We start from the raw sequence: 239146 nt of genomic DNA, 5'->3' as shown, positions 1-239146 counted from the left end.
TAGCTTATTAATCCTTACTGCATGCCCTGAAGCTCAGCAATCCTGGACCATTTCAAACCAAAGGCAGAGGCTTGTTCCAGTGCTCCACCATACACACAGCAATGCAACCACTTCTGGGGTGGAGGCTGAAGATCAACTCAGTGCCACATATCAACAGGGGAAATCTGGGCCACACATGCTGGGGTAACCCCTGCTCATAACACCACAGGGGGTCTTTATTGTTCCCACAGAACAGACAGAAGCTCTGCTTTTAATGAAATCTCATTAGACAGCCCCAAACAATCTGCATGGGACCCAGGTTTTCTGCCTTGGAAGTATAAAGCGCTGATGGGCAGCAGCAGCAGAGGCAGCTTTCCACATGCAACCCAACCAATGTGCCTCAACCCTAGAGCTGGGTGAATTTTTGTCAGCAAATAGTAAATTTGCTGAAAAATGCATTCTGCAGGGCACCAAAAACCATTTTAAATGCAGGTTGAATTTGGCAAATAATTCTGGCCAAACCCCTCCAGGAAGTGTTAAAACATTTTGGCTCAACATTCTGGTTCAAACGGACAGTCAGAACGGTTCCTTCAACAGAAATGAAATGGTTTTGGTTTTTCATTTTGGGGAGAAAAAAATCGGTTTTGGTTCAAAACAAAGCTGATTTTCTTTTGGATTTTTTGGTTCAGCCACTGAACTGAAAAAAAAAAAATCAATTATTTACTCAGCTCAAGGCCACCCTGACTGAGACGCACCACCTCGAGGGGTGAGCTCAACAGCCACAGCCTGTTCAGACCTTCACGTCTCTGCAGAGCCTGCCAACAAGGGGAAATGAAGTGTGGCCTTGCTGCCCACTGGCAGTGGTGTTTGTGTGGTGGAGACCTCTAAGGAGCTGGATTCAGATCAACTCGCTTCATACATGCCATCAAACAGCCCCCACTCAGTAACAGCATTTCATCGCCGCCTTCCTGGGCTGGATTTCAACTTGTAACTTGGAAGGGAAAGGTTCAGCAATGAGCTGCCCACAGGGCAGCCGTGGAGAAAAGATGACAAGAGGCAGAAATGATAGAAAAGAGCTGGAGAAGGAGCTTTCTCTGATCAAACAGACCTGCTCACCCATGAATTTTTCATGTGAACAACCAACAGAGAACACAAACAACAGCTCACAGAGCAAAGTTTTCTTTTCAGATCCACATGGCAGATCTTGATGCTGATAATCCATCTTCTTTAAATGTGTGAGCTTCTACAGGACCTGCTATGCCAATGTAAGGGGAGGATTTTTCATAGTTTTAAGGCTAGAAGGGTCATTGTGATCATCTAATCTGACTTCCTGTATAGCACAGGTCAGAGAACCTCACCCAATTACTTCTGCATTGAGCCCATCATCATTTGTCCTCCCTGAGTTTATTTTTCCTCCACTTGCTTACAGAACAAGGAGAAGATGCAAAATGAGGCTCTGGCAAACCTTAAGGGTCAATCCTGCTTTTCCAGATGTGAAAATTCAAATGACTCCGTTTCAATTTACTGTGGAGAAACAGGGCCAGATGCTCAACCAGTGCCAACTGGCATCACTCTACCAAAATCCATGAATGGAGTAATGCCAATTTACACCACCTGAGGAGCTAGTCCAAAAGGATCATCTGAGTTCTGGATAAGGATCTGGATAAGGGTCTGGGAGTGGAATTTAATCTTTTCCATGTCACTGTAATCAGCTCATTGAAGAAAACCCCAATAACACAGTTCGGATAAAGAGCTGATGTCTATTATTCCTGGTGGATTAGCCTTTTTATTTTAACAGCTAAAGATGACCGCATTTCTTTCCATCTGTCTCACACAGCATTAGGAAGTGGAACACAGACGGAAGATACCAGATAAGTGGGAAACCAGCTTCCGACCCCCCTAGCAGGAGAGAGACAGACCTTTCTGTATTTATAGTGTTTGCTAAAAGGATTCGGGGTGGTGGAGGTGGGTGCTTGAGAAAGAAATAGAGCCCTGAGAGCTGATAGCATTTGCATTGAATTAGTTAGCAACACCCTCTGTGGAATCTGCCTGGAAGCAGCCTCTTTTAGTGTCTAATTGGATAAGCAACTGCACAGCTAGAGAACGAGAGGTGCGGGCTGGAAACTAGAACTTTACATAAGATTTTTCATGTTTCCTGATTAAAGAGAGTCCCTAGCTGGGATGGGGCCTTTCAAAACGAAGGCAAAAGGCTTAAGGAACAATGGTTTTAAAAAAAGAAATTATGCTTTATAATTCATTATAGTTATAGCGAAGTTTTCATCCAGAAATGTCTCCCAAATGATGGGCAAACTGCATATCTGAGGATCATTCATGAACCACCGAAATGCAGATACTTTTGGTGTGGAGTACAACCATTCCGCCCTGGTAACGGAGGTTTGCAAGAGGGGAAGTGCATTTGAGTCTTTAGGGTGAATGTAAAGAGGCAGAATGTCAGAGTTAGCCCTAGTATCCTGGCTAATGTCCAATGTCCTTTCTCTTTGTGAGAAGCACCACAAGATACTTAATGAGCACGAGGGGTCAGGTCTGGTTTGCTCTTATCTGCCCCTAGTGCTGTGGCAGGGCACTGGGGTCAGTACAGACTCCTAGAGAAGAGCATTATTACTGCTTTGCCAGCACTTCCTAAAGTCTCTGGATTTCCCTCCCAGCCATGTACTGACTCCTGCCCTCCCGGCTCGTCTTGCCAGATGGGATGGGAACACAACCGAAGAGGAGCTGGCACACGTCTACGTCAAGGATGTAGACAGGGAGTTACCCAGCTGCCGCCAGTTCCTTTCAGAGAAGCTGTTCAGTGTGCTAAAGGTGTGACATGTGGCTGGTCTTTACTGCCAGGCCCCAGCCACCTGACCAGGGTCAGTGCTACAGAAGTTTGTACCCTGTCACATGGCAGGGGTCAGTCTCCAAGGACTCCAGTGTTTAAAACACTAATGTTTGCCCTTTGCTTATTTCCTCGTTTGGCATAAAGATCCTCATTGGGCTTGATTGTCAGAGATGATGAACACTCACGGTTCTCATTGACTCCAGTGGGAGCTGCTGGCACTCCGTGTTTACGGTCTACATCGAGGGAACATTTCACAGTCTTCCACTTATTATTATTCCGATTGCTGGTGACTACCATTTTCCATCGAGCCACAGAACAGATGTAGCTTGGCCTGCGACAACCCAAGCTTCCCCACTCCATGTGACCAATGTACCTCACCTCTCAGCCACCACAAGGAAGCTCTATCCTGTTCCAGCCTCTGCCTTGCAGCTGGCCTCGTCAACAGCAGCAGCAGTGATTTCCTAGGACGGTGTCAGAAGTGGGGAATGGTTTGTAACGTGGACACCAGCAAACGTGTTCCACCAAAAGGCCTCCAGGGGCAGCAACTGTTTTCATTCCTTGTCTTTTTATTGTATTTTTGGGGGGTGTAATACCCCTTTAAGGAACAGTCTGGGTTTATATAACCCAGGGGAAAGGAAGCTGAGCAGAGGGGGGAGGACTAGAAGCCATGCTGGCTGCTACAGGTTGGAGGCTCCAGAGACTTTGTTTTTCTGACTGCACATTTGGTTGCTCTGAGGGAAGGGGCCTTGTGATCTGGGTTAAGCAGCACGCTCCCTGACCTGATGCCAAAGTGAACGGGAGAAAGCCTGCCGGCCTGCTAAAACAATCAGAGAACTACAAACTCTGCCCCCTGGGTTTGGCTTGGAGGCCTTCTTAAAGGGGACATGTATTTAACGTTTGGTTGGTTTTGGCCTCCTCCTTTGCAGAGCCTTGTTTCTAGGGAATCTCCCTACATTAGCAATCAGCAAGTCGGTACCTGCCCAAGCATTAGCGCTAGGTACGTTAGCAAGCCATCCAGTTCCAAGTACGGCAAGGAATAGCCCACGTGCTCTTTGAGAGAGAGCATCAACCTATCTGGCTGGAAAGAGCCTGCCCCAAGCCCCAAAACCTTGGGGATTGTTCCATTGGGCGGCAGTTCGTCACTGAGTCAATCTTCCGTGTCTACATAGGTAGCTGATCCAGCGAGTTAATCTACAGTTTTTTAGCTATGCCCATGAGTGAATACATCACTCCGGAAACATCCCCTGTGTTTTGTCTGAATGAGTGCCCTAGCGACAAGCCAGGGATCTTGTGCAAATTGCATTGCAACTTGTGCTTTACAGCCCGTGTGGCAGATTCTGAGCAGCACCTCTCAGGATGGGCAGCCCAGGAGAGGAGATGGTAACAGTGGCATTAAACCTTCTTCGTTCACCCCTAATTCTGCCTGCTCGGGTGGGGCAGCCCTGCCCCCAGTGTAAGTTAAAGCAGCCTCAGGGGCTGTGCTAATTTACAGCAATGTAGCACAGCTTCCTGGGGACTGCTGTGCATCCCAGAATAGCTGGAGGGCTGAGTACCCTGGTCATGCCCCATCCTTTAAATCTACTCACTTCCACCTCCCAGACACGTACCCAGCAGACCCCTTTGCCAAGGACTGTGAGGTGGGGGAAGGGGGAAATGATGTACACCAGCCCTACATTGCTCCTGCATTGGGGGAATTCCCCAGGGGCTGTTCCAGCCCCTTTAAGCCCAGATTCCCAAACACCATATCCCAGGACAAGCCCTACGGAGTGTTAGAAGACTGGCATCTCTCTGGAACATTCTCCTTACTGCAAGGCAGAATGATTCTATCAAAGGGTGTGTGTGAGAGGTAGGAAATAAAGCTACTGTGTTTTTAAAAGAATGGCATCTTGTCTTAAATCTTGAATTCTTGCTGATCGTGCTTCTAATCAAGGCAAGTTTAAATGGTTGCGCATGCTGTGGCCTGGATAATTTAAAACCAAGTTGCTGCGCTGATTTGACATTGAACATTAAGACAAATTAGAAAATGTTTTTTGGAAACAAAAACAAACAAACAAAAAAGGTGAGGGGGGGAAAAATGCGTCCAGGGTAAATATCATCCTGAGCAGGCTGTATTTCATTCCCCTTACAAAAACTGATTAGAAAATGGCCCAACCCATCCCCTCCTGAGTGGGGAAGTCTGTTTCCCCACACAGGCATCTGTGGAGCTGTGCCAAAAAAATAAAAACCTGACACTGAATCAACAGCACACCTGGGCAGCCCGAGGAATACAGACAAAACCATTGGCTCGGAATCGGATGGGACTTTTCCCAATGATTTCTTGTTTCTGTTTCATGTAGTGAAAAGTTCACAGAGGATGAGTAATGCTCATAACGCAACCTCCCTCCTCGGGCAGCAAGAGGGAATGAAGAGACTCTCACCAGAAAGTACACAGCATGCTGCTGAATTCCGCGCTGGGCTCCATTCTTGTCTCTGCTCGTTGTTCCAATTAACCCGAGTGGTTCTCCCAGCACAAAGACTGCTATTGCTCTGGGACCAACCACTGGGATCTTTGGGGCTGCACTTCAAAAGCTGTGAAACAAATAGGAAAGCTGCTGGGTAGCGGACCTGACTATGAAGGGGATGCACAGACAATTTTAAAGGGAAAGCTGGATGCAGGGTTAAGAGGAGGCATGGGCGGGGGCAGTGGAAATGGGGCAGAGAGGAGATAAGCAGCTTGGCGGAACAAGAGGGCATGTAGCAATATGGGCTAAGGCACTAGGAATCAGAAGACCTAATCCCAGCTGACTTGCTGTGGGACCGATCCTACTCCCATTGACTCCAGTGGTGCCGGTACAGCCTTTGGCTAAGTCACTAAAGCTCTCTGAGGCTCCATCTTTCAAAGGAGGGCAGTGGCACAGAACTCAGGAGTTCCTTGCCCCCAAGTTTCATTCAGCTCATCCCACTAGGCCAGACTGTCTCCCCCTGCTCCCACGACAGATTGCAATTCAAGCAGGAGCATGGCGGCTACATGAGCAGTGCAGGGCGCTCACACTGACTGTCAGCCTGTGGCTCATATAAATCCCACAAAGGAGATCACAGCCCAGGAGCCCACAGACAATGACACCAAAACGAAATGTCAAACCTTCTGAAGGCTCTGGCTTTGCTGGAGGACACATGGATGACAGTAAGAGCAGCTTCTATGTACAGCTGGTTTCGGATAAGCTGCTCCCGACTAGCATTAGAAGAGAGGAGAGGTTTCTCCCTTTTGGAAAACACTGCCCATTCCCATCCCAAAAACCCTCTTTGTCCAGGCTCATCTCAAACATAGCAACGAAAACAATCTGCTTTAGCAAAAGGGGGCGAAAAACTTTGCACACGTCCGATTTGGTTGGAAGAACGTAATGATTATTCCTTTAGGGCCCTAGGAGTGGGCGCATGATGTTTTCAGAGAGGAGACAAGGTCACTACCCGAAACAGCTCATAATCTAAAGCCCCGATCCAGCAAAATATTAAGCACGTGCTTAGCACATGAGTAGTCTTACTGAAGTCACCAGGAACTGAGCACATAGCAAAGTGCTTTGTTGGCTCGGGGCCACAGGCCCCACTCCCATAAATAACTTCATGTGGGCACAAGGTTCTCCTTGTGCAGAGCCAGCTGCAGAATTGTGGCCCAAGTTACTGATGGACCAAAAAGAGGGTGGGGCTACTGGGGAAATTCAGCAGGGATTAAAAAACAAGCAGAAAGCTGTTAAACCATAATTATGGAGAGGCTAGCATCTCTCCATGATATATAGGAGCAGCCATGCTTATGATCTTTAACAATTCAATTTAATTGGTATTTAGCTAGTAATATAAACTGGTGTTTCACTCTTTGCAGCTGAATGTGGAGATGAGTTTATTGCCTTTAATTTCATCTCCATTCAGCAAAAGGGGGTAGAGCCTGTCATCCCGGAGCTGCACTTCACGATCATTGTGATGGACGGCCGCAGAGCCAACACAAAGAAATTACATTTCCATACGCTCACGTAAGCTGCATTATAAAGGGGGCGGGGGAGCAACGGCAGGTTTTGTTGCAAGGCAAGACAGTAACTCTTCAAAACAGACTCAATAGCCCGTTATAATGAAAACAAAACAGCACCCCAACTCGCCATAAAACTGTTCGTGAGCTTGAAATACTGAACCTGGCCTGCCTGTAATTTTGTACTGCAGCATCGTTAATATCTGATAACAAGTGAGACAAGAGGGCCTGTGTGGTGGGGGTGGGGACCGCTGGCCCTGATGGCAGCTTTTGGGCACCACTGCAGTGCAAATTCATTATTGATGAACACCCAGTGTAGTGGCCAGAATTCGACCCAGCAGAAAAGCACTAAGAGAGGTTATTTTGCGTCAGGTGTAAAAGGGTCTCCTCCCATGAGACGCCATGGCCCTGTAGGTGATGCCTCATGGTCTCCCCTCTAACCGAGTCGTGTGGTGCATCATGGGAGCCACATGACTGCAGTGCATCATGGGAAATGTAATGCGACCAGGCACATTAAGTGGGAATTTCTGCAGTGCTCAGTATTAGCCTCAGCCAGCTCCCATTGGAGTCAATAGGCACTTTCCCATGGACATCAATGGGAGAAGAGTCAGGGCCGCAGTGCTCAGCACTAAGGAAAATATGGCCCGTTGCTCTTTTTCCACACAAGCAACTTACCCCAACAACTATTTCTCTGAGCCCAGAGACTCTCAGGCCTCACCTGTGGCTCTAGAAGTCTTTTGTCTTTAAAATGTGGTCACACCCTGGAGAGTGGCTCAGTAAGAATGTAATGTTGGGGTTGGGGTGGAGGGAGGACACCATGCTTCTTGCCTGTCAACGCTCTCCAGACCAAATGTGCTCCATCTGTAAGTTGTTTTTTCCCTACCTCCCAGCCCTGTGAATGGCCTCTGGGGTCTGAAAGCCAAGCTCCATTCTTTCCTCCTCCCCATAAAGGTCCTGAAGAACAATCAGCACCACCTGTGCTGCCCCCCTGGCCTTCATATACTGCCCTCAGTGACACCAGGCTGTACAACCCCCACTGCCCAATGGGGTTGCACAGGTCTGTGACCCAAGGAGTCTCTCAGTGCAAACTGGCAGAGGGCACACCAGACCGTAATGCACATCAGGCCTGACACACTCATTGCCCCAACATATTGTTGTCATAGAACCATAGGGTTAGAAGGGACCGCAAGGGCCATCTAGTCTAACCCCCACCAAGATGCAGGATTTGTTGTGTCTAAACCACCCAAGACAGATGGCTCCAGCCTCCTTCTGAAAACCTCCAGTGAAGGAGATTCCACAACCTCCCCAGGCAGTCTGTTCCATTGTCCTGCTGTTCTTACAGTTAGGAAGTTTTTCTTGAGAGTTAATCTAAATCTGCTATGCTGTAGTTTGAACCCATTGCCTCTTGTCCTGCCCCCTGTGGCAAAAGAGAACAACTTTTCTCCATCTTTTTTATGGCAGCCTTTCAAGTATTTGAAGATCACTATCATGTCTCCCCCTTAATCTCCTCTTTTCCAAATTAAACATACCCAGTTCCTTCAGTCTTTTCAGTCATAACCTGTATCTAAAAGATGTCATGTTAGGTATCATATGTAAACCAGTAACTCGCTGGTCATTAATGTTGTTATTCTGTGATGTATGTATGGGCAGTGTATAAAGAATTATAGATGTGTGCTGGAAATACACTTTTAAAAGGTGTTTTGCAAGCAGGGCATAAGCCCAGCCTGTCCTGGACAAAGGAATGTTGTTCCTCCCTTTTTCCTGTGTCTCCAATGTAAATTGAGCCAGGTAACAACTCAGAGGACAATAAAAAGTACATCTACATAGAAGGTAAACAAAGCCATCAAGCTAAATGAATGGGGTGGAAGAGCACATAATGATCATGATGGGAGATGGAGCCTGCACACACACCCCCCACCCAGGAAGTCTTTCTGGCTCTTGAAACAGAGACAATAGACTTTGGGAAGTATAAGCAGAAACAGAAAGGCATTTTGATACCCATTACCTTCAGGGACAAAGGGGGAGCAGTGCCCTTTGAGCTCATGAAAAAGGGATCTGCTTGGCCTGAGACTCAAAAGTACTGACTGTACTGTTGGTGGGAAACTGACTGCAGGTGGGAAACCTATCTAGACACAGATTGTAACTTGTTGAAATTAAGTTTTAGTCTATAGAAAGCATGTTGTGTTTTGATTTACTTGTAACTATATCGGTGTCTTCTGTTCTTACTTATTATCACTTAAATAGCTGTTCTTTGTTAATAAGCTTATTCTTGTTTTATGACAAAACCATCTCAGTGCTATGTATTAACCTGAAGGGTGAAGTCCTCAGCTGAACCAACAGGGCGGTGTGTGCTCTCTCTCTTTGGAGGCAGCAAACTTAACTTCCGCAAGGATCCAGTGAGAAGAACTGGACATTACAGAGGAAGACGGTTTTGGGAAGACTCAGGACCAGAAAGGCCAGTGGTATCAACCCACCAGGAGTGAACCATGCTGGCAAAAGCCAGGATGAGCCCACTGTGCTGTGATCATGCTGCTGGTGTCAGGGCTCTGAGCCAATATTGCACAGCACAGGAGCAGCCAGGGTTATTGGCAGGTGGTGACAAAACCCTTTACTGGTCCTGGTGGAACTCCAAAGTGTCACGAGGCATCACTGATTAGGACTTAGTAAATGTTTCTATTGATGATGCACAATGAGAAATAGTCCCCAGCTCCCTCTCCTTTAGCTGGATTGGCTCTGCCAAGCTAACAGGAGTGAAAAAAGTAAAAACATATATTGATCACTAAAGTCAGTGGCTCTGACTTTTAGACATAGGAGGGCAGAGCTGTGGAGAAAGAAGGGGCTATGTCTCCTCCCTCACTTTTAAAGCAGAAAAGCACTAAGAGGTGACTTTGCATCAGGTGGACAAGACTCTCTCCTATGAGGTACCATGGCTCTGTCAGTGATGCCTCATGGTCTCCCCTCTAAATGAGCCGCATGGTGCATCATGGGAGTCCTATGACTGCAATGCATAATGGAAAATGTCGTCTGGCCAAGGAGCCCAACCCAGAGAAAGAATAAGGACATGAAGTATCCAAATGACAACTCCTATGAGACACAGGAGCATCCTAGCCAGATGCAGTTTAATGTCAAATTGACTCAAAATGAAACATTTAGATCTGGTTCAACACACCAGAATGAACCACGGATTCTGGACTGTGAAAAAGATTCATTGCCGTTGAAAATAGCTCAGTGAAATATTCTAATATTTCTGAATTGAAATTTTGCAGAACTCTTCATTCTGCAAAAAAAGGTTGAAATTTCAACTTTTAGTCTCAGTTCAGCTTTTCACTCAGCTCTACCAAAATGCATCTTGGGCAGACCTGGGGGGGAATCCACTGAGCAATGCAAGATGCTCCTTCCCACACTGCCTCTCTGGCTCTCCCAGCCCCAATGGCTCAGGAGCGGGGCGTACAAACCTACGTCCCTCATGTTGTCACTAGAGCCCTCAACCAACTAGAATTTGTTCGTCTTGCAGCTGTGCCCAGGAACAGTTGTTTGCTCCCAGCCAGACCTGCCCTTGATCAGCTAATCAGCATTTAACCCCACCCCCACTTCATGCTCAGATCCTAATCCCAGCCCTGCTCCCAGGAAGCCCAGGAAAGAGGCAGGATGAACATTCAAACGCTCACCTAGGGAAGGAGTGGAGACTGGCTTCTGCTTAACATCCTGGTTTGTTCCCTGGGGTTCTGTGGTACAGTGGTTCTCAACTAGGGGTCTGGGGCCCCCTGTGGGGCCGTGGGCAGGTTTCAGGGGGGCCGCCAAGCATGGCCGGCGTTAGACTTACTGGGGCCCAGGGCAGAAAGCCAAAACCCCGCTGCGCAGGACTGCAACCCGGGGCCCCAAGCCCCATCACCTGGGACTGAAGCTGAAGTTTCACAGTGCCCCCTGTGGTGTGGGGCCCCGGGCAATTGCCCTGCTTGCCCTTTAATGTTGGCCCTGGCTTTTATATGCAGAAAAACAGTTGTTGTGGCTCGGATGGGCCGTGGAGCTTTTTATATCATGTTGGGGGGAGGGGAGGGAGAAGGGAAGAGGGCTCAGAAAGAAAAAGGTTGCCAACGCCTGTTGCAGTACACGGCCCTTGCAAAAAGGGCTTTTCAGACTGATTAAACTCCTCAGCTTCACTTTGGCATCTGATCAGCCTTAGCAGCTGTGTGTTGCCGCACGCACTGCGAAGCAAGAGAGATCATCCAGCAATTACCGATGATTTCTTTTTTCTCAGCAGTTTCTGATTTGTGCTTTCAATAGTCATTCAGGGAGGCACTGTAGCCAGATCTACAGATTCCATCTCCCTTATAGAACACCTCCCATCAAAGGATCCCAAAGCGCTTGGCGAACATCAGGGTGAAATTCACCCTGTACAGAGGGGCCAGCATTAGGCGAGACACCACATAAGCCTTCAGGGATGAATTAGGTGGGACTTAAGCGGTGCATAGATATTGTGCTGGTCCTCTGTATAGGGACACCTTACTGACTAACAGCCTCTCCCTCTTCTGATCTGGGTAATTATTATCCCCATTGTATAGGCATGGAAAAGGTGACTTAGAATGACTTGCTTGGGTCCACATATCAAGTCTGTGACAGAGGCAGGAATAGAATCAATATCTAATTCCAAGTCCTGAGCATTAAATAGCAGGTAACTGAACCACTAGACCATGCTTTGTCATATTCCCTGTATCATTTCTGTGACTGTTCTCTCTTTCAGTCCAATAACTAAAGGGTTAATCATTTCACAGTGCATGCACAGGAGCTATGCCAGAATCCACTGGAGCTACAGGGTTCCTAAGTGTAAGAGGTGATACTTCGTTGGGACTATTGTTCTAGTTTGCACCTGTGTGTTTGATTAATTGGTTTAAAAAAATAAAAACAACCCTCAAGCCTGCTGCTCTAATCAGTTTCCAAAGGCTGTTCTCTTACCAGCTTCCAGACAGCTCAATCTTCAAATTCCTTGGAGTCTTTTCTGCTTCTTCAACAAGATGTATGCATTTTGCGAACAAGTGAGATCTTTGGATGTACAATACACAGTTGTTTCACAGCACTCTGCAAAAGGAAAACAGTGGGTCCATAATTATGGACATTCAGGAAGAGAGGCGGGTCTGTGTTTGCTAACCTCATTGGCTAACATGCTTCACGGGTTATGCAAGGAAACTGTGTAGACAAATACATTGAAAAAGATGAAAGATGTATACAGAGTTAATGGCTGACAGTAATGGCCGAATGTGATTCCACTTTAAAACCTCAGCTTTGTGCTTATAGAGAGCTTTATATGAGAAACTGCTTGGGCTTAGCTAGAGCAACTGGACTGGGAGAGGGGAGACCTGCGCACTATGCCGGGAACTACCACAGACCTGCTCTGTGACCACGGGCAAATCCCTTCTCCTCTCTGTGCCTCTGTTTAATCTTCATCCTTTGCCTGTCTTGTCTGATGAGATTGTGAGGACTCCGGAGCAGGGGCTGTGTCTTTCCAGTGCCCAGCACAATGGGGCGCTGATCTTGGCTGGGACTCATAGGTGATGCTGCAATACAAGTAGTAAATAACAACAGACTCTTTCATCCACAGATTTCAAAGTGCTTTACACCATTGACTAAATAAGCCTGGGCGTAAATATTATCCTGGTTCTACAGATGGGCAAACTGAGGCAAAGAATTCATGCATTTACCCCAGGCAACACAGAGACCCAGTGCAAGAGGTAGCAATAGAACCCAGGAGTTCTGACTCAATCATGTCCTCCAACTAAGAGCCCACATACATAGTGCCCACTAACCCACAAAGCATCTATTCCCTAACAGAAGTAGTATGCCAGTGCATGAATCAATGGGGTTATTATGGCTCCTAGATTTCCATCTTGCTGTCTTTTCCCCCTCCAGGCGTAGCTACGTCAGTGTGTAAGAATGCTCTCCATGCTGGGGTCTGTGTGTGATGATTAGAGCTATTGATGTAGAAGGGCCTTCTATGATGTAATTAACACTACGGAGTCATCCATCTCACTTTGCCTCTACAGTTGCCATAGCTACTTGCAGTAAACAGGACGGCTTGATGCATTGCTGCTGTGTTAAACTGATTACTCTGTAAGTGTACAAAATAATTGCTTTCCCCTGAACCATATTACGGGACACACAAACTAAATTACAATAAATAAATAAATCCAACCAGCAGCCAAGGCTGTCGTCCCATCAGAGCAGTTCAAACGGGCCAAAGCATTAAGAGGAAGCCGGGGAGATGACCCTGAATGTCTGTCTGTGCCTCCCCTGGAATGGGACCGGATCAGAGTTTCACAGCCATGGAGACCCCTCTGGAGTGAGAGATTTTGGGGACATTAATACCTGTGTTCCCGGAAGGCAGGACACCAGTACAGCAAGACAGAACCCTCTGGATTGCAAAAAAAGCCCATCCATTTCATGGTTACTTACATGGCTCTCATCGCTGCAGTGTTAGAGAACTGATGAGCTAAACCCCGGAGGCTGAGATGCTTGTTCTAACATGGGAGCTGGGCCCTTTGACCCCTCCCTTCTTGGAGTTACTCTGGATTTTCATTGGTGTAGCCAAGAGCGGGGTCTAGGCCTGTGTTATTAAAGCTCAGGGTACCCTGAGAACTTTATTGAAGGCTGTTCTAATTTCCATGGGCAAGAACTGGATGGATTTAGAGGCAAGCTTGCTTCCAGGCACTCTAATTGTTAATTGATCGCAGTGCTGGGATTTATAAATACACCTCTTCTGAGTGTTGCAGTGAGGTTCCTGGTATCTATAGTCTCTCACTCCAGCTTTCGGCAAGAGTGCAGGACAGACTTAATTTAAACACACAACATGTTATGAATTGATTTTAACGTTGCTTTTGCTTCTGTGCCTCTCTTGCTGCATAGTTCTGCCCCATCATGTGCCAGCAATGCCCCTCTGCCATGTACATTGGCCAAACCGGACAGTCTCTACGCAAAAGAATAAATGGACACAAATCAGATGTCGAGAATTATAACATTCAAAAACCAGTCGGAGAACACTTCAACCTCCCTGGACACTCAGTTACAGACCTAAAAGTCGCAATTCTCCAACAAAAAAACTTCAAAAAGAGACTCCAGCGAGGAACAGCAGAACTGAAATTAATCTGCAAACTGGACACCATTAAATTAGGCTTGAATAAAGACTGGGAGTGGATGAGTCATTACACTAACTAAAAACTATTTCCCCATCTTAATTTCCCCCCTACTGTTACTCACACCTTCTTGTCAACTGTTTGAAATGGGCCATCCTGATTATCATTACAAATGTTTTTTTTTCCTCCTGCTGATAATAGCCGACCTTAATCGATTGGTCTCGTTAAGAGTTGGTACGGCAACCCCCATTTTTTCATGTTCTCTGTGTGTGTGTGTGTATATCTATATCTATCTATCTATATATCTTCCTACTGTATTTTGCTTGCATGCATCTGATGAAGTGGGCTTTAGCCCACGAAAGCTTATGCTCAAATAAATTTGTTAGTCTCTAAGGTGCCACAAGTACTCCTCATACATCCCCTTTGATAAGTCTACTGTCAAAAGCAGGATGATCTAGTGACAATGTGAGTCAGGAACTCAATTTCTAATCCAGGCTTTGTGACCGAGTCACTAGGTGACCTTGGGCTAGACACTGAAACTCTCTGGGCCTCAATTTCCTCATCTGTAAGATAACTTCCTATGCTTTCCTCTCACAGAGATGTTGGGAAGATTCATGAGTAAATGTTTATAAAACACTAGATGTTTTAGTAAAGATTCCTGATTAAATGTTTACAAAGCACTTTTCTGCAGCACTCCAAGGAAGGAATACTGCAGAAATGGATCTGGGGTTAGTGGGTCACAAACTAAACAGGAATCAACAATGTAACACTGTTGTAAAAAAAAGCAAACATCATTCTGGGATATATTAGCAGAAGTGTTGTAAATAAGACACAAGAAGTAATTCTTCCACTCTCCTCAGCACTAACAAAGCCTTAACTGGAATATTGTGTCCACTTCTGGGCACCAGATTTTGGGAAAGAGGTGGACAAATTGGAGAAAGTCCAGAGGAGATCAACAAAAATGATTAAAGGTCTAGAAAACATGACCTATGAGGAAAGATTGAAAAAACTGGTATTTGTTAAGTCTGGAGAAGAGAAGGCTGAGGGGGGGGGGCATGATAACGGTCTTCAAGTACATAAAAGGCTTTATAAAGAGGAGGGTGATAAATTGTTCTTTTTATCCACTGAGGACAGGACAAGAAGCAATGGTCTTAAATTGCAACAAGGGAGATTTAAGTTAGACATTAGGAAAAATTTCCTCTCCGGGTAGTTAAGCACGGGAACAAATTACCTAGGGAAGTTGTGGAATCTCTGTCACTGGAGGCTTTTAAGGACAGATTAGACAAACATCTGTCAGGGACGCTCTAGATAACACTTTGTCCTGCCTCTCTGCAGGAGGCTGGACTAGATGACCTCTCGAGGTCCCTTCCAGTCTAGAAGAATCTAAAAGTAAAAATATAGAGAAAAGTTATTTTAAAGGAAATGTATTCAGAAGAGCAGACAAAGAGTGCTTACAATAAGTTTTCCTTTTCTTGCTATTTCCTAATTTTTCCCCCCAGAGACTTGTCCCGCAGAACAAATGAAAACAACCCACATTTTAGATCGATACCTAACAACCACTATTACAGCTTTACTCTTTAACATTATGGTGCCAGAGGTATGCAAGATACTGTCACCTCTCTAAGAAAGGTACAGTCTAGGGCCCTCACTGCATGTGGTAACAGGCATTGGTTATCAGAGTAGCTCCAAGGTTACTCAAAGGAAAGTTTTCAGATATGCCTTTAGGTATGTCTCAGCTGGTTAAATTCTCAGGACTGCACAATACTCTCAAGACGTGTATTAATGGATCACCCCATTGTGTCTCAATGCTGTATTAAAACCACAGTGAATCAAGTCCTTACTTCACATGGTAACAGATGGGGATATTTAAATATTCCCATGAATGCATGCCAAACATGGCAGCATTAAAAAAGGCTCATTATACCGATTTAATTTAAGACATCAGTGCATTTTGGAGAAGCACAGAACTTATCTACAGCTTCCAAAGTCATTTGTTATCATTATAAACATAATTAGAGAAGCTCTAATTTAACAAAAATACAAAGGATACTTGCAAGAGCCACTGTGAATAATGAACTGACGGGGGAATGAAATCCATAATTCATCACGTTCATTATTCATTCGAGGGTATTATCTTTAGTCATTTGGTATCATTGACCCAACAAGAAAGTTTGTCAGATCTCCAACTTCCAATTTAGAAGTAATCAGCAGATTGATTAAAATGAACAAGCCCCTGTACAATGACATTGAAGGAATCATATTTTGTATACATGACTTTTTATATCTTAGTGAAGTGAAGCTGAGCACCATGGGAAAGACTTTCCATTGACTTCAGTGGGAGGTGGGCCAGATGCTATGTACAACAAAGCCCTGTCTATTTCACAAAAAAAACAACAACCATGTTTCAGTAGGCTTGTGGCAGATTGTGGGTCTGATGCTGCAAACACGTAAGTAGGTGAGTAAAGTTATTCATGTGATGAAGTGTTTGTTGGATGGGATCTCGTAACTCCTTTCCTTAATGTGAAGGTGGATGTGGGCCAAGTCAGCAGCACTGGACTTCCTCTAATTAGCAGCTGGATTTCATACCAAAGTATGTCACCGCTAGCCTCACCGACTGATGGTCTGTTCGCTGGCCAGGCTGATATTGGTAGATTTTTAAGGCCATAAGGGCCATTATGATCTGCTTGTCTGATCTCCTGCATAAAACAGGCCAAAAAACTTCACCCAATAATTTCTGCATCAAACTCATAACTTCTGGTTGAGCTAGAGCTGATCTGTTTATATTACTAGGACTATCAGCAGCCTTCAGTACAAGCAGCCTGTTGAGCAGACCTGTAGCCAGCCAATGGCCCTATAGATAGGGTGCCAGGCTAGGAGCCAGGAGACTTGGGTTCTAGACCCAGCGCTGGTGGTGACCTTGGGCAAGTTACATCCTCTCTCTCCCACCCATTGTCTTGTCTCTCTAGACTGTAAGCTTCTGGGGGCAGGGATGGGCTCTAACTTTGTATGTAAAGTGCCTAGCACAGTGTGGCCCTAATCTTAATTAGGTCTTCTAGGTGCTGCTATAAATCCAACATAAATAAAAATGAAAGGTCAGGGATGTAACCTTCCTTCCCCACCAGAAAATTTTGAAGGACCAGGTACTTGCCTACCATTTTGCACTAGAATATTTTAGGATGATAGGAATTGCCAGACTGGATCAGATCCAGCTCTGCATATGGCCAGTATCCTGTCTCTGGCAGTAGCCGGCACCAGCTACTTCAGAGAAAGGTACAAGAAATGTGGCAGTTCTGAGGTCACCCGCCGCCATGGAAATTTCCTTAAGGCAGGTGAAAAGCCTGAAGCAGGAGGGTGTATCTGCTAGTGGCAAACGATGTTCTGTCCAAATACCAGTACATATGCACCAAGCCCCTCCTCAAGCATACTCCTATGTATTCCTCATGAGAGTTGCACACAAACACAGAGAAGAGCCATCATCAGAACATCAAGCTGAGCCCAACCCACTTGCTCTCCCTGCCGTGCGCAAGAAACGTGGCCTCTCATCCCCAAGTCTGAGCTTCTGCTATTCTTCTCCGCCCTAATGGCCAGCAAATCACTCAAGTGTTTTAATCGTCAATTGATCCTGCCATACACAGTAAAAATGGGTCAAACACCTAGTGAATTTCTTATTTAGGGCTGGTTCCCTCTAATACTGCACACCCCAGCCCTGAAATAGAGCTAGGTGCTGGCAAACATATACTGCATAGCATACTTTGAGTGTGTGTGTGTATGAGGGGGTGAGAATGGCCCTGGGCTCTGTGAATCTGATGCACTTAACCCTTGGGTGGGTCTCAGACTCCCCATCCATTGAACAGGGCTAGCATTACTTGTTCCCTTGACAAGGGTGTTGTGAGACACAACTACTGTTGGCGAAGGGCCATGTATTATTTGCATCAGTAACTATTATTAAGCAAACAGCCCAGGACCAGATAAAAATGGTTGCAGAGGAGATGGTTTTAGTCAAGGTTGAACAAAATGGTACTGGAAATCTTCGGAATAGTCTCATAGATCAAGGCAAGAAGGGACTGTTATGATGCTCCAATCCAGGGATTGGCAACCTTTGGGACATGGCCTGTCAGGGAAATCCGCTGGCAGGCTGGGACGGTTTGTTTACCTGCAGTGTCGGCAGGTTCAGCCAATCGCAGCTCCCACTGGCTGTGGTTCGCAGTCCCCGGCCAACGGGGACTGCAGGAAGCAGCGGCCAGCACATCCCTTGGCCCGCATTGCTTCCCGCAGCCCCCATCGGCCTTGAACGGTGAACCGCAGCCAGCAGGAGCAGCGATCGGCCAAACCTGCGGATGCTGCAGGGAAAGAAACTGGCCCAGCCTGCCAGCGGATTTCCCTGACAGGCCATGTGCCAAAGGTTGCTGATCCCTGCTCTAATCTGACTTCCTGCAGAGCAGAGGCCAGAGAACCGCACCCAGCGATTCCTGCCGCAGAGGGAATTATTCATCAGAGAGAGGGGGTGGCCTGCTGGAGACACACACTGCACAGGAGATCAGGGCAGGTAGTGAAGGTGATTTCTATTTCTGAGATGGGTTCTGTGTCTTTGTATCTTTTCTCATGTACAAATGTAGCCCACAGATCTTCAGCAGGGCTTCGCACTGCGCACCCAATGCCCACTGTCCCCATTTCTCCCTGTCCACCCTTTTACAGACATATCTGAAGCAGGAGAGCTCCATGCCATTTACACCCACTGCCTTTCTTTTGAGGTGACCTCTAGCACTCAGAGACTCTGTGGGCAGCACAATCCAGTCTGTGCTCATGCACGATTCTGCTTTCCCCCCTTGAGAGCAGTGTGAAATAAACTAGGATCAACTTGCACAACCCCATACATCTCACTGTCATAGCAAACTCTGGGTTGGCCACAGGGATGAAGCAGTTCACTTTCTTCATCAAGACTTTTACTGCCAAGAGACCATTTTGTGCTCCTAATTTGTATAGCACTGGGAAGGGGCACCAGCTACTCCCTTAATTTACAGGATATAGACCATCAAATTCTCCCATGGTCACATAGCATACACTCCTTCCCCCCATTAACATTAATGGGACCAGTGAACAGATTCCTTCTTCCTCACAGACTATATGTATTTCATACAAACATAGGAACAGAGATTGGAAAGGCCAAGTTCCACCAATGCCCATCTGTACTGGATGGATCTGATAAGTCTAATGAGTGGGACCTGGCACAGCTCAGAGTGGCTATCTTCTGCAGATTCTTCTACTTTGGCACTGATGCACCCAGAGCCACCATAGCTTTTGGTTCCTTGACAGCTCAAGGGTGTTTCTCTATCCCTGATGCCTTGGGAGCCTTGATAACTTTTGCCAAAGGATCAGAATCTGGCTCCAATAATGATCTGGATGACTTCAAGGTTCTCTTACTCAAAGAGGCCACTGGAGGATTTAGCGGCAAGAGGTTCCTTAAAACAACAGTACCTGAAGGTTGGTCCACCTATCTTTATGAGCTCAGGCTGTGAAAGTGCAGCAAAGGAGCAAACCAAGGGCAAGTGTCCTTCACTCAGACACTCAAGAAATAGGGTTGCCAACTTTCTAACTGCAAAAAACCAAACACCCTGGGCTTGCCCCTGCTCACTCCATCTCCCCTCCCTTTGTTGCTCGCTCTCCCCAACCCTCACTCACCCATTTTCACTGGGATGGGGCTGGGGCCAGGGATGAATGGCTTGGGGTGCAGGAGGGGGCTCCGTCTAATGGGAGCTGCGGAGCCTGCACTCGGGGCAGGGGCAGTGCGCAAAGCCCCCGTGACCGCCCCTACACCTAGGAGCCGGAGGAACATGCTGGCTGCTTCCTGCATGGAGCCAGGTAGAGAGCCAGCCAGCCGAGTGTCAACTGGACTTTTAACGGTGTTGACCAGAGCTGCCAGGGTCTTTTTTCAACCAGGTGTTCTGGTCAAAAACCGCACACCTGGCAACCTTATTAAGACATGTCACGTGCCTGTCCAATGCTGGGAAAACTGCGGGACATAAAGCGCACCTCAAAGCCCGGCTTCTTTTTCTTCTGCGATTCCACCATACAACAATGGACCCAACCTTAATAACTATATAGACTGTCTGTACTATAACACTATCTTATATGAATTATACTAATAGCAAGTATCATTATAAATAGGGCTGTCGATTAATCGCAGTTAACTCATGCGATTAACTCCAAAAAATTTACTGAGATTACAAATTTAATTGTGATTAATCACATTGTTAAACAATAGACTACCAATTGAAATTCATTAAATATTTTTGGATGTTTTTCTACATTTTCAAGTATATTGATTTCTATTACAACACAGAATACAAAGTGTACAGTACTAATTTTGTATTATTGTTTTGGATTACAAATATTTGCACTGTAAAAATGATAAACAAAAGAAATAGCATTTTTCAGTTCACCTCATATGAGTACTGTAGTGCAATCTCTTTATCGTGAAAGTGTAACTTACAAATGTAGATTTTTCTTTTGTTACATAACTGCACTCAAAAACAAAACAATGTAAAACTTTAGAGCCTACAAGTCCACTCAGTCCTACTTCTTGTTCAGCCAATTGCTAAGACAAACAAGTTTGTTTACATTGATGGGAGATACTGCTGCCTGCTTCTTATTTACAATATCACCTGAAAGTGAGAACAGGTGTTCACATGGCACTTTTGTAGCCGACATTGTGAGGTATTTACGTGCCAGATATGCTAAACATTCATATGTCCCTTCATGCTTCGGCCAAAATTCCAGAGGACATGCTTCCATGCTGATGATGCTCGTTAAAAAAAAAAGTGTTAATTAAATTTGTGACTGAACTCCTTGGGGGAGAATTGTATGTCTCCTGTTCTGTTTTACTCAAATTCTGCCATGTATTTCATGTTATAGCAGTCTCGGATGATGATCCAGCACATGTTCCTTTTAAGAACACTTTCACAGCAGATTTGACAAAATGCAAAGAAGGTACCAATGTGAGATTTCTAAGGATAGATACAGCACTAGACCCAAGGTTTAAGAATCTGAAGTGCCTTCCAAAATCTGAGAGGAATGAGGTATGGAGAATGTTTTCAGATGTCTTAAAAGAGCAACACTCCGATGCGGAAACTACAGAACCCGAGCCATCAAAAAAGAAAATCAACCTTCTGCTGTGGCACCTGACTCAGATGATGAAAACGAACATGCATCAGTTTGCTCTTTTTTGGATCGTTATCGAGCAGAACTCATCATCAGCATGGACACGTCTTCTGGAATGGTGGTTGAAACATGAAGGGACATATGAATCTTTAGCGCATCTGGCACGTAAATATCTTGCGATACCATCTACAACAGTGCCATGAGAATGCCTGTTCTCACTTTCAGGTGACATTGTAAACAAGACGTGGGCAGCATTAGCTCCTGAAAACTGCAACCAAACTTGTTTGTCTGAGTGATTGGCTGAAGTAGGACTGAGTGGACTTGTAGGTTCTAAAGTTTTACATTGTTTTATTTTTGAATGTAGTTATTTTTTGTATATAATTCTACATTTGTAAGTTCAGCTTTCATTATAAAGAAATTGCACTGCAGTACTTGTATTAGGTTGTAATAAAAAATAAGTATAAAATGAGCACTGTACACTTTGTATTCTGTTCTAACTGAAATCAATATATTTGAAAATGTACAAAACATCAAAAATGTTTAAATAAATGGCATTCTATTATTAACAGTGCAATTAATTTCGATTAATTTTTTTAATTGCTTGACAGCCCTAATTATAAACAATAACTATGAGTGTAAGAAGTCACTTTTAATGGGGAAAACCCCAGATCGAAAGGACCAGTGGTTCACTTCCATCTGCTTGGAGAAGGTTCTACTGAAAAGCACCACCAGGTGGCGCAGTATCCATTACTGGGAACATGCAGATCCACTCGAAGAAGAACTCTACAAACCTGCCACGGTATTTTATTCTGTACTGGGGCTCATACTGCGCTTATCATTGTAGTATCTGAGTGCTTTCCAGTGGTGTGCTAAGCAACGGGGCTGTACATCTGTCATGTGTTGTTTTTTCTTTCATCCTCTCCCCTGGGGGCGAAACACCACCAAGGCCAACCCCGCTCCAGCTGAACGTAGTGGGAGTTGGGCCAGTGATTTCAATGGGAGCAGGGGCAGACTCAAAGCCTCTGAACTAAGCCAGAGCGCTAATAGCACCCAGCATTTCTGTCATCATCCACAGCACTGAATCGCTCACCTGGTTCTGCCAGGCTTCAGGCGTCCCTGCCCTGCTTGCTGCTTCCTCACGGCTGCTGTTTGATTGCTTGCTGCATGGCGTTTAACTCTCTTCTTACCCAGTCGCTCACCTCTGTTCCCTCTTCAGCCCAAACGCTTTCTTGTTAGGAATGTCTCTGCTGCTGATCATTCAGCTGGTCTCAGTCTGCTCCAAGGCAGGAAGCGATGGCATGAAATGGGTTATGGACTACCTCCCACAATGATCAGCAGTGTGGCTGGGAGAACAGGCTTTTGGGTTATATCTAACTGTGAAGCAGTGCAGCACTTGCATCTGCCTATTCCCAGTGTCAGTAGGCTGTCGTAAACTGCATCCGTTCACCCAGGCCTAAACTAAAGACCTTGACCCCAGAGTTGCAACCACCTGGTTTAAACAATGCTTGCAAAACTCTCTAGGGTGGCTGTTATATTTGGATGCAAGGTGTTGTACCAGTTTTGCAGGGTGAAGTTGTTCCAAGCATGTTTTTGCAATGCTCTTTCATTAAGCACTTTCAGATCCACTGATAAAAAGCACTACATAAGAACTAGGTATTAGTAGTGTTAGCAGTGCAGGCAGGACATTGTTAGTCTAGCAGCAAACTATTATTATTAATGATCATGAATGGCATCATGGCTCTGTGGCTAAGGTCCTGGTGTGACAATGGGGGGACCCGGGTTCTACTCTCACCTCTACCAGTAAGCTTGGGCAAGTCATTTTACCCCTTGTCTATTTAAATCACAATAGACAGTTTCCAGCATTGTCCTAATCTTCCTTGCCACTTCCTTATTTGGGGTCAGCAATTTTTACGGCCTTTATCCAAAACTCATGATCGTGTGTGGGGCTGTCGTGGAGATTGGTCTTTCTGAGGTCCATTGATATCCAGCCCATGCTCCGAGTCTTTGGTCTCCCCCAGGTCGTCTCCCATCTACAGTCATTGCAAGAGCCATCCTACTGTTACAGCTGTCCGGTCTATGCTGGATATGCTCATACCAAAGTAGCCTAGTCCCCCTCAACTTGTCTTCAGTTGGGGCAACCTGCATTAGGCCCCAGCCAACCTCATTTTGTTTCCTGTCATAAAATGTCCGACCATTTGACCATCTCAATGTGATGCTGTACAAAAAGAAAGATGACCATGTTTCCACGAAGGTATCACTACTGAGGTATCACCACCATTGCACAATTGTGATAACTCTTATACAAAGGATCTCTTGCAAGGTCTGATTGGGAAAACTATACCTATTCTAGGTATTCCATGAAGGTCTCCCATCCAACCACCTCCCTGAGCTTGTGAGATCAGGTGGTGGTACAGCCTAAGACCGCATGGCTACACACTGATCACCAAGCAGTCATCTTGCCTGCCCCTCACCAGTGTATTCCCATGTGTTTTGTCCTTTCCAATTCTAAATGTTCCCACCACGTCCTTTGGGAGACCATTCCACAGTTGAATCAACCTTATTGTTGAATCTCATCTGTCTGTTTAACTAGGCGATGGTAACCCATCCATCACTGTCTAAGCACCACTTATGATGCCTTGGCACCACTGCTGTTGTAAAATAAGGAAAGAATGCTTAATTAGCAACAGAAATTAATTAATTGAGACTGGGGTGAGGGGGTTCAGTTAAATGAAGAACCCACACCCAGGATCACCTAGATCTCAAACTGAACGTGGACTGACTCTTTTTGGGCTGTGAGTATGTGTATTATGGTAGCACAGAGAGGCTCCAAATGAGATCAGGGTTTCATTGCACTCAGTGCGGTACAAACACATATTAGGCTCTTCGCACCCAGCACTGCCTTTTGACCCGTCTTAATGTAAGGAACAGAGATTTGGCCAGCCACAAGAAAGGAAATCAATATGCCCTCCACCATAGAAATGAAGACGTTGAGTGTCACGCTGCCTGGTATGGGACCCAGCTAAGAGCGCCACTCTCAGATCAGCCTGCCAGAATACAGGGCACATACCCCAGGCTGGCGGTGTATTCTAACAGAAGACTTCACCAAGCCAGTAACAAATATGTGTTTCCAAAATATTGTACTAGTTATTATGGAGCCACAGACAGTCCCTTTCCGGCTTGCTAGCCCCTCATGCACCACCCAGGCAAACCAGACTTCTGTGATAAATGATTATTAAAACCAGAAATCACATATATTAGGTTCTTCCAGTTCCAAAGAACCAGACACCCAGCCCAGGTCAATATATACTTCAGGATCTTACCAAATACCATGTTGCAGTCAGTCTTTAGTAAATGACTAAAGATTTATTAATAAAAGAAGAAGAAAAAGAGAGAGTTATACATGGTTAAAGTGAATCATATATGTTACAGTTGATTTCAGAGTTTGTACAGCAAGATACTAGCAGTGATGTTAAATCTGCCCGTTTGTCATAAGTCTCTTTGGATCACCCAAAAGATTGGTGGTCCTCCATCCATTGTTCAAAGCTTAGAAACCGTAGTCCGGAGATGTGGAACAGGGAAGAGGCCAAGAGATGATCTCACAGTCTCCATGTATATCCTCAGCCCACGTGCATGGAATATTAGTCTCACACAAGGAGTCAGGGATCACTTGTTCTATGTGCCCTGATGAGTCACTGGGCCTCCAATGTCCATATGCTCTCTGAGGCATCCTCGGGAGGGGCCCATTGGAAGAGTTGATTCTCTGTAACGGCCCAGCAACCATGACTGGCTGGTCTTGGGGTAAATCTGGCTGGAGGGTGTTACCCACGCACACAACATGTTTGAGGTACATACAAACAGCAAAGATTCATAACTTCATATACAATGATAAAACATGCTTCCAAACAAGATAACATTGCTCAACAGGTTAAGCCCATTCACCATCTTGGCCAACACACCCGGGAGTGAACTGGGGATCTCTCATGCTAAAGGCCAGAACTGCTCCAACTTGAGCTAAAGAAGCAGGCTCGCTAAGTAGAGCTGTAACTGACTCAGACCCTCTGCAGATCAGGCACAGTGGGAGACCTGTAATACACACTCCCCAGGGGATTACACTAGGAACAAGGACCGCCTGGCCCGTTAAGCAACACAGCTCCCTTCCATGCCTGCTCTCTGTGGGAAGTGGCAATAGAAGAACATAGCCCTTCCTTCCCCAAGAGCTGTAACAGGAGCTGGCCCTGCAGGTAGCAGGAAACTGCGCAGGCAAAGCTGGGAATGCAATAGGCAAATCACCCCGCGAGATAAAGAGGGCCAAACAATGAAGAGCATTAAACATTAATAGAAGAAATTTAAAAATCAATAGGCTGTGTCTCTGAGAGGAGTATAGATTATTCCTGCCTCTTCATTGGTAAAGCCTCCCGTGCCTGCAGAATGGGAAGTCAAAGAGTTCATCCCTGCAGCCTGCAGCTCTAATAATTCTGGAGCTACCTGCCAGCCCCATCGTATTCCAGCACAACTCCATGCAGCATCCTTCCGGCACAGGGTCACAGAGTAGTTGAGCCTGGTCCTCCTGGAGTCACCAGGGCATTTTACTATTGTTTCAAGAGAACCAGAATAAAGAGGAGGAGTTTTAGGGCAAAATGTGAACAGGGGGAATGTCCCAGGGGCTTGAGAGAGAACTTCAGAGAAGGGGTCATGCAAGTAAATGAGTGATGCCCCCTCTCCAGCCCTATTTCTGCCCTTCCCATATGGCACAGGACAGGCCCAGGAGGAGTGGAAGTTAGAACAGAATTTCACCCAATTGTAATATTTTAGGCAGTGAAGATCAGGCACGTTGTGGAGTTTACACACACACACACACGAATTTCACCCAATTGTAATATTTTAGGCAGTAAAGATCAGGCACGTTGTGGAGTTTACACACACACACACACGTTCCCTGTCCTGAAGAGTTTACAGTCTACATATCAGACATGAGACAGCTGGGAGAGCCCAAGGAACCACTGGAACTACGCTGGTCAGCGGGAGGGGCAGTAGTCTCAGCACACCAGCTGCCTTGCTGTTGTCAAGTTTTTTGTAGGCTACTCGGAAGAAGAGCCTTTTAATCAGGGCTTTGAAGGAGGACAGTGGGGTTGCCTTGTGGGTGTTTATGGGGTGCTCCCATGGACGGGGACGGCCTGGGAGGAAGCACAAAGGTGCTTGTTTGATCATTTAACAAGCAGGCACTGAAGGCTGATATTGTTAGCAGAGCAGACGCTGGATGTCAGAGTTGCCGGGTAGATGCCTAAGGCAAGAGCAGATGCAGGCTGGAGCAGGGGCTGGTTAGCATGGAACAGGCGTAGGCTGTAGCGGGGGCTGGGGAGGCCAGGAGTAGGAGCCAAGGCAACTGGAGTAGGACCAAGAACAGTCTGTTGAAACTACTGGCAAGGGAAAAGCTCCTGGCCAGGTAGTGATGCTGAGCAGCTTGCTTCCCTTAGGAGCCTATATACCTGCTTTGAGATCACCCGGGTGGGTCCTTGCCTGTGGTCTGTCTGAACCCTAGTTGAATGGCATGTGGCTCATCATTTGACATGCAGGTGATTGTCTCTGAGGACTCATCTCCCACTCTGGCTCAGGGATGGCTCATCAGGAGTAAGCAGGCTCAGCGGTAATTCAGGTAGGCTCAGAGCTATCGCCCTGGAGCTGATGTCCCAGTAGATGGAAATGAGGGAAGCGGATGTGTTTTCTTTATCCTCAGAGGGGTTCTCTGCATCCTCGTTGGAGCCCTAGGATGAGAACATAAGAACGGCCATACTGGGTCAGACCAATGGTTCATCTAGCCCAGTATCCTGCCTTCCGACCGTGGTTGGTGCCAGATGCTTCAGAGGGAATGAACAGAACAGAGTAATTATTGTGTGATCCATCCTGTCATCCAATCCCAACTTCTGTCAGTCAGAGGTTGAGGGACACCCAGAGCACGGAGTTGAGTCCCTGACCAATTAACACCTCCCATACCCCCTCCCCAACACACGGGAGGATTTGCAAAGGGCCACCTCCCATACAGCCAAGGAGGCTTGGCCGAGACCACTTCCAGCTCCCAACACTGCTCCTTTATCGGTCTGCCAAATTCCTCCTTAAGACTCACATCACCCACGAAGCTGATCCACCAAAGGTATTCATTTCACATTGCTTCATTTATTCCAGGATAACTAGCCAGGTGGCTTCTAAACCAGCAATTAGACTGACTTGCCCCCTGCTGGTTGTGCTGGTCCCTCCTGCCACCCCTCTTCTTCCTCTCTCTCTGTCTCTCTCACTGTGGGTCTTCTATTGTATATTTTTCATCTCTATCTTACTCACAATGCAAACTTCCCTGGGGACCAGGACAGTGTCTTATCTGCTCCCTGCCAAGGTATTGCGCTACATAGTAAATCGCTATCCTATTGATGTGTAATACTGTTGTTAAGACATGTGCTTGATGCTGTACAAGACACAGATAAAGACAGTCGTTCCCCCAGATTGCTTACAGTCTAAAAGATGGACCAAGATAAGCCATGGAGTGGGGGACCCAAACGATGGGGGAGGGAGCTGGTGAGCTGAATCTGGGTGCTCATTTCACACATGGCGAGAGTGGCAGGGGATGAGAGGGGGGTATGAGAAAGAAACAAAGGGGGGGTTGATCTGGCCTTGCTCTGCCTGCCCTTCATACTCGCCTTCCTCCTTTATTCCCTGCCCTGGGCCCCTCCCTGCCTTTGAATTTCCATTGATCTAGTTTCCCTCCTCTCAAAACCCACCCAAAGATTCAACAAACTAACCCCCCTGTCCCAACAAAGAAGTGGCACGGACATGCTGTGTTCTGTCTCCTTCCCTGACCCTTTGTCCGTCTTGCCTAGTTAGACTGGAAGCTCTCTGGGGCAGGGAGCGTCTATTGATCTGTTTGTACAAAGCCCAGCACATTCTCCCTCCTTCTCACTTTATCCCTGGACTCGATAGTAATAATAATAATAATAATAATAGGGCAGGAGGTGCGATAAGAAATAAGGCCCAGGAAATAACATATGCAGGACTCAACTGGAAATTGCCACACATTGGTAATGGAGAACAGTTCAACCTAATGCTTGTTTAAGGCCTAATCGTTTCCAGAGTGCTGCTGGGGGCTTCAGTTTATGGAAGCCCAGTTTGAGCCATCTTAAAGAGTCCTGATTTTCAGCAGGCGGGTGTCCTTGAAGGTGTCTCAGGTTGGGCCCAGGGCTGGTGCAAGGATGTTTTGCGCCCTAGGCGAAACCTCCACCTTGCGCCTGCCCCCCAGCCCTGTGGCAGCTCCCCACCGCCCCCTCCCTCGGCCCAGGGAGCCATGTGCAGCAGCTCCCTGCCCCAGCTCAACTCAACTCCCCGCCCCGCCTCCTCCCCGAGCACGCCGCCGCTTTTCCCGCCTCCCAGGCTTGCAGCGCCAATCAGCTGTTTGGCGCGCAAGCCTGGGAGGGAGAGAAGCAGAGCGGGGCGGTGCTCAGGGGAGGAGGCAGAGCAGAGGTGAGCTAGGGCGGGGAGCGGTTCCCCTGTGTGCCGCCCCCCCATTACTTACTGCAGGTGGCCCTCCCCGCGCCCCTCTGCACCAGCTTACCTCCGCTCCATCGCCTCCCCAGAGCTTGCTTTTGGCCGCCCCCAACCACTTGGTGCCCTAGGCGACCGCCTAGTTCGCTTAGTGGTTGCACCGGCCCTGGTTGGGCCCCACAAAATGGAGGCACTCAAAACCACTGATCACTTTTGTTCCTGGCAGCACTCACCACGTGTTAGCGGCTTTCCAGCTATTCAGGAAGGGACAGCCCAATCCCTGCCTTGTGAAGCTCAAAGACCGAAGGGACAGACAAATAAACACAGATTAGGGGGAAAAATGATGCATAGGGGTTTCTTTTTCCTATACAAGTCAACTAGCTTGTCGATAAACAGAAACAACACAACCTTTTCCTGTGGAAAAGCCAACTACTAACCATGCTACGTGAGGGCATGGCAAGGATCTGGTGACCCAGACCCTGGTCTTGTGGTTTAGGGGGTTGTTGCTCCGTGTGACAGAGAAGTCACTGAGTTCCTTGTATCACACAGTGCTTTCAGATTTTATTTATTTATTTATTTTTTACTGCCATCACACATTATCTTGTTCACTGCAGTTACTGCTGCCTATTTTAACCTATAAGTATTATGATCTTCCTGCAACAGTCACTTGCTAGAAACTCCAAGAACTGGGTCCCTGGGCTGCTGAGAGGAAAATGAAAAAAACCCACATGGCACAACTCCAGTCCAGCTTTGTCACCTTCTGTGCAAACTAAAATCTCAGCCTGTCTCTCTGACACCTCCTCGTGGATGTCTAGCCACAGCTCAAGCTCCATCTGGCTAAAGCAGAGCTGTTAATCTCCCACCCAAAGCCCTCCCCTGCGATCTCCTTTCTCAGTCCCTGTGGACAGCATCACCATCTGTCACTCAGGCCCATGACTTAGGCGTCATCTCCGACTTGGCCCTCTTCTAGAGCCTCCCATCCAAGCTATTTCTAAAGCTTGCAGATTCTTTCTTCTGCAACATCTCTAAGCTACGGCCTGGCCTATCCACCCACACAGCTAGAACGCTCACCCAGGCTCTCATCTCACGTCTCAGTTACTGCAACAGCCTTCTCTCTGGCCTTGACAAATGCAGTCTTGCTCCGCTCAGCTGATAACTCATCTTAATTAATTAGCCTCTACTCCACCTTTTCATGTTCTCTGTATGTATGTATGTATATATATATATATATATATCTTCTTACTATATGTTCCATTCTATGCATCCGATGAAGTGGGCTGTAGCCAACGAAAGCTTATGCTCAAATAACTTGGTTAGTCTCTAAGGTGCCACAAGTACTCCTGTTCTTTATTCAGAATGCTGCTGCATTGATCCTTCTCTTAGCCCTTCGCTTTGACCACGGTACCCCTCCCTTTGCATCCCTCCATTGGTTCCTTCTTCTCAATTGCCTCAAGCACAAGCTATTTGTCTTCACCTTCAAGGCCCTTCACTGTCTGCCTCCGCACTACCTATCATCCAGGGCAGGGCCGTCCCTAGCTATTCTGGGGCCCTACACAGCCCTCCCCGTGGGGGGAGTGGGGGAGCGGGGCCCCAGGCCTCTGTGGGGCGGGGGGGGGCTTGGGGGAACCGCCTCCCAGCACTCACCAGCGGCGCAGCTGGGGCCGGGCCCCTGCACTTTCTGCCGCCGCTGGTGAGTGCAGGCCTGGCCCTGCTACACTCCTCAGGGGAGTGGGGGCGGGGCTGGGGCAGAGCAGGACGCAGCTGCGCAGGGCATCAGGAAATTTGGTGCCCCAAATTTCCTGGTGCCCTATGCAGCTGCATACTTTGCGTATGGGTAAGAATGGCCCTGATCCAGGGGCAGACATAGCCTTCGGATTCAGCGGGTGCGCTATACTAAACTCTTCTCGGACATGGCTTTGCAGCGATAGACAAGAGGGGCACCGACCATCCACAGCAGCACTCTCTGCCTCAACATTACAAGCCTAGTCCTGGCCCAGTGTGGAGGGGAGGCCCCGAGGGGTGGGGGGGGAAGCTGGAGAGCAAGCCTGTACCACAGCGGTGGCTCCTGTCCCACAGGGCTGGGCCCAGCTCCCGCTCCAGGCGTGGTGGCCTGGCGCATGGGGATGCAGCACCACTCAGGTTGGGCACCCTTGGTTTGATGATTTCTGTGTGCGCAGCTGAACCCATAAACCCTCGCTGAACCTGGCTAGGTGACACTCTCAAGCTGTCAGCTCCCCCCACCAATCAGCCTGTGACACAAGCCTTCATCATTCGCTCACTTGTTTAACTCTTCAGACAAGCACCTTCACGCTTTCTCCCGGCTCAGGGGAGATGGATTCTTCCTAAAAGTGAGGCAGCCCTGAGGCCCCCCCATCCATGGCCCCGCCCCCCCCCCAAGCTGGAGCCAGGCCAGGGATCTTGCCCATGTCCCTGCCCCTTGGATCCCCTGCCCAGCTCCCAACCCAGCTCTGGCTTCTGGCCTGGTCACGGGGCAGGGCCTTAGGGTGGAAGAGGGGGGGCAGGGGGCTGGGCCCATGGCAAAAAGTGGATGGGCCATGACCCCTTGGCCCCCCCGTTCCGGTGCCTCTGCCCAGGCTGCCCCTCACTCTTGGGAGGAACTCCCCATAGACATCTGCAAAGCTCTCTCATTACTCTCTGTCACAGGGTCCCCCGCAGGCTTTCTCCCTCTTGAGCCTGTGCCCAGGCTGGTATAATAAAGAATCTTCCACGTCTTCATTTGCTGGATCACCCAAGTGTCTTTATTTACAATGTTCGTGCAGTTCCCAGATCCCCCAACAGCTAGTGCCCCCCCAAAACCCTCCCCAGGGTCTCCTGGCTTTTGAGACTTCCTTCTTTGGTAAGAAGGCAGAGATACCGCCCTCCTGTCTCCTCCCAGGCTAGTCTCCCTACTGAGGTTTGCCCAGGGCGTTTATAGCCCTCTCGTGCCTCAGCCCAGCTGCCAGTACTTAGCGCAGCATGTTCCTCTGAGCCAGCCCTCATTAGGGCTTGGAGCTGGGCTCCCTGCTGAATACCTGTCTCTCTACTCCTGGCCTCCTGGCCAGAGAGCAGGCTGCAGCCAGCATTTTGGCAGGGCCTTAAAGGGTTTACCCCTACCCTGCCACACCCTCCTTAAAACCCTCCCCTGCCATGATGCCTATAACAAAATCTTAACAACGACTAGGTTGCTGATGTGCTGAGACCACTGCCTTTGATGCTGATCAACAGTGTCTCCTTGTTCCCCTGAATGCCCCTGGGGGTCTGCATCCATCTGTTTTCCCTGATCTTATACTTGGTAGTGTAAGTTCTTTGGGGCAGGAACCATCGCTTTGTTCTGTGCAGCCCCTAGCACAGGGGGGTCCAGACCCATGACTAAGTCTCCTTGGAGCTATGATACTACAAATAAACAAAACAACAAAAGTAAGGAAGGAAAACTTTGTACAACTATGGCAAAATCATCCTCACAGCAGGGAGCAGCCTGAAACGGATCAGGAAGGGACAGTAACACTGTTGTATACATCCCTTGAGATCTGTCCTTAGCACCAGTTCATGACGTACTTCAAAACAGTTCTAAAGTTTGTCATGCCAAGAAAGTTACTGTTGTTGTACCCGTGTCAGTCCCAGGATATTAGAGAGATAAGGGGGGTAAAGTAATAATTGTCATTGGGCCAACTTCTGTTGGTGAGAGACAGATGTTGGTCCAGGTAAAAAATATTACTTCACCCACTTTGTCTAAGGGTACGTCTACACTACGAAATTAGGTCGAATTTATAGAAGTCGATTTTTTAGAAAGCGATTTTATACAGTTGATTGTGTGTGTTCCCACTAGTGCATTGAGTCGGCGGAGTGCGTCCACTGTACCGAGGCTAGCGTCGACTTTCGGAGCGTGGCACTGAGGGTAGCTATCCCACAGTTCCCGCAGTTCCTGCCGCCCATTGGAATTCTGGGTTGAACTCCCAATGCCTGATGGGGCAAAAACATTGTCTTGGGTGGTTTTGGGTACATGTAGTCAGTCGCCCCTCCCTCCGTGAAAGCAATGGCAGACAATTGTTTTGCGCCTTTTTTCCATGCGGGCACCATACTACTTTCAGCAGACGGTGCAGTAGGACTGCAAACTATTGTCGGCATCCACCACTTCCGCTGCAACTCTGCTCTTCTGCACTCCTGATGCTATGAATCCACCTCGCAGGTCCTCTATATGACCATCGTCATCCACTGCTTCCGCTGCCACTCTGCTCTCCTGGTGGTCTTGCAAGGCCACTTCCGCTGCAACTCTGCTCAGCTGCTCTTGTCTCGCCATACCACGGCAAGTGTGAAGCCCACTCAGCTGTTGTGTCCTGGCAGCAGACGGTGCAGTAGGTCTGCAAAACTGGTCATCCAACCACCGCTTCCCCTGCAACTCTGCTCTCCTGCAGACGCCATACCACAGCAAGCATGGAGCCCGCTCAGATCACTGCGGCAGTTATGAGCATTGTAAACACCTCACGCATTAGCATGCAGTATATGCAGAAACAGAACCTGCAAAAGCAGGCGAGGAGGCGACGGCAGCGCGGTAACGAGAGTGATGAGGACATGGACACAGACTTCTCTCAAAGCATGGGCCCTGGCAGTTTGGCCATCCTGGTGGCAATGGGGCAGGCTCATGCCGTGGAATGCCGATTCTGGGCCTGGGAAACAAGCACAGACTGGTGGGACCGCATAGTGTTGCAGGTCTGGGATGATTCCCAGTGGCTGCGAAACATTCGCATGCATAAGGGCACTTTCATGGAACTTTGTGACTTGCTTTCCCCTGCCCTGAAGCGCATGAATACCAAGATGAGAGCAACCCTCACAGTTCACAAGCAAGTGGTGATAACCCTCTGGAAGCTTGCAATGCCAGACAGCTACCAGTCAGTCGGGAATCAATTTGGAGTGGACAAATCAATGCAATCACTGAGCTGCTGCTATCAAGGGTAGTGACTCTGGGAAATGTGCAGGTCATAGTGGATGGCTTTGCTGCAATGGGATTCCCTAATTGTGGTAGGGCAATAGACGGAACGGATATCCCTATCTTGGGACCGGATCACCAACGCAGCCAGTACCTAAACTGAAAGGGGTACTTTTCAATGGTGCTGCAAGCACTGGTGGATCACAAGGGATGTTTCACCAACATCAACGTGGGATGGCCAGGAAAGGTACATCATGCTCACATCTTCAGGAACTCTGGTCTGTATGAACAGCTGCAGCAAGGGACATACTTTCCAGACTAGAAAATAACCGTTGGGGATGTTGAAATGCCTATAGTTATCCTTGGGGATCCAGCCTACCCCTTAATGCCCTGGCTCATGAAGCCGTACACAGGCAGCCTGGACAGTGGTCAGGAGCTGTTCAACTACAGGCTGAGCAAGTGCAGAATGGTGGTAGAATGTGCATTTGGACGTTTAAAAGCGCGCTGGTGCAGTTTACTGACTCGGTTCGACCTCAGCAAAACCAATATTCCCATTGTTACTACTGCTTGCTGTGTGCTCTACAATATCTGAGAGAGTAAGGGGGAGAAATTTATGGTGAGGTGGGAAGTTGAGGCAAATCGCCTGGCTGCTGGTTACGTGCAGCTAGACACCAGGGCAGTTAGAAGAGCACAGCAGGGCGCGCTGCGCATCAGAGAAGCTTTGAAAACCAGTTTCATGACTGCCCAGGCTACGGTGTGACAGTTCTGTTTGTTTCTCCTTGATGAAAACCCACCCCCTTGGTTCACTCTACTTCCCCGTAAGCCAACCGCCCTCCCCTCCCCCCTTCAATCACTGCTTGGAGAGGAAATAAAGTCATTGTTGTTTCAGATTCATGCATTCTTTATTAATTCATCACACAAACAGGGGGATAACTGCCTAGGTAGCCCGGGAGGGGTGGGGGAGGCTCTGGGTGGGTTGGGGGAGGAGAGGAGGAGGGAAGGACAAGGCCACACTGCACTTCAAAACTTATTGAATGCCAGCCTTCTGTTGCTTGGGCAATCCTCTGGGGTGGAGTGGTTGGGTGCTCAGAGGGCCCCCCTGCGTTCTTGGGCACCTGGGTGAGGAGGCTATGGAACTTGGGGAGGAGGGCTGTTGGTCACACAGGGGCTGCAGTGGTGGTCTGTGCCTTTCCTGCACCTCAAACATACATCGGAGCATATCAGTTTGATCCTCCAGTAGCCTCAGCATTGCATCCTGCCTCCTTTCATCATGCTGCCACCACCTTTCCTCTTGATCCCGCCACCTCTCCTGTTGCTCCAGCTATCTATCCTCTTGCACATCCCTCCTGTCCTCGCGTTCATTTTGTGCTTTCCTGGACTATGCCATTGTCTGCCTCCATGCATTCTGCTGGGCTCTTTCAGTTTGGGTGGACTGCATGAGCTCAGAGAACATTTCATCGCGAGTGCGTTTTTTTCGCCTTCTTATCTGCGCTAGCCTCTGGAACAGAGATGCTTGTCACAGCGTTGAAACATTTGCAGCTGCGGGAGGGAAAAAAGGGAGTTTAAAATTGAAAAAGACACATTGGCCATTTAAAAGGAGGGATGGATGTTTTCAGGTTAACGTGCAGCACAAACCCAACTAAACCCCCAACACACCCAATTCTCTGGGATGATCGCTTCATCCCTCCCCACACTGTGTGGCTAACAGCAGGGATGATTTCTTTTCAGCCACAGGCAAACAGCCCAGCAGGAACAGCCACATCTGATGTCCCCTTAATAAAATTCCCATATTTCAACCAGGTGACCATGAATGATATCACTCTCCTGAGGATAACACAGAGACACAAAGAACGGATGTTGCTTGAATGCCAGCAAACACCGGGACCACACGCTGCCATGCTTTCTTATGCAATGATTCCAGACTACATGCTATTGGCCTGCCATGGTAAAGTGTCCTACCATGGAGGATGCAATAAGGCTGCCCTCCCCAGAAACCTTTTGCAAAGGCTTTGGGAGTACCTCCAGGACAGCTTCATTGAGATGTCCCTGGAGGATTTCTGCCCCATCTCCAAACATGTTAACAGACTTTTCCAGTAGCTGTACTGGACGCGAATGCATCCCAAGTCTTCAGAGCAAATTAATCATTAAACATGCTTGCTTTTGAACCATGTATTATATTTACAAAGGTAAACTCACCAGAGGTGCCTTCGCTGCCTTCAAGGTCTGGGAGCCCGAGTTGGAAGAGTTGGGAGGGTATTGGCTCCAGGGTGATAAACAGTTCCTGGCTGTCAGGGAGAATGGTTTCTCTGCTTGCCTGGTGTGCGCTAATTTCCTTGTCCCCAAAATCCTCATCCCTGTTACGTGAGACTCCCTTGCAGGAGTCCACGTACAGGTGTGGGGTAGTTGTAGGGGCACCCCCTAGAATTGCATGCAGCTCACTGTAGAAGTGGCATGTCTGGGGCTCTGACCCCGAGCGGGCGTTTGCCTCTTGGGTTTTTTGGTAGGCTTGCCTGAGCTCCTTAAGTTTCATGCGGCACTGCTGCGGTTCCCTATGATAGCCTCTGTCCTTCATGCCCTTGGAGATTTTTTCAAATATTTTGGTATTTCATCTTTTGGAACGGAGTTCTGATAGCCTGGATTCTTCTCCTCATACAGTGATCAGATCCAGTACCTCCCGTTCGGTCCATGCTGGAGCTCTTTTGAGGTTCTGGGACTCCATGGTCATCTCTGCTGATGAGCTCTGCATGGTCACGCCACGGTGGCCAAACAGGAAATGAAATTCAAAAGTTTGTGGGGCTTTTCCTGTGTACCTGGCCAGTGCATCCGAGTTGAGAGTGCTGTTCAGAGCGGTCACAATGGAACACCGTGGGATTGCTCCCAGAGGCCAATACCGTTGAATTGCGTCCACACTAACCCAAATTCGACCCGGTGATGTCAATTTCAGCGCTAATCCCCTCATCGGGGAGGAGTACAGAAATCGATTTTAAGAGCCCGTTAAGTCTACAAAAATGGCTTCGTTGTGTGGACGGGTGCAGCATTAAATCGATCTAATGCTGCTAAATTCGAGCTAAACTCATAGTATAGACCAGGGCTAAGCAAGTTACTGACATTGAAAAGGGAACATCACTTTCAAAATGCACTAGATGGCGCTATTGTGCTGCAAATTCCCTCTAAGAAAAAAGCGTTTTCTGTGTAAGCTCCAAAGTCACTTTCTCACCAACAGAAGTTGGTCTAATAAAAAGTATTCCCTCACCTGCCTCATCTCTCTAGCACTCCTTGTGGCATGTTGATTTCTGATGCAGCACAGTACTTAAGCACATGATTAAATCTCACTGACTTCACGCCTGTGCTTAAAATAAAAAATAGACCTAAATGCTTTGCTCAATTAGGGCCTGTGTATCTCAAATCAGACATGAAACCTGCCTCTGCCATTCATCTGTGGCTAACATTAGCAGGAGTTGCTTCCTGTTTGCAGTGTGATGTTGGGGATTTTATCCCTTGGGAATGAATGTTAATGACGTATGGCTGCAATTTAAGCTCTCACCAACCAGGTGAGGGTGTTTGAATTTTGGACTGGGTTTTTTCCTTGAACAAAGTAACCAAATAATAAATAATACTCAGTGATCAACATCTGTAAAGCCCTGCATGCTCACCTCTCCGTGAACACAACTCCCTTCAGTTTAAGGGGGACCACTGGACTGGGAGCCAGCACTGCCACTGGGTCAGGCTGTCTCTGTTTATGAACCGGATCGCAATTCTGTAGGTAATGTTGTAGGCCAGGCATTGTCTTGTCATTGAGGCTTTCCTACCAAGTTAGCATCTGTGCCTGTTATTTCTCTTTTTTCTCGAAAGAAAATCTGAAAAATTATCATCCCAAGGTATTGCTGTGACAGGCAGAATGCCTTAAATCTGATTGCTCTCCTGGATAGACAAGGTTTCTTATTAAGGATTAGTAGCAGCTGCTTCTCAGCATAATTTGTAGGGGAGTGGTTACTTGTAGTTCGTAATGCTCAGCACTTACATAGCAATTTACATCTTCAAAGAGCCTTACAAACACTAACTAATTAATCCTCACTACACCTCAGTGAGGTAGGTCAGGATTCCCATCCCCATCTTAAAGATAGGGAAACTGAGGTAGAGAGAGATGAAGGCCAAACATTTCAGATCGAGTCTGCCTTTTTTTCTTTTTGATGCCTCAATTTTTGGCTTCCTGACTTGAGACAAATACAGGAGCCTGATTTTCGGTCATTGCTGAGCACATACCTTGTAAAAATGAGGATGCTAAGGGCTCTCAAATTGGACACCCAAAATCATTAGTCACTTTGGAAACCTCTGGCTAGAATGACTAACCCAAAGCTGTGCAGTGATTTGGGATTGTAAATGGGAATTTTCTTGCTTCCAGACCTGTTAAGACCACAGCCCTCTCTCCATCCATGAAAGGCATGACCAGGGGAAAGCAGCAATGGTGAGAATCATCAGGCTGGTCTGGCAGACCAGGGATCATGGGGATGCAGAGTGCAGGCTCTAGGGATGGGGTGATGTAATATCAGCCATACAACATATTCTCAGATACTAATACAAAAATATCCAGCTTCCAGATATTTGTTCTGCCCTCCCCTAGTCTAAGAACATAAGAACGGCCATACGAGGTCAGACCAAAGGTCCATCTAGCCTGGTGTCCTGTCTTCCGACAGTGGCCAGTGCCAGATGCCCCAGAGGGAATGAAAAGAACAGGTAATCATCAAGGGATCCATCCCCTGTTGCCTACTCCCAGCTTCTGGCAAACAGAGGCTAGGGACACCATCCCTGCCCATCCTGGCTAATAGCCATTGATGGACCTATCCTCCATGAATTTATCTAGTTCTTTTTAGTCTGTGGGTGATAGCAGCTGGTCTAGAAGCACACGGGAGCAGCGCTCTGCCTGCCTGGGGACAAAGTGATATTGTGGCTGGCAGCACCCAAGGACTTCCTTGTCCTCCAAGATCCTTGCATGCAACCAGCCTCCCGGTCCCATGTGGGGAAAGGGAACAGAAAATTGCCCTGGCAGCTTGCTCAGCCCCCTCCCCTGGCCTGCGTGTGGAGGGGAGGAAAAGCCCCTGCCTTGGCTGAAGATTCACAGAGCACCCAAGAAGCCATTTACAATGCACAACAAGACCCATTAGGGACACTGTGCGGCCCATGGCAGTGAGTCTAGGTTGACAGACTCAGGCTTGCACTACAGCTCTAAAAGTATCTGTGTGAGCATGTGGGCTTGAGCTGGAGTTCGGCCTCGGACGCTCGCCCCCTTCCAGAGGCTTCAGAGCCTGAGCTCCAGCCTGAACCCCAACATCTACACAGCTGTATTTAGCACTGTAGTGAGTATTGATCCAGGCTCTGAGACTTGCTACGCAGAGGCACCCTTGTTAGTCCTGCCAAACCCAGGGACTACTTCACATGGTCTTCAGCGCCATCCACAGGCACCTTATCTATTAGAGGATTCATTGAACTGTCCTGTAACAGGGTAGCCTGGTCTGGCAGCCTGCAGTCATATAGGCCAAGGGAGGAAGTTGGTCTGATGTGGCTGAAATTCACATTTCCCAAATACTTGGCTTGCTGTGAGGGACAGTCTGTCAGGTCCAAATGGGACAGTCCCTCCATTCCTAGGGATTAGCACACTCACAGTGGCGGATTCAAATGCAGTGGGACCTGGATCCAATCCAACCAAAGCCCCACATCCCCCTACAAAAGTGGTCACAACACTACTAGCTCCCTGCCTCTTCCCTCCAGACCCCCATTCTCCATCCCACCGCTCTCTGTGGGAGGGCCTCTCTCCATTAATCCAAAATATGCCTTATAGTGAGAGACTCCAGGAGCTCGGTCAATGTAGCTTATCAAAGAGAAGGGTAAGGGGTGACTTGATCACAGTTTGTAAGTACCTATATAGAGACAGAAATGTGATAACAGAGGGCTGACAAACTAGCAAACAAAGGAATAACAGGATCCAAAGGCTGGAAGTTGAAGCTAGACAGAGTCAGACTAGAAGTAAGGAGCACATTTTCAACAGTAAGGATAATTTAACAATTGGAAGAAGTTACCAAGGTTGGTGGCAGATTCTCCATTGCTGGAAATGTTTTTAACTGAGACCGGATGTTTTTCTGAAAGATACGCTCTAGTTCAACCACTGCTCTTGGTCTGGAAGCAGGAATGAATTCAGAGCAGTCCTATGGCCTGTGTTATGCAGGAGTTTCAGACTAGATGATCATAACGGTTCCTTCCGGTCTTCAAGTCTGTGAATGAATCTAAGAAGTTTTGTGGCTCCCCATCCCAGCCCAAGGCCTAGATCCTGCCCTAGCCCACCCCAGTTTGCTAAGCCCCTGGGGGATTGGGATAGCTTTGTATTGCTTCTGAGTAATGTCTTTTGGACAATCGGTGGAGCCTCTCTTTTACAGACCGGGGGAGGGATGAGTGGGGGGTACTCGATCTCTAGTACAGTGGCCGGGACAGGGCTGCCATGACGCAGTGTTAACTATAGGGGGAGTCAAAGAGCTTGGAAATATAGGCATATTCCAGAGGGCCCATTAAAAACAGATACTTTGCACTCCTATGGTGCCTCTCAAAGGATCTCAAAGTGCTTTGCAAACAAGGAATTAAAGCTTTCAGTGCCCCTGGGAGGTAGGGAAGTATCATCAACCCCCATGTATAGAGGGGGATATAGGCACAGAGATCTGCACAAGACAATGCAATGACACAGCACCAGGCTGGCAAATAGAACTGGGGAATCCCAATTCTCAGGTCCCTACCTTAGCCATTACGCAGCACTCCCTCTCTCTACAGTGCAACTCACTGGTCAGTCAAGCTTGAAAGTAGAAGCCCATTCACCAAACACTGTTGTGAGATGATCGAGAAGGCAGTTTTGACTTGAAAATACAAAACAAAAGGGCAGAAGTCTGTAATAATCCATTTCCTTTCGTAAAAGAATTTAAAACAGTTCTGCCAGGGGAATTCCCATCTGTCAGCAGAAGACTGCTCTATGGAATGACATTTTAAAATCAGACACAAACATGCCCGAAGTTCCAGGGCCTCATCTAACTGCCGTTCAAGTCAATGTGACCTTTGAAGTTGACCAAGGAGAAAGGACTGAGACAGGATATGCATGTAAGTCCTGTGGCTTGAAGCTCTAGAGAGTAAGGAGCTCTCTGTCCCCATCTATTGGTAAACAGGGGAAGAATCGCCACAGAACTGCTTCACATACATAAGGTTTGTGCCCAGAATTCCTGCAGTGACATTCTGGGAGTCACCATAACTCCAAAAAGAACGAGGAGTACTTGTGGCACCTTAGAGACTAACAAATTTATTAAATTAAATTATATAAATTTGTTAGTCTCTAAGGTGCCACAAGTACTCCTCATTCTTTTTGCTGACACAGACTAACCCGGCTACCACTCTGAAACATAACTCCAAATTAACTCAGAATTGGTTGGGTGGTGGAAGTGAAGCAGGAGAAGAAAAGGGCTCCTATCTGATGGCAAGCATTCTGTTCAAGGGTTGTGTTATAGTTGTTGGCAAAGTAGGTTTTTCTGGGTGAGGCTCATCTGTTGCACACCAGCTGTGCTGACCCTTGCAATTTCTCCAAATACAGGAAATGTAACTGCATAATTTGTGGTAATGGGGGAACGTGTTCAGACTTTGCCCTGGTTTGGGGAGCAGTGTGGTCTAGGGGGTAGAACCCTGGACTGGGATTCAGGATCCCTGGTTTTATTCCCAGTTTGGCGACTCTCCAGCTCAGTGACCTTCAGGAAGTCACTTACTTTCCCAGTGCCTCAGTCTCCTCATCTGTAAAATGGGGATAATGATGCTTACTGTGACCCAGGATGCCTAAGGTAGCTCTCACTGGAAATGCAAAAGTCAGGGCAGGCTAGAAAGAGGAAAGCAGACTCTCCCAAACTGGAGATTAACACTGTAGTTAGATTCACCAACCAGTCACAAACTGCTCCTGATCTCCCACACTGGTTATCAAGAAGCTGAAAAAAGGAATCACAGAGCCCCCTTTACTGCATTCCAGTTCTCTGGCTCCCAATCAGTACATGGGTCCAATAAAGTGAGAAGCTATTTACAACTCTGTTCACTACGTATTCTTCTAACCCCAAAGGGTCAGCCATGTTACCAGGTCAATATTAATTTGGCTCTTATCCAAAAATACCATGCTACCAACCAGTCGTTTATTATCTAAAACTAAAGGTTTTGAAAAGAAAAAAAGAAAAAGAAAAGGACGAGAGCTGTGAACTGATCAAAGCAGTCAGATACATACATAAGACTTCAGAATCCATATATCAGGTTCTTAGCAGCATTGGTGAGTTTCCTGGCTTGGAAGTCCCTCTGGAACATATCCACAGCTTGGATGGGTCATTCAGTCCTTTGTTCAGTGCTTCCATTTGCAGACAAGTTGCTCCAGAGGTAGGAAGCAGGATTGACGACAAAATGGAGAAGATGCAGCTGCCTTTTTATATCCTTTGTCATGTGGCTGGTACTTCCTTTGTCCTATATACAAACTCAGAGCACATGGACATGGAAAAGCAGACTCCTCTGTCCACAGGCATGTCCCTACATGTCCTGCTGACTCATTGGTATCACCCCCACCTTTTCTCAATGGGTTCATTGTATAGCTCATTGCTTTTGATAGGCCATCAGGCAAGCTGGATAGTGCTGATGCCAATCTGTCTGGGGGTGCCACCCAGAAACACAGGACAAGTTTGATATACAGATATACCACACATTTATAACTCACAATACAAAGATGATACATACATATAAATGTGATGACCATATTTAGCGAATTATAACTTTTTCCCACGAATACCGTACATGGCAGATCTGGCAAGATTTATTGCCATTTTAGAATATTGGTTTCAATATCATAAAAAGTCTCACACATTCCATAAAGCGTCACACGCACCTCTTGTGAAACACACTGACATTTGCTGAAGAAAAGCACTGTGTAAAAGATAGGTGCTGTTACTGAGGACCCTGTGCGATTGGGAGGATGCTTTGACGGGGATGCAGAGGTAATTTCTTAACAGGATGCAACCCAGACGGTTGTTTGCTGCAGCAGTACACCTGAGTGAACTCTGGTGAGGCCCCTCTTGAAATCACGATAGCTGGGTTAGGTGGTGAAGCCTCAGAACAGGACCAGGCAGTGTTTTGAAGGGACTGGAGCCAGCTCTGCCTGAGTGCACCTCAGGACTCAGGGATTTTGCTACCCAATTACACCAAACCGTGAGTGGGGGTTAGTAGATGGGGAAGGGGAAAGAGATGTGATAAAGGGATATCTGGCAGCTGGAGAACTGAGTTAATGGACTATGGCCAAAGTTACTGCAGGGGAGTGTTTTGTTTATCATTCATATAGATGGCATTGCGGCATCTGCCCAAATTGATGCTGGGTTCTTTTCTCCTAATAGTTTTCCTTGTTTCATACAGACACAGTGCTTGCAAGCAGGGAAGCACTATCCATTCCTGGCACCCAAGGAAGGTACTTAGTGACCCCAGAAACGCTGGGTAGGCGCTCACACTGACAAAAGGGTTACATGTAGTAGAACTAGTTTAACACTAGTCCCTTTTGCTTTATCCATAATGGATACAGTGGGGTTGATAGGATGGAAGGTATGACTCAAGGCCTTGCACCCTAGTCAAAATTAGTCTGTTTTATTTAAAGAACAAGTTTTCAGTCCTCCCATTCCTCCCTCCCCTCCCCCAATGCTGTAGTCATGAAATCTTTGCTTGCATTTCTTAATCTTGGATTATCCTATGCCTCTGCACTTCAGATTACTGCTCAGAGCCCGAGGAGATGGCTTAATGGCCTAAGCCTTAGAATGAAATGCCTCTGGGTAGACTCCCTGGAACCACGGCTTTGAGTCTGGGCAGGGTCAACTCAGCCTTTCATCTTCCTCACAGCAAAGTTCTGTGCAGTTTAGCAAGTGTGGGGTCTCTCAAAGGAGACCTTAAAAACCATGTTTCTATCTGCTCATGCCCTCTACTATCATAGAATGCTGATCAGACCATTATACAGTAATATCAAAGTGACCTAGCACTCGTGAGGAGCCAAGTAGGGTGGAATAGAAGGGACACATTGCTACATACCTGGGAGGAAGGATGTTTTTGTGGCTGAAGCACTGGACAGGAAGTCAGGATACGTGAATTCTATTCCCAGTTCCGACACCACCTTGGCTCTCTGTTTCCTCATATACAGAATAGGGATAATTCATATTTATATTAAAGTAGTGCCTGGATCAGTTAGGATCAGGGTCGCATTGTGCCAGGTGCTGTAGAAACACATATGGTTCTTGTCCTGAAGGATTTAATACCCTCCCTGCTTGGTGTTGTGTGTTTGCTTAATTTAATTTGTGCTTACAAAAGCCTTTGAGATTCTCAAATGGAGCGCGTTGTTAAAATGTAACTTACTAACTAGCACTGCCCAGTGTTTGAAAGAGGCAAATAGAGTTTGAATCAGAAAAGCAATTCGTCCTGCACATGTCATGCCGTCCCCCTTTTTATTTCCTTTCTTGGAGGGTGGTGAGGGCAAATTAAATACAAAAAACCGAAGTTAATATAGAAGAGTCAAGAAGCTGGCGTTCCAATGGTTAACTCAGACGCAGTGCACTGATGTAGCATTTTCCTTTCTATTCCTGTTATCCTAACTGAGGCCATGAGCCTGCAATCAGATCCACTCTAGCGGCCCCACTGAGGCTCCAGGAGTGGTGGGGTCCGTTGGCAGGATTTAAGTTAGTGTTACCAAGTCTGCTTCTACCATAACACACACAGGATGTGCCATGGAGCTGGGTAAATGTTTCTGTAGAAACTGTAACATTGGAATTTACTTACTTCAGAATGCTTATTTCCTCGGCCCTACTGTTGCATGAATGTCCATTTTAACCATTTCCAGAATAACAGGTTGTAAAGGGCACCATGGGTCCTGCAGACCGTCTCCTAGAACAGAGCAAGATATTATTTATCCGGGAACTCCCACAGCAGCTGATGAGAGATAGTCACATGCTTGAAAAGCAAATGTGGTCTTCTGGTTTGTGTCTAATGTTTTTTTCTGCATGTGTTTTTTTGTGTGCCTGGCTGACCAGTGAATACTCCCAGGACAGAATCAGTGCTAATGTTACACCTGTTAATCACTAAAATCGCATCAACTCCTGGTTTCTTTACTGCTAATCTATCACAGTTCAACAGGCTGCCTGAGCAAAAATGTCACTTCAATTACGGTTGTTTCGCTTCACCCGGCTCATACACTAATAGAGTTTGGCAGGATTAATTAATTTTGCTCTACAATTAAAGGAGATCTAAGACAAACCTTAACTCTTCGTTCACCAAACCGCATCCAATCAATCACACGAGGCTGCTTGCTGCTGGAGTTTAACAGTTGTGAGGAGTGTTTTGTTGGGCTGTCCAACAGATCAGATCCCCTAAGAGAGCTCGAGAGTCCTTTCTGGAGAGAGGGCTCTTTGAAGATGTATTTAAAAGGACACAGTCTAGATAGAATGAGATTAAAAATAATATGGCTTTGTCTCAGCTACAGTCAGTGTAAGTTGCCAGTCCCAGAGCATACTATTCAATCACGGGTATGGGGACTGTGATGTATTGGAACAGGTCCCTTTCCATCACTGATGTCTACTTCCTAATTCTTTTACATGTCTATGGAAGTGTCTCATATTCTGCGATAGCTCCTGCAAAAGGAGACTGGAAAAGTAAATCTTTCCCATATCGTCCCATTAAGGGGTTGGACTGGCTTGCTGTAGATCCCGCCCCGAAATGGGACAGACCCTCTCTTTAAAAACAATAGTGAACCCACCAAACTCATTGCACATGGCCTAAGAAAGGAAAAGGCTCTATACCTCATGAAGCGGCCAGTCCTCCACTTGTTTCTCTTGTTTAAAGAACAGATGGCACGTGAATGACAAAACACAAAGCTCTAACAGAAGGTTAAGAACTATTAGGAAAGGGATAGATAACAGTAAATATCACAATGCCACTATAGGAGTCTGTGGTGTCCCCAGACCTTGAGTACTGTGTCCAGTTCTGGTTGCCCTATCTCAAAAAGGATATGGTGGAGTGGAAAATGTTCAGAGAATGGCAACAAAGATGATCAAGGGTATAGAACAGCTTCCGTACAAGGAGAGATTTAAAAGGCTGGGACTGTCCAGATTAGAAAAGTGGCGACTAAGGGGCAGTTGATAGAGGTCTATAAAATCATGACTGGTATGTGTGTGTGTGTGTGAGGGGAAGAGTGTTATTTACCCTTTCCTACAATATAAAACCCAGATGCCATGCGATGAAATTAATAGGCAGCAGGTTTAATAGAAACGAGATGAAGTACTTTTTCCACACAATGCACAATTAACCTGTGGAACTCATTGCCATGGGATGTTGCAATGGCCAAAAGTATAACAGGGTTCAAGAAAATAACTAAGTAAGTTCATGGAGGAGAGAGCCATCAGTGACCATTAGCCAAGACCACCAGCACTGCAACCCTATGCTCGGGGCCGCCCTGAACCTCTGATTGACAGAAACTGGGTGAGGAAGACTGGGTAGCATAGGCGCCGACTCCATGTGTGCTCCAGGGTTTAGGCACCCATGGAAAAAAAAAAAAACAGCGGGTGCTCAGCACCCACCAGCCACAGCTGTTTGGCGGGGCTGCCGATCAGCTGTTTCGTGGCTGGCGGGAGATGCTCAGGGGAGGGTGGAGAGCAGCAAGTTGGGAGTGGGCAAGGGCCTTGGGGGAGGAGCACCCACAGGGAAAAACAGAAGTGCCTGTGCTGGGTAGATCACTCTAACTGCCCTGTTCTGTACACACACACACACACCCCTGAAGCTCTGGTACTGACCACTGTCAGAGACAGGCTACTGGCTAGAGGGACCATTGGTGTGATCCAGCATGGCAGTTCTTAGGTTCTCTTTCATCACCCTTATTCACAAATGAAGTTATGAAAGCAAGAGCAGTGTGACATGACAGCTACATTTTCAGACACTTTCAAAAGAAATAAGAAGCTAAGTTATTTTTGTCTAATCCCATTTTCTATAAACCAGATGGATGTTTTACGTATTTTGGCTGAACGAGCTCTATCTGACTGCAGTGTTTCTAAAGACCAGATTTGAGGATTCTGAAAGCACTGGAAGAATTTTTAAAAGTTATGCCAGGGCTCGTTATTTCTGATAGCTTCCAGGTGGGATCTCTGTCTGGATTATTTTGCAATTCAGGGCCTTAAGGGATTTTTAAGCACTCTTTTGAAAAGACAGAAGCTGATTGCAGTACGAGTGTGCCAATGCGATTGGGAGAGAGAGCAAATAATATAATTGTGTCAAACAAAATATCTTAAAAAGCCTACCAGAGAGAAAACAAAGAATGCTTTTTGTATTCCAAGACAAAACACTTCAAAATAGTTAAGATTCTAAGCACCAAATAGCTAAGAATTTACTCTGAAGAGTGATTCTCCCCAAAAAATAAAATAGCACAGTGGGGTTCCATATTCATTTTTCTCTGATTCCAGCTCAAATTTACTCAAATTACATGCAAAGACTTTTTTCTAGCTGCCACCCACCTCTCTTAGATTTGAAAGTCAAACTGGATTATTTCTGGGTCATAATCCTTCTCCAGGAATAAAGCCATTTAGGCTCAATTTCTGTGCTCAGTAACACCTGTGTAACCCCCAGTATTACTAACCCCAAGCATTAGGAAAATCAAGAGTCGGGCAGCCAAAAACCATCAGAGTGGCTTAAAAATCAGGGGATTAAAAAAAAAGTTTTGTGGTCTTTCTGTGTGTGTTCTGTTTTTTAGAGCTTTTACTGGACACTTGGGTCTCATTTTTCATCTTCTTTGCAACCATAAGGGCTAAATATTTTTTAAATTTTAATGAAAGCTGAGATTCTCAGGTAAGTACATGGCTTCAGGAGCTGTGGCTATAAGAAAAACACCAACTATTGCAAGCCATGCAATAAAATCACAACAGCTTACAACACTAAACCCCTTTGTCCTTACTGAGGTTACTCAGGTGTAATTGTAGATAGAATTTAGGCCTGAAATCAGAACGTACTGAATAATACTGTTGTTGCGTGAGACAGGATAGAATCCAGCTCACTTTTCTGTAGCTGCCTTGGCTCAGGAGAGCTGACAAGTCAAAAGTATCAAATGGTTACTTTTTACAAGTATGCCAATAGACTGGACTCTGAAGGTCAGCTGTTGAGAAAGGTGGCACCATTTTTACATAATCACTTTTCTGATCAAAGCCGTACTTTGAAGGGAAAAAACTCTTAATATAGAGCATTGCCAAATGGGCTGACATTTTCTTCCCAACATACTATGACACGATGGCCTATTTTTGTGTTTTTTGAAGAGAGCATTCTAAAATCCACAATCTTAGACCATTATGATCTTTTCACCTTTTCTAGGTCTGGCTCTATCCAGCTGTCCAGGCTCCCAAGCTCACAAATGTACAGGCCAACTAATTAACTTCACTGAAACACTTATGTCAGCAGATATGTGGGGATGCTTTCAAATGCGCCAGATGGTTTTAGGAAAAATGATGAACGAGATTCAATAACTGGGGAGTGTGAAGGAAAGGCCCTGGCAGAAAGTGCAGACTGCAAAGTGAAACTGTGGGAGGGGAGATACCAGCTTCTCTTTGATGAGCTGAACATGAAGATTGCATTCCATAATGGAGGGGTGTAGGCCAGTGTTTGAGAATAAAAACATTACTGTTGGGGCAGGCTTTGATAGTGGGATGTGGGTATATGGAACAGCTGGCACATATGCACAGACACAAACTGCATTAAGATCAGCCTTAACCACAAATCAAATACTATAATAGAAGACGAACAGAAAAGCAACGGACTAGAATGGTTACGTACTCTACAGTAATGGTGGTTCTTCCAGATATGCTGGCTACACAGATTCCACTCTTAAATGTGCACATGCCCCATGCACACAAGATCAGAGTCTTTTGAGCAGAAGTGTCCATTGGGGCTGTGCCTACACCCGAAGTGCCCGGCTCCCTTTCCCCCTTCACCTGAAGGCATAAAGGGTGGAGTGAGCCCAACGGTGCCTCAGTTCCATTGGCAGTACAGATTTCCCTAGGAGTCGGACTCTGCAGTAGTGGGGAAGGAGGATGGGACAGGAAATTTGTGTGGACAACACATCTTGAAGAACCACAGTTAGCTACTGCAGGGTTAGAAACTATTCTTTCTTCTTCGAGTGCTTGTCCACACAGATTGAGGACTAACAAGCAGTTGTCTAGTTGTTGGGAGGTGGGTGAAAGGAGTCCTACTTAAATAATCATAGCAGGACAAATCTGCTTCCGATCTGGAAGCCTCTAGTAAGGACTAGTGTCTTGTAAATATGCTGAACAAACTCCACTTAGCAACTCTACACATTTCAGCTGTAGGGATATTCCCCAACCATTCAGCAAAGGCTGCTTGAGTTCTAGTGGACCGAGCTCTAATATGGTTAGGTGTCTCTATGCTGGCTAACTCATAACATGTCCTTTTATAGCTGAAGACCCACTTGGATAACCTCTATGACCCTTAACTCTATCAGAAAAGGTTACATGTAGTCTTTCAGGTTAAAGAGCCATGAATCAGTCCTGAGGATCTAAGACTTGAGTTGTCTTCCTGAATTTGAAATGGTGGGTGAAGGGGTTGAGACATCGAAGATCCAGGGTAGGCCACCAACTCTTTCTTCTTTGGGTTCAGAAAATGGGAATAAAGCCTCCTGTTCCTGAACTCTACGGGTACCTCCTCCACTGCTCCAAGTTGTAATAAACTCTTGTGAGAAGGGTCCCTGAAAAGGGACCGGGAAGGGATTGAAACGGAATGGGATACCTAGGGTTTCCAATCTCCAGGACCTGCTGGACCTTAGTAATCCCAGCCCAAGCAACTTGAAAATTAAAAAAAGCAGTTGTCAAAGGGGAGTATAGGATATAAAAAAAAGATCCTTTGGACTGATAGGACATTGGAATCAAACAGGCTGCCTGGTGGAAGTCCCAGGAGGCAGAAGGCTGTGTCAGGTGGTATCTCTCTTCCTCAGTGGCTCTGAGATCCTCCGTGGCTAACTGTAAAATTGGATAAAGTGCTGTCTAAAGGATGATTGTTGGTGTGGCTGCTTCCTCCTTGGTGTCAAGACAGAATATCAGAGACTGCAGTCATCCTCAAGTATTTTAGAGTGTGGAAGGTTTCATTTGATCTGTTGCTGAACAGTTCACTGCCCTCAAACAGGAGGTCCATGATTGTTTCCTGGACCTCATGGGTATTCTGGAGGACTGAAACCATAACAATCTTCCTCATCACTGTTTGCAGTGGCCACTGTGCTCAGCACAGCCTGCAGAGAAGTACAGGCGGTCAGTTGTCCCTCTGAGATGATCTATTTCAAATCTTGGTGCTCTTAGGAATCACATTTTGAGAGAAGGGCATCATAGTCAGCCACCCTCCTTTGGAGGCTCGCTGATGAATATAACCTTGCAGATGAAGAGGTCCAATTTTGGGGGTCCTTTTCTCTCTTGAGAAGTCCCTGCTGCTTTGATCTCTCTGGTACTGCTGCCACTACAAGAGCCAGGTGTAGGATGGAATTAGGCCAGGTCTACACTACAGACCTATATCAGTATAATTATGTCACTTAGGGGTGTGAAATATCCACACCTGTGTAGACATCGCTATGTCAATGGGAGAGCTTCTGCTGTTGACATAATCCACCTCCCCAAGAGGCAGTAGATAACTATGCCAATGGCTGTTGGCATAGTAGTGTCTTCCTAAAGCGCTACAGTGGCTGTACATGAAGACAAGCCCTTAGAAATATTTATATCTTTAGCAGGGATCTGGTACCACCTGTCAGCTCTTTTTGACCTTGCAGGATGGATGCAGAGGTATGACAAGTAGTTCTTGTGGGCTCCACGAGACCTTTAAAGGGCATGGTCCCTGGTGTTGAAAGATGGAAAAAGTCCAACCATTTGTGCTGCTTCTCTTGAACTACTTCCAGGGGTATGTCTAAGGTTTCTGCTATGTGTTTCATCAGGTACCAGAATACCTTAAACTCACCAATTGAGGCCAATATGGGTGGATTCACAGCCTTGTCAGGGGCAGAACAGAAGATGCAGCAGGGATTGGATGCTCCTCTCCTGGTAGCTGATGTTCTTCCTCACTCTCCTCCTCCTGCATCAAGTAGCTGTGGATGAAGAGGAGTTTACTTAACTGTAAAATTGGAGATTCTTGGAGATGTGTGGTCCTTATCTGTATTCCACTGAGGGTTTACGCATACGTCCAGAGCCAGAGATTTTTCAAGTAGTAACGTCCATTGGTCCGTGTACGTGCCCTTGGCCTCCATCATGGTTTTGTCTGAGGTGATAAAGGGTGGATGGACTGACGGCATCTCCAGTTCCATCTCCATCATGAAATCAAGAGATCCGCAGCAAAGGGGAAGGAGTGCAGGAAGTGGAATACAGATAGGAAACACACCTTGAAGTATCTCCAGTTACAGTATCCTCCTCCTCTTCTTCGAGTCATGGTCCCTATAGTATTCCACTGTGGGTAATTTACAAGCAGTACCTGAGTCAGAGTGGGGTTTGAGGATGAGGATAGAAGGGTTGAGCGGAGGAGAGCTACACTGAATGAGGCATCCGTCGCAGAGTCCTGCACTAATGCATAACGCGCAGCAAATGTATGTAGTGAATTCCATGTGGCCACTCTATGTATGTCCCGAAGCGGCACATCGTGGAGGGAGGCCATGGTCGAAGCATGGGCTCTTGTGGAATGGGCCCTCACCCGAGGAGTGGAGGCATTCCCAACAACTGGTAGCACAGTGTAATGCACCCCGAAATCCACTTGGAGATTTGCTGTATGGAGATCGTCTGCCCCTTAACCTTTTCAGCTACTGTGATAAACAATCTAGGAGATTTCCTGATTGGTCTTGTCCTCTGCATGTAGAAGCAAGGCCCAATGGACATCGAGGGAGTGAAGTCGTTGTTCCGTAGATTAAGTTGTCATGGGATAAGAGGGAAGATCCTTTCATGGATTGAGAACTGGTTAAAAGACAGGGAACAAAGGGTAGGAATAAATGGTAAATTTTCAGAATGGAGAGGGGTAACTAGTGGTGTTCCCCAAGGGTCAGTCCTAGAACCAATCCTATTCAACTTATTCACAAATGATCTGGAGAAAGGGGTAAACAGTGAGGTGGCAAAGTTTGCAGATGATACTAAACTGCTCAAGATAGTCAAGACCAAAGCAGACTGAAGAACTTAAAAAAAAAAACCTCACAAAACTAAGTGATTGGGCAACAAAATGGCAAATGAAATTTAATGTGGATAAATGTAAAGTAATGCACATTGGAAAAAATAACCCCAACTATACATACAATATGATGGGGGCTAATTTAGCTACAACTAATCAGGAGAAAGATCTTGTAGTCATCGTGGATAGTTGTCTGAAGATGTCCACGCAGTGTGCAGCGGCACTCAAAAAAGCAAATGGGATGTTAGGAATCATTAAAAAAGGGATAGAGAATAAGACGGAGAATATCTTATTGCCCTTATATAAATACACGGTACGCCTACATCTTGAATACTGCGTACAGATGTAGTCCTCTCATCTCAAAAAAGATATACTGGCATTAGAAAAGGTTCAGAAAAGGGCAACTAAAATGATTAGGGATTTGGAACAGGTCCCATATGAGGAGAGATTAAAGAGGCTAGGACTTTTCAGCTTTTTGTCTAGGTTCCTCTGTATCCTATCCCTACCCTCCAGCGTATCTACCTCTCCTCCCAGTTTAGTGTCATCTGCAAACTTGCTGAGGGTGCAATCCATGCCATCCTCCAGATCATTAATGAAGATATTGAACAAAACCGGCCCCAGGACTGACCCTTGGGGCACTCCACTTGATACCGGCTGCCAACTAGACATGGAGCCATTGATCATGACCTGTTGAGCCCGACAATCTAGCCAGCTTTCTATCCACCTTATCGTCCATTCATCTAGCCCATACTTCTTTAACTTACTGGCAAGAATACTGTGGGAGACAGTGTCAAAAGCTTTGCTAAAGTCAAGGAACAGCACGTCCACTGCTTTCCCTCATCCACAGAGCCAGCCATCATAGAAGGCAATTAGATTAGTCAGGCATGACTTGCCCTTGGTGAATCCATGCTGACTGTTCCTGATCACTTTCCTCTCATTTAAGTGCTTCAGAATTGATTCCTTGAGGACCTGCTCCATAATTTTTCCAGGGACTGAGGTGAGGCTGACTGACCTGTAGTTCCCAGGATCCCCCTCCTTCCCTTTTTTAAACATGGGCACTACATTAGTCATCCGGGACCTCCCCCGATCACCATGAGTTTTCAAAGATAATGGCCAATGGCTCTGCAATCACATCCACCAACTCCTTTAGCACTCTTGGTTGCAGTGCATCCGGCCCCATGGACTTATGCTCGTCCAGCTTTTCTAAATAGTCCCGAACCACTTTTCTCCACAGAGAGCTGGTCACCTCCTTCCCATGCTGTGCTGCCCAGTGCAACAGTCTGGGAGCTGACCTTGTTCGTGAAGACAGAGGCGAAAAACGCATTGTGTACATTAGTTTTTTCACATCCTCTGTCACTAGGTTGCCTCCCTCATTCAGTAAGGGGCCCACACGTTCCTTGACTTTTTTCTTGTTGCTAACATACCTGAAGCAACCCTTCTTGTTACTCTTAAGATCTCTTGCTAGCTGCACCTCCAAGTGTGATTTGGCCTTCCTGATTTCACTCCTGCATGCCCGAGCAATATTTTTACACTCTTCCCTGGTCATTTGTCCAATCTTCCACTTCTTGTAAGCTTCTTTTTTGTGTTTAAGATCAGCAAGGATTTCACTCTTAAGCCAAGCTGGTCGCCTGCCATATTTACTATTCTTTCTACACATCGGGATGGTTTGTCCCTGTAACCTCAATAAGGATTCTTTAAAATACAGCCAGCTCTCCTGGACTCCTTTCCCCCTCATGTTATTCTCCCAGGGGATCCTGCCCATCAGTTCCCTGAGGTTGTCAAAATCTGCTTTTCTGAAGTCCAGGGTCCCTATTCTGCTGCTCTCCTTTCTTCCCTGTGTCAGGATCCTGAACTCGACCATCTCATGGTCACTGCCTCCCAGGTTCCCATCCACTTTTGCTTCCCCTACTAATTCTTCCCCGTTTGTGAGCAGCAGGTCAAGAAGAGCTCTGCCCGTAGTTGGTTTCTCCAGCACTTGCACCACGAAATTGTCCCCTACACTTTCCAAAAACTTCCTGGATTGTCTGTGCACCGCTGTATTGCTCTCCCTACAGATATCAGGGTGATTGAATTCTCCCATGAGAACCAGGGCCTGCGATCTAATAACTTCCATTACTTGCCAGAAGAAAGCCTCGTCCACCTCATCCCCCTGATCCGGTGGTCTATAGCAGACTCCCCCCACGACATCATCCTTGTTGCTCACATTTCTAAACTTAATCCAGAGACACTCAGGTTTTTCTGCAGTTTCATACCAGAGCTCTGAGCAGTCATACTGCTCTCATATACAATGCACCTCCCCCACCTTTTCTGCCCTGCCTGTCCTTCCTGAACAGTTTATATCCATCCATGACAGTACTCCAGTCATGTGAGTTATCCCACCAAGTCTCTGTTATTCCAATCACATCATAATTCCTTGACTGTGCCAGGACTTCCAGTTCTCCCTGCTTGTTTCCCAGGCTTCTTGCATTTGTGTATAGACACTTGAGGTAACTTGCTGTTTGTCCTGCTTTCTTAGTATGAGGCAGAAGCCCTCCCCTTTCGCGTTCTCCCGCTCGTGCTTCCTCCCGGTATCCCACGTCCCCACTTACCTCAGGGCTTTGGTCTCCTTCCCCCGGTGAACCTAGTTTAAAGCCCTCCTCACTAGGTTAGCCAGCCTGCTTCCGAAGATGCTCTTCCCTCTCTTCGTAAGGTGGAGCCCGTCTCTGCCTAGCACTCCTCCTTCTTGAAACACCATCCCATGGTCAAAGAATCCAAAGCCTTCTCTGTGACACCACCTACGTAGCCATTCGTTGACTTCCACAATTCGAAGGTCTCTACCCAGGCCTTTTCCTTCTAAGGGGAGGATGGACGAAAACACCTCTTGTGCCTCAAACTCCTTTATCCTTCTTCCCAGAGCAAAATAGTCTGCAGTGATCCGCTCAAGGTCATTCTTGGCAGTATCATTGGTGCCCACGTGGAGAAGCAGGAAGGGGTAGCCATCCGAGGGCTTGATGCGTCTCGGCAGTCTCTCCGTCACATCATGACAAGGAGCAGACTTCTCGGTTTTCCCGGTCAGGGTGGCAGATAGATGACTCAGTCCCCCTGAGGAGAGAGTGCCAGACCACCACCACCAGCTTCCTTCTCCTCTTGGGAGCGGTGGTTGTGGAACCCCCATCCCTAGGACAGTGCATCTCATGCCTTCCAATCGGCAGAGTCTCCTTCTGTTCCCTTCCCTCAGATGTATCATCTAGTCCACTCTCCGCATTAGTACCTGTGGAGAGAACATGAAAACGGTTGCTTACCTGTATCTGCGCTGTTGGTACATGGATGCTCCCCTTTCTTCCTCTGGAGGTCACATGCTGCCAAATTTCTTCACCGTCCTCCTGTCTCCACTGCGCAGCCTGCTCTGAATCTTCAGAACGTTGTGCCCGTAGAAGCATATCCTGACATCTGTCCAGGAAATCTTCAGTTTCTCTTATGCAACGCTGGGTCGATACTGGTTTCTCCAGACCTTGAACCTTCTCTTCCAATATGGGGACCAGCTTGCACTTTGTACAGACAAAGTTGCTTCTGTCCTGTGGAAGAAAGACAAACGTGGCACATCCAGTGCAGGTCACAACAGCTGAACGCTCCCCATCCATATTACCTTCCTTCTATGAGCTTCCTCAGGAGTTGTAGTAGCCGGCAAGATGAAAGCCTCAGTGGGCTCTCCCCAGGTGAACTCCCAGGCAAACTCCCTCTGTTAGCCTCTCTGCTGTTTGCTGCTGACTGGCTTTTTATAACAGTCAGGCCCACTCAAGGCTCACCTGGAACAAAGCACTCCCAATTCACACTTTTCAAACAACCAACCAATCAAGCACACGGACAAACTGTCATCACAACAGACACTCGGATACTCACCAACACAGCCTCCCTAATGCAGCCCTTAGCGTACCTCCTCTCAGACAGATCCCAGGCAAACTCCCTCTGTTAGCCTCTCTGCTGTTCGCTGCTCAGCTGGTTTGCAGCTGACTGGCTTTTTATAACAGTCAGGCCCACAAGATCCTATGAGCAGTGGTGAGTCCAAATAGCTCGACCCCGTATTGAAAGTGCTGAGGCCCTACCGTAAACCTCAGGAACAGTCTGTGGGCCTGATGGATGTCTATGTGAAAATAGGTTTCAGAGTAGCAGCCGTATTAGTCTGTATTCGCAAAAAGAAAAAGAGTACTTGTTAGTCTCTAAGGTGCCACAAGTACTCCTTTTCTTTTTATGTGAAAATAAGCATCCTGCATATTGAGAGCCATAAACCACGTGCCTTCTTCTAACAACGGGATGATGGCTGCTAAAGTGACCATACGAAACTTGAGTTTGCGATTAAGCGATTGAGATGATGAAAATCCAGGATAGGTCTCCACCCACCGTTCTTTCTGGGTATCAGGAAGTAAGTTGAATAGTAATAGCCATCCCTTAATAGTCCAGATGAACCCACTCTATCGCTCCTCTTTGTAATAACTAGTCCACCTCCAGGGTGAGGATGCTGTAGTGAGAGTGGTCCCTAAGGAGGGATCGGGGAGGGGGTTGTGGATGAGGTAGTGATGAATTTGATTGTATAGCCGTGGTGGATGACACTTAGCAACAACTTGTCCATTGTTATTGCATTCTAAGCCGGGAAAAACAGTGCTAGATGTCCCCCAAAGGAGGTGGGGTGGTTGTATGGCAGCAGGCAAGGTGGCTGACGGCTCTCTAGAGTTCTTCAGAAATACCTCTTCTGTGGAGGTTGCATCTGGGAGGAGGAATACTGCAAGGGTGATCCTGGAGGATGAGATTTTTGAGTCTTTTTATGCTTCCTGCGTGGTTTGTAAGGCCGCTGATGGAAAAATTGGGAGGTTCGGTAATGCTGTGTGGGCTGTGGGCAGTAAAACTTACGTTTTGGTGCTGGTGTGTAAATACTCAAGGAACAGAGCGTAGCTCTCAAATCCTTGAGGGTGTGGAAGGAATCGTCTATTTTCTGGTTGAAAAGATGGGATTCATCAAAAGGGAGGTTTTCGTGGTATTTTGTACTTCCTTGGGAAAACTAGAGGAATGGAACCACGACTCCCTCCTCGTGACGATGCCCCTGGCCGTTGAGCACAGTGAGGTACCTGCCTCATCTACCTGATTGGAGCAAGGTCCTCACTACAAGCTTCCGCTCCTTAATCCTTGCCTGTAAGCAGGCCTGGTCCTGGTGTGGCCATTTCTTGACAAAGCTATCCAATTTGCTGTAATTCCAGAAATTGTATTTGGCAAGAAAAGCCTGATAACTCGAATTCCTGACTTGAAGGCTGGATGGAGAGAAGACTTTGCGGCCTAAAAGGTCCAGTTGTTTGCCCTCCCTGTGGGATGGGGTGGAGTGTGGATGCTGTTGCCTAATCTGTTCTGTCACTGCTGGACCACAAGTGAATTGGGAGGTGGGTGTGGGAACAGAAACTCAGACCCCTTGGCTGTTACATAATATCTTTTTTTCTGCCCCCTTTGGGGTAAGTATGTGGCCTGTGTATGCCAAACTGTGCAAGCTGGTTTAAGGATGAGATCTTTGATTGGCAGAGCACCTCTGCTTGGCCCCAATGAGTGAAGTATATCTAGCAGCTTATGCTGAGGGTCTTGGATCTCTTCCAAGGGAACATGAAGCTCTCCAGTCACTTGACGCAGGAGATACTGGAATCGGCAGTAGTCATCAGGAGATGGGGGGCGGGGGTGGGGAGAAAGAGGATGTCAAAACCACTGCCGCACCAGGAGAGAACAACCGGAATTTCTCCTGCTCTGGTGGCACCTTTGGAGCCAGAGTGAGCAGCTCATTTTCCATTACCAGTTCGGCCATCTCCTTGAAGGTGCCCGAGACAGTGAAATAGGTGAAGCCTCCCTGATGGAATGGATGGGTTCTGAGGAAAGGTATGGGGGCCAGCAGGACTGAACTGGAAGGTGCTGAGGAAGGCCCCACAGCACAGGAAACCAGTGGCTCTGCAGCAGTTGGAGTGGAAGATACTGCCACGATATAGACTGTCTCCGTTGATACTTGTAATGCAGGAATGGATGGACAGTCCCTGACCCTCATCTGAGTCCTCCGAGGACAAAAACTCAAGAGACCAGTTCCATTGGCAGTACCACTGGACCCAGCAGAAGCATGTACACCGCCAGGGGGTGGGACGTGAGGAGTGCCTCGGATGTGGCATGTCTGGTGCTGGAGATAATGTCTCCCCGGAAGTAGAGGGAGGGCCTCAGAAGGCACGGGGACCGTGGCTCTACCAAGGCAAAACACTTCCCAGGGATCTGGCGCTTTTCTCAACCTCCACGGATTCAAGGACACTGAGTCTCTGGAACTGGAAGGGGAGCAATGGTCTTTCCCAGAGCAGATGGCTCTCTGACTCTGATGGATGCTGATGTTGACTTTGTGCGGGTCTGCATTTGGTACTGGCAGATCCATCAATTTATGCAGCTTCTCTTCATGTTTGTGTGCTTTAGGGTACGCTCCCGTCCCTATGTCTGGAACTCGGGGAAGGAGCCTCTCCCTTCTTCAGCTTAGAGGAAGACTTACTGCCATGCTTATGTGCATGCTTCCTTACCTCCGGGCTAGGTCTCGGTACAGGGTCCACAGTGGTGGTACTGCCAGTGCCAGCCTCAGACTCTGTAATTGGAGGCGCACTTCTGGAAGCCTCTGGCTGGTGTACAGGGTCCAAAATGAGGTCTTATGGCAACTTCCATGAGGTGCTTACGGAGGCGGAGAGCCAAGCCTTCTTGGGTAACAGCTTGGGAAGACTAGCAGATACTGCATCTGGATGAAATGTGGGCTTCTCCCAAGCTGTAGAGGCAGTAATGATGTTTGTTGCTGATCAAGAAGGAACACAGGCAGGAGACATGGATTTTAAAGCCTGGGGTTTTCAGCATAGTCCAGTACCTGCACATGCTTATGGGGCTGGGTGTTCACAGGGAACAAAAAACTCCCCAAAAAGGAAACCCAATCCTACTCCTAAAAACTATCAAATTACTAAAAACTACTATAAAAACAGTAAAAACTGTAAAAAAACTAACCATGTACAACTGTATATTTTTAAGTGCGTTGAATGCAAGAGGACCCTTGAGTTCTGACCCAGACCATGAGGCAGTGAGAATAAACTGGAGACTCGGTCGGTCCGCTTTGCCCCGTATCACTTCGGACGAAACTATGAGGCAAGCCAAGGGGTGCATGTGCGGATCAATGGACACTGTTACTTGAAAAATCTCTGGCTCCAGATGTACAGTGCACGTGCGTAAATCCTCAGTGGAATACAATAGGGACTATCACTCGAAGAAGAGCCATCTGGCTTTTCTGATGTGTCTTGATTTGTCTCCTTCAGGAGGCAATCTAGCCTTAAAGACAGGAGACAAAGCAGGCTTTCTGGAGTATAGCTGTACACTCCAGGGGGTCTAGAAAGTACTCTTACCCATACTAGCTTATGGTGGTGGGTACATGGGGTTTCTAGGTAGGTTGATCCCTAGGAAGCCCACACTTCTCTCTCTCTTGTGGACTCCTCCCTAGAATTTCTCTAACGCCCAGTGACCTCTCCAGGGAGAGGATGGTGAGTGCAAGGGACTGATAGTTAAGAACAAGGAAATGTATGGATCCTGCAGTGTGCCACTTGTAGAAGTTAACATTTTTCTTCTTCGAAGGGGGATAGTAGTGTTTACTCCTGAAGCCCCTTCTGGAAATAAGTGTTACTCTCAGAAACCCACAGGGTGGAAAAGGCTATTTTCCGTCCCCTTGTGGATGGCCACTCTTATCAGTACAATTATCAAACAACACATGGACGAGAGAAGCAGCAGTTTTATAAACTCATGAATAGAGAGAATCTGTAAGAAGAGAATTTTACTGCATCTTTCACAAATATAGGACCTGCCTTACTCTAATAGACCATCTAGTGTGTGTGTTATCTTGCCTTGGATACTGGCCAATACCACATTCTTCCAAAAAAGACATAACTCTCCCGACGATGCACCTAACCATCTACATTATATTATGGGTGAATTTCTTCCTGACCCCAGCTGGTGATTAGCTTTATCTTTAAGAGGCAGAGCAGTATAAAAGTCCATGTACATGAATAGGATCTAGTGAATAGTCCCTTCTTGTAAAAGGGTGGAACAAACTACAGCATAATTCTGCAGTGACATCTGCAGACTCCCACTGACTGCACTGGAATACTGCAAGGGTACAGGGTCCTCTAGCATGGGAGTTATTTCAGGATCGAGGTTTAGAGTTTAGTTCTTTTAGATCAGGCTACTGGTAGCTATAGTAAAAAGCAGTATGTAAATCGAGCAAGCAGCAGCTAAGCAAGAGCTGGCTCCAAAATGTTTTTGAAGCAATATACAATTAAATGAATTTTGAAAAAATAAAATCAAAGCCTATTAAAAGAGACCAACTAAAACTATTTTTATGTCATTTTATTAAAAATTTTATAAGGTCTAAAATCAAAATGTACATCTACTATAGGGTAATCTGTCTGCCCACTCATGTTAAAGTGCTAAAAATCAAATGTTACAAAACTGATACTGGCCTACTGTAAACAAGTCTACCAAGAGCCAAGTAAGTAAAACCAGCTAACTTTAGGTACGATATCATGCTAATAACAAAAGTGCAACCACACTACATACAAAATCTCACAAACACTAAAGCTTTCCCCCTCACTCAGAAATGGATGATGTTACAATACATACATGAGAATCTCAACAGAAACATTTGAAGAGATGAGAATGCCATTAAATGCACTGGTCTTCATCATGAGAACCTAGAACAGTTAATTACAGTTGAAAACTTCTAAGATAACCCATCTCAGAGTCATTATTCATCAGCAATCAACGTAACAGTCATAAGATAGGTACATCAGCACAAAAGCGTAATCTGATATGAATTTTAACATTCCACAGCTCAAGTTGGACCTCTGGTAGCAATGATCTATCTGCATATGATATTAATTTGCCAGCAACGTTCCTCCTGCTTTAATGGTGCAGTCCTGCAAGGCATCCTGAGACAGCTCTTCCATTGAAATATATAGAAGATTGAGTGAGTGAGTGGCTCAGACCTAAAATAAGTTTAGTGCTTGTAAAAGATACCAAGATTGACAGCAGTAGAGACTTCAATCTTCTAGTCGGTCTCTAGAATACAATACAATACAGTACAATGTAAGCTTTTCTCACCCTTCATCTTTGTATCTCAACTGTTAATTCGGCAGGACCAGTTCTGAAGAGGATAGTAATGCAGTATCTATACCAGGGGTGGGCAAACTTTTTGGCCCGAGGGCCACATTGGGGTTGCAAAACTATATGGAGGGCCGGGTAGGGAAGGCTGTGCCTCCCCAAACAGCCTGGCCCCCGCCCCCTATCTGCCCCCTCCCCCTGACTGCCCCCCTCAGAATCCTTGACTCCTCCAACCCCCCCCCCGCTTCTTGTCCCCTGACCACCCCCTCCTGGGACCCCCACCCCTAACTGTCCGCTGGGACCCCACCTCCTATCCAACCCCCCCTTTTCCCTGTCCCCTGACTGCCCCAACCCCTATTCACACCCGACCCCGACAGGTCCCCTGGGACTCCAATGCTTATCCAACCCCCCATTCCTCATCCCCTGACCCCCCCCCAAAACCTCCGCCCCGTCCAACCGCCCTCTGCTCCCTGTCCACTGACTACCCCCGCCCCCGGACCCATCCAACCCCTGCCGCTCCCTGACTGCTCCCCCAACCCATCCAACCGCCCCCTGCTCCCTGTCCCCTGACTGCTGCCCCTGGACCCCCCTGCTCCCCGCCCCCTTACCATGCTGGAGCCAGCCACGCTGCCGCGCTGCCTATCAAGAGCGGCAGGACAGATTGCTGGCAGTGCGGTGTGCTCAGGCTGCGGGGGAGAGGGAAGAGCAGGGAAGGGGCTGGGGCTAGCCTCCCAGGCCAGGAGCTCAGTGGCCAGGCAGGGGGGTCCCGCGGCTGGGTGTGGCCTGCGGGCCGTGGTTTGCCCACCTATGCTCTATACCCATGTTATCTTCAGCTTCTCTGGTAAAAATCTGTAAGGGTACCAAATTGTGATGGAGGGTTATGACATGGATGCCTGCCCCTTAGGAACTAGACTGAGACCACCAGACTGATTTCAGCAGCAGTCCTTACATTACTACTAACCTGAGATGCTTCCAAACCAGAAGTCTATAGGTAAACTGTATCCTGTAATCAATCTCTGATCACCCATATTTCAAATATACAGCTCAGAACTAAAGCCTCTATAGCAAAAGTTACATTTGAAAAACTAAAACTAAGAAAATACCAATTTACAGCATTTGAGAGCAGGCAAGCTACTTTACAACCAAACTTGCAGCTTTTTTTTTTTTTTTTTGTTAAGTTTTCCAAAACATTTTCCAAACAAACCCCAAATAGTTTGTGATTCAATAGGCAAAACACTGTCCTTGAGAAATATTGCACTCTCAGACAAACTTGTACCTGTGACATCATTATTCTATCTTCATTTTGCAAAGCTTCATTAAAACCATAGACGTTAGGGTGAAGCACGTTGAAGACATAGTAGCTAAAGGACTAGGAAATGAAGAACATTGCCAGCGCTAGGGGATGCTGTTGCCATAGGCAATCTGGCAAATGCCTGACTTTAAAAGCCTGCAGTCAGAGATACAACTCAAGTGGTTACTGAACATTTCATTGTTGCCAGCAATCACCTATTCTCTATGTAGGGTAGAGTTGGCCCTGAACAGAAGTATGCTGGCATGAAGTTTCAGAGGAAAGCATGTTGGGCCAGCATGTAGTAGAAAGATCCAAGATGTTCACTCCTTGAGGACATGATGCTGTAACTGAGGTAATACAAACATAGATAGTTTTATGGCTAAGGCCTAAAACTAGGAATCAGGAAATCTTGATTTTATTTTCAGCACTGCTACAGCCTTCCTTGTAACCTTAGGTGACACAAACTCTCTCTGCCTCAGTTATCCCAACTGTAAAATGGGGATAATGCTAATACTAACTTTACACAAGTACTGTGATGCTTAATTCATCATTTTTAAAGGAATCTAAAATTGTGAGAAGACAGGTGCTTTAGAAATATGATGTAGTATTATATTAGTTCAGTTTTGAAGCTAATAGGATGTGGGGTTGGGACTACAATAGGATGGTGGGGAAATCAGCAACTGGAACCAGAATGTTATATTTGAATCACTACTTAGGCTGTGCATTCCATGGATAGAATAGGTAAGCGAGAAAGTCTAAACTCTCACATTTGGAACCACAAACACCCCCACCCCCCCAAAATTTAACAGAGATTTAAAACAAAAAAACCCCAAACCAACCATGGATCTAACCTCAACCATTCCAAATCCCCCTCCCACAGTTAAACAAGTCACAGCATAATGCAAAACCATTGTGAAAACCAGAATACTATTGCAAACATAGCAATAAAGATCAATGTAAAAACTTCACTTTCAGTTACAACATTTAAAAAGTTGAAGATAATGGACTCCCCTTGAAAATCCAAATTCCTACAAAATAACATCCCTTTGCAAAAAAAAAAAAAAAAAAAAAAAAAAAAAAAAAAAGTTGCTCAGTTGAAGTTAAATTTTAAAACAAGAACATGTTTCACCATTGTTGACAATATGGAATTGGAAGTTTGTCACCTTAAAAGCCACTCTTAAACACATCTCATACCCATCTGCTTTAAAAGAGAGGATATAGAATAATCAGAGACTTAACATAATACACAACTGTGGCAGTTAGCTATACATACAGCCAATCCAACAGAAATCATAGGGTCTAGTCTGCCCTCCAGGCATGTGTGCACACTAACTTTTATCACTATTAATGGATTTATGTAAAGGGGAGTGTATAGAGTAAGCTTCCAAAAATTTTTATTTGAAGTTGGTTTTGGTTCATGCCTCTCTTCTGGAGCAAAGCCTGGTGAGGCTGGGAAAAGCAATTTATAGCAAACAGATTTTTAAAGGCATGGCGACTCCCAGAACAACCTTTGATTTTAAAAACTAACATGGCTAAGTGATTTGCTGTCATGTCATTGGGGAATAATTAAAATGAATAATGGTTGCACAGCCTAAGTCTTGTTGCTCCAAAAAACCTCTGAAGTACATATCCTGGGTTTTTGCCCTTTTTTTGGCCCCTGAGGTTATGCCATCCAAGCACGTACAAAGTCTTTTCAACATGCCTCAAACAGGTCAAAAGGGGAATGAATATTAGGACAATGAAAAAATGTACAATTCCCAGCAGTATTCTACAGTAATGACTGAGGTAGGTTCAAATGTAACCAGTGTTTCTTCATGGTGAATGATACCTGAAACTGCTTCAGATCAACTGTACCATTTAAAACATGATTTGACTTTGCCTGCAATGTCCACAAAGGCAAAAGGAGAGCAAAATTATTCATGTTTCCATAAAAATCAGAGAATTCTCTGTTCCGAATGACAGTGGCGAGCTGGATAGAAGAGACCTATCATATAGGCCAAATACTCTCTCCAGTGCACACTCCACCTAAACGGGCTCGGGGCCTACCGAGGGCGAATGTGAAAACCTGCTCCACCTCCAAGATTACAGAGCGGCAGCAGTTCCTGACCCTGACCACCCCTTCACCTCCTTTCCACAGAAGTGTAATCTGGCTGGTGGATCTATGCACTCATGGATCCACTGCTGCACTCCTTCCTCAGTACTCTCCCACCTACCTCTAAACCTCCCACTCCACAACAACTCAGTATAAAGGGATCTCTCACAGAGCATATTTCTGTGGTCTCCTGGTGGGTTCCCACATAAACTCCCTGCATCCATTCCACCCACCCCTCCAGACCCAAGCTGCAGGGATTGGGATCAGGATTTGTTCTTACAGGTCCATAAGGAGAGAGGTCAAACAATCTAGTTTAAAGAGAAAATCCAGGTTCCCCCATCGTGTGTTTGAGAGGTCAGGAACAGGGAATCTCACAGTTTTTGTATGTTAATTTAAAAATGGGTAGCTGAATATTATCTAGGTAACTGGCTTCAAATTGAGTTTTCCACCTCTCCCCACAGAAAAATTGTAAACAAGCAGAAAATTTAAATAGTATTTGATAAACAGGCAAGGACAATACCAATTTAAAAAAATCATGCCTTCCCTTCCCCATACCCTAACAATTGAGCTTGAACAATTCTGTAAGAACTGACCATCTTCACTGGAGTTTCCATTCTTCCTGCTGAATGCTCATTCTTTTGTTTTATTTCCAGCATAACTATTTAAAAATGCCTGCTGATTTCTTACAGATGCCCTTTGTACAGTAGTTAATATGCAGCCCTCCCTCTGTGCTTGATGACAAGTACCACTTTATTATCTAATCAGAGACAAAAGGGTTTCATGGAAGAACTCCTTCAAATATTCAAGAGTTTCCTTCTGCTTATTGGAACTCTTAACATGACCTTGCCAGTGAGTATTCAAAGGTAACAATTACTGAAATTCAAAGTATTTGGGGATTTTTCTAATAAGAAATCCAGCTATGGTATATGATGGGAAAACAACAAGTTATCAAATAAATTATTAATAATTATCTACTGGTAGGTTCAAAATGAAGCTACCACTAGCTTTTACTTTCGTTAATTTCCAGATTGCTTATCATTGGGCATCCTAGCACTGATGTAAGCACAATGACAGCTGGCTTTAAAAAGGCAAAGCCAAACTTCAGCTTCCTGATACAAAAAATCAGCACCAATGGGAAGCATGAGAATACTGAGTATTATCACATCACTGAGAAATGGACTCCAAGTAACACTGTTGTAGGAGCTTCTCCTTTATGTTGAAAGCAAATCAAGCACTGGTTCCATCCTCTTCAATAACCCGGTTCATGCTAGTACCATGTGTGATGTGGGTCATTGGGTTGTTGCTGAGATCCCTGATGCTGCTGTGACGTGACTGTTCATTGAGCCGATGTGAACTGCTATGCCTGGAGTGGTCAGTCAGTCGTGACATGCTGCCATGAGGTAGTCTGTCTTCTATGCCTCTGTAGCTGCAGGGGGTGTACCTAATTTATAAAAACAAGGCCAATTTCATTATTACCGCAGGCAAGAGAAAGAGAGGGAGAGTGTGTGTAAGTATGTAAGTAAATAACTCTTGATTATATATAGTACTATGTTTTTATGAAAAACAGGAGGACTCATTCTACTTGGCTCTGCCACTGAACTCGTGTGACCTCTGGCAAGTTGCTTTACCTTTCTATGTTCCCCCCCGATCTATAAAATGAGGATAAAGATAATTACCATAGCACCATTCACACATTGAGAATAATAATTTGGTGAGTAAATACAGGTTACCAATGGTCACTTCAACTAAGCTGCTTTTCCCCCCCCCCCCGATTTCAGTAGAACGACGACAATTTACTCCAGCTGAGGATCTGACACGTTCTTCAGTTAGTCAAACTCACAGAAGTGTATAGAGCAGCCGTGTTCAAACACTACACTGAACTTAGAAGAGATTTTGTTTCCCAGGTAGTAGATACTATACACACACGGCACATTCTGTCTCAGTAGAGAAAGAGCTGTTGGCTGCATTCATACTCTGACTAATTCATACACTCATAACGACTGAAAAAAGTTACGGTACATTTCCTCTTTCCAACCCAGATGTTAAAGTTCTTTAAGGACCAAATGGAGAGGATATAATCACTAGTTTGGGAAGATGAATATTAGCAGAGGTTCAGAATCCAACCTCATGGTGGCCAAAGCATAGCCAAATGAAAAAGTGCAGGTAGTGACCAGGATTCCCCCTGAAAATAGAGGCTCATTAATTCCATGTACATGAGAATTTTAAACTATGCATGGAACTCACCTGCCATCGCGGGACCTATGCAGGCTGCCATGGTAGCTGCTTACTTTGCTGTGGACACTGCCTGCTTTGCTCCTCTGGTCATCCATCATAGCCAGATGAGTAGATGAAGCATGAGTGGAAGTCCCCTGAGTGGAAGTGCCCCTTGACTTTCGGATAATGGGGGTATTAGGATCCCTCAGAAGTGACTGAGCAAAATCGGGCTCCTGCAGCACCTGGCGGCTCTCATTTACAGCTCTAGTCAAAATATGGAATTGGAATAATTAATGTTAAAATAAAAAATACAGCAAAGTGATCTCAACAGCTCTTCCAAACCGGCCTATGCTATCATTAAACATGTAGCTTTAATACACACATCATGGTCAAAATGTTACAACTTTGTACCTTAAGAGCAGTGAGGCAGAACAGTCTGCTTATTTAGATGCCTAAATATGGACTGAGTTGCCTAATTTTAAGCACCCCAATCTGAACATTTTGGCCAATGCTTAGAGAATTGCCCTGTAACCTGTAATTGCTCTTCTAGCACAGGCACGTAGGGCATACGGTAACATAATTGCAATGTAAATAAAAGCTTTGCCATTACCTCACATGACCCCAGCAACTTCATGAATCCTATGGATCATGCAAGAACTAGAAGCAGTGTAATTTTCTTTTAAACCTGGAATTCCCTTATGGCCTTACCTCTGGAGAGTTCAGAGATATTGCAGCAAGAACATCCTTGAGATAGTGCAGGAGATCAACATGCCCAGATTCCTGCAGAAGCAGTCATCTTTAAACAGGAAAAGTCACTACCTTCCCCAGAATGATATTTTAAAAACTGAATTATAAATGTCCGTAAGAGCAGCATATTTTGGTGAAGTATACAGAATCTGTCTTTGCCTTAGCTCAATGATTGTGGTTCCCAGCCTGGTTTTTTGGAGCCCCTCTGTGTGGGTGCACTTTTAGTATCCTCTAGCTATGCTCTGGCAGAGTTGCCAGTAATTTTTCCATCCATTTGATCTCTTTTTAGTCATTTTGTAGAATGGAAAACCCCCCCCCGTTTTTTAAGCTCTCGTTTTTGTTTCCCTTCCCCTAGGGTCTCCCCCCTCACCTGATGGCCCCTTTTTCTCATTCTCCCACTCATCAAAATGCTACACTGTCTATTTAGCATGGGGCTGTCCATTGACAGCTCTGTGAAGACAAATCAGCTCTGCCTCTCACTGCTGATTTACCTGCAATACAAACAGAAGAGCAGCTTGAGCCAGAAGGCTGGTGTGTACTCTCCTGCAACGGTAAGGGCTACCACAGGAACATGGCAACAAGCCTGAAAGCTTCAAGGAGCCACCCAGTACTTTAACTGAAGGAGAACGTTTAGGATAGAGCAACTGGTGTCATGCAGCTTTCTCTACCCCATTGCTCAGATCCTCCACCCTATCTCCTACTCCATTCAGACTGGTCTGTCACTTCCAGGGATGTCCAGGCTAGGAAATATTGTCTTAGTCTAGACACAGCCTTAGTTGAAAGGGTGTATTTAGGTAGATAAAAGATTTATTAATTATACTAAGTTGCTATGAATCTTATACAAGTGACCACATTTAGTAGGTTACCTTTTGTCTTAAAATCTGCCCCAACTATACTGAGTGCAATTTTCCTCCATTTTTAGTAGAAGACCACTTTAGTGTTAAGCACTGGATTTGTCAGTCCATTGAGATGTCACTTAAGATAGATTTCACTGGAATTAATTGTATTAAACTGCAGTTTGGTAGGGGCTTCAATGCACAATACAAGGATTAAGAAGTGTACACAACTGCTGCAGAATCATGGTGGAAAACATGTTTGCTTCATCTCAATAGAAAGGATCAGTTGTCTAGCTAGGGAGATGGTGCTTATAGAGAAGGAAGCTATACTACTGCACACTTCAGAAAGTGACAAAAATGTGCAGTATTGTGGCATATCCCATTTCCTCTAAGAACAAGGAAGCAGAATAGCTTCATAATAGATGAAGAATGTTAATTTGATTCTGTTATCGAGAAAACAATCGGGTGCAAATACAGGATGGGTTTGTTTTTTGTTTGCTTTTCAGATATACTGAACAGTGCAGCATTTCTAGGCAAGTTGCCTCTGCTGCCATCCCCCTCTCCAAGAAGGAACTGGTTTGGACAGGATTAACTCGAAGTGCTCTCTCAGGATTACAGGCGAGAAAGGGTTTATTTGCCAATATTACACTGGTAAGTCTTTCACATAACAGCACTCACTCTTTTTTCCTGCGTCCATGAAAAAAGCTGGCCCATTCAAAGCAGGTCTTTTTACTTCCAACCCAAAAGACAGAAGGGATCCCAACTACTAGAGCCATAAGATACTTCATCAGAAAGAGAATCAGGTCTGGGCGACTCATCTGAGAGATCTAGAGAGAGGAAAACAGAAAAGAACATGTTGCAAACCACTATAGTTTGCTACTCCAGCTATTAACTAATTTAAAATAACTGTCTCAGCCTTGAGCCAAAGTAAACATCATCAGGGTTCCTTTGTTTCACAGTTCTATAGAACTTCACAGAATAATGTGCAGGCTGGTGCAGTGTAAAAACAAACGATTCAACTGCTGGGAGGTCTTGTATTTCTGGTCTGGTGTGGTGTCTGCTGAACAATTTTGAAATATTATAGGTTAAAGAATGAGCCTTTATAATTTGCGAATAGAGATAAACTACATAAACCCATGTGCTCCAACTTCTGCTGGAAAAATCAATAATACAGACACCTCCAGATCATGGAACATATTCAACAACCCCTTGTCTCTTATTCCAGTGAGGAGCAGATTCTTGTTTTCCATCCCCTAGAGCCTTGGTTTGTCAGCAAGATGCTACTACATGATTCTTATTCTTACTCCCCATTGGATGATTCATGAAGAAACAATCACAGCTTATACTAAGTCCTTATTACCAAACAAACAATGCGAGCACTCGTTCGACAAAATTTATGATCAGTACATTTTGAGAACTTCTTGAGTTGTAGCCGCAAGACATGAACCATAAAAAAAAAAACAAGATTTCAAGCTGAAGTTCAAAAGAACTAATTTTGCCTGAACCACCCCACCCCCTAGTTGCAAGTAGAACTAATTCACTCTGCGTTCTCTGCTTTGCACTGCTATAGTATCCCAGAACTATTCACGTGACACTATCACTAAAACCGTCACAATTAAAAAAATACCCTCAGTCTCAGATGTCCACAATCAGGAAGCCATTTCCTATCTCAGGATCTCCAACTTCTGGTCAACCTTCATTGAAAGCTTCCACTGGCAGTATACGATCTGCCATTAAATGATGTAGGAAATAATCTGAGGAGCAGAATACCACTACCAGAGATGTGCTTCACGCAATATGGTCTTAAACATAAAACACTCACTTTCTGTTTACTAGCAATATAAATATTTATTTAGAGTAAAATCAGAAAGCAGTGTGATGATCTGAACATAATACCATGAATACAATGCCCTAAATTAACACTGGGCAAACAAACAATGATAAAGCTGTCTTTTCACAGGAAGAAAATTCAACTGGAGTGTCATCAAGCAGGGTTCAGCAGCTATTTTATCAAGATAACTTTATAAAAGCAACGGAATGGCTGATGAACTACTGTCTACTCAATTGCATCTCATTTTCTGATGTGCATGTCAGTAGATGTACATACCAGTGAAGATACAGTAGTAATTATTATAACTCTTTGCATCTCTATAGTGTCTTCTCTTCCAAGGATCTCAAAGCCCTTTACAAATAGTAGCATTTACTTTTGATGTTGGCAAGTATAATCATCCCCATTTTACAGATGAGAAAAATGGAGGCACAGAGAGGTTAAGTGACTTTCCCAAAGTCACACTGCACATCCATGGCAAAAAAGAATACAAACCAAAATTCATGACAGCCAGTCTTGTTCTTTAACTACTATATGGCATTCCTTCATCATGGACATAGATTTTTTAAAAAATGATTAAACCAGAAACACAATGAGCATTATCATGAGACTTTTCTTTGAGTTCCTGTTTGAATCAAGTGAGCTCAATTTTCCCATTGTCATTAGTTTGCTCAGCATCTCTTTTAATCTAGTTTCCACCACTTTCTGCCAAAGAGAAACTACTGATGTTGAATGCCTTTGACAATACTATAGACTTCTCCATATTTTTATCCATTTAACCATACAAAACTGGTCTGAAAGCTTCCTAGGTGGTATTGTACACAACCCTATTATGGTGATGGTTTTTGTTTCTTTGTTTTTTCTCTTTTAAGTGGACCATTCTGTTGATATCAAACAAGTATCCTGAGTTAAGCTTTCAAAAAATAGCCTAATTACTACACAAGAAGTACATTTTATACAATTTGAATAGCTTTGAAACACGTAAATGGGGCACTAACTTGGTGGGAAGCATCATTTCCTAATGTAGATTAAAAGATTTGGATAGACTTTTATATACAAGAGTCTATTCCCTGCATACTGGACCAAATTCTCTACTGGCATAACTATAAATGACTTATTGGATTTACACCATCACAGAATTTAGTCCATTTTATTAATATTATGAAGTTATGCCTCTGCTACCAAAGCCCCCAATGATCTACTGATCATTATAATGCCTGTTTCACAGGATATGCTCTGAAAAGTACCACGCTTAATTCAGTGCTTGAATCACAGCATACCATCATTTTAACTTCAATCAGGAGTTGAAGTTAACTCCAACTTCAAGGAGTTTTATGTTGGTCCTGTTGTTACCTACTAGACATCCCTGTGTGTGAAGAAACCTAATCAATTTCCCCCAAAATATCCTTATCTGAAAATCTTATGATAAAAATGGTCAAAAGAATAAAACTTAAAAACCACGCCAATTATAAACTGTACCCTAACAACAATCTTGTAGACTTGTGAATGTACAGTATCTCCTAGTCCTATAGAAATGGGGCATCATTGTTTACTACTGCAAATAACTGAATCTTCATTGCATAGATTAAGTGCAAGCCAATACTTTAATACAAATGTATTCATCTGGATTATATCAGCACTTTTGGGTTCAGCGCATCCATGCTTGGTGGATTTCCAAAGGGTCCCAGGTGAAACTTTATATATATATAAACATACACACTATATATTGTGACAGGGTCAGGCCAGATGGCTACAGGAGAGTGATAGAAGGCAGATATATTAGCCCCAGGTTAAGTGGGTCCCTTTTCCCTGGGTCAAGTAACAGGGAAGGTTTTTTTTTTTTTTTTTTTTTTTTTTTTTTTTGTAACAGAAAAGAAATTTATTTGTAACAATTACAGAAATTACAAAAAGATAAAGAAAAACTTAGCAACAAAACAACGTAATCAGAAGGTATAACACAACAGCTTTCAGGAGGGAGAGGTGTTCAGGTTAGCCCAGGCCCAGAGCGGGGGGGCTTCCTCGACACTCGTGGTCTTCCACCCTCCTGAGTTACCTGGTGGCCTAGAGCGGGGGGGCTTCCTCGACACTCGTGGTCTTCCACCCCCTCGAGTTACCTAGTGCCGCGCCCAGGGTCCCCGACCCTCCCTCTCCTGAGAGTGCCCGACAAGATGGGCACGGCTGTGGGGTGGGTGGTTGGGAGGGAGGGGGGTACACCCATGTATTATAAGACCCCTCCTAGATGACAATAATGATGGTATTCACAGCAGCTAACGGCTGTGGCTGGCGTCCCTCGCTCCATTCCTCAATCAGAGGGTCAGGCGGAGGGAACCGGACGGGGTCACCGAGCAGAGAACCCCGGACAGCGCCCACCGCTCCTCGAAGGTGTCAAGGGAGTCGGTGGACGCCGCCCAGAGGAACTCCGCCCGGATGCGTGAATGTACTGAGGATCGGAAAACGGCCCTACAATCGCAGGACGCCTCATGAGCCAACCTCCGCTCTCTGGTCTTATAAATGGCTGTTTTAGCCAAAGCTAGGAGGAGGTTAACCAGGAGATCCCGCGACTTGGTGGGGCCACGGATGGGGAGTGTGTAGATGAAGAGGTGGGGAGAAAAATGAAGCCAGAAGCGCAATAGAAGATTTGTGAGGAGCCGAAAAAGGGGCTGCAATCTGGCACACTCTAAATAGACATGCGCCAGGGTTTCCCTCACATTACAAAAAGGACAAGTATCCGGGATGGAAGTAAACCGTGTCAAAAACACGCCCGTGCTCACAGCCCCGTGAAGGAGCCGCCAACTGATGTCCCCGACGGGCCTCGGGACCAAGGTGGAGTACAGGCTGGCCCACCGAGGTTGCTCACCCTCCAGAGGTGGTAGGAGATCTCGCCACTTTGTATCGGGGCGGGACACCAGGGTGCGGGCGTGAAGGGTATGAAGCGTGAGTGTATATAGATATTGCCGTGGTGCAACTTGAAAACCGACCGGTTGCAGTTCATGCAGCCGGCTTGCAGTGAAAGGATGAGGGGTGTGTTGGGATCGGCAGGGTAGGGGCCCGATGGAAAGGTCCGGCGGGCCTGGGGTAGAGGATGGGCGGGGTGCGCCCTCGCGCAAGGCTCGGCTAACATAAGCCCGAGCGGCGGGGGTCAAAGCGGCCTCCACCTCCTGAAGCACGCGCCGGGGGGTGCGAAGGCTGGAGAGCCCCATGCGTCGAGCGAGCGTCGGGGGATCCAGCCAGTCTCCCCGGTCGTAGTCCAGGAGGTCCCCGACCCTCGTAACTCCCGCCAGGACCAACCTCTGGCGCACCGTGCGGGACTCCGCCGCCTGCACACGGAGTTGGGGGTTGTGTAGCAGGGGCTCCGTGAGGAGATCTGCCCCCACGATGGCCGCCACGGACCTGGTCGTTGAAAACAGTTTCCAGGTCCGGAGGAGGTCCTGGTAGAAATCCGGCAGCCCGGAGAGGTCTCGCGGAAAACCTCTCGGACAAAGAAAAAAGAGCTGCCGGTCATATCGGAGCCCATGGAAGCGGCGTAGGAAGGCATGCGCCAACATGCTCCACGTCGAACTACCTGCACTATAAAGGAGCCTCTGCAGGGCCTGGAGGCGGAAAACACGGACCTGAGTGTACAGACACTTCAGGCCCTGCCCTCCTTCCTTCAGGGGCAAATGAAGAACTCCAACAGGGGCCCAGTGCAATCCTGACCAAAAGAACTCCAGAATCAATCTCCGGAGGTGGGACAGGAAACCCGGGGCCGGGGCTAGGGTGTTGAGCCGGTACCAGAGCGTGGACAGGACTAGTTGGTTAAGCACCAGTGCTCTCCCTCGAAGGGAGAGACATCGGAGTAGCCTCGTCCATTTCCTGATCCGCTCAATCACGCCGCCTTCCAAATTTTGCCAGTTCTCCGGCGGAGAAGGGTGCGTGGCAGAAAGGTAAACGCCGAGATAGAGCAGAGGGCCGGCGCTCCACCGGATGGTCTGAAGCGCGGGTGGGAGGGAGCTTACCTGCCGCCAGCCCCCCACCGCCAAGCCAGAGCTCTTGACCCAGTTGACTCGGGCGGAGGAGGCTGCCGAATAGATGGCTTGGCATGCCTCCACTCGCGCCAAGTCGCCCGGGTCCTGGACCACGAGGAGGACGTCATCGGCGTACGCCGACAGGACCAGCCGCAGCTCCGGCTCCCGCAGCACCAACCCCGTCAACCTCCTGCGGAGGAGACAGAGGAAAGGCTCGATCGCCAGAGCGTACAGCTGGCCTGAGAGGGGGCACCCCTGCCGCACCCCTCGCCCGAAGCTGACCGGTTCGGTCAGGGTCCAGTTGAGCCTAACCAAACACTCCGCGGAGGCGTACAGCACCCGGAGAAAACTCACAAACTGAGGTCCGAATCCAAACGCTCGCAGGGTGCTCAGGAGGTACCCATGATCTACTCTATCAAAAGCCTTCTCCTGATCGAGAGACAGGAGGGCGAACGACAGACCGTCTCTCCGCCCGAGTTCCAAAAGGTCTCGGACTAGAAAGAGGTTGTCAAAAATGCTGCGACCCCGGACAGTATAGGTCTGGTCTGGGTGAATCACGTCCGCCATCACGGACCCTAGCCGCAGCGAGATTGCTTTCGCTACGATTTTGTAATCCGTGCTAAGGAGTGAGAGGGGACGCCAGTTTCGTAAGTCGCGGAGGTCCCCCTTCTTCGGCAGCAAGGCGAGCACCGCTCGTCTGCACGAGAGAGGGAGGACCCCGCTCTGCAGGGACTCAGCCCAGACAGTGACTAGGTCTGGGCCAAGGATGTCCCAGAACGCACGGTAAAACTCCACGGTCAGCCCGTCCATGCCCGGAGATTTATTGGTGGGCATGCGACGGAGGGCTTCCGAGAACTCGGCCAGGGTGAGAGGCAGCTCTAGCCGGTCTCGGTCGCCCACGCTGACCGTGGGGAGTTCCTCCCAGAGCACCCCGCAAGCGCCAGGATCGGTCGGATCCGGGGAGAAAAGGTTTGCGTAGAAGTCACGGGCCCTCCCACACATCTCCTCCGGATCCGTGAGGGGGGTGCCGTCTTCCGCTAGAAGGCAGGTGACGTGTTTTTTGGCCCCCCTCGTTTTCTCCAGGGCGTAGAAGAAGCGGGAGCCGCGATCCATCTCCCGAAGGAGGCGGATGCGGGACCGGACAAAGGCACCCCGGGCCCGGTGGTCCTCGAGGGCTCGAAGTTCCTCCCGCTTCTCCCGGCACGCTCCGCAGAGGGACGGGTCCCCGGGGCTGGCGGCCAGGCGCCTCTCCAGCTCTAAGACCTCCCGTTCCAACTGCTCTATCGCCGCATTTCTCCGTCGGCTGGTGCCCCGAGTGTAGTTGCGGCAGAAGAGCTTGGCGCGTACCTTCCCTAGATCCCACCAGCGCCGCACCGAGGGAAAGGCACGCCACTGCTCCCGCCAGGCCAGCCAAAACTCCCGGAAGGACATCACAAAGCTCTCGTCCTCCAGCAGGCTGTTATTAAAGTGCCAGTAAGCCGGCCCCGGTCTCTCTACACGGAGGGAGACCGTGACGGTAACTAAATGATGGTCGGAAAAAGGGGCCGGCCGAACGGTGGAGGAGTGGGCCTGTGAAAGATGGAAACGGGATAGGTAAATACGGTCTAACCGAGAGCGGTGTGACCGATGGGCCTCCACCCGGACGAAAGTAAACGTGGAAGTGTCATCTGGGTGATGGTCACGCCAGACGTCCACTAGGGAGTGATAATCGACTATGTCTCGGAGAATGGTCGCGGCGGCCGGGCTCGGCTCGGCCCCCGAGCGGTCCCGTTCCTCAAGGGTGGTGTTAAAGTCCCCTCCCAGGATCAGGCACTCGTGCGAGTCTAGGGTGCCGAGAAAATCGGACACCTGCTGGTAGAATTGTGGCCGCTGTGAACTCACTTGCGGGGCATAGATATTAACAAGATTGACCACGAGCCCCTCCAGACGAACTCGGAGGTGCAACAAGTGGCCCGGCACGGCCTCAGTGACCCCTAGCACCTCGGGCCGCAGGGTGGGGGAGAACAGGGTCGCCACTCCAGCTTGCCAAGTCGTGCAGTGGCTGAAGTATACCCCGTCCCCCCACTCCAGCCGCCACCTATCCTCGGCGGTTGGGTCCGTGTGGGTCTCCTGCAGGAAAACCACAGAGTACCCCCCCTCCCGAAGGTAGGAGAGCACCTGGGACCTGCGGAGAGCCATCCTACAGCCCCTGGTGTTCAGGGTTACAATAAGGAGAGGTGTCATGCGGAGGGCTGGGGGGGTGGGGAGTTCTCATTGGTGGGGGTGCTCAAGGCCCCCGGCGGGTCGCGTAGCAACCCGTGTCCCATCCCGTGAGTAAGTAAATCTCTCCGGAAGCTGCGGGCCCGCTCGTAGGCCGCGGCACCGCCCTTCCCTTGCCCTCTGCCCTCCCTCATAAGGGCTCTCGCGGCCCGAAGGAGTCGATCAAAGTCCCCCCATTGCTGGAGAGCCAGCTGTGCCCTACCGCGGGCACCACGGCATCGTTCTAAGAACTCCCGTAGTGCATGCTGCAGCTCATGGGGGGGTGGGGTTACAATTCCCAGAGCAGTCCCTGGTGGGGCTCTTGATACAGCCTCGTGGTCCGCTAAGGCGGGTAGGCAGGGTGCGGACCGCCGACGGGGTGTCTGACAGGCTGGGGTTATTAACTCCATCTCATGCCTTGGGGTGGACGGGGATGGCAGGGGGAAAGGTGCAACTCCTGAGGAGTCGCAACTAGAAAACGTAAAGACTGCTCCCTGGGGGGAATCCGCAAAGGGCGGAAAAGAAATAACCCCAGGGGCGGCGGTAGCCTTGCAGGAGGAGGGAAACTGAACCGGAATAGGGGTGGGGCCAGGGGCAGAGGTAAGGCCCTGGGCTTCAGGAGGCGAGCAGCGGAAAGAAGGTGCCTCCCGAGCAGGGTCGGGGGTTAAGGGGCAAGGGAGGGGGCTCCGAGGAATGCTGGGTACTGGCTCCGGGGTGGTCGTGGCAGCCATGGCATCAGGTGGTAAACCACTTTCCGTGGGGTGCTCACCCGGAAAGGCAGTCAGGGGGAAAGAACATGGGGAAAGGGGGCCTGGGGTGAGATTGCCCAAATCGAGGCCGGCCGGCAGTAAATCATCCCCTCCCTGGGTGACCGGGGTCAAATCTAGGGCTTCAATCTCTGCATACACAGAGGAGAGGCCAACTCCCACCACCCCAGGGGCCTCTCCGCTAGGGCCCGCCTCAACGGTCACGTCGGGGTTCGTAGGGAGTTCAGGTGGTATCCGGTTAGAAGGGGCTTCCTCCGGGGCTTCGGAGGGGAGGGTCCCCCGCGGAGGGGGGGTTCCACCCTCCAGTGCTGGTCTATCTTCACCTCCCGACACCAGCGAATGGATCTCACTCGTGGCCGAGGCGGGAGGCTCAAGGCCGGTACCTCCCTTCCTGGTCTTCCGGGGGGCTTCCGCGTCAGATGAATGCAGCGGAGCTCGAGCCCTCCGCTTGCCTCGCTTCCCCTGGACTACAGTCCAGCCCTCCATGGCGTCGTCCGAGGGTTGAGTAGCAGGGGACGGAGCGGGGCGCGGAGGCAGAGATTCAGGGGTTCGGGGGGGTAGCGGTGAGGCAGCATTAGGGGCGGGGGGTTCTCCTTGGGGCGAGCCCTCTCCTGCACCCAGCAAAAGCTTTGCCACACCCCCCTCCATAGGCTCTGCCGAGGTGGTTACAGCAAGAGTGGGACTCCCGTGGTCGCCCGGGCGTTGTTGGAGAGGTGCCTCTTGGGCCCGGACGGGGGCAGCGGTGGATCGGGTGGGAGGAGGGGTGGTTTCAGGTGCCGGGTGGCCAGGGGTGTCGGCAACAACGGGGCCGATATCCCGCCGGGTCTCGGGGGTCTCAGGTGCCCCTCCCCCCCGGGCCAAAGGGCAGTCCCTGCGGACATGCCCCGCCGAGCGGCAGAGGTAGCACCGGGCCTCTCCGGTGGAATAAAAGACCCTATAGCGGGCTCCCTGGTAGGGAACTAGGAAGGACCCCTCGAGCGCCTCTCCGTCACGCACCCCCGCCGGCAGTGAAATCTGCACTTGCCGGCGGAACGAAAGGACGTGACGGAGGGTGGGGTCCTTGCAGCCTAACGGGAGAGGGCTAATTGCAGAAACAAGCTTCCCCAGGGCAGAAAGAGCAGGTAACAGGGCAACGTTAGGTAAAAAGGGAGGAACGGAGGTGAGGACGAAGCGAACGCCCAGATCTTCTAGCGGTTCTAGGGGGAGAAACACCCCCCCCACCACTAGACCCTTCTCCACCGCCTCCTGGGCGGCAGTCTCCGAAGCCAGAAAGAAAACGACCTTCCCATACATCTTGGAGGCCGCCACAATGGCCATGGGTCCTACCACTTTCGCCAACGCCTGCACGTATGCCTCCACGTGGGGCGAGGTGGGCACTAGGAGGCAACGGACACCGTGCTTCCTGGTCAGGGCGGGAAGAGGGCCCCGGTTGCTAGTGATGGCAGCGGAGGTAGTGGGTGGGCGAGATGAGGAGGCGGCAGGTGAGGGGGGGCCTGTCGCCACCCAGGCATACGTCCTGGGGGCCGGGGGAGGGATGGTCGCAGAGCTGGTGGAGGGAACAGCTGGGAGGGGTGCCGCGATCGATGACGAGGCCACAGTGGTGGGGGCGGCCTCTGCCACGGAAGGTCCAGCGGCATTAGCGGGGCCCTTCCCTTTTGGCCCGCTTCGATTTTTCCGTCTAACTGGGGGGGGGTTCCTAGAATCTAATGGGGCAAGAACCAAAGCAGCAGTAGTAATTGCCCCGGTGCCTCCCACTGCCGATGCCCCAGCGGGGGTGGTGGCAGGGGTTCTAACAATGGAGGCGGTGGGGAGATCTTGAGGGGTGGGCAGGGGGGTAGATGGGGGAGGGACAACCAATTTCGTTGGAGGGGCCTTGCGTCCCTCCTTCTCTGCCATTGTAAGCAGGGAGAGACAGGGAGACACTGGAAGGAGGGGGGGGGCAAAAATCGGGGTCCGGTAGGGGGGGTAGGCTATGGGATAAACAATCCGGTGGGGAGGGGTGGAGGGAGGACGACCCACCACAATTGTCCAAAGAGTCTCGTTTGGTTGGTTGTTATGCCCAGTCCGAAAGGCAAAGTCCAAAGCAAACAGCTGGATCCGAAGGCAGATGGCAGATTGCCAGCAGGGACGAAGCAGCGGGGGCCGTGACAGTTGTAGTAGTGGTGGGGGGGTTGGGGGCACCGATGGATCTGGGGGTAGCTCCCTGCTACACCCCTGTGCCGCCACAGACGCAGCTGAGACGCAGTCAACTCCCCCCCCTCCGAGGGTATAATTCAAAAGAAATCCCTCAGTCTTACGGCTTCTCTCCACGATGATTCATAGCTGCCCGGGCGAGGTCTCCGGCCTCTGGCGTCTGCTGCAGCTGTTGGCTCTGTCCCAAGGCTCTCGGCAGCTAGGAATGTTGTAATGATAAGGAAAAAGTCCAGGCGAAAAACAAAACGGCTGGGTCTGGGGGCGTCCACTCCCCTCTCCGGACAGCGGGTCGGCAGTCCTCCCCCCCTCCTCCGGGGGTTTCAGTGAAGCAAAGAGCAAAGTCCAGAAGCAGGCAGGGGGGGGGTGCTGGCGACCGGCCAGCACACTGACGCAGCTCAGAAAAACGGGAAAAAACGAAACCAAAAAAACAAAGCGTCCGGCCCAAACGCGGGGGGGGGAACTAAGCGAAAGGAAAAGTGTGAAAAATCCGGGCCGGGGGGCTTTAGGAAAGAAAGGAAAGCAGATAGCTCAGGAGCGAGTAAGGAAACGATTCCGTCACCGTAACAGGGAAGGTTCCAGAACAATCAGGAACTTTCTGGAAACAATTAAGGCAGACAGGTTGATTAGAACACCTGTAGCCAATCAAGAAGCTGCTAGAATCAATTAAGACAGGCAGGCTAATCAGGGCACCTGGGTTTAAAAAGGAGCTCACTTCAGTTTGTGTTGTGCAACCGAGGAGCTGGGAGCAAGAAGCTGAGAGTGAGAAGGTGTACTACTGGAAGACTGAGAAGTACAAGCATTATCAGACATTAGGAGGAAGGTCCTGTGGTGAGAATGAAGAAGGTGTTGGGAGGAGGCCATGGGGAAGAAGCCCAGGGAGTTGTAACGGTCACGCAGCTGTTACAGGAGCCACGGTAGACAGCTGCAATACACAGGGCCCTGGGCTGGAACCCGGAGTAGAGGGCAGGCCCCGGGTTCCCCCATCTCTCCAACTCCCTACTTGATACCGGAGGAGTTGACCTGGACTGTGGGTTCCACCAGAGGGGAAGGTCTCTGGCCTGTTCCCCGATCCACTAGGTGGACCAGCAGAGACTGTGGGGATTGTTCTTCTTCCTTTTCCCCATGCTGGCCAGTGATGAAGCTAACTGAGGGAACAGCAGATTTGAACCACAAAAGCGGCCGTGAACCTCTGAGGCGAGCAAATCCGCCAATAAACGCAGGACCCACCAAGGCAGAGGAGGGACTTTGTCACTATATATATGTGTGTGTGTGCATGCACGTGCACACACACACACAAAACACCCCCACTAACTAAAACCCTCAAATTTTATTATTCGCTTGAGATTTTTTTTAAAGTACTTTAACTCCCTTCCCCCCCGCCCCCAAAAAGGAAAAAGAAACACTATTTAAAAACAAAAAAACCCCCTTACATTCATCTCTGGAAACTAAAGTTTAATATATAGACTTCTATTTTAACCCATTCAAACTAAGAGTATGTATGTGCCTTAAAACGAGTCCATTACTTCCATAGATTCTACCACACTTGTTACAATTAGCATAACAAACTTGAAATTATTCTTCTACAACCATAAAACTGAGAAAACGAGGTTTAAAACCCAAAAGCTCATAGCCCATTTCCAAAAAGTTTGGCATTTACATAATTTCAAATCTAATACAATCATATGCTTTCACAGGAACTGGTTTTTTTTTTTTTTTTATTTTTTAAAGAGTCAAAGTATGCAAAGCCCAGCCAGAATTTACCCTCAGGATTTCATTTAATTTTAATCCAGATGATTTCTAGTTATGGAAAAAGTACAATTTACAGTAGTCAAGCATCATAGGATTTGAGACATTAAGAGTATTGAGTCATATGAAATTACATATTTGATTTGAACTATCCACATTCCTACCACCATTTTGTTCAAGCACAAAGCATTCTCCAAAAATATAAATCAGCAGAGTATCTTAATGTAATGGAAACTACTACTACTTTAATCTGATTAAGCCACACATCAACATCTCTAGAAGTGGAAGTTTTCTGTTTGCAGGCAGTGGCTAAAATAACTTTAGTAGATGCCTCATCAGTAGTACTTTGATCTTTGTTCCAATGATCCTCTGGTTTTCTAAGCTTCCAAATAGGTTAGAAACTGAGACCTTAGATTCTACTCTCTCTCTCCTGAGGAATCTAGATTATTGGACTACTGGGGTGACTATGAATGTGTAGAGGCAATATACTCCAAGGATTCCAGGCACATATGACAACCTTTACTTACTCCTCCAAGTACTGTATCTGCAGATCTCTAGTTCAGAGAATAGCCAACAGCAGCAATTTCCTGGGGAAGAGCTCTGGCAAAGAAGTGAATCAATATAGCACGATTTATAGATCTGAAATAAGAATTTCCTTAAGTTTCATAACTTGTCTAGGTCAGATGTAAATCAGGATGTACAATGCTGTGACTGAATTTATAGGACAATGATATAAAACTTCATATAACTTCCATATGAGTAAACTGTGTGAGGAGGAGAGAATGGGCAGAATTCCCAGTTTCTTTTCATCTCGTGGAAGGAGACAGTGAATGGGACGACAAAATCTGTGAAGGAGGATGATTTGGGGAATACTGGGCAGTCTAGATGCCACAGAGGTCAGTCCTTACACCTAATCTAATAAATGGTTACAATATCATCCTTTCCTCCCACTGGCTGTATCAGGATTTGCTGGCTTGTCTGGCAGAGCTCCTTGACATCCCACTGTCAGAAAGTAGGGAATAAGTCATTTAAGTTTCTGACATGGATGAAAAAGAACAGGAAGTTTGTCCTGCCAATAAATGAAGGGATTCTCAGAGCCACCAAAAGATATGCCTTATATGTACTTCAATGCCATTTTATTGCTACTCGATATACAGTTTTAATCTAGATTTCTTTTAATCAGGGTTTGTATGAGAACGATCAGTAACTGAGAAGACATTGTTGTATGCAGTGTTGCTGTAGCTGTGTCAGTGTCAGTCCCAGGATATTATTAAGAGACATGAGGTGAGTGAGGTAGTATCTTGTATTGGACCAACTTCTGTTCAAGCTTTCAAAAGCCTCTCTCTTACCAACAGAAGTTAGTCCAATAAAAGATATTACCTCACCCACCTTGTCTCTAGACAAGAATTTCCTTCAATTTCCTTACACTTAAGATATAAAAAGAGGTAATGACCAGCACAGAACCAAGTAATGTTGCAGTCCTATTAACAAATGTGTCTGTGCATTGATAAAGCTAAAACCCAACACACAAACCTTGAAAAGTCAAAGAAAAAATGGTCCAGTAACAGTCAAAAAGAATGAGTGGTGCTCAGATCAGCTGGCCAAAGTGGTAGGAAAGGAACTGATAGCGGTAGGAGCTATAATCCTCTAGAGTCTAGACTCAGTGAAAGTGGGAATCCAATATAGCAGTGCTTCTCAACCAGTGGGTTGCAATCACTGGTGTGTGTGTGTGTGTGCATAGTCATACTTTCACAATAAAAGTGTAAGAAGGTTGTGAAAATTCTTGACTTTAAACAAAACGAGTTATCAACCTGAAAATATTGAGAAACAGTGCAACTGAATAGTCAGAGAGCCTTTCAGACAGTTCAAGACCCCAAGACCAGGGATCTGCAGAGGCAATTCTTAAAGGGGAATATTGTTTCAGATGTTGATAATAACTTTTGTGATTCCACTCATCCAATTTAGATGAATCCTTTTCAATAAGGCTTACAGGCAGAGTTCTCCTTCTGCATGAATCCTTTTTGGCAGCATTTCCCAAACTTTTGAAAGCCAAGAGCTAAACTGAGGAAAATGAAAACAATCACAACCCTCTTCAACCCTGCCATGTGCTGCTAAAGGTCTCCCTATATTTTAGAATACTAAATTAAGTTGTATATTTAGAACATATCAAATTTTTATTTGATAGCTCTTTGTAATTTGAAATTCTTCTCTAACGTTTTGATGAGCAGTGAAATTGTTAACAATGTTAACATTTAAAAGCATCATCACTGGGCTCTGAGTTAGCAGCCATTGACATAAATTGGGCAGTTTACACCTCAGAGCTATTGCTTCAAGCTTTTTGCAAACTCAGGAAAACATCACTGCATTTTTTACACTTGGGTCACATTTTGAAAGTTTTTCCCCCCACAACCACAACAGCTAGAGACTGATATTTTTAAACAATGATGTGTCAGACTCTGGAGAGCAAATGAGAGGTCTGGCTGCACTCCCCTCCATCTTCTACAGGGAGTGCTCTAGTTTAGGAAACCCTGCTTTACCTTAAGGGCCAATCATACTGTGTATATTTACAATCAGATGATTGACTAAAATGAACTAAATGAATGAATAAGTTAGGGAAAATGTTAAAAGAGTGACCAGATCACAGTCTGACAACAGGGGGCAACAAAACAGAAATGGAGAAGGAGGGTTCTCCTTTCTTCCCCTGTAGCTCATGCACTACACCAAGACTGTGACTCGGATTACACATTAATTGCTTTTAAAGCCTTTGGGTCCACACACTACTTTAAGAGTGAGGATTTGTGGAAACATCTAAAGCAGCAGCATACACTCACTCTGAGCAGAAGCTAGGGTTGCCAACTCTGAATGAAGCTATTCTGGGAGATTCCCGCCCCCTCCCCCACACACGACATAATGTCATTTTCTTAAAATAGGCTATTAAAATCTCCCGGCGTGCTTTCAATAGTGACTGGGATATCGATGCTGATTCTGGGAGACTTCAGGACAATACTGGAGGGTTGGCAACCCTAGCTGAAGCACTCCTACAAGAACACACAAAAATAGGGTATTAATGTAAAATAAAGGGTTGAAATTTAAGTGCAATTGAAAATATCATTTGGGAGCTAGACATTTTGACAAAGCCTTTTACAAAATATAAAATCAAATGTGGGAGGGGAAGAATGAAGACACCAAGTCACAACTCACTCAAGAGTCACAGAAAGCTTTTTTCTTTTAAAAAGCATATTTTAAGGAAATATCACCACTATAAAAAGTAGCTGAAAAAAGATGCATCCAAGAGTATTCTGGTTCTTCTTTCAGCATACCAGAAAAGTGGATAAAAGCTACGTCAGTCAGCAAGGGCTTACTGTTATAACCTGTTGCAAATACTAAAGTTTATTTTTTAAAATCCCCCAAGTTGAACTATTGATATAGACTGTTAAAAGGGAAAAACTGAAATGCTATTAAAGGATTAAAAGTGTGTGCGCCTCTCCTACTGACTTTTCTACAGAACTCTTTGCATCTGCTGATCTAGGCCTCGTTAAACGGCACAAAACAAATATTACAATGACAAGAAACACCAAGAATTGCATAACATGAAGCACTGTCACAGGATTTTGTCTTCTTTACCCACACTAATGAAGAGCTCTATTAAATCAGTACTGAAAGAACTTGTACTGTAACTCACTCATGAGAGAAAAGTGTTAAATACAATCTGACATACTTGCACTCTAGCTCCGTGGCATAAAGAAAGGTCCCACTTAAAATAAAATCCCTTTTAACTAGTGACACGCTGGCAGACCAGGTGTCCGCTCTTGCCAAGCCTCAGCCAAGCATTGACAAATTCGTTGCTGGAAACCAGTCCAGCTCACCTGTGTGTTAGTATGGTTAAGATGAGATAACTTGGTCTCTTGGGACTGGAAGCAACCTGAATCTTTTATGATCTTTGGTGTAAAGCACCCATCATTAAGTCCCGCTTGCCTGGGTGGCAGGATAGACTGGATTGCCCAAAGGGACCTTCTGTGACTCCATGACAAAACTGTTATAGTGCTCCAGGAGTTCACATTTGTTACTGGGTTGGTGAAATCTAATTATAGAACATGTAACCCATTTGGGGTCTCTGCCCTGCCTTGTTGACAGTCTGCCCTGAGGTCGGCATTCACGGTTATGAGCCACTCCAGACAGCATGGCAACTAGATAGTGTGATGATCAAAAGTAGGAACATGAAAATGCTAGAAAAAGCACAGGCTTTTTATGAAGTTTGACTTCACCAATCCAAATCCCAAAGTGAAGAGTTCACAGAGAGTTTAAAGTCAAGGTCAATTGTAGTTATTTAAACAATTGCACAAAATGTTACATGGGTTAAGATACTATGGGTATCCTCTTCAGAGAATGAAACTGCATCTATGGTACTTCTCACTTTAAAAAAACAACCTTAGATTTTCTTTGTTGCATTTGTTTAAGTAAAAAAACAACAACAGTATGAAGATAATCTGCCAACTACAATGAATAGATGTCAAAGACTTTTTAGTGAACTACGTCCAAGGCATTCCTGTTTCATACCACCTTTTAGGCTCTGGTTCATGACACATACTGTAGCAACTTACATGGCATGACATCTCCTTCAACAAGGACAAGTGCAGAGTCCTGCACTTTGGATGAAAGAATCCCATGCACTGCTAAAGGCTGGGGACTGGCTGGCTAAGCGGCAGTTCTGCAAAAAAGGACCTGGGGATTACAGTGGACAAGAAGCTAGATATGAGTGAACAGTGTGCCCTTGTTGCCAAGAAGGCTAACGACATATTGGACTGCATTAGTAGGAGCATTGCCAGTAGATCGAGGGAAATGATTATTCCCCTCTTTTCAGCATTGGTGAGGCCACATCTGGAGTACTGAGTCCAGTTTTGGGGTTGCCACTACAGAATGGAGGTGGACAAATTGGAGAGAGTCCAGCGGAGGGCAACAAAAATGATAGGGGGCTGGGGCACATGATTTATGAGGAGAGGCTGAGGGAACTGGATTTACTTAGTCTGCAGAAGAGGAGAGTGAGGGGGAGGATTTGATAGCAGCCTTTAACTACCTGAAGGGGGGTTCCAAAGAGGATGAAGCTAGGCTGTTCTCAGTGGTGGCAGATGACAGAACAAGGAGCAATGGTCTCAAATTGCAGTAGGGGAGGTCTAGGTTGGATATTAGGAAACACTATTTCACTAGGAGGGTGGTGAAGCACTGGAATGGATTCCCTAGGGTGGTGGTAGAATCTCCATCCTTAGAGGTTTTCAAGGCCTGGCTTGACAAAGCCCTGGCTGGGATGATTTAGTTGGTGTTGGTCCTGCTTTGAGTAGGGGGTTGGACTAGATGACTTCCTGAGGTCTCGTCTAACCCTAATCTTCTATGATTCTAGGACATTCGCACACCCACACAAATGATTTAGACACAGGGTACATTTACCCAGCAAGTAGGATCCAGATGTAGCAAGTCTCAGAGCCTGGCTTACAGACTCAGACTTGTGGGGCTCATGCTACAGCACTAAAAAAATAACTGTGTAAACATTCAGGCGCTGGCTAGAACTCTGGTTCTGAACTGGTGCCCCCACCCATCTTCCTAGCCTTCAGAGCCCCAGCCAGAAAAATCTACACAGCTATTTTTTAGTGCTGTAGCATGAGCCCGAGTCTCAGACTTCTGTTTAGCATTACAAGTGCTGGCCTGCCACTCACACTTCTCTGTCAATCTTAAATGTTATCAGGGAACTTCAAGCAAATAATTGAGACAATCTATTTCTTTAGTTTCCTATTTGGCAGCTTTGCAGATGCGAAGGCATCCTCATACATTGTAACAAATGTATAATACGAAAAGCAAACATAAGGACACTTTCTCCTTATCAGGCTGTCAAGTGCTTTCAATGACCTAAAAATATTGACAAGTCAAGTCTCTCTCATAGGCGTAACAGAACTGAATACAAGAACATAAGAATGGCCATATTAGGTCAGACCAGTGATCCATCTAGCTCAGTATCCCATCTTCTGACAGTGGCCAGTGCCAGACGCTTCAGAGGGAAATGAACAGAACAGGGAAATTTTGAGTGATCAATCCCCTGTTGCCCAGTCTCAGATTCCAGCAGTCAGAGATTTAGGGACACCTAAAAGATAGGTGAGGTATGACTTTTCTTTACAAAAGCTGTGCTGACTTTTCCCCAACACATCATGTTCATCTACGCATCTGATAATTCTGTTCTTTACTATAGTTTCAACTAATTTGCTTGGTACTGAAGATAGGCTTATTGGTCTGTAATTGCCAGGATCACCTCTGGAGCCTTTTTTAAACATCAGTATTACATTAGCTAGTGCCAGTCATCTGCTACAGAGGCTGATTTAAGCAATAAGTCACATACCACAGTTAATAGTCCCGCAATTTCATATGGGAGCACCTTCAGAACTCTTGGATGAATACTCTCTGGGCCTGGTGACTTTTTATTGTTTATCAGTTTGTTCCAAAACCTCATCTATTAACCTCTCAATCTGGGACACTTCCTCAGATTCGTCACCTAAAAAGAAGGGCTCAGGTGTGGGAATCTCCTTCACGTCCTCTGCAGAGAAGACCAATGCAAAGAATTCATTTAGCTTCTCTGCAATAGCCTTGTCTTCTATGAGTGCTTCTTTAGCACCTTGATCCTCCAGTGGCCCAGCTGACTGTTTGGCAGGTTTCCTGCTTCTGAAGTACTTAATTTTTTGCTGTTAGTTTCTGTGTCTTTTGCTAGTTGCTTTTCAAATTCTTTTTTGGCCTGCCTAATTATTACACTTGACCTGCCAGAGTTATGTTCCTTTCTATTTTCCTCAGGTGGATTTGACTTCTAATTTTTAAAAGATGTCTTTTTGTCGCTAAATCACCTCTTTTACTATTTTTAGGCATGGTGACTGTCATCTTACCATTTTTTTTTAATTTGGGGTATACGTATAGTTTGAGCCTCTATTATGGTGTTTTTAAAAGTTCCCATGCAGCTTGCAGACATTTTCACTTTTCCTTTTGATTTCCATTTATCTATTTGGTGTAGTTCCCTTTTTTGATGTAAAACACTACTGTTACAGGTTTCTTTGGTATTTTCCCCCCTACAAGGATGTTAAATTTAATTAGATTATGGTCATTATTACCCGAATGGTTCAGCTATACTCACTTCTTGGACTAGATGCTATGCTCCATTTGGTATTAAATGAAGAACTGCCTCTCCTCTTGTGGGTTCCAGGACTAGCTGCTCTGAGAAGCAGCCATTAATGGTGTCCAGACATTTTATCTCTGCTTCCTAACCTGAGGTGACACATTCCCAGTCAACGTGGGGATATCTGAAATCTCCCATTATTGGGTTTTCTGTTTTTGTAGCCTCTCTAATCTCCCTGAGCATTTCACAACCAACATCCGAGTCAGGTGGTCAGTAGTATAGTCCTACTGCTATACTCTCATTATTCAAGCATGGAATTTTAGTGATTCCATCATAGTGTCTGATTCATTTAAGATTTTTATTACTATATTTGACTGTGCTTTCTTTCACATATACTACCACTCCCCCACCAGTGTGACCTACTCAGTCACTCTTATATATTTTGTATCCTGATACTAGTGTTCCATTGATTATCATCGTTCCACCAAGTTTCTGTGACGCTTTTTATATCAATATCCTCATTTAGTACCAGAGAATCCAGTTCACCTATCTTAGTATTTAGACTTCTTGTATTTGCATACAAGCACTTACAAAATTTATCAGTATTTAGTTGTCTGCCATCATGTGATGCAATTGAATGAGACTCTCTCTCTTCAGTTCCTACCTGACCTTCATCAATTTCCACTTCACCTCTTTACTAGGATATAGAGTATCCCCTTTAATAAATCCTTCCCTAAGGGATGTGTCTGTCCAATCTATGTACTCCTCCGCACCTGTCCCCTTTCCACAGCCCTTAGTTTAAAAACTCCTCTACAACCTTTTTAATTTTATGTGGCAGCAGTCTGGTTCCATTTTGATTTACGTAGAGTCCATCCTTCCTGTATAGAATCCTCCTTTTCCAAAAGTACCTAGTAAACCAAAATCCCTCCTCTGAACACCATCATCTCCTCCACACATGGTAGACCCTGCAGTTCTGCCTAACGGCCCTGCGTGTAGAACTGAAAGCAGTTCAGAGAATGCTATATGGAGGTACTAGGCTTGTATCTCTTACCTAGCAGCCTAAATTTGGCCTCCAGGACTCCAGCTACCTCTCCCTATGTCACTGGTAACTACCTGTACCATGGACCACTGGCTCCTCCCCGGCACTGCACATCGGTCTGACTAGATGTTTCATGAGGTCTGCAACTTTTGCACCCAGCAGTCAATTTACCATGCGGTCCTTTCAGTCATCACAGATCCAACTATCTACATTTCTAATAATTGAACTCCCCATTACTAGTACTTGTCTTCCTAATAATAGGGGTCCCCTGCCCTGGAGAGGTATCTTCAGTGTGAGATGATACCATGACAACTGGAAGGAGGGTCCCAGCTATGGGATTGTTTCCCTCCATTTGAGCTTGGTGTTCTTTCCTTCAGACTTTCATCCTCAACAGCACAGAGGCTGTCACCATTCTACTGTTTCCCAGAAAGTCTCGTCCGTCTTCTGTCTCCCTTGGCTTCTGTTCAGCCACTCTAGTCTCAAGAGCCCATACTCAGTCTCTGAGAGCCATTAGCTGCTGGCACCAAAAGCACACACATGCCACCAGCCCACAAGGCTAGAAATCATAGATGCCACAAACAGTGCAATAAACTGGATAGCCCCCACTCTGCTGCTCGACTTCTGCCTGCATTATTTTCACTCTTGCAGGAAATTTTGTTTGTTTGGTGCACATACGTGTGTGTGTTTATTTTTTGGGGGGTGGGGTAGTGGTATTAGCCTAAATGTAGAGAAGGTTTATTAGGTTTTATTTATTTACTTAGGTTTATTATTATTTATCTGGCTCACACTCCCTCTCTAAACTCTCTTGGAAACTCCCGCTTGCTAGCTCCTCTGGTCACCCATGAGCTGGCTTTTTAACCCGTTCTCCCCTGAGTTAGTCCCATTCCCTTATCAAGAGATCCTAAGGGATTAGGGCTCAAAAGATGGCAGGTTAGACCCTTGTTAAGAAGCTCTCAGCCTTGCCTAGCAGGACACTGGGCTCAGCATACAGCCCCCCAAAAAAGACCACACTGTAAACTTCAATCAAGCAGGCCCAAGGTAAGCAAGTGCACACAATGCACTCACCCTAAGGGTCATGTCGTCACTCCTCCTCCACCTGGAGTACTCCTTTGCAGAACTCCCATTTGCTGCTCCTGTTCATTAGCGATACCTAATCTAATCAACCCTGGTGGCCAGCCCCTGCATGCCATATTGTACGTGCTGCCTCTCCAAAAGTCTGAAGACCTGTGGTACCAAAATGCTGAGCCCAGAAAGGAAGGACTATGGGGGTGAACTTTATAGAAGGCAAGTCTCACCACTTAGGGCAGGGTCCAAGATTGGTGACTCTTCCTTATCCTTCACACCTGCTCCTTTTCTCAGAAAGATTGAATTTGTGCTTCTCTTACAATTAAGCCAGAAGGGGCCTGCAGTATCTGGCAGTGGAGGCGCTTCCTGAATCTGGAGCTCCTGTAAGAGTCAGCCATGGGGTACTCCAGTGAGAGCTTGTTCCTTGCCCATGGCAGTGAGAGCCTGGAGGCAATCAATGCTTCATGATATGGTGCTGCAGTGGCAGCCACATGCCAGGGTGTAGCTTGAAAGACTGGTAGGCTACAGAGATCTTCTCCATTCACTTCTTTTTGCAGGTCTCTCTCTCAACTAGCAAGAGTTTTAACATTCCACCTGCCAGAGACCAACAACTGAGTTCTGTCAACTGGTAAGGACAGTGTATGTATGGATGAGATTTTGTAATCAAAAGACTTAATTCTGTCTTCATCTGCTGGCTGTAAGGAACTATAAGCATCTGGATCAGGATAAATCAAAAAGAAAAATGTATTTTCCATGGTATCTACATAATTTTGAAAGTAAACAAGGACATTATTTTAAGAGGGGTAACAAAAGGTTTAAACACACAGTGGCAGGTGTTCAATACAGAGGTTAAAAAAACCCCATTAATTTCAGCATTCCTCCAGGGAAATACAGTTCTGCAACCCAGACACACTGTTAATTTAGGATGTTCACTCATCTCTGAATATTTTTCCCCTTTCCCTTTCCCAACTATCAATCATGGCTGCTTTATGCATCAAATAGCAAATTAATGAGCTTGCTGTAAATGTGAAGTTAAAGCTCAAAACCACTATTGAGTGCCTAACACCTGTCCCCGTCCTTTGGGTCACAATTCCACAACTATGCTGAGGATCTGAGATTTCCCCAAGGACAAAAGGCAATGAAATTCAAATCAAGCCAGACTTTTCTTAAAGATGAGTGGGGGGGGGAGGGGGATTGAAGAGAGTCTGTTCTAACAGGATCACCATTCTCATACAACCTCAGTCACTGTCTTTACTTTTGAGCTGTTCACACTACAGTCATGTGCTGCTATTTTCCCAATTAAATAGTGTTTGGCAAACAATTTCTGACTGTAACATGGTCTTACCTTGTTGTTCTACCAGTAAACCTTTGAAAGGTATCAGGTCACATGGCTACCTTTCTGTTTCAAATTGGACTGACATGAAACGTCAGGCAACTCTTCTGTCTGCTAAGAAGCACAAGCCTTGTGGTTACCTGGAAAGCTAAAAGATAACTAAGTAGTACAAAAAGAAAATTCCTAAAAGTTGAGCTTTGATCTTGCTCTCACTGAAGTCAATAGCAAAAACACTATTGATTTCAGTGGGTGCAGGATCATGTACAAACTGTGTGAAATGGTTAGTATACAGACCCCCCCCCCCACCAAAAAGGGACTAAAAAGCAAACTTTTTTGATTCCAAGTTACCATATGGAGCAAGCTTATTGTTCTCCCCCCCCCCCCCCCCGGGAGGTTTTCTAGGTCTCCATAGATCTCTCTCTTGAAAAGGTGTTTCAAGGGAGTGGTATAAAGGTCATAACTGATGACCAGAGTCTAATAACTAGCTCTCTAATGCTTTTACCCTTCAAGCCCTGTAGTTTGTCATAGGTGTCAGAGAATACAGTTATCAGGAATTCTGATGCTAACTTCTGTTGTATTCCTGGGATGAGAATGTGAAGACCAAGCCTTCAGCGAAAGTCTTTCAGCACTGCTAGAGCTGATCACTGGATATAAGGAATATTTATTCTGAGGATTAAGGAAAGCGTTTTTCACTGCAGCAAAGACTTTCTATAAAGAACATAATGCTCATCAATGGAATCACCGTCTCAAAACCCATTTTGGTTATAAGGAAATATTTTAGTTCATGGAAACAGTTTGCAACAGAAGATGACATTCAACCAAAGCAACCCATTTTTCCCATTCTAACCACTGTTCGTAACTACAGACATCATGCTAGGATTCTGCCACACATCAGGGACGAGTGTCAACTGGTTCCTTTAGATGAAAGTCAACCATTAACTAACAGAAAAATAATTAGAGACTTTGAATATCCTAGCTGAGAGTTTGGACCTGCCTTTTCTTGTGGATCTACTTATGCCGCTCAAGCTGGCCCCACCTCTACTAACTGGCCCCCAGAGAAAAATGCTTTTTCCTGGGATAGGTTAAACTTTCCCTTGCTATCCAAATAAATGTATTTACCTCCTTGGCCATATATCTGGGAGAAAAGAGCTAGAGCTATAATGTTTGTATGAAGAGGGAGCAGCCTATTGCATTTTCATATCATGTAGTCCTTTGCCTTCCAAGTTTGTTTTCAGCTGTACACAGTATCGTCAACTTCAAGTGTTCAAAAATTAAATTAAAATACATTTTAGGTTCTTTTTCTTTGCTTTTGGCTTCTGAGATGTTAAAATGCACTCAGGTCATATTTTCAAGCTTTGCTCCATCACCATGAGAACTATAAACATAAAAAATGAAAGTAAGATTCTCTCAGTCACGTGACTGAGAGCTGGGGTTTTACGGAAAACACCATATATTGTGAGACTTGAGATAAAATTGGCAGGTTGGTGTAACGGTTACAGGGCAAGATGCACTTCACACTCCTTTTAGTCCTTCTCAAGTCCACGCCTTTGTGGACAGTTGTAGTTTCCTGCACCTCCTTCAAAGGGAGGAACCCTGCAGCACAGCCCCTCTTGGACTGGATTTCTGGGGGCAGCCCCCATTTCCCAACCACATTAACACTACAATCCCAATTGTTTGGTACCTATAAGCCCTTTTTCTCTGGGGACCTGTAACCAGCAAGCTGATTAACATGACTCAAAAACAGCTTCAAAACAAAGTGTTATTTGTTCACCTAAAAAGTATGCAGCAGGCAGAGTAAAAGGTAAAAACAATAAAGGTCTATAAGCATATTTCCCCTTATCTAAACCTTAATCTTTCCTTGCAAACTTCAGTAAGTTTCATTTAGCTCAGTTACTTCTATTTCTGGGATGGGAGAAGCAGACTGTACTGGTGCAGCACACTCTGCCTCTCTGTAGGAGACTAACTTCCAGCGGGTGCTGACAACTGCTTCCTGCTTAGGCTAGCATCTTTGAGGGTCTAGCATCCCCTCTGAGCCTAGGTTTGGCCTGGAAAGAGTAAACTTGGGGTATTCTCCAATTAGCAGCTTTCCCATTTTTTCCCCCCAGGGACCCTTGAATAGGACTCTGATAATTTATATTTACCATTGTTTCATTTCCTATTGGTTTCCCCTTTACAGCCTCCTTTGATTTATCTCTATGCTACCACAGCAGAATAAAATCCATAGGTGAACTGAGGTGCACATATTTATAAAAAAATAAATATTTTCCAGTCATTCTCCACAGCTGGCAACACTGTATATACCAGAACTGCAGGCCTACAGATATTCTTTCAGATATAGCCAGGGTGGAGTGATAAATCATTGATTTAAACCTCAGATTTAAATCAAGTTTAGTTTTACAAGCTTCATTTAAAAATTGTGCTAACCCTATTGCAACTTTAGATTAAATTTTATAATGAACTAAATTTTTTTAAATTCAGCTATGACAGACAGTGACTTTGAACTGCAAACCCGGATGGAGGAATATTGCCTAGTTACAGCATTTTAGCTTTCTTGATTTGGGGAAATGATAGCACAAGCTACTTGCTTATCAGTTTTGTGTTTGAGTTTGGGTTATTTCAAAGTAAAGAGGTTAAGGAGGCCCAGGACATGCCTCTTTCAGCACAGATGAGCATTTTAACAGTAAGAGTTGTTAGAAAAAAAATCTCCATATAAAATCTGAAATTCTTTAACAATAAGGAAACTCAACAAGCAAGTACAAAACACATTAGCATTTTAAAACTGTCAAATGGGAAGAAGGTAAAGAATTAGCAACATGGAAATAAAATTTCTTATTTAAACTAAACAAATCAATTTATATAAATATTTTACACCATAATTTTTATGTGCCCTAGTTACAGCTTGCAGCTACAATTGATCTTTGCTTATTAAGTGTATTTAACTCATATGGCAAAACAATACTTTTGTTCTGGAAAAAAGACAGCGTACCCCTTTCCTATGTTGAGTCTTGCCTTCCACAAAACAATCACCTCAAATCAAGGGTGGAGAACCGTGTGAGGTTCTGCAGGGACTAGAACCCAGGTCTGTCGGATGGCGGACATCTCCACTACCCAGCAGCCGTGATAGGACTGTATGCATCATCAATAGACCCTGTGGAGATAAATACCACAGTAAGTACCACCTCAGAAGGCTGGACTGACAGCTTCCTTTGTGGCCCTTGATTGGTCCAGACACCCTCTTTAAGCCGAGGAGGAATTTGGGAAGTGGCTGCAACCAGGTGAACTTCCCTGCTATCAATGGCAACAAACCTGCCTCTCTGCTGGTTTGTTAGTTAAAAGATAGGAAACAAAGTGTAGGAATAAATGGTCAGTTTTCAGAATGGAGAGAGGAAAATAGTCACCCAGGGGTGAGTACTGGGACCAGTACTATTCAACGTATTCATAAACTTATCTGGAAAAAGGGCTGAACAGTGAGGTGGCAAAATTTGCAGATGACACAAAACTACTCAAAATAGTTAATTCCAAAGTGGACTGAAAAGAATTATAAAGGGATCTCACAAAACTGGGTAACTGGACAACAAAATGGCAGATGAAATTCCATGTTGATAAATGCAAAGTAAGGAACATTTGAAAGCATAATCCTAACTGTACATATAAAATGATGGGGTCTAAATTAGCTGTTACCACTCAAGAAAGATCTTGGAGTCATCGTGGAGCCATCGTGGATAGTTCTCTGAAAACATCCACTCAATATGCAGTGGCAGTCAAAAAAACTTAACAATGGCAGTGGAAGTTCAGAGTGATTGTTTTGTGGCAGGGACCACACATAGCCATGGAATGACCTGCTGAGATAGTCCGCCAACTCGTTCTGTACGCCAGAGAGGTAAAATGTTTGTAGGAGTCCCACAGCCTCAGGGCTTCCTGGCACATGGGAAAGGAGAGTGCACTCTGCCCCCCCGTTTGATATAAAACATCACCATGTTGTTTTCTGTCATAACTGATACACATTTCCCTGTCAAGTGTGCTCGGAAAGTCTGGCATGCCAGGTGCACCGCTCTCTGACGTTGATGTGGAGAGCGAGTTCCGCCTGAGAACAGAGACCATGTGTCCTGAGGTCTCCCAGATGTGCTTCCCAGCCCAAGGCTGATGCATCCGTCACTAGTGAGAGGGATGGCTGAGGACCGGTGAAGAGGACCCCTGCACACACTACCTGAAGGTCGAGCCACCACTGAGGGAGTCAAGGACCAGACAAGGCAGTCACAACCCTGTTCAAACTGTCCTGAGTTGGCTGATACACCAGGGCTACCATGATTGGAGAGGCCGGAGTCTGAGCCTAGCATGTTGCACCACATAGGTACAAGAGGACATGTGTCCTAGAAATTGAAGGCAATTCCTTGCTGTGGTCGTGGGGAATTGCCTGAGACTTCGGGTGATGTCGCCCAGGGCCAAAACCTTGCTTCTGGGAGGTATTCCCTGGCTTGTGTTGAGTCCAGTACTGCACATATGAACACTATTCATTGAACAGGGGACAGAGTCTATTTCTCCATGTTCAGGAGAAGGCCCAGTTCATCGAACGTCATTCTTATGAAGTCAACTGATGCCTTCACTTGAGCCCTGGAGCAGTCCTTGATCAGCCAGTCATCGAGATACAGGAATATCTGTACCTGCCGCCTGTGTAGGAATGCGGCCATGACTGCCATGCACTTGGTCAACACACAAGGCACCGCTGACAGACCAAACGGGAGGACTGAACTGGTAGTGGTTGTTGCTCATCACAGACCTGAGGTACCTTCTGTGGGATGGTGTAATCGCTATATGAAAGTACGCGTCCTTCAAGTTGAGGGCGGCATACCAGTCTCCTGGGTCCAAGGAAGGGACGATGGAGGCCAAAGAGACCATGTGGAACTTGAGTTTCTTCATGAATTTGTTGAGCTCTCGCAGGTCTAGGATGGGCCTGAGCCTGCCTTTGGCTTTCGGTATTAGGAAATACTGGGAATAGAAGTCCTTGCCCTTCATCTTCTGAAGAACGTCTTCCACTGCCCCCAGTGAGAGGAGTGATTGAACCTCCTCTACAAGGACTTGCTTGTGAGAACGGTCCCTGAAGAGGGATGGGGGGGGTAGGGGGGGAGGCGGTGGTTGATGGACAGGAGGACAGAGAATTGGAGGGAGTATCCCCTCTCTACAGCAGGGAGCACGCAGCCATCCGACATAATACAGGCCCACGCAGGGTAGAAAGGGGATTGTCGAGACAAAAGGTAAGGCAGGATGGATCCAGTCTTTGTACTGGTGCACCATCCTCATGCACACTTTCAAAAGACCTGGTTTTAGCCTGAGGCAGGTTTAGACTGGCCAGAGAAGGGATGAGGTCTCTTTCTAGAGTACCTATTCCTCCTGCAAGACCCCTCCTGCCTACTCTGAAGCCGATAGCTCCCACGGAGGAACTGAGGTCTAAAATGCCTCCGTAGGTTAGCAGGGGCGTGGAGGCCATGGGATCTCAGGGTGGCTATAAAGTCCTTGAGGCTGTGCAAGCAAGAGTCAGTCTTTTCTGAGAATAAAATCTGACCCTCGAACGGGATGTCCCGGATTGTCTGCTGTACTTCATATGGAAGGCCAGAGACCTGCAGCTAGGAACTCCTCCTCATGGCCATCCCAGTTGCCATGGTGCAGGAAGCCGCATCTGCTGCATCCAAGGCTGCCTGCAGGGACGCCCGAGAAATCAGTTTGCCCTCCTCTACTAGCACGGAAAACTCCACTCGAGAGTCCAGGGGCACGAATTCAGCAAACTTTGCCATGGCCCCACAGGTGTTAAAGTTATATCTGCTAACCACTGCCTGATGGTAAGCAATACTGAGTTGCAACCTGCCCCCCATGTTCAATAAACCTTCCTCCCAAAGAGGTCCAATTTTTTGGCCTCTCGATTCTTCGGGGAGGGCCCCAGTAGCCCTGTCGCTCGCGCTGGTTAGCAGTGTCCACTACCAGTGAGTCCAGCAGGGGGTGAGTATACAGATGTTCATACCCCTTTGAGGGGGATGAAGTACCTCCACTAGTACCTTTTAGCGGTTGGAGGCAGCGAGGACAGGGTCTGCCACAGGGTCCTAGTGGCGTTGCTGATGGTCTTGATCAGTGGCAGCACAATATGAGATGGTCCAGGAGGGGAAAGGATATCGACCATTGGGTCGGTCTCCTCCACCACCTCCTCCAGCTTAATGCTCAGGTTCTGGGCCACCCATCTCAGCAGCTGCTGTAAGACCCTGCTGTCCTCTGAAGCTGGAGCAGCTGATGAGTCAGCCACCACCTCATCCGGAGATGAGGACGACAACAGGGGGCCAGTACCGGAGCTTACTTTCTGCCCTCAGCTCCTCTGGAGTCCCGAGGAGCTAGGATTCTCTGGTGCCGCAGTCAGTGCCGCAGTTGTTGATGCCAGAATCATCAATGTCAGTATCGAGGACAGCTGGGCAACCGTTGACATTCCCGGTGCCAAAGGTGTGCGGTGGCCCGAAGGACGCAGAGACCACCGATGTCGGTCTAGACCCGTGGCTCTGCCCCTGGGTTTGATAACAGGCCCAGGGTGTCCAGAAGGGCCATTGAGGAGCTTGCCACTGACTTGGCCATGACACTGGGTAGGGATGGCGGTCATGGCAAGAGCGGGACCTCCTGCTCCTACTAGAGCGTGACTACTCCACTTACGACTTCAAGGTCTCAGACTGGGAAGACCACAGAGGAGCAGAGCCCCTCTGTGCCAGTGATGAATGATGCCAACTGGGGGACTAAAGTGGCTCCTCCATGCGGGCAGCTAGTGCCATGGGCCGATGCATCGGGGATGGTGCGCACATCGCTGCCATCATCGCCGGTTTGTCCATGAAATTCACCGGGCCCTGAACCAGTGCAGGCGATCTCTCCCACCTTGGAGGAGAGGCTGGTGCTGTAAGTGCCTGGAGGTCCACTGAGGCCTCAAATGCCTCCAGGGTGGAGGGGAGCTCCAAGTCCTCATGATGGGAGGCTGGCGAGCGATGAGGGTCCGGACTCGACTGGACCTGTGCTGGGGCAGGAGTCAATGCAACCCCAGTTGAGTGGCTCACTGACTGCCTGGTCCTTAGAACTGGTTGGGGAGCGCACTCTGTCGGCCTTCTTCTTGTGGGGCAATGGAGATTGAGACCGGTGCATCATGGAAGTCTGGGTCCTGTGCGCTGAGCTGTGGCGGTGCCAAGGGTCTCCAGAAGAGTCCTTCCTCGGCACTGGCTCACGCGTCAATGGTGCCAGAGCACTGCACACTGAAGAACTGGTGCTTGAGGCTGGCTCTCCGTGCTCTGACTGAGGCCAAAGTGTTGCCTCCATGGAGTAAGATATGGAGGCGCTGTTCTCGGTCTTTCAGGGTCCTGGGGCAAAACCCTGTGCAGATCTTACAGCTCTCACGAAGGTGACCTTCACCGAGACACTTTAAGCATGAAATGTGTTCATCACTTTTAGGGATAGACCTACCACAGGGGACAGAGGCATACCCCATAACATTTTTTGGGGGGCGGGGGGAAGCTGCCCAAAGGAAACGTACTAAACTATCTCCTACTACATACACTAACTATACACACAAAAAAGAGACACTGAGAAGCACGTGCTTGCCGAGGCAAGAGCAATGGGGAGTTCCAGCTAGCCATCACAGGTGGTAAGAAGGAACTGAGGGGATGGCGGGTCGGTAGGGCCCTATATTAAGTGCCATGAAAGCGCCACTCCAGGGGGTGCCCAGAACAACCTGACAGATACTGCTAGGGGAAAAATCTTCTGGCTCCCATTCACACACACCTGATTGGATTTGACATGAACAAGCACTTGAAGAACTACTGGTGCAGGAAGTGAAACCAGGTATTATAGGTATAACACAAACATGGTGGAATAGTAGTAACGACTGGAGTACAAGTATTGAAAGGTACATGCTGTTCAGGAAAGACAGAAATAAAAGCAAAGGTGGTGGAGTAGCAGTGTATATTAATGATGAAGTAGACTGTAAAGAAATTAGAAGTGATAGAATGGATAAAAGTCTGTTTGGGCCAAAATCACGTTGGGGAAGAAAGCTACTATAGGTTCTCCTGATTGTAGCATACTCCAAGCACTGACTACCAGGGTCCGCTTTGGATACGGATAGAGACCTCTTTAATGTTTTTAATGAAATAAATACTACTGGGAATTGTGAGATTATGGGAGACTAATTTCCCAGATATAGCTAGGAAGAGAAATGCTAGTAAAAACAGTAGGGCCCAGATTTTCCTGGAAGTGATAGCCAATAGATTTCTTCATCAAATAGTTGCTGAACCAACAAGAAGTGATGCCATTTTAGATTTGATATTGGTGAGTAGGGAGAACCTCACAGAAGCACTAGTTGTAAGGGACAACCTTGGCTCGACTGATCATGAGCTAATTCAGTTTAAACGTAAGGATAAACAAAAACAGATCTGCAACAAGGGTCCTTGATTTCAAATGGGCAAACTTTAAAAAGTTAAGGGAATTAGTTAGGGAAGTGGACTGAACTGAAGAACTCCAGGGTCTGAATGTGGAGGAGGCGTGGAATTACTTTAAGTCAAGGTTGCAAAAGCTATCTGAAGCCTGCATCCCGAGGAAGGGGAAAAATTCATAGGGAGGGGTTGCAGACCAAGCTGCATAAGCAAGCATCTCAAACAGGTGATTAAGAGAAAGCAGAAAGCCTACAAGGAATGGAAGATGGGAGGGATCAGCAAGAAAAGCTACCTCTTGGAGGTCAGAAAGTGTAGGGGAAAAGAGAGAACTGCCAAAAGCCAAGCAGAACTGGTCCTTGCAAAGGGCATTAAAACCAATAGTAAAAGGTTCTATAGCTATATAAATAAGAAAAAGAAAGAAGAAGTGGGACACTAAGCACTAAGGATGGGGTAGAGATAAAAGATTATCTCAGCATGGCCCATCAATTAAACAAACACTTGGCCTCAGTTTTTAATGAAGCTAATGAAGATCTTAGAGGTAGTGGCAGGGTGGAAACAAGGATATGGAAGTAGAAATTACCACACTCGAAGTGGAAGTCAAACTCGAACAGTTTAATAGGACTAAATTGGGGGGCTCAAATAATCTCCATCCAAGAATATTAAAGGAACTGGTGTATGAAATTGCAAGCCCAATAGCAAGGATTTTTAATTAATCAGTAAATTGGGGGTTGTGCCCTATAACTGGAGAATGGCTAATACAGTTCCTATTTTTTAAAAAGGGAAAGTGATCCAGGAAACTACAGGCCTGTTCGTTTGACCTCAGTTGCATGCAAGATCTTCGAAGAAACTTTTGAAAGTGAAAGTAGTTAAAGGACATAGAAGTGAATGGTAATTGGGATAAAATACAACATGGTTTTACAAAAGGTAGATCATGTCAGATCAATGTGATCTCCTTCTCTGAGAAGGAAATGGATTTTTTAGACAAAGGAAATGCAGTAGATCTAATCTGTCTGGATTTCAGTAAGGCATTTGATACTGTTCCACATGAGAAATTATTAGTTAAACTGGAGAAAATGGGGATTAATGTGAGAACTGAAAGGTGGATAAGGAACTGGTTAAAGGGGAGACTACAACGGGTCATACTGAAACATGAACTGTCAAGCTGGAGGGAGGTCAGCAGTGGAGTTCCTCAGGAATTGGCCTTGGGACCAATCTTAAACATTTTTATTACTGCCCTTTATTACTAGCATAAAAAGCGAGCATGTGCTAATAAAATTTGCGGACGACAAAGTTGGGAGGTATATCCAATATCGAGGAGGACTGGAATATCATTCAAGAAAATCTGGATGGCCTTGTAAACTGGAGTACTAGAAATGGGATGAAATGTAATAGTGCAAAATCAAGGTCATGCATTTAGGGACTAACAACAAGAATTTTTGCTATAAACTGGGGACTTATCAGTTGGAAATGACAGAGGAGGAGAAAGACCTGGGTATATTAGTTGATCAGAGGATGGTCTATGAGCTGTCAATGGGATGCAGCCATGAAAAAGGCTAATGCAGTCCTAGGATGCATCAGGCAAGTTATTTCCAGTAGAGACGGAGAAGTGTTAGCACCATTATACAAGACACTAGTGAGACCTAATCTGGAATACAGTTCTGGTCTCCCATGTTTAAAAAAGATGCATTCAAACTGGAACAAGTGCAGAGAAGGGCTACTAGGATGATCCGAGGAATGGAAAACCTATCTTATGAGAGGAGACTCCAAGAGCTTGGCTTATTTAGCCTAATCAAAAATAGGCTTAGGGGAGATATGATTGCTCTCTATCAATACATCAAAGTGATAAATACCTGGGATGGAGAGGAGTTATTTAAGAGGACACAAGAACAAATGGATATAAACTGGCCGTCAACAAGTTTAGGCTCAAAATTAGGTGAAGGTTTCTCACCATCAGAAGAGTGAAGCTCTGGAACAATCTTCCAAGGGAAGCAGTGGGGGCAAAAACTCTAACTGGCTTCAAGACTGAGCTTGATAATTTTATGGAGTGGATGGTATGATGGGACTACCTACAATGGCATGTGGCCCACTGGCGACTGCCAGTAGCAAAAATCCCCAACAGCCGGCGATGGCATGCTAGATAGGGAGAGTTCTGAGTTATGACAGAGAATTCTTTCCCAGGTATCTGCCTGGCAGGTCTTGCCCACATGCTCAGGGTCCAACTGATTGCCCTATTTGGGGTTGGGAAGGAATTTCCCCCCAGGTCAGATTGGCAGACACCATGCGGGTTTTTTTTGCCTTCCTCTGCAGCATGGGGTACGGGTCACTTACAGGTTTAAATTAGTATAAATGGTGAATTCTCTGTAACTGGAAGTCTTTAAATAATGTTTTGAGAACTTCAGTAACTCAGCCAGTCGTTAGGAGCCTACTTCAGGAGTGGGTGAGTGAGGTTCTGTGGCCTTCAGTGTGCAGGAGAGGTCAGACTAGATGATCATGATGGTTCCTTCTGACCTTGAAGTCTATGAATCTGAGCTTCAAATAATGGAGGAAAGAAGAATTCATTAGTGATAGCTGAAGTGGTGAGTGGGAATAAAGAGCCTCCATAAAAATATATCAGAGTAAGTAGTAGTAGTTCAGGGAGAGAGTAGGCATATTAATAAACGAGGAATTCCTTTTAAAGTCCTTCTTTGACAAGAACTAGTATACAAAACATTCAACAAATAAGAAGGAAAGATGACTCTGTTAAAATAATTAACAAGAGAAGGTAAGAAAATATTTGGAAAAATTACCCATATACAGATCAAACAGTCTGGATACTATAGTGGAAGAAAAACAACCTCTTCTAAATCTTCAAAAATTCTCTGCCACAGATTTGTCAGACTGCATGAATGACTGCCTTCAGTCTGTATTCTTAATATACTGCAAGACATCTGCATGCTGGAGGTCATGTGAGAACATGTGTTCCCTTCATTTACATCCCAAGAGTGACTAGGGCTTGGTGTACACTACCACTTATGTCACTCAGAAGTGCGAATAAGCCACCCGCAAGCAACGTAAGTTACACCAACCTAAGCACTGGTATGGACAACACTATGGCGCCACTGTAGCACTTCTACTGTAGACGACCTCTTAGAAGTGCAACATGGAGACAGGATAACTGATATTGTTGGAGCAACAAGTGAGCTATTTGGGCAATTAGTTTGAATGAACTGCTTTTCTTAAAATCTGAAGTAGATACGAGAAATTAATTGATTCACCTCTATGAAGTGGTGCAATATCTTCTGTGTTGACTTTATTTTTATTAACTTAGTTGATGAGGGATACAAAAGAAGTCTATTTTGATATTCGGACTTGCTGAATGACCTCTGAGTAAACTGAGCTCCAGAAAGACTTAGGCTATGTCTACACTACCACCTTGTAGCGACACAGCTGTGCAGACAAAAAATTTCCACCCCCAACAAGAGCCAGTAGCTTTGTCGACAAGAGAGCTCTCCCACTGATAAAGTTCTGTTCACACGGGTGCTTGTCATCGGTAAAACTTTGGGTGTGTGTTTTTTTCACACCCCTGAACGACAGAAGTTTTACCGACGAAAGTCCAGTATACACAAAGCTTTAGATCGTGGTTTTCCCTTTTTAATGGAGCCTTCTTTGAGAATAGGATAATTATATTTAACAAGCATCAGCTTCTTAGGGCAGATTTAAGCGAACCCATTACCTCTACTATGAGGAGTTCTAAATAATACCTTGTTTTTGAAAAGGAAAATCTAGATTTATATATATACATATTTTTAATCGCTGTGCCATACACCAATGACATTAAATGTTTTAGAAATCAACCTGATAGTACATTTCTTAACAAAGCTTCTTTTCTGTATTCAAGTTAACTCCCTTCTCTCTGTTCTTTGAAAAGTTATGGTAACACAGATAGTCAAAACAACGGAGACACTTTGTATTTAAAAAAAAATATTGGCAACTCCTGTGATTTATGGAACACTCTGCAAATGTTGCATATTTCTTCAAGGAAACAAGGTGAAAACACCATCCCAATTTATTCTGCATCCCACAATGCAGAGGATTCAACACTCAAACAATTACTTCTGGTCACTGGTTTCGGCAAGATGTTTACATGCCTCCTGTTTTTTTCTCCTCTTTGGTCTGCAAGTGCAATTGTTCTAAAGCACTTGTGCATGAAAGTAAAGTAGTGTCAACTGGGGTTACACTTCACTGCAGCCATGGGAAGAGAAAGTCTGTTACAAAACTTTCTTAGTGTGATTCAGCTAAATTGTTACAAATTAAAAATTGTATTTCAATTCCAATTTCCACGTTCAAGTTTAAAAAAAATCAAGGTAAACACTCATTATGTACTATATTTGTGTGTGATTTTATAGCCTGCAATTTCAAAGGAATAATTCACCTTTACCTGTTAATTTTCTATGAAGAAAAACATACTTGCAGAATTAGAGCTAAATCTTGTAGCTGTTACCCTTAAACTTAGGCAAAACTCCCATTACCATCAATGCAGCATGGGATGTGTCCTATACAGTTCTAATGATTGCAGCAGATGGATTCAAGACTCCTTGGTGTTATTCCTGGCTCTGGGCCCCCTGTTACTCTACCCCAAAGGTGGGGAAACTTTTTGGCCTGAGGGCCACATCTGGGTAGAGGAAATTGTATGGTGGGCCATGAATGCTCACGAAATTAGGGGTGGGGTCTCTGGCTCTCGGAGCAGGCTCTGGGGCAGGGCTGGGGATGAGGGGTCTGGGGTGCGGGAGAGTGCTCCAAGCTGGGACCAAGGGGTTTGGAAGGGGATCGGGGTGCAGGCTCCAGGCAGTGCTTACCTGGAATCAGTGGCATGTCCCCCACCCCAGCTCCTACGTGGAGGAGCAGCCAGGCGACTCTATGTGATGCCCCATGCGCAGGTGCCGCCCCCACAGCTCCAAGTAGCAGCAGCATGCCCCCCTCTGGCTCCTACGCAGAGGCATGGCGCCGGCCAGGTGGCTCTGTGCACTGCCCTGTCTGCAGGTGCCATCCCTGCAGCTCCATTGGCTGTGGTTCCCGGCCAATAGGAGATGTGGGAGCAGTGCTTGGGGCAGGGGCAGCGTGTAGAGCCCCATGGCTGCCCCTATGCTTAGGAGCCGGAGGGAGGACATGCCGCTGCTTCCGGGAGCTGCTTGAGGTAAGTGCTGCCCGGAGCCCGTATAACACCGACAGACCCCAGTCGTCGGTGGGCGGGATCGAATCTGGGGCCACTGGAGCTTAGTGCATGAGCCTCTACCATATGAGCTAAAAGCCAACTAGCTGTTAGCTAAGGCTGTAGAGCAGACTCATTTAACTCTAAGTGGTCTCAGTGCCACTAGATGGGACAGAACACCACATCCAGAAGGTGTGTGGGTTACACCTGCATCCCTGAGGTCCCCCCCCCCCCCCCCAGCTGGAGCGGGGCAAACCCCTGACCCCACTCCCCGGTGGAAGATCAAGGGCCAGATTAAAAGTTCTGGTAGGCCCATGGGCCGTAGTTTGCCCACCCCGCTCTACCCTGTCATATGCTCATCGGATTCCCTCTTCAAGAGGGATCCCCAATGTTGAAGGGACTCTACAGGAATATTTGTATACCTTTTGTGTTAACTACCTTTTGTGTTAACTTCCTTCTGTTTGTTCAGGAAAGAAGGAGGAGATGCAGTTTTGCCAACCCCAAATGTTCAAAAATCATGAGTTAGGCTCACCAAAAATCATGAGATTGGTTGTAAAATCATGAGTTTATGTGAAAATAATAGATTTGGTGTTTATTTGCCTTCTGGTTTTTGAGCCTTTAGGGTGCACTGAGGTCACATTTTGAAGCTTTCTCCATAGCCATGAGGGCTAGAAACATACTTTTTCTGTAAGAATGAAGGCTGAAATTATCACATTCACTTGACTCCAGGAGCTGGGGCTTTAAGGAAAACAATCATCATGAGACAGGAGGCAGAAAATGAAGCACTAATCACCCTTACCCAGCCCCTGCCACATAGCATATAGGTGCTTTTGAAAGGTTTATCTTTTATGAATATACCTTTTAAAACAAAAGGTACAAAGCCAGGCATTAGCTACTGATGAGGCAAAACTGTCTAAAACCGTATCGAGGGAGTGTGGCCTTCCCCCAGATAGCTGCCAGGCACTGGAGACACCATGGAGCTGTTGGGGCTACCATTAGCCATTTACCCCGGCGAAACAAACGATAACCCCAGAATCCAGGTACCTCCTGAATGGGAGTGTAGGAAGGAGACCAGGGAAGCCGAATAGGGTTCGGCTGCATTACTGATTGCCAGCTGGCCAGCATGTTGTGGCTGGATTCCCCGCTGACCTAGTGGCGGAACACTCAGCCACTGTTAGGGCCCTGGGCTAGGATGCAGTGGAGTCAGGTGGGTCTGCGTCGCCCTACCCCCTGCTGCCCTACCCCAGGGCATGGCAGCCTCCCACCTTTAGGCCAAGAGGCTTGCACTGGTCTGTCGTCCACCAGAGCTAGGATGCCAGATGGTTTTGCTGTCTGCCCCACCAGAGAACTGATCCCCCAAGACTGTTGTGTTGCTCTACCCTAACTGAAGGCCAGAGCCCCTTATCTGTTGGTGCCCCACCTTGCTCAAGGGCCTGAGCCCCCTTAGACTCACTGCTGCTCTGCCTGACTGCAGGCCAGACCCATTAACTGTTTGCTACCCCGCCCTGACTTAGGGCTGGCGCCGATAGACTCATTGCTGCTCTGCCTGGACTGCAGGCTTGGGCCTAATGGTTGGCTAATTCCACCCTGAACTGAGTCACTCCAGAGGCATTGTAGCGAGGGGCCGTGGCCTCCCTCCCTGATAGATGGGGGACCACTGCGACCGCCTTACAAAAAGCAATATACAGTTAAGGTTTTTGGCTCAACTAGAATATTGTAGTTTAAAGACAGCTAAATAAGGGTATTTTAAAAAAAATAATTGCATTAATATATTGAAAATAAGAAACTTTGACATGTAGGTGAACAAAAAACTGACATATCCTTAAATCTAAAAACACCTGTAGATGTAGATGGGAAGGGTTAATAAAATTAACTTTAGGTTAAAGCAATTTTAGATTACAATTCATAGAGAAATGTTATTGACTGGAAGCAGAATTACCAGATCAGATCAAATTATTGTGTCTAGAGTCCTAAATATGAGAGGCCACTAAACTAATTATTTCTGGTAACAGATTATTTTTTCCCACCTCACATTTAAAAATATATGCTGTACTACAGAGATCTTGAGATTTTTCTAACTGTATATTAAAGGGGGGGTTATAAAAGTTGGTAGGAATAATTCACTCCTACCCCATCCATTTAATGTAAAACCCATGAATTTAATACATTTCCCAAAAAATACGATTTAAGGATATTTAAAACATATCTAAGTAACAATCTGAATCCTTTCCCCATACCACTTTTTTTTTTAAAATAAATTGTCACGTAAGTAAAATGCAAGTAAATCCTCTTCAATTACATTAGCGATTGTCTCTGTTACTAACAAGTCATAGATTGAAATTATTCTTTTTTGTTTCCTTAGCGAGAATTCACAAATCTGAAATGTTGCCCTCCATCCAACTTCCAGCAAATCTCCTCAGAAGCGTGTTTGTATGTGGGATCTTAATGGCAATTCAGACTAGCTGAAACAGCACAATGTGACCTAGAATACTTTTATACTAATACCTGGAGGACAAAGGATAGAACCAAACAAGTCACAAAAGAACGTGACAGATTACTGCACATGCTCACATTCCACAGGAAAATGTGCTGCTGCTCTCCAAAACAAGTACTGATTATAAAGATTATATGAACCAATTCATTCCAGAGCCTGAACCACACTCAATGCAAGGTTCAAAGTGACAGCATAAAGGTGATTGTCTCTCTGACCTGGGGCTTGCCAAGGCCTGGTTAGCCCTTCATGTAGGTTAGAGCACCCTGAGGGCTTGCCTTAATTAGAATCCTGGCCGTGATGGCCCTTATAGGCTGTTGCGGCAGACAAGAATACCCCAGCCACATCTCCTATATCTCTTATTCCTATTCTGTAGTTGAAATAAAATAATGTAATTCTATAGAAACCTTGTCAACATTTTAGCAAACCATTGTGCCATGGGATTAAGTGCTAGTCTCTTAACTGTAACACAGTTTACTCTTAATGGGACAAACCCTGAAGTCCTTATTTAGACATAAATAACGGAAATCATTCAATGTTGCCCGAGTAAGGACTGAGTGAGGACCTCAGGAAACTCCTCCCTCCCCCACAAAATAGAGCCCCTACAATTCAAACATTTTAAAGATTTTTTTAAAAAGAGATATGCAAGACTATCAAAACATACTAAAAATCTTAAGACTGGCCCCAAACCTTAATCTGTTTCTCAATAGCTTTGACCATCCAAGGATAAATCAACTGATTGCTATTTTGTAAATCTGTTTAAATTAGGGCCCTGGATAGTTTAAGTGGGGAAGCATGTTTATCTTAAGAAAAAGTTTCAAGGGTTAAAAGAAAAACCCTTCTAATATTCCATAGGGTCTACAGGTCCTTCGACCCAATTTGATGTGAATAGAACCATTATTGTTCTTCCATTGACAATATAACAACTCCTGCTGAGCTATTATAATGTTAATGGTTTGCTGGAGATTTGAGTAGCATTTTTACTACATGCTGACATTATTCCACTAACCAGGATTTTGCTCATTAAGATGCTACACATTTCCATCTTTAAAATACTCCATGAATTCTGAGTAAGCAATATCCCATCCCATTTTGTACATTACAAAGCCAAAATAGGGAAAGAACAGATTAAAAAATATTTAGATAAATTAGATATATTCAGTTCAGCAGGGCCTGATGAAATTCACCAGAGAATACTTAAGGAACTAGATGAAGCAATCTCAAAACAGTTAGCAATTATCTTTGAAAATTCATGGATGGGTGAGGTCCCAGAGGACTGGAGAAGGACTAACATAGAACCAATCTTTAAAAAAAAAAACAAAAAGAGGACCCAGGGAATTACAGACCAGTCAGCTTAACTTTGATACCTAGAAAGATACTGGAACAAATTATAAAACAATTAGTTTGTAAGCACCTAGAGACTAATAGGGTAATAAGGAATAGCCAGCGTGGATTTGTCAAAAACAAAATCATACAAGACCAATCTAGTGTCCTCCTTTGACAGGGTTGCCGACCTAGTGCATGGGGGGGAAGTTGTAGACAGGATATATCTTGATTTTTAGTAAGGCTTTTGACAGACCCACATGACATTCTCATGCAAACTAGGGATACATGGTCTAGAATGATATTACTATAAAGTTGGTGCACAAAAGGTTGAAAGACTGTACTACAAAGAGTAGTTATCAATGGTTCGTTATCAAACTGGGAGGACTCATCTAGTGGGGTCCCACAAGAGTCTGTCCTGAGTCCAGTACTATTCAATGTTTTCATTAATGAGATGGATAATGGAGCAGAGAACATGCTTATCAAATTTGCAGATAAGCTGGGAGGGACTGCAAGCACTTTGGAGAATAGGATTAGAATTCAAAACAATCTTGACAAATTGGAGAATTGATCTGAAGTCAACAAGATGAAATTCAATAGACAAGTGCAAAATACTTCACTTAAAGGAAAAAAATCAAATGCACAATTACAAAACGGGGAAAAACTGGCTGTGTGGTAGTACTGCTGAAGAGGGTCTGGGAATTACAGTGGATCACAGACTGAATGTGAGTCAATGTGATGCAGTTGCAAAAAAGGCTAGTATTCTGGGATGTATTAACAGAAATGTTCTTTGTAAGACACAGGAGGCAATTGTCTCACTCTACTCAGCACTAGTGAGACCTCAGCTGGAGTACTGTGTCCAAACTGTGGGTGCCACATTTTAGGAAAAATGTGGCTCTAATGGAGAAAGTCCAGAGGAGAGCAACAGAAATGATTAAAAGTTTAGAAAACCTGACCTATTGAGGAAAGGTTAAAAGAAATTGGGTATTTTGAGCCTTGAGAAAAGAAGCCTGAGGGGGGTCTGGATAACAGTCTTCAAATATGTTAAGTACTGTTATAAAGAGGAGAGGGATCAATTATTCTCCATGTCCACTGAAGGTAGGACAAGAAGTAATGGGCTTAATCTGCAGCAAGGGAGATTTAGGTTAGATATCAGGAAAATCTTTTAAACTATAAGGACAGTTAAGCACTGGTATATGCTTTCAAGGGAGGTTGTGGAATCCCTGTCATTGGAGGTTTAACAACAGTTTAGTCAAACACCTGTAAGAGATAGTCTTGGTATACTTGGTCCTTCCTCAACACAGGGGGTTGGACTAGATGATCTCTCAAGGTCCCTTCAAATGGCTTTATCTCACTTGAGTGGTCCCTTAGCATCTCAATCGTCCAGTGACCCCATTGGTTTTTAGTAGGCTTCCTGCTTCAGATGTACTTAATTTTTTTTCTATTACTTTCTATTACTTTGAGTAAGTAAGAAAAAACAATAAAGGGTTACAAGTCAGAAAGGAATATCATCAAGCCACACAAAGTATTCCGAACCTTTAAGTGATATTTTTATGGCACTAAAACATGAACTTTGCTTTAGAGCTGAATGCTGCCATGGTTTTTATACCAGTGTAAGCGCAGACACCTAATGGAACTCATGTTGTTATACAACCCCCTTCAAATAAAGTATTGTGAAAGGTTTTCCATTGAGATGCAAAACAGAGATCATGCCCTAGAAACTAACAAATCTGAATACTTTAGAAACTCAATGTTTTGCCACAACCACTTTAGCACAATAAAAGAAATTCGGCTTCATCTGATCAACTACTCTCTGTGTGTCCGATTTTTCTCCTTTCTAAATCTAATTACACCACCACCAAATTGGTGTAACACAGTGGAGAGTGAAGTGGGCTGTAGCTCATGAAAGCTTATGCTCTAATAAATTTGTTAGTCTCTAAGGTGCCACAAGTACTCCTTTTCTTTTTACGGATACAGACTAACACGGCTGCTACTCTGAAACCTGTCAGTGGAAAGTCTGGCATCTAGTATTCGCTATGGTATTTGCTTACATGGTAACTGTATCAAACACTGACAAGCCAAACCTATTCTTTAAAAATAAACGTGATGAACTACAAACTCTGACTTTCTGTACAGGTTACTTCAGATAAGATTTTACCCAACTGTTTGACACATATATGGGTTTCCTGAAAGTGACATGGAAAACTGTGGTCTAAAACAGTGGCTCTCAATCTTTCCAGACTACTGTGCCTCTTTCAGGAGTCTGATTTGTCTTGTGTACCCCCAAGTTTCACCTCACTTAAAAAATCAAATACAAAAGTGTTACAGCACACTATTACTGAAAAATTGCTTACTTTCTCATTTTTATCATATAATTATATTCCAATTGATTTATAAATATTGTACTTACATTTCCATGTATAATATTTAGAGTAGTATAAACAAGTCATCGTCTGTATGAAATTTTAGTTTATACTAACTTTGCTAGTGTTTTTTATGTAGCCCATTGTGAAACTAGACAAATATCTAGATGAGTTAACGTACCCCCTGGAAGACCTCTGCGTACCCCTAGGGATACGTGTACCCCTAGCTGAGAATCACTAAAACATCATTAGATACAGGTACAGAAGACCACAAAACCTTTAACAATTGTTAACAAGCAGACCATTGATGAAATTCAGTTGCACATCAGACCTCCCTTTAGTGCAAGGCTTGAAACAAACACTTGATTACCCCTTCAAAAGACAAGCCCCATGACCCCGCTCTTGGAATTGGTATAAAAGAGCTCCTTCCTCTGTCCTCTTGTGGGTGCCATAAATAAAAAGAAACAAAAAACCCAAGAAACTAAGAGAAAAGCATTATAAATCCCATTGACTATAACAAAAAGGTCATAATTCTCCAAGGCTCTGTCAAAAAGGTGCACTGCACATTTGTTGCATACACAGATTTTTTCTGTAATAGCCTTTTTGAAGATCAAATGCATTGATTAATACAACAAATATGGCAATAACCCTCCCCACCAGGAAGAGCAGCTGCTTTTCAGCAATAGATAGTTAAATCCCTACAGAATCCCCTCACTTCTCATTTCTTTGCATTCCTGAATATCCCGTATCAATTTCCTCACCTGATATGGGCATGGGATGTGATATTCTCTGCAGCGTTCTTGTATCCATGTTGTCTCCCATACACCTCGGAAAGCCTGCTCATAGAAATAGCAGCCAATTACAACCAAGAGTGGAACGAGGTACAGAACACTGAACACGCCAATCCGGATCATGAACTTCACCAGCTTGTCCTGGTTCTCTTTTTCTAATGGGATTTCAATGCGAACCCGATTGAGGGAGATAATGCCAGCGAGCAGCAGAGAAACTCCAACCACAACATACAGGCAGAGGGGGGCAAGAACAAAATATCGTAATGCATCCACATCATAGAGGCCAACAAAACACACGCCACTAATATTGTCACCTTCAATTTTATTCATTGCTAAAAGGATGATGGTTAGAGTTCCTGGAATGCCCCATGCACTGGCATGGAAGAGCAATGCTTTCTTCTCAATTGCTTCACTGCCCCACTTTGGCACAGCTGCCAAGAACCATGTGATGGTAAGAATGACCCACCAAACACTGCCAGCCATGGTAAAGAAATACAGCACCATGAAAAGCATGGTGCAAGCTTTGTTATGAGAGCCCTGTGTCACTGTGGAAGCCTTGTACTGCGCAGGGCTAGATGCATTGCACGCTACTCGGTCCTCAAGCAAAAAGCCAATGAAGAAAATTAATGACACCATCATGTAACAGACAGCATAAAATATAATGGGTCTTTCTGGATAGCGGAATCTTGTGACATCAATCAGAAAGGTTAAAAAAGTAAACAAGGTAGCAGAAAGGCAGACGATGGAAATCACTCCGATGAAATATCGGGCAAAGGAGAGCTCTTCACGCCTAAAGTACATATTTGGACAAGGAGGGGAACAGTCTTGTACCCTCAGGAAAGAATAACCCAGATCAGGGTCTATTTTCAACTCCCGGGGGCACCAAAAGCCATAGTCCCTCTGCACTGCCATTGGGGCCTCTTCTGTGGGCTCTCCAGCTAAATTGAGGTCTACGAGACGAGGGTAAGGCTCATCACAGTCCGGGAATCTAAAAAAAAAATAAATATGGGAATTATATATGTATATTTACCCATATTCTAGATATCCTGTTCTGCTTTATGTCTCTAGCTTTAGAAAACAACTGGATGGAAAACTAAAAATCGACACAAAAAGGTAATTCATGAATCATATGGACATAATTTCATTCTCCCTCTGTATTATTGGGTAAAGCCTGATTCAGCACAGCATTTAAGTAGATGCCTAAATTTCAGGGTGAGTAGTCTCAAACTTGACAATAGGGCTACTCACATGCTTAGCACGTAGGTAAATGCTTTGCTGAATTGGGACCTAAGCTCTGTCAGTGCGTTTAGTGCTGCAGACACAAAAGATGCCAAGTCTCCTATCATGAACAGTTTACAGTGTTTGTAAAAATGACCGCTTTAATTTGCCATAAAACAAGATTATACATTTCATGTTTTAATTTTAAAAAAGTTGCCAAGCAAAATATTATGGTAGTGGGCCAGGAGCACCTTAGTTAAGGCAGAGCTTTAGTTTTGCATCTGATAGCAGCTAAGTACTACTGGCAGCTATACACCTTTCTTAAAAACAAAAAGTGTATTCTTTTCTCTACCCAGTGTTGCCAAGTCGATTTTATTGCAAGTCTTGTAACTCTTTAAATCTGTCACTTGATTGCCCCATTCTTGCCTTCTCTCATGAAAGTTCCTATCCAAGGTGTACACCTCCCATTTCTTTCAATGAGGTGGATACTGGGCAAGGCAATGGCCATTTGATGAGAGTCTTTGCAAGCAGACAGTAGACTCTCTGGGAGTAAAGCTGTCTAGTAATATGGTCACCAACTCTCATAGTTTTCAGTAAGACTAAAGCCGCTATGGTTAGGTACCGAGACAGACACTGAGGAGACAAGGAATTGCGAGGATCAGTAGAAAAGCCAAAGAGAGGCAGCAGGAGAACATGGTGAGCAAGAGACTGAGCGGAGATACTGGTATGTGAAGAGCCAGGCATAGGAGAGCGCGGGATAGGTCAGGGTAATGCATAATGCAGTGGAAATATTTATGTGTAGGGAAAAAGGTTGAAGGGATTCAGGGGAAAAATAGGGTAGAACATGAGAACATGAAAAGGAGGAGGGACACTGAAGAGGTACAAGAGGAGAATGAGGGTGGGGGCTGAGAGCTATAGAGGAAGAGGGAAGGCTAATAGAATAGCAGCTTCCAACCCCAGAGGCTACAAGAGAGTAAGTGGAGTCCGCCTTTGAGCAGCCAGCAAGGAGGTCCAATTTTTATGTGCTTAAGGTTCCATTTTGAACCAGAGAGAGAGAGAGAGAGAGAGAGAGAGAGAGAGAGAGAGAGAGAGAGAGAGAGAGAGAGAGAGAGAGAGAGAGAGAGAGACAGACAGACAGACAGACAGACAGACAGACACACACACACACACTGTGGGTTGGTTCAAAAACTGGAAGAGAACAATTAAAAAAAAAGACGCACAGTTTGAGGGTCTGACTCATGACTTTTGAACGCTTGGCACTAACAACACTGTCTACAATACTATTGTACTTGTAATAGGAAAGTTAGATTACGCAAGATCTAAATTTAAAAAACAGTCTTTTTGGAAAATTAGGAATAAGTCACGAACAAAACCACCCCCCCGCCCAAACTTTTACGTATACTTGAAACTGGCAAAGAATGCTCAGTAGGACTCCATGTGTAGACCAATGCCACTTTTAAATGAACTAAAGGATAGAGAAAAAGGTTACACGCTGTTAAAAAGTAGCTCGAACAAGAGTTACCATTGGATTTCTGGAATGTTGACACTGAGCTCTCTTCCCTAGTTCCAAAAGTGAAAGCAGATGGAGTGCGTGGGATTTTCTGGACACAGCAGTTAGGGAATGGATGCCCATATTCTTAGGATGGGACCTGAGGAATAGGATGACTTGGAGGGACTAGACCTCTCTTCAGAGTCTAGAATTGGAGCAGTCTTTTCCATTAGGGTCTCAAAGTCTCCCCTGGATTCTCATCAGCACAAGGGAGCCCTTACAGTAGCAATGCTTTGGCAAAAAAAAAACAAAAAAAAAAACCGCAAGCTCTAGTCTGCCTTAAATTTTAACCTCACCACAGATCTACAGATCTTTAAGATCAGCTCCCTTCCCACTCCACTCAGGGGCCATTTCCTCTTATCTGTGCCCGTGTTTCATTATAGTCACTGGAGTGACCAATAAAAATCAAAGATCAGGAAGGAGGCAAGTTTCAGCTACACTCTGAAGCAGAGTGTGATCATCATCTGCTCAATGTGCCACAAAGCTACCGCCTTAAAGTAAAACGGAATTGTTTTGTTTGCATTCTCTCCAGGGGTGTTTGCTTTTTGAAATACGGATTTTTTTTAAGTGACATTTTACTCTCTCATTAAACATAAAAGATTAAAATGTACTCACTTCAGTTGAGTACAATTTTACAAGACTGGTTTAGAAAGTATAAAATGTCAGCTATGGCTATCTAGTACAGCTTTAACCAGACTGGTGCACTGGTCAAAACAGTGTGGGGGAAGAAAATAAAATGCAACTGGCATACTAATTCCCTTTAAAATATCACACTTAATTTAACCTAATCACATATAAATATTTTCAGCGTGTGGGCGTATGTGGGGAAATGAGAGAAATATGAAAGTAGTTTCCTTCCCAGGAAACAGGCAGATACACTAAACAAAGGAAGGAAAAATAGGGTTATTGTCTGTAGTGGAAACATACTGCTGGACTGGAAAAGAGACAGTTTAAAACATCCTGGAACACATTAAATTTTTTTAGATGGTGGTTCTGAAAAAACAGATTTGCTAACCTGCTGCATTCCATATCCTCTGGCCAAGAGACGCCAAACATCTCCATGAGTTTGGAACATTCACTGTATGCACGTTGACAAAGCCTGCGACATGGGAGAGTGACACGTCCATACTCCATACAGACTGGAGCATATAGGGCACATAGAAATGGTCGAAAATCCCTGGAGCATTCCAGATTGACCATAGGATGAAACGGCTAGAAAAGAAAAGAATAATTAAATAGTGGCAGACTGCAGTTTTGTGGAAAACATCAGCAGTAAGCCATACTTTGTCTTATGAATCATTCCGGCCTTTACCATCATTCTCCCAACCAAGAGCTGCCTTATGGAAGAAGTTGGGAACATCAACGCTCATATGCCAGGCTTCACTTAACGCAAATATAAGCATTTAAAAAAAGAGAGAGAAAGAGACCCCATGCTACACAACAGTATCTAAGGCCTGGTCTACACTACGAGTTTATGTCGGATTTAGCAGCGTTAAATCGAATTAAACCTGCACCCGTCCACACAATGAAGCCATTTTTTTCCCCAACATAAAGGGCTCTTAAAACTGATTTCTGTACTCCTCCCCAAAGAGGGGATTAGCGCTGAAATCGACATCGCTGTTTCGAATTAGGGTTAGTGTGGATGCAATTTGAAGGTATTGGCCTCCCGGAGCTACCCCATTGTGACCGCTCTGGACAGCACTCTGAACTCTGATGCACTGGCCAAGTGTACAGGAAAAGCCCCGGGAACTTTTGAATCTCATTTCCTGTTTGGCCAGGTGACCTCATCAGCACAGGTGACCATGCAGTCCCAGAATCGAAAAAGAGCTCCAGCATGGACCGAACGGGAGGTACTGGATCTGATGGCTGTATGAGGAGAGGAATCTGTGCTATCAGAACTACATTCCAAAAGACGAAATGCCAAAACGCCAAATGCCAATGGGGGGAGGGATAACTCAGTGGTTTGAGCATTGGCCTGCTAAACCCAGGGTTGTGAGTTCAATCCCTGAAGGGGCCATTTAGGGATTTGGGGCAAAAATTGGGGATTGGTCCTGCTTTGAGCAGGGGGTTGGACTAGGTGACCTCCTGAAGTCCCTTCCAACCCTGATATTCTATGAAAACATTTCAAAAAATCTCCGAGGCCACGAGGGACAGAGGCTACAGCAGGGATGCAACACAGTGCCGCGTGAAACTTAAGGAGCTCAGACAAGCGTACCAGAAAACCAAAGAATCAAACGGATGCTCCGGGACAGAGCCCCAGACATGCTGCTTCTAGGCTGAGCTGCTTGCAGTTTTACGGCAGGCGGGGGGGGGCAGGAAGATAAGAGGAGGCATGAGGCAACGCTGGGGCTACTGCGGGATCAAAGGGACATGCTCTGGTGTCTGGTGGAGGTTCATGAATGGCAGCAGGATCACAGACTGCCGCTGCAGCCCCTGTTTAACCACCCTCCCTCCTCCCCAAGTTCCATAGCCTTCTCACCCACATGCCCAAGAATGCCGGGGGGGGGGGGGGGGAGGAGGAGGGGGATCCAGGCACCCAACCATTCCACCCCAGTGGACAGCCCAAGCAACAGAAGGTTGTCATTCAACAAGTTTTAAAGTGGCCTCTTCCTTCCCTCCTACCCTCCTCCCACACCCCACTGGGCTACCTTGTGAGTTATCTCCCTATTTTTGTAATCAATTAATAAAGAATACATGTTTTTTTAAACGATAGTGACTTTATTTCCTTTGCAAGCAAGCTGTGATCGAAGTGGGGAGGGCAGGTGGCTTACAGGGAATTTAGAGTCAACCAAGGGGACGGATTTTCATCAAGGAGAAACAAACAGAAGCGTCACAGTACCCTGGCCGGTCATGAAACTGGTTTTCAAAGCTTCTCTGATGCGTAGCACTTCCTGCTGTGCTCTTCTAACCGCCTTGGTGTCTGGCTGCGCGTATTCAGCGGCCAGGCGATTTGCCTCAACCTCCCACCCCGCCATAAACGTCTCCCCCTTACTCTCATAGAGATGGTGGAGCACACAGCAAGCAGCAATAACAATGGGAATATTGGTTTCGCTGAGGTCTGAGCGAGTCAGTAAACTGCGCCAGTGACCCTTCAAACGTCCAAATGCACACTCTACCACCATTCTGCACCTGGTCAGCCTATAGCTGAACAGCTCCTTACTACTGCCCAGGGTGCCTGAGTACGGCTTCATGAGCCAGGGCATTAAGGGGTAGGCTGGGTCCCCGAAGATAACTACAGGCATTTCAACATCCCCAACAGCTATTTTCTGGTCTGGGAAGTAAATCCCTTCCTGCAGCCATTTAAACAGACCAGAGTTCCTGAAGATGCGAGTGTCATGAACCTTTCCCGGCCATCCCATGTTGATGTCGGTGAAACGTCCCTTGTGATCCACCAGTGCTTGCAGCACCCACTGAAAAGTACCCCTTGCGGTTTATGTACTGGCTGCCCTGGTGGTCCGGTCACAAGATAGGGATATGCGTTCTGTCTATAGCCCCACCACAGTTAGGGAATCCCACTGCAACAAAATCATCTAGTATGACCTGCACATTTCCCAGAGTCACTACCTTTGATACCAGCAGCTCAATGATTGTGTTGGCTACTTGCATCACAGCAACCCACACAGTAGATTTGCCCACTCCAAATTGATTACCGACTGACCGGTAGCTGTCTGGCATTGCAAGCTTCCAGAGGGCTATTGCCACTTGCTTGTAAACTGTGAGGGCTTCTCCCATCTTGGTATTCCTGCGCTTCAGGGCAGGGGAAAGCAAGTCACAAAGTTCCAAGAAAGTGCCCTTACGCATGCGAAAGTTTCGGAGCCACTGGGAATCATCCCAAACCTGCAACAATATGTGGTCCCACCACTCTGTGCTTGTTTCCCAGGCCCAGAATCGGCATTCCACGGCATGAGCCTGCCCCAGTAACACCATGATCTCCAAATTGCTGGGGATCACGATTTTAGAGAGACATGTGTTCATGTCCTCATCACCGCTCTGCCATCGCCTCCTCGCCTGGTTTTTCAGGTGCTGGTTCTGCATAAACTGCACGATAATGCGCAAGGTGTTTACAATGGTCATAACTGCTGCGGTGAGCTGAACGGGCTCCATGCTTGCCGTGCTATCGCGTCTGCTTGGGCAATCCAGGGAAAAGGACGCGAAATGATTGTCTGCTGTTGCTTACACGGAGGGAGGGTTGACTGACGACATTTACCAATAACCACCCGTGACAAATTTTTGGCCCCATCAGGCATTGGGAGCTCAGCCCAGAATTCCAATGTGCAGCGGGGACTGCAGGACAGCTACGCACAGTGCACTGCTCAGAATGTCGACGCTTGCCACGGTACTGTGGATGCACACCGCCGAATTAATTCGCTTAGTGTGGACGCATGCACTCGACTTTATACAATCTGTTCCCAAAAATCGACTTCTGTAACATCGGAGTACTTTCGTAGTATAGACATGGCTTAAGTGTCTACCACTGCTCTTCTAGGAAATTAACATTCCCCCCTCCAAAAAAAACTTGCTTTCTTCTTTTGCTTGTCTATAAAGTGCAGATCCACCACATATTGCTAGCTGCCTACTTACTAGGATCCCCTATGTTAAATTCTACTCGTAGTGTCCCACCCACCTTCAAGAGTGCTGAACAATGCAGGTTGCCTTTTGGGGTAAGGACACATTACATGGTTTTATAGTGTGATTTTAAAGACATTATTCCTAGTCAAAAGCTGATTATCTCTGATATAATAATCCTCATGTCCTGACTTCCTTCCCTTAGTCTTTCCTTTCGCAGAGCTAGACTCTGCATTTTTATTGCTTTTGCAAAGTACACATGCAGGATACTTTGTATTCTATTTTTCCAATTCATCTTATCTAACCAACTATGCACACTCTAGGCCAGGGAGCTGGAATTTCAGCTGTCATCACAACTGAATCCCTGGATGGGAACTGGGCTGAGCACGACTTGAAGTCACTGTCATTCCTATAAATTCACCAGTGGATATGAAAAGGCTAACTTCCTTTAACCTTCAAAAAGTAAATCTAGTTATTGTGAAGCCACGTGAGATGTGTCACAATTGCTGACCAGCCAAGTATTCAAGTTTCAGAGTAGCAGCCGTGTTAGTCTGTATTCGCAAAAAGAAAAGGAGTACTTGTGGCACCTTAGAGACTAACCAATTTATTTGAGCATGAGCTTTCGTGAGCATCCAATGAAGTGAGCTGTAGCTCACGAAAGCTCATGCTCAAATAAATTGGTTAGTCTCTAAGGTGCCACAAGTACTCCTTTTCTTTTTCCAAGTATTCAAGTTTCTTTGGGAGAGAAAACATTAATAATAAGTGGTAAGGCCATGAAATCGGAACTAGAGGGTAAAATAAGAAAGTAGGGGGCAAAACCAACAATGTTTAATTTCTTGTATCACCTCATGACAGGCATAAGTAATGCTGACTAACAGCAATGCTTAACTACAGCACTGAAGGGAAATCTATCACAATTAACCCAACACAAGGCTGTCTTAAAGTGGATTTCAGAGGTGAAAGGTTGAAAACCTGACAAGTTATTTGCTTTCTTGGCTACAAAACAACAGGCAGTGGACCGCACATCTTTTTCCTCCTAGGAAGCTGGAAGGAACAGAAATAACTACGGAAAACAAGGGGGTTATGGCTTATTAAAAGACTTTAAATGGATTCAGAACCAAAGTTGCAAATGTTATTAACCTGTGTTACTACATGATCTTATTACTTCCATCTTCATTTTTTCAGCTACTGTTTTTATGCTCACTTATGTCTGGTCTTTATTTAGGTGCCCAGCTCTTCAGGACAGAAACCATATCTAATTATGTTTGTACAGCACCTAGCACTATGGGACCTTTGGACACTGCTACTATCCTGTACTGTGACTATTGTTCTTCGAGATGTTTTGCACACATCCATTCAAGTGTGTGCATACCCAGTGCACGAGAGTTGGGTACCACTAGGGAAAAAATCTCCATCATGGCATTGCATGTGCCCAGTTGCCTTGTTCTCATGCACGATAGTATGAAATGCAGCTGCCCTGGACCCCCAAGTTCTTTCTTACCAGACCAACTCTGATACAGAGGGGAAGAAGGGTGGGTCGTGGCATGGACATGTGCAACGTATCTTGAACAAAAACTTACAGAACAGCTTAGTAACGGGTTTTTTTCTTTGAGTGATCGTACATGTCCATTTCGCTTCAGGTGACTAACAAGCAGTTCAATCAGGAGATGGGTTTTGGAATCTACCTCAACAATAACTGAAGAATCACTTGTCCAAACTTGGCATCATCTGTGCAATGGTGAGATATGCACCAATGACCAAGTTTCAGCTCTACAAATGTCTGATATAGGTACTTGAGCAAAAAAAAAGCTGCAAAAACTGTTTAAGATCTTGGAGATGGTACATTGGCAATGTCAAAGCACCGACGTATGCAAAATGAAATGCAGGATGAAATCCTCTGCGTTGAGACTGGAAGGCTTTTCATCCTGTCTGCAGCTGACACAAACAGCTGTGATGACAATCTAAAAGACCTAGTTCTGTCACAGTAAAAAGCCAAGGCCCTTCTAACATCCAAGGTATGTAGTCTCTCCTCATCCTTATGAGAATGGGGCTTAAGAAAGAACGTTGGTAAGTATATGGCTTAATTGAGGTGGAATTCTGATACTACTTAAGTCCGAAATTTCAGATGCAGATGTAAGTATACTTTTTCTTTATAAAAAACTGTAATGAGGGTCAACTACCAATGCTCATAACTACGCCACCCTTCTCAAGGACGTAATAGCTACCGAAAAACACTACTATCATAGAGAGATACAGCAAAGAGCAAGTTATATCGGTTCAAAAGGTGCACCCATTAACTTAGTTAGCACCAGACAAAGTTCCAGGGAGAAACTGGAACCACAATATTGGGATATAACCAACAACAGACCCGTAAGAATCTGACAGAAAGAAGCTTAGAAAACATTGAATGGCCCACATTTGGTGGGTAAAAAGCAAAGATAGCTGCCCTGAAAATGCTGATGGAAGTAATCAATAGGCCTTGCTGTTTCAGATGGAACAAACAATCCCAAACTTGTTGGAACACCCTTTGGCTTTGACTAAGGAGAATAGTTTCCATTTTAACAGGTAAGCGTATCTCGTAGATGGCTGCTATTCAGGAGTATGTTTTTTATATTTCCCTAAAACTCCACCTCTTGAGGCATTAACCATGATGTAAACCAACCCGTAAAATGGAGAGTTGTGGGATGTAGCAGGCAGCTGTGGTCCTGGGAGATCAGATCAGGTTCTGAAGGTAGTATCAAAGAAGCCCTGGCTGATAAGCTCAGCAAACTGGAGAACCAATGTTGGCAAGGCCACTGGGGGTGCTATGAGAATCATGCAAATGTGATCTTTCGTGATTTTGACCACCACCACCAAGGAGAGGAATGGGAGGGTAGGCACAGAGTAGTCTGTCTTCCCCTGACAGTAGGTAAGCATCCGTCAGATTCCCGATTGAGACTTCCCCTGAAATAAGAAAGTTGGCACTTTCTGTTGAAACAAGTAGCAAATAAGTCTATGTGAGGGACTCCCCTAGCTTTGAAAAATGAATCTCACGATAGCCCACCTGAGAGACCATTCATGATCCCAGCTCAACGATCTGCTCAGGCAATCTGCCAGCTGTTCTGAATACCAGAAAGGTGGGAGGCTTTTAAATGAATTACACTGGTGATACAAAACTCCCAAAGATGTATTGCCTCTTGACAGAGATGATCTGGCCCCTCCCCATCTGTTCATACAGAACATTACCCTAGTGTTGCCTGAGGACTCGCAGAGTCTCTCCCATGATGTGAGGGAGAAAAGCCCAACAGGACAGATGAATGGCACACAACTCCACACTTTTATGTGGAGAGCCAAATCTTGATGAAGCCACAGACTAAGTTGGTAGGTTTCCTAGATGAGCTCCCAAACCTAGAAAAGACATGTCCATAACCGGAGTCAACTGGGTAAGAGTGGGTCGAATGGAACTACCATATATAAGTTGGCTGGATCCATCAACCAGTCCAGTGAGGCTAGTACTCCTGCAGGAACTGGAATCAGCATGCCAAATGGGTGACAAACCAGGGTGTGTGCGGACTTGAACTAACCCTGCAACATCCTCAAATGAGATCTGGCATGCCAAAGCTTATACGTGTGAGGCAGCTTCTTAATGTAAAAAGCAGATGGGCTTTAAGATATATGGAAATGTTTAACATTGACTGGAATCTGATTCAAAGTAGGAATGCTCTGGCTGTGGAACAATTCAGAATCACCCCCACCAATTCTGTTCTCTGAACAGGGGAAAAGATTGCCTTGTTCTCATTAATCAACAGACCTATCACACTGAAGAGGGCTCAGATCCTGGATAAACTGACTTCTATTTGGATTGACCTTGTATCAGAGAGGTTGTCAGAGTAAGGAAATACTTATACACCTGCTTTCCTTAGGAATGCAGCTATCACTTCCATGCATTTTACAAAAACCCACAAGACAGTAGACAGGCTGAAGGGTTGGACTGTAAACTGACAAAAGATGTCGTTTATCAGAAATCTTAAGAATCTCCTATGGCTTTGATGGATTGCCACATGGAAATACACATCATTCAAGTCGAGGACAGTGTAGCAGTTGCCGGGATCAAAGGAGGGGATGATGGAGGCTAGGGTGACCATGTGAAACTGTATTTTCTTACATATTTGTTCAAATTGTGCAAGTCCAGGATGGATCTGAAACTTCCTTTTGCCTTTGGAAACTGGAAGTAGCATGAATAGAAAACCTTCCCTCACTGAAGAGGAGGGAACCTCTTCTATAGTGCCCAAATGGAGAAGACTCTATACTTCTTAGAAGAGGACATCCTCAGGAGAGTGGCCCCTGAAGAGGGACAGGGAAGGGGGTTGGGAGGAGGAATGGAAATAAATTGCAAGGTATATTCCTGTTCCACGGTACTTAGGACCCACTGATCTGTGGTAATATGGGATAAAGCACATAGAAAGTGAGATAATCTGTTTGAGAAAATTGAGGATGTAAAAACTGGAACATCATGATCTGGTACTCTGTTCTCAATAAGGTAGTCAAACAGACTGCTTGGGATTTCATGATTGTCTGGAGGAACCCACCGAAGAAGAGACCTAAGGAGGAGGCAATTTTTGCCTCATCTTCTAGATTGGTCAGGCTGCCCCAGTAGGAAAGGCAAATATCTCTGCAGAAACTGAGGAAGGAATTGCTTTGTTGTATGGAAAGGCATGGAGTATCTCATCCGTCCGATAGAAGAACGTAGGACCTTTGAAAGATATTGTCTGCTGGACCTACTGTGGAAGACCCAAGGATTGAAGCCATGAACATCTGCACACAGGTACCACAGATGCCATGGTTCTAGCCACCAAATTGCCCATCTAAGGATGCCTGCAGAAAGGTGAAAGTCATGACCTTGCCCTCATTTAACAGAGCCTGGAATTCCTATCTGGCATCCTCTGGCTACTTGTCTAAGAATTTCAGCTTATTATTCCAGAGGGAGAAGTTGTATCTGGCCAATAATGCTTGTTGGTTAGCAATGCAAAATAGTACACCAGGTATGGAATACATTTTTCTACCAAATATATAATTTTTTTGCATCCTTGTCCTTTGGGGGCAAAAGGGGGGCAACCTTGACATGCTCTTTCATAGACTGCCAAGACAACTAAGTAACTTTGTGAAGAATGGGTATAAAAATGTTCGTAGCCCTGAGAAGGGACTGATATCTTCTCTCAGTTCTCTCAGCTGTTATAGACAGAAAGGACAGCCTGTGTCACAAGGATTTGGTAGCCTCTAGTATGGCATCAAGGATAGGCAGAGCCACTCTAGGAGGCCCTGCTAAACCCAGAATGTTCACAAATTTGAAAACTCTCCTGGACCACCTCAACAGGGATATCATGAGATGTAGTGTCAGGGTTCCGTCCGAACTCTAGGGTACAGATGTGGGGACCTGCATGAAAGACCCCCTAAGCTTATTTCTACCAGCTTAGGTTAAAAACTTCCCCAAGGCACAAATCCTTCCTTGTCCTTGGATGGGTACTGCTGCCACCACCAAGTGAGTTAGACAAAGATTCAGGGAAAGGACCACTTGGAGTTCTTGTTCCCTAAAATATCCCCCCAAGCCTCTTCACCCCCTTTCCTGGGGAGGTTTGAGAATAATATACCAACCAAATAGGTAAACCAGATGCTTAAAAAACAGAACTTCATTATAAAGAAAAAAAAGTAAAAGAAGCACCTCTGTAAAATCAGGATGGAAGGTAACTTTACAGGGTAATCAGATTCAAAAACACAGAGGATTCCCCTCCAGGCAAAACTTTAAAAGTTACAAAAAAACAGAGATAAACCTCCCTCTAAGCATAGGGAAAATTCACAAGCTAAAAACAAAAAGGTAATCTAATGCACCTTGCCTTATTTACTTACTCTTTTTGCAATATTGAGACTCATTTTTGGATGATTTTAGGAGAAAGTTTTCTGACCTGATGCTTCTCTGCTTCCCCAGAGAACACACAAAAACAAAGAGCACAAAGCCTTCCTCCCCCACCCCCCAGATTTTAAAGTATCTTCTTTCCCCATTGGTCCTTTTGGTCAGGTGCCAGCCAGGTTATTTGAGCTTCTTAACCCCTTACAGGTGAGGAGGAATTCTAGGCTACCCTTAGCTGTATGGTTATGACATGTAGCTATTTTCTTTAAAAGATCTTGGTAAGCCCTATAGTCATCTTGGACAGATGAAGTATCCCAAGGAGCTATAGTCTCATCAGGTGATGATGAGGAAGAATGCAAAGGAGACTGAGGCTGATCCTCCTGCAGTATAGTGGGTGGAGGTTCCTAAACTTGCAATTATTGGAGGTTTGTTCGATACTGACATTGGTATGGACGACAACCTCCTTGATTGCCTCATGTGAGCTCATACATCCTGTCCAACCGGGCTTTGGAGCGGAGCCCGGAGCAGTGGAGCTGCAGGTTTTTGCCCGCAGCTGGAGCCGGAGCACAGAAAATCTCAACTGCGCCAGTTTTTTTTTTTTTTTTTCCATTTTCAATCCAAAATGAATGATATTTGGCAATAAAGTCCTAAAGGTGCCAAAAAGTTTCAGATTGAACAACAACTGATATTAACATCTACTTTATGTAATATGTCACAGTTATTCTCACTTTGGCCGAAATCAAGATTTAACGTACAGATACAAAATTACCAAGTTTTTTTGGAGATATGTTTTATTAAAGAATCAGACAATTATGAGACATCCGGCAACACTGTAGACTGCTCCCACCTTGTGCCAAGGTTAGGCGAGTACGTACTAACGTAGATTAGTTAGGTAGATAGATTAGTATGTGTGGATACTTTTTTTGTAAGGGTTGATCAATGAGAGGCACTGAGTGCTGCGAATACAGAAAAGTGTGACACAAGACGCAACATTTAAGGTATCACAAACAGGTATATTGCCCCCGCAAAAAAGCTTATGCTCCAATACATCTGTTAGTCTATAAGGTGCCACAGGACTCTTTGCCGCTTTTACAGATCCAGACTAACACGGCTACCCCTCAGATACCTTAATATATCAATAAACAAAAACTTTTTTTTTTTTTTATGTATCACAAGAGATATTAACCACTTAAGCTCATTTCTCACATGGGCTCCCGTTACTGGTACATTTGTTCATTTGTACATGCTCCTGTATCACTCTGGCGGACTTATTTTATAGGTCATCTGTTCAACAGTCTTCTGGTAGCTTTGTTTGTAATTTTAAATTTACTGAAAAAGTCACATGCAGCAGGCATATAAATATACAGTAAACATTTTTGCATAAATTAGGAGTGATTTTTGTGATATATCTAGAGTGATTGGAAAATGTCCAACACAACTTTGGGGGTGAATCCTTAGGTCACTTTAAGAAAAAACGTTTCTGTGAACACGTGTCTTAAAATTCTTCCTAAGGGAGCTACAGTCCCTTCAAGGAGGTGATGAAAACTTAATTTCTGATTAATATTTCAAAAACGCTTTAATATAAAGTAATGAAATTATGTCTGTGTCTTAGCGTGAGTATGTGCTACCATATTACATTATCCAAAATTATTTAAACCATAGGCATCCCGAACTGGCGGTTGGTCATTTTTATTTCATATTTCAAGAAAGGCTTGTTGTCGACTGACCCGGCTACGAGCGGTAATATTATGTACCACAAGTTAATTTTGGTTATTTATTATTACATTTAAAATTTATGATTCCAAAGTTGAAAAATAGGTAAAATTGTTTGTATCATTCGAAGTATCTAAGCAGATTAAAATTTTTAAACAGTTTTCTTGGAAACGGTTAATTATACAAAATTAAGAGTACCATTTTAATGCATGTTTTAGCATTAAATAATATTCCAGGGTCATATCTGTTAAATAGTTGAAGATTTAAAAAATATTAAATAAAATTGGCCCAGTCCCCACAGTTCACGACGCCTGTTTAAATAATTTTATTTGAATGATGTTGTATGATAGACCGTTGGAAATAAACTTTAATGGGAAAGCGGATTCAAAACTGCAAGCACAGTCCTTTTAGTAAAGAGCACATTTTCAGAAATATGTTTTTCCTTCATCAGGCTGGAAACATTGTACATGATAGAGCAAATAATAGATTCTATCTTGTATAACCTATACAACATGGATGCTGCTGTGCAATGGATTAATGACCCTAGCCTCATACTTTCAACATGGCTTCATGAGAACGACTCAAAAGTCCAATTGATGAGGTATAGTATTCACACTCTTCAGTTGGCAAGCTGGGATGGACTGAACAAAGAACATGCAAAGAAATTTCTGGCAAAAATTCAACAAGTCGTCAAACTACGAACCCCAAGTATTCAAAGTGTTCTGCTTGGATACTCTGACTCGCTGGGGTTCAACATTTGCGATGATTGATCGGCTTCTCGTTTTTCAATCTTACTGTGAACAAGTGGCTGCAGCTGGAACAAGAGAACTGAAGTTAACAAAAACTGAATGGGACAAAGCGAAGAACCTGCGAGACCTCTTGGCAAAGCCAAACCAAAACAACCATGAATCTTCAAGCTGTCGATGTAACCCTGGGAGTTTTAATGAAGGAATAGCGAAAACTGTCAAAATTCTTGCAAGAAAATGGTGGACAAATAGAAGGAATTCTGTCCTCCATGCAGAAACGCAAAGAGAAGCTTTTTGACAATATTAATTTCCTTGCTGGAGTTTATGTTGACCCACGGTATCGGATTCTTCTTACCTCAAGGGGAAATACCAAAGGCAAAGGAAGGGCTCCTTGATATTGCTCGACGACTCGAAAAACAAAATCTATTGCTACATTCGAACTCTGTGAAAGAGGTTGAAGAAAACGAAACACAACAAAAGGGGTCATCAACAATTGAATCTGCGGTTTTGGAAAGTTCACATCCTTCAGAAATAGCAGGCCTTTCTCAAACTTCTGTCTCCACTCTGAACTTGTTTGAGCGTCCATCCCTGAGACGTCTTCAGCCACCACAGGGAAATGGAGATAATTCAAGCACCAATTCTTCAGAAGATGATGCCTTCGAAAAGGAATTGGATAAACAAGGAAGACACCAGCGAGTTTCTGTGATTCATAATTGTAATGAAGCATTAGAGAGAAACTTTCAGGAAGATTGTGAGGTGATGGAGTCTATTGGTAGGCTAAAAGTTAAGTCTGTTTTTTAGGCCATTCACAGCTACTTACCCCACATTCAGGCTGCCTGTAGAATTGCTTCGAGCATGCCAACAACTCAAGCTAGTGTAGAGCAACTGTTTTCGGCTTTAAAGTTAATTTTAAATGATTTGCGGCAGGCTATGAAAGAGGACTTAATTAGTGCAATAATTTTTTACAGAATGAATTATGAATGATTCTAGTTTGTATCACTGTTGATGACATTTAAATTGTTTTAAAAGTCTGAACAAAAATAATGTTTTTTCAAAATTACAGTATGCACTTTTTTATTTAGTTAAAAATTAATCTGAGTTGTAGCGGAGCTGGAGCAGTCACTATTGGTGCCGGAACGGAGCTGGAGCGGAGCAATTCAAAAATTTGATTGCTCCAAATCCCGGCTGTCCAAAGATCTAGAAGTCTTAGGAACCAGGGAGGATCTGGAAATAGGAGGCATGCCCCATGGGTTCCAGTAAGGCCATGGGTATAGCATAGAACTCTGGCCACTACTGCTCCAAGGGTCCCTATCTCTGTCCCTCTGGTGGGTACCAATAACTAAATTTCTTTGAAGGAGAATGAGAGTGCTGCCATCTGACTCAAGAGGGGCATGTGAGCCTATCTCAGGCTCCAAGGATGACCATGAGTCACCTAACCATGTCAGAAACATGCTATAAATTGGGACTGGATGACAGGGGACAGATCACTTGATAAATTGCCCTGCTCTGTTTGCTCCCTCTGTAGCATCTGGCACCAAGCACTACTGGAAAACAGGATACTGGTCTGACCCAGTACAGCCATTCTTATGTTCATGTTGGTGTTGTGCCATCTCTCTGTACTTTTTTGTCTGGGGCTTGGAATCCTGCAAATCTGGCAGTAGTCTCTAATGTGACCCTCTCCAAGGCACTTAAAGGCGGCAGAATAAGCGTCACTCACCAGCATAGCTTTCTTACAGCTGGCACAAGGCTTAAACACTGAGATGAGGCATAACTCAGTACCAGGTGTCAGCACCTGTAAATAAGAGGGAACCAACACTCCAAGAAATAAAGGAAACCTATACTAATCTAACTAACAAATACCACAAATTATTTACAGAAAGAGAAGATAAATGCCCTATTGAGAGGATCCATGGGTCCTGAACCCAGGTCCTGGGGTCTCCAGGCAATCACTGTATCCCCAATGCCATTGGGTGAGTTGCCAGGGGCTGGCGGGCTCAGTGGCTAATGGAACCCTAACCCTAAGAGAGGCACTGCCCATAGCAGTCCTGATTGGAGGAGCGCCTGGCCCCACCCATCACTCTGGCTGTTCTATTTAAGCTAGAAAGGGGGCATAGGAAGTTGTCCATGCAACTGGTCCTGCTATACTGGACCCTGCTTTCTTGCCTGACTCCTGAGCCCTGCTCTCCAGGCACGATCCTGATCCCTGCACCTGTTCTCCGACTCAGACGCCAGCTCTGATACTTAGCTCAAATCTCTAAATTTGATTCTAGCTCTGACTCTCAGCCCTGGCATTCAGCTTCGGACTCTGGCTCTGATCAAGAACCAGGTGTTCTTTCAGACACAGCAGGACCCATAAAGCCAAGCAAACGCTGATAAAAGGGACTCAGGTAGGTGTAATTTAGTAGGACTGCCCCAGTAGTGCTGGCCATAGTTTGCCCCTGAAACAGGGCTTTCCTCCTTTCCATTCCCCCAACTCCCCCTCTCAAAATGGCAGCCACATATGGCCACATGCAATGTTTTGAACTAGCAGCTTTATTTCAAGAGCATGAAATGGCAGTACTAGGCAACTGTCGCCCCCAAAAAAACCAACCGAACACCACCAGAAATTTCTTTGCTTCAAACCACAGAAGGAGCAAGGAGTGCCCGAAGACATCATGATGCTCTTGAAACAGACCCAGATGCTAGAGCCCCTAGTTGATCAAAATACCTACACGGTCAGCAACCCAGCAGCCACTACACATCCTAAAGAACAATTCCTTTTGGCTGGTGCCATTCACCCCTTAACTTCCCCCTGCCCCAAGGGCCCCAGAATGCCATTTCTTCCAACAGCAGTATCCCTGGCATTCAACGCCATGGAACAATAATGAAAACCACTATATATACACACATATACACACACATACATACACACACCCCTGCTCACTGTGATGCAGCTGTATGACCTCAGCTTGCACTTCTTTTAAAAAAAAGAACACAACACATTTTTGTAAATGCTTTAAAAAAGTTGCTTTGTGAACCCCCAGATTTTCTTTGCCTCCCAACAGAGACGAAAATCCCCCAAAGCAATGTCCACACAGATAAAAAAAACTCATTGATAAACCAATGACTGTATGTGCATCACCACAAAAGTAACAACTGTGTGATTACTGCATACTGCTAAAGTGTGTTTCTAAAGTTTCCCTCAATCACACAGCACCTGTGGTGGCACTAAATTCATCTTGTATCAGGCTGCTCAAAGTCAGCAGACAGCTTGTCCACCTCATCCCTCCATTCTGGCAAAAGCATGCCCCCCCCACCCACCACACCTTTGGCCTTGCAGATGTTATGCAATAGACAATATGCATCAATAAAAAAAGAATATTTTCTTCACTGAGGTCCACACTCCTCATGAGATATCTCCTTCCGTCTTCCAGAAGGACACTTCACAACCATCCTGCACCAGCTCAGGCAATAGTTAAAACTGTCCTTGCTTCTGTCCAGATGCTCAGTATATGGCTTCATGAGCCTGGGAAGCAAAGGACTCTTGAGAATCACAGCTGGCATTGCAATCCCATTAATGTCAATAGGATAGTCTGGGAAGGATGTCCCTTCTTTCAACTTTCCAAAAAGTCCAGTATTACTAAAAATGTGAATACCGTGGACTTCCAGCTGATGTCAGTAAATCATTCACAGTGATCCACCAATATTTGCATAACCATGGAGAAGTACCCCTGTTTACGTACTCAGAGGAGAGGTCAGGGGGACCAATATAGGAATATGCATCTCATCTATCACCTCACCACAGTTAGGGAAGCCCATTGCATGAAATTCATTTCTTATTTCCTAGTCATCTATCATGAGAACTCTGAGGAGCAGGATATGCTTAACTGCCGTACACACCTGGATGACAACTGCCTCCATGGTAGCGATTTTCTAGCCCACAACTGATTGCCCCTGATTGGAAGTAATCCAGAGTTGCTAATTTCCAGACAGTGATTGCTACCAGTTTTTCACTGAAAGAGCCGCTCTCATTTTATTATCTGTGCGCTACAGTGCTGTGGTGAGCTCATCACAGAACTCCAGGAATGTGGCTTTTTGTATTCAAAAGCTCTGAGACACTGTTGGTTTTCCCAGACCTGCATCACAATCCAGACCTGTCACTTGATGCTTGTAGAATGGGCCCCAAACCACTGCTCCACCCTGTACAGCTGGTCAACAAATACCTCAGGTATTCCAGTTGTTCATTCTCATTTATTATGGTACTGCCTAAGGGCTAACCAAAAGTGGAGCCCCACTGTGCAAGGCATTATACAAACATTAGTATACAGTCCCTGCCTCAAAGAGCTTACAATCTATGATAGACCAGACAGACGCAGGGTGGAGAAAGAGTACAACATAAAAGCACAGCGAACCATATGATGACAAAATGTCATGTTAGTTCCACAATTTTTTGGGGAGGAAGAGAGGAGTTACCTAGGGGAGGGAAAGGTGGTGAGGAGGACAGAACAGGGTAGAAGAGGATAACAAGGGCAGGTATGGAGTAAAGTGAGGTAAAGAGACTCTGAGAGAAGAGGAGGGGGAGCAAACAGCCAACAGCACAGGGCAGAAAAGGTCAAGTCAAAACTGTAGGAAGTTCTCTGAATATCCAAAGGGCCAAAGGCCCCTGTTTTGTCTGTTTCTGCCACTACCAGCTGGAGTGTCTGGATGGCTCCACTCTGCAGTTTTCTCTCAAGTCCACAGGGTGGGAGGCCCCATCTGGATCCGTGCCCCGAGTGTCTTCCCTGCACAGTTCTGAGTCCAGAATGGGTGAGCCCAGCTGGACACCATTTTACTCCCTCCCCCTAGTGCACCAGTCCCTTCTTTGGCTCCTTCTAACCCTACCAGCTGGAGTCTCTCTCTTGTAGTCATACTCAGTACTACCACTTTGGTTGTGCAAACACCAAAAAGTGCCCTGCCCTGTACTTAAAATGGACAGGACAGCTCTGCTAATTAGTAAGGCATCCATGTGGCTGGTAGTAAGAGGACAGCGAGAAAGAAAAATGCTGCAAAAAGAAATAGATTATGGGATGGAACAAGGGGATTTTTGGGAATTTGCCCCCAAACTCCCACAATTTCCTGAAAGGAGTGATGGCATCTCACAATATATGGCAGCAGTCTCACAATAAACTGGTGCTCTAACTTATGGGGAATTTTTGAAGACAGCTGTGTACAGCACAATTCCTCCATTTTGAAAAGAAAGTGTAAAGATCCAAGTGGTCAAAAGGCAGCAAATGCACGTTAAATTTGTGTCTATAGGACTATAAAGAAAAGCCATCTGTTCACAACAGAATGGCTTTCTCACTTAATTTTTAATTCTTTAGTCCTGGTTAGAGGTACTGAAAAGGGTAGTTGTTCATCTTTTAATTTGCACTTCTACTAAATATGGTCTTTATGTTTTAGGAGCTGATGAATGCCGATGTGTTGTCGTGGTAACGATTTTCATTTGCAAAGATGTTAGAGTTCTGATCAGCCAGCTGAGACTCCTCTTCTCACTCTACACCCATGCTGTGATGGGCTCATGAGAATTTCTCGAGTATGGAAGGGGGCGGGGGGGGGGGGGGGGGGGAGGAAATCAATGCATCCAATTAAGATCAAATTAGTATCCACTGGGTATTATTTCATACAACGTTAAACCCAGGGCTTGAAAAATCTACTTGCCCAGGACCATTAAGAATCTTTTCTGGGAAAGAGCAAGCAACTTCTGCAGAATCAAAACTCCCATTAAATGAAAAAAAATTCTAGCCTTTTGATTGTAAAGGTAACCTCCAAACATGAACTGTGTGTAACCAGCGTCATGTCTGCAGAGAGAGCTCCAATATGCAGTGACTGTTGCGTTGGGAGATGGGATCTGCTACAGAAATTTAGTGCTGGGGGCGATGGGAGCAAAGGCTGTTATCCTCAATCTCTGGAGGAAGAGGAGGTATCACCCCTGGAACCACCCCAGCACACAGCTTTGCATATCATGGCCATCCACCAACACTACCCATCACAGAAGAGAGCATGTACTCCACTTCTGCCACCCAGCAAAGGATTCTATGGACTTGTGGGAGGAGAGGGGTGAGTAGCATAAGCTAGTCTATTTTTGGAGGATGCCCAGTAATAAATAAAATAAATAAATAGTATGTTGAGGAAGGAAGCAGCATGACTTATTTGGTGTTTGTTTTGGGGGAGGCGTGGGAGGGAGAAGTGTGGTGAGGAAGGGGGAGGCTGGCATTAAATTGGGGCACAGTTCAGCCAACAGGACAAAAAGTCTTCAGGACCAAGGAGCAAGGAATGCCTAGAAAGCAGGAGATGGGCCAGAAGGGGAATTAGTGTATTTCAGTTTGGCAACCAGGCTTAGTCCACGAACTAGTTGGTGTTTTTTCAAGCCCCTGGTTAAGCTGTTAGGGAAGAAATACACTTGAAAATGTTTGATTACCAAAGCTTTTCATTAGTGACAGGATAAAGATGATTTATGCAGTACCAATCACACAGGAAGTGATTCACCTTGAAGGCTAACACATTTGTATACTGTATTTCAAATAAAAATTGCCTAATATGCAATATTTCAAGCTGTATATAAAGTTTTCAGAAGTATGAATCGCCACAGTTTAGGACATAAGGAGTTTTCAAATAGCTACTTTATGGTTAACATATATAAGCACAGAGAAATTAAAAAGGGCTAATTTCTTGACTTCAAACACTTTTATTCCCACTTAAGTCAGTGATGAATTTGGCATAATGAATTCAAAGTTATGATCTCGCAGCATCCTCAATGCACATAATTAAGGAACAATTAATGCAAGGGTGAAAGTAGATGGACCAGTTGTGAACTTAAGACATTTAAAGCGTAGCCCTGGCAAACCAGGCCAGACTTTAGGACTTAGCAAAGCACTGAAATTCATTGCTGGAAACCAGTCCAGCTCACCTGTGTGTTAGTACGGTTAAGATCGGTATTGGACTTATAACAAGGTGTTTAGACTTTATGAAGTGCTTGTAAGTTGCTGCATGTATTAACCCTACTTATGTCTGTAACCCATGCTATAAAGGTAATACTTCAGTGTTTGATATGTAGCTGTAAAATGTTTGTTCTGAACTACAACTCAAAACAAGATAAAAAATTTACTAGAGCAAAATTCCTATTAAAGGAATTACCTCTTGCCCATCAGGAAGAACTATCAAAACTAAATGGGACATTGTGGGATATCACAGTACAAAGACTTTGCTATTTGCCCCTGCGCACCCATGAACAAGCTACATACAAAAAGGGCTTGTCCCATCAGCTTGAATTCTGGAGGGAAATAATATATGACAAGAAAATGTCTCTTTTTTACTGTTTGGACTGTCTCAGGGCCAAAGCTACAAAACAGATGCAGAGACCCCAGGGGTCAACATGGGTTAGCCCTAAAAGACATTCAGCACTTACAGATTACCACAACTCTTTCACCTTCTGAAACAACAGACTAACTCATTTATGACAGGTTTCAGAGTAACAGCCGTGTTAGTCTGTATTCGCAAAAAGAAAAGGAGTACTTGTGGCACCTTAGAGACTAAAGAGACTAACCAATTTATTTGAGCATGAGCACAAAGAAAATAGCATAGCTGAAGTCAACGTACTTCAAGCTACAGGTGAGTCTCATCTTACGCTGGGGTTACGTTCCACAGTCAGTGCGTAAAGCAAAAATTGTGTATAGTCAAAATTACACTGAGTGTAATGGCGGGTGGAATCGCCTGCACTACAGGTACAGTATTTAAATTATTTGTCTTTTTTTTTTTGTTTTTTGTTTTTTCCAACCATGCAAAGCTGAATTCACGCATGTTAAATGAGCGTTAGATGAGACTCGCCTGTACTTACCGTGGTGTCTTCACTGCGGTAGGTTTGCTGCTGCTGCTGCTCCCCCATCGACTCCGCCTACGCTTCTCACTCCAGTGGAGTACTGGAGTTGATGGAAGAGCGCTCAGTGGTCAATTTATCGAGTCTTCACTAGACATGATAAATCAACCCACACTGGTTGATCGTTCTGGGACGTAAGTGTAGACATGCTCTGAGGTACAAGTTGACCTGGGGTACATGACTGGTCTCTTGAGAACAGAAGCAACCTGAACCTTTTGTGATCTTTGTTGTATAGCAGGGTGGATTGGATTAAGTCAAATTGATTTAAATCACTAGTCAGGAAGACTTGATTTAATCATGGTTTTCTACATAAAAGTGCATTCTTGTTGGTTACAACCTTAATAGATATTCTTCACAACTCCGAGATAGATATAGGTTTCATTTTTAGAAGGTACACACTATACATTTTTAAACAGTGATTTATTTTGAAAAAACTTTTCAGATTAGTTTTACAGCTATATCAGAAAATGAATGATTGGTTACTTCATTTACCAAAGGTAATTGAAAGCAGTTATTTATCAAGTCATTGGGAGGTGAACTATCTCCAGCAGGTTAATCATTAATAGTTGAGGATTTTCTTGCCATGCTGTATTAGGAGGAGATGACCACCAGACAGACGTTTAAATTGTTTTATTTAACTAAAACAGCAACATTAAGTATTCTGGATTTTTTCTTCAACAGCAAACATATAACATTTTAACAAAACAAGCATATGTCCCTCGCTTCTCACATTTATCTCCAGACTTCTTCTCCTTATCCAAACCTATTCCGCCCCCAACTACCTATTCATTGAAATTTTTGAAACTTAGCACTTTGAGAGAGATAAGGGATTGACTCTGTCCACAAATTTGCAGAGGGACAATAAAGTTGAGGTCTGTTATTTCTCACCACTATATATTATTTATTTTAAAACATTTTTGCTGTTAACCGGCATGTTACCTCTGGAAATACAAATCCACAGTTTGAGAACTGCAAAACTAAGCATCTCTGATGGTATCTTCTAGACTGAGCACTGAGTCCCATTGGGTAGACAGAATGAGATTAATCTCAATCTATACAGAAGCCTGTGGAACCCCATAAAATTGAGTCCCTAATCCATGAACTATTGGGACTAATTTACAAAAGTTTTCTTAAACATTACACAAATATATTGTCTCATATTATAGAATTAGAATGTATAATCCCTATTCCATTATGAGATATCTTTGAGCTATAATGTATCTATCTTTAGATGTTTTTTTCCCTCAAAAAGCATTTTATCAAAAAAATCTAAATAAAAAAAATTTTTTTTTTTTTTTTTTTTTAACAAAATCATTGATTTTTATCCACCCTGGTGTATAGCAACCAACTACACTTGAAAGCCCAAGGGGACTGTCTGTGACTCCATAGTAAGACTGTTAAGAGTGCTTCAGGAGTTCACATTTGTTACTGGGTTGGTGAAATCTAATTATAGAACACATAACCAGCTTTGGGTCCCTGCCCTGCCTTGATGACAGCCTGCCCTGAGGTCGGCACTCACAGTCATGAACCACTCCAGACATTGTGACAGGCCAGTTGCGAACTTAGACACTTAAGGCCAGATTCTGACACCTTTCCTCACATTGCATACCTTACTCTGCAAGTTGTCTCACTAAAATCGATAGGACTATTTCTGGAGTAAGGTGTTATTCATTGTAAGGGTGGCAGAAGCAGACCTTTGGAGACAGCTATCAAATCAATAAAGTTACTCACTTTATTTTATATAATTTGTATGATGTGTGTGGGATAATAGTGTCATCTATAGCAAGAAAATAGTAACCAGGGCATCTTGAGAAAAGTATATAAACCCAATAGCTCAACTTCAAGAGAAATTGTTGAATGGAAGCTTTTCTAATTTAGACATTTTGAAACATTTCTCTCACTCACACCTCTCTCCATGACACTAAGGGAAGGTTGAACATCCCTCTTTTTGGTATTTCCAACCCCAAGAATCCCAAAATCATGTGTCATATCCCCAAAACTCATGAGATTGGCTTGAAAATCACGAGATTTTAAACAAAAAAATTGGGGTTCTTCTTATTAGTTTTTGAATTTCTCTCTGCAACTGACTTTTAAAATGTAAACTGGAATTTCAGTTTACGTCACCTGACTCCAAGTATTATTTTACCATTCTGAAAATGTAAAAGGAGCAATATTGTTGCCACTATCACAGCATTATTCTTCTATCCATCCCGGGGGGGAAAAAATTCTTCTAATCTTGTTGGCCCAAGCTGTTAATAACTTAAGGAGCAAGAAAAGACTACAACAAGCTGGCCTCGCTCCCAGCCACTCCATAACAGAGCAGGTCTTTAAAATGCGCCAACTTATTGAGAAGGCACAAGAATTCAAGTACCCGGTTCACACTGACTCTGTTGACAGGGAATTGCTTTGGCTGATCCTGAAACATGCAGGCCTTCCTGACAAGCTCTGTACAATGTTCCATCTTTTTAATAAGGACTCTTCAAGCTGTGGTTTTGTAAATGGGTAAAGAACTGTCTTCTTCCAAATTAGTCACATGGTTAACAAAGATGCATTGCCACCTCAGAATATTTTAGTACCATCATAGCCTATGTGCTTGACCAGACAGTAAATACATTTTAGACATACATCTTAACGATAAGAACCTCACCAACACTGATTTTGCTAATATCGTGCTAGTTCTCAAATCAAGGGATGGGTCAGATGTGGCACTTAAAGTCCTGGAAAGATCAGTGGCAAAAGCTGACCTGAAAATTAACTGCGGGGAGGGGGACCCAAGATTCTTCCAGGTGGTAATTTTGAACATGTTACAAGCTCTAGCATCTTATTGACCACCCAGTCAAGATTATTGATGATTTCACCCACCTCAGATATGTTGTTGATAACATGGGTGAAACTGAGAAAACTTGAAGCCCACACTCCAAAAGCATTATCAGTAATGGGGCATCTTGTTAAGAACATTTAAGGCAAACCGAACACCTTGATAAGTAGAGAGACAAAGCTGAGGATAATACAATACTTTGGTGGTCAGTATTCTGACGGATGGAATTGAAACATGGCTCCTCTCTACCAAGGTTGAAAAGAAATGGGGAAGATAGAAAGTGTGGCGAGAGACCACCTAGATTTAACCAGGAGATCTTCAATTATCTGAAACTCAAAAGATCCTACAAAAAGTGAAGGATGAATATAAACAAATAACACAAGTATGCAGGGACGAAATTAGAAAGGCCAAGGCACAAAACGAGATTTAACTAGCTAGGGACATAAAGGGTGACATGAAAACCTTCTACAAATACATTAGAAGCAAGAGGAAGATCAAGGACAGGGTAGGGCCGTTAATGAGGGGGGAAATATGGAAATAGCAGAAGTGCTAAATGACAGTTTCAGGTTTTACCAAAAGGGTTAGAAGTGATTGGAGGTCTAACAGTGAATGCTAGTAAAAATGAAGTAGGATCAGAGGCTAAAATAGGGAAAGAACAAGTTAAAAATTACTTAGACAAGGTAGATGTCTTCAAGTCACCAGGGCCTGATGAAATACATCCTCAAATACTCAAGGAGCTGACTGAGGCGGTATCTGAGCCATTAGCGATTATCTTCAAAAAGTCATGGAAGACACAAGATATTCCAGAGGACTGGAAAAGGGCAAATATAGTGCCCATCTATAAAAAGGGGAATAAGGACTACCAGGGAATTACAGACTAGTCAGCTTAACTTCCATACCCAAAAAGATAATGTAGCAAATAATTAAGATATCAATTTCCAAACACTGAGAGGATACGTAATAAGTAACCATCAGCATGGATTTGTCAAGAACAAATCATGTCAAACCAACCTAATAGCTTTCTTTGACAGGGTAACAAGTCTTGTGGATGGGGGCTGGGAAGCGGTAAATGCAGTATATCTTAACTTTAGTAAGGTTTTTGATAGTGTCCTCTCATGACCTACTGAAACAAACTAGGGAAATACAACCTAGATGGAGCTACTATAAGATGGGTGCATAACTGGTTGGAAAACTGTTCCCAGAGAGTAGTTATCAGTAGCTCACAATCAAGCTGGAAGGGTATATTGACTGGAGTCCCGCGTCTAGTTCTGTTCAATATCTTCATCAATGATTTAGATAATGGTAGAGAGTACACTAGTATAAAGTTTGTGGACAATACCAAGCTGGGCAAGGTTGCAAGTACTTTGGAGGATAGGATTAATGTTCAAAATGATCTGGACAAACTGGAGAAATCATCTGAAGTAAATAGGATTAAATTAAGGACAAATGCAAAGTACTCCATTTAGGAGGGAACAATCAGTTGCACACACAAAATGGGACATGACTGCCTAGGTAGGAGTACTGTAGAAAGGGGTCTGAGGGTTACAGGGATCACAAGCTAAATATAAGACTGTAACTGTTGGAAAAAAGGGCGGAAAAAAAGCAGCAAACATTCTGGGATGTATTCACAGGACTGTTGTAAGTAAGACGCAAGGAGTAATTCTTCTGCTCTACTTCATGATGATTGTGTCCAGCTCTTCATGCCACATTTCAGGAAAGATGTGGACATACCGAGGAAAGTCCAGAGAAGAGCAACAAAAATGATTAAAGGTCTAGAAAACATGACCAATGAAGGAAGATTAAAAACTTATATCCTCCCCCCCCCCCCATCTTCTCTTCTCCAGACAAAACAAACCCAATTGTTTTTAAGTACATAAAAGGTTGTTACAAGGAGGAGGGAGAAAAATTGTTCTCCTTAGCCTCTGAGGACAGGACAAGCAGCAATGGGCTTAAATTGCAGCAAAGGAGGTTTAGGTTGGACATTAGGAAAAACTTCCTAACTATCAGGGTGGTTAAGCACTGGAATAAGTTGCCCAGGGAGGTTATGGAATCTCCATCATTGGATGGACAAACACCTGTCAGGGATGGTCTAGAGATAATATTTAGTCCTGCCATGAATGCAGGGGCCCAGACTAGATGACCTCTTGAGGTCCCTTCCAGTCCTACAATTCTATGATCATTCAGATTAAGCATTTCCAAATGATCAAAATCAAATGGTACAAGTTCAAGTCAAAGGAAAAGATCAGTTTTCTAACTGAACAGGTCTCTCACTCTCAAACCAGTCACTCAATGCTATCTAAGCTGGTATGGCCATGTGCTCCAAATGCCTACCAATTTCACTGTGAGAATCTTCAGTTCTGGCCCAGTGAAAACAGGATGGAAGAAGCCCATGTTCCTCCAGCCCCCATGGGAAGACTTAAAACCTAGATGTCTGGAAGGTGTCAGACATCTGTCCCTCACAAGCATCCTACCCCATAATGCACCAAATTTGGCTCAGGACAGAACATCATGGAGGTACAATGCTTTTGGTGGCCTCTATGTGGTCCAGTTGACAGCATTAAAATTAACCAACCTAATCAATCTGACTGCAGGGGCTGGGGCTTTAAAACAACAAATATCACGAGAGTCAGCAACTTTGTTTTCCACATCTGGAATGCTACTGGTAGCAATTCATTTTTCCATTTTGAACAAATGTTTTAAAAGCAAGTTGTCATTCACTGAATCTTTAGGCTAGAACCATATTCATCCTTTGCAATTGAGAATCTTTAAATTCTACTCAACTTCCAACACCGCTTTTCCACCACAGACCCTTTAAAGAGCAAACTTTTGAATACTGGAACCATTGAGTACCACTGATACTTCAGGCTTTTACAAATGCCTGCGCTAGGCTCTCCCATCCTACTTTAGGGAATAATTCCACTGCCACTACAGAAAAATGGGTGTCTATTAACTAACAAGAGATGAACTGGCCCTTCAAAATAACCATTGGCCCGAGTCCAATGCACCATTGCTGTTCGCTATGATCTAATGCACAATGGAACCAGAGCATCCCCTAATCCTAGTTTTGCAAGCAGCCCATGCATGCTTCATGAAACAAGATGTGTACAAGCCTTACTGAAAAGGAGTACTTGTGGCACCTTAGAGACTAACAAATTTATTTGAGCATAAGCTTTCGTGAGCTACAGCTCACTTCATCGGATGCATGCAGTGGAAAATACAGCAGGGGAATTTTATATACACAGAGAACATGAAACAATAGGTGTTACCATACACACTGTAATGAGAGTGATCGGGTAAGGTGAGCTATTACCAGCAGGAGAGAGAAAAAACCTTTTTGTAGTGATAATCAAGGTGGGCCATTTCCAGCAGTTGACAAGAATGTGTGAGGAACAGCTGGGGGGGGGGGGGGGGGGGAGAGAAGGGGAAATAAACATGGGGAAATCGTTTTACTTTGTGTAATGACACATCCACTCCCAGTCTTTATTCAGGCCTAAGTTAATGGTGTCCATTTTGCAAATTAATTCCAATTCAGCCGTCTCTTGTTGGAGTCTTTTTGAAGTTTTTTTTGTTGAAGAATTGTGACTTTTAGGTCTGTAATCGAGTGACCAGAGATGTCTGGTTTTTGAATGTTATAATTCTTGACGTCTGATTTGTGTTCTGTTATTTTCTTTGCTGGGCCTGTCCTGTAGTGCAGGAATTAACAGAACACGACTAGCCGTCACTTTCAGTCCCCAACTAAAACCTCTCCAATGCATCATCAAGGATCTACAACCTGTCCTGAAGGATGACCCATCACTCTCACAGATCTTGGGAGACAGGCCAGTCCTTGCTTACAGACAGCTCCCCGACCCGAAGCAAATACTCACCAGCAACCACACACCACATAACAAAAACACTAACCCAGGAAACCTATCCTCGCAACAAAGCTCGTTGCTAACTGTGTCCACATATCTATTCAGGGGACACCATCATAGGGCCTAATCACATCAGCTGCACTATCAGAGGCTCGTTCACCTGCACATCTACCAATGTGATATATGCCATCATGTGCCAGCAATGCCCCTTTGCCATGTACATTGGCCAAACCGGACAGTCTCTACAGAAAAGAATAAATGGACACAACTCAGACGTCAAGAATTATAACCTTCAAAAACCAGTCAGAGAACACTTCAGTCTCTCTGGTCGCTCGATTACAGACCTAAAAGTCGCAATTCTTCAACAAAAAAACTTCAAAAAGACTCCAACAAGAGACTGCTGAATTGCAATTAATTTGCAAAATGGACACCATTAAATTAGGCTTGAATAAAGACTGGGAGTGGATATGTCATTACACAAAGTAAAACGATTTCCCCATGTTTATTCCCCCCTCCCCCCCAACTGTTCCTCACACATTCTTGTCAACTGCTGGAAATGGCCCACCTTGACTATCATTACAAAAAGGTTTTTTCTCTCTCCTGCTAGTAATAGCTCACCTTACCTGATCACTCATTACAGTGTGTATGGTAACACCCATTGTTTCATGTTCTCTGTGTATATAAAATTCCCCTGCTGTATTTTCCACTGCATGCATCCGATGAAGTGAGCTGTAGCTCACGAAAGCTCATGCTCAAATAAATTTGTTAGTCTCTAAGGTGCCACAAGTACGCCTTTCCTTTTTGCTGATACAGACTAACATCACTGCTACTCTGAAACAAGCCTTATTGAGTAGCTCAGTAATATTACTAACTATGACCATTTGTGTCATATTAAACTTAGATTGTAAGGACTTTGGTACAAGGACTATATGTATTGCTGTAAGTAGCCTAGCTCAATTTTGTATGCACAGTTGTAGCTGTGTCGGTCCCAAGATATTAGAGAGACAGAGTGGGTGAGGTAATAGCTTTTTTTCGACCAACTTCTGTTGGTGAAAAAGAGAAACCACACACAGGGAGGAAGTGGGCACATACTGGTACTCAAGTAAACTAGTACATTTATCTGGAAAGGTTGGGAAACTATGTAATGAACTGCATCCTCCAACGTCCACTGAGGGGCTCCATATACAGTATACTATCCTGCAGTAGGCTATACAGCCTTTGACTGGCCATTATCACATTATTTTAAATGCCCATGCTATTTTAACAGTGATTAAATATAAAGGTTTTCCTCACAGTTTTCTGACATAAAAGCCTCAAAAGGACAAAAACTGTTTTACTACTGTTGCTCAAATTAAAGCTTGCAGCGTCAGGTGAAAGACAAAAGGAGAATTATATCAATGGCAAAAAATAAGGGAATACAAATCATTGTCACTATTTTATTGAGTGTTGGCAATATGCTGTGCCCTGAACGGAACTTGTAAGATGGCCCAGTCCTGTCCCAAAGGGCTGATGTTCCAACAAAACATTAGACGTCCATATGTGCAGAGCATGTAATAACAGAGGTTATCCTGAATAGTGCAGCTGGCACAGAACCACTACTTACAATAGCAGAATACAACATGACTGGTTGCTCCCATAAGCATGGAATCCAAAATAAACACAACTGATCTGGCAATCTGAATCTGTGGATCAACATTTCAAATCTTGCTATTATGTAAGTAATGCCTATTGTGCAACAGGTGCTGTACAGGCAAGCACAAGGACACTGGATGAAATTTTCAAGAATGCGTAAGAGATGGCAGTTTTGAAAATTTTAATCCCTAGTCTCTAGTCAGAAGGAATTTTGCAGACTGTTACTCCCTGCAAGTCAGCCTAAACGTCGTAGCTGAAAACAGAGCCCATTTACTTTAAATGGTTACTTTCTACTTCTAAAAGAAAGGGAGTCCACCATGATACACATTCCTCAGAGCTAAGATCAAGTTTAGTAACATTAGCTTTAATAAAATTTTTAATTCCGTTTAAAGTATTTAATTACTGAACAATTAGAGAAGCCATTCCCTAAAATGGGCCTCTTTGCCTCAGCAAGTAGAGATATAGCAGAGATGTTGACCGAGAAGGTCTTCAGTGTACTAAACAAATATATAAACTGAAAAAAGTGGCTGCTATTCAAAGAGAAGTATTAAGGCTAAAGGCAATTGTGGTTTACATACTTTTAGATTAAATAATGCTTGTTTTCTTTAGATTTAAAAAAAAAAAAAAAAAAGTACCACCAACTAGTTTTGCAACATGGTTAAAAACATGCCCAGAACATAGGAGATCTTGCTTTAAGATTAAACTCGATAAGTTTATGGAGGAGATGGTATGATGGGATAACATGGTTTTGGTAATTAAATATTCATGGTAAATAGGCCCAATGGCCTGTGATGGGTTTTAGATGGGGTAAGATCCAAGTTACCCGGGAAAGAATTTTCTGTAGTATCTGGCTGATGAATCTTGCCCATATGCTCAGGGTTTAGCTGATGGCCATATTTGGGGTCGGGAAGGAATTTTCCTCCAGGGCAGATTGGAAGGCCCTGGAGGTTTTTCGCCTTCCTCTGTAGCATGGGGCACGGGTCACTTGCTGGAGGATTCTCTGCTCCTTGAGGTCTTTAAACTACAATTTGAGGACTTCAATAGCATAGATATAGGTGTGAGGTTTTTTGTAGGAGTGGTGGGTGAAATTCTGTGGCCTGCGTTGTGCAGGAGGTCAGACTAGATGATCATAATGGTCCCTTCTGACCTAAATATCTATGAATCTATGAGATTTTAGTCCTGCTTTAAATACAAATCTCAACACAAACTAACTATTGACTTGTTAACCTACATCTCCAACACACATGCAGCTAATAAGTCTCAAAGGCAATTGATATTCCATAATTTTTAAAAATTTTTCCTAATTGTTCACAATAAACCCTCAGAAGCTTGAGGCCAAAATCCAGTTGTTGCCTTTTTTCCATGCAATTATATTACAGAGTTACACATGTCTAGATTAGACCAAAACAAAAAAACAAAAAAACACTAGATGTACAGCAGGAAATGATTCTGCACCTGGAGGGATCCAGCTGTGTGGGACCTTACTTGTAACTTTCTACAGATTCTGAACTATTGATGTTTACTACTTCATAAACAACAAAAACAGACCTTTTAAAAAAAAAGCTGCACAAAAATTTATACTGAAAGCATCTCAAACAAAAACATTTAAACTAATATTGAATCAAAAGCCATACATGAATATAATGGTGCAGAAAGATGATACAAATCAAATCTTGTTTTGGTTCTACAGGGAAAAAAGAAAAAACGTACTTTATCAGAATCCTATCCTTGAATTTAAAGAAAAAGATGTTTTTTGTTGCTCAATGCTTCAAACATGACAACTTTTGTTCTATAAATCAAGTAACAGGGAATATAAACAAGTTTACAAATTGAAAAGCAACTTTTAAAAAAGATAAATTTCAGGTTCCTTCAATACACAAAGATGAACTACAAGAAGCCTTCCTTCCTTGTTCAAATTCAAATTAACCAGGCCTTTGCGCTTCTATTCACTCTTTCCTTCCTTTTAGATTCATTCCTGTTACCATGGGAACCCCCTTGCTGTCAGGACTTCAAGCCTAGCAACAGGCCAAGCTTAGCAAGGGGTGTGAAAAGGGGGGAGTCAAAGGGCAGAATTTGGCTCATGAGAATCAGAATGCCAACCTTTGTCACACCACAAAGGGCTGGGTAACCATAGGAACTGAGCTCTGCAGAACAGAGAAAGTGGTAGGAGTATCATGGCCAAATCCACATTATAGGAAACAAGATGTGGAAGGTGCTATTAAATACACAAACATTAAAACACACACGCTTACTTCAAGCTTCACTCTGAAATTTTTTTTTTTTTTTAATGTTTTTGAACACGACTTAAAAAGGTTATAGGCTGAAATATACACTTTACTATATCAGTTTTAGGTCAACATATTTTTATGGTGTTAACTACAGTAATACCAATACGAAACTGGTATAAGAGTGGAGAATAAGATCCAATAAATCTCAGTATCCTATGGGCCTGCGTGATGCTGAGAACTCTGTTTTCACTGACTTCAGTGAAAGCTGAGACTGATTAGTATTGCAAGAGGAGCTCAGAACATTGTTGAATTGGGCCCTACATAGGCATAGACTGCCTGAAGGAGAATCCTATTAAAATAAAAAGGGAGTACTTGTGGCACCTTAGAGACTAACCAATTTATTTGAGCATGAGCTTTTGTGAGCTACAGCTCACTTCATCCGATCAAGTGAGCTGTAGCTCACGAAAGCTCATGCTCAAATAAATTGGTTAGTCTCTAAGGTGCCACAAGTCCTCCTTTTCTTTTTGCGAATACAGACTAACACGGCTGTTACTCTGAAACCTATTAAAATAAAGATTGAGTTTGCACAACTAATTTAATCAACACACAAAACCCCACAGAATACAGAACATAAGATCAAGGGTCCAGTTTTTTCTTTTATCCTTATTGCTCTTGGAGTAATTTGACTGGCTGGGTTCATATATGGTATGTTAAAATGTGATCTGTATAATGATCATTTAGACCTTCTATATAAAAACACTTAACTATATCACATCTTTCTTCTTGTGACTTGTTTTGGTGAAACATATTTGCCCAACCCCTCCCAAGTTCACATCTTATGTAGTTGATAAAATTCACTTTTAAATAAATAATAAACTTATTTTATAGATAGAAAAAGTGTGGCATTCCAAGAGGTTAAGGGTTCAACCCTGCAAAGAGTTGCACACTGCTCAGAGGTGCAGAGTTCTTCCATTTTCAGTGGCTGAGTAGAGGGTATTCAGCACCTCAAAGAATCTAGCACAGGTGTCACACAGGATCCCCCACATAGGAGGCTGCATGCCCAAGCATGTAGGTGCTATATTTGGTCTGCAAGGAAGGATGGGAGTTAGGCATAGTCTCCTCAATGAGTAGAGTTACAAGTCCCTTACACACTCATTTCCTTTCTTGAAAGTGGACAGGGTACAAAAGAGGAGCTGTGAGGGTGGGGTTTGAGGGGCTGCATAGGTGAAGAATAAGAACGTCTGAGACAAGAACTCAAGCACAATCCACAGCATTTTAATAAGGTATGTGATACAGCATGGCCAGAGGGCAGCAGGAGAGGGTTCGAAGGGAGCCTTACTCCCTGTAGGGGGAAGAAAGTTTGCTATAGATTAATTAAAGCACCTGAAGCTAATTAGAGCACCTGAAGCCAGTCACCTGATAAAAGACCCCTGCTTCAATCAGACAAGAGGAGTTGAAGCAGAGTGCATTGGTGTTGGAGCAGAGAGCAGAGGGAAGCAGAGGAGAGTTTGGAGAAGTACTGTGGTGGGCTAAGACCAAGACCCTATGTAAAAGGACACCTGGTTTGTGCAGAGGGAGGGTAGGAAGCCCCACAAGCTGAAGGGCAGGAGAGGGAAGTAGCCCAGGGGAAGGAACTGCTAGTTCAAGTGTTTTACTGCTATCCCTAGGGCCCCTGGGCTGGGACCCAGAGTAGAGGGCGGGCCTGGGTCCCTCCCTCTCCACTCCCCTCCTCAAGGACACTAGTGGGGCAGTTAACACCCCAGTTCAGTGGCAAGAAATGGTGCCCTGAACCTCCCCTGCCCCCCCGCAAGAAGAGAAAGCTCAAGACCCATCATAGTAGTGCCGGCAATTTGCCACACTATGCACTCCTGTCAAAACCATTTTCCTGCTGCTGCCACAGATTAGAGTAATTTTGCAGCCACACAACAGCACTCGTACAAAATTTTTCAAAACCAAAATCCTTAAAGCCACCATCAGAGCATCTTGTCTGCCTCGAAGTCCATCAAAACTCATCTCTTTGATGGTGCATACAGTAAACTACAACCGGATAATGGCAAGGCAGATGGCAAGTCGTGATTACTTCTGACTGGCTAAGATGTAGGCAATTCTTATTTGTAACCCTGTCTCTTTCATCCAAGCCACTTCTTTCTCATTCACTGGTTGTGGATCATGTTAAACCAGCGGTTCTCAAACTGTGGGTCAGGACCCCAAAGTGGGTCGCACCCCTTTTTAATGGGGTTGTCAGGGCTGGCATTAGACTTGCTGGGGTCCAGGCCCAAAGCTGAAGCCTGAGCCCTGCCACACTGGGCCAAAGCTGAAGCTGGAGAGCTTCAGCTCTGGATGGTGGGGCTCAGCTTATTGGCCCCCTGTGTGGGGCTGAAGCCCATAGGCTTTGGCTTTGCACCCCCCCCACCCCGCCAGGGGGCAGGGCTCAGGTTTTGGCTTTGCTCCCCGCACAGGGCAGCAGGGCTCAGGCTTCGGTCCCTCCTCCCAGGGTAATATAGTAATTTTTGTTGTCGGAAGGGAAGTCATGGTGCAATGAAATTTGAGAATCTGTTTTAGACTGTAAGATCTGTGGTTTGTACAGCACTTATTTATGTTGTGGTTGTACCTAGAAGCATCATTGTGCTAACAGTGACAACCTAAGAGGTCTCTCGCCAGCACTTTAAGCGTCTATGAAATTCTCTCACTGAACAGGAAAAAGTTCTGAAACTATAAAAAGTATTTAGAAGCAAGCAAATCGTAATTGCATAGCCAAGCCACATACTCAGGCAAAGGCCTAGGTAAACATGGACCTTACACAATACCTTGAAGGACAGCCAACTCAGGCTCCAGTAAAATGCCAAGTGGAGAGAGTTTCAGGAGTCAGAGATCCTCCACTACAAATGACCTGCTGACAGAATAAACCTGAGGACTCTAGATAATCTTAATTGCCAGGAGGATATGTACGGAAAAGGGTATGGTCTTACAGTAGCTGGGACTAAAAATAGCTGGGACTTGACGGGAAAGAGGGGTGGACAGAATCGGATACTTGGACATCATAAGAGTAAGGGGGGAAACCAAAACATAAGAAATCCAGTTCTAATCTCGTGTGAAAAACTTGATAAAAATCCCATCTAAATTCCACATATTGTTGGAGATAAGACGAAGATTGTCTAGTCAGCATAATGAATGTAACCTGAAGTTGATCATAAAGCAAAATGGGAGAAAACTCAGGAGTTGGTTAGGTAGGTCAATTTATGCACATTTTCTTGAGGCAGCTGTCATGAAAAATGTCTAGTATGGTAATTAGTGGAATGATATATTTGTAAACTAAAAAAAAAGTAAGTCAAACTGAGCAAAGAAATTATTTTATCATCAATGACAAAATCCCTCTAAATAAGGTTCTAAAATAAGCTAAACACAAACAGGTTCTGTATTATTTATATTGATAGCTTCAGGGTTTTGTTTTAAACAGTCCTCCTCAATGCTAGTAAACTATGAAAAAACATATGTACAAGTCTTGTCTGAATAACTGGAATTTCTCATAATCTCAGACATAAAAGGGAAATAGCCAAGCTTATTTTTCATCTAGAAAATAAAATCTGAAGCGCTGCATAACATTCCATTTTGGATACTAAAAAAGTTTAGTAAAAAATATAATCTTTGGAATAAGTCTGGAACATACTGATCATCTCGTTAACAAAGTAGGAAAGACCAGGCAGTTACAATACTAACTACAGCATCAAGAAACTTGTAAAATGAATTCTGTACTATTGCCCCATGCAGGCCCTTTATTGAGTGAGAGGGTGTAGTCTCTCAGATATTCATTCACATTTTTAAGTGAGCTAGAGATTTTTCTTTAAGACCAATGAGAGACTTCCAGTCTTCATAGCAGCTTTAAATTTTACTTTTGCTCTTAGCATACCAACAATCTAAAGACAACATCATGTATGTTTAGCTGATGTTGCAAGACACAAAAAGAAATTTACAAACTCACCAAAGCAAGGTTTTCCCATAAGTGTTCAGGAAGGCAGAGTGCAACCCAACAAGTTATCCCCCTGAACTCCAGAAGCGGAAGCAATTGGATTTTTTTTTAAAAGACAGATTCAGACTGTTGACTTTGATATTACTCTCAACTTAAAAAAAAAAAATTTCTCTCCTGATCGGGAAAAGCTGTGAGTGTGGTGTGGGGAGAGGCAGGGGAAATAAGACTAAGTATGGTAGGATCACCATCCTTTTTGGCAATTGGGAGGAACACTGCAAGACATCATGACATTGATTGAAGCAATAATAAAAAAAATAAATAAAACAGAGATATCTGTAGGCAGACAGGCCATGACTAGCACAATTTGACTATATTTTATGTTAAGCGGTCATCTGACTATTTGTAATAAGTTAGTGTATGTGTTCCACCTTTCCCAATAATTCTTCTTTAAGTCTCTGCCAGATGCTGCAGAATTAGCTTCAGTGCCAACCCATCTGCCTCCATCCATGACCCTGAAAATAAGCCTATTGTAAATAGAGGTTGATTAAGATGCAGCTCTGTTTTAAATTGCATTCTTAAATAAAACCAATGATCCTCATGTGCTTATAGTAAATTGTAGTCCAAAAGATCCATTAAGACCCAAATTCTGTTTCCATATTTCCAGTTAAATCTTAATGCAGAATTCTGTCCCTTTCTTTGTATATGGGAAGGCATAAACATGCCAGAAGGAGTATGTTTTCCATTCTTCATTTATTTGTAGACAATAGTGCAGTTATTTAAAAAAAATTCTTAAAATGAACTTTTCCACAATGCCTCTTATTGTATTTTGAAGATTTTTATCAGTTGTGCAAGAAGAATTTATGCAGAACTTTGCCCTCCCAACTTGAGGATCCAAGAGACCAGAACACAATATTGGCTTAAGTTAGTCTTTTTAAAGAAAAATCTATTGCATTTCAGTGGGATAACGAACGCTGATTGGTCAAGAGAAGGAAACCAAGGCCATTTAAAAATACCTGCCTGGTTTTGTAGTGTTCAGGTTATCACAGCACCTGACAATCTGTAAATATGAATGACAAACCTTTAGTTTGTCTCTAAGACAGAGGATTGCTCCTCACCACCCTACCATTCTTCCTTGCAGCCCTGAAAATTCTCGCTTTAGATACCCCAGTTTCCCTGAATTATACTGGCATCCTCCGATCATGGCTCTCTACGTAACTTACTGTAACTGCTCATATTGCATTGTGAGATGGGTGGAATCTCAATTTAAGGTAACCTTCACTTTTCCTGTGGCTGTTAAACAGCTCTAGCCATAGAATTTCACGTAAGTCCTCCTTGAATTATAGAGTGCTCTAGTTCCATCAGGTTTAGTATTTCAGTTCTGGGTAGGCTCCTATGTTACCACCTCAGTAATAACCTCTTGTCCTTCACTGCTTCCATCTTCTTCTATGAATTGCTATTTACCAGTCTGCAGAATTACAAACCTCTCTCTCTCAAACAGGCAAAAGACAGCATCCAGCAGCATAATAGCTGCTTTTTTCACACATATTACAGTTTAAATCTATGCCTGGATTTTACTCTGTTTGTGGCCTACAACAACCTACAAAAGCTTTTCAGTTGAAACCGTCCACCTCTTTCCCCTTTGCTCCTCATTTAGGAATCCAGCCACATAATCTGGGTTTTCATTATGTATTTTCTGTCTTGATCTTTAAACTTACATTAGGATGAGCGTTGCTAACTGTTTAAAAAAAGAACCCAAAACCTATACTAGATGCTCTATAATCCACATGCTGACTCAAGAGTGGCTCTGTTGAAGCAAGAAGGTCCCCAGGCAGGCTGTTGTCATGGTGTGGTCATTGAACTTGAGTTCTACTCTGCACTGTAGGTTCAAGCCCTACCCTTGGCAGTTTCCAGATAATGTGCCTTGTACACATTCCTTGCTTTCTGGCAGCATTGTGCAGGGACTCCTTTTGCAAGTTTTGCCCAGAAACCAAAATACCTGGTTTAAGAGCGATATTTTAAAGTGTTAAAAACACCATATATAAACTCAGATTTTATTTTAAAAGTAACATCAAGGAAAGTTGCATTGATTAAACAGAGGGAAGACTGGTACACAATAAGGATAACGTACCATGTTTCCAGAACAATGGAACGGAGTGTGATCAAAGGAAAGCAAATCACTCAGTCATCAGGTCAAGGAGTTTCTTATACACAGCTCCCCTAATATAGAATAGATGCTCATAACATTTTCAGATTCTTAAAACTTTTCTGGTGCAGAGCGGGGAATATGGGAGTCAAAGTGGTGAGGGGAAACATGGAAAGAAGTGATGGAGTAGTGCTAGGAGGGTCCAGGGATGGGGGGAACTCGGGAGCAGAGGAGTGGGAGTTATGAGATGGAGAGAAATTAATTGGAATAAGGATGGGAGCCTGTCAGCCCCATGTTCCCCCCTCACCCCACCCCCTTCCTGGCTGAGGGAAGGGATGGGTAGAGGGGTGTAGCAGAAGATCCTTCTTGTTCACAGCCCCATATCTCAGGGCTACCAAATGGCAGATGAAATCTAATGTTGATAAATGCAAAGTAATGCACTTTGGAAAAAACAATCCCAACTGCACATATAAAATGATGCTGCCTTAATTAGCTGTTACTACTCAAGAAAGACCTTGGAGTGATTGTGGATAGTTCTCTGAAAACATCCACTCAGTGTGCAGTGGCAGTCCAAAAAGCTAACAGAATGTTGGGAATCATCAAGAAAGGGATAGATAAGACAGAAAATATCATATTGCCTCTATATAAATCCACGGTATGCCCACTTGAATACTGCATGCAGATGTGGTCTCATCTCAAAAAAAGATTTATTGGAATTGGAAAAGAGTCAGAAAAGGGCAACAAAAATTATTAGGGGTATATAATGCCTTCCGTATGAGGAGAGATTAATAAGACTGGGACTTTTCAGCTTGGAAAAGAGGTGACTCAGGGGGGATATGATAGAGGTCTATAAAATCATGAGTGGTATAGAGAAAGTAAATAAGGAAGTGTAATTTACTCCTTCTCATAATACAAGAACAAGGGGCCACTAAATGAAATGAATAGGTAGCAGGTTTAAAACAAACACAAAAAAGTATTTTTTCACGCAACACACTGTCATCCTCTGGAACTCCTTGCCAGAGGGTGTTGTGAAGGCGAATACTATAACGGGGTTCAAAAGGCAGCTAGATAGATTCATGGAAGATAGCCATTGATGGACCTATGAGCCAGGATGGGCAGGAATGGTGTCCCTAGCCTCTGTTTGCCAGAAGCTGGGATTGGGTGACAGGGCATGGATCACTTGATGATAACCTGTCTGTGCGTTCCTTTTGGGGCACCTGCCATTGGCCACTGTCAGAGGACAGGTACTGGGCTTGATGGACCTTTGGTCTGACCTAGTATGGCAGTTCTTATGCCACCCCTGCAATGCAACCTGAACTCTGCCCTGCTTGGAGCTGGCAATATCCACTCGAAATGGTTCAGTAACAATGGTGGCAAAGGTTAACAAAACCACCAAGAGAAGAGGTTCTTCATCTCTTGTCTTCACATCAAAAATGGACATCTTATGGGAAGTTGCTTTAGTCAATCAGAAGTTACTAGGGTCAATCCAGGAGTAGCTGGATGTAATTCTCAGGAATTCATTATGCAGGAGGTCAGACAAGACAATTTAATGTTCTGTATAAAAAAAGGCTATGCATCTACAGTACGTAGATTGAGGAAGGACTAAGAACATTGTGTTGTGTTCCACACATTTGAATTTCAGCATTGACTTTAATTTTCCTGATATTTGCTGGGAGAGCAATACAGCGGTGCATAGACAATCCAGGAAGTTTTTGGAAAGGGTAGGGGACAATTTCCTGGTGCAAGTGCTAGACGAGCCAACTAGGGGGGGAGCTTTTCTTGACCTGCTGCTCACCAACAGGGAAGAATTAGTGGGGGAAGCAAAAGTGGACGGAAATCTGGGAGGCAGTGACCATGAGTTGGTTGAGTTCAGGATCCTGACACAGGGAAGAAAGGTAAGCAGCAGGATACGGACCCTGGACTTCAGGAAAGCAGACTTCGACTCCCTCAGGGAGCGGATGGGTAGGATCCCCTGGGGGACTAACATGAAGGGGAAAAGGAGTCCAGGAGAGCTGGCTGTATTTCAAGGAATCCCTGTTGAGGTTACAGGGACAAACCATCCCGATGAGTCGAAAGAATAGTAAATATGGCAGGCGACCAGCTTGGCTTAACGGTGAAATCCTAGCGGATCTTAAACATAAAAAAGAAGCTTACAAGAAGTGGAAGGTTGGACATATGACCAGGGAAGAGTATAAAAATATTGCTCGGGCATGTAGGAATGAAATCAGGAGGGCCAAATCGCACCTGGAGCTGCAGCTAGCAAGAGATGTCAAGAGTAACAAGAAGGGTTTCTTCAGGTATGTTGGCAACAAGAAGAAAGCCAAGGAAAGTGTGGGCCCCTTACTGAATGAGGGAGGCAACCTAGTGACAGAGGATGTGGAAAAAGCTAATGTGCTCAATGCTTTTTTTGCCTCTGTCTTCACTAACAAGGACAGCTCCCAGACTGCTGCGCTGGGCATCACAACATGGGGAGTAGATGGCCAGCCCTCTGTGGAGAAAGAGGTGGTTAGGGACTATTTAGAAAAGCTGGACATGCACAAGTCCATGGGGCCGGACGAGTTGCATCCGAGAGTGCTAAAGGAATTGGCGGATGTGATTGCAGAGCCTTTGGCCATTATCTTTGAAAACTTGTGGCGAACGGGGGAAGTCCCAGATGACTGGAAAAAGGCTAATGTAGTGCCAATCTTTAAAAAAGGGAAGGAGGAGGATCCTGGGAACTACAGGCCAGTCAGCCTCACCTCAGTCCCTGGAAAAATCATGGAGCAGGTCCTCAAGGAATCAATCCTGAAGCACTTACACGAGAGGAAAGTGATCAGGAACAGTCAGCATGGATTCACCAAGGGTAGATCATGCCTGACTAATCTAATCGCCTTCTATGATGAGATTACTGATTCTGTGGATAAAGGGAAAGCAGTGGATGTATTGTTTCTTGACTTTAGCAAAGCTTTTGACACGGTCTCCCACAGTATTCTTGTCAGCAAGTTAAAGAAGTATGGGCTGGATGAATGCACTATAAGATGGGTAGAAAGTTGGCTAGATTGTCGGGCTCAACGGGTAGTGATCAATGGCTCCATGTCTAGTTGGCAGCCGGTGTCAAGTGGAGTGCCCCAGGGGTCGGTCCTGGGGCCGGTTTTGTTCAATATCTTCATAAATGATCTGGAGGATGGTGTGGATTGCACTCTCAGCAAATTTGCGGATGATACTAAACTGGGAGGAGTGGTAGATACGCTGGAGGGCAGGGATAGGATACAGAGGGACCTAGACAAATTGGAGGATTGGGCCAAAAGAAACCTGATTCGGTTCAATAAGGATAAGTGCAGGGTCCTGCACTTAGGACGGAAGAACCCAATGCACAGCTACAGACTAGGGACCGAATGGCTAGGCAGCAGTTCTGCGGAAAAGGACCTAGGGGTTACAGTGGACGAGAAGCTGGATATGAGTCAGCAGTGTGCCCTTGTTGCCAAGAAGGCCAATGGCATTTTGGGATGTATAAGTAGGGGCATTGCCAGCAGATCGAGGGACGTGATCGTTCCCCTCTATTCGACGCTGGTGAGGCCTCATCTGGAGTACTGTGTCCAGTTTTGGGCCCCACACTACAAGAAGGACGTGGATAAATTGGAGAGAGTCCAGTGAAGGGCAACAAAAATGATTAGGGGTCTGGAACACATGACTTATGAGGAAAGGCTGAGGGAACTGGGATTGTTTAGTCTGCGGAAGAGAAGAATGAGGGGGGATTTGATAGCTGCTTTCAACTACCTGAGAGGTAGTTCCAGAGAGGATGGTTCTAGACTATTCTCAGTGGTAGAAGAGGACAGGACAAGGAGTAATGGTCTCAAGTTGCAGTGGGGGAGGTTTAGGCTGGATATTAGGAAAAACTTTTTCACTAGGAGGGTGGTGAAACACTGGAATGCGTTACCTAGGGAGGTGGTAGAATCTCCTTCCTTGGAAGTTTTTAAGGTCAGGCTTGACAAAGCCCTGGCTGGGATGATTTGATTGGGGATTGGTCCTGGTTTGAGCAGGGGGTTGGACTAGATGACCTCCTGAGGTCCCTTCCAACCCCGATATTCTATGATTCTAAGTGAAGACAGTGTCTCAGAAAAAATCCTCAAGCCAAGGATGAAGGGGTGGTAATATTTAGCACGTCTGGGATGATTTGTGTGGAGTAGACTTAGTGTTTGAGCATGCATGGCTTCTGTTTGCTATACCTAACATTCAAGTTTTGTCTTAGCAAAGAAAAGGTGTTAGGCTTTGTCCTACAGTACTCATGTGCTCTGTGCATCTGTGAAGATAGAGTGCTAATGGGTTACTGGTATATTGGGGGCATTACTCAAATGAGAGCTGAGTTAAGGTTGTGTTGGAAGGATGGGCTGTACTTAACTTTGTATATCCTGGTTTTCAGAGGTTTAAGGCTAGCCACTCTGCACATTCTGGAATGGCACTAGAAACCTGGGGGCAACTTTCGATTAAATGCCCCTAAATTTAACTTTGTACATGTCATATTACAGACGGCGTAATATGTGAACTGAAGGATATAGATTCAGCTTGGTTAGGGATAAGGATGAAGACCAGCGAGGATTAATGGATCCTTGTGAACTACCAGTGATCCATTCATCCTCACTGGTCCTTAAGGGTTATGGGTAAGGATGCTTGCATGGATTTGACTATCCTTGTCTAAGGTACTAAATTGTATTAAAAGATAGCTAAATTATAGTAAATATTTTGCTACAGTCACTTTTGTGTGTGAGCACCTGCTGTAATTGCCATAAGATAATACCTTTCCGAATGAGATGATCCATGTTATCATGTACAGTGATCATCTGGGATATATTATGTTAGTCTGAGCCACACTGGGGAAAAGTTTTAGAACGTCTGCCTTAAAACACGGATCCGTTGCCAGAATTTCACTTACAGAAACTGCTACAAATGAGAGGAAAAAAAAAAAAAAGACATCTACAGACTGTGTACATAGACACCTTTTCTGCATTTATACACACAAAAAGCCTTAAATATATGAAAATATTAACCCTCCTAAAATGGCACACACTTATTTATAATTTGTGCATGAATAATTAGTACTGATCAGTGCTGGACAGCTCCTAGTGACAACACAACAATTTGGACAGCTCAATGTGACTAATATGATTTAATCCAGAGCAGCACATCAGAGGCTTTTTATTAGTAGTAGTAGTTTAAATGTGCTTTGAAAAGTGTTTGCCAGTTACATGCATAATCCAATGCCCCACAAATAGAATTAGTTTTCTTACTATTGCAAATTACTAAACTACTCAATGTATACAAATTTAGAAAATTCTATTCAATCTACCATCTCTCCATTTAGGAGAGAAGAGATGTAACAGCTTTCAGCATGGTCTAATATTTAACAGTGGATTTGGGCTGACATTTACTGGAATAACTGGCATTTGTCAGCAGTCAAAAGAACCAATTCAGCTAAGAGATCCTCAAGGACCCAATGACCTTCTAACCCTTTGAATGAACGAAGTTCTCCCCCCACTGCCTTTCAGATTTGAACAGGCCATATTGAGGGAGCACAGTCGGAAACCTAAAGCTTTATCTTTCCTGAGAGTAAAGAAGGGGGGGGTGGATCTGATTACATTTCCCATTCTTAAGCTTTCATTCAGCATCCTGTGCGTAATATTTCCATTTTCCTTTGCTGAGTCAAGGTGATTTGATGATGCAAATAGAGAGAGACAGAACCCATCATGAAAACATGGATTGTCTTCACTTTATGGTTACGACAAAGGCTACTACTACTAAAGGAATGGAACTGAAACAACAATAGTTAATACTTTGAGTTAGAAAGCATATAAATAAGGAAACTTTATTGGAAGAACATTTTCATCGAGCATATGCAGTATATGAAAAGGAGAGCACAGTGTATTTTTAACAGCTGTTTCTATTTTCTTTTGATTAAAAGTTTACAATTTAGTACAGGACAAGAGAAGGGCAAACAGTACCCATCTTTTAAAAGGAGGAACAAATTGGACCTGAAGAACTAGTCAGCCTAACTTTGATGCCTGCAAAGATACTGGAACAAATTATTAAACAATCAATTTGTAAGCATTAGAGGATAGGTGATCGCTAACATGGATTTATGAAGAATGAATCATGCCAAACCAGCCTAATTTCCTTCTTTGGCAGGGTTACTTGCCTAGTGGATAGGAGGAGAAGTTGCAGACATGATATACCCCTAATCTTAGTAAGGCTTTTGACATAGTCCCACATGATATTCTCATAAGCAAGCCAGGGAAATGTAGTCTAGAGGAAATTACTAGAAGGTGGATGTGACTCAGGGACCACTTGGTGCCCACTGGCAAATGGCAGTTTGTCAAAGGATGCCATGTAAGATTGCTACTGAAAGCCTGTGTCACACCAATCGTCACTGCAAAATGTGTAAGTATACACAGAGAAGTTATTCTTTTAATGTTTAAGTTGAGGCTGGTCATCAGAAGAGGAGAATCATCTCCTGCCTGAAAGAAATTTCTTTATTTGCTCGTCTGGTTATATGTATACTGAGTATTGAATACTTCACAATGAACGCCTATTGACAGTCTGAACAAAATGCTAATCAAGTGATTGCTCAGGGGAGATTCCACCCAGGAAAAGACAAACAGCAGGGGATACCCTGTTTACAAGTGAAGACAATGGATAGGTTGAACTATATCTGCAGGTACAAAAGAGGTACACCTAGGTGACAATCTGCCACCTCGCTTGTCTTATGAACAGAGGATCACAGCTGGTCTCGCTGTTTAATGCTGGTAGAAAAAAAAAAAAAAAACTCTGGGCAAGTTATCCTTTATGAAACTGGAGAAGTCTTGTTAGTTAAGTTCAGGATCTAGAAAGTGTTATGATTTTATATGTAATCGTTTCCATTAATTCTACTGGTTTCTTCTTGAATCTGTTCTTTATTAAACACTTATTTTCACTATACACAAATCTAAGCACTATGAATTGAGTAGAGAAGCGATGTGGAGGTGAAACTGCTAAGCTGGCATACTGTTCCTTTAGGAGCAGCAGATCTGCAAGTTCTGAGCCTGTCCAGTAGAACAAGGGCTGGACACTCCAGGGGGACGATTTGAGTGCTTAGGGGTTGGAGTGTGCCTATTTTTTACCTGCAGAGGGACAACAGAGCCTGTATGGGCTGAGATGGGAGCCTGTATCGGCTCAGGGTGGGAGGGATAGCTCAGTGGTTTGAGCACTGGCCTGCTAAACCTAGGGTTGTGAGTTCAATCCTTGAGGGGGCCATTTAGGGATCTGGGGCAAAAATTGGGGATTGGTCTTGCTTTGAGCAGGGGGGTGACCTCCTGAGGTCCCTTCCAACCCTGTTATTCTATGATACTTGTGGCTGGTGGAGTCAGGGGGCTGACTCTTGGCAGGCACAGACAAGGCTTCCTCACACTAAGGGCAGGTGGTAGCAAGGTGCCTCAAACCTGGGTACTCCAAGAAGCATCACAGTTGGTGCAAAACTGATTGAAAGACTGTACACACAGTAATCATCAATAGTTTGGTGTCAAACGAGGGGGAAGATGTATCCAGTGGGATCCCACAGGGGCCTGTCCTAGGTCTGATACTATATAGTGTTTTAATTAATTACTTGGATAATGGAGTACAAAGTGTGCTTATAAAATTTGCAGATGACACCAAGCTGGAAAGGGTGCAAGCACTTGGGGAGGACAGGATTAGAAGTCAAAGTAACCTTGACAAATTATAGAATTAGTCTGAAGTTACCAATATGAAATTCAGTAAAATGTGCAGAGTATTACACATAGGAAGCAAAAACATACATATCAAATGCACAAGTACAAAATGGGAAATAATTGGCTAGGTGGTAGTACTGCCTAAGAAGGACCTGGGAGTTATAGTGGATCACCAATTGAACAAGTCAACAATATGATGCAGTTGCAAAAAAGGCTAATATTCTTGGTGTATTAACAGGCGGATTGAACAGAAGACACAGACGGTAACTGTCCTGCTCTACTTGGCACTAGTGAGACCTCATCTAGAGTACCGTGTTCAATTCTGGGCACAACACTTTAAGAAAGATGTGGATAAATGGAGTCCAGAGGAGAGCTACAAAAATAACAGGTTTAGAAAACCTGACCTTTGATGAAAGGTTACAGAAACCTATGATAAGCCTTGAGAAAAGAAGCCTATGGGGGGACATGACAATCTTCAAACATATTAAGGGCTGTTATAAAAAGAGGGTTGATCAATTGTCCTACATTCAGTGAACATGGAAAAGTAGTAATAATGGGCTTAATCTGCAGCAAGGGAGATTTAGGCTGGACATTAGGAAAACCTTTCTAACTATGGACAGTTAAGCACTGGAATAGGCTACCAAGGGTGGTTGTGGAATCCTGATCATGGGAGTTTTTAAAAAGGTTCGACAGACACCTGGCAGGGATGATCTAGGTATACTTGGTCCTGCCACAGCACAGGAGCTGGACAAGTTGACCTTTCAAGGGCCCTTCCAGCCCTACATTTCTCCTTTCCCTTTGTAATTCATAGAATCCTACAAAGTCTCACTAATAATAGTTTCAAAAATTGTATATCTGGCAGTTGTAGTGACTGCCAGATTCCAAGATTTGAGTTTTCATTTTGTTTGGGGCATCCTGAGACTTTCACATGCTAGTAAGATTAGATGTAGAGGTGTTAAAGAAGATCCTGTGGAGAGCCCCTCCATAAAAATACAGATGAATCGCATCATATGCGCATTTAACTTACCCGAATTCAACTATACATGCTCGGCAAACAAAAAAACAAAACAAAAAAAACAAACAAACAAGATACCTGTAAATAGGGTGGGCGATTCTGCCCACCATTCCACTCCATGAGCATATGCCCCAGAGTGAGCATGATATGGGAGACATGAATCTGCTGTTCCCTCAGTCAGTCTCAGTTCCTGCATGCCTCTCATAGCGTGAGCATCTCGCCATACTGAGTGTGATTCTAGTGTTTAAAGATACTGTATGTATTTTTCATACAACATGGCCCCTAAACGCAAGCCAGCTACTTCATCTGGTGCTCAACCGAAGAAACAGCGATCTGTTCCAATGCTGGAGGAAAAACTGGCTGTGCTGGACTTATTGAGAGACGGCATGTCGGTCTCCAACGTGCCATGTAAATATGGCTGCAACAAATCTAGCATCCGTGCCATCAAAATTCGAGAGAGAGAAATTCGTCAAGCCATGGCATCAAGTGCTCCAATAACTGCTAAGGTGACGAGCCAGGTGTGTGATAAGACTTTAGTGAAGACTGAAAAAACATTAAACTTATGGCTGGAAGACATGAACAGTAAACGTGTGCCTATCGATGGCAACATGTTGCGAGAAAAAGGCTCTTAGCCTCTATGCGCTGTTCAAACCTCCCGCCAAAGAGGGACAGCCTTCTGATGAGAAGGAATTCAAAGCCAGCCAAGGTGGGCTTAACAGTTTTAGGAACCGCTTCGACCTCAAAAAATGTGCAGACGACTGGTGAAGCTGCATCTGCCAATGACGAGGCAGCAAACGCCTACCCCGAACAATTAAAGAAAATCATAGAAGAAAAGGGCTATCTTCCGGAACAAGTTTTTAATGCTGACGAGACTGGGCTCTTCTGGAAAAAAATGCCCAACTGCACTTACACTTCGAAATCAGAAAGACAAGCCCCTGGTTTCAAAGCAGCTAAAGACCATGTGACTGTGTTGTTTTGTGGCAATGTGGCTGAGCACTTAATAAAGCCGGGCTTGCTCTACAGGGCTGCAAATCGCCATGCCCTAAAAGGCAAGGACAAAAATCTCCTGCCTGTGTTCTGGCAATCAAATAAAAAGGCTGGGTGACGGCAGCATTATATCTGGATTGGTTTCATTCCGGAGGTCAAGTGGTACCTCGAAGACAAAGGACTTGACTTTAAAGTGTTGCTGATGGTAGACAATGCTCCTGGCCGCCCTGCAGCACTCCGGTTGTGCATAACGACATTGAAGTTGTCTTTCTCCCCCACAGTACCACCGCCAACCTCTCAACCAAGGCGTGATTCGCTGTTTCAAGGCCACATACACAAGGCTTACGTTCTCACGGGTATGTAGCACTATGGATGCTGATCCCAATTTTAATGTGATGGAGTGTTGGAAGTCCTTCAACATTGCCGATTGCATCCATTGCCTGTTTAATATAAAAGTGATGCAATCAAGCCTGAAACAGTTAATGCATGTTGGCGAAACCTCTGGAAAATGTGTGAATGATTTTAAGGGTTTCCCGACAATTGACAAAGAAGTGAAAAGCATTGTTCAGGCGGCCAGGTAAGTGGGTGGTGATGGCTTCGCCGACGTCCTTGAGGAAGAAATTGAAGAATTAAGTGAGAGCCATAGAGAAAAAACATTGACTAACAACGAGTTAGAGGAACTGATAAAATCGTCTACAGATGACGACGACGAACAGAAAGAGCCAACAAGTTGGAATCTTCATATATTTGCTGAAGCGTTCCAAGCAGCAAAACACTTAGACGATTTAATTTCTGAATATGATCCCTCTATGGAATGAAGCCTCAAAATCACACATAGTATTACGGATGATTTAAAACTGTATCAAGAAATGTTTGAGCAGCTCAAGAGACAACAATGACAATTGCCAATCACCATGTTTTTCAAGGAAAGACAACCAGCAGCAGATGAGCCTATGCAATCAACTTTGAGCTGAACCAGAGCCAACCACTTCATCTACGACTTGTTCTCCATCCCCTCTGTCTCCTGGATCGACATCAAGCCCTGACAACCCCCTGTAAATACCCCCCCGTAATTAAAAATACAGTACTGTAAAATTATATTTTGCATATGTACTCTTTATATACTGTACATTACAGTATACATTATACATATTACTGTACAGGGTTGTATACTCAAAACCATATACAGTATACTGTACTTTATGGGCGATTTAAGGGATTTTCAAGGGTAATTTTGACCATATGCGATTTTTGCCTTACGTGCAGACTTTAGAACCTAACCCCCACGTCAGATGCGACTCCACTGTACATAAGGTCAGTTACAGCACTGCAGAACACTGAACAACAGAGCCGCAAAATCAGAAAGAGGTGAAGAAGTTTTCAAGAAAGGAGGGGTCTATAAATATCTGCTGCAGATACTCTTATTTGGTTGAAAACTATTAATTCAAATATTGGAATGTCCTCATGATTTTACTAGAATATCATTCCTGTAATGTCTATTTAAGGCTAAATACAAAAAAGCAAGTAATTCCTTCTTGCTATGTGCAGATGTTAAAGATTTAGACTAGGTCAACATAGGGAATAAATAAAACCAACAACTCCTACTATTCTACAGACTAAGTCTACTAGGCAAGAAAGAGTACTACGTTGGTGTTCCACAGAAGAGCCCAGAATGGGAGACTGACCCACTTTTTCCCTTTGCTCCATGTGGCTGCCACTGTGGTAACCAGTGTGGATCCTGGAACAGAGGCATAGTGTGCTTTCAATAAGATCACTACTTAAATGGACAATTTTTTTTTTAATTGGATGAGAGCACGGATTAGGTATACATGCATCACAGCAGAATCATAGGAATCATAGAATATCAGGGTTGGAAGGGACCTCAGGAGGTCATCTAGTCCAACCCCCTGCTCAAAGCAGGACCAACCCCAACTAAATCATCCCAGCCAGGGCTGTGTCAAGCCTTATCTTAAAAACTTCTAAGGAAGGAGATTCCACCACCTCCCTAGGTAACCCATTCCAGCGTTTCACCACCCTCCTAGTGAAAAAGTTTTTCCTAATATGCTGACTGTTTTCCTAACACGCTGACTGTTCCTGATCACTTTCCTCTCCTCTAAGTTATTCAGAATTGATGCCTTGACGACCTGCTCCATGATTTTTCCAGGGACTGAGGTGAGGCTGACTGGCCTGTAGTTCCCAGGATCCTCCTTCTTCCCTTTTGTAAAGATGGGCACTACATTAGCCTTTTTCCAGTCGTCTGGGACCTCCCCCGATCACCATGTGTTTTCAAAGATAATGGCCAATGGCTCTGCAATCACATCCGCCAACTCCATTAGCACTCTCGGATGCAGCGCATCCGGCCCCATGGACTTGTGCTCGTCCAGCTTTTCTAAATAGTCCCGAGCCACTTCTTTCTTCACAGAGGGCTGGTCACCTCCTCCCCATGCTGTGCTGCCCAGTAGCAGCAGTTTGGGAGCTGACCATGTTCGTGAAGACAAAGACAAAAAAAAGCATTGAGTACATTAGCTTTTTCTACATCCTTTGTCACTAGATTGCCTCCCTCATTCAGTAAAGGGCCCACACTTTCCTTGACTTTCTTCTTGTTGCTAATATACCTGAAGAAACCCTTCTTGTTACTCTTAACATCTCTTGTAGCTGCAACTCCAGGTGTGATGTGGCCTTCCTCATTTCCCTCCTGCATGCCCGAGCAATATTTTTATACTCTTCCCTGGTCATTTGTCCAACCTTCCACTTCTTGTAAGCTTCTTTTTTGTGTCCAAGACCAAGAACAGACAGGCAATGAGTTAACTCCCTTCAAAAGGGAACCAGACAGGTGGCTGTCCCACCCTGAGGATGGTGTTCAGTCTGCTGGGTCAGAAGACAGAATCCCCACCTGGGCTCAAAAGCTGCTATATGAACAGGAAGGGAAATCAGTTTAGGAGGCTCAAAGTGAAGGATGAAGTGTTTTCGTGTATCTGCTTCCAAGTACAAAGAGGTAATGGAGCAAGGAGAGAGTGCTTTAGCCCTACCAGAAGGCTGTATTTATCACCAGAAACTCCAAAGCCCTGCTTACATAAGGTCTGGTCTCCCCATAAAGTTATACCAATTAAAGGTGCTATTTTATACCCATTTAGTTAAAACCAGTATAACTTGTGTACAACACTTATATAAGTTTAAGCCTGCCTATATCAGTTTAGCTTGCACTTCAAAATTAATACAAGAGTTCACACAAACTGATTTAGCTTAACTGTTTCAACTTTTAAATTAATCCCTGTAACTTGTGACAGAAAACGGCTAAAAGAAATTTACATCACTGTAACTGCACTGATGTTGATAGATTAGTGCAGTTTTTCAAATGTAAACAGTGTTCAAGTTAAGACGGTTCAGCTTCCTCTGGCTGAAGTCAGTTTGCTGGATCTGAAATAAAAACTCTTTAGCTAAACCAAAAGGAGGAAATCCTTGGTCTAAACTCTTCGTGAAAGTCTCTACTCTGGCCAGTTTATAAAAGCAAGTTTTTCTAATGTCTGAAATCTTTTAAAAATTATTTTCAGATTTAGGCTCAAGTAAATTCTGCTCTCATTTACTCTTGATTTGTCCTAATATAACTCCACTGATTTATGTGGAGTCACTCTGGAGTTTCACTGTGTAACAGAGCAGAACTTGGCCCTATATACTAGATAGAACCCTTTTGTACACAATTTCTAAAAGGAATCTGTTGGAAAAAACAACAACTGTCTAAGTAGGGATTTTTTCCTCTTCAAGAGAAAGAGAATCTCTGCCTCAGAGACTCAGTTTTGTTTCCTACCTAATGCCACACAAGTTAAGTACCCTGTTTAATTAGATAAATAATGTATACTCCATTTCAAATAGTCTGGATGACTAAATCACCCAAGCCAGATCCTCATCCACAACTTCACAAAAAGAGGAAGACTGACCTAAAATATTCTCAAGCCTTATGTAAGATTTTGACCTCAAAGACAAACTCCTTATTGGCTCAGAATTTGATCAGAAGATAAGTAGTTGGTACTGGTAGTTTTGTGGAGTAGAATGATGGAAAAGCTGCATTCAGCTTAACCTATTTTTACTCTACAATAGAGATTTGTGTTGGTATTATTGCTTTCCGAGTATGTTGTTGGAGGAGTTTTTTCTTCTTTATTGTATCTGTCTTACAGCACATAATATAAATTTTAAAAACATTTTGGAAATGAAAATGCTATTTTATTCAACCTATTTTCATTTGCAAGGCTATCACATTGAACAAAGGTGGGCAATTGGTAATTATCTCATTTCGAACACCTCTCAACCCCCTTTATTATTGTGTATCAAGTATTATGCTGTACGATACGTGCAATTGTCTTGTCTTATGTCATCAACATCTCAACTCACTGCCAAACAGGATTTCTTTAAGAAAGCCCATGTTACTAAAAATGTATTTCCTTAACAGATCACCAGCTATGAAGACAAAACAGTAGCCTAATCTTACTCAGGATCAATATAGTTTGTTATTTGAACAGCTGGTAACTGGGCATAACATCAATACCAGATTGTCACTATCTCATGGGAGAAATGGGGAGAATGCATAAGGGACAAACCCTTATTCACAGTGCCCACCTACAGTCATTAAAGTGCACTAGCTATACACTGTACATTTATAGAGGCAAAGCATTAGCATTTATACATTAAAGCATTAACATTACCAGTGTCCATCACACACAGAACTCATGATCCCACCATTTAGAAAGGACATAGGAGAGCTAGAGATATGAAAAGAAAGGGAACAAAAACTATACAGTGACATGAAAACTATATTTCTAGGATATAGGAAGAAGACACATGATCATGTGCACCAGTGGTTCTCTCAACCGGGGGCCCGTGGGACCCCACCACTGAAACCCCGAGCCCTGGCGCCCTCACTCATGGGGCTGAAGCCAGGGGCAGCAGGGGGCTGAAGCCCCGAGCTCCCCTCTCCCCCCTCAAGTCGGAGCAGCAGGGAGATGAAACCCCAACCCGAGCTCCTCCTCCCTCTCCCACCTGAAGCTGCGAACAGCAGGGCTGAAGCCCCAACTTGGGCAGAAGCCCTGAGCCCACGAGCAGAGTTGAGGGGGCATGAGGGTGTTGCCCAAAACTGCAGTGCCTTCCCCAGACTAGGACCGTCCTGGGGGCAGCTCCACACCTCCCCCCCCACACACGCCTCCTCTTCTTCCTCAGCCCACCTCAGGCCCCACCCTCTGGCCAGATCCTAGGTGGGAAGCCAAAGCCAGGCAGTACGGAGCAGCTGCTGCTTTGGCTGGTGGTGCCATGGAGTGGGCATCCATGGCATTCCCCCATCTGCTGCTGGTGCCCGGGGTTGCGGCTGCTCCTCAGCTCCCAGCCCCCTTTGACTGCTCACGCAGCCGGTCAGAGCTGCCCAGGTGGGGACCTGGAGAGCCCTCAGGAAGCAGCTACCAGCACACAGACCCCAACAGGTTGGTGGCCTGCTGAGGTGAGTCGGGTGGGGGGGGGGGGCAGCACTCCCTTTCTGGAACCTGCTGTGCAGAGCTAGCCTGAGCCCTGCCAGCCCTTGGCCTCCTCTCCCCCCAAACAGAAATCAAACTACACCTGTGCCCAAGGGTCCCACCCCTGGCCCAGAGCCCCAAGTCCCACCTCCCCACCGGGCCCTGGACTTCTTAATAGCATGTTGAGGGGGTCTCAGAAAGAAAAGGGTTGAGAACTCCTGGTGTGCGCAATTCCTTCACAGTAGCATTGGAAAGCCAAATCTTGAGAGCTGCTGAGCGTTCAAACGCCCACTGGCTTTAATCAAATCACAGCCAAGCTCTACAAAAAGGAATTACTCAGACACTGTAAATGGAAGGACAAAGATTCTTCATATACAAACAAGAGGCCACTAGAAAAGACTCCCAAGTAGGTGACTGAAGCACCATCACAAGAGATATTCAAGAACAGATCAGATATATTAGTGGGAATTATTATTGTACTATAAATGAATAAAGTGGATGATGTACTGTAGTCCTACAAAATGTGGTGGTGGGGAAATGGAAATCAAGGCAGATAACTGAACTAGTCTTATCTGGATTTATTCTATATATAAAAAGAGTAGTAAGGTACCATAACAACAACAAAGAAAGTTTAAGTTCACCAATTCACCTGCCTGAACAGAAGCAGCTTAAAGGAATGGTTTGCCAACCGATATTCTTGTAATCTGGGAAAGCACATGCATATATTTTTCCATCAGACTAGTGGCACACCAAGACAACACAATCTGTAATAACTGAGGAGGCAAAAATATTCTTCCATCCAACCACAAAACATCAGAAAAATATAGTTTTATAACTAAGTCCTCCATTGTTTAGCATTACTGTATAAATTAGTTTGTTGAAAAGTGCTTTAAACTAACTTTTGCTGACATATTATTCCAAATATGCATTCTCCATCAGCCAAAAATATTTAAAGCTGGAACCCTTGAGTACTTTTGAACGTAAACAGTTGTACTTATTGTTCATTTTATATATAAACAAACAATGTGGTTACATATTTGTAGTAATTCTTAACAGTATATTTTATGGAATGATTTGTAAGGCAAATGGCATCTGGGTGCTTTACACTTTTCAAGCAATAAGACAACAGGCAAAATACTGAAACTTTATAATAAATATCCTTTATATAACCATCCTTCTCCTTAATTCCCAATTGCCAAAAATAATCTCATGGTCAATTAAAGGCCTTATCAAATACATACTTTTGAAAGAAAGCAGATTAATTCTTACCTCCATTGCTAATGCTGCAGTTTGCTGGTCATAATGATTCAGAAGATTAGGCATAAAGGTGGTATTGTAAGGCAGGTCTTGGCACATCCTTAAGATGATTGGCTCACAAGAAAATAAACTGTGTCCACTTGTATGCCCCACCAAAACATCCAAGAACAAAAGAGAGCAGAACATCAAGCTAGTAGCCATCCTTCCACATGTGAATGGGAGCCAGTCACGGAGGCCTGTCAGATTATCCAATGCACACTTTCAGATATACATGTACCGAAGGTTTGGCTTTAATGCCAGTATTTTTGCTGCTTGTTTGTTAAGAGTCTTCAAAAACTGAAATACTATTTGTGCTGATAGAGTCTTATTCACTCAGTCTGACAGAACACTCGAGACAGATGGGACATCTTGTCTTTTCTTTTCACATTATATAGGCTGTATTAGGTTAACGTGTCAAGTTGATTAACCACATTCCCATACGATAGAACCCATCCTGTTGAAACAGTAGCTGAGCTATCTTCTTTTATTTAACAGCCTAAAACAAAACAAAAACAGTAAAACCACTATAGTTAACTTCAAAATTAAAAATATAGTTAATTAATATAGAACAATATTAGCACAATAAATATTTAAGGTAATTTGTAAGTGTTGAAGCCAAGTGATTAAATCAAGAGACCCAGAATCAATTTTCAGTTCTGATTTTTCAGTCTCTCTCTGAGACAGAAAGGGCTAGGTGCTCCAAAAATAGCTTGTTCTTCCTATAGGGAAGGAGGGAAATGGAAGTGCCAGTGCTTCTATGTGATGAATTCTAAATATTTCCATCAAAGAGACATTAAGGCCTGGTCTATACTTAAAAACTTGCATCCACACAGCTACAGCATACAGGCATGTGAAAAATCCACACCCCTGAGAACACAGCCATGCTAACCTAACCTCCAGCGTAGCTGCAGCTAGGTCTATGGAAGAATATCTCCGTTGGCCTTGCTGCTGTTGCTTACAGAAGCGGAGCTCCCACCTGCAATTGAACTTAGCCTCCAAATTTGGAACTGCCCTTTGAAGAATTACAACTGAGTTTTCTATGCAATTATTTTTAGTGGAATATTTACAAATGTTCAGATTGAACATTTAAAGTTTTTTATTTTGAAGTTTTGCTTTTTTGTTTCTCTAAAAAAATTCACACACACATACAGTGATAAATCTCAAAAAGGCAAATTTTGAAAAAAAATATCTTGAATAAGGAATAATTCTAATTGAATTATGCCAAAATTAGCTGTTGCAGGATTGCTCAAATCATCTACTTTTGTTTTCAGATTATACTGGCCTGCCTCTGACACATCTGCCTATTCTCTTGGTAAACCTTTACGCAGGCTGGGCAAATGAGCTGGAATATAAAAAAAAGCAGACGTAGTGAAAGGGTCCTGGAGGACAGGAGCTTTAGAAGAGAACAAGTAGATGAGAAAGTAGAGGAGTACTGACACTTGAACAGCTCCCTTAGCACCATTGCCTCTGCCAACCAGCACATCAGGCAGCATCAGACTAGGCAAGACCCTCTGCTCTGAGGTATCAGCATATCAAAGGAAAGGAGTACTTGTGGCACCTTAGAGACTAACAAATTTGTTAGTCTCTAAGGTGCCACAAGTACTTCTTTTCTTTTTGCGAATACAGCCTAACACGGCTGCTACTCTGAAGCATATCAAATGATACCATAATGCTGCTACCTCAATAGGCCTGGGAACCAAGGCAGCAGCATCAGGGAACTACTGCAAGCACTGATGCCTAGGCACAGAAGCAATGGATTCCCCCCAGCCAAGGCCTCCCAACATGACTTCATTCTCTTACATAGTCACCACATCCTAACTAGTCTCTTGAAAATCCTATAGCCCACACTCACCCTATCCCACCTCCAGTATGGGAGCAGGAAAGAAGACACAGTGATATATGTGAGTGGGACTAGTGTGTTTGACTAGGGAGGCATGAGCAGAGAATCAAAAGCTTCTGCCTTGAAGTATCAGCACTTTAAAGGGTTCTTCCAGTGCTGCTTCCTTGGTTCAAGAAGTACCTCAGCATAGAGGAGCTAGCTCCTATATACCCCAGGCTACCCAGATTGCTCAGGCCTCTCCCAATCAGGCCCTGCTCTGCAATGGTCCCCAGGTCCTTCCACACCTCCTTTTTGCTTTGAGTGCACCAAGTTGCTGACCCTCTAGGAACCATTGCTACAGCTGATAATAAGTCAGAGCACAACATACTCCACCCATCCCTATCCCCAAAATATCCTGAGGCTGAGAGCTGTGAAAGAAAGAGTGTATTGTTTTCTGGCAGTTTTACACTGGCTGGGGAACCCCTTTATGCAGCTGTCATTCCCTGGGGCTATTTCTCTCCCTTCACGATGTAAAAGTGTCAGAAGTGAAAAGTCTGATCCAGTATGCCAATCCTCCTCCATCAAAGGTTCGAGCCTTCAGAATGAGGGCCAAAGTGGAAAAAATGAAGTAGGAGAGCTACAAGACAGGTCTCAATGGCCCCTGTTCTCACTACCACTTTATTCTAGAAAATATTAGAAATGGAAACCTAAAGCACAGAACTCAAGCCTCTAATCAAATTGCTATTTGCAAAAGATTCAATGTAGGCCATCACCCAGATAATGTTGGTACAAACAAGACTTCCAAGAGAACCTCAAGTGTCTCGTTAATATTTCAGAGAAGAATCAAAGAACTGACAAACATAACAGGTTTGCAACCAAGAGGGGGTTTACATTAATTTGGGTGTGGTGGACTGTAAGAGCATTCTATACATTAGAAAGGCAAAAGGTTAAGTCCCTTATTCTTTCACCTAAAGGTATTAGAAAGTGGGTGAGTGCTGTGGATGTGGAGATATTTGATTGACATTATATGAATATAGTTAAATTTAAAGCCATGGATTTGTGTACATGCACTTAAAAGCTTCTAATATGCTCATTTTATAACTGAGAAAAAATAAATATCAAGTAAATGTATGTATTTCAAGCTTTAAGATGGAATAAGGCAGTAGTTTTACCTCTAGCTGTTTGAGATTGTGGCCATTGAAGCCATGAAAATGCAAATAGGAAAAAAGACAAGATGGTAATCATAAAAATATAATTTTAAAATAACTGACCTTGTCCCCACGCTGCCCATTCCTCCCACACTGACTGAAATGAATACCATGTTTTGAAGATTAACTAGAGCAGATGAAGTGCACAGGTAAAGACTCTGAATTTCAATAGATTTCCACAAGAAATATGCCATATCTGTCCACCAACAATTCTAACAGAACTACATCATCACAGTAAAGGAAGCCTAAAGAGCCTTTTACACTCCCACAGTTTAAGTAGCAGAATCATGGACCACAAAGCCAACTCTGCCCACATATCTACACCAGCGACACCATCACAGGACCTAACCAGATCAGCCACACCATCACCGGTTCATTCACCTGCACGTCCACCAACGTAATATATGCCATCATGTGCCAGCAATGCCCCTCTGCTATGTACATCGGCCAAACTGGAGAATCCCTACATAAAAGGATAAATTGACACAAATCAGGTATTAGGAATGGCAATATACAAAAACTTGTAGGAGAACACTTCAACCTCCCTGGACACACAATAGCAGATTTAAAGGTAGCCATCCTACAGCAAAAAAACTTCAGGACCAGACTTCAAAGAGAAACTGCTGAGCTTTAGTTCATTTGCAAGTTTGACACCATCAGCTCAGGATTAAACAGAGACTGTGACTGGCTAGCCAACTACAAAAGCAGTTTCTCCTCCCTTGGTGTTCACACCTCAACTGCTAGAAGAGGGCCTCATCCTCCCTGACTGAACTAATCTCATTATCCCTAGCCTGATTCTTGCTTGCATATTTATACCCTTCTCTGGAAATTTCCACTACTTGCATCCAACAAAGTGGGTATTCACCCACGAAAGCTTATGCTCCAATACGTCTGTTAGTCTATAACGTGCCACAGGACTCTGCCACTTTTTCTTGTTTGTAGTAAACCTGCTGCCTATCAAGTTCCTCTGGTGACTGTTGATTTTTGTATTGTGGGAAAGGGTAAACAACACTTTTTCCACACCATTTATCATTCTAGACCTTTGACCAGACCATATTACTCACCCAGTCACACTGACTTTGTGCTTCAGCAAATGTGATGGTACAAAAAAGCCCTGAAAATACAGAGCCACTGCCACACCAGTGAAATGGATCTTTACCTCTCATGATTGCTGAAAGCCATTCCCTCTACTAATAGAAATTGTTAATGCCTCCAACAGAGTTGCACACCTGCCAAACTTTCCGAAAAATGCAACAGTCAGCTCAGTCCTCAAGAAACCATCTTGACCATGAAGAACTCTCCAACCTCTCACTCATGGGCAAAATGAATGAGAAAGTAGCAACCCCAAGCTCTAGTAACATGTGATATCAGCCAACAATCTCGTTTTCAACCAAGACAGCACAGAGACAGCCCTAGTGATACTAAAAGAGCATCTCCTTGACATCTTGCCTCTGTCAATGGTCTCATGTTCAAACTCACATTGGATCTCTCTGTAGCTTTTGACACAGTAGACCAAGAGGCAGGAGTAGATGGCACAGCATTATAATGGCTCCATTCATTCCTCTCCAGCAGAGCTAAGAGTGATGACATAAGTGCTCTTACTTCCTGAAGGCCCTTACCTGCGAGGGCTCACTGGGATCCATAATATCCCTCTTTCATATCAACATCTGGGAGCAATAGTAAGACAATAGGCACAGGTGTCAAGAATATGCTGGTGACGCTCTTTATATATTAGTCATCAGTCATGCAACCACCACCTTTTCTAAGATGTTAGAATGACTATAAGAGAGATCAACTCTTGCATGAAGAGCAGCTGTCTCAAGCTTAACACAGGCAAAAATCAAATAATGCTAGTGAGAAGGAGGAAAATGCTTTGAAGAACTAACCAGACACCATCCCCAACTTCTACTCAAGGTGTACAGCCCCATTTGTCAAAGTGGATTGAACCTCAGGGTCCTGTGGCACCTCACTACTCTTGCAAGACCAAGTATTCATCCACGCACCGACACTACTTGGTCACCTAAACATCCGTGCATAAACATGCCTTTTCACCTCCAACTTGCTTGGCAATTTCACCTCTTTCTCCTGGACAAGAACCTAGACAGAGTAATCCATGCATTTGTCACTTCAATACCATTATGTTATTGAGGCAGAGGTATCAGATGGTACAAAATGCTGTTACCCACCTCCATGGTCCAGGTCACCATGAGCACAACAGACCTTGCTCAAGAGCCTTCACTAGTCTTCACTAGTCAGTTTCAGATGGCAACCTGAGCCCTCATTTCTAATCTTCACAAACTATTAATGGATCAAACCCTAGCTCAGGGGTGGGCAAACTATGGCCCGTCAGGGCTTTGGATTGCTCCCTGCAGGATTGCCCCACGCCGCTCTTAGAAGCGGCCCGCACCAAATCCCTGCAGCCGGGCGTGGGGGAGGGCAGAGGGCTCCATGTGTTGCCCTCACCTCCAGGCACTGCCTGCCGCAGCTCCCCATTGGCTGGGAACGGGGAACCACGGCCAATGGGAGCTTTGGGGGAGCTACCTGGAGGTGTGGCAAGGGCAGCACACAGAGCCCTGTGACAACCTCACCCCCCAGAGGCTGCGCTAGGATGCGGTGCCTGCTGCTTCCCAGAGCAGCGTGGGGCCAGGGCTGGCAGGCAGGGAGCCTGCCCTGGCCCCTGTGCATTCCACTGCCACCCCAGAGCCACTTTAGGTAAGCGGCCCTGGGCCGGAGTCCAAACCCCTCCTGCACCCCGCCTCCCAACCCTAAGCCCCCTGTTGCACTCCACACCCCTCCTGCACCCCTCCCCTTCACTCCACACCCCTCCTGCACCCCAAACCCCTTCCCTGAGCTCCTTCAAACACCCTGCACCCCTCTTCTGCCCCAATCCCTTGCCCTGAGCCCGTTCCTGCACACCACATCCCCTCCCACACACCGCACTCCCTCCTGCACCCCAACCCCCTGCCCCAGCCCTTCATACAATTTCCCCACCCAGATGTGGCCCTCGGCCCAAAAAGTTTGCCCACCCCTGCCCTAACTACATTAGGGACCCTGTTTCAGTCTAGGCATGGACAATGCAGATGACAAAGCCCAAGACAATGTGTGTTAAGAACTGAGGACTGTGCATTCTTGGTTGATGGGATCCAGCCATAGAATGAACTTCCAGAGTAGTTTAGGAATTGTCATATTGGGTCAGACTGAAGCTCTTTGTAGTCCAGTATCCCACCTCCAGCAGCAGCCAGCACCAGATGCTTCAGAGGAAGTTAAGAACCCTGCAGTCGGCAAAGCTACCACATTAGGTCTTGTCCTGATCTAACACAGAAACACCAAGTACTCCTCACTCCGTTCTGATCCAGGACTTAAACTGTATTCCCCCGACAGACACACACACTACTTCAAGCATAGATGTTGGGGAACGAGACAGCAACTTCAAACCCCCACCCCCAGATACAGGGGAAATGGGGCAGGGGACACGCCCCATATTCCACTTCAATTACAGTCGGGGCAGAGAAACCACACTGCAGTTCTCTCCCACTCCATTTCTGTTACAGATTAAGGGGGAAACCACACCACATCTGCCCCCATTTCAATTACACTGGGGAGACGCACACCACGGAGGTTTCCCCACTGTAGTTATAGACAGGGGGAGGGGGGAGGAGAAACCCCCCCCCACAATTCTTCCCCTCAATTCTCGTAGCAGGCAGAAAGAGGGGGAGGAAGGGGGGAACCAAACTATATTTTCCCCAACACACTCTATTTCAAACACAGATGGGGGGGGGGGGGCACACAATATTCCCCCCACCCTCCACTGCAGGTCCAGGTGGGGAGTGGGGGGAAGGGGGGACCCCCTCCTTCACACACAGGCAGCCTGCAGAAAGAGGGGTTCGCCCTCTTCTTTTCCTTCACTCCCACGGGATTTTGGGGATGGGGAAGCTTCTGACTCGGGCAACTCCCAGCTCAGCCCTCTCCTGCACTGGGGCCTCCCCCCCCGCCAGCGCCCTCCTACATTGGGGTGCTGTCCCTCCCCCCTTCCTCTCCTGCACGGGGGTAGTTTGTGGGCTCTGACCTCGGCGGATCCCCTCCACCCCGAGGCGGCAGCTCCAGCGGGAAGAGAGAGGCTCGCCCGCTCCCCACACCGAGGCCCAGGCTACCGCACTTACCCCAGCACCCGCCCTGCTGCCTCTCCGGCCTCGCTTCGCCCCCAGAGCGGGCGGCGGCGCAGCGCGAGGAGGTGAAGACGGTAACGGCCGCGCCCCGCCCCCCAGACCCCCGCGGCAGCGCCAACGCCAGCCCCTCCCCCGCCCCCCACGGCGGCCTCCTGCCAGCCCCGCCCCCCCATAGAACGCGGGCCCCGCCTCTCGCTCCGTCACTCCCTGCCCCGCCCCGTCGGACCGCCCAGGAGAGCGGCGAATCAGAACCAGCCGGCTCGTTGCTAGGTAGAAGAGCCGGCGCCCCGCGGCCCCGGCCCTGATTGGCTGCTTCTCCCAGGGCGCTCGAAGCTGTTTCCATGGCAAACGGAATAAACTTGCCGGGAGAAGAGGAGACCGGGCCGTGGAGGGGGGCGCGGCTCCGGAGCGCGGGAGGCCAGGTGAGAGCGCGGGGGCGGGGCGTGTCCCCGCCAGGGGGCATCGCGGCGACGGAAGGCGATGGGGGGCATCGATATCCCGGGGGTTGGGGGGCGGGGCGCTCGGGGTATCGCCTCCATGGCGGTCAGGGGTTTATCGGCTGCTCGCGGGCACTGGGGTATCGATTCCCGGGGGGCGGGGTTTCTGAGGAGCATAGGGCAGCACTTGGATTACCAGCTGGGGGGGGGCGGGGGGCTATCACAGGGCAGGGGGCGCACCAGGGGTATAAATGCTGCGGGGTGCAGGGGACCCTGGGGATTCTTCACGGGGCACAAGGGGCTATGGATGGAGGGCATTGGGGGATAGTGGTACCACAGGGCAGAGGGGGGCACTAGGTATGGGCAGTACTTGGGGGTGGGTATTGGGGGATATCAGTGCCGCAGGGGGATATTAGTTGCAGGGGGAGCACCGGGAATGTAGAGAACCCCAGGGGCCATTGGGGGATACTAGCGTCGCAGGCTGCTGTGGGGCACATCAGTTCCACGGGGTGCAGGGGGAGAACTGGAAATATGCAGTACAGTGCAGGGTCCTGGGGGATGTCAGGGTCCGGGGAGCACTGGGAATGGGCAATGCTGTGGGTGCGTGGGGCGGGGGGGATATCAGTGCTGCAGGGTGAAACGGGGAGTACTGGAGGGAATTGATGCCATAAAGCACAGGGGGCACTGGAGGCTGGCAGAATGCAGGAGAGCTGATGGTTTTGATGCCATGAAGAGCACAGGGCTTTCAGGGCTTCAAGGCCCAAGATGGGCCCTGGCCGAGGATCAGTGCCATGGGGCTGTGGTGGGGGTTATAGATGCCCCAAGGCATGGGGGAGCCGTGAGAGTTAGAGACTGTGAAGGGCACAGGGAGAATCAGTGATATAGAGTACCAGGGGTACTGAGGGGTATTGACACTGCAGGAATAATAGGGAGTATTGGTTTCATGGCGTGTGTGGGGCACTGGGGATCGATGTCACAGCAGGAGACTTGGGAGGAATTGATGCGAGGGCGGCACTAGAGGCTATCAATGCTGTGGGAAGCAAAGGGGATATAGATACCGCAGTGCAGTAGGGAGTATCGACTCTGTGGGGCTGTATGCAGGTCTACTGATGCTGCAGGGCACAGGTGGCAAGGGGAGAGTTTCATTGCAACAGGTCATTCATGGGAGAGGGAAGAGGGCTGCAGGGCTATTAATGCCACAGGGTGCAGGGAGTCCAGGAGGTATCAAAGCCCCAGAGTGCAGGGAGCACTGTGGGGGGTGGGTATCACTGCCGTGGAGGCTCAGGAGAGATCAGTGTACCCTGATTGGGGGCATTAAAGCTGTGGGTCACAGGTAGGAGCTGTGGGAGGGACTGATGTCATGGGTGCCCTGGGGGGGGGGATCATTTCCACTGGGAAGCGCGGAGACGATCAATGCTGTGGGGTGTAGAACTGGGGATATTAATGCCTGGAGTGGAAAAGGGTATTGATAATATAGGGTATGGGTCCCCCACAGGTATTGAGACCACTGGGGATGCGAGGGTGTCAACTCTGGATTACTGAAGGGTGTCAATGCCATAGGGTAATTGTTGGCAGAGGGGGCACTTAGTGGGACACAACACCTTGCAATGAGATGCAGCAACAAGAAGACCATTTTGCTGCCCATCCACTCAACAGCTTCTCATCATCTCTCTCTGTTTCAAATTATTTCCCCCAGATCAATCCTCTTGTAGTTTCTCATGTTGAATCTCATATACTTGATTCTTTTTGTTCTGTATACGCTAATCTCTCTGGCTTACCTTTCTATTACTATGGTTTGCAACACTTGAAATCCACAGAGGACAGCAGATGTGAATTAACTACTGTTGACTCCCAGGATGATCATTTACAAGCAGTCCTCTCTTCCTTTCTAAACCTTAGAGTTTGGTTAGTTCATTCCAGGTGAAAGTTCTCTTATACCGTCATGGGGATTATGGTCATTAGATTATTTCTAGGTAACGTGTTTTTAAACCTCTGGGTACATGAGTCTCTGAAGAGCCAGGAAGGCTTAATAAAACAGTGCCTCTGGAAGACTTACTCTGACTATGATTTGCAGAAGGCCCTGAAATGGTATTCCAGAGGGTTAAGCCTAGATTAACATAGCTAAAGGAAATGAGTTTAATGCCCTTAGTTAATATGATCTGATCAAACATAGCATTAATCTTTCTTAAATGCAATCAAATTATTTTTTAAAACAAAGGGTTTGACCCAGCTCCTATTGAAATAAAAGAAAGTCTTCATTATCTTTAATGGGAGTTGGATCAGGGGGACTGAAATCATTCTGCTGTAGTAAACAACTTCATTTGCGTGTAGTGCACAACTGTATCATAAGGCAACCAATAAAATCATGTTATAGAACACTAGGATTTGTCTGCTTGATTCTTACATCAAAGGAGCGCATATACCAATACAGTTCCGGATTCTAAGGAGCACCACGGATATTATCCATATAGTCAATGTTACCCCTGGCTATACAGAATAATACTTAGTACTTGTATGGCCCATTTAACCTTCAAAGCACTGTACAAAGATTCATTATCTAACCAAATTGTGAAGGAACCATTTCAAGAGCTAATCTCCACTGGACTGGTGCTGGACAGCTTGGGGAGGAAATGTTGCTTAGTCAAAGAGGAGGCTTAGTGACCCAGAAAGTACCAAAGAAGAGAGTTGATAAAGATACAGCAACTCAGTAAATGCCATGGGGACAATTAGGGTAACTCTTATCCATTGTGACAGGGTCGGGCCAGATGGCTATAGGAGAGTAATAGAAGGCAGATATATTAGCCCCAGGCTAAGTAGGTCCCTTTTCCCTGGGTAAGGTAACAGAGAAGGTTCCAGAACAATCAGGGCACCTGGGTTTTAAAAAGGAGCTAACTTCAGTTCGTGGTGTGAGTGTGAGGAGCTGGGAGCAAGAGACACTAGGAGCTGAGAGTGAGAACGTGGACTGTTGGAGGACTGAGGTGTACAAGCATTATCAGACACCAGGAGGAAGGTCCTATGGTGAGGATAAAGAAGGTGTTGGGAGGAGGCCATGGGGAAGTAGCCCAGCGAGTTGTAGCAGTCGCACAGCTGTTCTAGGAGGCACTCTAGACAGCTGCATTCCACAGGGCCCTGGGCTGGAACCCGGAGTAGAGGGTGGGCCCGGGTTCCCCCAAAATCCTCCCAACTCCTGGTCAGACACAGGAGGAGTCGACCTGGACTGTGGGTTCAGAAAAACGGCCAAGCTGAGGGCTGCTGTGAAGCTCCAAGGTGAGCAAATCTGCCAATACGCGCAAGACCCACCAAGGTAGAGCAGGAACTTTGTCACACCATCAAGCATCTCCTTGCAGCTGGGTGTGGTACTGCAGTCCTCTTTGCACTTCTGGCACCCCATATAGGTTATCAACATTGGATGGCGGGACTTCAGTGGCTCAGCTCTCCACCCAAGTCACAAAGTCCAAATGAACCACTTCTGGGGTAGTGCAGAGTTTAATAACTAAGCAATCTGTTTGCCCTCCCTAGAGTCTTCAGCCCTAGCTATGAGCCCTTGTCAAGGTTCCTCCCCACTCTGAACGCTAGGGTACAGATGTGGGGACCTGCATGAAAATCTCCTAAGCTTATCTTTACCAGCTTAGGTCAAAAAGTTCCTCAAGGTACAAAATATTCCACCCTTTGTCCTTGGATTGGCCGCTACCACCACCAAACAAATACTGGTTACTGGGGAAGAGCTGTTTGGAAATGTCTTTCCCCCCCAAATACTTCCCAAAACCTTGCACCCCACTTCCTGGACAAGGTTTGGTAAAAAGCCTCACCAATTTGCCTAGGTGACTACAGACCCAGACCCTTGGATCTTAAGAACAATCTTCCCAACACTTGCACCCCCCCCCCTGCTTTCCTGGGAAATGTTGGATAAAAAGCCTCACCAATTTGCATAGGTGACCACAGACCCAAACCCTTGGATCTGAGAACAATGAAAAAGCATTCAGTTTTCTTACAAGAAGACTTTTAATAGAAATAGGAGTAAATAGAAGTAAAGAAATCCCCTCTGTAAAATCAGGATGGTAGATACCTTACAGGGTAATTAGATTCAAAACATAGAGAATCCCTCTAGTCAAAACCTTAAGTTACAAAAAAGATACACAGACAGAAATAGTTATTCTATTCAGCACAATTCTTTTCTCAGCCATTTAAAGAAATCATAATCTAACACATACCTAGCTAGATTACTTACTAAAAGTTCTAAGACCCCATTCCTGGTCTATCCCCGGCAAAAGCAGCATGTAGACAGACACACAGACCCTTTGTTTCTCTCCCTCCTCCCAGCATTTGAAAGTATCTTGTCTCCTCATTGGTCATTTTGGTCAGGTGTCAGCGAGGTTACCTTTAGCTTCTTAACCCTTTACAAGTGAGAGGAGTTTTCCTCTGGCCAGGAGGGATTTTAAAGGGGTTTACCTTTCCCTTTATTTTATGACACCTTTAAATTCTGCTTTTTGTTCAGGCTCCTAACTAAGGCCTGCCCCTTCTTGGGGCTTACACCATTTTAACTGTGATCAGTAGGGGAACCCACCCTGTACCCTACTGGGGGTCACAACCAGGGACCCTATACATAGCTGCCACATACTGCTCAGTAGGGCAGTTCTTTGCTACTGTTTGTCTGGGCCTTTTCCTACCAGGCCCTTTTATCTCCAGCTCAGCACCAGCATCCTCAGGGTCTTCTCTCTCTGCAATCTCTCTGTGAGTTCAGCCTACCTTAAGCTTTACTTATTTGTGCAGCTCCTGCAGCCAAAGAAGAACTCCTACTCCTTCGCTCCTGCCCCAAAACTGACCTGCTAAGGGACTGCAGCTGCTTTTATCTGAGCCTGTTGGGCTCTGATTGGCTCTTGCTAGACCTTCTAGCCTTTGGAGAAACACGTCTCTCTGGCTTCTAAGATGGCTGTTCAAGTGGTCTTTTCTAGGAAGGCCTACAGGACCTACCTTTTCCTCCCACCTCACTGTATGCGGGGGCAGGATGTAGAAGAGCAGCAGGGATCCATATGAGGCGTACCAACTGAGTTTGCTGCTAACATGTACTGTCTGTTTCTAGCCCTATTGATTTATAGCATGAGTATAGCAATGGAAAAGTGTTCAATTGCCTAAGTAGTATATACCTCAATAGCATTCATCACCATATATTTTTGACAGGTCTCCACGCCCCATTTTGGGCTTATGTCCTGCCATCCATTCCCATTTCCGTTGGTGTTGAGGTTTGGTGCCGTTGGCCATTTTGAAAAAGATTTTTTTATTATTATTTTTTATGTTTGAATAGGGGGCTTGTTGCAGTTTATGTTTGGCCACAAAGGTTGTTTAGAGACAAAGGTTGAAAAAATAGAAAGAGAGATTAAAAAAAAGAAATATTTGGTTAGGTTTAGAGGACAAAATGAAATAATGTTTGGTTAGGTTTAGCAAGGAGAGATGCTTTTAAAGGCCTAGTTTGGCATGTTATTAAATAATAGAGAGAACTTAAAGAAAAATAAAGTTTTTTTTTGTTTTTAAAGCCAGGCACTCCATCGGTATTCTTTTCATCAACCTATTATTAAGCACATCCATATACTAGCGTTTAACCCCGCCTTACATAGATATATTTCTTTTCTTTCAAATAATTTAAGTTGCTTTTATCTGATCATGCTCTTCTGGTTCTGTCGGCCACTCATCACACCGGTGCGGTGATCCTGTGTGGCCCTGGCTTGGTTATCTGTCTAAAAAAACAAAAAAAATCATTTTAAGCGGATAAATGTAATAATTTTTTCACAACTGGTAAAACTTTCACTTGCTTTTACCGTAACAGTGTTGCTGTCTTTCCATGACTCGGGGTCTCTCGGTTGGTTCTTGACATGGCTATCCTCCGACGATCCCTCAGCTGCCATGTCCTTGTATACAGACTCTTCTTCCATTCCTACCTATAAAAAACAAATATATTTAACCATAAATATTTATAAAATATTTGTAATTTTTCATCAATTTGTTATAAAGAGTACCTTACCTCCGCCTTTGAGTCTGCTTCCTCCAAAGCCGGCAACAAATTTTTTCACACGCAGTCCTTTTCCTCTTTTACAACTGGCAGTGATCCCATAAAGTTTTCCTGTTTCTTCTGTTCAATTTCAGGATGAAACGTGGGGTTTGGCAATGGCACTGCCTCTTTAGCAAAATAAGTGTAAATGGGTCTTCTCTTCTGAACATGAGCTGTTGCACCCATAGACATTTCCGGCTTCTTGGTGTCTGTAGACGTCTTGTAAAAGGACGTGGCCATTGTGTCTAAGCTTCCAATTTTAAAACTGCAGTTTGCAAAAATATGTGGTTTTAGACGCATGGTCAAATGTTCATTGGCTAGAGTTTTTCAAATAATCCACCCCGCGATAGCCTGTTTCTGAAAGGCTCTTGTTTTAAAATCTTGGTATGAAAGGATTGGTTCAAAAAGTGCATTCTGTGACGTAGCTGTAAAACAGCTTCGGATCATTCCACCGTGAGGTGGGAATAGCTCCCAAAGTTCACCACCCAGAACACCTATCATTTCTCTACCAATAGTTGCTAAGGTAGGATGCTTCACTCTGCATGTGTTCAGTAACACAGACTCTCTTATTGCTTTATTTTTTTTTGATTCTCTAAAACCCTTTTTTTCTTTGCCCTGTGCTTATTTTTTACTCTCTTTCTATTCTCCTTAATAAACCTAACCAAAAATCTTTCTTTTCTTTAATAACTTGCCTCTATTCTTTCAAACTAACCCTTTAAAAACAAAAATCTTTATTTTTCTTTAAGTTCTCTGTTTCTATTCTTTAATAACATGCCAAGCTAGGCCTTTAAAATTCTCTCTCCTTACTAAACCTAACCAATCAATCTTTCTTCTGTTTAATAACCTTTCTTTCCTTTTGTCTTCTAAACCTAACCAAATCTTTCTTTTTTTTTTAATCTTTAAGGCCTCTCTTTCTATTCTTTCAACCTTTTTCTCTAAACGTGACCAAACACAAGCACTCAACAAGCACCCTATTCAAACATAAAAAATAATAAAAAAGTTTTCTTTTTCAAAACGGCTGATGGCACCAAACCTCGACACCAACCGAAACGGCAATGGAGGGCGGGACATAAACCCAAAATGGGGCGTGGAAACCTGTCAAAAATACATGGTGATGAATGCTATCAAGGCATGTACTACCTGCCTATGTGAGCAGATGTTCCAAGTTAAGAGATCTCAGGTGGATCCTGCCCAGGATTCCCAGTATATACTTGCATAGTTCTAGAGGGTGAAATCCTTGTCAGGATTATAGAATAGGGGATGTTTTGTTCCCACCTTCATGTTTTCAGTCTCTCTGAAATCACAGAAGAGCAGAGGAGTGATGGTGTTCTCCTGTGACTCAGGAACTAAACTTAGGCCCCCAGATATCCGGTAAGGAGTCTAATGCTATTGGGGTGCTTGGAGAAAACCCATCTAGAAAGCTGGTGGAACAAGCCAGGCATTTTCTTAACAGCTTTAGAGATGTTTTCATGACTGCACCTGGGAAGACTCATTTCAGTGAGTATTGCATCCAAATTAAGCCAGGTAGCAGGGTTCAGAAAGGAGTGTTCTGTGTCTTGGAAAGGATGTGAGAGATAGTAATGCAAGAATTAGATAATATGCTTGAATTTGTGTAGTAGAGGAATCACAAAGTGAATGGTGCAGACTAATTGTTTTGACACCAAAACCAGACCAGAGTGTTCAGTTTTTTCTCTGATTTCAGAACAAAAGCCAGTAATAGCTCTCTGTTTGATGCCTACCCAGTGCCAGCAGTTGAGGTAAAACTAGATAAATTACAACTTTTGATCTGACTAAGGGATGTTGGCAAATACCTCTATTGCAAGAGTCCAAAGTAAAAAAACGATGTTGCCTTATGGACTGTACCTGTTCCATAACCTCTCTTCCTTTGGTCTACATGTTCCACGGGCCATGTTTCAGTGCCTAATGCACAAGCCGCTGCAACGTGGCCAGCACTATGTCATGGCTTAACTCTGTGATGTTGCTATATGTTTCACCACATCATCTCAACATCTTCAGAAGGTCACTAACCATGCCCCTGTTAAATAGCTGCATGCCATGAAGAATACCTCTGTCCAGATTACCCCGATATCTGGCTCTGTAGCCCAGTTCATTCACTGTGCACCACAGGTCTGGTGAAGTTCATGTGAATGAAGATTCTTTTTGTGTTTGGTTGGAGATATGGGCATTATGGCTTCTGCCAGGCATAGTCTGAGCCACTTTCTTAGGCCTTATCTACACTGGCAGAGTTACAGCACTGGCAATTGCAGTGCCGCTCAGAGAGCGCTGAAGGGAAACCACTGTTATGTGTTCACACTGTCAGCTGCCTGCGCACTAGTGTGTTCACATTTGCGACACTTGCAGTGGTATTTGGATTAGTGCGCTCAGAGCATCTCTTCCTCTTCTGCCACTAAGAGTTGTGGGAAGGCAGATGGGGTTGCAGGGCATCCTGGGTCCTATCCCCATGCCCCGTGATGCATTGCTTTGCATCCCAGCAATCCCTGTGCTTTCCGCATTTGGCAATCCGCATTTGGCGCCATCTTTCAACGGTTTATGAACTGCGCGCTCTGCCTCGTCGTTCTGCAGGAATGGATCCCGAACTGTTGACCAGTATGCTGCTCACTCTGACACGTCATGAGTGGCAGTGGAGTTATTCCTTCAACTACAAAGGCAAGAGGAGTGTGACATTGATCTCGCCACGCGTAGTAGCTACGACACGAGATTGCTTATGGCATTCATGGAGGTGCTGACCACAGTGGAACACTGCTTTTGGGCTCGGGAAACAAGCACTGAGTGGTGGGATCACATCGTCGTGCACGTCTGGGATGATGAGCAGGCTGCAGAACCTTCGGATGAGGAAAGCCACATTCATGGGACTGTGTGATGAGCTCACCCCAGCCCTGAGGCACAAGGACACTAGAATGAGCGCTGCCCTTCTGTTGGAGAAGTGTGTGGTGATTGCACTGTGAAAGCTCACTACTCCAGACTGCTACTGATTGGTCGCTAACCAGTTAAGAGTAGGAAAGTCAACCATTGGACTCATTTTGACGGAAGTGTGCAGGGCCATTAATCGCATCCTGCTCCGAAAGACTGAGACTCTGGGAAACGTGCGTGACATTGTGGATGGCTTTGCACAAATGGGCTTCCCTAACTGCAGAGGGGTGATAGATAGCACGCATATTCCAATTCTGGCACCAGACCACCCAGCCACTGAGTACATTAATTGGAAGGGGCATTTCTCTATGGTTCTTCAGGTGCTTGTGGACCGTGGGCGTTTCACTAACATTAACACAGGCTGGTCCGGAAAGGTGCATGATGCACACATGTTTCGTAACACTGGCCTGTTCATGAAGCTGCAATCAGGGACTTTCTTCACGGACCAGAAGATCACCGTAGGGGAAGTTGAAATGCCCATTGTGATCCTGGGAGACCCCACCTACCCCTTAATGCCATGGCTTATGAAGCCATACACAGGACACCTTGACAGCAGCAAGGAGCGGTTCAACAACAGGCTGAGCAAGTGCAGAATGACTGTTGAGTGTGCTTTTGGCTGTTTAAAGGCCCGCTGGTGCTGCCTATATGGGAAGCTGGACCTGGCCAATGACAATATTCCTATGCTTCTAGCCTTGTGCTGTACTCTCCATAATATTTGTGAAGGGAAGGGTGAAAGCTTCACTCAGGGCTGGACCACTGAGGCTCAGCGCCTGGAGGCTGAATTTGAACACCCAGAGACCAGGGCTATTAGAGGGGCGCAGCATGGGGCTATAAGGATCAGGGATGCCTTGAGGCAGCAATTGAAGCTGGAAGCCACTAATATTTGTTGCTATGCTTGTGAGTGCAGTGCTTGTAATGCTAGGAGGTGATTGTGGTTGGTGCAGACAATGTACTATGGAGGTTTAAGATAATTGTCTGTTGCTTTGCAGGGCTCTGTTTGCTTTCAATTAATACTACCTTCTCCCTGTGTGATGAGGCGTTCCTAACTCAGGTTTACACAGGTACTTAAGGGAGAGGTCATAAAAGCAGCTGTTTAAGGAACCAGAAAGGGTGCTGAGGGAGTTGGCTGATGTGATTGCAGAGTCATTGGCCATTATCTTTGAAAATTCATGACGATCGGGGGAGGTACCGGATGATTGGAAAAAGACAAATATAGAATCATGGAATATCGGGGTTGGAAGGGACCCTCAGGAGGTCATCTAGTCCAACCCCCTGCTCAAAGCAGGACCAATTCCCAGTTTTTGCCCCAGATCTCTAAATGGCCCCCTCAAGGATTGAACTCACAACCCTGGGTTTAGCAGGCCAATGATCAAACCACTGAGCTATCCCTCCCCCCCAGTAGTGCCCATATTTTAAAAAGGGAAGAAAGCGAACCTGGGGAACTACAGACCGGTCAGCCTCACTTCAGTCCCCAGCAAAATCATGGAGTAGGTCCTCAAGGAATCCATTTTGAAGCACTTGGAGGAGAGGAAGGTGATCGGGAACAGTCAACATGGATTCACCAAGGGCAAGTCATGCCTGCCCAACCTGATTGCCTTCTATGATGAGATAACTGGCTCTGTGGATATGGGGAAAGTGACAGATGTGATATATCTTGACGTTAGCAAAGCTTTTGATACCGTCTCCCACAGTATTCTTGCCAGCAAGTTAAAGAAGTATGGATTGGATGAATGGACTATAAGGTGGTGTGACAGGGTCAGGCCAGATGGCTACAAGAGAGTGGTCGAAGGTAGATACATTAGTTCCAGGTTAAGCAGGTCCCTTTTCCGTGGATGAGATAACAGAGACTATTCTAGAACATTCAGAAACTTTCTAGAACTAATTAAGGCAGGTAGGCTAATTGGGACACCTGTAGCCAATTGGGAAGCTGCTAGAATTAATTAAGGCTAATCAGGACACCTGGTTTAAAAAGGCTGTCACTCCAGTTAGTGAGGTGTGCGTGCGAGGAGCTGGGAGCAAGAGGCGCAAGAAGCTGAGAATGAGAAGGTGTACTACTGGAAGACTGAGAAGTACAAGCATTATCAGACATCAGGAGGAAGGTCCTGTGGTGAGAATAAAGAAGGTGTTGGGAGGAGGCCATGGGGAAGTAGCCCAGGGAGTTGTAACTGTCACGCAGCTGTTACAGGGACCACTGTAGACCGCTGCAATCCACAGGGCCCTGGGCTGGAGCCCGGAGTAGAGGGCGGGCCTGGGTTCCCCCCATCCCTCCATCCCCTCAACTCCCTACTTGATACCAGAGGAGTTGACCTGGACTGTGGGTTCCACTAGAGGGGAAGGTCTCTGGCTTCTTCCCCGATCCACTAGGTGGATCAGCAGAGACTGCGGGGATTGTTCTTCTTCCTTTTCCCCATGCTGGCCAGTGATGAGGCTAATGGAGTGAACGGCAGATTTGAGCCACGAAAGTGGCCAAACTGAGGGATGCCGTGAGCCTCTGAGGTGAGCAAATCCACCAGTAAGCGCAGGACCCACCAAGGCAGAGGAGGAACTTTGTCACAGTGGATAGAAAGCTGGCTAGATTGTTGGGCTCAGTAGGTAGTGATCACTGGCTCGATGTCTAGTTGGTAGCCGGTATCAAGTGGCGCGCCCCAGGGGTTGGTCCTGGAGCCGGTTTTGTTCAACATCTTTATTAATGATCTGGATGATGGAATGAATTGCATCCTCAGCAAGTTCGCAGATAACACTAAGCTGTGGGGAGAGGTAGATGTGCTGGAGGGTAGGGATAGGGTCCAGAATGACCTAGATGAATTGGAAGATTGGGCCAAAAGAAATCTGATGAGGTTCAACAAGGACAAGTGCAGAATCCTGCATTTAGGAAGGAAGAATCCCATGGACCGCTACAGGCTGGGGACCAACTGGCTAAGTGGCAGTTCTGCAGAAGGACTTGGGGATTACCATGGACGAGAAGGTGGATATGAGTCAGCAGCGTGCCCTTGTTGCCAAGAAGGCCAATGGCATATTGGGCTGTATTAGTAGGAGCATTGCCAGCAGATCGAGGGAAGTGATTATTCCCCTCTATTCGGCACTGGTGAGGACACACCTGGAGTATTGTATCCAGTTTTGGGCCCCACACTACAGAAGAGATGCGGACAGATTGGAGAGAGTCCAGCGGAGGGCAACGAAAATGATTTGCTGGGGCACATGACTTATGAGGAGAGGCTGATGGAACTGGGGTTATTTTGTCTCAGAAGAGAAGAGTGAGGCGGGATTTGATAGCAGCCTTCAACTACCTGAAGGGGGGTTCCAAAGAGGATGGAGCTTGGCTGTTCTCAGTGGTACCAGATGACAGAACGAGGAGCAATGGTCTCAAGTTGCAGTGGGGGAGGTCTAGGTTGGCTATTAGGAAACACTATTTCACTAGGAGGGTGGTGAAGCACTGGAATGGGTTACCTAGGGAGGTGGTGGAATCTCCATCCTTAGCGGTTTTTAAGGTCTGGCTTGACAAAACCCTGGCTGGAATGATTTAGTTGGTGTTGGTCCTGCTTTGAGCAGGGGGTGGGACTAGATGACCTCCTGAGGTCTGTTCCAACCCTAATATTCTATGATTCTATGAAAGAAGAGCCTGTGTAGGAAGAAGGCTGTCATCTGTGAAACCAGGGTTGGGATTATTTTTGGTTATGTTTTGATGCTTTGATACTAAGTTCTCTCTCAGAACAGGAACATGACTGCCTGACCCTGGTTTTTTGTTTGTTTGTTTATTTTTTTGTTTTGTACTGAACTGCTTCACCAGCCTGCAGTGTTATTGTAAGCACTGTTCTTCCCGTGCAGTGGATGAGGTCAGGGTGCTGTAGAAAAAATAGTATGTTACAATGTAGGTTAAAACTATATCATAGTGCAATGCACAAGGAAGCCAAATTAAGGTTACACAGGCAACCTTAATTCTGGCATTTCCTAACTTTGGAGTGCTTGACTTTGCAACCTGTCATCTACTTACAATAACTGCTTTAAAAAACTTCCCATCAAAAAGAAACCAGGAATGAGGAGTCCTATCAGAGAGTCTCCTGATCTAGCTATTAAACCATAGTGCATCAAAAGATAGTGAGGACAGGAAGTGTGTATGTTTTACCGGTTCTCTTCACTCCTCTGCTTCCATCATATTTTTAAAGAGATAGAAAAATACAAGGAAAGGGTGATCTGCTGGGACTGATCCTGCCGCATTTTCAGAAGGAAAGAAGAGAATCTTGACTGGATAGCCTACAGGATTGGGCTTTCTGTAAGGTTTTTCTTGTGAGCATCAGAGTGTGTTTGTATCGGCAAAGTGCTATACAAAGGTGTTTGCTGAGGGTTTTGTAGTACTTGGAGGTATGGCAGGATAGCTATATATACTGTATCAGAGTTAGCTTTTCTTTTGTTCCAGAAGTCCTAAATCATCCTGCCATCATGAAAGCTTTAAAATAAACATACTGAAGTATTTATAGAACAGGCACCCAATCACCATATTAAGGACTTCAGACATTTTTAATGCCACTTCATTTAAAAGAAATTATTGAATTTTCAGAATATTATAATCTAAGACTCCAATCCTGCCACTGGCTCCATGGGGATGGGCCCTTATGCAGAACAATTAAAGCCTGTTACAGGATTGAGGATAAAGAAAAAGACTTTCACATATTTGGACAAATATTTGTATAAAGACACTACCATTTAGACAAGTAGAGATGACATTTATTTGGTGCCACAAAAGAGAGAATTTTAAAAAAACCCAAAAACATAGTGCAGTGACACATTTGACCTCAGGTCTCCAATTGTTGTTAAGAAAACAAAAAACAAACAATGCCATAAGCCACAGGATCAATACAAACATCCAAAAACAAATCCACTAAAATGCAGGAAGATAGGAGCTTTCAATCAATTCTTAACCATTTTGAATCTCATTCTGCTAGTCAAATGTAAAGGAAGCAAATGGACCCTTGGAGGACTGGGTATTGTATGCTCATCAAAATCAGGAAAGAGCCATTTTATGTTTTTTAAAATGATGTATAACGTAGTAGGAAAAATAGTGCAAAAGTATCTCCAATGTTATTGCATTTATCTTTAAGAAGATTAAATCTTTGCAGCTTGTTTTCTCTGCAGTGTCAGGAGCTTGGGGGAAAAAAAACGTAATTGCTTCCTGATTTGTGCAAAACCTCTTTTGGTCATTCACTGATCAAAAAAACAGGGGAAAGCATTTAACATAATTCCTGATCGGAAAGACTCACTTGATTTATTTGTTAGTAGTAGTAGTAGCAGCAGTATGACAGTATCATACAGAGACCTAGTCAGGCTTGAGGGTCCCATTGTGCTCGCTGCTGTAGACATATAAAATTAAGGACAGCCTCTGCCCCAGAAGTTTTGAAGTCTAAGGCCCTGATCCAGCAGTGTTCTTAAGCACATGCCTCATGTTAAGCACTTAAATAGTCCCATTAAAGTAAATGAGACCACTCACATGCTTAAAATTAGCGATATGTTTAAAAAGAAAAGGAGGACTTGTGGCACCTTAGAGACTAACCAATTTATTTGAGCATAAGCTTTCGTGAGCTACAGCTCACTTCGTCGGATGCTTATGCTCAAATAAATTGGTCTGTCTCTAAGGTGCCACAAGTACTCCTTTTCTTTTTGCGAATACAGACTAACACGGCTGCTACTCTGAAACCTATATGTTTAAGAATCTTGCTGAGTTGGGTGGGGCCTAATAGGCTTACTATAGTTGTAGTTGAAGGAATAGCCCTGTCTGTTGTCAGCAAAGGTTCATGTTTACATGTGTAAGGTTTCCTCCAAAAAAGTAGGTAAAGATACAGAGGGATTTTCTCCTTCTGAGCCCTCTTTTAGACATAGTATATAGTGAATGGAGGCCCTTGATTTCTTTACCCTTTCCCACAGGTTGAAGGTGCTGGAACACCTGAACAATTGTTTTGAACAATTGTTTTGAACAACAGTTTTAATTACGTACCACCATCTATCTTAAATTGATCTTTTTCTTTTAGTAGATTGAAATGATTTTTTTCTCATAAGCTCCATGGAATCATCCTTAAAGATTAGATTCTCATAGCCTTCACTCAGATGTTCAAGGAAATAAAAGGGGATTAAGGCTATCCTGACTCCGTCATTTGCCCCTGCTCAGATTGTGACTCTCTGAGATACAATTCTTCCTCTGGTCTGCCCCAGGAGCAGAATCCTAGTTTACAATCTAGCCCTAACTGAAATAAGGCCAGATCCAAAACCCAGTTAAGTTAATGGAAAGACTCTCATTGACTTCAGTGACTTTGGATCAGGCCATTAGTGCATATAGATGTTAAGGTAATGAGCACAATATAAAAACCTAGCTAGATCTCTGGGTTTGTAGTGTTATATTGCATATACCCATGGGCCTGAAACAAGCACATTAACCAAAAAACCTTCAACCAATAACCCAAGCAGAAAACCCAGAGACTCCATAAAATCCACTAGGGACTTAGCTGTTGCTTTTGATTTTACGTGGAAGGTACTCAGATACTACAGTGAAACTCAGAGGCTTGTCTACACTAAAGCATTAGGTCGACATAAAGCAGCTTATGTCGACCTAATTATGTCAGTGTACACACTACATCCTTGCTCAAACCAATGTAAGTGCCCTACTACACCGACATAATAACTCCATCTCCACGAGAGGCATAGGGCTTATGTCAGTGTAGTTACAGCGACACAGTGTCATTGTGGACACTGTGGGTTACTTAGGTTGGCTGTCTTGTCAATTTCACAGCTCCATGCTAGAACCTGAAACTGACAAGAAAGCTGGGTGGATGGGGGGCTCCAGCTAGAGCCAGGCTGGGCCCACAGGGCTCCATGCCAGGCTGGGCTTCCCCCTGAGGTCCTGGCTTCCCCCCTTCCAGCAGGGCTTCTGCCCTGGGGCTCCTGGCTCCCTACACAGGAGCACAGCAGCCACCTAGCAGGGAGTGGGTAGCTGAGAGCTGGAGGGGTTGCCCCCAAGCTACCATTGGGGACCTGGGAGCCTGGCTGGGAGCCTGGAATCTGGGCAAGAGCCCGTCTGGGAATGGGGATCCTCAGGGCAGCTCTTGGGCAGAGAGCGAGGAGCCCCAGGGCAATCTGGCTCCAGGGGGGAGCTATGTGTGGAGATGAGAGCCCAGGCTCTCAGCCCCCCTACACAGCCCCTCTTAAATTGGTGGAGTTGCTCCTGGTGAGGACACGTGCCACCAACGGAAAAAGGGCAGAGTGGACATGAACCACCGCAGTAATTACTGTGGTGGCTGTATGTTGACCTAACATAGGTTGACTTAAGTTTTTAGTGTAGACATGCCCTAAGATAGATAAGTGTGATGCTGTGCATATTGTTGGATTCTGAATGGCCTGTAGGATTTCCCCAGGGAAAATTTGAGCATCAAGTGTTGTGATTCTTCTTCATTCAGCTTTGCCAACTGGATTTTATTGAAAAAGGTCTTGATATTCTTTTGTGTGTCTGTAAATCTTATCATAAAAGCCTCTAAAACCATAGAATTGTCCTTTTCTATATGAAATGTTAACTTTACTTTGCAGGATTCAAGTTTATGAGGAAGAGTTTTACTTGACTTATTGCTATGCCATGGAACTTGTACATTCCTTCTTGATGAAATTCATGATTTTCACTAACAGTGCTTTAGCATCGGCAATGGGGCATCACAGAAATAATGCTGGTCTTTTATTCTAACTGTTGTAGCCTCGTCTGCAGAAGGATATCAGGGTGGCCTGCAAGCTTGCATTCCAAGATGGCATTTGCACCTCCCAAAAACATGGATGGCCCCAAACTGCAAACCAAGATGAGCACATGGACACCTCTGAACCATCAGCTTATGAATGACAAGGTAAGCCCCATACAGCTGAGTCAGATATAAGCCAAATCTTGCTTCCCTTACTCATGTGAAGAGACTTTAATGCAAGTCAGTCAAGAATGATTTAGTCCCATAGTTAGAATCCATCCTATTATTTAAAGGTAGATTTTTCTACTGCGGATGAGCCAAATCGTCAAGTCATTTATCCAATGGAAGTCACTGGGGGTTTTGCCTGAGTAAGGAATCAGTAATAACTGATTAAAGACTTGAGGATTTAGCCCAGTAATATTAATTTATGCTGTATTGTGCATAAACTTTCAAAATAGAATTCCCTGTGTCTTTTCTTCTGTTTTCTTGCCGCTTGGGTTACTTTAAAACTACAAATGTCTTTGAATTGTTTAAGGTGCTGGACTCATATCCTTAGGGACTGAAGTCTTCAGTTCAGCCACAGAACAAGTACAGCACAGACAGGGGCAGTGCAGGCTTCACCAAATGGCCAATGTGCTTCATTTCGGACCAAAGAAGTTCGTGGTGCATGGCCGCTCTGCTGAGATTGCCGCCAAGGGTGCCATATATGTTAGAAGTCTTAGGGAGGTGCTCAGTTTACGAATAAAAAGAATTTTTTTCCGACTTTCAAACCCTGCAGGCTATATCTGGGGTAAGTGCAGCTGGGCTTTCACACACATCATCACCAGTAATATTCTTTCATCAGAATTTAGTTAAGAATTCCCTTGAGAACGTTCCAGAATCTAATCTGCTTTCCCATATCTGTGCTGGTTCTGCAGGGCTTACAGGAGGAAAAATAGAAAAAATATATTTCTGACCACTAAAACCAACGGATATTACTCTCAGTACACACAGGGAGCAGTTCTGTCAAGAGATAAAGTGCCATTTTTATATAGTCATTTTTCTGATCATGTCTGCACTTTTAAAAGGGATCAGAGTGAGAAGAGAAAGGGACTTCAAGTCCTGAGGGGCAGAGTAGAAGAAGTCCTGAATGATAGAATCGTAGAAATGTGGGGCCGGAAGGAACCTCGAGAGGTAAAGTAGAAAGAGACTGGAGAAGAGAAAAGAGATGCTTAGGAGGATGACTTGTAGTAAAGAAGGCAGTGAGGGACAGGAGTGGGAGGAGATCAGAGTAAAGTTAAAGCAGAGTCATGCAAAGCCTTGAAAGAGAGGACAAGAAGCTCAAACCTGATGTGGAAGAGGAGGAGAAGCCAGGGAACAATAATACTGATTTCTAGTAATTTGTTTCCAAATGCCTGGAGTAAGCAGAGCTTCTTGGCAGATTTGGCTCAGCTGTATTCCTAAGAGTACTGAAAGCAAACACGGTATCTTTCTTTGATCAGAGGCCATTAACATTGCTTTCATTGAAATAAGTCCCCAGTTTCACTTAAATTTTCCAAACCAAAACTTAGATCTTTGACTATATATCATTTTCTTGAGGCAAATGTTTTCAAAGTTGAGCCAATAAAAGGCTTACTAGAGGGCCTCTTATTTTGCCAAGTGCCTCATATTTGCCAAGTGCAAATAAAACAAAACAAACAATAACTGGAAACATGCAAAGAAAAGAAATGTCATTTTTCCACCCCTCCTGAGAGTCATTGTTAGGGTTGACAATTGGACTGTACCAAATGTCAGCACTGATATTGTCTTTCTCTGCTGGAGTCTTTCTTGCTGGCTGCTAAAACAACAACGTGTTTGGAGTTTGCAATGATGAATAATATTTTCCTAGTTGTGGTTAGTAACTGTTTCAATGTGCACTTGTGAGTTGGGTGTATGAGTGTCTCGTCTTTGATCCTTATGACAGAATAGCTACTGTAGTCTACGTTTCCCAGTGCACTCTCCTGAGTGATGAAGGCAAGATGCTGATGCTTTCAGTCTGTGTCCTAGTGGATAAATGCCCACATCACAAAACCACCTCTACACTTGGCACTAATTGTGCCTCTGAGTGGTAGTCTCTTCAGAGGCTGTGGATGGCATGGGCCATGAAGACTGAACTCCTTTCTTACCCCTAAAGAAAGGGGTAAGAACTTAAGGTTGGAGCACAGTGGTATTGCCATGTGGGGAAGTATGAAGTGCTGCTGCCCTGGCTGTAACTATTGAGGCGACAAAGAGAGGTTTTGAGCTCTGTCTCACAGGAGCTTCTCGGGAGCACTGTATTCACTTAAAAAAACAAGCCCTAAATGAATAAAGGGTATAACTGTCAAATGAACCATTTAAGGCCCTGATCAATGTGAATGGAATAGGTGGACCCATGTGGATCCTATTGACTTCTGTGGACTCTGTATGGGTGTAAGAATTTCCCTGAAAAGACCAGATGGCGGGATCGAGGACTCATGTTTAACAGGATATGTAGATCCTTTTTCAAGCTGGATTTTTTTTCCCCGAGACATAGAATATCAGGGTTGGAAGGGATCTCAGGAGGTCATCTAGTCCAAACCCCTGCTCAAAGCATGACCAATCCTCAATTTTTGCCCCAGATCCCTAAATGGCCCCGTCAAGGATTGAACTCACAACTCTGGGTTTAGCAAGCTAATACTCAAACCACTGAGCTATCCCTCCCCCCAACTTAGCTGTGGAGGCATCTTCACTTACGTTTGTCTCCTGCCAGCTGAATCACCTCTATGTGTTCTACAGTATTTTATTTGTGTCTGTGATTTTTTTTAAAAACAGGTATTTGAAGAAAGAAGATCCTTGCTTGGAAAATGGGTAAGGTTTTCTCTTTAAATATATGTGTTGGTTTCAGAACTAATGAAGAGATGACCGGGATGTGAATTTTAAACACATTCCATATTTCAAACAATGAGACTAATTTTCAGGATGTAAGTGTCAGAAATGGACAGACTGTACTGTTGAACCTCAGGTGAAACATGAAGCGGCAAATTCATTCGTGGCATAACTTCAGTGGAGTCATGAACTTGAGAACCTGGCCTGGTATCTAGAATGATTTGTAATGGGATGGGAAGCCCAAAGAAAAGTCTTTGAAGAAGCCTTCAGTGAAGATGTCTGATGTTTAAGGCTGCGAGTTTGTCACGAAAGTCACGGATTCCATGACTTTTTGTGACCTCCGTGACTTCTGCAGCGGCCAGTACGCCTGGCTCAGGGGCAGCTCAGGCTGCCCCTGTGCCAGTTGCACCAGCTGCTGCTGGGGCAGTCTTGGGCCACTGCGCCCGCCTTCTGCACCAGCAGCAGAGTTTGGGTGTGGGAAGGGGCAGGGGTTGGGGCATGGGATGGAGTGAGGCGGGCTCTAGGCGGCGCTTACCTGGGGGGGCTCCCCGGAAGCTCAGCTCGTAGGTGGAGGCATGGCCAGGTGGCTCTGCATGCTGCCTCTGCCTCTGCTTGGCCAATGGGAGCTGCGAAGCTGGCGTTCTAGGCGGAGGCAGCGCACACAGCAGCTTGGCTAAGCCTCTGCCTAGGAGCTAAGCAAGGGGGATGTCCCTGCTTCCAGGGTGGCGTGGAGCCAGGTAGGGAGTCTGCTGGCCCCGCCAACTCCTCTCCCCCCGCACCAGCGGGGATCCTGGGCTGCATGCTCCCGGTGCCCCCAGGCTGCCCATCCAAGCACCCGTAGCACCCCTGGGCCACCTCCCCTCCCCCCTCCCAGTATAGTCAGGGGTATATAGTAGAAGTCATGGATAGGTCACAGGCTGTGAATTTTTGTTTACTGCCCATGACCTGTCCATAACTTTTACTAAAAATACCCGTGACTAAAGTGTAGCTTTACTGATGTTTAGATAGTGCTATAAAAGGCCAAGAAGCATAGGCACCGACTTCCCCTCTGCCTGATGAGTGCTCGATCATCTCCCACTGCCCCTGGCCCTGCCCCGCCCTGTCTTTTCCTGCCCCTGCATCGCCTTTGTCCTACACCCATTCCACTCCTTTCCCAAAGTCCCCGCCCCACCCCACCTCCTTCCCCCCAAGTGCCCACCCCTGCCCTACCTCTTCTCTGCCTCCTCCCCTGAGTGTACCATGTCCCTGCTCCTCCCACTCCCTCCCTCCCGGAAAGTCCTAAGCACCACCAAACAGCTGTTAGGCGGCAGGGGGGGCGGGAAGCGCTGGGAGGGAGGGGGAAGAGCGGGGACACAGCACGCTTGCGGGAGGGAGAAAGAGGTGAGCAGAGGGGAGCTTGGCTGCCGGTGGGTGCAGAGCACCCGCTAATTTTTCCCCGTGGGTGCTCCAGCCCTGGAGCACTCACAGAGTCAGCGCCTATGCCAGGAAGGCTTTTTAACACTGGAAATAGATAAGTGTGATTTATCCAAGATAGTTTTATGGTCCTGTTACCTGAGTACCTCTCTGTCTTTTAATGTTATCTTCACAAGATGCTGGTGAGGCAGAGTAGTGCTATGATCCCCATTTTATAGATGTGGAACTGAGGCACAGAGAGACTAAATGAGTTGCCCCAGGTCACACAGAGTCTGTAGCAGAGAAGGTAACTGAACCGACTCCCGCCAAGTCCCACACTAACACTCTAACCACTGGAGAACCCTTCCTGTCCTGTAAGGCAAAATCAAATGAATGGAACAGTTCTGGGAGAGCACCTGTAACTTTCATCCTGTGCCAGATGAACAGAAATAAATACACAAGAAAGGAGTATTCAGTGAGAATGAATTCAGCTATGTATATTTGTCATCCTCAATGGTAACTGCATGGTTGAGCTGCATTCAACAATTTTTCAAAATGTAGCTAGAAGAATAAGTGTTGGGTATGTGGCCCCATAGATATACAAGTCAAATAGAAGTATAAAAAAGATGATGATGCTTATCTCCACTGTTGTGATCCCTAATACTTGCATAATAGCACTGTTTGAATAGTGTAGCTATATAAGTTTAAAAGGTCACAGGTGTTGAAATCTTTTGTGAATAAACTGGTCTGTCAAGGACAAATATTTTGTATTTAAGTTCATTGTGACTGTTCACAATTACAGGAAACGTGCCTGGTGTAGCTATTTGGCACATGTATGTTTAGATAATAAAGAATGTGCTCCAGTTTCAGGAAATAAAATAATTAAGTGCTGATTGTACAAAAATACTTGTTTGCACCAGAGCTCAACAACTGCCAAACAAAAAAATTGAACCTTGAAAATTGCAGTTTCTGTTTTAAAACGTTCCCAGAAAATCTGAAAGGAAAAGTACAAATGGTTTAGCACGTATGTTAGTAGCCCCGGGCTGTAAAAGTCAAAAAACTAAAACCCCCTTCTCCCAAAATGCAATGCAATCTTCTGAAAAGTTAAGGATCTGACACTTCAGATAATACGTAGTAACTTTGCTTATGTGCTTAGTTCCTTTGGTCTTGATTCTGCACTGCCTTGCACCTTTGAACAATATTTACACCTATGAAAAGTGCATGTAAAACACAAAATCGTAGGCTACCCCCTGCTCTGCTCATGGCATAAGGACATGTGGGAGGCATGGCTGGAGCACTTTGGGTTTGGGAGGAGACATGGGCTCTGATTATTCCATGCTGCTGGACAGCTCCACTGTAAGTATGGATAGCACAGCAGTAGTCCCCAGCCACCTCCAGAATTCAAAAAGCCACTTTTGTCCCCCTCTCAAGGTATGTCTACACTGCAATTAAAAGCAAATATCTCCAATGGCTGGTGATGGGAGAGTAGATGGGGAGGGTTCTGAATTACCAGAAAATAATTCTCTGTCGTGTCAGGCTGGGAGGTCTTTCCCACATGCTCAGGGTCTAACTGATTGCCATATTTGCGGGTTTGGGAAGGAATTTTCCTCCAGGTCAGACTGGCAGAGACCCTGGGTTTTTTTTTGCCTTTATCGGCAGCACGAGGCACAGGTCACTTGCAGGTTTAAACTAGTGTAAATGGTGTATTCTCTGTAATTTTGAAGTCTTTAAATCATGATTTAAGGACTTCAGTAACTCAGTCAGAGGTTAGGGGTCTATTACAGGAGTGAGCGGGTAAGGTTCTGTGGCCTGCAATGTGCAGTTTAGACTAGATGGTGATGTGGTGATGTCTAGACTAGACCTAGGTGATGGTCCCTTCTGGCCTTAAAGTCTGTGAGTCTTTACAGTGGGGTTGACTGGGGGTGATGAGAGAGTTTGTCTCTCCTAGAATGTTTCACAGTGGCTGGAGAATCCAGTCCTAGGTTTGAGTGTGTGATTCTAACTCAGTGATACTCAGACCTCAGTGGTTCAGGAACCAAATTAGCAATCAGCATTCCCTAAAAGAGCGGCAGTAGTGTGAATTCATTGTTTCATTTACACACACACACACACACACACACACACTCGCTCATAGGTTATTCTCACAGCAAAATGACTGACCAAGAATTCTACAACTGGTTAATAACATACCAAAAGCATCCTGATTGGTTAGTGACTTAGACTGATTAATAACTAAACCACATAGTGTTTTAATATCGTGTGCTGCAAAGAGCCAAAGGCTCCTGAGCCTCCGTCTGAGTATCATTGTTCTAACTCCTGTGAGCTAGTGTGTCATGTGCATGCGATCATGTCTGCCTCTAATGGTTAGCCTGAGGAACTGTAACAGCTTGTTACTTGAAAGGAGCTCTCCTTCAGCTCAAGTGGGAGAGAGAGAGAGAGAGAGACCCTTCTATTTCAGTCCTAAAGGTCCTCCTTGGTGCTATCGCTATTGACATGCTGTGGTGTTGTATATGTGCAGAATGACAGGCAGAGAGCTGTACGTTCACTAGTGCAGCATCCAAAATAATTTTATATCACATAGTCCTTGTGGGAGTCCTTGGTCTCACGTGCTCCAAAGAAGACACAAAAAAGGGGAAAAATTTTTAGCAGCAGAGCAATAGAGAAGGTGCAGCACCTCGCAAAGATAAATCCAGTTAAACTGGTTGGATTAATGTAATCAAATGCAAGAGGAGGAGCTGTGGTGAAAGGTAAACAAAGGTAAGGGTTGGGTCATTCTTGTACTGTTAATACTGAAAAAAAAAGAGACAAATTATGCATGCTTAACTGCTTTGCTGCTGCTGAATATATCACCTTGGGAAAGCCTGTGCTGCTGACCATATTGCATTAATTTCAGGAGAGTATCCATCTAAAATGCAAGTGCAGAAGTCCGCTGGCAAATCCATCAACAAAGCAGTTAGGACAGCTGGGGATACTGAAGTTATACTTTATTCCAAAAATTATGAGAGAACGTGAAGAGTGAATTAGGAGCAAACTCCCTGATCCATTAAACAATTAGCTAAATTTGTTCTGATCACTTCAAACCAAGCTGCTGGTGTGGAAGACAGTAAACTAGTTAGCTCTTTGTCTCTATTAGTTATATTGAATAGAAAACTGGGAATTGGCAATGATTGACAGTTTTATCATCTCAGCGGACATGTTTTTATAGGAGCAAATTGTGAGGTCCCTCTTCAGTTTTTACTTAGTACTCTGGCAAAATCTCACTAGAGTTAAAGGTGATATGCAAAGCGGGGGAAATGGGTTGGTTACCTGCTTTGCTTCTTTATGATGAATAAAAAAGACTTAAAGTTTGGGAACTTTTTCTGCTTGTTTCGTACCTTATTTTGGAGCTCTCAGGAATGCCAGTTCTGTCCTTTTCTAATTTTACTGGAGGACTTGTTGGAGATCTTAGAGATGTGTTTGTGAGAAGGAGTAGAAATCAGTTTAAAATCTGGTAAGAAGCATTTCAGCCCTAGAATACCATCTTTAAATGCTGCATTTCTAATGATCACAAGCTCCCATGGCATTCCCACTGGTCACAACTGTTTGTGGAATGGTCGTCTTACATATTTTCTAACTTTTGGAACTTTTTGCTCTCTCTTTTTGTATGGGATGGGGCTGACCTTGAATTTTCTGACACGAAGTGCAAGGATTGCCTGTGACTGAGTCAGTCCCAGCAGGAAGTTCCTGCTGTGCTCTCCCTTTCCATCTTTTTCTTTTTGTAAGCAGTAAAAGATACTTCACTGTTGCCGCTGCACTCACCCTGTCTACACATCCCTGTCCCAGCTCTGCTTATGGACCGTCTCACTTTACCACTCTCTGTACCAATGAATTTGTGATAGCTTGATTACCCAAATGTGCTCTTCTTTCCACAGGTAAGGCCAGAACTTTTTAACCCTCTCCGTATACATCTGTCATGAGCATGTTGTCTGGGAGGTGCTAAGGAGAGGCAGGATGGAAGTTAGGGTGCTAGCTGGAGATGTGGCTTCAAGTCCGTGCTCCCCCACAGAATTTCTATGTGACCTTATTTAGGCCAGGATCCTCAAAGGTATTTAGGCACCGAACTCCCATTGATTTCAGTGGAAGTTAAGAGCCTGACTACCTTTGAGGATCTGAGCCTTAGTCTCTCTATGCTTCATTCCCCCGTAAGTAAAGTGGGCATAATAGTATTTCTCTACTGCACAGAGGTGTCCTGAGGATAAATGCATTACAAATTGTGAGGCTCTCAGATACTACAGTAATGGGGGCCAGATAGTTATACAGAAAGTAGCCGTGAACTTATTCTCATTTAAACACTGAATGTTTTTACTTCCATGAATAGTCCAATTGAAGTCAACACCCAGGACCACTGATGGGAATAAAGAACCTTACTCACATAAGTATTTCCAGTTTTGTGTCCTGGAAGATGGATCTTTAAAGATGTTAAGTCTCATGCAGTTTCTTTTAATTTAGCCTTTACATTTGTCTGGGATTTCCACATCCATTGCCCTGGAATGATTCACCCGAAGCGATGAATATTAATCTTATTTTTAAAAAGCTGTATCTCTGGTGCCACGAACCCTGCATTTCCCTTCTTCAGTTTGACAAGTGGACAGATGGTCAGAGGCGAAGGATCCTGACAGATTTGTTAGATCGCTGCTCCCTGTCGCAGCAGAAATTCTGTTCTCAGCAGTTGCAGGACCGAGTTCCAGTTGAAGCCCTGGATTTCACCACAAAGCTTCCCAGAGTGTTGTCTTTATACATTTTTTCTTTCCTGGACCCCAGGAGTCTCTGCCGATGTGCACAGGTAAAAAGCAGCACGTATCTGGAATGTAAAAGCTACTTTTCAAGTTAGTTGAGACTTGAGAGGACCTGTAAGGAAGCACCTAATTTTTACAATATACTTGTGTCAGCAGCCTTCATAACAGTGCAAGAGACTCTTTCTAAGTGCCAATGTAGAGGGAATTATTTGGCCATATAATCTAGTGCACAGAATTGTAGCAAGATCATGGAGGAATGGACTAGATGATCTCTATTTCATGCTAGGATTTAAGACAGTGTAAACATTGTGGCCAAGATTTTCAAAAGTGACAAGTGATTTTTGGTGCCTCCATTTTCAGGAGCCCAACTTGTGGCACTTTAAAGGGGCTGATTTTTTTCAAAGGTGAGGGCGTGGCACTTTCTGAAAGTCAAGCCCTTTAAGGCACCTGAAGTTGGGCACCCAAAATCAGTAGCTGCTTTTGAAAATCTTGGCCTTTTGTCATTAAAAAGCTACTGTATAAAATGCTTTAAAAATCCTTTGAAATGCATGTATTGTGCTCTGTGCTGTCTTTGGGGGAGCAGAAATGCTCAAGGTGGAGCTTCTGAATAAGACGCTCAGGGCCAGGGTCTACGTTGTCCATGCACGGCCAGGAGAAAGATAGTTTTGGAAATGACTTACCCAGAAAGGAGGGCCTCAGCAGTGTCCGTGGATAGGTACTTTTACAAATATGAGTAAGTGAGTTAATAGTGCATTTAGCCTTAGGCTTGAAGACATGCCATGTGCAAAGTAAATGCCTGGGGAGATATACAGCAGCACACAGCCCTGGTGAAAAACCTTCAGAACTGGCCAGTCCGACTTGGGGGTCTTGTTTTTTTAAAATAGAAAATAATGAAGGATTTGTTCAGGCTGGAGTCTGTTCACATGGTGGCAACGCGGGATGTTTTCTTAGGCAAATTGGTACCTTCCCTACTGGCCTGTAATCTCTGAGGCAGTGTGAAGGTCACCCTGGTGCAGAGGGTCAGCCAGCGTAAGGCCTCTGCCTGACGTAAATGCCACTTACACCCCACTAACAGGGCCCATGTGTCTCATGCGCGCCTCTGCATGCATCAGGCACATGGGCCACATCCGTGGGGCTTAAGTGGGATTTAAGCGGTGTCTGGGGCTGGCCTTCTGCATAGGGGTGAATTACATCCCCAGTAAGCAGTTCCTGCCCATTTAAATTAAATGCATTGCTGGGTTCCAAGACCTGTGATCTACTCTTGCAAGTGGTTGACATGGTGGGGCTTGCAGTCTGCTTTACGTTACATGAGAGTGTAAGCTGAAATAGCTACGCCTTTGGCATTCACAGGTGAGCTGGCACTGGAAATATTTGACAGAGCTGGATCAGCTCTGGATGCTTAAGTGCCTGCGTTTTGGCTGGTACATCAACTTCTCTCCAACCCCCTTTGAGCAGGGAATCTGGAAGAAACACTACATTGAGATGGTGAAGGAACTTCATGTGACAAGGCCCAAGGTACCTCTGTCACTTTGGAAGACATGGAATGGTAGCAGAGAACATTTGAGCATCAGGGTTGCTTCTTTTGGTTTGCCTCTCACTGGATAGTATCACACCCGTCAAACCCGAAGAGGATTTGCTACTTAAAATTACTGCTTGGTGCTCGATATCCTGCATTACCATGCAATATGCTGCTCCTCTCTCTCATCCTCGTGGGGAGGCGAGTCAAGCTCTTACTAGCAATGAGGGAAGATCTGTCCCATTGACTCCCATCCCCGATGCCTCCCCTTGCTCCCCTCCACCTGCTCTTTGGGGTAATGTTGTGAAGATTCCCTCTCCTGCACTTTAGGTTCTGTGCTCCTCCCCCAATACTCTCTTCCCCTTCCCCACCCTGATTTGGGTCTCCCCACAGCAGAGGAAGAGAGAAGAGATCCAAGCGTCACCCCACCCCCCATCAGCTAAGCTCTGGGGAGCAGGGCAGTGATTTGAATTACATTCCTTCCAAGACTTTATAGGAGACTGGAGTGGGGGAAAAACAAAATGTGTGTACATTGGCGTGCTCTTTGGGTGTAGAGATGGTAACTCTCTCTCTCTCTGTCTCCAGACGCTAACGGTCATTAAATACCATTAGACAGCACCCTCGTATCCCTCCCCCAAAGCTGGCAGATCTGTCAGCTGGGAGGCCGCGCATTCCCCGATAATAATTTCTTTATTTTGAGATTCATTGCTAACGATGCCCAAAGGGTGGGAATGTGGCTGGGTGCTGAGGTTTATTTCCCCCATCTGTCTCTCTCCCATTAGACCCCTCCGAAAGATGAATTTGTGGTCATCGATGTCCAGCCAATAGCAAGAGACGTCCCCGAGACAAAACTATCCCTTTCCTCGGTTCTCCGATCAGCATCCGTGCTAGGAAAGAGGACAGACAAGGAGAAAAAAGAGCTCCCACCATGGCGGTCCTCGGATAAACATCCCACTGACATTGTCCGATTCAACTACCTAGACAACTACGATCCGATCGAGCAAGTGAGGCAGGCGTAAGAAGCTCCCGTCCTTCCTTTCTACATTTTCTTTGGCACGGTAAAGGTAGCTGGCACTAGTAAGAAGGAGGAGGCTGTTGGTGTATGCTCAGGGGCATTTCTGAATAATGCAGCAAAGTTTAAGGGATTATGCAGCTCTCCCACTAACAGAGAAAAATGAACATACTGCTGGGAAGCTAATAAACACATTATCGATGTGGGACCGTGATGGCTCAAAAGAGCTTTACATGCATATACACCTCTACCCCGATATAACGCGGTCGTCGGGAGCCAAAAAATCTTACTGTGCTATAGGTGAAACTGCATTCTATCGAACTTGCTTTGGCCGCGAGCATTTCTGTTATTAATAGTCACTTCCCACCTCCTGGCTGACCCCTCAGAACTCCCGACCCATCCAACCCCCCCCCCCGACCCCGTTCCTTGTCCCCTGACTGCCCCCTCCAGAGGACCCCCCCCATCCCTAGTCATCCCCAGGACCGCACCCCTACCCATCCCCCCCTGTCCCCTGACTGCCCCAACCCCTATCCACACCCCCGCCCCCTGACAGGCCCCCTGTGACTCCCACGCCCTATCCAATGCCCCTGTTCCCTGTCCCCTGACCGCCCTGTCCCCAGAACCTCCGAACCATACAAGCCCCCCTGCTCCCTCTCCCCTGACCGCCCCCCAAGACCCTCTGCCCCTTATCCAACCCCTTAGCCCCCGCCCAGCATCTTTAACACGCCGCTCAGAGCAGCATGTCGGAGCCAAACACACTGATGCGCCGGAATGCGCAGCCCCGCCCCCCAGAGCACTGCTTTACCGTGTTACATCCGAATTCGTGTTATATCGGGTCACATTATATTGGGGTAGGGTGTATCTAAAAAAGAACAAATAGCACCTGCAGTTACACCACCTAGGATAGGCTTACAGGAGCAATCAGTCCTTATGCTTCAGGGTATTATCTGGTCACCTGCTGGGGTCAGAAAGACACTTTCCCCCATGGTATAATAACACAGCAGAGTGCATTAGGGCAGTTTCATGGTTTCTTCTGACACATCTAGCAGTGGCTATTATTGGAGAAAGAATAATGGCTCAGCTGGACCATTGGACTGTCCTTGTGCAGCAGTTCCTGGGAAAAGAGGCTCAAGAGTGTCTTGAATCCCACGCAGCTATGCATCTAGGGAGAAATTCATCCTTCTGCAGTGGGCCAACAAAAGTCCTATAAACCAGGTAAGTCCCAATTAAGCCCTCAAGGTTCATTGACCTTGTGTTGGCTGTCTGCAGTGGTGAATTTCACCCTAGGTGCATAGCCACTGTGAGTTTCAGTCCTACCTAGTACCCATATGGGCTAATGTACCTGCCTTGGTTCTTTTTGAAAATAGTTATGCTGGATGGACCCACTACGCCTCCTCGACATTTCAGAAATTCCCCATCTCCTAGTGAAATCCCATTATGGATCTTTATCTTTAATCTGCAACACCTCGTCCTAGGGTGGTTTCGGCATTCAACTTCACCCTCTTTCTTTTGCATCTTTTAAAAGCTTGGTCCCATTCTCCTTGGTAGAATTGACTGAAGACTTTATTAACCTCCTTTACCTGAGATACTTGTCCTTAAAGATTGGGTATTATTATTTTTTGTTTGTGGTAGTAAATATTTATACTATGGTAGGATTTATACTGTTCAGTCTGCATCAGGACTACATTATACTAGGTACTATAGAAAATCAAGAGCCAGACTTGCTTTGATGGGTTTACAGTATAAAGACACAACTAGGCTAAGGGATGTGTCTACAACATTCAAACAGATGGAGTAGGTTCTGAGTCACTAATGGTGCAATAAGTATAGGGAGTATTTTTCTACTTCCTGGGCAGGGTTTGAACCTGTGAACCATTTGTGCTACTGAGAACGTTTGTGTGTAATGTTCTACCAAGCCTAGCTGTAATTACAGGGGATTATTTCAAGGAGAGAAATGAATTCCATGAGATTTGTTTCACTTAAGCTGCAAGTAATTGCTACCACGTGGTCTTCTCCATAATGCCTGTTCTGGTTACGCAGTAGCACAGGTGTGCTGGTTTAGGTATCAATGTGACTTTTCACTTGAATAACCCATATTTAGGTATTTCTTTTCCTTGGATCGATCACTGTCAGAATCCACCGCTGCAGTCCTTTCTCTGAGCTACTCACCCTTGAGGCTGTATATCGTGACCACCATCCTTTAGGCTCAGGAAGACTGGCTGAGACTCTGTTGGGCAATTCTGTTCCCTGATCAGTCAAGGAAATTATTGTGGAAGCAAACCAGGCCCTCCCGCAGGGTCGAAGTTGCTTACTATTATTTATTGTTTGTATTAGCATAGCACCTAGGAGCCCTGGGCATGGACCAGGACCCCTCTGCATAAGGCACTGTACAAACACAGAACAAAAAGTCAGTTCCTGCCCCCAAAGAGCTTGCAATGCAAGTACAAAGACAACAGATGGATACAGACTTCTTATCTAGCTTCTTATCACTCAAGGCCAATTGTCCTAGGAAGTGACACACCAGCACAGGGTACTGTCACTGGGTAAACCCTCTATTTTTAAACTCCATGTGGTCATATCAGCAGCACGCAACTGTCATTTGTCAGCAGTGTGGTTTGGTCCTGGAAGGCAGGGTGTAGGGGGCAGGTGCTGTGGGGAAGGTCTAGGTCATATCTGCAAATGAATGAAGCCCTTGCTCTGCCCCTGTGTAAATTCTCTGTTTCTACATATGATTATGGTTAATATTGCTCCATAAGTGTGCATGCTGTCGCATAGTAAGAGAGCAAACTAAGCCACAAGTCTCAAACTCCCAGGCTGTTTTATGCATTGATCTGGCCTCCTGTCTTTTTAAGATGTAAAAAAAGAAAATGTTTCTAGTCTTTACAGTTTGAAAGAAAACTTTCTAACCATGACCCGATTCTGTGCTGTCCTCCTGAATCCGCAGACAGATTGAAGCAAAAGTTCTTGATGAATGGGAGTAGTTCCCACATCTCTCATCATAGGGCGTTTTAATTCAGCAACCTGTTGCCATTTAAATGGTAACATTGTAACGAACTTCACTGCGACTCTTTGTAGCAGAAACATTCAACTAATCCGCTCCTTCCCCATCAGTGTCCCGGAGGGCACAGCTATTAATGGTGGAGTCCTGCCGGGCTTCCATTTCTCTACTCGGTTCTCAGTCACTGAGCCCAGGTAAGAAAGGGGGAAGAAAAAAGCTGCTTTCTGGGGAGCGCTTCTTGCTTTCTGCTCAGTAGAGCACAACTCTGTATAAAAACAAATGGACTGATGGGGATCACTGGTTGGAGTGCAATCACCAAAGAGACAGGGCTTAAAGGGGCTTCATGAAAGAGAGGGGTGATAGAACTTTGAGCACATTAAATGAGAGGCATTGGCACTTGGGTGAGGTGGGGTGGAAGATGGTGCAAAGTCAGGTGGGAGTGAAGGAGACAGAGGGAGAAGTGAGGAAGAGTGGGAAGAGAGACAAAATGAAAGCAGTTGAGTTATGGATTTCCTGGAAGGTATCATCAAAACTTCTTGGTGGAGTTATATCTGTGATTTATACTGTTGCTTATCTGTCTGTGTAATCTGTCATCATCATGGTATCTCTCAGGTATTGCTTTCTCTGCCTTGTTTTCTACCTGAATCTTCCAGGTAGTCTTTCACTTAGATACAAATGAGAGCAGATATTAGTGAGGGTGGCTTTGTCTATTCTAGGTCATTAAGGAATGTTGCAAAGATGAAATGACACATTTTCATAGGAGACTTGGAACCGAGTCAGCAAGCTGGCCAAGATCTCTCTATGTTCTGACTGGGAAGGAACAGGAAAGTTTCTTTAATCAATTTGCACAGTTCTGCTGGAAGGCATCTGGTGTTGTGCAGCTTGTTGCCAATAAATCAACAGTTTTCTCTCCCATTTTATCATGGATAAAGAATTCTGATTCCAGTGCAGTGTTGGAATCCTGCCACGTCTGTGTCCCAGTGACTCAGGAAGGAGTCCTGCTACTTCTCATGATGGCAGGTCAGCTAAAATGAAGGCTGGCCCCCTCATTCTGGCCTCTGGAAGCCAACACTAACTCAGATAATTTGTGGACACAGGCAGATTCTAAAAACAGTTGCATGTTTTGCCGGAGCATTTAACCAACAAGAAAATAATTACTTGAAGTAATTGTTCTGTGAACAGCCTAGGCCCAACTCCTGACAGAACAGGGCTCGCTCTTGTGTAAAGGGAACTCCATTGCACTAGACCTATTAATCGTGACATCACACGCTGTCACTCAGATCTCTCTACAGCTAGCCCAGCACTCATCATTTGCAACCTGTTGTCATGGGCCGTGCAAATTAAACCATCTGTTAGAGACAGACAGATGGATAAATTCTGAATACAAGACTGGGATCCATGAATTCCTGCGTTCTTACCCTGGCTCTGATTCTGGCTCTGCAGCCTTGGGCATGTCACTTATCCTCTTATTGAGACACTCTGATGCCAGAGTGATGCACTGGATATTGGAAATAGGTGTTGTGAGGATTAATGTTTGTACTTTTGAAGGTGAAACATTTTAAACAATTATTATTACAAACCCTGGGTGTGATGGGCTGTCACGGTTTCATTTCTTCATAAATCCTTTTATTTTTTAATAACATTTTAAATTAATAGGCTCATCTGGGTGTTGTCACTACCCTCTACTGGATGGAATCAGAAGTGCCCAACCATGGCCCAATACTTTTAACAGCTAGTTAAGAGTCTTCTTTGGCTCAGGTGGTAGGAGCCTGTGCTTTTGGACTAGGAGAACCTGAGTTCTGTTTAAAGCTGACCAAATTCTTCACAATGAATAATGTATTCAATGGATTTTGGCCCAGATCCGTAAATGGCCCCCTCAAGGATTGAACTTTTACCTTTTGGCTGTCTGTAAATTGTCTGCAAAGGGTTTGATTTTCTTAATTTGGTATTTAAAATCATGTGCCTAATAAATTCTGTGAATGGGTCTTGGTCTTCAGATTGTCTGTGAGCAATTCCTTGTGAATATGCAATATCTGAACCGGATTAGTTGGTTCTGAAGGATCTGTAAGTCACATGGTATGTTTCGGTTCCTGTTTGGATGAGTGCAACTCTTAAAATCAGGTTTCTGGCATGAAGTCATATGAATTTGAATTCAAAATGTGCTTTTTAGGCTTTTATTTGTTCGTAAGATGAGATCTGATGGTGATGAGTGTGGTATAAGAATCTGGACAGAATAGGAAGCCATAGCCTCTAAATCTGCTGTTTCTACGAAAAATTCTGCCTGTGAAATTAATCACTAGATTACTTGCAGATACGGAACACAAAAGGAGAATCAGTGCAGTCAAAGCAAATTTGCTGAAGAACCCACACGAATATTTGCAGAAAATTGTTTGCAGTATTCGTGTGACTCTAGTTGTGTTCTTGCTGTTGGTGAGAAGTTCCCAGTGGCCATGGGGTACAGCATACTGACTGCTCTAAAGTCCTAGGAAGCCAGGTTTGGTACAATCATGTAGGGAAATTTTCTGTGGACCAGACTCAGTATTCCTTCATCCAGCTTCCAGAGTGTAGGAAATTCCCATCCTGCCAATTGATTATATTAGCTTTTATAACAGCTCCATGTAGACACACACAGAAGAAGATTTATCTGGTTGTATAAACAAAGACTCTTAGGACAGTGTGACAGACTAGGGCCCTGTCTATACGACAAGCGACATTGGCTTAACTAACACTGTTGTGTTTTCAAATCAATTTAGTTAAACTGGTGCACACCCCAGGTGAACATTTATTTGTACTGATTTAGCTGAAGTTGGTAAGGAATCGACTCATGCTAACTTGATATAAGCCAGGTTTAAATTGATTTTGAGTGTTCACGCAGGGGGTTGTATCAGTTTAACCTAATCAGTGTGAAAACACACCTTTTAGTTAAATCAGCTTGGAATGTAGGCAAGGGCTAGAAGCCAGCTTAGTTTGATGGGGCTGGTTCTCCACTGCCTTGCCTGTATATTTGGCACCCACTTTGCACAGATGTATGTCACTACATGAGGTACCAGGGAGTGGACAGTCAGGCCTGTGTAGTTAAGATGGCCTGTACATTAAATGTGTGCAGTATCACAGCCCACATTTCAAAAGCATGTTTGTTTTGCCTTCTGGTAAGTGACTGACACTTCATTTCACACAGAGAGGGGCAGGGAGAGAGGTGTGACAATTACAGGACAATACAACTTTATTTTGTATCTTTAATACAAACTGTGTCCCAAAATGCTTGAAAGAGTTACATTATAGTAATGGAAGAGAGCAGCTTACAGGTTTAGACAGGGCAAGGGAGAAAACAGGAGAGTGGATGAGCCACAGAGATACAGGAAGACTGTTACAGATGGCGAGAGCTGCAGAGAAGAAAGCGCTCAAGCCTACATTGCATGAGAAGGGACTGGGGAGAAAGATGATATTGCTAGCAAAGGAAGCCTGAACTAGGTCTGGGTTATCTCTCAAGTTTTCTTTGTATTTCAGTAGGGGTTTCCCCTCTTCTCAGTTAACACTATTCCTTTCCACTTTGCAGTAGAAAGAAAGGAGGAGGACTAACCCCAGACCTCAGCCAGCAAGCATTTGAGAAAAAAAGGAAACCGAGCTGTGCATCTTATAAGCTCCGGAAAGCAAAATCACTGGCAAGTATCTCTAGACCCTGACTTTATCAACACAGGGCCTAAGTCCTGTTGGCATCACAGAGACTTGGTGGGGTAATACGCATGACTGGAATATTGGTATAGAAGGGTACAGCTGACTCAGGAAGGACAGGCAGGCAAAAAAGGGAGGAGGTGTTGCCTTATATATTAAAAATGTATACGCATGGACTGAGGTTGAGATGGGAGTAGGAGACAGACTTGTTGAAAGTCTCTGGGTAAGGATAAAAAGGGGTAAAAAACAAGGGTGATGTCATGGTAGGGGGTCTACTACAGGCCACCTAACCAGGAAGAAGAGGTGGATGAGGCTTTTTTAAAAAACTAACAAAATCATCCGAAGCCCAGGACTTGGTGGTGATGGGGGACTTCAACTCCCCAGACATCTGTTGGGAAAATAACACAGCAGGGCACGGATTATCCAACCAGTTCTTGGAATGTATTGGAGACATTTTTTTATTTCAGAAGGTGGAGAAAGCTACTGGGGGGAGGCTGTTCTAGATTTGATTTTAACAAATAAGGAGGAACTGGTTGAGAATTTGAAAGTGGAAGGCAGTTTGGGTGAAAGTGGTCATGAAATGGTAGAGTTCATGATTCTAAGGAATGGTAGGAGGCAGAAGAGCAAAAGAGAATGGATTTCAAGAAGGCAGTCTTTAGCAAACTCAGGGAGTTGGTAGGTAAGATCCCATGGGAAGCAAGTCTAAGGGGAAAAACAATTGAAGACAGTTGGCAGTTTTTCAGAGAGACATTATTAAGGGCACAAGAGCAAACTATCCTACTGCATAGGAAAGACAGGAAGTCTGGCCAGAGACCATGCTGGCTTACCCAGGAGATCTTCAATGATCTAAAAATCAAAAAAAGAGTCCTACAGAAAAGTGGAAACTAGGTCCAATTACAAAGATTGAATATAAAAAAACCTAACACAAGTATGTAGGGACAAAATTAGAAGGGCCAAGGCACAAAACGAGATCAAACTAGCTAGAGACAAAGGATAAAAAGAAAACATTCTACAAATACATTAGAAGCAAGAGGAAGATCAAGGACAGAGTAGGCCCATTACTCAATGTGGCAGGGGGGAGGGGAGAATAATAACAGAAAATGTGGAAACGGCAGAAGTACTTACTGACTTCTTTGTTTTGGTTTTTACCAAGGAGGTTGGTGGTGATTGGATATCTAACATAGTGAATACCAGTGATAATAAGGTAGGATCAGAGGCTAAAATAGGGAAAGAACAAGTTAAAAATTGCTTAGACAAGTTAGATGTCTTCACGTCACCAGGGCCTGATGAAATGTATCCTAGAATACTCAAGGAGCTGACTGAGGAGATATCTGAGCCATTTGCAATTATCTCTGAAAAGTCATGGAAGATGGGAGAGATTCCAGCAGACTGGAAAAGGGCAAATATAGTGCCAATCTATAAAAAGGGAAATAAGGACAACCCTGGGGAATTACAGACCAGACAATTTAACTTCTGTGCTCCAAAAGATAATGGAGCAAATAATTAAGCAATCAATTTGCAAACATCTAGAAGATAATAAGGTGATAAGTAACAGCATGGATTTCTTCAGAACAAATCATGTCAAACCAACCTGATAGCTTTCTTTGACAGGGTAACAAGCCTTGTGGATAGTGGGGAAGCAGTAGACATGGTATATCTTGACTTTAGTAAAGCTTTTGATACTATCTTGCATGACCTTCTCATAAATGAACTAGGAAATGCAACCTAGTTGGAGCTACTATAAGGTGGGCACATAAATGGGTGGAAAACCATTCCCAGAGAGTAGTTATTAGTGGTTCACAGTCATGCTGGAAGGGCATAAAGAGTGGGGTCCCCCAGGGATCAGTTCTGGGTCCGGTTCTGTTCAATATCTTCATCAATGATTTAGATAACGGCATAGGGAGTACACTTATAAAGTTGCAAGTGCTTTGGAGGATAATATTAACGTTCAAAATGATCAGGACAAACTGGAGAAATGGTCGGAAGTAAATAAGATGAAATTCAATAAGGACAAATGCCAAGTACTCCACTTAGGAAGGAACAATCAGTTACACACATACAAAATGGGAAATGATTGCCTAGGAAAGAGTACTGTGGAAAGGGATCTGGGGGTCATAGTGGACCACAAGCTAAATATGAGTAAACAGTGTAACACTGTTGCAAAAAAAGTGAACATCTTTCTGGGATGTATTAGCAGGAGTGTTGTAAGCAAGTCACGAGAATTAATTATTTTGCTCTACTCCGCGCTGACTAGGCCTCAGCTAGAATATTGTGTCAAGTTCTGGGTGCCACGTTTCAGGAAAGATGTGGACAAATTGGAGAAAGTCCAGAGAAGAGCAACAAAAATGATTAAAGGTCTAGAAAACATGACCTATGAAGGAAGATTGAAAAAATTGGGTTTGTTTAGTCTGGAAAAGAGAAGAGGAGAGCAGACATGATAAAAGTTTTCAAGTACATAAAAAGTTGGGAGAAAAATTGTTGGTCTTAACCTCTGAGGATATGACAAGAAGCAATGGGCTTAAATTGCAGCAAAGGCAATTTAGGTTGGACATTAGGAAAAGCTTTCTAACTGTCAGGGTGGTTAAGCACTGGAATAAATTGCCTAGGGAGGTTGTAGAATCTCCATTATTGGAGATTTTTAAGAGCAGGTTAGACAAACACCTGTCAGGGATGGTCTAGAGATAATATTTAGTTCTGCCACGAGTGCAGGGAACTGGACTAGATGACCTGTCGAGGTCCCTTCCAGTCCCATGATTCTCTGATTCTAAGTCTGTTACACCAGGGATCTGTTTGGCTCAAAGCATTTATATAACTGTAGATATCGCTGGTACCTTGGTTCACAAATAGACCTGATCAGATTTTGCTAACTGTAACCTTTTAAAGCTGCGATTTTCTTCCTTTCTTGTAACTTACATTTTAAATCCCAGTTACAGTGATGTCTAGGAGGAGTCATTCTACTATTAGGAATGATTTCTTCCATCAATGCATTATAATTAGGTATAAAGCAGAACTGCTTTAGGAGAAAACTCACTGATGTGGGGCCAGATTCATGATTATTCATTATTATTTGTATTGCAGCAATGCCTATAGACCTTGACTAGCTCAGGATCCCATTGTGCCAGGCATTGTACAAACATATACTAAATGACAGTCCCTGCTCTGAAATGCTTAGAGCAGAGAAGCTTGATGGCTGCTGGCCAGGGGGAGAAGGTGCAGGGAACATCTTTCTTCCCTTCACAGTTCTGTGTGGGGAGCTGTGCTGCCTGGTCCTGACTCTCCTCTCACTCCAGCCAGACTCCCTTATAATCCAGAGGTCAGTGGAGTCACACTGGTGTGAGAAGACAAGCTGGGCTCCCTGAGCGCAAAAGGGGGCGGCCAGTGTAACCCACTGTTACTGTGGGCTGTGTGTTAAGTGTCCCCCGGTGTGCCGGACCCATGGTAGGTGTCAGTAAAGCCAGGCTCATTATCTCAAGCTATAGAGACTCATGCTGAGAGCTCTGAAGGTCCCCATTTCTGTCCCCAGTGTGATAAGATGGTGGCTGTCACATCAGCCGCACTCAGTGCTTCTGAGGGGCAAGGTCCTGTGCTCCAGCAAGTGGTATCAAGCCTGTGCTGGGGGCTGGGGGATGCAAATGCTACACCTGTTCTAGCTTAGCAATTCCCATGGGGAGGATGCTCCCCTATTCTCTGAAGGCATCATACCAATTCATGCCCTGTGAAGAGCACCCAGGGAAGCCAGTGGGAGCTTCCACCTGTAAATCAAGGGTTCCAAATCTGTTGGTCTCATTGAGTCTCCTCCCAACAGTAAGATCTATTCCCTTTGTTGAGGAGCTGGTGCAAGAGGCTCGCATGCTGAGCTACTCCTGATTTTACGTGGGAGGAGAATGAGGCTGCTGGTATCTGTTCTCATCTCTGTCACTGAGTAACTGTGTCCCCTCAGGCAGCTCACTTCCCTGGGGCTCAGCTTCCCCCAGTGTAAAATGGGGATTAATATACCTATCTCCCAGAGGTGTTGGGAAGCTTAATCCCTCCATAGTGCTGAGCAGGTTATAACTACCAAGAAAAAATTCGTGCTTGTAAAGCACTTTAAGGCTTTGGAAGAAAAAGTGCAAGGTAAGTACAAAGCATTATTCTTAAACATACCACTCAGGACATGTTTAAATAAAACAGTTCAAAAAGAGTCCTTCAATAGCTAAGCAGCTGCTGTTTCCTCAAGTTTCAGTCTCATTTCTTTGGATCCAGTCCTGCTCTCAGAAGAACCTAACTAGAGCAGATCACACATCAGTGGCAAAACTGAGGCCCAAATCCTCAAAGGTATTAAGGCCCCTAACTCCCTCTGAAATCAATGGAAGTTAGGTGCCTAAATACCTTTGAGGATCTGGGCCTGATTCACTTCAGTGGGAACAGGAGGTAATTCACTATGTGTAGATATTGATATTTTTATCTGCTCTTCGGTCAGTTCCTGTAATACCACATATGCAGACATTCAGGCTACAGCAATGCTGCTGTTATGTACGCAGTGTAGCCAGTCTTTGTCGGCAGGAGAGAGCTCTTCTGCTGACAAAGTGCTGTCCACACCGGTGCTTTTTGTCAGTAAAACTTTTGTTGGTCAGGGGAGTGTTGTTTCATACCCCAGACCAACAAAAGTTTTACCGACAAAAGTGCTAGTGGAGACAAAGTCTTAGTTTCTGCACTTTACAAATACCAGAATCTTGAGAAAACTGATCCAGTATCTTTTCCTAAAGCATTCTCTTGCACTTGCAACTTTCCATCATCACTGTCTGATGTCTGTTTATACTTTGTGCTACTGCATTTTGTCAGAGTGAGCAGCCCTTAGCACCACTAGCTGTTAATACTGAGGATTCACTGTGCTCATATCACAGTTGATAAAATAGGACAACCTGGGATGAAAACAGTACCAGAAAGTCAGGCTTCCAGAAAGCATCCTAGAGATAATCTTTTGTAGATATGGGCAACAAATAGCTGCTGGAATAAGCAGATTCTGGTGAGCGTTTTTTTTTTTTTTTTTTTTTGCCAACTTGGAAGAATGATTCCCAAGTAATGAGAACCAGAGAACCCAAATGTGCCACCCTACAAAGGAGATTGACAGTAAGATCACTGAGGCTGACAGGCATTATTATTCTTGTGCAGGTTATTCTCCCAGCCCAATTATGTCCCTTATTGTACGGGTGCCTCATACAGTTGCTATAGTTAAGGTTTGTCAGACTTTGTCTTGCAAATGCCATTTTCCAGGGCTTTATAATACAGCCTCAAGAGTTCCCTTTCAGCATGGGCATGATTTTACCTTTGTTTTATTTTGGATCCGTTACAGGATCAGTGAAGTGGTGGGCAAATATCTGAACAAACTTGAGGGTTTTTTTGGGAAGGCTTTGAGCTCCTGCCATGACATAGTCCCCATGTGATGTTCTTCATTCCCGAGGGTGGCCATAGTCTGCACCCCTGAGTCGGGAGGCACAAGCCCCAAGCCCATCCACCAGTGCAGGGATGAAATTCTCCCCATTAGTGTCAATGGGAGTTTTTGATACCAACTTCAGCAGCAGCAGGATAGGGGGTGGGATATGTGCACACACATCACCTGAGGTGTGCTGATTGTAGTTTAGAGGACTGTAAAGGGGCTAGCCAGGGCTTGACCCTCTCTGGGGCAGCAGGGATCCACACCGCGTCACTACACACAGCTGAGGATTGGGGACTTAGTTTGGCCACGGAAGTCCTCCCTGGCAGCTCTTGTGGAGGCAGAAAATAAGTACAGTTATGCTGGGGCCCTTGGTCAGGGCGGGGCAATAATGACTCAGGCCCTCAGGCAGGGCTGCGCAATAATACTATAGCAGTATAAACAGTAGTGAGCCCAGGCCCTAGATCAGGGCCAGGCAATAATGAGTCAGGAGCTCAGGCCCTCAGGCAGGGCTGAGCATGACAGTAGGCCCAAGCCTCCAAACGGGTTGGGAGACGGGGAGACTGCCACCCACAAGTTGGGTGGCAGGGGGAACGCAGGCCCTCCCACTCCACTGCGTCCCAGCCCAGGGCCCTAGCAGCAGTAGACGATCCGCTGCTGTGTCAGTGGGGATCCTGGCCGCAACACACTGACGTGGGCTCTGGCAGTGCTACAGCCAGACTAGGGTCGGCTGGCCCCAGGCTACTTTCTGACTCCCCCTCTGGGGGTACCTGAGTCATGGTGGAGTCCTCGGGGGGTCCAGCACCACGGGTTCCTCAGGGTACCAGGTGAGCAGCAGGCCCGGCAACTCCCCCAGATAGTTGGAGGCTTCTCAGTCATGGCCTCCCCGGTGGCTGGCTCTCTAGTGAGCTCTGAGGGCGAGCCTTTATACTTCCGGGTCGCCGCCTGACCCTCTGAGGGGCGGGCTTAGAGCTCCCTAGCTCCGCCCACCCCGGCCTCTGGATGGGGTCGTCCCTCTCCGGGGCGGTGGAGAGCCACACCGCCTCACTGCAGGACCTAAGATTCTATCTACAGCTGGCAGCTACCAGAGATCTTCCTTTAGGTCAAGCAAAATGTTCACTAAGACATCTTGAGCAAACAGAATTCTTGTAAGGACTGAATCTACCCTACAACCATCTGTTTTACCAGCCTCTGGGCTGGAATAGGATTTGACTCTCTGTGGTCCTTATGCAGGGATCTGTGGCCACTAGAGGTACTTGGCAATCCACTGACTCCCTCTCCACCCCTGGTCAGCTCCCAGGTCCTTTCTCTACCCTGGTTTCTAAGGAGCTGGTACAAAACTCTACTGTGCTGAGCCCAGCAGATGCAGAATTCCCAAACAGTTTCTACAGCTGCCGTCACAGTAACATCTGAGTGCCTCACAAACATTAATGAGTTTATCCTCCCAACAATCCTATGACTACTTGTTTACCACAACACTGGACATCCTCCTCTTGTACAACAGCAAAAGTACTGCTGTGTTGAGAGTCTGCCACAGCCCCTGCATATAGGGTTAGTATCATCTCTAGTTTCTCTGCTTCACTTTCCCAGTGTGTAAAATGGGGATAATATTACACTACCTTACAAGGGTGTGTTAGTTTTAATCAGTTAATGATTGTAAAGCAGCTCCTGATTATGCTACAGAAATGCCAACTATTACTATTAAATATGATAGTTGTTGTTTGTAAAAACTCTTTGAAGATGAAAAGCACCATCTAGACCGGGGTGCTGTCCAGCACAGTATTACTGTATTGTAACTCTGTTGAAATCAGTGAAGTCATGCAGTGGTGAATCAGGTCTTGCAAGCATTATTAATATGTAAATACATTACAGCAATCATGGGGAGATGGGAATTTACGCCATACTAAATCAGTAATAACTCTAGTGAAGTCAATGCAGTTACATCAGTGTAAAGGTTTCAGAATAAGGCTCCATATCTTTTTGTTCTGATTCTCTCAAAGGCACTGGCTTTTTTTCCATGTTAAGAACTGAGGGTAGCCCTTATAGATTGTGTCAGATGTTCTGGGACCTTTAGATCAAAAATGTACCTTTTAGTCCTCGGGGAATTCCGCACCAAAAAATTAAAAATTCTGCGCACAGTATTTTTAAATTCTGCATATTTTATTTGTCAAAATAACACAAAATAATCATGCCGGTTTCAATAATTTTGGTAATTTATTACAAAATACCTGTCAGCGAGTATGTCTGTAACAATACAGACAACATAAAAGATTCAGGAAATGTTTTTTGACGAATAGATTCCTTACTAGGCATATTCATACAGAACTTTGAGTAATAATTTGTTTAAACTACAATGCAGAAACATATTTCCCACACCCCTCAGAAGCAATGCAAAGGCTTGGGGGAGTTGAGTTAATGGAGGAGCTGAGGGAGAGGGAAGTAATTGTTGGGAAGGAGCCTGGGAGTGAACTGTGGAGGGTTGTTGGGTGTGGGTGAGAGAAGTATGGAACAGGTTTTTTTTGGAGGGGGGGAGGGATTGTTAGGGAGTTGGGGAGCCTCCCCCAGGGAGACCATGGCTGAGCCCTAACTTCTCCCATTCAGTCAGGCACATCTGCCCATGTCCCCATGTGGCCCAGCATCCCCACTCAGCCACCCCTATTGCCCCCCGTCCTCATGTGTCCCTGCACTCCCTCTTCCCCCTGTCCCTATGTGGCCCTGCACCCCCACGCCCATTCAGTCCCTGGCACAATGTTGTCACCCCACTAGCTTCTGTGCCCTTGTCCCAGTCTGTCCCCTGCACTAGCCCTTCTGAACCCCAGTCTATGTGACCCTCCCAGCAGCTTATTTTGCCCCACTCTGTCCATCCCCCCATATCCCGTGCCTCCTCACCTGGCCCCATGGGCACAGCGCTGTGAGGAAGGGAGCCTCTTCCCCTCCCTCTCTGCGGCTGCCCTCTCTTCTGGAACCACATTAGCCCCTGGTGCAAAAGGTGTAATTGCAGCATGACCCCTCTTGCAGCTTCCCTTTGCCTCCCTGTCAGAATCAATTATTCTGTGGGGGCATCAATTGTGCACTTGCGCAGTGGTGCAGAATTCTCCCAGGACTAACGTTTTGGTATTCTTGAGTCCTGGACTTTCCCCAGTTTCAGTAACCAACCCACTCTTCCTCTTTCACAGTATCCCAGTATCCCAGGCTATAATCCTGCTAGCCATTGCTGATTATGACACTGTGATGATAATGGTGTATTTTCCTTAAGCTGATGAAAGAGACAAAATTATTTATATAACCAAGTAGAAAATATCAGAAAATTTCTGTTTATTGTAAAGATCATCATCATCATGTTCCTATTATGCCTCTGGCGTTTAGGGCAGTGACGAAGCTCCTCCACTCCTGTCCGTTTCTGGCAGGTCTTTCAATGGTTCCCCAGCTGTGCCCCAGGTTTTTCAGTTCAGCTTCCACAGCTCTTTGCCATGTTGTTTTCAGGGGCCTCGTTTTTGCTTGCCTTCAGGTGTCCATCTTATTGCAACTCTAGTGATGGAATCAGTTTCCATCCGAAGCACATGACCGATCCATCTCCAGCGCCTCCTGGCATTGATGGTGCTCAGATCCTCTTGGCTGCACTTTGTCAATAGATCTTGGTTTGAGATTGTAAAGATAAGGTTGGGAAATCTTGTTTAAATATACCTGTTAAAAGATTCCCATGTCAGCCAAGCCCAAAGAGAAAGGCTTATAATTCAAACCTTTTAAATTAATCCTTTGGAAAAGAAGGAAGCATGTTGAAAGAATAAATGCCCGAGGTACCAAAAGATAAAATTATAATGAAGACACATAAGATGAATGCACTGAAAGTGAATGAAACCAAAGTCTATTATACTGAACAATGAAGGTGTGGAAAGGGTTATTATATAAGAGAAAAGGAGATGGTGTTCCAGATTCACAAGAGTAAAAAATGGGAGCTGGATACCAAAAGGAAAGAAATCATCTCAGGCCACACCCACACTCTGTTAAAAATCAGTAGAATAGCATCCACTGGGCCTGGTCTGAGTTTGGCCCCTTGGTTTCTTTTCAGTGGGGTGGTAGCGTTTGCTAGAGTAAACCTTGGGGAAGACCACGGTGTAATGGTTACAGTGCCATAAGAAAAGCTCAAGATTTGTTTGGTAACAAGTAAAATTAGCTTTGAAGCCCCTGGCTTTTGACTATAGGGCCAAACCCCTCCCTCACATGTGTACATGCAATGTCCATTATCTCCAGTCGAAGATGTGAGAATATATAGAATTCGGCCCATAATTTTTGTTGGGGAGCATCATGACCCTCTTATATACTGAGCTACTGTCTCTCCCCTCTCCCACATGCTTCTCCTTGTAGGCTATGACTCTTGTAAGTATTTAATTTTTGGTCCAAAGTCTTTGGGCCTGATTCACTACTTTTTACTTCTGTTTTATACCTGTGTAACTCCACTGAAGTCAATGAAGTAAAAACAGCAGTGTAAAACTGGAGTAGCTCAGTGATGAATCAAGCCCTTTATGTTTCGGGAGTGCTTTGCATTCACCTCTCTCCTTTTAGACCCTTATCCAGCAAAGTGCTTAAGCATGCACTTAATTTTAAGCATGTGAGTAGTCCCACTGAAATCAATGGGACTAACTCACATGATTAAAGTTAAGCACCTGCTTACATGCTTTATTAGATCAGGGCCCTAAAGCTTGCCCCAAACTATCTGGACCCTATCACCTTAGGAAGTATTGTCCTCATTTTACAGATGTGGAACTGAGGCACAGAGTAGATGAAGTGATTTGTCCAAGCTCACATACTGAAAGCGGGTCTCCTGAGCTTCAGTCCAGTGCCCTAGCTACTAGGTCATCCTTCCTGTCCTTTTTGATACAGAGCCATGCGCCCCCATAGTGAGTCCACCCATTTGGACCTTTTGGTCCCTGCATTGTTGTCACTGCTCCCAAATGACACCCTCCTTTACAAACCTTAGGGCTCACCTCCTAAGACTCCACATAAGGTTTTTGCAGCTGTTCAGCAGAATAATGTCTCATGCCAAAAACTTCCAAATGTCAAAATCATGGCCATTTTATTAGCAACATGAAAATCATGGAGTCTGACACTCTTGACAGCTGTGAGAAATAATACAGCCACAGCAATCATGGTTTTTTCCCCTTTCATACTTTAAATTCTGTTCTGTGTGAGTGGCTGCTCCACTCCCACAAATGGTCTTGAGTTACTGCTGCCTGTATTCTAAGGTGATAAGATCACAGTATTTGGGGTCAGTAATGAATTTCCCCCACGTATATTGGCAGGGAGCTGGTGTCTTGAGGAAGGAACCTCTTTTAGGGTCAGGTGTGCATATCCCACATGTCCAGCTTTCTGCCACTGCAGAGACCTCGGGCAGTGGAAAATCTCAGTTCTAGCCAACTAATTTCTATAGCCTCAGTTCTGCAACCCATAATTTGAGTGTTACTGATTTGCACTAGTAGTACCATTGAATTTCCTGGGACTAGTCATGGGAGCAAAAATTACTCTGGGTAATGCTTGCAAAATCAAACTCCTTCGTACATTTCACTCTTCTTGAAAACGCACAGCCTAGCTTTATGGTATAACATGCTTTGCCTTCCTGTCCCCAAGCACTCTGCGGCTGAATCACCAAGAACACAGGAGTGCAAAAACAAGGTACAGTCAGCTCATTGCAACAACCACTGCTTACCTGCCTTTGTGTTTTTCCTTCTCTGCTGGAAGAAAAACCTACTGTGCCTGCCATGTCCTTGTTTACACTGTCATGCGCAATCACTCATAAGGACATCTTAAGCTGTTGCATACTTCTTGGCTTCTCTTTGGGTTGATCTTTGGCAATCGTCGGACTGCTTATTTTTAACTTGAGGATTAAGCACTAAGCATTATACAACATCCACCGCAGTCATATCAAGTGACCACAGGGAAATGCAAAACCATGTTAAATTTTCTGTACAACAGTTTGATTCTTGACAATAGTCTGCGTATAATAACATCATCTGCCATCATTGCTTCATAATGCATTTCTAAGCAAATGTTTTATTGTACTAATGGTTTTCCAGTATTCTAAACAAGGGATAAGCAAATGATTTGGATCAGTTTAACAAGGGCTAGATTGCTAGCAGGCAGCTTCTCACAAGCTGCTTTTGAAACATTTTGGGATTTCTTTAAAAGACTAAACAATCACTGTAATGGTAGGAATATATTTGTCTACTTCTAATTAATCATAGACACTGACTAGTAAAATGAAAAGATAAAAATTGACCGTTTTGTATAAATTCTATGCCTGATCTACCTTTGCACTATGGTGCCTCAGACCTCACAAATGAAGCAAGGTTGAGCCTGCTCAGCACTTGGAAAGGAGACCTCCTGAGAATACTGCAGGAAGTGGTGTTGGGGACTCAGTAACTGGTGCAGTTCCCTCTGAGTCAGGTCTGATTGAATGCATCCATCTCCTGCAAGGGGACTACAGCTGCCTTCTTCTGGATGAGACATAAACCAAAAGTCCTGGCCACTTGTGGTTGTTAAAGCTCCCCCGGTTCTTTTGATAAGACTAGGAGCACTAGCCCTGGAATCTTGGCCAAATTCTAGTGGAGGTAAATTCCATGCTGGTGATTATGAATATTTATTATTAAATCTCACCCGGCAGATTCAGTTCCACCCTGTTCTCTTCACTTCCTGTCCTAAGCTATGGTGCCAAATTGCTGTGCTTTGTTAGGGCACCCAAGAGATGGTCGCACTTCATTGTTGGTGGAAAAGATCAGTCTTTACCTTGCGTATTGCACAGGGTGCTGTGAGCTTGAATTAGTCTGTAAAGTGCTTTGTGATTCTGAGCTGAAAGGGGCTGTAGAAGTGCAAAGTATTATTAGTGCTAATGAAACCTGCTGCTCGCTGCATAGGTTAAACTATAAACAGCTAACAGCTGGAATCCTTCATAATTTAAATGAATACATTAATTCCATAAAGGAGATCAGTCTGTCTCACTACAGCCCAAGTTCTGCCCTTGGATGTTTGCCCACTGATTTCAATAGGAGCCGTGCACATGTGTCTGAGGACAGAATTTGGCCCTTAAAGTGTGAGCTGTTGTGGAGACTCAATTAATGTGGGCACGCCCCCTTTAGTGACCGCTTCTAATTGGGTTCTTTTGTCATTCATGAAAGGCTGGAATTTTTTCCACTCCACAACTAGCCCCATAAATATATGAAGTGTTTTTATTTATGTAGCTTACTACACAGATCTGTGGAATTGTAATAACAGAGCGCAGGTCACTGCTGCAGAAGAAAACTATAATTGTATGTCATTTAAAAACCAAGGTTACTAGATAGTTTTCTAAGGGCTCAGACATTTTTATCCCCTTTGTGGCTGTTAGGAGAACATGATCTTTCTTTTTTTCTCTTCCCAGCTGTCCCTATCTGCAGATCTTGGCTCTAGCCCAAAAGGACCAGTTCGCCCATGTTGGGCTACTCACCAATCAACAGGGTACCCTGTTACCAAAGCAACAGCTAAGATCCTAGCTCAAAGTGCCCAGTGGAATGCTGGGATACGACCAGCCCCTGTTCGAGCTCCAGTACCAAAGCTGAGTGAAAGAGGGAAGAAGGCCTTTGCAAGGATGAGCAGAAGTTCTCCATGTTAGTAAGCTGTTCTGTTTCGTTCTTAAGCTATCATAGAGACTACAGCTCTCTGAACTTGGAGTTGGGGAGCCACTGTCATTATGTTCCCTGATGCCAAGGAAGCACCAGTCATTTTAGATGGTGTGAACCAAACTGACTGTAATTTACCAGCCCTAAAATGTGACACAAAGACTCACACGTAGCAGTTTCCTATGGCATCTGTCTCTCATGACCGTCACAGTACCTAAGGGCCAGTCTATGCTACAAAAGCTTTGATGGGACAGCCATATTGGTACAGCTATCCCAGCAGAGCTCCTTAATGTAGGCACAGCAAATACGAGTCAAAGGAATTCTTTTGCTGGTGTTGTTAAAGCACCTCCAAGAACAACATAAACTATACCGGCAAATGGAGTCTTTTGCCAAAATGGGGGTTGGGGTACGTGCCTGCTTGTGTGTATGTGTCCATCCCAGCATCCCCATGTCCGTCAGGGTGTGGTTTTTTCACACTCCTAGTCGATGTAGGTATGCCAGCAAAACTTTGTAGTGTAGGCTTGGCCTAAATGCTGGCAAGAGCTTTGTGTGACTTGAACTCCCGGGTGTTCACCTGTAGAGCAGGGAGTTTGTCTCCAATGTGACTACAGATGTTTTAACACCTTGTTACATAGGTGTCTAGGGGCCTGGTGCAGAGCCCATTGATTCTGATGTGCTTTGGACGAGGCCCTGGATGGATGCCTTAGGCTGGGGATTGATAATGCTGGGTTGGAAGAAGCGTCCCCTCAAGGAATTAGAGAAGAAAATGCTACTTTTACCACCAGTCCTGGGGAGAGGTTTAGAACTGCTGATAAAACAGTCGAATGACATCATCAACAGCAATTTTTGCCATGCCAGCCGAGGGCTAGCTCATGCAGTCCTTACACAGGGCCTTCCCTTGTGACATGCTGAGCATCATGCAGCATAACCTCAGCTTCCAGTGAGCACCTTCAAGGAGTCGCTCAGCACCTGGCAGCATCGGGTCCTCGGAACGTAATCAGGCAAAAATCCCATTGATCCCAGTAGGGGGGTTAATTGATTAAGGATTGCAGGATTTGACCCTTACGTTTTTTAAAAGAGTAACCAGTTCAATGGATAAAGAAACCAGACTGGGCACAGCAGAAGGCATCTGATATAGCGCCATGTAGCATTTTCAAAGAGAAACTGCAGGTGCCGTAAATGGAAGTGGATTGACAGCATTTATTAATGATTCCCTATGGGAGGAGGGTATGGAGTGGAGTCCTGTGGGGACCCCTTCTGAGCTCCATACCATTCAGAGGCTTCTTTTGTGACTAGGAGCCAAGGGCGATGATCTAGAACTTGGTGTGATCGTAACTCCCTTGCTTTGTGAGGGGTAGGATTTAAATGCAATCCAATCTTGATACACTGGAGAAGGGGGTGGAATTGAGACAAATGAGAAGTGGGGCACGTAGGAAGGAATATGCAAATGCATCTATATGAACTGGAGGAGGGGCAGTCAGAGGGTTATAGAGGTAGGTATACACAGCATATAAATCAACAATACAGAGCCTATATATAAAATAGGGCCCTATCCAGCGGTGAGGTCACATGGACAGAGCCCCAGTGAGGCTCTGCATTGGTCTGCAGCCCATACATGAGAAGCTCATTGCAGGATCAGGGCCTTCGACTGTATTAATTAATTAGCATATCACACGTCCATCAAGTGCGGTAATTGTTCTGCTCCGTTTGACACCATTCTGGCTCCTGGGGCAATACTGCACTCAGTCTTGAGCGCTACAGTTCAAAAAAGGACACAGGAAAATGCGAGTGAAAGCAGAGTTGATTCACACAGAGAAGACTCTTAGAAAATAAGCTGAGAGGAAAGGGGGAGGAGAGGAACTACTGTCTCCAAAAACCTACAGGCATCTTGTAAAGGAGATGGATGAATTATCCTCGCTAAACTATAAGGATTTCTCAAGAAATGATAAGCTGTATTAAGTGTAATTTAGGTTGATTGCTGAGCAAAACTACATAACCCCTTGTAAAAGAGAGACAGTCAAGTTCTTCTTTACCGTTCACATCTTCAGGGACCTCTTCTGGATCTCCGCAATCCCCTCTGTGCCTTTCTTAAGGTGAGCTGACCAACATTAGACTCAGATCTCCAGATGAGAGTAGTTTGCCATATTCCCATGACGCTGGAAATGCAGGCAGTAGAATTAGGGATATTTGTAACAGGACCAAATTCTACAAAATGAGGTACTGATTTTGCAGTTTAGAAATAATCTACACATCCATTCAGTGACTAAAACAATCTATAGCAGCTGCTAGTCTCAGGATTTTCTCTTTATCCATTCTAGCATCCCCACTGTTTGAAGCTCAGCCCTGGCAAATTCCTCCATCGGACCATGGATCTGATGCAGAGTAAGGGAGTGAAGGTTCAGTGCAATTCATCCCCATCAAACCGGCTCATCTGCCCAGCTTTCAGAAGATGCCGATCACGTCCCCTGAGTTACAGTGAAGAACGGATGTTACTGAATCATGCTCAATGTCTCAAGGATCCAGCTCCATTTTTTTATATCACTTGTCACAATAAGAGACTTCCCCTGCACCCCACTGAACTCACTATACAATGTGGAGAACCAGGCATGGAGACCCTGAGGGAGATTTACTAGTATAGCTCTGGGCTAACTGCATTGCAGCCAGTTTATACTGAAGGGTTTTTGGGGCAGGGACTATATTTTACTACATATACATACAGCACATAGCAGAGTGGGCCCTCACTAAGGTTGGGATCTCCAGGTGCTACCATAATACAAATAAGTCATGTAATACTAGAGAGAGATCAGAATTTGAATCAGTATCTTGTTTGCTATCTTGCCTTTTTTCAATATGTTTTCTTGTCTCTGCTGCTTTGGATGCTGATGCCTCATTCTGCTTTCACTCAGTGTATGTCTTCACTGCAGAGTTAACTTGGGCAATTGGCACCCGGGTTAGTCTAACCCAGGTGCAAGCCGCCACACGGCAAAGCCTTACTGTCTTACTGTGTCCTCACTGGTGCTGAACTCCCATGTGTGTGTCATTAGGACTTTGGGGGCATATCCCATGGTCCTGTGTGTTGCAGTATGCTGAGCTACGCTGATTCTTTCCCAGTGAATTGTGGGAGAATTTGTCTGTCTTTCTGGGCACAGGGGGGATTGTGGGAGGGCACTGCAGGATTACCAGCACTGGAGTGATTTAGGCCTGGCCTACCCTAGGGGAGGGGATCAATCAAAGTTACGCAACTTCAGCTACATGAATAACATAGCTGAAATCGACATACTTAGATCTACTTACTGCGGTGTCTTCACTGTGGTAAGTCGACAGCTGACACTCCCCTGTTGACTCCACCTGTGCCTCTCTCTCCGGTGGAGTACCGGAGTCGAGGGGAGAGCATTCGGCGGTCGATTAATCGCATCTAGACTAGATGCGATAAATCGACCCCCACTTGATCGATCGCTGCCCCTTGATCCAGCGGGTAATGTAGAAAAGCCCTTAGACTGTGTCCTCACTGCAAAGTGAGTGGTTACAGCCTGAGTGAATGTGGAGCCCAGGATCTTACTTATCCCCCAGCTGTGCCTGCTAGCCTGGATTTAAACTCCCCTGAACTCAGGGGAGAGGTTTGTGCATGGATGGGAAGGTGGGTTAGGGCTAAAAGCCAGGTAAGAGCTCAGGTTAACTCTGCACTGAAGACAGATCCTCTCCAAGGTTTGACTCCATGACTTACAATGGTGTGACTCCTGATTTACACCAGCATGAGAGCAGAATCAGACCCCAAACTTTGGCTAAAAGAGTTGCATGAGGTTTTCCATGTGGCGCTGATACCAATATGATTGGCACAGAGAAGGTGAATCAGGCACCCGTGCTTACCTTGTTCATGATACAAGAACAAGAGAGAAGTCAGCAAAACTGAAAGGCAGCAAATTTAAGACTGATAACAGGGAATTTGTTTACATGTAATTAACCTATGGAACTCTTTGCCACAATATATCATTGAGGACAAGAGCTTAGTAGGATTCAAAACAGGATTAGACACAGTAACTTTAGATAGAAAGAAAGTAAAGTCTCATGCTTCGTGAAGATGCAGATGCCAGCTACTAAGTGATGAGGGTTTAGAATAAGCTTCCTTTGTGAGCAAGGTTATTCTGTAATTGTCCACAGCAAGATTTATTGTACCTTCCTATGAAACATCTGACACTGGACACTGTCTGAGCCAGGATACCAGACTAGAGGGACCACTTGTCTGGTCCAGCATGGTAATTCCCATGATCTGGTTCTTTGTCTCTAGCTGTGTTTTGTAATGTGCCATGTATATTTCTAACTCCAGATCAGTTAATTAGTAATAACCCAGCTCATCTCCTTTTCCCACTCTTGACTGTGTACCTTCTTTCAGGCTGCTTCCTATACTTGGAAGTATCCTTCTTGTCTACCTAAGGCCCACTCACTCCTTCCTCAAATCCCTCTCTATAAACCTTTTCCCCAGGAAGTCTTCCTATATTGATTGCCTTATTGAGGTTCCTACAATTTCTCTGGCCTAATTTGTTATCCTGTGTTTATTAAGAACATCTAGTGCCCATCTTTAAAAAAGGGAAGAAGGAGGATCTGGGGAACTACAGGCCAGTCAGCCTCACCTCAGTCTGTGGAAAAATCATGGAGCAGCTCCTCAAGGAATCAATTCTGAAGCACTTAAAGGAGAGGAAAGTGATCAGGAACAGTCAGCATGGATTCATAAGGGCAAGTCATGCCTGACTAACCTAATTGCCTTCTGTGACGAGATGACTGGCTCTGTGGATGAGGGAAAAGCAGTAGACGTGTTATTCCTTGACTTTTAGCAAAGCTTTTGATATAGTCTCCCACAGTATTCTTGCCAGCAAGTTAAAGAAGTATGGGCTGGATGAATGGACTATAAGGTGGATAGAAAGCTGACTAGATCATCGGGCTCAATGGGTAGTGATCAATGGCTCCATGTCTAGTTGGCAGCTGGTATCAAGTGGAGTGCCCCAAGGGTCGGTCCTGGTGCCGGTTTTGTTCAATATCTTCATTAATGATCTGGAGGATGGCGTGGATTGCAGCCTCAGCAAGTTTGCAGATGACACTAAACTGGGAGGAGTGGTAGATACACTGGAGGGTAGGGATAGGATACAGAGGGACCTAGACAAATTAGAGGATTGGGCCAAAAGAAATCGGATGAGGTTCAAACAAGGACAAGTGCAGAGTCCTGCACTTAGGAAGGAAGAATCCCATGCACTGCTACAGACTAGGGACCGATTGGCTAGGCAGCAGTTCTGCAGAAAAGGACCTAGGGGTTACAGTGAACAAGAAGATGGATATGAGTCAACAGTGTGCTCTTGTTGCCAAGAAGGCTAACGGCATTTTGGGATGTATAGGTAGGGGCATTGCCAGCAGATTGAAGGACGTGATCATTCCCCTCTATTCAACATTGGTGAGGCCTCATCTGGAGTACTGTGTCCAGTTTTGGGCCCCACACTACAAGAAAGATGTGGAAAAATTGGAAAGAGTCCAGCAAAGGGCAACAAAAATTATTAGGGGGCTGGAGCACATGACTTATGAGGAGAGGCTGAGGGAACTGGGATTGTTTAGTCTGCGGAAGAGAAGAATGAGGGGGGATTTGATAGCTGCTTTCAACTACCTGAAAGGGGATTCCAAAGAGGATGGATCTAGACTGTTCTCAGTGGTACCAGATGACAGAACAAGGAGTAATGGTCTCAAGTTGCAGTGTGAGAGGTTTAGGTTGGATGTAAGGAAAAACTTTTTCACTAGAAGGTGGTGAAGCACTGGAATGGGTTACCTCGGGAGGTGGTGGAATCTCCTTTCTTAGAGATTTTTAAGGTCAGGCTTGACAAAGCCTTGGCTGGAATGATTTAGTTGGGGATTGGTCCTGCTTTGAGCAGGGGGTTGGACTAGATGACCGCCTGAGGTCCCTTCCAACCCTGATATTTTATGAACATAAGAATGGCCATACAGCGTCAGACCAATGGTCCATCTAGCTCAGTATCCTGTCTCTGACAATAGCCAGTGCAGAGCTTCAGCGAGAGTGTACAGAACAGGGGCAATTTTGGAGAGATCCACTTCTGTCTTCCCCTCCTGGATTCTGGCAGTAAGCGGTTTAGGGTCACCCCGAGCATGGGGTTACATCGCTGACCATCTTTTCTAATAGCCATTGATGGACCTATCCTCCATGAACTTATCTAAATTCTTTTTTGAATCCAGTTATACTTTTGGACGTTGAAATATCTCATAGCAATGGGTTCCACAGGTTAATTGTGTGTGGCATGAAAAAGTACTTCCTCCTCTTTGTATTAAACCTGCTGGCTAGTAGTTTCATTGAGTGACCCCTGTTTTTTGATTTGTGGGAAAGGATAACTACTTTTTTCCCCATACCATTCATTTTATACACCTCTATCATATTCCCCCTTAATAGTCTCTTTTCTAAACTGAATGGCCGTAATCTTTAGTGTGTCCTCCTATGGAAGTCGTTCCATATACTTGATCATCTTTGTTGCCCTTCTCTGAACTTTTCCCAGTTCTTTTTTGAGGTGGGGCAACCAGAACTGGGCATAGTATTCAAGGTGTGGGTGTCCCATGGATTTATATAGTGGCATTATGATATTTTTGTCGTATTTTCTATCCCTTTCCTAACAGTTCATAGCAGTTTTTGACCACTGCTGCACATTGAGCTGAAGTTCTCAGAGAACTATCCACGATGACTCCAAGATCTCTTTCTTGAGTGGTAACAGCTAATTTAGACCCCATCGTTTTGTATGTAGAGTTGGGATTATTTTTTCCAATGTTCATTACTTTGCCCATATCAATGTTGAATTTCATCTGCCATTTTGTTGTCCAGTCACCCAGTATTGTGAGATCCCTTTGTAACTCTTCACAGTCAGCTTTGGACTTAACTCTCTTGAATAATTTTATATCATCTGCAAACTTTGCCACTTCACTATCTACTCCCTTTTCCAGATCATTAATGAATATGTTGAACAGCCCAGGTCCAAGTATAGATCATTGGAGGACTCTACTGTTTACCTCTCTGCAGTGTAAAAACTGACCACTTATTCCCACCCTTTTTCCTGTCTTTTAACCACATACTAATTCATGAGAAGACCTTCCCTGGTATCCCATGACGACTTAGTTTCCTTCAGAATTTTTGTTGAGGGATCTTGTCAAAGGCTTTCTGAAAGTCCAGGTGTACTATATTGACTGGATCACCCTTATCCACATGCTTGTTGACACCCTCGAAGTATTCTAACAGATTGGTGAGACACGACTTCACAAAAGCCAGGTTGACTCTTCCTTAACAAATTGTGCTCATCAATGTGTCTGATATTCTGTTTTTTACAATAGTTTCAATCAATTTGCCTGGTACTGAAGTTAGGCTTACTGGCCTGTAATTGCCAGGATTGCCTGTGGAGCTGGTTTTTGAAAATCGGCATTACATTAGCTACCTTCCAGTCATCTGCTACAGAGCCTGATTTATGTGATAGGTTACATACCCCAGTTAATAGTTCTGCAATTTCATGATTGAGTTCCTTCAGAACTCTTCAGTGAATACCATCTGCGCCTGGTGACTTATACTGTTTAATTTATCAATTTGTTCTAAAACCTCTTCTATTGACCCATCAGTGTGGGACAGCACTTCATGTTTATCACCCAAAAGAAATAGCTCTGATATGGGTATCTTCCCCACATGCTCTGCATTGAAGACAGATGCAAAGAATTCATTTAGCTTCTCTGCAATGGCCTTGTCTTCCTTGAATGCGCCGAGAACGCCATTGTCATCTAGTGGCCCCACTGCCGTTTGGCAGGCTTCCTGCTTCTGATGCACTTAAAAAAATTCTTACCATTAATTTTGCCTCTTTAGCAAGTTGCTTCTGTCTGAATTGTCTGAGTGGTTTGTCTGAATTAGGCAGTATGTTCTTTGTGGCAGGACCTCCAAGAATAGCTGTATATTACTAAATGACAGGCTAAATAAGCAAATACAATGATGTAACATTGGGAGGGGGCTGACTATGTTAATATAGTTCTTAAGCCACGGAGCATGCTCAGTATGAAGATGCTGTTTTTGGAAGCCTGACCAGACTCAGACTGAGCTGAATGCTCCAGCAACTAATAACAAGGCTGTGCTTTTCCTATAGACAAACCTGCATCCTGAGCGCTCACTGAACATTAAAGGGAATGTGTCTGATGTGGAGGTTTATACAATGCTTGTGTATTTCTGGTGCTTTAAAAGTAATTTATAGAGAAAGAATAACATTCCCCAGGCACCTGGAAATCCAGAGGATCCTTGAAATAGTAGCACAGCTGCTACTAAGGGTCTTAATGTAACTGCTGCCCGTTACCTGACTGGTGTAAAACAGATGATCTGAATATTTATTTTCAATAAGTTGCTTTTTTTATATGGCTTTGGGGAAGCTCTATCAGAGTCTTGAATAGCAGAGAAAAAATACAAGGACGTAGGCTCTGCGCCCTGGTTTTGTCACGGTTTTGCTGGATGACCTTGGGCAAATCTGATCACCTGTCTCTATCTCTTTAAAACAGAGATGATACCCACCTTTGTGAAGTGCTGTGAGATCTACTGATGAAAAACACGAAATAAGGGCAAAGCCTGATTATTGTTTTTGTGTCCTTCTTTGTCGATATATGTCATTGTTCGATATTTCCAGATCCCAGGCAATTATAATTGCAATCTTTACCCAAACACAGCTAAAGTACCTTATAAATAAGGCTAAGATTTTGTCAAGGATATTTTTAGTAAAACTCACGGACAGGTCATGGACGAAAAAAGAAAAATTCACAGAAGACATGACCTGTCTGTGACTTTTACTAAAAATATCTGTGACAAAATGGGGATCTGCAGGTCCCCACACCGCCTGAAGGGGGCAACAGCACAGGGGCTAGGACCCACATGCAGCAGCTGGGGGCTGGGGGGTATCTGCACTACCTGCAGCTCCAGGGGCCACAGCAGCCGGGAGCTTGGGGGTCCCCCCGCTGCCTACGGTGGTTGGGTGCTGTGGGGTGCCCCTGCTGCACGCTGGGGCTGGGAGCTGCAGGGCACCCCTGCCACCTGCAGCTCCAGGTGTCTGCGGTGGCCGGGAGCTTTGGGTTTCCCCACCACTGCCGCTCTTAGTGGCTGGGAGCTCGGGGGTTCCCCACCGCTCGTGATGGGCTGGGTTCTTGGGGGTTCCCCTGCCACCGGCAGTTCTGGGGGCCCCCACCTCTGATAGCAGCCAGGAGCTGCAGGGTACCCAGGTGCATGCGGTGGTGTGGAGCTCTGGGGGCTGCCAGAGGTAGCGGGGGTACCCCGTAGCTCCCTGCCCCTCGGGTAGTGGGAGACCCTGCAGCTCCCGACCACCACAGGGTGAAGTCCCGCAGGTCACTGGAAGTCACAGACCTCCATGACTAAATCGTGGCCTTACTTATAAACCCTTATGGCCAATGAATCAGTGGATTTATTGCTGAATTCCACCAGTAATAGAAGAAGGGCCACATGATGGGGTTTACAGCCCCCACACTAAACTAGAGCAAGGCATGGAGCAGGACTGGGACAGGAAGGCCCCTCAACAGGTAAAGGGTATGCTCCAGGTGGAGAGACAGTTTTAAAAGGGCACCGGTAGCTCAGTGAGAGGAGGGGAGGACTAACAGGCAGAACCAGGAAGTGAGGTTGACACCTGGAGCTGTGGGAAGAGCGACTGCAGCCTTCTCTCACTCCAGGAGCAGTGGTCCATATTTTCCCACCCCTCTCTGGAGCCGAGAATCCACAAGAGATCCCAAAGAACAGGATGTTGACCCCTTCCAGACAAAGCAGATACTACTGACTGTGACCATGCCCAAACAAAGGAGCCACAGCCCAACCGGAAGTGACCTGGACAGGGGGCACATAACTTGGGGTGGACCAACAAGTAGTCCAGACACTGTAACACCCCTGTAGCACCCTGGGTTGGGACCTGGTGCAGTGGGAGAGCCTGGGTCCTCCTCTCCTGCTCCCCGTCATCATTACAAAACCCCAAGTGGGGGAACAGGGGACACACAGAGACTGAGGCCTTCTCTATGCACCCATCAGGGCCCCCTTCAGGGCAGGCAGACTGAAGAAAACTGTAAAGCCACTGTCTGACCAAAATTGGCGGAGAATGCAGGCATATGTCCTTGGGCCTGAAGGGAGCCTGAGACATTAAAACAAAAACTGAAGTGGATTGTAGGGATGGATCTTGACAAATTGCTATAATGTGTTGTGGAGAATCAACAGCAACAAACCGACCCAGTATTGCAACACCCGGCAATGCAACAATAGCAGCAGGCTATGTAGCAACAACAGCAGCAGCAGCTCATTAGGGAGTTGGCAACACAACATGGCTTCTAACCCACCAGTGGGAGTGGCGAACAACAGCCTGACTCCAATCCTCCCTCTGAAACTGACAACAATGGAACCAGACGATGAGCCCAAAGCATTCCTAGTAATGTTCAAGAGGGTCGCCATGGCAGCCTATTGGCTGGTGGAGAGCTGAGTGGTCCTGATTGCCTCATACCTGAAAGGGGTGGCCCAGGCCGATACTGAAGCCTTGATGCGATGGCTGCGCAGGACTATTCCCCACTCAAGGCAGCCATCTTAGATGCTTTTGTCATCTCAGAGGAGACCCAATGCAGAGGGTACGGCAGGAGAGATTTTCGGCCAGAGCCTGACCCAGGACAGTAACCCAGACTTTAAAGGAACATTGCTGGTGGTGGTTCCAGCCCTAGGAAATAACAGGAGTACAGGTGGTGGAAAGGTTCATGTTGGAGAAGATTCAACAAAGTTCTCCCCCTGGAATACGGGACTGGGTGGTCCGATACCAACCAGAGACACTGTAAAAAGCAGTGACACTGACTAAGAATTACGTGCTGTCTGCTGGGCCTATCCAAGAAACACCAAGGAGGGACCTGGGCCAACCACAGCCAAATCAGATGACCAGAGGAAGAGTGAGGAGAGGAGGTACAAGAGAAATCTGGCTTACCAATCCAAGGAGGGATGGCCAAGTGAGCAGAGACTGCCCTCGGGGGTTGAGCCCCACAGAGAGATGAGACAGGAGGGAGGTTCCAGTCCGGCGAGAGGCTCCTCCATGGAAACACCACTGAATTTGGGAGCACAAGCAGGTAAGGCCCCTTTACTGGCTGGCGTCATGTGTGGGCAACCAGGCCACTTCCGATGGGATTGCCCATACGTGGACTGCAGCTATGGTCAGGTCTGGAGGATGGAACCCAGAACTCACAAGAAGGGACTGGAAAAAACTAGTGGTCCCAGTGCAGGTTAAAGGGGTCAGAATGCAAGGCTTAATAGCTTCGGGGTATAGTCAAACAGAGGTCAGAGAATACCTGCCAGGGGTTGAGGATGGGCCGTTGGGTACCATTTTTCTACAATGTGTCCATGGGGATGTGCACCTTGTACCCTATGAGATAGGTAGAGTTACCAATGTGGAACCACGCTGACATGGCCTGCGTGGGGGTGGCCAGCAACCTAGCCTACCCTGTGACAATTGGGCAGGACTGGAAGTTCTTTTGAGAATGGATAGAGGAGGGGCAAGGGAAGGCTCTGGAGGGAAAAAGAGGGGAGTCTGTGGACTCGATAGCAGGAGACCCTCAGGGAATGGTTGGGCTGAGGGAGGATAATGACTGCGGGAAGGAACAGCCACATCCCCTGTTAATGGTCCTACTCCTACTGACACCCCATGAGGACTTGAGCCAAGGATCCACATACCCCCCTCCCCCAACATCAACCTGCTCTTGGGCCAAGTTGACTTGACTGAAGAAAAACAAAGTGATTTGATGCTGAGCCAAACCTACAAGCAGCTCACCCGGGTCAACGATGAAGTAAAGGACCCGCTGCAACCAAAACTATGGCCACACTTTGAATTGTAAGGGGAAAAAGTATACCGAGCAGTGACAGACCCTCAGAGTGGGGAGGTCAGGATGCACCTCATCGTCCCCAGGTGCTTCTGAAGGGAGGTGTTGAAGCTGGCCCAAGTGGTATCTCGCGGAGGAATCATCGGGCAGGAAAAAAGTCTTGAAAGACATGAGCTTTTATGGGCCTGGTGTCCACAAGGAAGTGTGGGACGATTGCACTTCATATGCTCCAAATGTCAGTGGATGAGCCCAAGGAAGGGTGGACGAGCCTTCTAGTGCCCTTCCTGTGGTGGGAACCCCATTCGAAAGTGTAGGAATGGATTTAATAGCCCCCCGGGAAAGAGCATGGCAGGACACCAATAGGTCTTAGTGATCACGGATTATGTCGTGTGCTATGCCAGGGCACTACCCCTCCGATCCACAAAGGTGACAGGTGTTGCTGCAGCGCTTACAAAAGTATTTGCTCAAATAGGCATCCCCAAAGCAATAATCACCGACTCAGGAACCAATTTCATGTTCAGATTAGTGAGGAAGGTGTGCAGTTTACTAGAAGTCAAAGCCTTAGGAACTTCTGTCTACCACGCACAGACCGATGGCTTAAACCCTTGAAGGGGATTGTGGGCAGGGGCAGGGTCTCCCATCTAGTGGTTAGTACTCAAGGTGGCAGTCACTCTTGATGGGTGAGTCCTTGGGCAGCAACTCCGCCTGATGGGTACGGTTCATGGGTGGGGTAGAGCCTTGCCACTTTACCGGGTTCTGACTCAGGGAGGTTGATTTGGCTGCTCACTTGGTGGCATCTTGCATCAGCCTCAAGTCAGCTTCCCTGGGTCATTTCCTCTTTCTGCATCCCAGCCAGCTGCTGTCCATCCCTGGGGAGCACTACCTTCCAGGCTTCCAGCCCTGGTCCCAGTCTCCAGGCCAGGGCTCCCTGTTCCCTGGCTTGGTGTGAGGGTCACGTCCTTCCCTGGAGCTCCCAAAGCACCTCCTTCTCCCTGGCTGTCAGCCTCTGACTGAGCTGTGTGGCTGCCTTTTAAAACCTTCCTCCAACCCAAGCATGCTACATAGGGGTGAAGGGGTGAGGCCTCCTTAGCCTAGAGTTACTCCTTAACCCTCTCCTGTCCACTGAGGGGTTTATACACCCCGTCACAGAGATGTTAAAAAAGTTTGTGACCGTTGTCCTTCATTACTAGGACCAGCTCAAGCCTCCCCTGAGGTTTGCTTTCCAGGAAGTTCCACAAGTCTCTATGGGATTCTTCACATTTGAGTTATTGCATGGAAGACAGCCCCAAGGGATATTAGACCTGATGTGCTAAACATGGGAGGGAAAAGATTCAAGAACCGCCAACTTGTTGCAGTACGTGCTCACAAAACTGGGTGATTGGGCAACAAAATGGTGGATGAAATTCAATGTTGATAAATGCAAAGTAATGCACAGTGGAAAACATAATCCCAACTCTACATACAAAATGATGGAGTCTAAATTAACTGTAGAAAGAGATCTTGGAGTCATTGTGGATAGTTCTTGAAAACATCTGCTCAATATGCAGCAGCAGTCAAAAAAGCTAACAGAATGTTAGGAGCCGTTAGGAAAGGGATTGATAAGACAGTAAATATCATAATGTATGTATATAAACCCATGGCATCCCAACACCTTGAATACTGCATGCAGTTCTGGTTACCCCATCTCAAAAAAGATACATTAGAATTGGAAAAGGTACAGAAAAGGGCAACAAAAATGATTAAGTGTATGGAATAGCTTCTGTATGAGGAGAGATTAAAAGACTGAGACTATTCATCTTGGAAAGAGATGACTAAGGGGGGGATATGATAGAGGTCTATAAAATCATGAGTGGTGTGGAGAAAGTGAATAAGGAAGTGTTATTTAGTCTTGCACATAACACAAGAACCAGGAGTCACCCAATGAAATTAATAGACAGCAGGCTTAAATCAAACAAAAGGAAGCACTTATTCACACAACACACAGTCAACCTGTGGAATGCATTGAAGATGTGAAAGCCAAAAGTATTATGGGTGCAAAAAAGAACTAGTTACATTCATGGAGCAACCCCATGCTCTGCGTGTCCCTTGCTTCTGATTGCCAGAAGCAGGGACTGGACAACAGGGGATGGATGACTCGATTGCCTGTTCTGTTCATTCCCTCTGAAGCACTTGGCATTGGCCACTGTCTGAAGTAAGGATACGAGGCTAGATGGGCCACTGGTCTACCCACTATGGCCCTTCTTATGTCCTTATGTTCTTAAATGTACCAACTCTCTTATTATCTAAAACCTGCCATCAACTTTCACCCAAAACTCCAATTGATTTCTACTGGCGTTCCCTGCATGGATCAGTGGCAGGGTTTGGTGCTACATTTTAGCTCTGGACTCTATCAATGAAACTTTCCTAATTACGGCTCTTTTGATCTAAAGAGATGTCCCCCTGTTGGGAATTGTGTAGTACATGCAACTTCCGCTGAAGTCAGTGGAGGTTGAAGATGCCCATTGACTTCAATGAGAGCAGAGTTAGGCCAATACTGAGCCAAGGATAGACCAAAATCCTATCTTAAATGGCATTCCTGACCAGTGTTAGGAGTTAATGTACGTCATGGGATGCCAGATGATGCTCTTTTCTGCTGACAGATACATATCAAACAGTTCCCATCCTGCCATACCTAGATCCTCCATCTAGAAATACAAACACTATGTGTGTGGGGGTGAATGCCCAGGGGGTCACAGACAGATCAAAAGGGTTCATTCACAAACGTGCAGAACACGGACCCTGACCCCTAAGCTTGACCCCAGAATGCCAATCCCAGATGCCTATTGCAGAGCACCTTGCGATCGCTTTG

At 45.1% G+C, this 239146-nt stretch overlaps 2 protein-coding genes and 1 pseudogene across 6 annotated transcripts; 2 read left to right on the top strand and 1 right to left on the bottom strand.

Annotated features, from left to right (window-relative positions):
• The first annotated feature begins 41076 nt into the window (after positions 1–41076).
• On the top strand, positions 41077–41219 carry LOC114021122 (annotated as a pseudogene).
• An 18974-nt stretch (positions 41220–60193) lies between these two features.
• On the bottom strand, positions 60194–176124 carry FZD3 (frizzled class receptor 3). Of its 4 annotated transcripts, XM_037893834.2 has the most exons (8): positions 175992–176124; positions 168778–169300; positions 115870–116066; positions 112058–113075; positions 68812–68960; positions 66581–66814; positions 65611–65777; positions 60194–60911 (listed from the first exon to the last, which is right to left on the bottom strand). In XM_037893834.2, the coding sequence occupies exons 2-8, from the start codon at positions 168964–168966 to the stop codon at positions 60901–60903; spliced, it is 1965 nt and encodes a 654-aa protein (XP_037749762.1). In that variant the 5' UTR covers positions 168967–169300; positions 175992–176124; the 3' UTR covers positions 60194–60900. The 4 variants fall into 4 exon arrangements, with proteins under 4 accessions (XP_037749762.1, XP_037749761.1, XP_007066975.1 ...); XM_037893833.2 differs by lacking the exon at positions 60194–60911 and having other exon boundaries at positions 63450–65777; XM_007066913.4 differs by lacking the exons at positions 60194–60911; positions 175992–176124 and adding an exon at positions 172213–172251 and having other exon boundaries at positions 63450–65777.
• A 177-nt stretch (positions 176125–176301) lies between these two features.
• On the top strand, positions 176302–229083 carry FBXO16 (F-box protein 16). Of its 2 annotated transcripts, XM_043542077.1 has the most exons (10): positions 176306–176419; positions 193135–193279; positions 195923–195958; positions 201984–202190; positions 203494–203658; positions 204442–204674; positions 211226–211331; positions 222380–222424; positions 224166–224391; positions 226722–229083. In XM_043542077.1, the coding sequence occupies exons 2-10, from the start codon at positions 193184–193186 to the stop codon at positions 226787–226789; spliced, it is 1182 nt and encodes a 393-aa protein (XP_043398012.1). In that variant the 5' UTR covers positions 176306–176419; positions 193135–193183; the 3' UTR covers positions 226790–229083. The 2 variants fall into 2 exon arrangements, with proteins under 2 accessions (XP_037749760.1, XP_043398012.1); XM_037893832.2 differs by lacking the exon at positions 222380–222424 and having other exon boundaries at positions 176302–176419.
• Positions 229084–239146: the final 10063 nt, after the last annotated feature.

Source organism: Chelonia mydas, chromosome 3 (genome assembly GCF_015237465.2).
Source record: "Chelonia mydas isolate rCheMyd1 chromosome 3, rCheMyd1.pri.v2, whole genome shotgun sequence".
NCBI lineage: Eukaryota > Metazoa > Chordata > Testudines > Cheloniidae > Chelonia > Chelonia mydas.
The sequence above is the reverse complement of the archived record's forward strand: the minus strand, read 5'-3'. Positions and strand labels throughout refer to the sequence as shown.

Coding starts and splice junctions, on each gene's coding strand:
- FZD3 (XM_037893833.2), bottom strand. CDS start 168,966: ATGGCTACTAGCTTGATGTTCTGCTCTCTTTTGTTCTTGGATGTTTTG. Junction 113,076..115,869: donor GAGGATATGGAATGCAGCAG/GTTAGCAAATCT, acceptor TTTTTTTTTTAG/ATTCCCGGACTGTGATGAGC. Junction 66,815..68,811: donor CATGGACGCAGGAAAAAAGA/GTGAGTGCTGTT, acceptor TATTTTGACTAG/AGCTGTAAATGAGAGCCGCC.
- FBXO16 (XM_043542077.1), top strand. CDS start 193,184: ATGGCATTTGCACCTCCCAAAAACATGGATGGCCCCAAACTGCAAACC. Junction 204,675..211,225: donor ATCGAGCAAGTGAGGCAGGC/GTAAGAAGCTCC, acceptor TCCACTTTGCAG/TAGAAAGAAAGGAGGAGGAC. Junction 211,332..222,379: donor TCCGGAAAGCAAAATCACTG/GCAAGTATCTCT, acceptor CCTGTCCCCAAG/CACTCTGCGGCTGAATCACC.